This window comes from Spermophilus citellus (genome assembly GCF_964194105.1).
Source record: "Spermophilus citellus genome assembly, chromosome: 4".
NCBI classification, from domain to species: domain Eukaryota; kingdom Metazoa; phylum Chordata; class Mammalia; order Rodentia; family Sciuridae; genus Spermophilus; species Spermophilus citellus.
In genome coordinates this window covers 205,274,902-205,563,259 of record NC_138185.1, presented here as the reverse complement: position 1 = coordinate 205,563,259, position 288,358 = coordinate 205,274,902, and the positions used below count along the sequence as shown (strand labels likewise).

The window sequence follows — 288,358 nt, the reverse complement described above, 5'->3', positions numbered from 1 at the left end:
TTTTGAACTGACTAGATTCAAGATAAAATTCTAGCATTCCCTCCTTCACCTGCTTCAATTTTCTATAACTCCACAGGACCTGAATGGCAGCCCTCATATGGTCTCTTTTTCCTTTTAGATAATTCTTCCTTACTTCAGGAAGATGAGGAGGTAGAGATGGAGGCCATCAGTTGGGAAACCAGCAGTCCAGCTATGAACGGGCACCCTACCCCTCCAGTGACCTCTGCTCGTTTCCCCAGCTGGGTCACTTTTGATGACAATGAAATTAGCCTCCCTTCTCTACCAGTCACCTCTCCTCTGAAGCCAGATATACCATCTATTACATCTGTGGGCCCAGATGCACCTTTTAACTCCACTGGGTCAGTTAAGAGGGATCGTCCCAAGAGCACTTTGATGAACTTTTCCAAACTTCAGAAGTTAGACATTTCCTCCTTAAACCGTCCACCTTTCATACCTGAGGCACCACCTTGGAGGGCAACCAATCCTTTCTTGAATGAGACTTTACAGGATATACAGCCCTCTCCTATCAACCCTTTCAGTGCTTTCTTTGAGGAACAGGAGAGGCGTTCCCAAAACAGTTCCATTTCCAGTACCACAGGCAAAAGCCAAAGAGATTCACTCATCGTCATCTACCAGGATGCCATCAGTTTTGATGATTCAAGCAAAAGTCAGTCACACTCTGATGCCGTTGAAAAACTTAAACAGCTCCACATCGATGATCCTGATCATTTTGGCAGCACAACACTACCTGATGATGACCCAGTAGCCTGGATTGAGCTAGATGCTCACCCACCTGGGCCAACTCTGTCCCAGCCCAGGGATGGGTGGCCAATGATGCTGAGGATCCCGGAGAAGAAAAATATCATGTCCTCCAGGCACTGGGGACCAATCTACATCAAACTAACGGAGAGTGGTTACCTGCAGCTCTACTATGAGCAGGGCCTAGAGAAACCATTCCGTGAGTTCAAGTTGGAGATGTACCATGAGGTTTCCGAACCCCGGCTTCAAAACTATGATGAGAATGGTAGGATCCACAGCCTACGTATTGACCGAGTCAGCTACAAGGAAAAGAAGAAATACCAACCCAAACCTGCTGTGGCTCACACAGCAGAGAGGGAACAAGTGATTAAGCTGGGTACCACCAGTTATGATGATTTCCTGAGCTTCATCCGTGCGGTTCAGGACCGTCTCATGGATCTGCCGGTGTTATCAATGGACCTGAGCACAGTTGGTCTGAACTACCTCGAAGAGGAGATCACAGTGGATGTCAAAGACGAATTCTCTGGCATTGTGAGCAAAGGAGACAACCAGATTCTCCAGCACCACATCTTAACACGAATCCACATTTTGAGTTTTCTCTCTGGGCTTGCGGAGTGCCGCTTGGGCCTCAATGACGTCCTTGTGAAAGGAAATGAAATCGTTTCCCGGCAGGACATCATGCCCACCACGACCACAAAGTGGATTAAGCTCCATGAATGCCGTTTTCATGGGTGTGTAGATGAGGATGTGTTCAGTAGCTCTCGGGTTATTCTCTTCAACCCTTTGGATGCGTGCCGGTTTGAACTCATGCGGTTCAGGACAGTGTTTGCAGAGAAGTCCTTGCCTTTCATGCTCAGGACCGCAGCCAGTATCAATGGGGCAGAGGTGGAGGTGCAAAGCTGGCTGAGGATGTCATCCGGTTTCTCCTCTAACCGTGACCCTCTCACCCAGGTTCCCTGCGAGAATGTAATGGTGCGTTACCCAGTGCCCAGTGAGTGGGTGAAAAACTTCCGCAGGGAAAGTGTCCTTGGGGAAAAGTCTCTGAAAGCCAAAGTGAATCGGGGGGCAAGTTTTGGCTCCACTAGTGTCTCTGGTTCTGAGCCCGTCATGAGAGTAACACTGGGAACTGCCAAGTATGAGCATGCCTTCAACGCCATCGTGTGGAGAATAAACCGGCTGCCTGACAAAAACTCAGGTAGGTCAGGGTTTCTCTTCTGTAGAAATGCCCATATGCTCCCTGAAAGCTGGGATCACCTTCCATATCTTCTTCCTGTATCAAGTGCTTGCTTTTGTTGTGTGGTGGGAATGGTAATGGATGGGGAGGGGCACCAGAATAATTGAAATATTTGTGCAAAGTAACAAACATGGTGACCTAGTTCACTCCATCTTTTCAGCTCCTTGTTATCATAAATCTTCCATAAAAATATGTATTACTCTGCTCAGCTAAGCCGATAAGCAGCTTTCCAAGGAAGCTTCTGAATGTTTATTCTTTTGGGACTCATTAAAGTATTAACTGTGGTGTTAAAAGCAGTCCATTTCCAGATCCTACCTTGGAAGGCTTCTGGGTTCTAAAGAGGCTTCTTTCTAGCTGTGCCCTGGATGTAGGTGAAAGGGCCAGTTTGTGGCCAATCATAATTACACATGAAAAGTTAAATTTTTGAGCTTCACTCTGTGAAGCCTGTCAGTCAAAATATCTCAAAGTTTGGCTCTGGGACTTTGGGATGGGCAAGAAGGGAAGTGGGCTTCCAATCAGACTGATGATCCAGCCAGAGCATGAAGGTCAAAATGGTCCAAATTTCATCAGGCACGAAGTAAATCAAGGAATGTTTTATTTAAACAAACAGAAAGCATACCAACCCTAGCTGGCCTGCTCCCAGCTGTAGGGGATGCTCTTGTGCTTGATTGAGCCCAGAAGGCAATTACTTTCCTTGTTGGTCCAGAGAGATTTAGTGACATGACAAAACAAGGCAGCAATCAAACCAGCTCTAATAGCTTTCTTTCTTAGAGTAGGCCTGGGTGACCCCAGTGGCTGGAACAAGCTCATGATCCCATGAGCCTTCAAACCATTCTCTTCTTGTCTATAATAAATTGTACTCATCTGTTAACAAAAGTGAATTTGCTAGTGGAGCAAAAAGAATAAGCTTTGGGAAAACTCCTGATTGATATGTGTAGCTATGCTTTCATCCATTTTCACAATTAACTCCTAACTGTGTATTCAGAGTATTCCTCTCCTGGTCAGCAGGTGGAGTGGCTATGTTACCATATCCTAGGTGCAATATGACATGATAGCAAGAAGCAGTACTGTCTGGAAACTCCCCAGGCAGCCCAGAGAGCTGGTGCACACCAGGCACTCTGTGTCAGACACTGGGTGTAGCAGTGCAATCTGATGAGACAATAGGGCCTCTGTTGTTTGAGGCTGGGTTTGCTACCCTCTATTCCTAAATTGACAGAATTTCTAAAACAAAGTCTTCCTCTCTGTGCTTGCTTCTTCACTTCTTTTGAAGTCAACACTGTGTTCTCCTGGTGAATACTCTGCAATTTCTATGTCAGCTGTAGACTTTCCAGGGAAGTAAAAACACTGAATCCCTCCATGCCACAAAAGCCCTGGGGAAGAGAGCACTGTGGAATTACTGCACTTCCAAGCTGGAAGGGACCATGGGGAACTCAGCCAAACCTCTTCATTCTACAGATGAGAAATTAAGGCCCTGGAGGTGATGTGACTCATCTAAAGTCTCACAACCACATCCAGGGCTCTTTTGTCAATACCACAGTCCCCACTTACATGGCAATAGATGAAGCCAAACAGACACAAACTTGAAATAATTTCTGTTACAAGAACAGAGATTTGCAGTTTTCTCAATGCATACAAGCATATCTCAAAGTGATTTAAAATATTTAAAAGTATTGTATAAGGGTTTTTATTATAAGCAACAAACACTGACCTTCAGAGAAGGAGAGGGAGGGAGGAATGAAAGAAATAAGGAAGGAAGGAAGAAAAGAAAGAGACAGACTGGATGAATATGAATAGTTCAGAGAACTGAAGAAAAGTTTGAACAGACATCAGAAAAGGCAGCTCTGGAATAGCCCTCGTAACTAGTGGATTTCTCCTCAGGGTGCAGCCACTGGGACAAATGGTCACCACCATTTTCTGTCTCATTGCCAAGTGGATCCAGGCGAGGCGTGCCCAGAGCATTTTGACTCATCTAAGCATCAAGCTGATATTCAGCAGCAGGGAAGATTATTTCTCAAAAGAAGAGAAAAAAAAAAAAAAAAAGATTGCTACCAGAAAAAGGTGGAAATGGACACAGGACAGGGACAAAGCAATATAGGTCTTCAGCAAACATTTTTCTTAATGCTTCCCAGTGGAAAATATTCAGTACCTCAAGGCCAAGTAAATGCAACAAGTATGTTACTAGTTTACTAGAACCTTATTTGTGGGAGATTTTTAACATACAGGACAGCATAAGGATATTTAAAGATGTTCCTTACCTAAACCCCTGACCCCATGCTTTTTCTGTCATGGCTCTATAATATTTTTAGTAGTGACCCCCAAGAGAGACTTCTTGTACTACTTCTGGCCCATGGTATGTTTCTGAACCCATTCAGGAAATTAATAGTACTCTCTTCTGGAAACGAGCTGTATACGATCTATGCCCTGACCAGACTGCAATTTCCTACCGTAACTGGAAATCACTGTGCCCAGCCCTTGCCCTCTCATCCTATGCTCCATCCATGAAACAAGAAAACTGATGATGATCTATTAGTAATAGCCCCTTTTCCTGAATTCTTCTATCTAGGTGTTAGTCTTGGCAAATCGCCTTTTAAGTTTTTTTTTTTTTTTTTAATGACTTGCACCTCCATTTACAGGGGCCCAGCAGAAGTCAAAAGGCCCAGCTGGCTGGGAGGCCTGAACCTCCTCTCCACACACACTTCTACCTACCTTGGCCCTGCTTCTGTATCCCACAGTTGGCGTGGCAGGCAGACTACAGGCAGCATGGGCCAGCAAGTGTGCAGCCACCGTGGGCTTGTTCTCTTCTTAGCCCCCAGGAAACCATGTAGCTGCTTTTGAATTCCATACTGCTTCCAACCAGCAGGGCCCAGCCAAGTGCACAAACCCAGCTAAATGTTCCAAGGATTCCTCCCACCGAAATCTCAGCGTTTTTTTTCTTAATCTTAGGAGATGCTAGAATAAGTCCTGCTTACTCCACAGGTCTCACAAGAGGAAATAAAGCATTCTATCCTACATAGGTAACTTTGCTGGAATTCTAGTTCTCTTTAGATCAGGCAAAGATAAAACAATTCCAATAAGAATAAAGCCTTTTGGGGAAAAAACAAAAAAAACTGAAATTTAATGTTACATTTTCTCATTTTCATCAAGGAAAATAACATAATGTGTAGGCTTTTTTTTTTTTTTAGCTCATTACTGTGAATTAAACTATACCAGTTTTCAAATTACACTTAAGTGTCCACCAGCCTCACACATCTAATAATGGAGGCGAGGAATCTAGGAAAAGATGTTGCTTTCAGAGTTTGCTGTGAAAGGAGGGAGTCACTTTTGTAAAAGAAATGAGTTTTCAGTATTCCAACAACATGCAAATAAAGGTAAATTAGATAAAAGCAGTTAATCAAGTTCTTAGTAAGAGACTCTTTCTATGTATGTTGTATTTTCTAATTCTGTAGCAGCATATTGAGAAGAATTTAGGGCATAATTTGGAGTCAGAGTCAGATCTGAGTTTGATTCTCACTCTATTGCTTAATTCGGTGTGACCTCAGGTAATGAATTTAACCTTCTCAGAGAAACCCAATTTTTCTCATCTGTAAAATAGGGCTATTAATACCTAGCTCATTCAGAATGAAATTAAGATAAATCTTTTTTAAATGTTCAACACAGTATCAAGTCTGTAACAAATGTCAATGAATGATAGCTATATAATTACATCTGTGGTACACAATTAAGAAGATATATGTAGATTCACTTTCAAATAATGTAATTTCTACAATTACATGTATCTTATTTAAATTCCTTTCCTAAAAACCAGTGCAAAATTTTCAGTTAATTTCCCAAAGTCTTACTTACTTACAAGTTACCATTGAATTATGTTACATTTGTGAAACAGCAAAACAAATACTTCACTCTGTAATGTTTTCCTTGGAGAGTAGGTGTGTACCTTCTTACTTTCTGAGTTTGAAAGTCCTACCCAGCCCAGTAAAAAAAGGGGGGAGGGAATTGTTTACTCAGGGACAATGGATAACTAAGGTGTTTCAGTTACACCATTAAGTCAACTAGAAATCTCAGGCACTTTCTAGCCATGACCTTGGACAGCTCACTTTGTTTCTTGGTCTGTAAAGTGAGGATGATATTATGACTTCAAGGGTTTTGTTATGAAGATTGAGTGAGAATACCTGTGGAAAGCACTTAGCCTCCTGCAGGCACAGGGCATTCAACAATCTTTTCCTGCTGGGCTGGGGATGTGGCTCAAGCGGTAGCTCGCCTGTCATGCATTTGGCCCGGGTTCGATCCCCAGCACCACATACAAGATGTTGTGTCCGCCGAAAACTAAAAAATAAATATTAAAAAAATTATCGCTAAAAAAACCCAATCATTTCCTGCTGTGCTTGAAGAATGACAGGAAGCTTGGAGGGTTAAAGTCACAGAACTAAGCTCTAATTTTTCTCCCCCCCCACGTCTAATAATAATTCTCAAACAAAAATCAAATCCTTAAATGCCTTCCAAGTATAATTACATATAGACTTATAGAATGGAGCAGCAAGGGGCTGTGCCTGGCATACACCACCCCACCTTTTTGTTATCCCTTCCATCTCTCCCCACTTTACAGTTGAGGAATTGAGATCTGGGGAGAACAAAAGACTTGGGTGTGGACTCTATGCCACTTGCATTGCAGCTGGAAGCCAATGCATGGTATTCTGATGTGGATCAGTTATTCTGAGGCGTGTACCACACTTTCCCTAATACATGTGTGCTGTCCATAAGGCTTTTGTCACTTACATATGTCATTCACCCACAGAAATATGTTAAAAGCCTTTTTGAAAATATGAAATGCTATTAAGAAAAGTCAACTCATCCTTCAAAGGAAAGCAATGATTTTGCTCCAGGTGGCTGTCATTGATGTTTTACTATGTGCTAAGTGCTGATCCCTTTTATTCTATTCTTTGAATCTACAGCCCCTTTTAGTTTGTACTGCATCCACATATCACCCTGATCTATGCAGGCAGAGTTGTCTGTTTCTCAGGCTATGGGTTTTATTGATAGGATACTGGGCAATGGTCATTATACGATGTTTTATCAAATGGTCTAAGGCATACAGAGCCTGCTGCAGCAAATCCTCCACTTAACACTGAACCATCTGTAAGACTGCCAGGTGCCCAGCCTACTGGTCTCCTTTGTTACTGAGGTAGCTCTTTTGACCTTTTTAAAATTTTTTAAATTCATCCCCAAAGAACCTGACCTGAATTCTTTCTTTCATAGCTTCTGGTCACCCACACTGTTTCTTTTGCCACCTTGAACTTGGTTCTGACCGGGAAGTGCCTTCCAGATTTGCCAGTCATGTGGATGTTGAGTTCAACATGCCCACAACTTCTGCCTCCAAAGCCGCTGTGAGATCCATCTCCGTGGAAGATAAGACTGATGTCAGGAAGTGGGTCAATTATTCCGCACATTACAGCTACAAGGTAGCCTTGGGAAGGGTCTGCCTGATGTTTGCAAGTCCATCTCTTCACACTACTACCCTCCCCCTCCTTAATCCTTTTAGCAATGCTTACTGTTGTGCAGAGTATGCTCTTAGCATTCTAGAGGAAGTACACATACATAGCTGTGGATGAGTCTGCTCTGATTTTAATGAATGATCTCTTGTGAGCAAGACAAAGGTTGAAAAAAAAATGAAGGGGCTGTTTACAGAGGAGAATGCAATGTCTCTGTCCTTGTGAATAACAGCAGTAGAAAGAACAGAGGGCCTGGTGTGGTAGTGCACACTTGTAATCCTCCCAGTGGCTTGGAAAACTGAGACAGGTTCAAAACCAGCCTCAGCAACTTAGCAAGACCCGGTCTCAAAATAAAAAATAAAAAGGGCTGGGAATGTCCTCAGTGGTTAAGTGCCTCTGGATTCAATCTCTGGTACCAAGAAAAGAAGAAGAAAAAAAGAACAGTGGGTGTAAATTTATTATTACTCATTTGTAATATAGTTTGTTGCAAAATAGTGAATGTGGAAGCAGAAGGGAGTTATCAGGAACTTGTCTAACCCTAAACACATTTCATCAGCGTGAGTTGATGAAGTGGATCAAAACAAACTTAAGACACATATGACCTGGGCACTGAACTGTTACAATACAGCAAATTTCTACAATGGTATTAGGATCCGGGCTATGGAAGGAGTAATAAAAATTGTTGTTTTAAACAAGGATTTTGCAAAGTGGTTTAATAATTTCCTATTCACAATGATACCCTTACATTTATATGGTGATTTATGATTCCTCTGTTTCCTTAGTTGTGTGGTCTAAAACAAAAAGAACAAATACTCCATCTTGTGGCCAGGAAAAAAATAACATTTTCCTCAAGCATGACCCTGTGCTGTCTTGAATCATTACCCTCCAAATGGAGCGGTATACTGAGAGAAGCAACCTTAATTATGAAATTCCTGAGCTTGAGGGATTCCCTGCCTGACTTATCAAGGCTTCATTTGAAGTGTGATATTTTCAAGTGGAGATTTATTTATTGGACCCTTTGTAATGACAGCATATTTTGCAGAAGATATGGTAGAACTGTAATTACTTCACTACTTTTAGTTTGGAGGCTTTTAAAGTGGTAAAATATTTGGAAAGGTTTAAAGAATCAGTTACAAAGGAATTTATTTATTTGATAAACATTCATCAATTGCCTCCTGTTTTTCTATATTATTAGATAATAAAATGGTGAACAAGAGCTTGCCCCTGTCCTGTGGAGCCCGTGGAACAGTGGAGCCAGACTAGTGTATGAGATAAAGTAGAAATATTCATAGGGGAAGCACAAAAGTCTGCTTAATGAGTCCAGAACAGAGACAACCTTTGAGTAACTATGCATGACAAACAATAAGAATTTTTCAGGTAATCCATGAGGAAGAAGGAATATCAGATCATGCGAAGAACATATGCAAAGCGAAAGTCATGATGATACACTAGGGCCAGTAGCTCCAACATGGATAACCTGACATTAGTACAATTACAAGGAATCCTAAAAGATGCTACCAAGATTCTTTTTAGTTTTTGCGCCCTTCCTTCTTTCCTTCCTTCCCTCCTTTCTTTCTTGTTATTGTTTTGTTTTGATGTTTTCTCCAATTTTTATTTTGGCAGGTGGAAATTGAACAAAAAAAGAGTTTGAAGCCAGACTTTGAAGGAGATGAAGTAGAAAATCCCAAGGAGTGTGGGATACAGTGACAAAGCCTTCAGTGAGGAACCTGATCCAAGAGTCATGACAGGGTGTCTTCCTGAATAGCTGAGGTTTAAGTCAATACCTGCTGTGGCCACTCCATGCTGGGAACAGTCCATCAGATCTTCTCATTTACAGTCACCTGTATTTTAGCAGGAACCCTGAGGTGGCTGCTGTGGAGAGAGGCTTGTTGAGTCTGACCATACCTGAAGCACATGGTTCACCTGACTTTTGGAGCTTACTGTGTAATTGAGCCTCCTTGTCTTTTTTCTGCTTTTATCAGAGCACTGGCTTATGTTTTTTTGTGACTGTTAGTCTGTAAAAGAACCTCCAACATCAGTGTTGGCATGATTTCTTTCTGATGTTCATCTGCCACTCATGAATTTCTGAAAAAAGTAAAAAAGCAGTCTTAAGAATTCATATCTGTCACCAGGCATAGTGACACATACCTATAATCCCAGTGACTCAGGAGGCTGAGAAAGGAGGATCACAAGTTCGAGGCCAGCGTCATCCATTTAGTGAAGCCCTCAGCAACTTAGTGATACCCGTCTTAAAAAATAGAAAGTGCTAGGGATATGGCTCAGTAGTGAAGTACCCCCTGGATCAATCCCTAGTATCAAATTTTTTTTTTTTTTTTTTTTTTTTTTTTTTTTTTTTTAGTATCTGTCACTTCACTCCTCTAGAAAAGGTTCAGAAAAGATTCACAACAAATTTCTTCTTTGGGTCGGCTAGACCTTTCATAGAAATCTCCATTCTTTAAATGTTAACACTATGTAACAGAAATTTTTCAGATTTCCTCCTGGTTCTAGATTTTTTAGATTGAAATACTTTTTCCATTTCTCTGAGATTTCAGTCACAGGATTTGCTGTCCTAAATTACAATAGACAATAGGAAAAGGCCTATTAGGATATATTTTTATTCTGTGATTGGACCTACATTCTGCAAATGGATTGGACTAGATTTACATTCTGTTGAAGGGAAAGCAAAATTGAACTTATTTCCTTTCTCCTCATTCTGACGAGAAGGGACATTAAATTTAAGATTATATACATATCGGGAGACACTTTCAATATCATTAAATTCCCAAATTCACACTGAAAAGTACAGGCCACTTCTGATTCCTGAAGCAACATACACACACGCACGCACGCACGCACGCACGCACGCACGCACGCGTGCATACTCTATACCTCAGGCAGTTGTCAGGGGCATTTGGGAGTTCTTTTTATACCTCGTAGCCAATATACTGTTACATGGCTCTTCAGCTCACTTAATAGGAGATTTAAGCTGAAAAGATAATTTTAAAGATTGGATGAGCTTTCCCACAAAATTCAGAGTTCGATAATCACAGTATTATAATAGATCAAAAATGCAGAAAACTGTAGGGTAAGGGTGGGGAAAAGCCATATTTATCAATGTTGTGAACATTAAATCCTGATTCTAAGAGTCAGGACACTCTGCCTTCTTTTCCTGCTTACCTCTGTTTCTTATTTGTACCTTGGTGTTTTCTCTCATGAAGAATGGAGTGAGGGGACAGAAAGTACACTTTTTTCAGCTTTGTACATAATAGAGAAATAAATAATATCTCCAGATTTGGAATGACAAATTTCAGGACTAATTTATTCAATGAATATTCATTGAATTCTAACTATGTACTGATAATAGGTTATAAAAATTGTTACAATATTTTGAAGTATCTAAGCACAGGAGTGAATCTATAAAAGAATGAGTTGGATAGGCATTAATGAGAACCCCTCTTTCTGAGTTTTTAAAATGCAACCCTTTAAGTATAGAGTAGAATACCATGTGAATGTGTGTGTTTGTGTGTGTGTTCATAAACAAGGTCATTAGGAAGACATTTCTATAGCCATTCATGTAAAAATATTTTCTTAGGGAAATGATAGTTCAGTTTTGAATTGGGAGAATACTGTAGCTATTCACAAAACTAATGCATTCAACCTATGTCAAATGAAGTTTAGAAAGTTCTACAAGATGTATTGTTAGTACACATCTGGATGGAGGGTTGGGTTCAATTATAGATACTGTATTTTAAGAGAGACATTAATAACTTGATTGTCCACAAGCAGGTGATCAGGGTTGTGCAGAGTCTGATTATATAAGAAATAGGGGACTAGCTACCCTGAGGAACAGAAGATATAGCTGGGAAGGGAGTCCAGAGAAGGAGGGAATATTATAATAGCTGCCTCAAATTTTCTGTTGATCTAAAAAAAGAGGAAATAGATTTGTTTTGTGTAGCTTCAGAGGGCAAAAATAAGAATGAAGAGGAACTTTACAGATAAAAGATGTCTGCTTTAATATAAGAAAGAATTCTCTAAGAAAAGTTGTTCTAAAGAGGAATAAACTCAAGTGTAAAATTTCCTGTTGCTGCCTGTGCCCAAAGGTTACAATAACCACCTATCCTGGGTGCTATGAAAGGGACTCTCATATTTAGATTTGGGTTCGATGATTACCAAGATCCCTTCTAAATAGTCTCAATAGGAATAAGTCTCTAACTCCAGTGATCTTTTCCTTCTTACATATTTACATGTTCTTTAGAATATAGCAGAGCCCCCAAAGGGCTTTGTCAAGGGATTTCAAAGCATATCCTTTCCCTGGTTGTACTAAAGGAACTTAAGATTCCTAAGGAGTCTGCTTGGGTTGGAGAGTTGGCAAGATGAATAAGAGCATCCTCACCCCTTCCTTAACAAGCTGAGCACTGTGTCCAGATCCCTGCCTCCCTGCTAGCAGAGCATGCAGATTGCTTGATGGATCTCAGCCCTATCCCCTTGGCTAATTCTCATGCCTTCTTGCTTTCACCTGGACTGTGATTTCTAACCAAAAGTTGGGAAATCCCTTCCATGCTTTCTACATTCAAGCCAGCCAATTATTACTAATTTTTAAAAACCTACTACCTTGATTTCATCAAATTTGTTTTGCTTCTGATTAAAATTAGAGGGAACTGATTATGGGTAACATTTCAGGGGTTGGGAGATTCAATACAATATATTTTTAGTGTTTTACTAATAACTTCCATAAACACGGCTGGGCAGATTACCTTTTTGATGTGCAAATTGTTTGTCACTGTGGACCTGGTTGGTTTTTTGTTTGTTTGTTTTGTGTGTGTAGGGAGTTACCAAAAAAATCCTGGTCTATTATCAAAAATGTGAAAATATTAAAAGTGAATTTATTTTACCAATACATAGTGTTACAATAGAACATAAATTAGATGTCACATGACATCAATAGCTGTACTTGCTTTCTAGGGCTTGCTTTTCAACTACACAGTAAAAGAGGGCACAAAATGTATTCATTATGATATGTCAAAGTGGGGAGACCATTCAACCCCCTTTGGTTGCTCTTATCAAAAGTTGCACTTTGTTCATATTAAATATCACCTGGACAGTTGTATTGTGCTTTTTTACTTTCTGTTTGGTTCTTCTTTTATTCTCTACCTTCCTGAATTATTATTAGGGCTCCTAATCCTTGAGAACATTTTTTAATTTAAAATATTTTTTGTTTGAAATGAGACTAATTTTTATTCAAATCTTGTGGTTAGGAGCGAAAGTTTATTTCCCTAGAAACTCAAGTTCCTGAGAAATGTGATGTTGAAGACAAGGAGCACATCTTATTCTTTTTGTTTCCAATAACTAGCACAAAGCTTGGAATTTAATACGATTCAGCCACCTTAAATCTTTATTGATAGGGCAAACATATTCATGAAATAAAAGGAAGTTATTTGATATTTAATAAATGTTTGTCAATAGAAAACTTCCCCTGAAACTCTAAGGCTACCATCAAATACTCATATTAAAGCAAACAAGCAGCTTTTATTTTCTGGAGGATTTAAATAATTTTTCTTGCCAGGCGCGGTGGTGCATGCCTGTAATCTCAGCGGCTTGGGAGGCTGAGGCAGGAGGATCATGAGTTCAAAGCTAGCCTCAGTAAAAAAAGTAAGGTGCTAAGCAACTCAGTAAGACCCTGTCTCTGATAAAATACAAAATAGGGCTGGAGATGTGGCTCAGTGAGTGCCGTGAGTGCCCGAGTTCAATCCCCAGTCCAAAAAAATAATTATTATTTTTCTTTTATTCTTGCCTTGAAAGTCAACTAATAAGAACTGTTGGCACTTAAACATTTCGTGTGCTGCCGAATTTGAACTTAAATGTACCATATTCATACCAAGAAACATTTGTATGCCCCAAAGTGCAAAGGCAAGATGTGCTGCCTATAGCCAGATTGATTCAGTTTTGGTGCTGCACCTCAGCTCTATGGGCCCAGACCTTGCCCATTAGAATGGCCAAAGCAGAAGAAAGCATTTGATGGGAGTGCACAGCCAGTCTCAGTGTGCCAGGTCTTTGTTCTCCCCAATATTAACCACAACTGGGGTTACTGTCACCACAGTGATAAAGGTCTGGAAAGGCTGAAACTTGCCAGATGAAATCTTGATAAAAGTAATAATTTGATTGATGGAAAAGTAGAAAATATGCTATTTTTTTTTTTCTTACAGCCTTGGGAATTACTAAACTGGTGTGAGTAGGAAGCACTACCACCCAGCCTACATAGATACATTCTCCCTGTTGGAATTGGTAATTTTTAACTCAAGAATTATTATAAGTTATTTTCAGCATATCCAGAGTTTAGATTATGTGAAGAATGCAGTCTAACAGGGATTTTTAACAAAACCAACAAAAATAAAAATTTTAAAAATTATCTGGTAAACAAAGTGTCTCAATACTACACTACCAAATCCCCTCCAAACCATGACAATTCTGTATGTAAAACCAAGACATTCTCACCAAGTTTCTAAAGATGTTTTCTAAACATTAGCAATGCCTAAATGCCCTACAAATCACCAATTCTTAATTATGTTTTTTGTAAATGAGACTGACTTTGAGTATTATGATTCATATTTATATACTTTAAGAATTAAAAGTGAAGGAGATGTACGGCAACCATAAATGTAGAGAACAAATGTATCTATTAGTAACATTTTCCCATGTGTTAACTGCAGCAAAAATGTGGAATTTTTACATTTCTTTTAGAGTGCCTTAGCAAATCTTCTTGGGAAAATCTAGTCCTATGTTTTGAGAATTGAAAAAGAAAAATGTATCACTCCACTTAAAATTCCAGCCTATAAAGGCAGAAACCTTTCATAATAATATGTTTGGCAGTACCTAGACAAAGGCAAGTAACAACTGGATATAATAAAAAGCTATAAAAGAACAGGCTAAAGAAAATAGTATCTCAATATGAAAAAATATAAAAAGAGATGGAGAATATAGCTTTGGACAATAACCCTCAAAATACTTAACTAGAGGCCTTCTCTTAAAGCTAAAAGTAAGCTGTAGGAAAAAAGATTGCAAGGCAGGGATAAATAACAGAATCATTCAGATCAAGAGGTATTTGTCCAGTGTCTACTCTGGTCAGGGTGCTGTGTTAGCAGCCAAACACAAGAACACTGAGGATTATTTATATAAAGTTGTTAGTAGGTGTGTGCCATGATGGCTTTATTAAGGGAAAAATTGGCATTTGTATGAATCTCTAGAACATTGTCATGGAGACAATCACTATGTTAATTGACTTGTTATTTTGTCAGTTGGACTTCAGTTTCTAATAAAGGAGAGGACTGGACTAATTGTTCAGATTCTTTCCAGCTCTAGTTTTATGAGTTACCTTACAAAATATCCTTTAGTGCCAATTTTTGTGTGAAAGTTCCATGCCAATAATACTTCATATATTCTTACAAACCAAGAATTTGAATTTTGAGGACTGAGAAAACCAACTGCTTCATCTTTCTTTATTTTCATGTCTCTACCCTTCACCATCAGCCAGGAAGATGGAAACACAGGAAACCCTGCAATTATCTATTTTTTAGTTGCCTTTAAAACACCAAAGAGGGTGGTGAAGACTACTGGGAATGCTGCTCTGGAAGCTCCATGGGGTACTACCCCTCCAAGCAGTGGTGTGAGTGTGAAGAGAAGCAGACAGTTCTCCAAAATGGACATTAGGATCCCAGTATGACTTCAAGCAGATGTAGCTCTAATCCTCCAAGGTACTGAGGATGTCAGGATAATCCTTGACTTATAACATACATGACCTTTATACAAAAACTGCAGGACTTGAGGGAGGAAAGTGTACTCAGTCAACAGTCTGGGACTATTTGTAAGTTACAGTAAAACCAGAGAGAAAGGGATAGTCCCCTGACACACACCTCCTTTCTCTCAGTAACATAAAAATGTACTTTAAAATTTTTAAAAACATGTACAAGCTACGAAATATAGCTTTTCTCGTTTGGTATTTGTGGCTTGACTATGATTTTAGTTTCTTTTCTGGTTGTACTTAATGTCAGATGTAATGGATGAATTCCAACTGCATTGAGCAAGGAATTCCAGCATCCTCTTCCTGTTCACTCCTTTGTTCTGCCTCAGTTCTAGTTGTGGACACTGTCCAGCAACATGGGGACCTAAGCCTTAAACACCGTTACTTGCCTCCATGTGCTGTAGGATGGCCAACTTAGAGGTATTCCACTGGTTCCAGGAAAGCAGATTTGCATTCATCTCTCAATAGGAGCCTGTTGGGCTTAAGGGTTTTAAAGAATGGGGTGAGAGAAGGGAATACCGTGAACTCCTCTGACCCTCAGCCAGCGTGCATTTAATCTTCATGTCCACTTGCCAACAGAATCTGAAAACTTTGCCACCTTCAAGAGATAAGTCAGAATTAATGTTTTAGCCAGAGGTAACAGAGGAGTGCTGCTCTTTGCCCTCCTTTTTTGTAATGTCCATAGTGAATTTCAATGTGCCAGGGTGGATGAACCCAGGATCCAGTGAATAATTCAGCCCCTTCAACCTTATACTTTCCTTCTTCATCCATCCTCAATCAGTGTGACTTCTTGCATTGTTGTGGTTAATTTTATGTAAAACCAGTTTACTTTAAAAAATGTGCCTATGTAATAAAGTCTACACACTGGCCATCTCTGTAGAGGTGAGGTTTTATTTTAGTTCTGCTTATTACAATCTGTAATGCCTTTTTTTGAGCTTTGAAAATTAACTGTTAATAAAAGTTTTTAAAGAAAGTGTTTCACTGTGCAATGTTTAATGAGGATTGGCATAAGGAAGAGTAAATGTGTATTAATAAGGCCCATCACCTAATTCAGATGGTTAGTAGTTATCAGCCAATAAGTTAGCAAGGGGCCCATTAATTATTCTCATCCAATTTGTCATGTATATAATTTACGATATATTTATCGAATTCCTATTTTGTGCCCAATACTGTGAGAAAACAAATGAAAAATGATATAATCCTTAAGAAGTACATACATAATAAGAAATGTAAAGGGGTACATAAATAATAAATTCACATTATGTTCCTGGCATATTGTCAGTGCTCAAAAAGTAATTTTCAGTCGAGATGAATCCTAATTACAAATGTCAACATAAACTCAGAAGGAAGACAACTGGTATAGACTAGAATATTTAAAATTTTCACAGGAAGGATAGCTTTTAGGTGAGACCTGAAGTGAAGTAGACGTTTGGCTCAGTGGCAAGAGGCAGGGAACCTAGGGGTGGCAAGAGGCAGGAACAAAAATGGTATGTTGGGTTAGCAGATCAGCTTGATCTGAGTGATGGTTAGGCTGAGCCATAGTAGTAGAGCCTGCCTCCAGCCCCAGATTGGACTCAATATAGTAAAAGCTATGAAGCCATTTTGGAGTCCCGCCAATGAAGCATCATTCTGGAAAGACAAGTTTTTCAACAACAACCAGTCAACAACATGCTAGGTATTTTGGACTATGGGAAATATTAAAAGCAAGGAAAATAAAGTGGTTTTTTTTTTTTTGTTTGTTTGTTTGTTTACTTGTTTGGGAGTGAAAGCAAAAAATAAACTGAGCTTTGTGTTTAATTCACATTGATAAAGGACATTTTATTGCAAAGTGAAAGCACCTACTAGAGGAGAACTCACACCAGTTCAGTGGCCTCTGCTGTCTACAGATCTCTGTCCTGAACAAAACACAGAACTGTATAGCCTAATCAGTATAAAATTGGAGCTAGAAACTGATATCAGGTGCACAGAAGGGTAAACAGTCAAAGATCATAACTTTTGCTTAAGTTGGGAATCTGTCAAAAATATTCTACTTATTCTACTGTCCCCTGAACAAGTTTGGAGAACTCCTTGTCTAGGTTCCACACCATCATAAGAATTAGCCTTGTGGGGCTGCCCTTTCCTTTAATATTCTGATAGAATACTCAAGTAACAAGCCAAACATGCTCACCAGATTTGGGTTGAAAGAACTGAGAATGAGAGGAAGTGAAGATGACATGTAATTGTCTTTAGGGCCATCTGCCATTCTTGTTGCAAACTCCTCCCAGTTCCTTCATCACCTCGGTCTAACACCTCTCTGTTTCAATTCCTCTCTTTCCAAGACACAATATTAGCTAAAACTCTTGTAATGCTTGCACTCTGGTGTAACCACTGGTACAGGATTTTATGTGTATTATTTAACAAAAGTATCCCCCTCTCTCCATTCCTCAAGGCACTAATAATTCCAGGCGGGTGGATATAACAGATGTTTACCAAATGTTAGCCATTGATGATTATCTATAGTATAAAAATAGCAAAGAACTTACAACTGAATATCAGACATTCCTGCTCCATTGGCCAAGCCCACAGAGGGAATTCCTTATTAAACATCTTTCTCCTTTGCCCCTAACATGCACAGATAGGCTAACTCCCTAAGTCCCCAAACCACTGTTTGACTGCCAAGGGAAAACTGGAAACTCTTCTTAAAAGTCCTTCTTTAATGGGAATTAAGTTCTAATCTTCAAAATCATGTAAATAGCCTAAAATAAAGTAGAACTAAGGATCAGTCTTTTTTGATGATAGTTGCTCTATGACCCTCAATTAATTTTTCAATTTCTTCCATGAGGATTCTAAAAGAGTCATCACCAACCAAGATCCTAAGCCATCTGAACAGTGTGTTCCAGTCATGGTTAGTGTGAGGAAGTCATTAAAATGAGTCATATAATTCTTCTCTCAGTTTTACCAACATGAATCAAGTGTTTCAGACTTTTTTTTTTAATTTTTAATATTTATTTTTTAGTTCTCAGCAGACACAACATCTTTGTTGGTATGTGGTGCTGAGGATCGAACCCGGGCCGCACGCATGCCAGGGAAGCGCGCTACCGCTTGAGCCACATCCCCAGCCCCAAGTGTTTCAGACTTGACAGCATTTTTCATCTCCTTCAGAGTGTGATGGCAGACCAAATAAACTGAAGTGGAAGTAAAATGAGTCTCCACTCTACCTCACCTTATTATGCAAAGCAGTTTTAGCTCCATTCCATCTCATCCTGTCATAGACTGACCCAATTGAAGTATCTTTCCAAAAAAAAACAAAGACAAAAGAACTAACAACAAAAATCACCAATTTTTTCCCTTTAGAGGTCTCAAAAGCTACAGATAAAATTTTCAGAAAAACTAAGGTCAAAAATACCTGTACTTGGGGCTGGGGATGTGGCTCAAGCGGTAAGGCGCTCGCCTGGCACGCGTGTGGCCTGAGTTCGATCCTCAGCACCACATACAAACAAAGATGTTGTGTCCGCCAAAAACTAAAAAATAAATATTAAAAAAATATATATACCTGTACTACTTTTCTCCCATAACAGAGTCCAGGTCAACATATAGGAACAGGGTAGAATCTATTCACTATTCATCTGGAGCAAACCACAGTGGTCAGGGAATTCAGCCCCCATCCCCTTCTCCCTTCTTCTCTCCCCTCTTTTTTTTTCTCTTCTGTCTTTTATTTCTCACTAACCAAGAATAAAGTCCTGGGCTGGGGCTGGGGATGTGGCTCACCCCCATCAAGCGGTAGTGCGCTCGCCTGGCATGCCTGCGGCCCAGGTTCAATCCTAAGCAACTAAAAAATAAATATTAAAAATTCTCTCTCTCTCTCCCTAAAAAAAAAAAAAAAAAAGAATAAAGTCCTGCTTAATCTAATGATAGTACCAGAGAAAGGAACATATCTTAGAGATCTGAAATAGTCTTCAGTTATTTCTGTTCACATTGACCTTTTCGTCCAAACTCCTGTTTTGTATCGTGTCTATTGTTAGGTCCCTAGACATTAGTAACTCCATTTTGGTTCTGGAACTCAGAACCAAAACTTATAAACTGCCAAGAAAAAGAAACTTAAAAATGGGAGTTCATAACGCACTTGAATCAAAGTGTGAAATATGATATATCAAGAACTATGTAATGTTTTGAACAACCAATTAAAAAAAAAAAAAGATACTCTGTTCCCAACCCCCACCCCCATCCAAGGTCTCTACGTAGAAAAATTTGTTGTTACCCAGCCACCTACACCCAAGGTCAATTCTAGCCTGCTCCACCCAAGGTCATTTCCAGCTTGCTCTTGTTCCTTGTTAAAAAGGAAAAAAACAAACAAAAACAAAAAACCCTCTATTCAAGTGACTTTGCCTGCTTTGTCTTGCAGAGGGGCAGCCTGGCAGACACTCTCTGTCAATAAACCTTTGCTTGAACTCAGAAATGGATATTTGTGCCAGCTACCCTAACATCCACTGACTCCCACCCCCCCACCCCCCCACCCCCGCCCTGCTGGGGATTGAACTCAGGCTTGCTAGGTAAGTGCTCTATCACTGTACCACTGAGCTACATCCCCCGCCACTATATGCTGCCTTTTAATATTTATTAGTTTGCCATACTCATTAAAAAGCAACAGTCAAGAGAACTGGCTTTCTTAGTATATGACAAAACTCACCAAAAATAATAATGACTCAGCAGAAACAAATCAACATGCAATTGAAAATGACCAAAATTTACTCTGAATTCAAATATTACTTTTTTGTAATATCCCTTGAAATCAATCCCTCTTCTATCAAGGAGACTCTGCAGTCTGTGACGTCTTCTTTCCACTATTGCTTTTCTCTCTTTGCAACTCTGAAGTTATTGTCATCAGTAATGCTCCAAGCATGTTTAATTCTCCTGATGCCAGGCAGTAAAAAATTCATCCCCTTTAACTTTTTTAATACTTTGATAAAGATACTGAGAAAAAACTGAAATTTTTTTCCTCTCCTGTTCTGTCAGCATAATACTCCTGACACCAACTCTAGAAACAGAAAAAGTCAAAAGCAAAGTATTTTTATCTACAGTCTATTTTGGACAGGAGATGTGTGAGAGTTTTTCCCCATGTATTATGCAATTCTGCAGAATCCTCTAATTCAACTCAATTTTGATACTATCTGGAGATAACACCAGATCCCACTGAATCTGGTTGAGTTGATCCTATAAATAAATAGTCTACTAGAAACTCAGTGTATAAATTTTTTTGGGGGGGGGAGGGCTGCTAAAATACCAAATACAAACAAATACAAAACGGTAACCCAGTATTTTTTGATTTTAAAATTATGAACTTAGGGCTGGGAATGTAGTTCAATAGTAAAGCATGTGGCTAGAACGTGCAAAGCCCCAGTACTGAAAAAAAAAATACATATATGAATTTAAGGAGTTCCCAAGATATCAGTCTGTGCTCAGTTTGGGAAAAGCTAACATGAAAATATAGGTGATTTATCAAGAAAAACATTAAAAATAATAAAAATCTGTATAACTAAGGAAAAATAAGAGCAAACCCAGGACATTTCACAAAGGTAAAAATTCACTTCTAATGAATGAGATTACATTTTTCTATCTAGGTCTTTGAGCCCTTTTCTTAAAATTTCCAGTGATGAGATTCCTATGTGCAGCTGGACTACACTTCAGTTGGGGAATGTTCTCTGTGGCAAGTCAGCACAGTCAAATGGAGCATGGAGTATGGAAGGCAAGGTTTTTCCCACCTCCCAAACCCAACCTCTTTATGCCCTGAAACGTTCTTTTTATAAACTGGTGCTTCAATAATGGCAACACCAATTCGCTTTCCCAGCAATGTGCTGCCCCTAGAATCCTAGCTCAGAGAAGGAGGAATTCTGTCTATCAGTAACAGATATATACACAATTCTCTAGTCTTCAGGATACAAAATCAATATATGAAAACCAGTAACTTTCCCAAACACCAATAATAAATCTGCTGAGAAAAAAAATCAGGAAATCAATCCTATTCATAATAGCCTCAAAAATTAAACAAAATATCTAGAAATAAATGTAACTAGAAGGTGAAAGACTTCTACAATGAAAATTATGGAACACTGAAGAAAGAAATTGAGGAAGTTACTAGAAGATGGCAATACCTCCTATGTTCATGGATAGGCAGAATTAATTGTTAAACTGGCCATATCACCAAAAGCAATCTGCAGATTCAAAACACTCACCATTGAAATACCAATAACATTCTTTACAGAACTGAGAAAAAAAGTCCTGAAATTCATTTGAATGAATAATAATAATAATAATAATAATAATAATAAAAAAACAGAACAGCCAAAGCAATTCTAAGCACAAAAAGCAATGCTAGAGGCATAATAATACCTGCCTTCAAATTATACTAGAACTATAGTAACAAAAACTGCATTGTATGCATTATATATAAAAACAAAAACAGAAGAGAATATAAGATGCAGAGACAAATCTATACATCTATACTCAGCTGATCCTTGGCAAAGGCACAAAAAACAAGTATTGGAGAAAAGACAGGCTTTTAAACACATGGTTCTGGGAAAACTGGTTATCCATAGGTAGGAGACCAAGACTAGATTCTTGTATCTCACCCTGCACAAAATCAACTCAAAATAGATCAAAGGCCTAGGATTTAGACCAAAAACTATGCAACTCCTACAAGAACACGTAGGGTTGTTATGCCAACATATAGGCATGAGCAATGACTTCCTCAGTAGTATCACTAAAGCTCAGGAAATAATACCAAGAATTGTAGATGGAATGGCATTGAATTTAAAAAGCTTGTGCACAGCAAGGGAAAAAATTAAGAATGTGAAGAGAAAACCCACAGAATAGGAGAAAAATTTGGTAGCTACTTTTTTGATGGAGGATTAATATTCAGAATATGTAAACAACTAAAAGCCACCCCCCAAAATAACCACATCAATAATTAGGCAAATTAACTAAACAGATAAATGGCTGACAAATACATGAAAAAAATGTTCCATATCCTTAGTATTCAGAGAAATGCAAATCTCACTTTCATCTCACTCTAGTTATAATGGCAACCATTAAAAATACAAACAATAATAAATGCTGGAGAGGATGTAGAGAAAAGGAAAACTTCTACATTGTTTGTGGGATTGTAGATTAGTACAACCACTATAGAAATCAGTATGGAGTTTCCTCAAAAGACAAGGAATGGAATCATTATATGACCCAGATATACCACTCCTCGGCCATTATCCTAAAGAATTAAAGTCACCATACTATAGCGATACATTCATACCCATGTTTACAACATCACAGTTTACAATAGCCGAATAATGTAATCAGCCTAGATGTCTCTCAATGGATGAATGAATAAAGGAAATGTGAAAATGTGATGTATTGTACATGATAAAGTTTTATTCAGGGGCTGGGGAAGTGGCTCAAGCGGTAGCGCGCTCGCCTGGCGTGCGTGCGGCCCGGGTTCGATCCTCAGCACCACATACCAACAAAGATGTTGTGTCTGCCGATAAAATAAATAAATATTAAAATTCTCTCTCTCTCCTCTCTCTCTCTCCCTCTCTCACTCTCTCTTTTAAAAACAAAGTTTTATTCATCCATAAAGAAGAATAAAATTATGCAATTTGCAGGAAAATGGATGAAATTTGAGAGCTTTATATTAAGCAAAATAAAACAAATTTAGAAAGTCAAGGATCATGTTTTATCGCATATGTGGAAGTTAGAAAGGAAAAAGGGCAAAAATCAGGACGGATATCATGAAAACAGAAGAGGAATCAGTAAAATAGAGAAAAGGGATTGAGGGAGGGAGAAGAGGGAAAGAAATAAATGTTGGGGAATACTGTTGACCAAATTATACTGCTATGTCATAGTGCATATACAAATATGTAACAATAGATCCCACTCTTGCTAAGAGTGGTGGTGCACGCCTATAATCCCAGAAGTTTGGGAGGCTGAGATAGGAGGATCTTGAATTCAAAGCCACCTCAGCAATTTAGTGAGGCCCTAAGTAACTCAGTGAGGCCCTGTCTTGAAATAAAATACAAAAAAAAAAAAAAAAAGAGCTGGGTATGTGACTCAGTGGTTAAGTGCCTCTGGATTCACTCCTCAGTACCAAAAAAGAAAAAAAAAATCCCACCTTTATGTATAGTTATAATACACTAATAAAAATATGAAATTCTCTAGGTCTTGACAGTAAAATTTTCAAGTACTCATTTCTGATTAGAAGGACTTTTCATGTCCCCTGAGAGATGTGGCAATACTACCTCCAAAAGTTGGCCCTGGCAACAATAAGCATCATCATCATAGTATTTTGTTGACTTCATTCTACCCAGTCTCTCCTCTTAATATTTTGTTTCTACTGATTTAAACATAAGACATACATACATATTTTCCATGATCAATTTCACATATTTAACATTGAACCTATACATTCCTTGGTTAGCCCGGAGTGCCTCCCTCTACATTACCCAACAATAACAGCAGCGGTGGCTAGCTATCTGCTATGTGTTTTCTCTACATTACTTTGCTTAATCCTGAAAGGAAAGTGACCACAACACTTAGAGCGAACAAGAGATCTTTATCGCAGCAGTGCAAAGAGAGAGAGAGAGAGAGAGAGAGAAGAAGAAGAAGAAGAAGAAGAAGAAGAAGAAGAAGAAGAAGAAGAAGAAGAAGAAAGAGAAAGCAAAAGCAAGAGAAGAAAGAGAGAGCAAGAGCAAGAGAGAGGGGCCCCGCAGGAGGGAGTTTTTATAGCCAAAATCTGATGGGGTCTCTGGGTCTGCAAGCTGCCTTGTTAGTGTACAGTGATTGGATGATACAGTAGTGTCATCTTCTGCCTTCAGGCAGATGGGGCAGGGGCTAGATGTGGGTTTCCGTTGTACCAGATGGGTGGGGGTCGAGTGTTCAGCCTTGAGTGGGGTTGAGTGTTCAGACTTGATGCAAACAGGTGATAAAGGACCAGATAAAGGGGTTTGAGTGCATGAGTTACCCTGCAGCTAACATTCATTCAGCCTGCCCTGCAGACAGCTTAATTCAGCCTGCCCTGCACCTAACATTCCTCCCTTTTTTGTTTTTCTAAGTGACATGGGGGCAGTGAAAAATTGTCTGGCTACTTCCAGGGGGCGGCATGGGGCCTACCTGGGAGAGTGGGAGAATGTTCAGGGGATAGTCTTGGGAATACCAGGGTGGCTAGAGATAACATCCAGTGGCTATAGACAGTTATCTCATAAGGGACAAAGTCCATAAAGGTTCCTTGAAGCCATAGGTTGTCAACCATTCCTGAGCAAAGGTATCAGTCATTGGTCCTGTTGGAGGGACTCTAGGAAATACCGGAGGTGGTGTGGTTGAATCCAGTTAATATGAAGGGTGACTGAGAGTGGGTGGTGTCATCCTGGTGCCATATCCCTTGGATGTAGAAGCACCATCTGCGGGTTGGGATAGAAGCTTTTTAAGGCAGGAGACGTGGTACCAGGGAGAGTGGCTCAAAAGCTTGGCTGCTGTTGGGCTAGTAAGTATGACTGTATGGGGTCCTGTCCAGTGAGGTTCCAATGATGGAGGATGCAGTTCCCAAAGTAAGACTGCCTCACCCAGTTGAAGAGGGTCCGATTCAGTTGCTGGTTGTGCTGGGATTGAGGGAATGAATGGCACAGGTCTGCGTGTTCCCTTAAGAGTTTGCGTAGAAGTGTGAGATAGGACAGGTAGGACACGATGGGAGGAGGAGTGATTGGAAAGCTTTGTTTGGTTAAGCCAGGGCACCCACAGAGTTGTTCAAAGGGGCTAAGGCCTGAGGGAGCTCTAGGGCTGCCTGAATTCAGGTGAGGGCCAATAGCAGGAGATGGAGCCAGGACAGCCCGAGTTCAATAGCAAGTTTAGTGACATGATCCTTAAGAATGCCGTTAGGCCTCTCAACTTTACCCGAGGATTCGGGTTGGTGGGAGATGTGGAACCTCCAAGTGATGTTGAGGCCTTTGGAGACTAGTTGAACAACCTGAGAAGTGAAGGCTGGACCATTGTCTGACTGGATGGAGGGGGAAGTCCGAACCTGGGAATGATCTGCTCGATGAGGATGGAGGCAATGGTGTCAGCAGTTTCCCTGGATGTAGGGAAGGCATCTATCCAACCTGAAAAAGTATCAACCAAAGTAAGTAGGTAGTGAAGATTTTTGTGCCTAGGCACATGAGTGAAGTCTATCTGCCAGTCTTCGCCTGGCTGGTGGCTCCTCATCTGATGCACGAGGAGTTTAGGTTTGTTGCTTCCTTGTGGGGATACTGTAGAGCAGACAGAACAAGTGAAGTGAACCTGCTGGAGAGTAGTTCTCATTCCTAGGAAGTAAAAGAGGAGTTGTAAAAACTGGAAAAGTGCTGGCACGGACTCCCCCCGGCCCCCAGGGCTTGGATCCAGCCCTGATTTTTGTGCACGTCAAAGAGGCCAGCTCACAAGGCCTTGAAGGAGCTCACAAGGCCTTGAAGGATTTGTGGTGTCTGTTTTCATATTATTTCAGCCTGTAATGGTCATGTGGGGACGCCCTGACCTGCTTGGGTCTGATAAGGTTCCTGGTTGAAGGCTCATTATGAGTCGACATGAACCACCTGTTTTCCCCTCCTCCTTGCTCCCGCCTACTAGTGGCTTTCCATTCTATCTGAAAGAAATATATAAGTATGAGCCGAGATAATAAAGTCAGATTCCCCCTGGATGAAGGACCTCGGACTCCTGTGTCTTTTTTAATCCCGACGTCTCCCGCCGGACTCGGCCCATTCGCCGAACGCGTGCGGCAGAAAAGGGGTTAGGGAGGGTTTTAGATGGGGGCAGAGTTTCTGGAGCTGGAGGTGTTGGTCATGAGTCGTAGGTCTCCATCTTGGGTATCAGGGGCGGTAGTCTTAAAGAAGTGGTTGATTGACTGACTGGTTGGTGAATCTGTGTTTCTGATCTTGCAGGAACTTCTGTAGGCAATTTAACATACATGGTCCTATTAGGAGAAACATAAAGAGGACTAATAGGGTTCCTGCAAGAGGGAGGAGCCAAGGCCATCTTGACTGAACATTCCCTATGGAGACCGTTGGCCTAGTTGCTGTCTCCTCTTTTCTAGCTGTTCTTGTCCTTCATTACTTCCAATAATGACTGTATTTTGGTTTAACTGTTTTTGTTAGGTGTTTAAGATCAAGCTGGTCAAAATTGACTTTGTTTCTATCTACTATTAAGAGTCAGCCAAGTTCCCATAGGGATCACTCGTGGGGGAACTTGAGAGCAGCTTCTTAGTTCTGCTAGTGCCATTTGTGCTAGGATGGGTCCAGGTCTTTCTTGACCATGTGGCTTCCCTAGGAAGCATCAGGGATGTCTCCTTTCTCCAATGACCTTCCTATTCATAGCAAGTGCACTGATTGGCTTTTCATTCTCCAGTGGTCTCATTAATCTCCCTGATGGAGAGGTTATGTGGTTTAGAGTTGCAAAGCTCTTTAAAGAAATTCCCTGTTCCCTAGATTCAGACTGACTCAGAGGGCCAGAGCCAAATATTGGTTTTCTTGGCCCTTTTAATTTATTTTTAATTTTAAGTCTTGATCTTAAGCATCTAGCAAGTCAGTCTCACCAGTCTTAAAATAAGGGTACTGGGCTTTAGCTGAAGTCTGGCCTTCTTTGGAGTCATTCTGACATGTAGTAAGATGGGAGGCAGAGCCTTATCTCAGGTGAGGCAGGGCTCTTTATAAATCTTTGGCAAAGTGTTCTAGTATTGAAGTTTATCTTTGTTTCTTAAATATCATTTTATAAAATTAACATATATTGTTGCTTGAGGTCACATGAATATTAGCTAACACAATATGATATTACATTTAAATTGTACCCCAGTGTATAGAACTTTATATTAATCTTACTGATAATAGGTCCAGTTATAGAACATTAAATGATATAAATAAATCTCCATTGTTATTTTTATAAGCCTAAAATTACCATGCAAACTTCTGGAGAACATCAGCTTGATATAATTCTCTTCTAAAGCTTCTACCTTAAAGACTTATATACCTGGAAAATATGAACACATTTAATATATAAAGAAGAGTAATAGTACCACAATTACATTGATGTTTTTATATTAATCAAGTTTAACTCTTAAAGAAATAAAATATTACAATATTGCAAAATAACAGTTGTTGTTTAACCATAGCTGTATAATCCTTAATTCCTTCAAGATTACTTGCTCAAAAAACTTACATATATAACCAACTTACACAGACCTTCTTTATCACTTACTTAAACCCTCTTGTTTACTTAATCATTTAGACTTTCTTATCCAGAAACACCTTTTTTCCCTTCTATTAAATCCATACCTAGAACCTTCTCTTTCCCATCTGTTAACTCCATCTTTATTCACACTTTGAAACAATCCTTGTAAATGTCTGAATTTAGGCAAATTATTCCACTTTAAAAGAGATACTGTGTTATTTTGAGTACACAACTAATCACATCTGTTTACCACTTCGTGAAAACATATACGGTGTTTGAGTATATAGAATTATACTGTTGTAGGGATGAACAAGGCAAGGCACCTAAGACAGTACTGAAGACAGGGAAACAGTTTTATTTGGTTGCAGCCAGCTTCAGAGGGCACAGCTTCTGCTGTAATCAATTAATCCCCTGAACCCTGAGTTCAGGTAATTTCAGAATTTTATATCCAACATGTAAGGGGAGGGGCTCAGAAGTTCACAGTCTGCAGAAGTTCACAAAAAGCAGTTTTTTTCCCCCCTGTTCTGGGCAAGTTAACCCTTCAAGGACACCTGAGCATGGGAGAGCTTTTTGTTCCCTTTCTTTCCTCCCTCTGCCAGCTGTTACCATGGAGCCCCGTTGGTAACTTCCCTTATCTTAGAAATGTAGACAACACTGTGAAACCCAGCTCAAGGCCTTATTTACTTATTTCTACAAACTATTATACTGGATGAATGTTTGTGAAAAACTAGTAAGGGGGTGTCTAGCTTTTGGAGTGCTGATTTTTCCCAGTGGCCAAGTAAAACAGGGCAACATGAAAAGAGGAAATTTATCTACATTAAACTTCTTGGTAGAGACTCTTTTTGCTGACAGTCCTAAAATCAACCATGGTGCAGATTCTGGAGAAGGTTAGTTAAGACTTTTCTGTGGGCTGGGTAGAAAGGGGGAAGACGAAAGGTGGGGCTGAGAGCAGCTCGAGTAGATCTGAGAATGAGGAAGGAGATGAAAAAGAATAATGGGAAAGAGGTTTGGGATTTTCCCTAGCAAGGAAAACCTGAGCAATAGAACAGGCAGAGCAGAGGGGAGGAAGGGAGTGAATATCCCCAAAAGCCTATAAGGGATTTTAAATTCTTAGTAACCTGTTTTCAGGTTACTTTAAAGGCCATTTTCACCAGAACCTGGATAGGGGTCTGGGGGCTCCCCTCAGCTAGTTTGAGCTTTGGGTTAGCTGGTAAGAGGGCCTGGTGGGACCAGGTGTGGGCACTGACAGGAGGAGAGAGGAGTGAGTGGGGGAAGGGATAACTTCAGTACCTGTTAACTCAGCAAGGGGGCAACGGTTCAAGGAAGGGCAGTAGTTTGGGTTTTTGACCTAGTAGTTGGAGGGAAGAAAGCAGGTTGTTGAGGCGGGGGTGACGGTTGAGGGGCTGGGGCAGAAGGTTGAGGGTGAGGACCTATTTGAGCCGGACAATAGGGTGGAGGTTCATCAGCAGTGTCAAAAGTAGTGGATGAGCTTGTAGGAGGGGAAGATTGGGGATCAGTGGTTGGGTGGGGGGGGTTGGTTTGCAAGCTAGAAGAATTTGTAGAGGTTTGCAAGAGGTACAGAGAGCAGGATTGGATTAGAGCAAGAAGAAAGCTTGGATATAGGGGTTCTTTACCCATTTTTTTTCAAACGCTCACAGTAATTGTAAAGATCCCCCTTAGAATGGAGGGATCCAGAGACCCAAAAGGGGGCCATTTGCTTTGATTGTCTAGGGATAAGTGGGCCAATCCTGGGTGCTATATTTGATCAATTTGGGGGGTTTGATGTCTGGTGTCAAGGAGAGGGTTTTGAGCTTATCTAAGAGGCACTATAAGGGAGAGTCGAACGGCAGAAAGGATGCATTACCCTTGTCGCAAAAGTAATATAAGGGAGAAAGAAGGGGATGCAAACATAGTATAACGGAGGGGGAAGAAACTGATTTATTGGCAAAAGGGGCGTCCCCACTAGAGCCCAAAATCAGGAGAGCCTAGTGGCAGGTTCCAGCTGCAGAGATTGGTTGTCACTGAATCCTGACAGTCGAGGCTCCTGTCCTGGACAGGGCCGTAGCCACGGGAGACCTTGGCCAAGGCTTTTCGGGACCCCTCCTGGAGAGGCTGGAGACTCCCAGGGCCAGAAAGAGGAGAGAGAGAGAGAAGAAGGGGAAGAGAGAGGAAGGGGAGGGTAAGCGTATCTCTAGCGGCTGAGTCTTAAAGGTGCGAGGACAAGGACTTTATGAGAGCCACCTAAACCGGTGAAGGTCTGGGTGGGGTGTGATGTTCAGTTCCTTGTTATGTGTTCCCGGAGGTTACACAGTCCTTTGATAGTGACTTACAAAGCCTATGCTGGGGAAGGGGAAGGGAAATAATTTTGAGTCTAAGAGTCAAATCTGCCCAAGGAAGGAGTCCCTGAGGGCTACTATGCCCTTAAAGGCTGTGGTGGGGTGTTTTCCTCCCCGCAGGTGGGCGAAGAGGTTTGCCAGACAATCGGACAATCAACGGTCAAATCCTCAGGACACCACCATTGGGTTTAGGACTCCAGGGAGGGGAAACTCACCAATCGAAGGCCAGTGGTGGATGTAGTTCTGACAGTCGAGAAAATGGGTTCAGGTCATCTGGTGAGTGGCACTTCTGAAGGAAGAGGGACCCAAAGGTGGGTTTTAACCCCCTTCCCGAGTTTCGGCACCAATGAAAGGAAAGTGACCACAACATTCGGAGTGACCAAGAGATCTTTATTGCAGCAGTGCAAAAGAAGAAAAAAAAAAGAGAGAGAGAAAGAGAAGAAAGAGAGAGCAAAAGCAAGGGAAGAAAGAGAGAGCAAGAGCAAGAGAGAGGGGCCTGGCAGGAGGGAGTTTTTATAACCAAAATCTGATGGGGTCTCTGGGTCTGCAAGCTGCCTTGTTGGTGTACAGTGATTGGATCATACAGTAGTGTCATCTTCTGCCTTTAGGCATACGGGGCAGAGGCTAGAGGTGTGTTTCTGTTGCACCAAACTGGTGGGGGTCGAGTGTTCAGCCTTGAGTGGGGTTGAGTGTTCAGATTTGATGCAAACAGGTGATAAAGGACCAGACAGAGGGGGGTTTGAGTGTGTGGGTTACCCTGCAGCTAACGTTCGTTCAGCCTGCCCTGCAGACAACAAATCCTAACGACAACCTTATGAAGTAGATACTATTACTGGCCTCCTTTTACAGTTTAAAACCCTGAAGCACAGAGAGGTCAGTTAATTTTCCCAGGAGTAATAAAACTAGTAGGTGGTAGAACCTGTCTGACTCCAGTTCAAGCTCTTATCTATTAATCTGGCCACCTATAGGAAGTTGTAGGTGGGTTAGCCGCATTCCCAGTAACAGCAATAATAACGAGTATCTTCAGAGTACTCTGTCAGCTCAAGAATAATCAATATAATAGTCATTTAGGAAATGTTTTAAGTCCCCACTCTGCATTCTATGAGGTTCAAGGGACAAAGGTGAATGAGATATGGTCTGAACACTACAGAAATACCCAGTTCAGAGGACACTTTTTTTTAACTTTTTTTTTAGTTATAGATTCACACAATATCTTTATTTTTTTTATGTGGTGCTGAGGATCGAACCCAGTGCCTCAAGCTTGCTAGGCGAGTACTCTCTGAGCCACAACCCCAGTCTCCAGAGGGCAGTTTTTATACTGAATATACCAACAGGGCCAAGCATGGCATGTTTTATCCCTTTGTTTGAATTACAAAAGGGTATCCCACTTTCTGGAGTGATAGTCCCATACCAAATAATATATAATACTACAGTAGCTGGATCTTACCTCCATTTTCTCAGAAGAGTTCCTTCTATGCTGTGTGAAAACTAAACAATAGTATGTAGCATCCCCAGTTCTATAGTTCATGCCCAAATTACAGCTTGTAGAAAAAAATACACACACACACACACACACGCACGCATACACACACACACATATATATAATTTTTTAAGTTTTGGTTTTTATTTTTTTGCAGTGCTGGGAATTAAACCCAGGGTCTTGCTCATGCTAAGTAACTACTTTACCACTAAGCCAGACCCCAGCCCTGGAAACCTATTTGTTAAAAGATAGGTCTGAGAGTATCAGAATCCTAGAATTTACAAAACCACAAATTCGTTTGTAAGAAAATACAGGAGTAGTAGCTGAATATTTTAATATTTCATATTAATCATGAAGCTAGGGGAAAGTGATATGTATCATAAACAGGGACTTGTGGAAATGTTACTAAGATTGGCTTTGGGAGGCTGTTCCATGCTTACACATTCCAGCCAGGAACACTTCACATGTGCTCATAAAGCTGCATTTGTCGTGAGCATACAGACCATGTTCGTCAATCCCTGATACCATCTTCCACGACAAAGACACTAAACATTTAGGGCACTCCCACGGTTATAAAATAGTCTTAATGATTAAGTAAGTGCATTAACATGTCATCACTCTTACCCTCAAAATGAAGTACGCTCAGGAAGACAATGTATAATGCAAGACATATATGATATGTGCCAAGTATATGGTGCTGAAATATGGATTTTGGAAATTAAGGGAGGGAAACAGGTGACTTGTTACATTCAGGAGAAAGAGAGAAAGGGAGTGTGTTTTGAGCCAGTTCTTGAAGGGCACTCCAAAGAGAAAGCAGGCAGTGGGAAGGGCAGCTAGTATGTTCCAAACAAGAGGAACGATGTGATGTAAGTAAGGGAGGCAACACTCAGGGCAAATAGTGGATTTAAAGATTATCAGTAATAGTAGCTGGACACAGTGGCATGTGCCTGTCATTCAGCACTCGGGAGACTGAGGCGGGAGGATTCAGGAATTTGAGACCAGCCTGGGCATCAGGGTAAGACCCCATCTCAGAAAAAGGAAGGAAGGAAAGGTGGAGGAGGGAAAGGGAGAAGAGGGAGAGAAAATCAGTGTATCTGTATGATGAGAACAGTAGACATAATAACAATGGTTGACTATGGTAAGCTCTATTTTCCCAAAATGAATAAAAGAAAGAGTAATATTCTCAGTCCCACATGCTCTTCCAGAACCTTCTAGGCCACATCAAATGTCCATGTCTCTTTCCCACCTCTTAATCTGGGTCGTTTACATAAGACCAACCAGGAGAGTACAGAGGAAGTGATATTTGTGACTTCCAAGGCTAGGTCATTTAAGGATATAGCTTCTGCCCAGCTCTCTCTTAGGACTTTTCACCTTCCAATCCCTGACACCATCATCAACAACAAAAACAATAAACATTTAGGGCACTTTGAACCCAGTCACCATGTTTGAGGGAGCCTTGGCCACATAGGCCACATGTAGGTGTTCCAGTTCACAGCCCCAGCTAAGGTGTCAGCTGACAATAGAACCAACCAAGACACAGAAGTACGTTAACCTTCAAGTGATTCCAGCCCTCAAGACTTTGCAATTCCAGCTGAGGCACCAGATTTCGTGGATAGCCATCCCTGCTATTCCCTATCCAAATTCCCACCCCATATAATATCTGAACAGGACAAAAATTTGGGGAGCAATTGGTGACATAGACAAAGTAACTGGGCAGTAACATTAATTGAATAATTAACACATAATACTATGTTTGATTCTTTATATCTTATATCAGCCATGTCTATGCAACAAACCACTCCAAACCTCAGTAGCTTTAAAAATAGTGGGGTTTTTTTTCGTATTATAGTTCACATATTTGTGAGTATTACTGAGGTTGCTGGCCAAGGCTAGTCTCACTTGTATGTTTCAGTGTTGGCTAGGAGATCTGCTCAAGGATGGATTTGGCTAGGGTGTGTTAGCTTAGATCTGCTCTGGGTTTCTCATCCACCTTTTAGAGCAAACAGGCTTGACAGGATGTCATTTTTCATAGAGAAGCAGAAGCACAAGAATGACAATGGAAAAATAGAATTCTTCTTGAGGCCCAGACTTAAAAATGGCACAGCACCACTTCTGCCACATTCCACAGGACAAACCAAGTCATCTGGCTAAACCCAGATTAAAGAGGTAAGAAAACATATTCCACCTATCTGTATTCTACAAAGTCATAGACAAAGAGCATGCACATAGGAAGGGGGAAAGAACTGGCCATTAATTCAATCTATCACATATTTAGTCTTCATAAGCATCAAATAAGTATCATTATTATTCCCATTTTTCTTACAAATAATTCATACAAGAGCACAGCACCCTCTCCCACCTCTTCCCTAGTCCCCAGAACATTTCCTATGTCTCAGAGACTTGTGATCTGTTTTCAATACTCTTTTTCTATAAGATTCTCTAAGCTTGCCTTTCACTCATTGCCTTGACTGAATCCAGTTGTCCCCTAAGAATCCTGCTTGCCCTTCAGTCCCCTCAAGGGGATGCCCTTTTTTTATTATCTGATATCTTTCTGGATTCAAAGAGAAGAGATAAGATTGGTATCCTCCCCATTTCCTGTTATAGCTACATAAATTTTTCTCCTTCCTTCAAATTGTAGATCCAGGTTTACATTACCAGACACTTCAGCACCAAATATTGTCATCCTATTGACCTCCAAGTCTTCCCTCATTTGATGAAGATTTTAGCAGCTGGCTCTCTATTTTCCTTCATCCCCACCCTGTCAGCCTTTCTGATGTGTAATCAAACTAATAATGAGTGTGGGGAGGTGGTGATGTGGATCAAGGTGTTTGATTGACTCCTGGTTGTGATGGGCTTGAGCGGGAACCCCCTGTGCAAGGTAGCCAAGTTGCTAGGGTGATGCCAACCTGAGAAAACTGTGCAAAGGCTGAGTTAAGACACTAGGTCCCATGGATAGAGGATTCTGAGGATAGCAAGATAACCATAATGCCTCGTCAGCACGGTGACCTTCAAGCCTGCCTGCTTTGCAGAAATTTTCCCACAAATAACCTTCTGATTATAAAACCTATGTAATAAACACGTGGATCTAGCTCTGAGTCACTGTTCTCAACCAGAGATCAGTTTCCACTTGATCCCACTCTTCTCTCTTAATGTTTGTGTGTCTTTGTTAATTGCTCATCACCCCTCAATGGTATCTCAGTGGTGCAGGTTGCCGCAAATGAGGACACTTAGTTCCTTGGCCTCCTCAACTCGGATGATTTTTTTCTTTCTCTCACTTCAGCTGCCCATTCCTGTGGTCATACCTTGACCAATAATTATAGTACTTGTTCCAAGAACCCCACTTTCTGACCACCATCCCTTTCAAGTGGTCTCCTCTAACACCTCAATTTTTTATTATTTCATAACAACTTCAGATTCAATTAGTCTATTCTTTTCTTCATTATCACCTATGGGAAGTTAAAAGAAAGTCCCATTTATCCCCTGAGGTTCAACAGTCTATTATCATAGTACCTCCTTTAGGTCAGGGAACGATGGTGACCCAGGAGCTGCTCACATCACATCTCACAACACATTGAATCACACTAAATCACAGATGCAGAGAGGTTCAAAAAGTCTTTTTACTAGTTAAGATCAGTGCTGTGGTCTGAACATATCCCCTGAAATTCGCACTTTGGAAACTTAATCCCCAGTGCAACAGTGTTAGGAAACGGCAAGTTCTGGGAGGTTTTTATGTCCTGAGGGTTCTGGTCTCAAGAACCGATGACCCTAATAAAGGGGCTTACGGGAAGCAATTCACCTTTTCTGTCCCTTCTACTATGTGAGGGCACAGCCTTGCTCCCTGCTGGAGAATGTGGTAAAAAGGTGCCAACCTGAAAGTAAAGACCAGGCTCTCACCAGGTACTGAACCTTCTGGTGCGTTGATCTTGGACTATCAACCTCCACAACTAGAAGAAATAAGATTCTATTCTTGATAAATCACCCAGACTCAGGTATTTTGTTATAGCAGCACAAATGGACTAAGAAAACCAGTTAAAATCTGGGGCAGTCTATTATTAAAGAAAAAGGAAATATGAATGTTTTGGAGGATGTTTAACCACATTGGTTAAGCTCAAAATACCACATATTCTATTTCTCCCCACAAATAGCTGATTGAGACCAAAGAAAAGCAGGTGACCATGATAATGCATGCCTTAAATATAAAATGAATAATTTCTTGTAATGTCTATTTTGTACCTTCTCTTTTCTCAAAACTCCAACAACCTCTTACCATTCCTTATACTAAACTCTCACATATTAATTGTCCTTTGTGCTTTTCACTTAAAAAAAAAATGAAAACAATCATAGGAACTTTCTTCTCCTGACACTGCAAAATCTGCCAACCTAGCTACTTATTCCCAGCATGAAGTCTAACTTTCTTTGCATTCTTCTCTCCTTTTACAGTACACAGAAGTCCCCTATTCCTAGCAAAGGCAAACATCTTGTCCTAGGCTTGGGACTTTGAGTCTTTCTCAAAGAAAAATACAAAAATAAGCAATGTATCCTGTACCACGTGTTTTGCTTTTCTGTTGGATTATTCTCATCAGCTTGGAAATGGTCTCTAATAAATCCTACTTTCACAAAAGCACTTGAGAAGAGGGCAGAGTAGGAAGCACCTGGAATCTGTCTCCCAGCGTTGACAACAACTGCTCTGGCAGAATCTGTATTATGTAACTACTTTGGAACTCTGGGGCCTATTGAAGGCTTGAGATTTCAGGGAAAGGCTTAGATGGTAAATTGCAGTTGATTTTGGTCATTTTCAGCTCCTAGTGCAGTAAGTTTTCCACCCCCACCCCCTCCCTGGGCCCTTTGGCAGGCAGCCATGCACTTCCAGGAGCAGCTCATAGGAGCTCATAGGAGTAAGGGTATGGGAAAAAGGACACTGTCCTCTAAATATCAGGGATATGTGCTCCCATCACTGACTGCTGTCTCTGCAAGTGTTCAAACAGGCAATGGCCATATTGTTGCAACGTCACCCTCCTGTGAGCTCTTCCCCCTCAGCTGAAGTAACTTCCAGAGGATTAAAAGAACCTGTGCCTTCCTTGGCTGCCTTCATTTCTCTTTTTCCCCTTTTGGGAGCTAGACGTTAAAGACTTCAGGCATTCAAAATCAATCGCATATATTAGAGGAAATTAGAAAGTTATTATGCATGCCCAGGGAAAGGCGCACGCTCAGGAAAGACCTGAAAGGATCTTAATACCTTGCTCAGACAGCAAACTCCAGGAAGAGGGAGACTCTGATTTCTAGAGTAAACATATTAATAGATTCAAATGTCCGGTTTTCAACAAAAGAAATCACGGGGCATACAAAGAAAAAGGAGAGTATGACCAATACAAAGGAAAACAGTTAACAGAGACAGTCCCTGAAGCCAGGTGCAGTGGCTCATGCCTCTAATCCCAGTGACTGAAGTCCTGAGGCAGGAGAATTGCAAAGACCAGCCTCAACAATTTATGGAGACCCTGTCTCAAATAAAATAAAATAAAATAAAAAGGAATGGAGATTTAGCTCAGTGGTAAAGTGACCGTGGGTTCAATCTCCAGTACAAAAAAAAAAAAAATAGAGGAAAGTGTGGATAAGTCAAGAAAATAATGTACAACCAAAATGGAAATATTAATAAACAGAAAATCTAAAAAGAAACCAACAAGATATTCTGGAGCCTAAAAGTACAACAGAGGGCTGAGGCTGTAGCTTACCGGTAAAACGTTTACCTAGCACACATGAGGCACTGGGTTCAATCCTCAGCATCAAATAAAAATAAATAAATAAAATAAAGGTATTCATCTACAACTAAAAAATATTTTTAAAAAACACAACAGAAATGAAAAACCTACTAGAGGGATTTGAAGGCAGATTTGGGCCTGCAGAAGAGTAGGTGAACTTAAAAATAGGACAATAAAAATTACGAAGTATAAGGGACAGAAAGAAAAAGGACTGAATAAAAGTGAACAGAGACTATGGGATCTAGAAGATTCTGTCAAGCAGACCAACGTGTGCACTGTAGGAGTTTCAGAATCAGTAGAAATCAATAAAGGAGCAGAGAGAATATTTGAAGAAACTATGGCTGAGAGATACGAATATAAACATCTAACAAACTCCCAGTAGGATCAACAGAAAGAGACCCATGCCAAGACATTACAATCAAAATGTCAAGAGTCAAAGAGAGAATCTGGAAGCAACTCATCCCATTATAAGAGGTAATAAGATCATCAGCAGACTTCTCAACTTTTGAAGCCAAAAGGCAGTGGGGCTGGTACATTTAATTGCTAAGGGAAATGGCCTTGAGTGCCTGGTGGGGTTCTATCAGGAAGCCTATGTTCGGCAAAACTGACTTCCAGAAGTGAGGAAGAAATTAAGACATTCCTAACGTCCCTAACTTTTGTTTACCGAGCTTTTGTTATCATCATATATTCCCTGCAAGAGAAGAATGTAAGTAGTAAATCAAAGACATATGAAGAAGGCCAGGCATGGTGGTACATGCTTGTAATCCCAGTAGTTCGGGAGGTTGAGGCAGGAGGATCACACATTCAAAGCCAGCCTCAGCAACTTAGTGAGGCCCTAAGCAATTTAGCAAGACCCTATCTCAAAAAAAAAAAAAAAAAAAAAAAAAAGATGATCTCCATAAGTAAGTACATGGTAAACACAAAAGCTAGTTTTGAGGACATTATGTTAAATGAAATAAACCAAGCAAAGAAAGACAAATACCATGTGATCTCACTTATATGTGGAATCTGAAACAGTTGAACTCATAAAAGCAGAGACTGGAATGATATTTACCCGGGGCTTGGGAGTGGGATGGTTTTTTTGGTGGTGTTGCTGCAAAACAATCATAACGTGTAAGTTAATTAGTCAACAATGTATATTTCAAAATAGAATATTTATATAAATATGTGCAATTTGATTTGTAAATTAAAATAAGTAAATAAAAATTTAAAGCTAATATTATTATAACAATCTTTTGTACCTTTACATTCTGTTTTCTCTATGATTTGAGAGATTAATATATTAAAAAGAATTATTAGGTCCTAACTAATGCAACAGGCAAGGAAAGGAAATAAAAGGTATACAGATTGGTAAGGAAGAAATAAAATTGTCTTTGTAGATGACATGATTATCTATGTAGAAAATTTGAAAGAATTGATTAAAAAAACTTCAGAAATTAATCTGAAATTATAGTACCGTTGTAGAATACCAGGTTAATATTACAAGAGTCAATCACTTTCATATATACCATAAACAATAGAATTTGAAATCAAAAACACAATACCATGCACATTAACACCCAAACATGAAATACTTAGGTATAAATTTAACAAAATATGTATAAGATCTATACATGTAAGCTACAGAACTTTAATGAAAGCAATCAAATAACTAAATAAACTGAGAGATTCCATGTTCATGGAAAGGAAGACTCAATGTTTTTAAGATAGCAAATGTCTTCCTAACCTGATCTATAGATTAAGTGCATTCCAAATCAAAATCCTACCAAGGTACTTTGTGAATATAAACAAACTGATCCTAAAGTTTGTATGGAGAGGCAAACATCAAAACAAACAAACCGAAAACCAAAATAGTCAACAAAATATTGAAATAGAAGAACAAAGTTGAGAAACTAACATTATCCAACTTCAAGACGTACTAAAAAGCTACAGTAATGAAGGCTATATGGTATTGGAAGAACAGAACAATAAAATAAAATGGATAGTCCAGAAGTAGACCAATATAATATAGTCAGCTGATCTTTAAGAAAGGGTAGAGAGGAAAGCAATAAAATGAAGCAAAGATAGTCTTTTCAACAAATGGTGGTGAAACAATGACATACACATTTTAAAAAAGGAAGGAAAGAAAGGGGGGATCATGAACTGAAATCAAATTTCATGCATACATGACTTTGTCAGTATAAACCCAACTACTGTTTGTAACTTATATAAAGCTCTAAGAAAAAAAGAAAGCTTGCTCTAAGAAAAAAAGGAACTAGATACAGGTTTTACACTTCATACCCTTAATAAGAATTAACTCAAAATGAATCACAGGCCTAAATATAAAATTCAACACCATAAAACTCAAAGATAATGTCAGAGAAAATCAACATGACCTTGGATTTGATTACTTTTTAGTTGCAATAATAATGGCACAATTCATAAAAGAAAGAATGGATAACCAAGATTTATTTAAAATAAAAACTATTCTCTATGAAAGACACTATTTAGAAAATGAAAGACAAATTGGAAGAAAACATTTATAGAAGACATATCAGATAAAGCTTGATATCTAATATATGCAAACAATTCTTAAAACTCCACAATAAGAATACAGACAACTGGTTTTAAAATTGAGCCAAACACTTAAAGAAACACCATCATAGAAGATATGCAGATGGCAAATAATCATATGAAAGACATGCTCCACACCATCTTTGTTCAGGGAAATGCATATTAAAACAACAATGAGGGGCTGGGGATGTGGCTCAAGCGGTAGCGCGCTCGCCTGGCATGCGTGCGGCCCGGGTTCGATCCTCAGCACCACATACCAACAAAGATGTTGTGTCCGCCGAGAACTAAAAAATAAATATTAAAAATTCTCTCTCTCTCTCTCTCTCTCTCTCTCTCTCTCTCTCTCTCTCTCTCTCTCCTCTCTCACTCTCTCTTTAAAAAAAAAAATTAAAAAAAAATAAAACAACAATGAAGTACCACTCTAACTCTGTAAGAATAGCCAAAATCCAGAACATTGACAATAGTAGTAACGATGAGGATGAGGAACAACAGAAACTCCAATTCACTGCTGATGGGAATGCAGGATGGAAAGCTGCTTCGTAAGATAGTTTGGCAATTTTTTTAAACAAAATTAAATACATTCTTACCATACAATCATCAATCAATCAAATTCTGATATTTGTCCAAAGGAGTTGAAAATATGTCCACACAAAAACCTGTAAATGGATATCTATTGTAGCTTTATTCCTTATTGTCAAAACTTGGAAGCAACTAAGACTTCCTCTAATAGGTGAATGGATAAGTAAATTGTACTATATCTAAACAGTGGAATATTATTCAGCAGTACAAAGAAATGAGCTATCAAGTCATGTAATGGCATGGAGGAAACAAATTCATTTTACTAAGTTAAAAAAGCCAATCTTAAAAGGCTTCATACTATGTGATTCCAACTATATGACATTCTGGAAAAGGCAAAACTATGGGGACATTTATAACATCAGTGGTCACCAAGTAGTAAAGAAAAGGAGGAACAAATTGATAGAGCACAAAGGATTTTTTAGGGTATTAAAACTACTCTAATGATACCATAAGTGTGGATACATGTCATTATATATTTGTCCAAAACCACAGAATATACAACGTCACAAGTCACCCTTAACATAATCTATGGACTGTGGTGATAATGACGTGCCAATGTAAATTCATTGATTGTAGCAAATGTACCTCTCTGGTCAGGGATGTAGATGCATGCATGAAGGCCAGGTATACTTGGGAAATCTCTGTAATTTCTGCTCAATTTTGCTGTGAACCTAAAACTACTCTAAAAATAAAGTCTATTTTCAAGCCAGGCATGATGGCATACAACTGTAATACTAACTATTAGGGAGGCTAAGGCAGGAGGATTCCAAGTTTGAAGCCAGCCTCAGTAACTTAGCGAGACCCTGCCTCAAAATAATAATTAAAAAAAAGGGCTGGAGTTGTAACTCAGTGGTAGAGTGACCATGGATTTAATCCCCAGTACTGGGATGGGGGTGGGGGAGAAAAGAAAAGAAGAGAAAACTTAACTCATTCTATAAGACCAATATTACCCTGAGATCAAAGCCAAACAAGACACAGAAAGACTAAGAACCAATATTTCTTATGAACAAAATATTAACACACTGAATTCTACAGCACAGTAAAAGGATAACCAAGTGGGATTTATTCTTGGAATGTAGGGATGGTACAACATGAAAATCAACCAGTATAATACACCATTATTGACAAATGAAAGGGGGGTGTGATCATTTCATTTAACGCAGAACAAGCATTCAAAATAATACTGTTTCATAATTAAAAAAAAAAAACTCAACAAGTTGCTATAGTTTGCTTATGGTTTGAATGTGTCCCCAAAAGTTTATGTGTTAGAAGCTTGACCTTCAGTGTGACAGAGTGGAGAGATGTCGGAATCTTGAAGAAGTGGAGCTTAGGGCAAGGTGACTAGGTCATTAGGAGTTTCTGCCCTTGGAAGAGATCACTGCAGTTCTCCTGAACCTCAGCTGGTCCCTGCAAGAGAGGGTGTTACAAAAGAACATATCTGACTCATGAATCTTTCTGGTTTCCTGTCACATCAAGTGATCTCTTCCAAATGTGCTATTGTCATTATGATCCCACTTTCCCTGAGGCCCTCAACAGAACTGAGCAGAAGTTGATGTCACACCTTTAGAACCATGAGCTAAATAACCTCTTTTCATTATAAATTTTCCAGCCAGTTGTAGTTTATTATAGCAACAGAAAAGAACTAATATACTATGTCAACATAATAAAAACCAGATATATTTTTTAAAACACACAGTGAACTTCAATGGTGAAGACTGAAAGTTTTTCCCTCTAAGATGAGGAACAAATCAGGGATGCCCACTTTCACCATTTCTATTCAACATACTACTAGAAATCCTACTTAGAACTGAAAAGAAGAAGAAATAAAATGCATCCAAATTGAAAAAGTAGTAAAATGATCTCTGTTCATCTATGCAGATAATATGAACTGATATGTAGAAAACCCTAATGATTCTATACACAAAAAAAATTTTCAGAAACGATAAACCAATTCAGCAAAGTAGACATCAAGTCAACACACACACAAATCAGCTGAATTTTGTATATTAACATTGAACAATCAGAAAAGGAAATTAGGGAGGCAATTCCACTTATAATAGCCTCAAAAAGAAATAAGATACTAAGGAATTCACCCATGAAGTGAAAGACTTGTATAATAAAAACTATCAAACTTAGATAAAAGAAATTAAAGAAGACATAAGTAAATGGGAAACATTCTTTGTTCATGAATTTGAAGACTTATTATTGTTAAGATATAAACACTATCCAAAAGTATCTATAAATTTCATGCAACCCCCTGTCAAAATCCCAATGATTTTTTGATTCATACTGAAATTCACAGATAATCCTTTATTGCAAATAGCTAAAGCAATCTTGAAAAGGAAGAACAAAGCTGAAGAACTCACACTTCCTGATTTCAAACTTACTATGATATAATAATGAAAATAATACAGTACTGGAACAATGTATAATTTCACATACTCACAGTGCACACAAACTCCAAAATCTCTACATCTTTACCAACAATTATTTTCTGGGTTATTTATTTTGTTTTGTTTTTATACCTAATTGGCATGAAGTGGTTTCTTAAAAAGGAAGAACAAATAGAGAGACCTCTACAATAGAGAGACCAGAAATACATCCTTGAAAATATGGTCAAGTGATTTTTGACAAGAGTGCCAAGACTATTCAATGGGGAAAAGACAGTCAGAAGTTGAACTCTTATCTTATACCATATACAAAAGGCAATTCAAAAGAAATAAAAAACCTAAATTTAAGAATTGAAACTATAAAATTCTTAGAAGAAAACAAAACAGAACTTTACAAAATTGGATTTAATAGTGGTTTCTTGGGTATGGCTCAAAGATACAGGCAACAAAAGAAAAACTGACAAATTGAACTTCATGAAAATATTTTTAAAAACGTGTACTCCAAAAACATGTAATTGGCTAGGGATATAGGTTTTTGTAGAGTGCATTCTTGCATGCTTAGGGATATCCTGGCTTCAAACTCCAGCACCAAAAAAAAAAAAAAAAAAAAAAAAAAGGAAACACTATCAAGAGAGTAAAAAGGCAACCCATAAAATGGGAGAAAACATATCTGATAAGGGTATAATATTCTCAATAAAACTCAAAAACAAAAAAAACCAACCCAATTAAAAAAATGGGCAAAAGACTTCACTACACATTTTTCCAAAGATATACAAGTGGTCAACAAACACATGAAAAGATGGTCAACATCTGTAGTCATTAGAAAAATGCAAATTGAAAACATAAATGAGAAACCACTTCATGCCAATTAGGTATAAAAACAAAACAAAATAAATAACCCAGAAAATAATTGTTGGTAAAGATGTAGAGATTTTAGAGTTTGTGTGCACTATTTGTGAGTATGTGAAATTATACAATTGCTGTGTAAAAAGTATGATAGTTCCTCAAAATTTGAAAATATAATTATCATATAATATATAGTAGTATATATATTATACTATATATAATATAGTAGTTCTGCTTCTGGATATAGATCCCAAATAAGTGATAGAAGGGTCAAGACTCAAACATATCTGCATAGCTGTATTCATAGCTAAAATGTGGAAGCAACCCAAATGTCCATTGACAGATGAGTGGATAAGAAAAATGTGGTTAATACATATAATTGAATATTATTGAACTTTAAAAAGGAAGACAATTCTTTTCTTTCTTTCTTTTTCTTTTTTTTCTCTCTCTCTCTCTCTTTTTTTTTTTTTTTTTTTTTTTTTGTATCAGGGATTTAACCCAGAGGGTTTTAACCATTGAGACACATCTTCAGCCCTTTAAATTTTTTTCAGACAGGCTCTCATACTACATTGCTTAGGGACTCACTAAGTTGCTGAGGCTAACTTTGAACTCGAGATCCTCCTACCTCAATCTCCTGAGCCTCTGGGATTATGGGTAATCCATGACTGGCTAAGGAAGGTAATTCTAATATACGCTGCAATATGGATAAATCAAGTGAAATAAGCCAGTTCCAAAAAGACAAATACTGTAAGATTCTTCTCATATGAGGTAATTAGTCAAAATCATGAAGAAGTGAAATGGTGGTTGCTAGCTGAGAGGAGTGGGGAATTATTGTTTAATAGGTATAGGTTTTCAGTTTTGCAAGATGAAAAGCATTCTAGAGGCAGATGGTGGTTATGGTTGTACAACATGAATGTATTTAATAGCATTGAACTATACATTGAAAAATGGTGGTGATGATAAATTTTATGTTATATACTACAATAAAAATAGAGGGGATTTTGATACCATAACTCCTCAAGTGCAAACTATTTGGGGGGTTTTCCTTCACAACAAAGCTTCTCCAGAAGGTTGTCTATAATTGATTCCACCATTTTGTTTCTTATTTTCTTCTGAAATCACTCCAGTTTATCTTCCATCTCGATTACCACACTACAGTGTCTTTTGTCATAGTCTTCCAACTTGACAAATCTATGATCTTTTCTATCATTATCTTATGTGTTTCTCAGAAGCATTTGATACATTAACCTTTCTCTTCTTCCTCAAACACTCTCTTTCCTTGGTGTGGGTGCCTGTGCCTCTCCCCGCATCCTCATTATTCTATTTTATACACTACATCATTACTCCTTCCCAGTCCTCTTCCTCTTCTTGCTCTTTCTCCTTTGTCCATTCTCCAAATATCAGAATGTGTGCACTTACTCCTCAAACATTCCTCTCGTGATCTCATACATTCCTCAAGCTGTAAATATCTGTATATACTAAATGATTCCCAAATCTCTACTTTCAAGTTAGCTTGCTGAGCTGGAAACTCATTCAACTATTTATTTGATGTCTCTATTCAAATGTTCAATATGTAATCTAACCAAAACAGAACTTTTCTCACTTACTCAATTTTCCCTTAGTAAAGGGCACTTACACTCTTCCTTCTATGTAAGGGAGATAGGTGGGATATCTTTGCTCATTTTTCTAAAACTCCACATTTTATTCAAAGCAAGCTTTATTGGATCTCTTTTCAAAACACATGAAGAATTCCTCTATCTCCAATCTTCCCTCCTGCTTTTCTATAATTGTTGAACATATTATAGAACATTTCACTTATTTGTTTATTGTCAATCTCACCAGCCTCATGAGCTTCACAAGTGAAGGGAATTTGGTCTGATTTATTCTATGCTATCCCCTTATGGCCTAGAATATGACCTGATGCTCAACATGCATTTGTTAAATGAATGAAAGAATTTAGTAAGAACCAGACATGCAAAAATACATTCATAATGAGTCAGGCATGGTGGCACATATCTGTCATCCCCAGCTACTTGTGAAGGAGGAGGATTGAAAGTTCTAGGCCAGCCTGAGCAATTTAGTGAGATCCTATCTCAAAAAAAAAAAAAATGGTCTAGGGATATAGCTCAGTAGTAGGGAGCCCCTGGGTTCAATCTCTAGTATTAGAAAAAAATTACACACACAGAATGTATTTTAAAATGGGAATATGTATAACATTTAGAAAAGAGATTATTTCCAGGTCTTTTTGAAGTTGGGACAGCTTTAGTCTGTCTCTTTTTATGAAAGAAAAACAAAAACAAATGCAAGAATAAAGAGAACTCTGAAAATGTTTGCCTTAATTTTCCTCTTAAATATGTATATTTAAACACAGTAGACAAGTAATTATGCCAAATATTTATTACTTTCTAAAAGATTAAAAAATTATATAGAAATAGTGATTCAACAACTGATGGAAGCAATGAAAAGATTTCAAGAGCTGTATTTGTCCAGAGAAGCAAGGGTGAAGGTTAAGTAAAGTAAGATATATGTGTGGTATGAAGAAAGATATAAACATATTCAAAAAGATGAAGAACTCTTTTTTTTTCTAGAAGAGTGAGAAAGGAGAGGTCTCAACTATATAAGACAAGCTACTTAGAACCTTTATGAAGTCAAAGTGATGATGGTGACAACTGATTAGGGGAGTACCCTATTAATTAATATTTAACAGATAGAAACTAAAGACCTGTCAACTCCATTTCTAGGAATCTATCCTACAAAGATAATAGCAAAAGTACATTAAGATACATTCACAGGAATACTGTTGCAGCAATATTTATAATGGCAAAAAAGGAAACAGCCTTGTTTTGCAACTACAGGGAAATAAATTATTACATATCATATTATGAAATTCCATGCAGTCATTAAAAATATCTTAGACAGTCTAAAATTTAATGTCTAGAAAAAGATCCCTAATATATTGTATCTATGAAAAAAGCAAGTTTACATGAAATTTAATTTTTTTACCAAAAACAAAATACACTTGTATTCATCTACATGTTTATCTAGAGATGTCTTGTTAGCATAGGAAAAACACAGGTGAGATTGAGGGATGACACTTGATAACAGGAATACAGGAGTTTCATCTTTTACCTAATTTTTGTTTTTTGGTTCTTCATAATTAAACTTTTCTTGTTTTGTTGGTTTTCCTTCCATGCATAAATATTTTTTAAATGCCATAATAGATTGAGCATAAAATTAAGTGAGATAAGCATGGAGACTAAGAAAAGATTCTGAGAATGGATTGGATTTGATCACTATTGTCCAATCATATCTATAAAAAGTCAGACAATTGGATTGTTAAATCAACATTAGAAGGTTGAAAATTCAATACAGTCATTAAAAAGAGGGCATGTTTGGTACTCTGTAATTATTGTATTAAGAAGAAAAAATAAACAAAAGCAAAGAAAAGATAAAGGAAGAGGAAAAGAGAAAGAAAAGAGAAAGGAGAGTTAGAAGAGATTTGGATTTGACTACACTGTTACACATGCAAAAGGTTCTGAGTTTGGTCCTCAGCCCTGGAGTGGGTGGAGCGGGTGTAGTGTGAGGAAAAGACCTCCCCCTCAAAGAAAACCCCAGAGAAACCAGTTATTCAAATGACTTAACAAAAGCTTTTTGGTATTAAAAAAATTATATTTAATTGGGGTAAAGTTTCAGAAGTCTTGATTTTGTGTACTTAATTTGGGAACAACACGATCTGATTCAAAACCTTCACATTCTCCTGAACTGATAGTTCCTTATTTCTAAGACAGGGGGAAAACCTTGAAATTGTACCTCTAAAATTTCCCAAGTAAATAGTAATATGACCTTGAGGAAGTCATTGCTTAATCAGAGTCTCCTATCCATAATGCAGGGATAATATTACTTATCTCTTGTGCTGTTGGGCTGTTACCAGCTCTGTAGGAGATATCATGTGATTAAAGCTTTGAAAAAAACAATTCTCCATTTTCATGTTTAAACATCCCCTTCTAATCTCACAAAAAAACATTTTATTTTGAAATAATTTGAGTTACAGATGGTTGCAAAAATTAAACATATAGGTCATGTATTACCCTTTAGTCAGCTTCCTATAATAATGCCAACTAACTCTAAAAGTATGATCAAAACCAGGAAGTTAACATTGATACAATACAATTAACTAAATACAAACATTATTTAAAGTATTTCTCCTACAAATATCCTTTTTCTGTTTCAGCATCCAATCTGAGATTTCATACTGCATTTTGTTGACATTCTTTCCTTGTCTTTCATGGTCTTCATACTTTTGATGAGTACTGATGAGTACTGAAAACATCCATTGTTTCTGCCTATTGGTAAACACTTGTAGAATCATCTTCCTATGTCAACCCAGTCTCAGTCCTGAAGAAGGTATTTGAACTGCACCCTTTGATTTTTTCATAGTTAACTATTTATGCAGATTTCTTACTTTCATTCTGATCTGTAATCTTTAATCTCCACTACCTCTATTTTTAACCATTCCTTCCTCAGGTAATTCTGAAGAATAATTACCTGTATTTTCAGTTTCAATACAGGTTGAACTTCCCTAACCTGAAAATCCAAAAGCTGAAATGTCCTAAAATTTAAAACTTTTGATGTGCCAAAATGACACCGCAGTAGAAAATTCCATATGACTGCATGTGAAAGGTCAGTCAAAACATGCACACTAGAAATACTGCATAAAATTACCATCAGGATATGTGTATGTCTATGAAACAAATGAATTTCATGTTTAGACTTAGGTCCCATTCCCAAGATGTCTTATTATGTATATGTGAATATTCTAAAACTAAAAAAAATTATCTAAAACACTCTGGTTCCAAGCATTTCAGATAACAGATACTCAACCCATAATTATTCTATAAGACACAGTTTTTAGGTTAACTACAATTTAATCTCCCTGCCATGATACATTTTATTAAAAAGTTGCATTGTAGAACTAACTCTTTAGCATATAAAAAGTCGCAGGCCAGATGGTACACACTTGTATTCCCAGTTACTCTGGAGGCTGAGTCTGGGTAATGTAGTGAGACCTCCATCTGAAAAAAAAAAAAAAAAAGGCAGCTGTATCATGCTGAAAATCTATGAATAAGAAGATAGCAGGAAAATCAAAGCTCATTTAGCCACTACAACATTATTATTATTATTTTTTATTGTGTGTGTGTGTGTGTGTGTGTGTGTGTGTGTGTGAATGGTTTTATAACATCTGTACAAGTACCCTAATTTTCACCATTTTAACTTTCCTAAATCACAGTTGTGAAATGTGTGATTCAAGATAAAACATGGGATTAGCTGAGATCCAAGAACCAGAGAGGAAATCCATATAATTAAATACAGTGTTTTACACTGACTACATTTATCAGAATATCAGGCTTTCTTAGAAATTCCCATCAAGTATTTTGACTGGAAGATAAATTGTGAAGATATAGATCCACTATTAATTGTAAAATATTGCTTCCTTGGGCTTACTTTTAAACTTTAAATGGAAAATTTAAAAAATAAAATGTATAGAATAGTATAATGAATCCCAATGTACCCTGTGCTCCCCTTCAACAAGGACTGACTCATGGGTATACTTGTTTCATTCATATCCCAGCAATAAATAGTCTTGCTTGTGTTTTAGAGCAAACCCAGAGCTCATATCATTTCATCCTTAAAAATTTCAGTAGCATTCTTGAGAGATAAGGTCTTTTACAAGGAAAACCATAACCATACCTAAAAATTTATCAATAACTCTTCAATCTCATCAAATATCCATCAAGTGTTTGAATTTTCCATTTTCTAATAATTGCTTTTTTTTTAAACAGATGATTCAAGTTAGGGTTCTAAGAAGTTCCATACATTTCATGACTTCTCTGTTTACACTTTAAATTAACCAAAAGAACAAGAAGCAATTGATTCTGGGTGCTATGACTCACACCTGTAATACCAGCTTCTCAGGAGGATGACACAGGAGGATCATGAGTTCAAAGCCATCCTCAGCAAAGGTGAGGCACTAAGCAACTCAGTGAAACCCTATCTCTAAATAAAATACAAAACAGGGGATATGGCTGGGGATATGGTTCAGTGGTTGAGTGCCCCTGAGTTCAGTCCAAGTTCAATCCCCGGTACCAAAAAAAAAAAAAAGAAGCAATTGATTATTTTTTCAAATGTCTTTTAATCTATAGATTTCTACTCCCTCCCTCTGCATTTATTTGTTAAAAATCATATCATTTGTTCTATAACTTTCCAAGGCCTGAACTTTGCTTATTGCATTCCTGATATGTACTTTAACATGTCCCTGTATCTTTTGCATGTTTTATGAACTTTTAATTGGATGTAGAAGATTGATCAGATACAGAGTTTTTATTTGGGGAGTGTAGTATTGTCAGGGCAAGATTATCTCATATATGGTAGTGTGTTTTTCATTAGGAAGCACATAACATCTAGTTGCTTCTCCATCTCTTAATTTATTAGGGTTTGCAAAATGGTGAAATACTGTTACTCCTTATTTACTTCTTAGCAACAATGTATCTTTAAAAATAGAGAAACTTCTTTTCACCTACTGTATTAGTTTCTGGAGGGTGTTATAATAAATTACTATAAACATAGTTCATAAATTAACAGAAGTTTATTCTGTCACAGTTCTAGAAGCCAGAAGTCCAAAATAAAAGTGTTGCAGGGTCTCACATCCTCTAGAGGAGAATCTATTCTTTGGCTCTTCCAACTTCTGGTGGTTGGTGGCATTCTTGGTGGCTACCAATGTGCTTTGTGACTGCATCACTCCAATTTCGACCATTATATCATATTTCCTACTCCTTCTATTATCTTTGTTCTTTCTTTTAAAAGGACATTTGTCATTGATTTAGGGCCCACCTAGGTAATCTGACAATCCAAGATGATATCATCACAAAATCTTTTAAGTAAATTATACCAGTGGAGATTCTTTTCCTAAACAAGGCAACATTTACAGGTTCCAGAGATTAGGACATGGCCATATCTTTTTTTGGAACAACCATTCAACCCACTATTCCTACTATTTGATACTTAGTGGTCAAGTTCATTTAGGAAAGGCTGGATAAATGCTTCTTTTTACTTACCAGTCTTTAAATAATGAGTAATTTCCCTAGCATCCTTCAATGGGAATTTCATATTTCATTCTTTTAGAAGCACTATAAGTAATGTATTTAAATATTTGATGTAATTCAGCTTACTGCAAGTACTATCCTATTGATTCTCAAAGGCTAACTGAAATTTCTTCATGTTGGTTCCTGAAATTTTTGATATGATAATATTAGTCTTCTAGATTCCTTCCAAGTTGAATTGTGTCCCTGAAAAAGATATGCTTAAAAATGTAGCTCCAAGGGCTGGGGATGTGGCTCAAGCGGTAATGCGCTGGCCTGGCATGCGTGCGGCCTGGGTTTGATCCTCAGCACCACATACGAACAAAGATGTTGTGTCCGCCGAAAACTAAAAAATAAATATAAAAAATTCTCTCTCTCTCTCTCTCTCTCTCTCTCTCTCTCTCTCTCTCTTAAAAAAATAAAAATAAAATAAAAATAAAAAGGCCTAGAGAATCTTTAAAAAAAAATGTAGCTCCAATACCTCAGAAAGTAACCTTATTTGGGATTATAACTTTTCCAAAGGCAATCAAATTAAAATAAATTTGTCCCTAAGCCAATATGACTGATACAGAAAGGGAAATTTGGGTACAAAGACAGATGTACAGAGAGAAAATGATGTGAAGACATAGGAGAATGTCACATAAAAATGGAGGTAGAAATAGAACTGATGTACTTATAAACCAAGTATATTAGTCAGTTCTCTAGAGGAACAAAATCAACAGGACATATATTTTTATGATTATAAAAGCAGATTTATTAGATTGGCTTACATGATCAGAAGCAGGATAGTTCCACAATGGCCATCTGCATGCTGGAGAGCTGGAAAAATCATTAATTGCTCAGTCTATGACGATGGAGCCTCAGAACAAAAGCGACCGATGTAGTACCAGCCTGAGACTGAAGGCCTAGAAACTGCCCCCAAAGAATCACTATTCAGAGTCCATGTTGGAAGAGTGAAGAAGCTGGACTCCAATGTCCTTGGGCAATGGCAGCAACAATAGACAGCACTGCTCAAAAAGAATGGAGCTTGCATCCAAAGCAGCTTCCTCATTCTTCTGCATTTTTTCTATTTATGTCCCTAGTCTATTGAACAGTGCCACCCATATAAGAACTGATATTAAGTTAATCAATATTGTCAATAAATATGGTGTTACATAATAAAGGAATAAGATAGGCAAGATGCACAAACATATTCTTTTTTTTTTTTTTGAGAGAGAGAGAGAGAGAGAATTTTTTTAATATTTATGTTTTAGTTTTCGGTGGACACAACATCTTTATTTTATTTTTTTTATGTGGTGCCGAGGATCCAACCCAGCACCCCATGCATGCCAGAGAACATGCTATCACTTGAGCTACATCCCCAGCCCACAAAATATTCTTAACAAAACAATATACACATGACAATTAACAGACCTTATTTTTAATCATGTGACCATAACTGATACTTTTATCTACTTTCTCTTACCCATTTGGTATTCCGTCTGTCTTCAGTGAGCACATCAGTGGGTCCTGGTTTTTACATGGAGGAATTATCCACATCTTCATTCCTAGAGGGTCTGAGACATTTATCATTTACCATGGATTGGATTGTTCTATTTCCTCTTGACATTAATAACAGGATATGGTAATGCTAAGAGATGCCCCAAGGGATCTCCTATATTCCAGACACTCTTCCTTACCTCCACTGTGGAGTAATAGTTCTATTTATCCTTGGTAATCTGGATCAATCACCCTTATCAACATGTAACTGCCTTCTTAATTTGTTGACCAGAGGCATGAGGAGCCCAAAGTAGCCAAAAGGAAATCTTAACTTTTAGTTTAATGGAATCATTGCTGTGCCTCCTGGCAGAAGCTTCCCAGCTCTGGAACTAAAGATTTCTAGACCAGCAGAGCATAAGGTTGTAGGGACAGGAAGCAAAATTTTTTCTAGCTGTTCACTAGGGGTAACAGTGAGTAGTACCATTCCTGTTTCTACCCCTTGATTCCTGGACCAGTGAATCCTAGCTATAGGAGAAGTAGTACCACATAGTAATTGCTTAAAGATTATCCCACTACAGATCTATAGCCAAATTATGGTGCTTTAAAGTCACTTGGAGAAGTTCCTTTCTTTCTCTTTTTTTCTTGTAGTTGTTGATGGACAGATGCCTTAATTTTATTTATTTTTATGTGGTGCCGAGGATCAAACCCAGTGCCTCATACATGCTACGCAAGCACTGTGCCACTGAGCTACAGTCCCAACCCCAAGAAGTTCCTTTCTGTGTTATGTAATATTTAGTTAGATTGAGTTGCTTTGCTTTATTTTTGGTTTGGGGAGGTTCTTTTCAAAAGTTAATTTTTTTATAACTAAGTAAAATATTTATGTTTCCAGAGTCACTTCTAAAAAATTAAGTAGATTTCAACAAGTCTAGTTTCTTTTTCTGTCTTTTCCACACTATTTTCTCCTTGTTTTTGGAGGCGACCTTTGTTTGTTTAAACTATGGTTTCTTTTTAAAATCTAAGCAAGCTTAATATGCACATTTATATATTTCTTCTTTTCTTAAATGATGATATACAAGGAACACTTTTTTCTACCTTGCTTTTTTTTTTTTTTAATGTAACACTATACCCCAAAGGCCATTCCACAGTAGTCCAGAGAGAGATCCTCACTTTTGTTGCAGTTGTCTAGTACTCTCTTGTGTACATGTACCATAGTTTTTATTCAGCCTATTTCCTTATGTGGACATGTGGGACATGGACATATAATCTCTTTATGTGAAATCTTTTTTTTTCTTTTTTTGATGTTATAAGCAGTATCACAATGGAGTCCTAGGAATGGCATTACTGAATTAATGGATAAATTCATATATAATTTTTGTTAGATACAGTAGGGAACATGTGTAACTAACTAGCTTGATAAATTCCAACAATAAGCCAGCTTTCAGTTCAAGGAGTCATAGCTCATGGCAGCATATAATTATTATATTTACATGCAAAAATTATGCTGCATACTCATGACCTAAGGTACAAAAATTTGCCCAATTACTGCATAAATTATTCACTAACTACTGGCATCACCAAATGGAAGTGTTCCTATAAAGTGAGTTAAAAAGATCTTTCCTCTGCTTTGCTGATATTGGTGTACTTGTTATACATGTTATCATTACTAATAAAAACATCCACTGAGTACTTGTCAAAGCACTTTCAAGTATTTTTGATCTTCTCAACAATCATAGGTTGATGATTATAATTCCATCTTACTGAACAGAGAAGATTAGTTACAGCAGACAACAATACAATAAATTAGTGGCAGAGTCAAGTCCTATTCTACCAAAACTCCATGCTAAATTATGTTTCTAAGCCACCAAGCTGCTTATATATATTGGGATATATGAGAACTGCAAGTTGGTTGTTGTTTTTAGATATTAAGTAGCAGTTTTGAATTATAAGAGAGGAAGAGAATACTAAAAATTTTAAAAATTTCCTCCTCACATATAGTATTAATGAATCCATTTTCTGTTGCTATAACAAAATACATGCAGTTGGAAAATGTGTAAAGAAAAGAGGTCTATTTAGCTGTTTCATAGGCTGAAAGTCCATGCTTGGTTGGCCTCACTTGTTCTGCCGTGGTGAAGGTGTCGTGGGAGTGCATACCAGAAGGGGCGAACACATGGCAAGACAAGAAGCCAGAGACTAGGGAAGAGCTAGTCTTGCTCCTTTATAACAACTCACTTTTAGGAGAACAACTCACTCTGTGCCAGACCAGTATCAATCTCTACATTTTCCCCCACCTCTGGTATTGCAGATTTAACTCAGGGGAATTTTACCACTGAGCAATATCCCCAGCCCTTTTTATTTTTTGTTTTGAGACAGGGTCTTGCTAAATTGCTTGGCCTTGCTGAGTTGCTGAGGCTGGGTTTGAACTTAAGATCCTCCTGCCTCAGCCTCCTGAGTTCGGATTACAAGTGCACAAACCATGCCTGGCTCCAGTATCAATCTCTTCTAATGATAGTGGCCACAGTGACAAAATTGCCTTGCATGTAGGCCCAACCTCTTCAAAGCTCCACATTGCCACGCTAAGAACAAAGTTTCCTTCCTATACATGAAACCTTGGGGGCCAAACTATAAGCAAATCATAGCACATGTACAGAAGTAATTTGTGGAGGCCACAATTTCTTCTTCCATATACCATACCAAAAGTTACTGCATGTGAAAATTTTCCTTTTCCTTTTTTTTTTTTAGCAAAAACCTAAAAAAACAAACAAACAAACAAACAAACAAAAAAACCAAAAAACAAAACTGCAACCAAACAAACAGATGCAATTTAAATACATTAATTTTTTTTTTGGTAAGACTGAAAAACAGCAGCATATTTTTAATAACCTAAATGAATCCTATTGAGTTGGGTGTGGTGTCATGTGCCTGTAATCCCATTGACTCAGAAGGCTGAGGGAGGAGGATCACAAGTTCAAAATCAGCCTCAGCAACTTATGGAGGCCCAAACCATCATAGTGAGATCATCTCAAAAAAAATAAAAAATAAAAAGGGCTGGGGATGTGGCTGTGGTTAAGTGCCTCCGGCTCAATCCCTGGTATCCACCCCCGCCGACCCCCCAAAACTGAAAAGAATGCTGCAATTGTGCACTATATTTTATAATAGGAACTTTTATTATGATTAGTTGTAGGTGAAAAGGAAAGCTTTTTCACTCTTATATTCTCCTAAAGTTCAGTTGCTGAGTATGTAAGAGCTGTGTGATGCCTAAATATATTAGATTATTGTTTTATTATTTAAGAAAATGGAGGTAAAGGAATGTTACAAGGTTTTAGTTTAAGCCTCTTTCCATGATCAGCCGTTTTTGATTTTTTTCTTGGTATTATTGCTAAAATATTCATTTGAACAGTAAAATATTTAAATGCCTGGACACCAAGGTTTGGTATCATTTTGTTTAGCATACATCACAATTTATATATTGATTGTTTTCTTTTCTTTTGTAGCTATCCAGTGTCTAGAGAGTATATTAACATATATAAAAGAGAGGAGTTAACTTTTTATCTTCCCAAATAAAACATTTTGAAGATAGGAAAAAAGATTCATCACAAAGAAAAAAGCATTATAATATATCTGTCTATACATGGCTGCCACAAAATATGAGTTTGCATTTTGGAAATCTAGTATGCTTTATATAAATAACTATTAAAATTATGTTATTCAAGCTTTTGGGAACAAAGAATTAGAAGTTCAGATAAAAACTATTTAAATATGACACTAAATCTAGTCCTTTAAAAAAAAAAAAACAAAAGAACTTTGTTTTTTGTGTGTGTGGTGCTGAAGATCCAACGTGGTGCCTCACACATGCTAGGCAAGCGCTCTACCACTGAACCACAACCCCAGCCCTAAATCTAGTCTTATATGGGAAAATTTTCCTACTTACAAATTTTCAATTTTGCAAAACAAAGGACTGTAGCTTCCATAGATTTAGGCCCACAATTTTGATACCTGAGTAGAAAATATCACTTTCTGAAACTAAATTGGCACATATATATTGTTGTTGAGAGCCACAGTTTAATTGGAATGACGCATGGCATTTTGCTAGAGGGAATGGTTGAAAGGAGACCTTGCTCTGGGATTAGGGCGGCTCTGGGATTAGGGCGACTCCTGGGGGGGGGGGGAATAGGGCAGCTCCAGGATTAGGGTAGATCCTGCTGGGATTAGGGCGGATCCTGCTGCCTCTGGGGCCCACTACTTTGGAGTTCCCATTGAGTTCCCACCGGAGCCCGGTGGAGGGAGTGTGTTCCCGGGAAGTGTATGTAGAGGGCTGGTGAGAGTTCCGGAATAAAGAGTTGATGTTTGAACCTACAAGGCTTTGTGGCGACTGGGTTATTTTGTGCCCAGACAGACTGCGGCATATTGTGACTGAAGGTATATTGCAGCTAAAGGAAGAATTGGAAAACCAATAAATTCGAATGAAATTCATGATGATTACCAGATGTCAGGTTCATGGGCTGGAAAATGAAAGAAATTTGGGTAAATTTTAATCAAGTGCTTAGGCATTGTTACAATCTAAAAGGTGTAAAAAGACACAGACTCAGAGTATACAGGAAGTCTGAAAGTTTTAAAGAGGTCTTTTATCCATACTCCATTATTCATAAATCAGACCCAATAGAACATACATCTCATCAATTTCGGTATAGAAGATTTTTGAAGAAAACAAACTTCATAGATTTACTTCCAGGTCCTGTTTGTATTGTTCTTAAATTTAATTGATGGCAAAAACACCTGACTGCTTAGTTAAGAATACCAAATGGGAAGGAAGAAAAAATAGGTGGAAGGTGAGGAACTCCATGTGTGAACACTTGGTAATATGTACATAAAGAGGAAACCAAAAGTCCTCTTAATATGTAGTAAGTGTAAGGTCCTTGCTTAGCATCTGGATGGCCATATTAAGTGACAGCTGCCATTTTAAGAAAAATTCTGCTTTCCCCACCCAAGAGCATTTCTGAGAAAGTCTCACCACTCCTTCATACCAACCCAACCCTTCACACACACACACACAGCTCCCAATCCCTGAGCCTGCCCCCATAGAAGTCCCAAACCCCAAGCCCGTTTGGCCACTCTCTGTCTATGGAGAGATGGCCTTTATTTGTCAGCTCTGACAAATAAACTCTTGTGTGTATGGATCTCTGCCTGGTCTCCCTCTTTTATTTCTTGTTCGCCTGTCTCAGGTTCCTCACTTTCCTTTCAGTAAGACTTGCCAGGAATACTACTGTTCATTTTTCAGGCTAGTATAATTTTTTAGGCTATCATCTGAATATTATAATTTCTGATAGAATTATAACTTCATACACTATGAACACTGATTTCCTGCGAACTTTTTTTTCTTTAAGTGCTACAGACCAGGCAACTCTGCAGAGAACTGCGGTGCAAATGTTAAGTTGGTGTTAAAAGTCTTGAAGTTAATAGGCATTCTTTTCATCCATTCACAACCTTATTTACTATCTTCCATTTTCTGAGTATTAGTACTATTCCCTTGAGTTCCTGGTAGACTACATCTTTTCCTGTCTGGTAGGATGTCTTTGATAGTCCTCAAATCTGATTTCACTGGCACAAAACTTTGTTTTGCTTTGTCTTTTTTTAAGGTTTTTTTTTTTTTAGATGTAGATGGATACAATACCTTTATTTTATTCATTTATTTTTAGGTGGTGCTGAGGATCGAACCCTGGGTCTCACATGTGCTTGGCAAGGCTCTACCACTGAGCTACAACTCCAGCCTCTTTGCTTTGTCTTTTGAGTATAAACTCCCTCAGGCTTCCTGATTGCATTCCTTGTCTCTCTCGAAATTCCTAGAGTGGAAAAATCAGGTATTGTGAATTCTGCCTTCTAAACAGAACATTCTCTGTTCTGAAACGAAATGGTGATACAAAGGAAGGATTCACTTGAGTGGCGGAGGTCAAACGCCTATGGAATTGCACCCTAAGATATGGACAAACTGCCTACTCCTAGCAGCAAGAGACCATGTGAGTTGGCGGGTGGAGGATATGTATTTTAGATGTGGTTGGCCATTATACGCTCGCCATGAGGAGTCACAGTAGTTTGGAAATAGGATTAAAAAAACAACAAGGAAAGTTGTACTGTCATCATCCAGTTTTGTTTTGTTTTTTTTTTTTTATGGCATTTCTACCACCGTAAGAAGTCATTTAAAGTACCTGGGATAGTAGAGTCCGACCCTTTGCGGCACTTAAGCCCAGAGACTTCCTAGCGGGACTCTAGTAGAGACAACAGACGGCTCCTGGGGTTTCTAATTCTAGAATGTGGGAACACCCGGCCCAAGTCGGCTTTCATCCCCTTTTAAAACACATACAGAATTCCGCGTGCTAAAGGCCCAGCCTCTGGTAGAGGCGCGCACGAAAGGATGCTCGAAATCCGAGCTCACGAATCCAGAGATGACTCCGCATTCAAAATTCAGTTCCGAGTACAAGCGCGCCAGGGGGGCGGAAGCCGCGCCACGTGACCGGCCCTCCTTCGTAGCCATTAATACCGAGGCATTCGCCACTGCTACATTTCCTAGCTCCTAAAGCGAGGGACAACCCTGAAACATCTGAGGAGGCGGTCCAATTAGCTCTGAACTCGGGCCTCGTCCAGCAATGCTTTCAAAATCCCTCGTAGGCAAAGGGCTGTCAGAAACTTCCGCCTGGGTGCCAAACACGTGACCGCGTGAGTGTAGGGGAGGCGGCCTTCACTACTCCAGTCCCGGGCCTCCGCCCGCCCAGTACCCTTCACGGCGCGTGACGACGCTGCTCACGGCGGCCTCCGCCCTGGCGCGCCTGCGCACGCGGCTCTCGCGGTGTCTCGCGCTCGGCCCCGCCCACCTCTGCCCCCGCCCTTTCCGCCCCTCCCTCCCCCTCCGCCCTGTCTCTCGGCGGCGGCGGCGGCGGCGGCGGCTCGCGCAGCTTGTTGGCTCGCTATATAAAGGGGAGAAGCAGGCGGACCGGACGGCTGGAGCTGCAGCCGGTGGCGGCAGCGGCGGCGCGGGGAGCGGCGACCGGTGTTGGTTTCCCTCCTTGGCGCGGGGTGGGGAGCGGGCAACGCCCCCCGAACCCCTGAAGGGTCGTGGCTTTTTTAAAGGCGATTCTCCAGGTTTTTAGCCCGGGAGGACTACCCCCCTCCTCCTAATCTCACCGCTACCCTTACTCCTTCAGGATCGATTTTGTTTTAAATTTTTGCCCCAGTCTTGCGGTGGCTTGGGTCACCCTCCAGGTCTTCGTTTGTTTCTTTTTTTTTTTTTTTTTTTGGTTTTCTTTTCTCGAGGTTGCCCCCCTCTTGTTTGTGTTGTGTGTGGAAATGGCGAACTCGGCAAATACAAACACCGTGGTAAGGACGTGGTTCGGTGGCCGGCGGGGGCTTCGTTCCGGCGGCAGCAACGGCCGGACCGGGCGGGGGCGGGGACGGCGGCGACTCCCGGCCTCGACTCTCCGTCGCCCGCGAGGCCGCCGCCGCCGCCGCTTCCCGCCTCGGGCGGACCGGGCTGGGGCGGCGGGCGCGGGGGGGCGCCGAGGGCTCGAGGCGGCGGGAGGGCGGGGGCGCCAGCGGGCCTGGGGCCTCCGCGGGCGGACCGGGCCGCGCAGGCGGTTGGGCCCTGGCGGGCGCGCGGCCCCGACCCCGGCCCCCGTCGCCGGGAGGGCGGGCGGGAGCGAGTCGCCGCGTCCCCGGCGGAGGCCCGGCTGTCCGCTGGCTCGACGAGGCTCCCGGAGCGGCCGCGTATCCAAAGCCGAGCCTAGGGAATTGGGCGAGCCCCCGAGACCCACTTTAATGCAGTGGAAGATTGACGGTTACTTTCAGGGTTACTTTGGGTTTCTCTGGCGGTTGTGCTTTGGGAACCATCTCTGGGGCCATTTTATGCTCTTTTTTTTTTTTTTTTTTTTTAAAAAAAAGGACGAAGGTTGAAAAGCACTTATCTCAGTTCCTTCCGCACGGGTAAAATGGCGAAGGGGAAGCAAAAGCCCCATCGTATCTTCGACTAGCAAAAGCACCGAAACAAACAAAAAAGCCTGCAGTGGTCAAAGTGTCTCCCGCTTTCGCCTTGGAATTTGCCTACTTCTTCCCGCTTGTCCCTTTTTGGTTACTTGCGATCACGTAGGTTTGCAAAAAGCAGTCACATAAATAACCTTTTCAGTCACCAACGCAATGTGATCACTAGTCCACCCAACTCTTAATTATTTTATTATGACAATAAAACACGTTTTTGCCCGATCCCAAATGCCGCAGACAAGCCCGCGGCCGCGCGACACAGTACCGTTGGCGACTCGGGTTGATCCATCATGGCTGCGGCCGCTTACCCTGCTTTTCAGTCCCTGAGCCTTGTGGTCCTCCTCCCTTTGGCTGCCCTGTTTATATAGAGCCATTGCCGCTCTCTAATATAGACTCTGCCAGGATGGGAAGGTGCTTTTCAGGCCTACGTCACCGCCTCTCCATTTAAACACCAGATCCGGCTTTAAATAGTGAGAGCTGCTGAGAGCGGGGCTGGGAGGTGCGTGCTCCCGAGGCGAGAGGCGGGCGCGTGCAGAGCTCTATTTATTTCTAGGTCCTTTTCTAACGCTGTAATTTTGCATCCTGCTGGGGCCGCTTAAAAGCCCCAAGTTTTTGTTTTGTTGCAACACCTAGGGTTTGCTTTCATTGTTCAGGGAAATACGCCCAACTGCCGGCTCATTTTTTAGATTTTTTAAAAATTTAAAATCACATGACATTTTTCTTGGATTGGAAGGTGTCTTATTGTCGGAAATTTTTCAAACGCTTTTCTATATTAAATGGTAGCTGTAATGGACTGCATGGGTTTGAGTTTACTGTTCACCAAGTATTCAGAAAATATGTTACAACTATATCTTATAATATTTTCTCATGTTTTCCTATAATTATCCTAGAAACGAAGCTTTTCAAAGAAATAGGCAAGTGGCTAAAGCCCATATAGGATTTCGTGTCCACAGTACACTGATGGGTAAGGGGAAATGCAATAAGAGACGGCAAACTGCATTTTAAAAAATTTAAATTCTAAGTAGGCCGTGTTTTTATTGCATTGGATATTAACCTGGTACCCAGTATAGAAATTAATTTACTTTCCACCACTGCATAAAAGAATTAACACTTTTGAAAGGAAACCTCTAATTAATCACTAGATAATGTCACTGGTTTTAAAGTTTGCAATATTTGCTTTTTTAAAAAAATCTGGACAAACCTAAATTATCTTCTGTATGATAAAAACTTTGGCCCAAGTGAAGTTCAGAAATTTAAGTAATAAATTAGATATTGCTTATTTCAAACAGTGCCTGTATACCCACATGCTTTTAAGAAAAAAAATCAATATTTTGAGAACTTTTCACATTGAAAACAACTGCTAAATTATTCTTTATGCATATACTCTGTGACAGACTATACGTTTCTCTTGTGCAACCATAGTGCTTCTAAATTGGTTAAGTGCCCCGGTTGTGGTTCATTAAGACACAAAAGCAAAATCTTAAAGCATGAATGAATCATTAAATAGGAAGTACCAGAAAAAAGCAGATTTGTATAAGTGTCTGAAATACTAAGCAGAAATGTTTTAGGATAACTGACCTCAGATCAAAATGTCTGTAGTTTCCTGGAAAAATAATTGATTTATCCTACCTATTTAAAATTACATTACCTGTGTGATGTCCAGAGAAGTCATTGGTAGAAAGCACTCTATAGTTGTACATTTGTAATTCAGTAGTTAAATTACCATGGATAAGATAATCTGTAGCTAGATATACTTTATATAGAAGAAGAATGTTTAAAAGTTAGGGGGGACTAGAGAGATTCTCTTTTTACAGATTAAGTTTATTGAGGCAGAGTTGGCATAATAAAAAAAGTAGATTAGTGAGTGAAACAGTAAGGATATTTGAATTGTCCTGATTGTAAAGAAAAGGAATTAATAGGTTTAATGGTTGAGATACATTGTACAGGACAAACCAGTATTTTTGGTTAGGAAGGATATATTTTCTTAGAAGGTTCCCTGTGATAACAGTATTGCTGGTAGAGATGCTGATAAAGCATTTGATTTCTTTTTGAAGTTTGTGTATGAGAGCAAACCCTTGGTTTTATTGATAGCCAGTAGCTTTAACCTTAAGCAAGGTATCAAACACAAATAATGACAAAGGATTAAATGAAAAAAATGTTAACATTAACATTTTGATAATGTGTAAGAGTTATAAAGAGACATATCTAGTTTATCATTTGGAATGCAAACTTCTTTTTTTTTTTTTTTTTAAACCCCCCATAGGATGAGGTTTAGGCTGATTGTTCTAACTCTCTCCTTTTGGTTTTTAGAAACCTTGTAAAGTGCTCTCACATTTGTTTTCATTTTAGTCATTCTTCTGTTAGTCTTCTGGAAACTAACTCCTCCACCCAACTCCCCCCCCTCCAAATAATACCAGCAATAATAATAGTAATAATTACATTGAACATGCAGGGATGTTCATGATTTTATTCTGTAGTGTCACCTAGGCAGGAGAAGGAAGAGAGAAATCATGAGAAAAGAATCAGTGTATCTGTTCCTCTGGGACCTTGAGATCTGTAATTGTGGTTATATGAATAGTTTAATGGTATAGCTTGACATTACAAATTGGGTCACAAAAAATAGAAGTGAGACGATTTTTAAACTTGAATGTCCATTATTACCAGATGAGTGGACATGAGATTCTCCAAAGTCTCAAGACTTAGTGGCAAGGTTATATGGTATAACAGGGTATAAAACACGGAATGGAATAAAAGGAACCAGATATAAGCAGCCATAAAGCCATTTTAAAATATCATGTTAAGTATTTTTTGTACAAAATAGGAAATTATAACTGAAAATGTATGTATCTTGTATGTGTAAGGGCCTTCTGTTTATGAATTGTATTACATGTCTTAATACTTCTCTTAATGTGCAGTCATCAAGTAGGATGGCCATAACATATTCTAAAATAAGTTTTAGATAGTTGACAAGATGACTTTTTAATTTTTTTGAATCTGAACCTTTTAACCTGTTGAAAACAATCTTTTTCAAGAGTCTTATTTTTCCTTTAAAGCCTAAATTATATAGATCTGTGATTGAAGATGTTATTAATGATGTGAGAGACATCTTTTTGGATGATGGAGTGGATGAACAAGTCCTGATGGAACTAAAAACTGTGAGTTTGTCTCTTTTTTTAATATTTATACTTTCCCCCACTAAGGACATGTTCTTCAACCACAAATGAATGTGTTTCCATAGGATGAACATTTGACTCTGCTTAAGGATGCAGTATGGTTTAGTGAATGGGTGGTGGTTTTAAATCCCAACTCTACTATCCAGTCTTCCTCTGAACTCAGGCAAGCTACTTTTATTTCAGTTTCCTTACACGAAGATAAGAATCGGTAGTATTTAACCTTAAACAGTTTTGAGGATTAGATGTACTAGCTACATAAAATACTTATCACAATGCCTACCCAATAGCACTAGCTATTGTTATCGAGTGGCTAACATTCTACATTTTATAGTCCAATTACTTGAAATGCCTGCAACTTTTTAAAATCATTTTTGGTCTTAATATACTTGGTTGTAAAATTGAATTTGTAGGATTGAAGTATTTAATTAAAAGAACTTTAGGTTCTTTGATCAGATTTTTTTATGTGGTCCAAATGTTATATTTAAAATACGTTTTATGTTGGGAGCTGGTTTTCTGTTTATTGGATTTAAACAGAAATATTTTGTTTTTTTGTGATGATTGGTGAAATTGTGGAATATTTTTGCCCTCTTGATTAGAATAGGGTTCTCAAATTATATAGTGTATGGATTTCTGAGTTTTCTTCTCAGGTGAACTAAACACCTAAGTCTGAAAAATCATAGACTTTCTTTCATTCTTTTCAAGTAAAATTTGTGTTCTATGAGAAAAGTGACTAGCTAACTCATAGCTAAAATGCTCCTTTGCTTTTCCTTGAGACAGTTGTTCATATGCAGCAGAAATGATTTATACATACTTCCAAGTCTGATGAAATTTATTCATGTATTGTGCTGATGTTAGAAAATTTGATTGCGTGATGTTCTATAATGAAATGTGTCAACATTTGAAAGATCTGTATAATTCATTCAACTTTTATTTTCCAAAAGTTCATTGATATACAGTTTCAGATTTTACATTGCTGAACTTTTAAGAAAACATTTTTCAAAATACCTTTCCTATCCCACCTATTTAACTTTAGGCCATATTTTCTTCTTTAACCAAAACAAAGCAAATGTAGAGGCAGATTTGAGAATACAGCTATTTTTCTTTAAGTCATTTCTCACCCTCAGTTTTTATGTGGAAAATGTGATTATTTTCAGAAAGAATATTATTTGTGTTAACATGTGGTGAATGTATTTTATTTCTTTTTAAAAATTATTTATTCATTCATTTATTTTTATGTGGTGCTGAGGCTGGAACTGAGTGCCTCACATATGTTGGGCAAGCACTCTGCCTCTGAACTACAGTGCCATCCCATGATGATTTTATTTCTAAATAAATTAATAAGTAAAACACAAACAATGGTCTTTGAGGTTCTTGTTAATTTTTGAAAGAGATACTGAGTCCAGAGATCAAAAAGTGTTAATATTGCTGGTTTATAAATTGAATATTGAGCTCTTTTAAAGCTATGTCTAAATATATAATCACAGTAAGCAAATAGGAAGATTTGTTTTGCTCTTATTTATTCATTCATCTGAGGTGTAGAGGCTGAAAGTTAGCAACTGATTAGATAAAACAAATATCTTTACTGTAGTGTTGAAATATGTCTTAGTGTGTTTCAGTGTCTGAGCAACTTCTCTATAGAGTATTCAGTAAGAATCTGCCCATGTGAGGAAGGGGGGAAAAAAAGCTTGAATAGAAATGAGAAAATATTTACCCTGAGAAAAATACAAGATTTATGAATAGTGAAGAGTAAGTATCAAAAAATGCAAACGTAAGAATGCCAACTATGAGATATGAGTTGGAAGAACAGTATAAACTATTCAAAGAGCATAAAGTATCTCAAGGATATGAATAATGAGAGAACAAGCTTATTTTGATTTCTTAGTGTAGCTGGCATGGTTTTTTTTTTTTTTTTTTTTTTACAATTAATGTTATAGTCATATAATGGTTGTCATCGTAGTTTTGCCACCTTATGTGGAAGTTATAACATTTATAGTTGTAGAAAATCATTCCTAATGACTAATTTATCCTAGGTCAAGAGTGTAGTGGTCAGTCCAGGTTGTTATCAATTCTTGGTTTCTACATTGAAAATCTGGAGAATTGATTATTTTCCTACATTCCTGATAGAAGCAAGAAATTAAAAAGAAAAGTTCTCTTTAAAATCAAATATCTTGCCAGGGGTGGTGGTGCATGCCAGTAATCCCAGTGGCTCCAGAGGCTGAGGCAAGAGGATCACAAGTTCAAAGCCAGCCTCAGCAAAAGCGAGGTGCTAAACAACTCAGTGAGACCCTGTCTCTAAATAAAATACAAAATAGAGTTGGTTGGTAGTGTGGCTCAGTGGATGAGTGCCCCTGAATTCAGTCACTGGTACCAAAAAAAAAAAAAAAAAAAAAAAAATCACATCTTTACTTGCACTTCTATTATATTTGGCTTTTTAAACATGGGTGGATATTCTATAGGTCATGTGGTGATATTTAGTTTACTGGGTAATTTTAAATGACAAAAGTTTGGACTTATTTAGACTTTGAATCCTCAGCTTCAACCACAGTGCTTAGCATATGCAGTTGGCATTCAGTAAATATTTAGCTGAGTTGATTAAAAACAAATGGGGCTCCAGAAAATAACTGAACAAAGTAGTTTGATATTTTTGTTTTTAAATGGGGTATATTCTAATATGCTCGGTTATATAGGAGTTAAAAATAAAACTCTTAGCCTAAACTGGAGCTGGGGTTGTGGCTCAGTGGGGTAGAGCGCTCACCTAGCATGTGTGAGGCGCCAAGTTTGATCCTCATCACTACATAAAAATAAAAGTATTGTGTCCAACTATAAAAAATAAAATAAAAACTCTTAGGCTAAACTAAGTTTGTTATTTTAATTCTCTGCACTAAATTTCTTTAGGATTTCCTTAGAAAAAACAGAGTGTGTGCTAGATTTAACAGCCAGCCAGCACTGTCCAATACAACTTTCTACAATGATGGGAAATACACACACACACACACACATGTTTTATATATTTATTTATTTATTTTAGTTGTAGGTGGACACAATATCTTTATTTTTATGTGATCCTGGGGATCTAACCCAATGCCTCACACATGCTAGGCAAGTGCTCTACCCCTGAGCCGCATCCCCAGCATATAAGATTCTATATTTATTTATTTATTTATATGGTGTCACTAGCTGCAGGTGACTATCATGGACTTAAAATATAATTAAAGGAACTGAAGAATAGAATTTTTATTTATTTTGGTTAATTTAAATTTATTTATTTATTTATTTTTTTATTGGTTGTTCACAACATTACAAAGCTCTTGACATCATATTTCATACATTGGTTAATTTAAATTTAAATCACTGCATGTGGCCAGTGACTACCATATCGGATTGTTCAGGTTTAGATGTTCTTGTTAGTAAAACTAACATTAATTTTATATTTTATGACTCATAAAGACATTGTAATTTAGTTCTAGTCCCTTCTGTCCTTTTTGTTTTTTTGGCCATTTCACAAATTCTTATCAGAAGCTGCATAAAGCTACAAAGGAAATCATGGTGAATTACATTATGATTTAGTATGTGTAATGAGAATCCATGTAATTTAAGGGTCCCATAGTTAATGCAGAAAAAGTGATGATATACACAAAAAAAAATTTAGCCCAATTCTTAAGGTTGTTTGTTGAACCACTATGGGCCTACTTTTTTTAATGTGTGGATTATTAGAAATAGAGAAGGTATTGAAAATAGTTCTGTTGGTAAATTCATATTTGAATGGAAAATGTGTTTTGGTTTGTAAGTGACTAGATGGTAATGACAGTTTAGAAATTCTCTTCAAAGTGAATGATAAAATTATCTCGATTTCCAAACTGTCAGAGACCTACCCAAATCCAAACAGTAAGTATCATGTAAAACATGGCCTGTTTTTAATGAAACAACAGGAAGAGTCTCTTCAGTTGGAAAGAAGTTTGCCTGTTTCTAGTTCAGGTTTCTCGGCCTTGGCACTGTTGACATTTTGGACTATTTGTTACAGGGCTGTCCTTTTCATTGTAGGATGTTAGCAGCATAATTGTCTTCTGCCCACTAGATGCCAGTAGCACCTTTCAGTTGTGACCAAAAATGTCACTAGACATTGCCAAATCTCTCTAGGGGAGTGGGGGCAAAATCACCTCCAGGTGAGAAATACTTCTCCAAATGTATTCTAGTTATATATAGATACTTGATTTACTCTGGGTATATAGAATTTTGGACCATAAATTGAATAATAATCTACTTTCTACTTCATTTGCTCTTCGGGAAAGCTGTGTGTCCCTGACATTTCTTGGTAGGAAAAATTAGTCTTTAGGAGCTAGATAAAAATGTGAAAAATAGGAGAATTCTTCAGAATTTCTAGCCTAGCATACTGTGAGGAAGCAGTAAGTAGGTTCATCGTATTTTATAAGATAAGAAAGCAGACTCGGACTGTGATTTGATAAGAATTTAAAAGTGGTAGAGATGTGAAACTTTTTATCTCCTGGATGTGTATAGTAGAATGAAGGTACCAAGGCTGTGATTTAACAGTTTATAGTTTTAACAGTTGATATCCTGTTAATAAACAGGATGTTTTGCTAAATAAAATTATGTAAGAACATGGTTTGGTGATGGGTGGTCAGAGTTGCTTTTATGAGTCATTTATTACTTGCTTTGAGTGCAGCAATGTAGCTAAGAGGTTAGGAGTTTGGATTAGAGCTGGAATTAGAGTGAGACAGACAAGGTACCTAGGTTGTAAAAGTTTTAAAGAGATGGGGTTCAGATCTGACTATGATACTAGAGTCAGGCTGACTGGATTATATACTAGTTCTGTCTACTATTATTTGGTGCTCTTGGACAAATTACCTAACTTCTCGTTTTTCTGTTTTTTCTTCTGTAAAAAGGAGATGATAATGTCTATTTTATAGGATTTTATAAAAAACCATTCTGTACATGTCAGACTTATTACACAGAATTCAGTAAATCTTAGTTACTAAAATGTCTAGTCAACATTTATACAAATGTATATCTCAAATCATTTTAGGAACAGAAAATTAATTTTCTGCATGTCAATTTTTAGAGACCTAGGCAAGGATTGCTGAAGTGTAGGGCTCCCAGAAATAATAGCTATTTGTTGAGGGAAATGGAGTACTGTAAAAATGCAAGATGGAGGCAGTTTTTCCTATATTGTTAGTAAAAATAAATAGATAAATAACTCGGTATTCCTGGTTGTCTTCAATAGTATGATTACTAATGTCAAAACAGTGTTAACGCTGGGCACAGTGGTGCACACCTGTAGTTCAAGTGGCTCGGGAGGCTGAGGCAGGAGGATAACAAGTCAGAGCCAGCCTCAGCAACAGCAAGGCACTAAGCAACTTAGTGAGACCCTGTCTCTAAATAAAATACAAAATAGGGCTGGGAATGTGGCTCAGTGGTAGAGTGCCCCTGGGTTCAATCCTCTGTACAAAAAAAAAAAAAAAGAGAGAAAAAACAGTGTTAACATTAACAGTTGATAACCTGTTAACAAATAGGATGTTTTGCTAAATAAAATTATATAAAAATGAAATTGAAGAGAAACTAAACATTCAATCCATTCAAACTTCACATTATTTGATGTTTAGGCTTAATACTTGTATTTACATGGCATTGTTTTTATTTTTTTCATATCAAAACAGTATTTTGGTACTTGGTAAGTACTGATTCTCAATGAACTATCCCAAACAGTCACTATAAAGCTTTTGGAAATTTGTGGGACCATGTTTGTGTGTCATTAGACTATTAGACACCTGGCATTTAGTAGGCAAGAGCCAGGACTATGTTGCATTTCCTTCACATTTCCTGTGGACTGTCCTTTACAATAAAGAATAGCTCTGCCAAAAATGTCAGTAGCCTCCTAGAAAACAGTAGTTTGTTTCTCTGTTTTTTCTTTGAAAAAAAAATAAATACTAAATGACTGCTAAATACATAGTCAAAATGCCAGATCATGAGGATATGGCAGTCTGTAGTTGATGTCAATATGACTTAATAGAGAAGGTAGACTTAGTGTGATTACAAAAATAGAGACATCTCTAATATATATAGTGAGTGATTGCTTTTTTTTTTTTTTTTTTTTTTTTTGAAGCTATATGACTTTGCCATTTGTCTTGTTTTGGGAATTTTGAGAGAAGACAGCTGAATACGAAGAATACTGTATTATTCTGGAAACTGCAGGTGTTTTGCTACTGTTAGAAAATAAAGTTCAAGTTACAGTAGCATTTGGCTTATGGTAATGCATGTCATGCTAAGGAACTTGATCTGTAGACTGTGAGGATTATTTGGGGTGCTAGTTAAAATGCAAGTTTTGAGGACTGTATGGAACTCAGGAATCAGTACAGTAGAGACCACTTACCCAGAGTTTCATTTTTCAGGGTTTCTTTTTTTTTTCCTGTTGCGGGAGATAGAACTCAGGAGCACTCAGCCACTGAGCAACCTCCCCAGCCCTTTTGAGACAGGGTCTCACTGATTTGCTTAGTTGCTGAGACTGGGTTTGAACTCATGATCCTCCTGTCTCAGCCTCACGAGCCGCTGAGATTATTATGGATATGCACCACTGCACCCATCTCAGGGTTGCATACATGTGGTCAGCATTAAATGGGAAATTCTAGAAGTAAATAGTAACTTTTAAATTGCTTGTTTTGAGTAGCATGATAAAGTCTTTCTCCAGCCATTTTCATATTGCCCAGGACGAGTCATCTCTTTGTCCAGTGTACCCATACGCTGTTCACTCGTTAATTACTTAGGGAATGGCTCAGTTGTATCAGATCAACTTTTACAGTATTTGTGTTTGGATAACCATTATATGGTACCTGTTGTGTCAATGCCAATGTTATTCCTCTCAGCAGGTAGGCATCATATCATCTCACATCATTATAAGAATCAGGGTGAATACAGTACAATTAAGATTTTTTAAAATCTCTTATTATGTGTAATTCATAACTTAGAATTTTATCATAGGTTTGTATATATAGGAGAAAACCCCATTATATAAGGCTTAGTATGCTTTCAGGCATCCACTGGAAGTCTTGGAATATCCCCTAAGAGGGGATTACTGTATTCCAGGTTATAGAATATGTACCTACAGGTTACAGTTTGTCATAGGCACCATTTTTAAGTAGAAGATATATTTATAAAGTTTAGATCATTCACGTTGGTGACAGTGTAGAGCAATGTTTTCTCAAACTTTTTGTCTAGGACTCTCCTTTAAAAGTAATAGTATTTAACATTTTGATTAAATATAGTTTTAAATTTTTTGATCCAATATAAATGTGTGTATAACAAAAATCTGCAAAACGTTTTACTCTGCATTTTCTTTTTAGTTTTGATTTTATTACAAAAACAATTCTAAATTGGTGTGTGTGTGTGTGTGTGTGTGTGTGTGTTCGTGTGTTGTGCGCGCGCGTGCGCGTGCCACTAATGGGTTGTGATCATTATTTTAAACAAGCAACAGAATAACTGGGACAGTTTGTTAAAGTAGATTGTTGGCTTCACCTAGGAGTTGCTGGTGTAGTAGGTATAGGATGGAACTTAAGAATTAGCATTTTAACAAGTTCCTGGTGATACTAATGCTGTTAGTCCAGGACCACATTTTGAGAACCTATATAGTAAAGGCTAGTTTGAAGACAAGTTTCCACTGGAATATAAGCTCTGAAAACAAGAATTTTGTTGGATTTGTCTACTCTGTTTTTTCAATGCCTGAAAGAATGCATGACTCGATTCAAGAAGTCCAGTGAACTCTGTTATTACATCAGTACCCTTTTCAGTAGTTCTGATGGGAGGAACCAGGGCCATAATAGTGTGGATAGATTGAGGCATTGCTTCAGAAGGGAAATTGACAATATTGTTGGAGTCTTATGGTAGAATCTAATTCCTTAGGTTGTTGACTTGTTAACCTTGGTGAATTGTGATACCCACCACTTAGCTGCACATAATATGTAATGAATATTTGTCATCATCACTGAAGCTTTATTGTATGGTCTAGATTGCAGTAGCTAGACCCAGAGGTGCTTTATCACTGAGCTTATCTCTAGCTCTATTTATTTTTTATTTTGAGACAATAGTCACTTTGTCTCCCTAGCCTCCTGAGTTCCTTTGGTTATAGACTGAGGCCACCGTACCCTGCTAACTCTAGAAAAATTGAAGTGATTAAGGTATAATTCAGTGGTGTGGAGTCCCATGTTTAGTATGCATGAGGATCTAGGTTCAATCATTGGCATCCAAAAAAATTGTTTTTAAGAAAATTAGGTTTTATAAGATAATTTCTAAAATCATTAATAGTACTTTTAAAAAAAACTTGATTTTTTTGCCTCAATAATCTAGATTTTGTTTTGTTTTGGAAGAGGAAAGGAGATAGGTTTGGGTGACAGAGTTGTAATGTGTTTTATTAGATGTATAAGCACCTATTTTGAGAGTGTGTTTGTCAGTGCTAGGAACCCACTTTACAGAGATGAACCAGACACAGTTTGGACTTTCAGAAAGCACTGCTTTGTTACCACAGGAAAAACTGGTTTTAGTTTGGGATTTGCATAGGCCTAGATTTAAGAGCTGGAAGTGAGGAGTAATTAATGCAGTTTTTCTTATTTTTAGATGAGGAAAGTGCCTAAGAGAGATAAATGATTCGATCATATTAGTAGCCAAACCAGGATTAACCGTTTCTGGATTTCTGGTATAATGCTCTATTACTCAATTAATACCATCACTAAAAAAATAGTAACAACAACTAACATGTATTGGTCACTGACTTTAGACTCTGTTGGTGTTTTTTGTTGTTGTTGTAGTTGTTTTGTTTTTGAACATATTGCTTAATCCTTAAAACAACCATGAATAGATATTGTTTCATCTTTGTAAGAATCAGTTTCAGGTAAGACTAATTACTGGGGCTACTGGGGGAAGGTTGCATTGGGAAATTTCAGTAAGATGTGCTAGAATTGTTATTAGCATGTAGACAAAGATCTAGAATGTCTGGAGTGGGAAAGAGTCAGGAGATTATGGAAAACTTCTGTATGACAGGAATTTGGAGGAACTGCTAGAAAGTTCAGATGAGTTGGAATATTCCAAGAGCAGATCCTAAATGAGAAAAACAGTTTCTGTAGATCCTTGGGTACAAAATGACTGAATTCTTTCATTTGTGTTTTTAAGAAACAGGATTGAGGCTTTAAATTTAACACTGAATGTGGTAAAAAAGAAAATGTGTTAGGCAGAAGGTTGAAAAAGTTGCAAATATTTTATTTTTCTCCCTTTTTTTGTCCATTTCACTGACCCTCCCCCCATCACATGAATACTAATGTTTGTGACTAGAAGAAGTATTTCAGATTTTGGAATATATGCATATACATAACGAAGTTCATTTGTGTTTCATATGTACCTTATACACACAGCCTCAAGTTAATTTTGTACAATACTTTTAATAATTTTGTGCATGAAACAAAGTTTATGGTGTGGAATTTTCAACTGTGGGATCATATCAGTACTCAAAACATTTCAGATTTTGGAGCATTTAAGATTTTTAATGTTTGGATTAGGGACTCTCATCTTACTAAGAGAAGATGCTAAGCAGAAAACAATCTTTGACATAATTGGAGGAATAGGGAAATTTCAGGTAATGTGGAGGATTCCAAAAACCTCCAAGACCATCAGCCATTACTGTTACCTTATGTAGGATTGGATAGATGGGAAATTGTGCTTTTCTAACCAGGGGATTGCCTCTGTGTTTCTTATTTGCCTGATTAAGAAGAGATGAATTTATCTATTTATGTTCTGTATCTATTTTTGGAGAGTCAGGAAGTTTTGTATTAAAGGAAAAAGTTATATAGAAATAGGTTAGTAAAGGTTTGGATACTGCAAAAGATAATCTTTACTTACTAAAAAAATTGTTTATATGAAACTCTTTGCTAAATAATATCTGCCAATTACTGTAAAAAGATTGAAGATAAAAAGAGAAATCAAGAAAAATCTCTTCAGTACTCAAAGTGGTAGAAACAAGGTTTAATTCTTTTTTTTTAAGGTTTAATTCTTTTAAGATGTGTTTTCATTATTCTTTATTCTTGGTTAAGAAAGATGGGTTTCATTTTTTGTGGTTGTATCAGTTTCTAAAATGGAAGAGATTTATAAACAGATAATAATAGTGTATTTTGTCCATATATCAGAGTTATTTTATATGACCTTCACTTAGAAATCTTATGTTCTTTGCCTTAGTTATGGGAGAATAAACTAATGCAGTCTAGGGCAGTAGATGGATTTCATTCAGAAGAGCAACAGCTTTTATTGCAAGTTCAACAGCAGCATCAACCCCAGCAGCAGCAACACCACCACCACCACCACCATCAGCAAACTCAACCTCAGCAGACAGTACCTCAGCAAGCACAGACCCAGCAGGTTCTTATTCCTGCATCACAGCAAGGTGAGACTGAATTTGTTTTTGTACTCTACAGCTTAGCAGTGATTTAAAAGAAAATAACTCTAGGTTTCTTGGATCTTCTTTTTTAAGAGTCATCTGGTAGATTAAAAAAAAAAATTGAAAATAAGACTATATTGTTTTTTTTTTTATTGCTTTGTTTTTCTTCTCCTATTTTGATTGGGTTTGTGTTTATACATGTTTGTATAAAATGTATATAGTAATGATAATCCCATATTTGAAAGCCTAAAATCATGTTCAGGTAAGTTTATTATTTTCTTTTGAGAAACTTAGACAGTGGTGTATTTCCTAGAAGTTTATTTACTAACAGGTTAATTATTTTATGTGGTAAAATATTTATCTGTATTTTGTATGGAACCTGTTCCTTTAAGTTTAAGCTTTGAGTTTAGCTTTTATCCGTATATCTTAAACATAGGAGGGATTGTATAACTTAGGAAATCTGAAAATTCAGTCTCATAGTGATTTATGTTTATAACAGCTTACTTTATATTACTTGGTTTAAAACAAAGAAACAATTATTTATAGACTAAGTTCGTAGTGCTTTGCAATATGCAAGTCATAGTACTGTTTTAGTAATGCCTTATGGGGCTTTTGTGAAATAGTTCTTAGCTCCATTTCACAGTTGAGGAAAATCTGGGCCCTGGGAAGTCTAAGAAGCATGATCCATTACATACAGAAAATATTTTTTTTTCTCAATGATATCATCTGTTTAGTTGTAAAATTTCCTAAGTGTTCTAATTCAATTTCTTGTTATTGGAGAGGAGAATAAAAGTAAATTAAGTAACCATTTAGCTACCTCTTTGTTTCATCTGAGAGACTGTATATAAGACGTGACATTGATAATAATATATAGTAGATAGGTCTATTTGGGTTATTTTACGTAATTTTTATCCTTTTCGTTTTACTTGATGACTGTTCCTCCTATTGCTTATAGGCTTGGCACTAGGATTTTATGTCATCATAAATTAATTTGATTTTCTTCACTCAGAGAATATTAAGATAATGGGGTTTATTATCTGTCTATTCTCTGAAATTTGCGGAATCTAACACTTAGGTAACGTTGCCATTATTTCTGACTTGTACTTTTTAAACAGTTGATGAAAGTACCATGATTATGGTAACTGTCAAGGTGGGAGAAAAGCAACTGTGTAGATTTAAAAAACAAACAAAACCCTAATATTAACTTTTTGACCTTATTTTTAATGAGTTAGTAAGTCTCTGTAACACTGGCATATTACATTATGTCAGTTAAACAGTGTAGAGTTAATAAAGCAAGATTAAATTAAGTTTTAAAATTCCCAGCTTGTTTAGGAATGCACAGAAATGTATATGTTTAGGTGTTAGGTATTTTTTGTATTTCTAAATTCTTTTGCATTTTTATGTGTTTCATTTAAGTAATTTTTATTAATCTTTTCCAATATAGAGTGGGTATATCACAGCTTTTGTTTTTCATAGAAATTTAAAACCTTCTGAGATAAATGGTTGAAAGTATTTGAATACAAAAAATGTGGAAAAAATTCATAGACATTTAATATTATAGACATTTCTTGTGATTATGAAATAGCCTGATATGGTTCCTTGTTTGCATGTGTTCTTGATTTTTTTTGTAGCCACAGCACCACAAGTTATTGTTCCCGATTCAAAGCTTATACAGCATATGAATGCATCAAACATGGTAAGATTCAGAACATTTAGATTTGCTTTTCTTATTTTAATCCAAATTGTGATTATTCCTAGGCATATTGTAAGTTAAGAACTTATAGATTGAGCAAAATAGTTTTGTTTTTTAAAAGATTGCTGGGTTTGTGTTTATACATGTTTGTATAAAATGTATATAGTATGATAAATTTGAAGTTTAGATTGGTACTAAGAATCATAAAATTAGGCCTGGGGATGTAGCTCAGAGGTGAGGTGCCTGCCTAGCACGCTCAGCACCCTGGACTCAAATCTCCAGTAACACCCCCCCACACATACAAACACAAACACTCTCAATACACAAAGAGATGCACACAATTAAGAATTTTCTGTTTTAAAACATCAAAAGAATGATGCTTTGTGGGCATTATTTCATCACCTATTTTTGAACAACAGTTCTAGGAATTGACCAAATCTATTATACCACATATAGTTCTGTTTCAGAAGATCTGTTAATCACAAGAGGTCAGGAATGCTAAGAATTGTAAACTTTTAAAAAATTAAAACAATCTGTTTGGATAATTCAAGGTAACGTTTTTAAAATAACAAATTTAAAAATATTTGCTCCTATTTAACCATAATATTGTTTATGTTATTATGATCTGTAAATTGTTATCTTAAAATGCATTTGAAACAGTTGAGTTATATTAGAATTTTGATAGTTCTATCAAATGTGGTATAATATGCAACTGTAAAATTGAAAGGATTCCTTCAGATCCTTAGGAAATCTTTACCTATATTCTTTACTCTTTTTTTTAACATTAAAAACACTGTCTGATTATTTGTTCAGTACTTTCTTGTAAATTGCCTTTGTTTATTTTGTTTAAAATAATCAGACTGTTAATATCCCAGAAATGTCTCAGCTTTGACATTTCATTATTAAATTCAGCCAAAACTTCAAAAGTAAAAATCCTTGTTTGTAATCTTCTCTCAGTCTATGTAAGTAATGCTAGAAATGAGATCTCTCTATATTTTTTTGAAAAAAAAGTAATGTTTATATGAGTTTTTTGTTTTGGTTTGGTTTGTTATTTTGGTACCCAGGATTGAACCAAGGAGTTACATCCCCAGTCCTTTTTATTTTTGATTTTGAGCAGGATCTTGCTAAGTGGCTGAGGCTGGCCTCAAAGTTTTGATTCTCCTTCCTCAGCCTCCTGAGTTGCCGGGATTACAGGTGTGTGCTACCATGCCCTCAAAAAGTAATGTTTTAAAAAAATCACTTCCACTTTGTGAGTGGTAAGTTATGAACCACAAAGCTCTTTTGTGGTTTATAAGTCAAATAGACAGCACGACTTACCAGACAAATAAGGTGCTGCTCCTGCACCTTACCAGCTTCACAGATTTATACACTGGAGTGACTGCAGATTTCTGAGATAGTAGAAATTGTATTTTTGAATTCACAAATATCAAGGATCTGTTTTATGGGCTGGGAGTGGTGGCACATGCTTTTAATCTTAGCAATTGGGGTGGCTCAGGGAGGAGGATTGCAAGGTCGAGGCCAGCCTCTGCAACTTAGCCAGATCCTAAGTGAGAGAGACCCTGTTGCAAAATAAAAAGTTAAAAGGGCCGGATATATAGCTGAGTGGTAAAATTCCCTTGGGTTCAATTCCCGGTACTCAAACAACAACAAAATTAAGATTAAAAAAATTAAAAAAGGATCTATGTTTATACTTCAGTTCAAGTTAATAGAATCATTTTTTTGCATGTAAATCTTAAAATTCCTTGCCTCAGAAGTATTATCTCATTTTAACAGTTTTATTATTTCCTAGGGAATTACTTATGCAAATTTTAACAAATTTTGGCAGAATCACCTGGAGTAGATGCTTCTAATTTTGAAGAGTTTTAAATGTTGTGGGAGAGAATTTCAAATTTAATAGTGTTTTAAGAGATGAATCAAATTAGTAGTTGATTTCTTACGTGTACTGCTTAGGTCTCTGATGTTGGAGAATATGTATTAAACAGATTATAGTTTAGAAACTTAAATCAGTAAAATAGGTTAGCATTTACATTTTACTTTGATATTTTTAGTTAGTGTATTATGCATGTTCTGAAAGATACTCCATAAAGGCTCTTCACCAGTAAAAGTGTTCTGGGATTTTGTTTTGCATTATTATTCCCAATTCATATATATTCAATAAGTAAAAATACTTCTGATTTTTCTCATGGCTTTGTGTACTTTAGAAATGAACATACTAAAATTATGTAATTTCATAAAAATAATAGGTAATATTACATAATAATTTAACAGGTAGAAGGCTATTTCAGGGAAGTTAGAGCAAACCAGTTTTCCAGGTTTTTGATACAAAATGATTGGTCTAATGCTGCATTTGTGTTAGGGCTGTTTCATAAAATACAAGAAAAAATTTTCAGGTCATTAAATAAAAGGTGATTATGTATGGTGTATCACTCAGCAAATATCTATTGATTAACTTGAATGTGTAGAAAGTGTATCAGGTGGTTATTGTGTTATATATGCTGTAAAGAATGGTTTATTGCTATAGCAAGATCTGTTATCTTAGAAGACATGAATTAAGGCACTTAATATTCCTAAATATCAGTAGCAAGTGGTTGCTTACTATGTTTCTTAAATTTAACTTACCTTTATTTGCCTATAATTTATTTTAAGTTGAGTGGTTAAGTATCTAATTTAAAGAAGAACTGGTGAGCTCTAGCTGTCATCTGAAGAAATTCAGGGAATTTACACTGAAGAAGTAGAAGTTAATTAGGCCTATCCAATGGCAACACAAACCCCGTTTTCTTTAGAAGTTATACATTAAAACCCCAAACTAGATAGATGTATTATTAACTGAGCTTAGTATAGTTTCCTAAGTTTGTTAACTCCTCTGGTATTAATTTCTCCAAAGCTTGCTTGCTTGGCTTGTTTATTATATTTATATCCCTAAGCTTATCCAAATATAGGTGTTTGTAAAAATGTGTAGGTTAAATTAAGTATATGAAAGTTTCATACCTTAAGATTGAAAGGGGATGGAAAAATAAAATACCTAAATTACAGTGAGATACATGAATAAAATGTATAAAACATATAGAGAATGGTGTAATTCTTTTGCAGGAAAGCTAGAGGAGAAACAATTTCTGGAAGCAATAAATTATTTTTTTAATTTAAAAAATGTTAGAATAAGGCTGGAGCTGGGGCTCAGCGGTAGCATACTTGCCTGGCATGTGTGAGGCACTGGGTTCAAGTCTCAGCACCACATATAAATAAATAAAGGTCTATAAACAAGTTTAAAAAAATTAAAAATTTTTTTTAAAAAGTCAGAATATAATCCCATCCATATTTTTATAATTTGAATGTTACATAGTAACTCTATTTTAAATAATGGAAATTAAAGTTGATGACTTAAGATTTTGAGGATTCTTTTGGTATTAATCTGTACTTCAAGGGAAGTAATGCTATACTTCAAGAGAAGTCTTCAGATACAGTGTCTTCTGTGGGTACTTGTTGATTATAGTACACATTTTAAAAATTCAGAAACAAAGACACTTATACTTTCCCCCAACTGTATTAATTAAAAACAAGCAATTGGGTGTAAGGAAGCAAAGACTAGGAAAGGAAGTGATCATGGAATGGTTATTTCATATATTGTATTTATGTATTTATTGCATTGTTAATGTGGGTTTCCCAAAAATGTATAGATTGAATATATAAAGGATCTGTACCTTAAATCTTAAAAGATTGACAAGGTAGGAAAAAAAATATCAGGGAGACAAACAATTACACTGTTCTATTTAATTGCTTGAAATAATTAGGTTATGTAAGCTAAGGTCTTTTTTATTTGCATTATTTTATCAAATGGGGTTTGGTCTTATTGTTAAAGTTTCTATTTAGTGTGTACTAAACAAAATTACATATACTACTAAAACATGCTAGTGATAAGCTGAAATGCTTTTATGTATAATATAGTTTTGATATTTTCCTTTTGTTTTTATTTTTTTTAGAGTGCTGCTGCTACAGCTGCTACCTTGGCACTCCCTGCAGGTGTGACTCCTGTTCAACAGATATTAACAAATTCAGGTAATTAGGAATAACAGAACCATTGTTAAATATAATTCAGAAAATTGCACCATCTAACCCTTGTGTTTTGATTTCATCGAAAGACAGTACTAATATTTCTTTTATCATTTGGTTTAGGTTGTTAAAATAATTTTGAGGGCTGTAACATACAACTGTAATCATTGTTGAGGATGCAATAGAGAAGATGAAAATTGCTCTTGAGCTTTTGATCGTGAATGAGAACCAACCCTATTATTGAAGAAGTATGGTTATATAGAAATGCTCGTTTACTGTATTACTAAGCGTATTTATCTTGTCAAAGGAGATAAACTTGACTCATTTGAACTAATTTGTGTTTTCAAAGTAAATCCTATGGTGCCTTAAGAGCAAATTCATTGCATGCTATTAGGCATAGTCTCTCCTATTGATTGACTAAAGACCAATGTTTAGCATACGATTTTTGGTGATATTAGTGTTTGAAAACTTACCACATTTATTTTTTAGTTGTCGATGGACCTATATTTTATTTTTTTATATGTGATGCTGAGAATCGAAGCCAGTGCCTCACACATGCTAGGCACGTGTTCTACCACTGAGCTACAACCCAGCCCCTATCCACATAGATTTTAAGTATTATGTCCCTAATCTTCATTTTATTGCCTTTTGGGAGGAGTGGTAGAGACTGGGGAAGTTGATTTACCGTTGTGCCAAATCCCCAGTCCTTTTTAATTTTTGAGACAGGGTCTTGCTAACTTCCTGAGGGCCTCACTGAACTGCTGAGGCTGTCCTCAAACTTAAGATCCTCCTGCTCAACCACCAGGAATTCAGGTGTGCACCACTATGCCTGTCTGACCCAAGCTTATTTTATTTGTATTTGTTTTTGTTACTTTGTTAATTTTCTAAATTTGTGAAGAACAAATTAGGGACTTGTCTTATTACATATTTTATTAACATATGTTTGTTATTTCATTCAAGATCCTGGGTCATCTAAAGCAACCTATTAGGAGTGTTTGGTTCTGTGTACATATATATATATATATGTGCCAGTCACATAATTAGTTTTATGTGACAGTGATGACTGGTTCAGCAAACTTTTGTTTTTGTTTCTTCAAAGGTTTAAAAATGAATAGCCCATAAAATGTCTTATTTTCTTATTGCTTTCTTGACTGTTAGCATATGAACAAAGATAATTTAAGCTTAGTTCAAGTCTTATATTCTGTTTTTAAAATCTTACTGAAAAACAGCTGAATGAGGATAATAAATTTGGAAAATGTATCATTTTAAGCAATGTGTCTGAACATGGAGGGAAGTTAGGGAAGGTATTAATTATAGTTTACTGTGTATAGATATTAGACCTTAAAAAAACTGTTAGACTTCTGACTTGATAATTCCTGGGTTTTTTAGTGGTTTGACCTTTCTTTCTTTCTTTTATTTTTTTATTTGAGACGGTCACTGCTAAAGTGGTAACTTAGAATACATGCTTTTTTGCTTTAGGCCAGCTTCTTCAGGTGGTCAGAGCAGCCAATGGTGCCCAATATATCTTTCAGCCTCAGCAGTCAGTGGTTCTACAACAGCAGGTTATTCCACAAATGCAGCCTGGTGGAGTACAAGCTCCTGTTATACAACAGGTAAAAGAATTTTAGTTAAGATTCCTTTTTCAACTTCTGTATGGATTCCTTGAGTGGGTCCCTTCCCTTTGCCCACGGTTTTATATATACAAATACTTAGAATCAAGCAAATAAATGAATAACTTGGATAGCTCTCGTTGGTCAGTGTCTGGTATATACACAATTAATGCTCACTAAATGAAGCAATTACCTTTAGCAGATATTTTTCTTTCAGAAATTTAAATGGCAAAATAGAAATTTAGTGGTTCAGTACTAGTTAAACATTGCTTTTTTACTTAGGTAGTGTTAACTGTGTATGAGATATGGACTATTTCTGGTGATTCTAATATTTGAACCAATTTCTTCCCTGTAACTAGTTCCTAATAATGTGGTTTTCTTTTGCTGTAGGTTCTTGCCCCTCTTCCTGGAGGGATTACACCACAGACTGGTGTTATCATCCAGCCTCAGCAAATATTATTTACAGGAAATAAGACTCAAGTTATACCTACAACAGTGGCAGCGCCCACACCAGCACAAGCACAGATAACTGCAGCTGGCCAGCAGCAACCACAGGCCCAGCCTGCTCAACAGCAAGCTCCATTGGTATTACAAGTTGATGGAACTGGGGATACCTCATCTGAAGAAGATGAAGACGAAGAAGAAGACTATGATGATGATGAAGAGGAGGATAAAGAGAAAGATGGAGCTGAAGATGGACAGGTAGAAGAAGTAAGTCTCTAGTAAAAGACTTGGAAAGAGAGTTCAGTCCAATGATTTCATTTTACAAAGGCCAGATGTTTTTTCTGATATGTGGATGCTGATCCAAAATGGGGGGCAGGGACAAAGGAAGAATGGAGGAACTTTGGATTGGGCAGAGGGAAAGGGGTATGGAGGTGGGAAGGATGGTAGAATGAAACAGACGTTATTACTCTATGTACATGTATGATTGTATGAATGGTGTGACTGTGCATTGTGTACAACCAGAGAAATGAAAAGTTGTGCTCATTTGTGTGTAATGAGTTAAAATGCATTCTGCTGTCATAATAATTAGAACAAATAATTTAAAAAGTAATAATTTTGTTTTATTTGGTGCCAAACTGACAAATTAGATCCTATTTTTCCAGAGGTTGTTAGGTGCTGTAAACCTAAGACTTTAAAGATATAGTTAGAGTCTTCTTCTTCTTCTTCTTTTTTTTTTTTAGGGAGAGAGATAATTTTTTTAATATTTATTTTTTAGTTTTCAGTGGACACAACATTTTATTTTATTTTTATGTGGTACTGAGGATCGAACCCAGTGCACGCCAGGCGAGCGTGCTACCGCTTGAGCCACATCCCTGGATTCTTCTTTAATGTAGTGTTTAGATTGTTGTGGCTATATTTATCTTCATATAAAACATAATTATTTGCTATAACTGATAATAAATTTATATATCCAAAATAAAATTGTATTAACAAGGATAGTGAAGACAGTGCTGCCAATAATTCTAATTCCTGGGTTTATGCATTCATAATATGGCTTAAACATATGACATTGGTAGAACAGATAGAAAGTAGTTGATCTTTTGCTTAAGTAATTGAAAAGGAATGGCAACATTTGGCAGAGAAGGGAAACTCAAGAAAAACCAAATGTCAGATTGATTCAAAGCAATTTTTTTTTTTTTTTTTTGGACCATGTTAGATACCAGTTTCTTAATAACCTTATCACCCTTTTAATGTCTTTTCTTCTAGAAACCTATTAATATGTTTGCTTTCTCTATTGTTCCGGGGTAGTTATTTGTGTCCATGATGATATTTGTCCCACACAGTTTTCCTTGTTAATTGCCTTCCTCAGCCTAAGATGCAATCTTTTTTAAAAAACTTTGCAAAAAGTCCTTCTAAATTAGCTAACTATTTTTTACAGTTTATTATTAAATATAGAATAAAAATGAATAAGAAATATTTAAAAATATAAATATCTTGATGTCCATCTAGTTAAAAAAAAATTTTTCCATTCTGTGTGTTTTCTGGGGATACATATATATGTTTCTTTTAAGTATTATACATAGCATAAATTTGGTGGATCCCAAGTCATGCACATCTTCAGCTTTACAATAAAATCCCAAGTTGTACTGATCACATTCCTGCCATTCAGTACATAATTGTGTAGGTGTCAGCACATCTTCATCAATTCCTATTATTGTCAGGCTCTTTAATTTTTGCCAGTCTGCTAGGTAGAAATATGTATCTTGTTTTGGTTTTAGTTTTTATTTTCTTGATTACTTGGCTTCAGCCTCTTTCCATGTATGTATTTTTTTAATTTGTATTTTATCATGTGGAGTGCTTGTTCAAGTTTTCTGCCCATATGTTTTGTTTATACTGGTGATTGAACTCAAGGGCACTCAACCACTGAGCCACATCCCCAACCCTATTTTTGTATTTTATTTAGAGACAGGGTCTCACTGAGTTGCTTAGTGCCTCCTTTTGCTAAGGGCTTTAAATATATAATTCTACCTCAGCTTCCTGAGCTGCTGGGATTACAGGCGTGTGCCACTGTGCCTGGCTCTGCGCATTTTTTTATTCCCTATAATTTTGGGTTTTTTTTTGTATTGCTGGGGATCAAACCCAGGACCTCTTGCATTCTAGGCAAGCACTGTACCACTGAACTATACCCCTAGCTCTTCTTTATAATTTTGATGTCCCCTAATTGATATGTTCTTAGGTTTTCTTCTATTTGCTGATAGTATGGAAATACATAGAGCTTTTAATATACATCATTGATGTACCCACCTTCCTAATGTTTTTTTTAATTCTAATAATGTCTGTGTAGATTTTTTTGTATTTCCTTAAGGATGATCACAGTATTTGTCAAAATGGCAGTTTTTCTTGCCTTATTGGCTAAGCCTTCCAGAACAATATTGATGAGAAATGGTGACAGTTCTTTTTTTTTTTTAATATTTATTTTTTAGTTGTAGTTGGACAAAATTCCTTTATTTATTTATTTATATGTGGTGCTGAGGATCGAACCCAGGGCCTCGCATGTGATAGGCGAACACTGTACTGGTGAGCCACAACCCCAGCCCACTCTTGTCATGTTCTTAAACTTAAAAATAATCTTTCTTATGATTCACTAGTAAGTATATTTTGTTTTGTTTTTTGGATACCCTATATCAGATTAAGGATCTTCCTTTCTAAATTAAGAACTTTGCTTATCTTTGTTTTTTAAGACTATGAATGTTGTATTTTGTTAAATGTTTTCAGAAGCTGTTAATCATATAACTTCTCTCCCTTAGTCTTTCGTTATTAATGATTTTCATTAATTGGTTTGTTTGCAAACCATTATTGGATTCCTGGGATAGCAAAACTTGATCATTAAATATTACCCTTTTTATTTGAATTGTTGAATTGACTTTGTTCAGGACTTCTGCATGTGTATTCATGATAACTGTGATTCTCCATTCTCATATTCTTCTCACCAGGTCTTCAGGTTAGTGGTTGGTAGTCTCATTAAATAAATCTTGAAAGTTTTTTCAATATTCAACTTTGAATATTTTTTTTCTTTAAAACTGTATCTAATTCTTCTGTGAATATTTCTTAAAACATACTGCTAAAAATGTGTGGGCCTATTATCTTCTTAGTTGTTTTTTATTTTAATTTTTAAAAATTTTTTTTGTAGTGGTAGGTGGACAGAATGCCTTTATTTTATTTATTTTTATGTGGTGCTGAGGATTGAACCCAACACCTCACATGTGCTAGGCAAGAGCTCTTCCACTGAGCTACAGGCCCAGCCCAGTCTCCTTAGTTTTGATCAAGTATTCTGTTTCTTTTTAGACAATCTTGATAAATTCTATTTTTTTCGGATTTTCTATATATTTATATGAATTTCCAAATTGACAAGAATAAAATTAATCGTATTATCTTTGTAATACCAGAATCATTTGTACTCATTTTTTTCTTACTGCTAATATATTTGTTCCTTCTCTTTTTTCTTATTCAATCTTGTCAGAGTGTGTGGATTTCATTAGTGTTTTCAAAGAATTGGCTTTTAGCTTTATTTTTTTCTAAATTTTTTTTCCTACTTCATAAGTTTCTATTCTGATTTAACTTTTGTAGAGAACATGGTCTGTGCGATTTATGAATCCTTAGATATGTTGATTGAGACTTGTTTGTGGTCAGTTTTTAAGTATGCCATGTATTTGAAAAGAGTATATTTGTTGCAGTTATTTGCAACTGTGTTCTCTGTATGTCTATTAGATTTAGATTGTCACTAGGTTTGTTCAGATATTCTGTATCCTCATTAGTATTTATTGTATGTTTGATCCATCATTGATTTACTGAATGAAATATGTTCTGCTCTTCTACTATGATAATGGGTTTATTTCTCCCTTGTTGTTCTGTCACTTATTATATTTTGAGCCTAAAAATAGGTACATATAAGCTTAAAATTATATTTTCCCAGTGAATTGAATAATTACATAGCATCCTTATCACTAGTGATTTTTATTTATTTTATGCTAAAGTCTGTGTGATATTAATAGTCATACCAGCTTCAGATTTGTTTAGAATTTACCTTATACAACTTTTTTGTTCTTTCTCTTCCAAACTTTTTGGTTCTGCACACTTTTTAGGGGTCTTTTATTAGTGGAATATTGATATTTATGCTATTAGATTACATGAACAAAGTGCTATTCGGTAAAGGGACAAATAGTCTTTATAATAAATGATGCTGGGACAGCAGTTTGCCCCCTGCCTCATATTCTATACAGAAATTAACTCAAAATGGACCACAGACCTAAATCTAAGGGCTAAAATTATTTTTTATATTGATTTTATTTTTTAAATATATGATAGCTGAATGCATCACTATTCTTATTACACATATGAACACAATTTTTCATATCTCTGTATATAAAGTATGCTCACACCTATTCATTTCTTCATACATTTACTTTGGTTAATGGTGTCCATCACATTCCACCAGCATTGCTAACCCCCTGCCCCTTCCCTTCCCCTCCCACCCCTCTAAGGGCTAAAATTATAAAACTGTCAGTAGAAGACATAGGGATAAATCTTCATAACCTTAGATTTGGTAATAATGGCTTATTAGACATGACACTAAAAGTAAAAGTGATTAAAGACAAAATGGACTTTTGGAGATTAAAATCTTGCATAGCAAAAGACAGTATCAAGAAGGAAAAAAGTTCGCCAAAAGGAAGAAAATATTTGCAAAATCATATAACTGATAAGCGTCTAATATTCAGTATACAAAGAACTCTTAGTTCAACAACAAAAAACAACCCAATTAAAAAATGGCAAAGTTGTTTAAACAGACATTTCTCCATTATGATATATGAATAGCCCATGAGCACATGTAAAAGATGCTCAACATCATTAGTCATTAGATAAATGCAAATCACAGTAGATACCATTTTGCACATATAGGATGGTTATAATCTAAAAGGAAAGTAAATGTCAATGAAGATGTGCAGAAATTGGAAGCTTTCTGTGTTGCTGGTAGGAATGTAAGATCATGTAGTTTCCATGGAAAACAGTTTGGTGATTCCTCAAAAAGTTAAGCATAGAATTAACCATATGTCCTAGCAGTTTGACTCTAAAGTATATGCAGAAGAGTATTAAAGGGCATTCAAACAAAAACTTTTACATGAATGTTCATAGGAGCACTATCCATGATATCCCAAACAGCATAAACAACTCAAATGTCTTTCACTAGTGAATGGTTGAATAAAATGTGTATTCAGAAAGTGGAATAGAATTTATCCAGAAAAATAAATACAATACTGATACAACATGGATGTACCTTGAAAAAATACCAAGTAAAAGAAGCCAGACACAAAAGGCTACATATTATATAATTCCATTTCTTTATATATATTTGTATGTGTGTGTATATATATATATATACACACACACACACTATAATTTCATTGAAATGTCCAGAATAGGCAAATGTATAAAGTCAGAAAGCAGATTGGTTATTGCCAGAGGACAGAAGGGAATAGAGTACAACTCTGACTACTTAATGGGTAAGGGTGATGAGGTGTTGTGGAAGTATGTAGTTGTGATGGCTAATTTTAGGAATGCTGTTAGTGCACCTGAATGGTGCTGTTCATGCACTTTGAATGGTTAAAATAATTTATTATGTGAAATTTACCTTAATTTTTTTTCATTTTATATTGATGATGCCTATTTTAAATTAGAAATACATCTAAATATAGCTTTGTATGAGTAGGTCTGACAACCTGTTGATTATTTGTCTCTTTTCTCCATTTATTAGAAATTTGCACCATATCTTTCATCTCTGACACAGTTGAGGAGAAGTATAATGTAGTTAGTCATTTTAAGTTCTAGTTGTGTTTTATTTTGGTCCTTTATTCTCTTTGGTACTGAGGTTTCCCAGCCCATCTTGAAAAAAAACAAAACCCAAAAGAATCTTTATTATACTTCATGCCTCTACCATAACCGTTATAATGGTAGACAGTGCTGGTTTGTATTCAGTGTCCTGGTTCTTAATGTAAAGTTCCAACTCAGACTGATAGCCTATTAAATTATTCTTTCCTCCTCCAATTTCACCAGTTTTCACTTTGCTGGTATGTAGTACCATTATCTCATTAAACCCACATATTAGGTTCATTTCTAGGCATTTAAAAAAGTTATTATGGAGGGCTAGGGTTGTGGCTCAGCTGTAGAGTGTTCACCTCGCATGTGCAAGACCTGTGGGTTCGATCCTCAGCACCACGTAAAAATAATTAAACAAATAAAATAAGGGTATCGTGTCCAAATACAACTAAAAAAATAAATATTTTTTAAAAAAGTTATGGAGAATTGCTTTCTCATGCTGTTCTTTTTAAGAATAAAGGAAATAAAGTTGAATGTCTCTTCAGATTTGTAAGTAGTGTAGTTTAACTGTTTTAATTGTATTTAATTTCTTGCTAAATTTTCAGTAGTGTGTTGACAGGCTCTTAAATAACATTGGATTGGTAATGTAACTGATGTGACACAGCAATCTGTATACGGGGTAAAAATGGGAGTTCATAACCCACTTGAATCAATCTGTGAAATATGGTATATTAAGAACTATGTAATGTTTTGAACAACCAACAATAAAATAATTTAAAAAAAATAACATTGGATTAACTATAGTACATTCATGGTGTATATAAATATGTATTTGGCATTTGATTCTTGAAACATCGAAGTCATATTTCTTTTCATTGAATATCAGAGAGGCCTTTTATAGTAATACATGGGATGTATTTATAAATTCTCTTTTTATTTATAGGAACCCCTCAATAGTGAAGATGATGTGAGTGATGAGGAAGGACAGGAACTCTTTGACACAGAAAATGTTGTTGTATGCCAATATGATAAGGTAAAGATTCATCTTCATATCACTGACATTTTTAATTGCTTTTCAAACCATCTTGTCTGCCTCATGGGAATATTGGGACTGCTGATTAGTACCACTTTTTTTTTTTTTAATACTTTTATTTTATTTATTTTTATGTGGTGCCAGAGTTCGAACCCAGTGCCTCACGCATGCTAGGCAAGCACTCTACTACTAAGCCACAACCCTGGCCCTATAAACTTAATTCTTAATTGTTCCAGAAACAGGAAACATTTTTTTTTTAAAGAGAGAGTGAGAGAGAGAGAATTTTTTTAATATTTATTTTTTAGTTTTCAGCAGACACAACATCTTTGTTTGTATGTGGTGCTGAGGATTGAACCCGGGCCACATGCATGCCAGGCGAGTGCGCTACCGCTTGAGGCACATCCCCAACCCCCCTTTTTTGTTTTTTATAATCAAGAATAAGAGAACAAATTTTTTAGCTTTGAAAAAATAATTAAATGGAGGAGAGGCATGATCTTTTTTCTATTAAGACCATTTTTCCTTTAACAACATTGACTAACTTAATTAGATAATCTAGTTTTTCATTAGCATTGAGTACCTCAAAACTAAAAGGAGTTAATTGAATCTCTATAACTTTTTTTTTTTTCCTTTAAGATGACTCAGGGGCTGGGGTTGTGGCTCAGTGATAGAGTGCTCACTTAGCACGTACGAGGTGCTAGATTTGATCCTTAGTACACATAAAAATAAATAAATAAAATAAAGGTATTGTTCAAATATAACTAAAAAATATTTTTAAAAGAAGACGACTCAGATAATAAACAGGATGGCATAATTAGATAAGTTTTGCTGAAAATCATTTAAAAAATTTTATTTAGGCTTGCTATGCCTTGGTAATATTAAGGAATTTTTAAACCAAGGTCTGTGAGAATTACCTATTGACTCTTTGTGTTCTTAATTCTTAAATTGGGTGCTCTTTCAAAGTACTTTTTTATAGTTACTGGTAGTGTTAAGATTTTTAATAATCAAGACATTTAAATTGGAATAAAATTTGTTTTTTCTGCCATTATTAAATTTAAAATGCATCCACATATTACATGGGATTTATAATTTTGTTTTATAGAGGTCTTTACCAAATGCTGAAAACTCTTAACAGAAGCAATTGAATTTTTGTTTGCAACTATTGATTTATTGAGTACCTTAAAGTCCCAGATGTTTTTCTGGGCACTGGAGCTATAGTCGTGAACTTGCAAAACTTGTGCCCTGATGAAGTTTGCTTTATGTATGAAGGAAATCTTATGTGAATTTTATTGAAATTTAGCTATGCTTATTGCCAACAGCTCTATAGGAAGAATGCCAAGATATTAGATCTTTTTTCCTAATAAAAAGATAGTCAGTCCAGTGATATTTATAGAATAAAGTCACTGAGGTTATTGAGAGTTTCATAGCATATGCTTTTGTACATTATGTTTTCTAGGTGAGTGTTCTTAATATCCTATACCATGAATACAATAACATTTAATTTTCCACTTAAAAACATGTAAGCAATATGAGATTAAATAGCATACCAATAAGCTTTATTGTCAGGAAGTCTCAAGGGAACTGCTTGCAACCAAATTACCCAAAATAATTTCATGATAATAAGATGTAATATTTATTAGGCAAAAGAGAGAGAACCTTTACCTTAGCCTGCTTTCAGAAGAATATACTGCAAACTATTTTTCAGTTATAAGAGAATGGTTGTGTTCTTTGATGATCAGTACACATATTTTAAATGTTAAAATTGGTTTGTTTTGCTTCCAGATACATTAATGTTTTAAACTAAGAAATTGAAAATGGCTTTAAATAATGTGGCAAATGATTAACAGTTAACATTTTCAGAGGTCTGATTTTAAGAATTGTATTGAAGGAGTGGGGATTTGATGTTTTAACCAATACTAAATGGTAGGTGTATTTTGTGATTGGTTAAAATGACATTGAATTTGATTTGAGCCTACTTGAATATTAGGAGTTTTAGTTTGGATGCCTAAATTTTAAAATTTCAACAATGAGTTACTTGTACAAGATATCATAGAAGGAAGGAATAAGGTTTATATTGCCAGTCAAATTGGAATGTTAGTAAAATGCTAATAATGTGACAGAGTTCTCAAGTGTGACTAGATAGGACTGTTTTAGCATTTGGTGAAAATGCCACAGGTTAGAGGCTTCAGTCTTGCTTATACATAATTTTACTTTATTTTACCTTTACTTTAGGAAATTTAAGTGACTTTTCTCTTGGCATTTAGGATATTCCTTTATGAAGGACTAAGACCAATAAATGAATTGCTTTTTAAACTTTGTACTTTTGTTCAAAAAAATATTTACCATTTATTAACTAATATGACTTCAGTTCTGAGTGTATGGACTACTATTTGACCTATGAAACTTTTCTACATTATTGTTTTACAAGTTGCTATTCAGCTGTGTGTCCTTGATCTATGAAATTTTTATTTTCTGGCTTTTCACCACTTGTATATAATCTCTTAGGTTGCAATCTCTCAGTTCATGCTGGAAATAAATTTGTAAACCCATTTTACAGATAATTAATGTACTTATAGAGAATCCGAGGGGGAGACAGGTCTTTTCATTCAATAAATTCTTATTGAGTGCATATGGTATGGTATCATAGGGTACTATTCCTAGGAGCTTGAGATACACTAGTGAACAAAAATTCTTTGTCATTGGGAAACTTGCTATAGTAGAGGTAGACAGATGCTAAAACATAATAAATAAATTAATGTAGCGCATTAGAAGCTGATATTTGCTACAGAAAAATGCAGAGAAGGGATGGTGGGGGACAAGTTTCAGTTTTAAATACAGTAGTCATAGTAAGTAGACCCTTGGAGAAGATGACTTTTGAGTAAAAGAGTTGAAGGGAATTACCCTGTCATTGTTGGTGGCAGAGCCTACTTGAGTGTCAGGAGCAGCAGGGGCATGCCAGTGTGGTGAGACTCAGGTGGGGAAGCCATAAAAATAGGGAAGACAGATTGTATGGGTTATAGGCTCTTATTCTAAGTATACGGAGAAGATATTAGAAGGTTTCAAAGGGTATAATCTGATTTAATTTTAAAAGAATTACTTTGCCTTCTTTTTGAGGATAAGAGTACAGGGAGGAAGGAAGGGTTAAATACAATAAGGAGACTATTTAGGGAGATACTATAATAATCCAAGTAAAAGATAATGGTGACTGAGACTATGCTGGTAGTATTAAAGTTGGTGGGGATTAGTGGATCTTGAATGATGATGATTTGAAAAATCAACAGGATTTCCTAGAATAAACTGACTCAAATTGATGAGTAACTGGAAAAAAGGGATGATAACGCCATCAACTCAGCTGCATGTAGAGCAGGTTTAGGAGATGAGAAAGAGAGTTCAGCTTTGGATATGTTAAATCTCATGTCTATCAGACATTCAGGTCATCCGCTATAATATGTTAGATTTAATGTTTATATTGTTTAGATTAGAGCTATAAGCAGCCATTTAATGCAAGAGTCTCTGATCTGTTTGCTCTTTTAACTTTATTGTGTTGTTTTGTTTTTGTACTGGGAATTGAACCCAGGGGTGCTTTACTATTGAACTATATCTCCAGACCTTTTTATTTTTTATTTGAAGACAGTGTCTTACTAATTTGCTAAGGCTGGCCCAAACTTGGAATCATTTGGCCTCAGCTTCCCCTGTTGCTGGGATTATAGGAGTGTGCCACTGTGCCCATCTGTTGTGCTGTTTTAGTAAGAAGAGGTGATTCTAGAGGAGGAGCATGAGTGATTTTCAATCCTATAAAAGCTTGTTTGTTTTTTAAGTCTCAAAAAGCAGAACTAGGAAGCTAATTTCAGTAAGGGATAAAATACAAAAGCCCTTGAAGAGATCTGTCCCAGAAAATAATGATTTAATTTGGAAATATTTGCTCCCTACTTCTGATCACATACAAGCAGACACTGAATAACCATTTCCCAAGAATATGCCATAGAGAGTACTTGCACCATGAAGTTTAGGCTTGGGATCTCAGAAAATATCTGTCCCTGGTAAGCACTTCTGCATTATTATATTCCATATTAGGTCTTAAGAACACTAAGAAGTTTACTAAGAAGTTTCGTTTTTATAAAAGAAATTGAAACTATAATTGTATGTTTAAAAATAATTATTAACTAGTGAACACAGTAGTATGAACTATAATATATTACAGATAAATTAGTATTTCTAAAACTACCTACTGTGTTGTGGGTTGTGTTTTTTGCGGGGAGGGGTGAAGTTAAACAAGAAACCAAATTACAATAGAACATTTGGGTTTGTTTTTTTTTTTTTTTTTTTTTTTGTGAATAGGCTTTTTCTTTATTTTTCTATTTTCTGATTGTATCTCTTACATTCATTTAATTTTGTTTTTGTTTAGATACACAGAAGTAAAAACAAATGGAAATTTCATCTCAAGGATGGTATTATGAATCTTAATGGAAGAGATTATATATTTTCCAAAGCCATTGGAGATGCTGAATGGTGAAGAGTTGCTTCTTTCTTTTATAAATAAAAGAAACTTTAAAAAAAATTTAAAGTGAACAGTTTGAAACTTGGGACAACACCAACCAAAACTTCATTTCTGCATGTCAGAAAAGTGCAGTAGAAGCAAAGCTACTGGAACAAAGATAGGCCTTGACAACATAGACACTACTTCTAACTGGCAAGCCATGGAACTGTAGCACCTGGGGTTGTTGGGGTGGGGGGGTTGGGGTTTTGTGTAGGAAAACCATAATTGTCAATTTTAAATACAGGAACTTGCCACCGGTAATTAGCATGTAAAGCTTTGTCTCTATTCCTTCCTCCAACTTGGGCTCAATCAGAAGATTCTTGTTGGAATGAACTGAAGAAACTTCCCTTTTGATAGATTGAACTGAAACTGCTTATTGTATGTGGTTATATTTGGTAAAAATTGCGTGTGAGCTTTTTACAAAAGGGTAAGAATTATGGTGTTGAATTTTAATTCACTTGTATAAGAAAACAATTTAAAATTCTCATGATAGGTCTTAAATATTTTTACTTGTTATTTTCCCTTGGTAATATATAACTCTTCCTTCCCTGCTTTATGAAACATCTAAGATATAAGGAAGTAATCAGTAATCACAGTTTGGAGACAAAATTGACCCAGGAATGGATATTTATTTTAATTAGGTTTTCATACTTATTAAATGTAATTTAAAGACTTGGGTCTTATCTGAATTGTGTGGAATTAAAATGACAACTTCAATTTCCTTACAGAAAAACTGTAACCCTTTAAAAAGAAATTCCAAATTGGCTCCTCAGGAACACATTTTTATTTTACAAAGGTACCATCTAGCTAAAATTGTATATACATGGATATATGAAGATTTTTCTTGTTTGGCTGAAGTGTGTGCTTATATATGCATTTAGTCTTTAAGGTAAACATTCAGATAACATTCTGTATATTGATTGAAGCATAAAGGGCAGGTGGTGAGGACCTGGATTTTTATTAAACATTTTAGTAATTATAAAAGTTTCTTGTGTTTACTGGTAAAGAATTTAAAAACCTATTATTTTATTTGAACAAATTTTTTAAAAGTAACTTTGTAATTTGAGGGGAAGTTTTGGGGGGTTGAGGGAGGTGGGCAACTAATAAGTACATATTTACCTCTCTTGCATTGAGTGGCCTAGAAGGGCCATTGATAATATAGACTTGGGCTCCAGTTTGCACATTGGAAAGAAACATAGAAATTTGACTTGTATATTAAAAATAATAGAACTTTAATATGTATTTTAGAATGCATAGCTCTGTATTTCTCTAAGGGGCTCTAAAGAACAATATGGCACTGCCATCTGTGTGAATCAGCTGCCTGGGAGACCTGTAGGAACATTCACCTTCACTTTTGTGTTCTAATAATTAATTCAACTTTTCATGGTTTTTCTTAACAAAATTCACATGTTTAATAAGTTACTGGTATATTGATTTTTTTTGTCTTCCATTGTTGTCTTCCCTTCATTTGCCTTTATGTATTTCCAGAACTAACAGATAAACACTTTAAAGTACTTTACAAAGGAGAAAACTGTGAGCTATTATAGTGTTTATTTATTTATTTTTTTAAAAACGTATCTTTACATTTCTCAAGGTTAATCAACTTTTTTTTTTTTTTTCCTACTTCTCACCCCACTTCCAACTTGGTCTCTTTTAACTTTTGTTCTGAATTTTGGTATAAATGGTGATGTCTGGCATTCTAGTAGCTAGGTTTTATTTAGATGCCATAACTGGTAATAAGAGTTTTTATTTTGACTATTAATTTAGCTTTTTTTGAGGGGAAATTTGTTTACCCCACTACTCTCAAAGCACACACAGGTTTTTTTATTTTATTTTTAATTATAAGTAAGACTAGAATGGAGGGAGTAAAATCACAGAAGTCCTGTTCAGTGTCCTTTTCAGTATAGTTATTAGGAGGCTTATGTTTACTCAATGAAGAAGTAAGTCAGTGACCTGAACTACCTATAAAAGTTTAGCAGTGCTGCAGTGTTGCATAAGTAAAAACTCTTTGACGTATCTAGTAGTTCTTATACTACTGAAACTTTGATTACTGTATGATGTTCAGCTCATGTCTTGGGCCCTCTTTGTAGACAAATATTCATAGTAGCATTGTGTACTGGCCTATTTTTATAATTATATTTGCAAACATGAACAACCACTGCTTTCAGAATGACTCACTGGAGTTATTTTGAAGCAGGAAATAACCAGTTGTATTTGCACCTGTATATTGCATATGAATTATGATATACTTGGCAAATGCTTTTCTTCTACCTGTGAAAATTCTGAAAGCTGGTCCAAACAACACTGCATACCAAATTGTGCTCTTATGTATTATTGCATCGTGTTTCTTTTTAATCAAATAGCTTGCTTTATTTTTTATTATAGTGGCTTTTGCTATATGAATGTCACTTGCTTTGAATTTTTAATCATGCTTTTAACATATTTAACAAATCATTTCATTAGGTTTCGTTAAAATGTCATTCCTTTGAAAAGGCAAGGGATTCCCACTTTCAGAGTTTTTAAATGAAAGCATCTTTATCCAAAGGGGAAAAATCATTCAGACTTCATAATAACCATTGCTTATTCAGAAGAGAATTTGTTTAGATTTGCACAGATGATGATGATGGCACCTTTTACTCAAAAAACAAAAGTGCTATGGAAAATTTACAGAAAATTACTGAAGTGTGGAAGTATATCCTTTTGGCATACAAGTCTTGTTGGATGGTCATTTGTATGCTCTGGTCACTTGAATGCCTGATAGCACATTTAATTTCTGTAGAGCGCTGCATGTGGCTAAAACAACTCTTCAATGTGCAATTCGATTCTAGATTAAAATGTCTGCTTTATGAGGGGGATCTTTATATTAAGCTTTTATATTTTTTGAGATGTTCACATTTATGTTAATTAAATGTCATCATAATTTGCACTGTTGGCTTTTTAAAAATCAAAGCCACTGATGTTGTATAATTACAACAAGATTTGAGCATTGTGTCTAGTGATTAAAATATGTTGTTGACCAGCAAAATAGATTCTGGTTTTAGAAAATATCATAAAAATATAATAGCTTTTGTGTAAAGGTTGTCTTTTGCTATAGTGAAAGTCAAGGATTTTTTTTTCCAGGCTCTTATGAAGGGATTAAAAGAATGGTCTCCCTCTAAGAGTAATTTTTTATTATCATAGCAATAATTCACTATTATTAGAGGGAAAATATTCCTTGTATAGGAACAGACATAATTCCTTCTTGGGAGTTCCCTTTATAACTTTAGTATTTTCTTTCACTTGAGAAAATTCCTATATTTTCAGATTATTTCATTTTGAGCTTTTTTGAGCTTTTGTGCAATGTAATATTTTATTGATATGTCTTTGTATATTTTCATTTCATAATGTCTGTCTCCCACCTACCTGTCTGAATCAGCTATAGCCAATTTTGAATTTCTGGTTAAAAAGTAGTTGTTTTATATGTTTCCTCATTGGTTTGTTAGTTTTGCATTTTAATCATCTATTATGCTAAATTACTCTTGAGGTTTATACACTTCCCTTTTGAATCCTGCCTTAGTCTATCATTATTTTTCTGTGATTTTAAGAAGAACAGATCAAACTATTTTTGTTTATTTTGAGGAACAAACTTTTTTCCTTCTCTTTTAGAGAATTATATTGTGTTACTAACTACTCTCTCCTTTAGTCAAATTTCCTTAAATCAGTCCAGTATACACAGGGCTACAACTTGGGGGGGGGGGGGAGGAACTAATCTTTTTGCTGTTCTGAGCTACTATTGTCAACTGCTGTTGTACATACTGTTATGTATAAGGGCGTAAATATATTTATTATGTTTGTAAAATTCATTCTGTACAATTGCAGATCAAGGTTGCTCTTCTGTGATGAATGGGATATTATGTTTTAAAGACCCATCTTGGAATACAATTAGAGAACTTAGTATTTTCATGTACTAAGACCTATTTTAAGTTTAATATTTTACCTTTGCAAAACTTTAATTAAAGATGTTATTTAAAAAAGTAATGTTGCTTGCTTTGCTTACTAGCCTATGACATTATTACATAGATTATTGAATAAGATTAATACAGTTTAGAAAGGAAAGTGCTTTACCTTGTTAATGAAGATAAGTTTAACAAAAATAAGGGTGTCATTAAATTCTGCACCTTTAAGATAAGTTGGTTTAGATGTCAGTCTGAATTATTAAACTATTACCAATTCTTGATAATGGCTTTTTAAAAGTTGTATTTTCCAGGCACACAGGAATTTAGGTTGGGCTCACTTCACACCAACTAAGTGTAATTTTAATATAATTAATATTGTATTAAATGAGTATTTTCTACTCCAAAGCGTAGATTACCTAGGATAAAATTATTTAAAGCCACTATTCTCTTATTTCTTTGTCTAACTAAATCTTTTTCTCTTAGTTCAGAGTTTGTAAATATTGCTTATTAGGAAAATTGGATTATTGAGGTTTGTATTACATATTGAATATATTTTGTGTTATTTTAGACGGTATTAAATAATTAGCAGGTATTTTCATTTTATAGCTAATTCAAATGAATCATTAAGAAAGAGCTTGCCTTTTTTGTAATTTTTTTATCCTGTTACAGACTACTTTATCTAGGAAACGAGCAAATTTTAACTACTAAAATCATAATAAAGATATTTTATTTATTGCCAGCAAGTCTTGTATTTTGCGGTTTAATTCAAGCATCCTACATTGATAAATATCTGAATCTTTTTGGTTTCAGTTTCTCCATATGTGAAATGACAATATGATTTTAAGGATTAAAATATACATATAAAGATTTTATAATGGTGCTTGATACAAGAGCATTTGTTGACTATTTCCTTAATTTTGTAATTTGAATAATTTTAAATGACTTAGAGCTAAGACTTTCTTAAATGGCTTTTGATGGCATCTTCTATTTCCTTGCTTGAAATTGACCAAAAGATTTTATAGACACAGCTTTCAGTGGACCAGAAAGACATGTTTTGAAAAACTGGTTTTGCCAAGGAAAAGTTACATGGGCTAGGAATAAATATTTCTTCAGTGCCAAATATTTTGCTAGCTCTTTAAATTCTCACAATAGCCCTGAGGATCATCATTTTTCATCTTCATTTTATAGATGAGTTGACTAACACTTTATGGAAGCCACATCATTTGCCTAAGATCACATTGCAAGAAGTGTGGGCAGGTGGGCAGAGTGAGGTCAAGATGCTTCATCTCTAGCATAGTTTGGATGAAATAGGTTTATCCACCACCTCAGTTTTCAGGAGCAAATGGTTTCCACATGAGTTAGACCTGTTGATAAGCGATCATGGTCTGCCAGTAGCCTGGTCTTGGTTTCTGATTAGTGGAGGTACTTTGAGAACCCTTTTGCACTTTTCACTGCATTCCCAACTCTGAATCAAAGACAGGGAGATAAACACCACTGGGGTCACAGTCACTCTGGAGAGTTGTTCTGCTGACTTGGGAATCAACAAAGTGGTCAGTTAGGGTTTTCCTCTCCTTAATACTTAAATGAGTTAAAGGAAAAGAGTATGCTTATAAGAGAAAAAAAGAAAATATTTTTATTTGCCCAAAGGAGAGTTGTCTACACTCAGCTCACATTAGTTCTCTTAAGTTTTTTTTCTCCAAGAGAGCTTCCTAATGTAATCAAAGTGATCCTGGTTTCTGAATCTTTCTTATAGGGTGCAGCAGGGATATAGGAAACCCAGAGGCAAATGTTTTATAGTTATTATGATCTGTTTAATGTTCCCCTAAATTCATGTTGAAATCCCAGCTCCCAAAGTATTAATATTAGAAAGTGGGCCATTTGGGAGGTGATCTGATCATGAAACCTCTTTACAAAGATTAGATTGGTGCCCTTATAAAAGAGACCACAGACAGCTAGCTAGCCCAATCATGTGAAGATGGAGCAAAGAACTTGTTCTTACCAGACACTGAGAAATAAATGTTTATTCTTTATAAGTCCCTCAGATTTTTCTTTTCTAGCAGCCCGAACTAAGTTATTTAAAAATAACTAAGACAGTTATTTTTTTAAAACCCATTTTAATTTTTTTAACATGGCAGGTCAGGTTGCCTGGACTGGTTCCAGGTAAAGCTGTCGAATGCTGTCCTCCCTGTCATATTTTGTAGCAGTAGTGATTTTAGAAGAGGACCAGTTTGTCCTGGATATAGGCAATAAGGAGATGAAGTGTTGGAAGAGAATATAAACACAATAATAATGCTGATTAAATTTGGTGTGCTTTTTATTATTACTAAGTGGCAGCAATCCTAAGCTTTTGTCCATGATAAACACTTCTCCCCAACAAGAAAAAAAAATTATCCAACAAGTGTTGAGGGTATTTTACAATAATTTTTCTTTTTAAAAAATATTTTTTAGTTGGACACAATACCTTTATTTTATTCATTTTTATGTGTTGCTGAGGATCGAACCTAGGGCCTTGCACGTGCGAGTTGAGCACTCTACCAGCCCCAATTTTTTCTTTTTTAAGATAGTATATACATATAAATTTATCATCTGAACCATTAGTATATGTACAATTCAGTAGTGTTTAATAGATTAATGTTGAGTTTTAATAATATATTTGTGAGCTTCATCTGAATTACACTTTTAAAAGTATTTTACATAAATGAAGCAAACCTATCACAAAAAGATAAATAGTACTACTTAAATGAAGTAGCTATAGCAATGAATTCTTAGAACTAGAAAATAGATTGGTGGTTATGAGGGGTGAGGAAAAAGGAAATGGAGAATTGTTTGCTGGATGCAGATTTTCAGTTTTGCAAAATGAAAAAGTTCTGGAGATCAGTTGCACACCATGTGAATATACTTAGCACTGTGGAACTGTACACTTAATATCAGTTAAGATGGTAAATTTTATGTTTTTACCACAATAAAAAAAGACAAACATGCACATCTTTTTAAAAAACATTGTATTCAGTGTGGATTTAATTTGGACAACTCCCTGTTACTCAATCAGACCCCAACATGAGGGGCATAGCAACATGTATTTGTTTCTAGAGTAAATTCCTATGGGATCAGAATTGTTCCCACTTACGTGGGGCTCAGGTCATACTTTGAATATACAGTGTATATTTCTGTATTTAAAACAGTAGATTAGAAAGGAAGAGTTGGAGTCAGGCATGGTGGCACACGCCTGTAATCCCAGCAGTTTGGGAAGCTGAGGCAGGAAGATCACGAGTTCAAAGCCATCCACATCAAGGCACTAAACAACTCAGTGAGACCCTGTCTCCATTAAAATATAAAATAGGGTTGGGGATGTGGCTTGGTGGTCAGAGTGCCCCTGAGTTCAAACCCTGCTACCACCCCCACCCCCTAAAAAAGGCACAACCACCATAAGGTTGTAAGGAAAAAGAACTGAGTAATTTTACATTCTTCTATGTGACCACTAGGAGTTTTTATTTGTGCTTCTGTAAGAAGCAGTGAAACCATGCAAACTGTAAAGTGTAATTTTTTTGTGTGTGGTAAATGTGAATTTTAATCCTTGCATAGAATACATTCATCTAATTATGATTATTTCTGAAAATAATTATGTCTCATAAGGGAACAGGGAACATTAAAAAATGAAATCCTTTGGATGTCAAATATGCTAGAAACTAGCGTTGGGATCAGATACTACAGTGACTTGAAAATAGACTATTAAATACAGAAATAGGGGCATGATGGGAAAAGTGTGGATTTCAGAATCAGGACTGAATTTGAATTCATCTTCACCCTTTCCTCAGCAGACTGTGGGCAGGGCTTTTGATTTAAACCTCCCTTGTGAGGATGTTTTGCTGTGAAAAGGGGAGAGAAAGAATGAGAAGCAGCAAACATGGATGTAAGCATAGTAGGCATGAAATAGGCTCTATATTAATTTGCTTTCCATACAAACTTGATAGCTTAAAACAACAAAAATTTATTCTCCCCCAGTCCTGGAAAGTAGTTCAAAGTCAAGGTGTCAGCAGGGCCATGTTCCCTCCAGAGGCTATAGGGAGAAAAATCCTTGCCTCTTCCAGTGGCCCAGAAGCTCCTAGGCTGCCTCTTCCTAACTCCAATCTCTTCCTTGTCTTCACATGGCCATTTCTTCTATGTATCTACCTCTTACCTCCTATTAAGATGCATGTCAGCCCAGCGTGGTGGCGCATGCCTGTAATCCCAGCAGCTAGGGAGGCTGGAGCAGGAGGATTGTGAGTTCAAAGCCAGCCTCGGCAAAGGGAGGTGCTAGGCAATTCAGCAAGACACTGTATCTGAATTAATGTACACAATAGGGCTGAGGGTATGGCTCAGTGGTTGAGTACCCCTGAGTTCAACCCCTGGTACCAAATTAAAAAAAAATAAAAAGATGCTTGTCACTGAATTTGGGGCTCACCTGGGCAATCCAGAATAATCTCACTTGAGATCCTTCATTTAATTACATCTACAAAGACCCTTTTTCCAAATAAGGTCACACTTACCAGTTCTAGGACAAAAACATATCTTTTAGGGGGCCATTTAATCTGGCATAGCTAGTCATTAGTATTATTAATATTACATACTGTACATATATTGGGTTCTGTGCAAAGCATATCCAGCAAGCAGTGCATACCTTCCCTCCAGAGTAACATGCCAGAGGCTATTTTTGTTTGTTTTTTTTTTTGTCTTGTTTTTTTACTACTTGGTCCAGAGAACTGGAAAAAAAAAATGAGAAGATCCTCCATTTTAGTATTTCTTGCCCCTAGATCTTGGCAACAAAAATGAAGTTCATGAATAATAATGGCTTCATTATGTGTGGGTAAGATCTTTTCCTTGATTTAAGGGAATAGCTAGGGAGAAGCTGAGAACTTGGTGGAGGAAGAATCCTTTCTCAAAGTAGGAGGTTTAAAGAAAAGGAGCAGATCCCAACAGATTATGAGCATATTCAAGAACAGAGAGAATCAAATTGAGAAGCCAGGTCACAGAACAGAGCAGTGTTCTGTTCAATACACAGAGTAGAGGGCCTTGCCTCAATAGTCTTATTTTTGCAGTGTTATGCTGCCTTTTGTCTTGGGTTTTCTGATGAGTTTTAAAGCACCCAGGGTGAATTACCCAGTCTCTGGTCTGGGCAGGAAAGGCTTTGCAACCACCAAGGCACAATGAACCCCACTAATGTCATTGCTTTTTCTCTTTTCGTAGAGAAGTGTAATAATGAATCAGACATAGCTCTGGGTTCAGACATAAGATTTCGGTTTGCCTCTCATTTGGACTCTGGTCTTTGGGAAAGAGGAGCAGAGCTGGAGGAAAAGGAAGGACCCTAGCTATCACCAGTACTATTAGTGACCAAACCTAGAGCAAAGGATCTTTTGCAAAGCATTCTGGGGTGGGAGAGAAAAATCACTCTATTGAATGAAGTAAACCTTGCTGCTTACTGAATGATGAGAGGAAGGGGATGTGGGTGGGAATTTTCAAGCAGCATTCAGATGATCTCAAATGCAGGAATGAACTTAACAGCAGCCCTCTCTCAAGTTCAATTTTCAAACAGCACTCCAGGGTGGAGAGCCAAATGCCTTAACTGTTGCTTGGTGTTACAATGCTTTATTCTTTCATTTGGAAAAGGAGCAGATGTTTGGAAGTGATCTGTGTTAAGCAGAGACTCAGTCTAGACTTTCAGTTACATGGTACAGAAATCCAGCTCAACTTGGCTCTAGCAAAAATAGAAATGCAGTGACCTACAGAGGTGGGATACTAGGCTTCAAGCAAAATGGAAGCAGATGCCCAATGGATGTTATCAAGATACTCTCTATAGCTCTAGCTCTTAGTGTGGCTTCATTTAAATTTATCTCATTCTTGTCTACCCTTGACAACCTCTTTCTATCTTAAAAGAAGGTGGTGAGGGCTGGGGTTGTAGATCAGTGGTAGAGCACTTGCCCAGCATGTGGGAGGCACTGGGTTCGAGTCTCAGCACCACATATAAATAAAATAAAGGTCCATTGACAACTAAAATTAATTTAAAAAAAGGTGGTGAACAGTGATGGTTTTATATCTATATATCTATATATGTATATATCTATCCTTAAAGCTTGTGAACCATGAACACTTCCTGTCTAATTTTGAAATATTTGGAGAAGGGCACCAACTGGTCTGGCTTGGACCCTGTGCCCAATTCTTTGTATTAATCACTGTATCCAAAAGAGTATAGGTTCATATTGACCCACATACCCAAACTATACCCAAATGTGGTAGAAGACGCATGATTATTGACAACTCAACAAGGACCTTGTGATGGAGGGAGATTGGATTCAAAAGCAAAAATAGGGGCAGGGGCTAGGGCTGTAGTTCAGTGGCAGAGCGCTTGCCTAGCACATGTGAGGCACTGGGTTCAATCCTCAGCACCACATACAAATTAATAAAATAAAGGCATGCTGTCCATACACGACTACAAAAAAATGTTTTTTAAAAAAGTAGAGACAGTTTTATCCATTCATCCATTCACTCATTCACTAATTCAGTGTATATGATTTATTGAGTGTCTACAGTATGCTAAGCATCATTATGGGCTCCAGGGATACAGTGGGGTGCATAGTAGACTAAGCTCCTGCTCTCATGAAGTGTACATGTATATCCTCATTCAGAAAGATGGATGATCAGTAAGAAAAAAATTTAAGTTAAATTAATTGATTGATTGATTAATGAGCAAGGCAATATTGGAAAATGATAAGTGCAATTGAGATCAAAGATGGATGATGTAATACATAGTGACCAGGAGAGTGGATAAGGAAAACGTGGTTGGGGAAGTCTTTTCTGGGGAAGGAATACTTGAGAAAGTATGAGGAAGAGTCAGATTTTGCTAAATTCTTGGTAAGTATGTTCTAGGGTAAATTGTAGCTACAAAGTCCTTTGGGTAAAAAAGATGCTTTTCTAATTTTTTCACTGTTGTTTTTCAAGTGTCCAAAACATTACCTGACACCAAGCTGTGAAATCAGTACAAATTTTTCTTTTTTATATTTAAAAAGATATTACAGTATCCTAAGGACTTTAAAAATTGTACTTATTTTGTTTTTAACATTTAAAATTGCATTCATAGTTGACAAATAATAATTTTATATATTTATGAGATACAATGTCTTGTGATATACTGGACTGGTTAAGTCAGGCTTAATTCATCATTTCACATACCTATTTTTTTTTTTTTGTCGTGAAAACATCTTCTCTCTAACAATTTTGAAATATACAATGCATTATTCTTTACTAAAGTTACCATTCTGTGCAATAGTCTCTAAACCTTGGTTTTCCTCTCTAACTGAATCTTTGTACTCTCTGATCAACATCTCCCAGTTGCCACCTCTTTCCCTCCCCCAGCCTCTGGAAGCCATTATGTTACTCTTTAGTTATGAGTTTGGATATTTAGATTCCATACATATGTGAGAAGGTACAGCATTTGTCTTTGTGCATCTGGCTTATTTCATTTAAACATAATATCCTCCAGTTTCATCTATAGTCTTGAAAATCATTCTTTTCAAATTGAATAGGATTCTATTGTGTGCGTATACCACATTTTCTTTATCTGTTCGTCCAATGATGTGCACACAGATTGCTTCCCTACTCTATCTATTGTGAACAATGCTGCAAAGCACTCAGGCTGCAGATATCTCTTCAGCACCCTGGTTTCCATTCTTATTACTGGATCATAAAATGGCAATTCTATTTTTAGTTTTCTGAGCTACCACCATACTGTTTTTCATAATTGCTTTATTAATTTATAATCCTACCAACAATGTACAGGGGTTCCCTTTTCTCCACACCCTTGCCAACACTTACCTTTCATCTCATTTGATAGTAGCTATTTTTAAAAATTTGTTTAGCTGTTGATGTAAGTTTTTATTTTTTATTTATTTAATGTGGTGCTGAGGATCAAACCCAGTGCCTCACATATGCTAGGCAAGTGCTCTGCCACTGAGCCATAACCCAAACTCATTGATAATAGCTATTTTAACAGGTCTAAAATAATATCTCATTGTGGTTTTAATGTGCATTTCCCTGGTGATCAGTGATGAAGAGCATTTTTTCCCTATTATTGGTGCATTATAAGATGTACATAATGATGGGATTGATTGTCACATACTCATCATACATACACATAACATAGCAATATAATTACCAATATCATTCCCCAGTATTTCCTCTTTCCCTTGCCCCCTCCCTTCTCCTGGACCTTCACTCTATTGATCTCCCTTTGATTTGATGAAGAACATTTTTAAATGTATCTGTTGACTGTTTGTTTTGTCTTCTGTTGAGAAATGTCTATGTAGGTTCTTTGCCCATTTTCTGATTGTATTGTTTTCCTGTTATTAGGTTGTGTGGTTTATTCATATGATTTTTAATATTATCCCCTTATCAGATATATGGTTTGCAAAAATTTCCTCCCAGTCTGTGGGCCGTCTCTCTATTGTGTCTTGTGCCATGCAGAAGCTTTTTAGTTTGAGACGGACCATTTGTTCATTTATTTATTTGTTGTTTGTGTTTTTGGGGTCATATCAAAGAAGAAGTAGGAAAAAGATTAGAAAGCAAGACCTGTAGATCCTGGTGACAAAGACATTGGATTATCTTCTTAAAGCAGTGGGAATCTAATGGAGAGGTTAAATCAGAAGATACATGACTTATTTATTTTTTAAATCACTGTTTCCTAAAGGAGGAGGGTAGCAATAGTAGCAGTCAAAACTGAAATCGGCCACAGTGCCACTACACTCAGTTTAGGCCTAGCAGTTGGCATATTCTCATGTGTTATCCTCAATTCTACTAAAGAATAGGTAGTTATCTCCTACAAGAAGGAAGGGAACAAATTGCTACTTAAAACAACAAACAAACCAAAAAAAAAAAAAAAAAAAGAAGAAGAAGAAGAAAGAAAAAATGACGGCCCTTGGTTCTTCAAGGGAGGAAGCAGGAGGAAGCGTCACGATTCATATTGATAGTGGAAATAATGCATTTTTATACTGGTCTCTTCTCTTTAAAGACATTGATGAGCAAGAGAGCCATCACCAGGAATGTGATCTTATAATAACTGATATTATAACTTCTGTGTTGGGGTTTGAAGGGGAGAAATAGGGGGAAATGACCTTATTTTTAAAGCATCTTAATGAGTTCTGCATGTTAAAGCATCTTCCAGAGTTCTGCAGAAGGTTCAGAATCAGGGCTCCACATTTTTCAGTATGAAAAATGACAAGAGAGGAAAGGAGAGAAGTGAAGAGGGCAGGTCCTGAACCACATGGTGGGAGTGTGGAGGTCCCTGAGGAAGAAAAACAGCCAGGGGGAAGTTTCCATGATCAAGGATGACTGAGGGATTCTTGAGAACAAAAATGTGTAAAGTTACATTTAAAGCATAGAGGGGTTTGAGTCTGTGATGGCGGTCCCCTCACCCGGCGGCCCCTCCGCCACATCATCACAAGTCCTCTTCAATCATCAACCTTAAGCATGGATGGATGCATGGTTTGAAACACACACCTCAATGTTAGGCTAGTGAGGATGAAGGGAAGGTGGACTTGCAAGAGGCAAGATGGCAGTGGGGTCGAGGAAATCTGATCAGGTCACCAGCAGAAGCATGAGTTATCTCCAGGATTGTTTGGGATGGGCTCCTGCATGCTGTCTTCCCCTCTGTATTTGGATGGAGGCTTAAGCCATTTAAATTTAAATATTTAAAAAATCTTCATCTACAAGGTTGGAGAACTAGGGTATTACCATGTGGCTGGCTAACATTGGCTGACACGTGGGTTGTCCCCCATCTTACAAATGAGGAACCCGAGGTTTGTTAAGGTTGCATGACCCGTACACACAGAGGAAATGAAGGGTCCGGGTTTGGAATCCTGATGTGGTTAGTGGTCCTTAGTGGAAGAGCCTTTTCTGAACAACAAAGACTACTCTCCATCCCTAATCCACATCCTGCATCTACTGCTGTGAACTTTTGTCACCAGGAACTTGAGTTGAGAAAATGCAGGGAATCAAGAGCTCACTTCAGAGCCCTTCCCCCTCCCTGCAGTCTTGCAGTTGTGGGAGGGATGGTTTAGGAGATTATTGCAGGTTTTTTGACCAATATTTAAATTTCATCAGTCTACATGGCAGATGGTTAAATTTTATTAAGCATTGCTTTTTTTCCCAATAATCTTGTTTTATTCTTTCCTATACATAATAAACAATAAAAACCAGTTCCATCAGAAAGAAACCTCTAGTTTGAATCATTTTTTAAGACTTTCATACAAGATGTTGCATGAAGACATTGCATTATATTTTCTTTCATAAGATACAATGATTCTGGTGAATCTAGGGAGTTTTTTTTTTTTTAAAGCATAAAGTCAGGGGATTTGGGGGAAGAAGTAGGAGTTTCTGAGGTCACTCTGGGTAGCCCATCCACTTTTGTCTGCTTTGCTCAGGTTCTGCAGAGGATAAGAGCTTTCAGCTCAGCCAGTGATGTGGTGTGAAATGAGTTCATGGCTCCCTGCATTTTCCCAGAAGTTGTCTGTGAGCTTTTAGAAAATTAAAGCGTGCTCTCAAATGGCATCTGGGTAGAAAGAACCTGTGGTGTTGCAAAATGAGCCCTTTCCTGTGATAGTTTTGAATGAAAAGTGTATTCAAAGTCAACTGCAAAGTTTCAATTCTGGCAACATCGCAGCAGACTGTGCCAGGGTGAGTTGTCCTCCCCATTCTGCATCCCCTGCCTCAACCATCCTCCGAGGCTTTTTCCTGTGTGGAGAAAGAAATATATATATGGGAGGGGGTTGAGTATAAAAGAAAGGAAAAGAAATCCATTATTCCTTAGGCATAGTTTTTAAAATGTCAAAAACTCTGTGACTCAGTTTTCTTATTTATAATAATAATGCCTACCTTGTAAGACTGTTATAAGGATTAAAGGAGTGAACACAAGCAAGATATTTAGAACACTGCAGAATGTACAGTATGTACTGTAAGCATCAATCATCACTGTCATTTTCCTGTACTGACATGTGTGGAGTTTTCTAATCCCTCTAGATTGAAGAAGGATTCTAGACAGGGTGACTGAGTCACAGTGATGTTGTTTTTTTTTTTTTTTTTTTTTTTTTTTTTTTTAATATGCCCGAGTGTCTGTACTAATACAAAGTCAAGTGAAGATTGAAATCCAAGTGGTCTTCAGAACTGTGTTTTTAGCCTCTACTCTGGACTGCTCTTCAAGAAAGCATGCTTCTGCCCAGGACTCTAGATAGAGTGAAAAAGCCCTTAACCCTAAGAGAATTCAAAGTTCCAAGTCTAGGTACACAATTAAGATTTACATTAAGCATAGACTATGTTTTTTTTCCCCATGCTTTTAATTGGTATATAATAGTTGTATAGAATGGTGGGATTTGTTGTTACACATTTGTTCATAAGCTCGTGAAGCTTTAAAAAAGTAATTTAAAAATTGACTCCAGACATACAGAGATTATATAGCAGAAGCAAAGCAAAATTTCTGTATACAATGCCGGCACTCCCCAGGAAGACGGAACTCTAATGGAGAAAGGTAATCCTGGATAAAAAGCTGCTCACAGACTAACCTCCTAGATACATGCAGAATGAGTTCACTATGGGGGAACATCAGGAGACACCACAGAACAGAGAGGAGGCTTAACACCTAAAACTGAAGATAATGGAACAATCTCAGAAAGACTCTAAGTATGTTTAAAATAAACAAATAAATGAGTCCTACAATCACAAGGAAATAACAGAATACCATTGGGGGGAAAAACAGGTATATCTGAAAATAATGTCCATGGAATTAGAAGGTCTTGTGTTGGTAAATTTTATGCATCAACCTGACTGAGCAGAAGGAAGCACATGTAGCTGGTAAAACATTATTGCTGGGCCCGTCTGTGTGCTGCTTCTGGAGGAGATCAGCACTTGACTCTGTGAGCTGAGTAAAGATCTGCCCTCTTCCATGTGGCAGGCATCATCCACTTTACTGAGGACCCCACAGAACAAAAAGGCAGAAAAAGCGGAGATTCTCTCTTGTTAATCTGGGATATCCAGCCTCTGCTACGCTGGTACATCAGAGCTCCTGGTTCTCAAGTCTTTGTCTCACACTGAATTATACCATCAACTTTCCCAGGTGTCCAGTATGTGGGAGGCATATTGTGGGATTTTCAGCTTCCATAATTGGGTGAGCCAATTCTTATAATAAACCTCCTCTTACATATCTATGTATAAATCCCACAGGTTCTGTTTCTCTGGAGAACCCTAATACAAACCTGAAAATCTGTGTCTTTAAAATTAACAAAAAAGTAATATATTAAGTGGTAGAAAATTCATAACGAAACAGAGAATTTGTGAGCCAGGTACAGTGGTGCATTCCTGTAATCCTAGCAACTTGGGAGGCTAAGGCATGAGGATCACAAATTTGAGGTCAGCCTGGGCAACTTAGCAAGGCCATCTCAAAATAAAATTTTAAAAGGGCAGAGGATATAACTCAGTGGTAGAGTGCCCCAGTACCAAGGAAAGAAAGAAATTAAAAATAAAAAGAGAGAGAAAGAGAAAGAAGAAAGAGGAGGAGGGAAATATTAGTGAACTCAGAGTAGTTTTAAGGAAATTACATAAAACACAGCCCACCAAAGTAAGATATTAAAATCAGGAAAGGTTGTTAAGCATGGGAATTGTAATGAGGAAGACTAACAAAATTTATTAGGAGTTCCCATTGGAGAGGATGGAAGAAAGACAATATTTGAAGAAACATTGACCAATTTTTCTTTTTCTTTCCTTCTATCTCCTTCTCCTCCTCCTCCTCCTCTTTTTTTTCCCATACTGGAGATTGAACCCAGGAGTGCTTTACCACTGAGCTATATCCCCAGGCTTTTTTAAAAAAAAATTATTTTGAGACAGGGTGTCACTAAGTTGCTGAGGCTAGCCTCAAACTTGGATCCTCCTGCCTCAGCCTCCTAGAAACAATGTAATGCAACAATTATAGATTCAAGAAGACAGCAAGTCCTGAACAAGATAAATGAGAATGATATTGGATGTTTTTTATGTCCCAGACATTAGCCACATATGAATCTTTAAATAACCCAATGGACTATGTTAGATTCCCCTTTTCTACAAATAGGAAAACTGAGTCACAGAAAGATAGTGGATCTTGCCCAGTCATACAGCAGGTGGGTAATGGTGCCAAGCCTGGGCAGAGTCTGACAATTTACCCACTAAAGCATATTCCTCATCAAAAACAAGAACAATTCCCTAGGATATACACTTAGAATTTCAAGGGGAAGTAACTCAACCGAGAAACCTATAGCCTAAAATATTATTTCAGTGAAGATGAAACAGAGATTTTTTATATTAAAAACTGAAAGAATTTACTACTTATAAGGTCCAGGACAAAAGAACTAAAAAAAAATTTTTTTTAGGGAAAAGATTGTAGAAAGTAGAAGCAGGATGAAAAAAAAATGGAGAGAAAGAAATTGGTAGGCATGGATGATTCTAAGTGACTACAACAAAAATAGTGTGGGAAATTTTAAAAGACAGTGAAACAAATATAATCTATAGTAAAAATTCCATTGTGCTGTGTATTATAGATAATGGGTGCTCTTTTAATAAAAGAGGATTTTTTTTAGCTTTTATTTCAATTTGGCCATCTCTTCACTGGTGATGGCCCAGTAAACTTTTCTTTTGTATAAATATGTAACAAATATTAAAAAATAAAAAACATAGAGTCAAAATGGTGTATTTTTTGTTGATGTCACTATCATTACCCGCTAGCTCAAGTTGATTCTACTTGGAAAATCCATTTTTTGATACTGGCCTGGTGGGGATCATGGACCATGTAGAATGTGGTCCTTCCTCTTATGCATTTTGACTCATATACATTCTGGATATATATTAATCCTTGATTTAGTCCAGGTAAGTCATAGGACTTTATAAGTCATATAGCATTGATACTAGTGCCAATGAAGTCAAACTTATTCTTTTTGAGAAAGTGTTTTAGATTATTTTTTCTTTAATATATAGAGATTTCCCATATAATTTGAAACAACTAGAATTAATAAACTTTGTTGCAGGTAATTTTTTGTGTCAACTGATTAGGCTAAAGGATGGGGAATTCACAGCCATCTCTTTGTAATTCAGAGGTATTTATTGACAATAATGTATACACTATGATGAAAAATATTACTTTTTCGTGAAATGGCCAGTATGAGATTATGATTATGGGCTGGCGTGCGTGCGGCCCGGGTTCGATCCTCAGCACCACATACAAACAAAGATGTTGTGTCCGCCGAGAACTAAGAAAAAATAAATAAATATTAAAATTCTCTCTCTCTCTCTCTGTCCCCCTCTCTCTCACTCTCTCTTTAAAAAAAAAAGAGAGAGATTATGATTAAAGAAGGAATCTAACACTATTTAAAATTTTTTCTCCCAACTGCTTGTTATCTGCATTTAATGCCAATTTTATTTTAGAATATTTAATTTTAAATTTAACATAAGTTAACATGATTGTCTAAAAGACTGTTTATGACTGTATCATTCTGTCTTATTTGTCTGCTGTCAATTTATTTTGACATGGGAGGATGTGCCTAAATTTAGTAACATCGACAAAGAGTTTAATATGTTCTAACTATGGAAAAAATAAAAACGTGCAAGAATGTGAATTAGTCCTGGCAAGTGAACTCTATATTCATGTAGCTTCAAGTCTTGAGCAGGTTCACTTAACAACCATTGGCTGCCTCTGTAGGTCACAGTACCATCAGGATGTGTGGAGGGCTCCACGGGACACAGGTGCCTCCTATCTAATGGATTTACCTTTCCCTGCAACTACAGACCCTCTTTCCCTTTGCTTGGCATCCTTCACATAAGTCTAGCAGATATGGAAGACAGAAAGCCTGAGAGCATTGTATGGGAAGGCTTAAGGACCTGGAAGTGACATTCCTTATCCCTGTTTTCATTCCACCAGCCAGATCTCGATCATTGGGGAGCAAGTTGGGGAATGTATACGCAGGCATGTGCCCAGGATGTTGGGGCACACGCCTGCGTATGTGTATATATATATATATATATATATATATATATATATATATATATATCCCTTTCTATAACTTTTCTGATGGTGACTTTGTTTTGAAAGTTTGAAAAAAGTAACCGGGATGATTAAATCATGCATCGGTCACATTTATAATTTACTATTGATGGTTTTCCCAAGTTAATTGCATTCGGTTACTTCCTAAGAGCCATCAGCATGAGCCCTATGACCCAAACACTATTTCATTTATTTATGTGTTTGAACAACTGTTTTCTTTTTACATGCAGCTGACTCTTCAGCTTATGTGATGAGGAGAGTCTAATGTTGCATTATTTTTACTGAAGTCATTTGCCAGCATTCTGTTTTATAAATTTAATTCATCTACAAATATGCATCATTTTCAATTCCATATTATAGAACACAACATTCTTCAACAGAAGCTTAGTAATTGACAAACACTTTATGTTCCGCGTGGCCCACAGAGTACATTCTGAGACTGGGCAGCGCTAAATTTTCTCACTCAGGAACTTAGAACTCTTGACTTTGTGAAATGTCCTAGAAGAGGAAATCTACCCAGCAAAGCGGAAGTAGAGCAACTCTTCAAGTCACAGGTGGGGAAAGCAGAGCCAGAAGCGGCTTTGGACTTTCAGTTTGAGTAAGATCCAGTCTACAGAGGAGGTTTGCCTCCAAGGGGCTGAATCATGACTCTGGCTTCACCCAGGGAACACAGTCTTGATTCTTGTAGAAAATTTAGGAGAGACCGTCCTATTAAAATCTAACTCAATTTGGAAAGTGTAAGTTATTTGGCTGCAAAAGTCATTTCTATTTGTGTCACAGTTAAATGAATTCCTGCCACTTGACTGTTTGCAAGATGATTTGGCTGGTTTGCAAGATTGCATTGCCTGGTGGATTTGAAAGCCCCATCTTTTTGTTCAAGCCTATGTTGGAACCACTTGAGTAGCTAGCAAGGGTGTATGTGTGGACTGGTGGGATTGAGAGTTCTCCTCTCCTTATCCAATGGGGCAAGCTGTTTTGGAGAGTTTAAAACAAGAAGGTGCTGAAGGATCTCATATAATGAGAAAAATCTCTTTAATTGAGTGTTGTCTGGTACTATTGGGGCCACACTAATGTGGATGTACCTAACTCATGACCTGTAGTACAGACCAACACAAAAAGGCAAAGAAGCATAACTTCCCACCCACGTATCACCTAGCAGTGGCTGAGCATTTTCTGGTCTGTGAACCAGCAACAGAGCAATCAGTCCTTATTTCTACCCATGGGCTGGCTGAGAGAAAGCCACCCAAGGGTGGGGCACAAGACAGAGTCAGTAACACCTGGACACTTCTGATACAAGTGCCTTCCTTGTGTCACCTGCGCAGCCTGTAGTCGGAGAATCCTCCAGGTGAAAATTCGTGTGTGGCTTCTGTCAACTGTGACCATCTATCTTGAGAGGTGCCTAAATCTCTGTCAAGTGGAAAGGAGAGAAAGACATATTTTCAAGCAGCTCTAAGAAGGCTGTGCCTCCCCTCTTAGCTCAGAACTACTTTACTCTTTCCTTCTCTTGGCTCCGCTGGTTGACAATGGCCCTTCAGCTTGGCAAGTTCTTGACCTCATTCACTGACCTGGCAGACTCGCTGAGTAAGTGTCTGTAGTAAGCACCTAGTGACGTGGATGCTTTCCATGAAGGTTCACTCTCTCCTTTATAGAAAGGCCACTGATATCTGGCAAAAAACAAAGGAGCTTTGGTTTGGGGTCATGTTGCCCTTCTCCCACATTTGGAAAGCAGTTTATCTCCTGCCACAGTTTGACTTTGAAGCTGAGGCTGGGGATCCTCTCCATTGCAGAATGCAGCTTCCAGCGACTGAACTGACCCGAGAGACAGGTGGGAGCTAAGGTGTATGTTCAACACGTGAGGAGTCTAAATGCCCTTTGATCCTAGTGGGGGGAGCTTGTTTTTGTTTGTTTGTTTTGCGGTGTTGGGGATTGAATCCAGGTCCTTGCACATGCTAGGCAAGCCCTCTACCACTGAGCTACATCCCCAGCCCTAAGCATTTATTTGACTCGTGGGAGATCCTCTTGTGCTACTTTACACAAAGTGAAATTTATTTGTAAATTATTTATAAATTTATTTATTTGTAAATTAGAAACTCCTTTGTTCTTTGCCAGATATCAATGACCTTTCTAGAGAGAGATAGAAGAAGATCTCAGAAGATGGAAAAATGTACCCTGTTCATGGATAGGCAGAACTAACATCATCAAAATGGCGATATTACCCAAAGTTCTCTACAGGTTTAATGCGATGCCAATCAAAATCCCAACGGCATTTCTTGTAGAAATAAACAAAGCAATCATGAAATTCATATGGAAAAAACAAAAGACCCAGAATAGCAAAAGCAATTCTAAGCAGGAAGTGTGAATCTGGAGGTATAGCGATACCAGAGGTCAAACTGTACTACAAAGCAATAGTAACAAAAACAGCATGGTACTGGTACCAAAACAGGCAGGTGGACCAATGGTACAGAATAGAGGACACAGAGACTAATCCACAAAGCTACAACTATCTTATATTTGATAAAGGGGCTAAAAGCATGCAATGGAGGAAGGATAGCATCTTCAACAAATGGTGCTGGGAAAATTGGAAATCCATATGCAACAAAATGAAATTGAATCCCTTTCTCTCGCCAGCCACAAAAATTAACTCCAAATGGATCAGGGAGCTAGATATCAAATCAGAGACACTGCGTCTGATAGAAGAAAAAGTTGGCTACGATCTACATATTGTGGGGTCGGGTTCCAAATTCCTTAATAGGACACCCATAGCCCAAGAGTTAATAACAAGAATAAACAAATGGGACTTACTTAAACTAAAAAGTTTTTTCTCAGCAAGAGAAACAATAAAAGAGGTAAATAGAGAGCCTACATCCTGGGAACAAATTTTTACCCCCCACACCTCCGATAGAGCCCTAATATCCAGAATGTACAAAGAACTTAAAAAATTAAACAATAAGATAACAAATAACCCAATCAACAAATGGGCCAAGGACCTGAACAGACACTTCTCAGAGGAGAACATACAATCAATCAACAAGTACATGAAAAAATGCTCACCATCTCTAGCAATCAGAGAAATGCAAATCAAAACCACCCTAAGATACCATCTCACTCCAGTAAGATTGGCAGCCATTATGAAGTCAAACAACAATAAGTGTTGGTGGGGATGTGGGGAAAAGGGTACACTTGTACACTGCTGGTGGGGCTGCAAAATGGTGAGGCCAATTTGGAAAGCAGTATGGAGATTCCTGGGAAAGCTGGGAATGGATCCACCATTTGACCCAGCTATCGCACTTCTCGGACTATTCCCTGAGGACCTTAAAAGAGCGCACTATAGGGATACGGCTGCATCAATGATTATAGCGACACAATTCACAATAGCTAGACTGTGGAACCAACCTAGATGCCCCTCAATAGATGAATGGATAAAAAAAATGTGGCATCTATACACAATGGAGTATTATGCAGCACTAAGAAATGACAAAATCATAGAATTTGCAGGGAAATGGATGGCATTAGAGCAGACTATGCTAAGCGAAGCTAGCCAAGCCCTAAAAAACAAATGCCAAATGTCTGCTTTGATATAAAGAGAACAATTAAGAACAGAACAGGAAGGAAGAGCATGAGGAAAAGACTACAGTAAACAAAGACGAATGGGGGGAGAGAAACGGAGAGAGAAGGGAAAGCATACGGAAATGGTAGGAGACCTTCAATGATACATAAAATTATAAGAGGTCATGAGGGGCAAGGGGGAGGAAAAAAAAGGGAGAGAATTGAACAACAGCAGGGGAGGTAGAGAGGGAAGATGGGAGGGGAGGGGAGGGGAGGGGGGATAGTAGGGGATAGGAAAGGTAGCAGAATACAACAGTCACTAATATGGCATTATGTAAAAATGTGAATATGTAACAGATGTGATTCTGCAATCTGTATTTGGGGTGAAAATGGGAGTTCAAAACACAATTTGAGTCAAATGTATGAAAGATGATATATCATGAGCTATGTAATGCTTTAAATAATCAATAAAAAATTAGAAAAATTAAAAAAAATGACCTTTCTATAAAGGAGAGAGTCAACCTTCATGAAAAACATCCATGTCACTAGGTGCTTATTACAGACCTTTACAAATAAATTTGTTTTCTATTTCCTAATAAAATCAAGTCCAAATTCAAGTTGGCTCAGAAGCAAGACCCTCCTCAAAGAGAGGGATACTAAGGATTAAAACTTTAACTTCTACCCTTCCTTTCCTGGCCTGAAGGCAGAGGATTTATTTTTGTTAAGGGAGTTAGCACTATTTATTGTGGCTGGTGGATTGTGCTGTGGGATTAATGGCATTATCCTTGCTACTTGTTAGCCAAGTTATAGAACAGACTCTTCAAGAGAGAAAATCATAGAATAGACCAAACTTCCATAAGATCTTGGGTATCACTAAGGCAGATCATAAGCCTCCATGACAGAATTGGAGGGTGAAAATGTATCTTCATAGTTGATAATGCAACTATGTTTTTTTTTTTTTTTTTTTTTTTTTTTAACAGAGAGATGAGCTATGTAGGGAAGAGCCAGCTAATATGACGGGTCAATCTCCCAGCTAAAGAGTCACAAGGATAGAATGAATGGCAGGACAGTTATAAAGGTGCCCAGCCAGAGAAGGAGGCAGCCTTCCTGTGGGCCCCAGGCTGAGTTAAACATGAGTGAGTGGCATTTTCTAAGGCTCATGATTGTGTGATGGTACTTTCTCTTTAGCCTATAATCCTATGAGTTCTTAATAGAACTTTATTTAAATAAAGTTTATTTGCATAAACTCAGTCTTGGTTGGTTACTGTGATACCTTGGTTCTAGGCAATGTTTATCCAGAGCAAGGTCCACATTTTTCTAATTTGTATGAAGACTGAGTAGGGTTTATCTGTGGCCCTAGCTGTGCTTCAGAGACTCAACAGAGGAACGAATCCAGATCTTAGAGGGCCAGATGGTGACTGGGTGAATAAGTCTGTTAAAGGAGTCGGGCAGGCCCTGCCTGAAGACAACAAATTCACGAGATGCCTCAACAACAAGAAGAAGGGGCTCTTTCTTGTGCAGATGGAGTTGGATGTCTAAGGCTTCACTCTTTAGGCTCTAAGTCTCAAAGTATTTTGAAAATCTGCCTCAATTTTGAACCACTTAACACTTAAGGAAGCTGGCCAGGATGTGGAGCAACCAGAGCCTTCATGTTGGTCACCTATGGCCAAGAACAGCCTTGTCCATTTACCTAGGGCTTATGCAAAGCAATGATGTGGACAAGTTTGGGGAGCACTGCTATAAGGACCCAAAGGCCTGAAGGAATAGGTAGCCTTCCTTGTACTCACTTAACTGGTTTCCAGAACTGCTACCCATTAATATCTTAAAGCAATCAAGTGGGAAAATGTGTGCTAAGGAACCGTGAGTTACAACCAGCTTCTAAGCCAGAAGTAATGGAGGGTCCTGCGATGAATGGCCACGGGATCTGCAAAGAATCATCTGCTCTGGAACGTTGGATAGGATATGACCTATTTAACACTGAGATGACATTTAAAACTGACACAATGCTCTGAGTCTTCCTAGTGATCATCTTGTGTGCCTATGACATAGTCTGATCTACCGATGACACCATTATGTTGATTCCCTCCTGGAAATGTCTCCCTGGCCAGCCTCCTTATTTGTGTTCCCCTTCATCATGTTTCTCCTTTTCCTTGAGAGCGAGTGCATCCATAGATGTACTTGTATAGTGTACAACCCACACAACTCTATGCTGAGAGCCTCAAAGTTCTTCATGGTCACCAAGTCAAACTTTCTAGTCCATCATGCCAGGCCCTCTAAGATCTGGCTTCCATCTACCGGAATCATGAAGATGCTGACAGGAAACAAATGTCCCACTCAAGGGATTTAACTGGGAGAACTACAGACTATTTAAGAGTGATGGATGGGGCTGAGGGAACCAATCAGGGTGATGAAATACCCCGATTACAACCACTCTTAGGACTGAATGGATAGGGAAACCCCGGGGTGGAACTGGACCTTGGAGAGAACTTGGAGTTATAGAAGACAAGAGCTGTATCCACGGAGCCACCATGAACAGCCAAGAAGCAGAGAGTGAACTGGGATTAAAATCCAAACTGTCTCTCCCCTTGTATTCTGATCCCAAGTCAGTGTCCCTCTGGCCAAACCCACCAAATTCAGAGGAGCACGGGCAATGGTGTCCACTGTAGTCAGTTTCTGCAGGGTAGAAAAGTTGGAGGTTGTGTCCAGGAGAGCAAGCAGCATACTGCCTTCCCATCTTCTAGGCCTTGAATCTTGCACACCAGGGAAGCTGGTTCCCTGTTTTAGGAACCTGGCAGGTCACATGTTGCTTTGGCTCTACTTGTGCTCATGCCTCTGTCTGCAATGCCTTCCTAGAACCCTTCTGTAGTTATACACTCGGAAACCAGCTCATCCTTTAAATCTCAGCTTAAAGGAGACCTTGAAGACTTCTTCAGTCCTCCATGTGGAATCCTCTAGGCCAGGGATACAAATGGCAAAAGTCTAAATTATTTACCTTCTGGACCTTACCCAAAAAAGTTGGACAGCCTCTGCCCCATCATGTCACTGTCCACTGTGGTAGCCATGAGCCACATGTGCCTACCACACTTGAAATGTAGCAAGTGAGAAATGAGGAACTGAATTTTTAATTAACTCAATTTCAAATTTCCAACTTTGGCCTCCCCTTTTCCATGGAAGTAATATTCTCTATGTGGATGGCTGAAACCACAAATAGTACTGAACCCAGTGACTGAATGCCTTTTCCATCTCAACTTAGCACTTACACACTATGTCTATGCTACACTTTTGCAGTTTGGGATGTGACAGCAAAGCTAGCATGGATTTATTTTTCATTCTTCAAAATTTCTCTAATAAATTCATTCTTACCATAGATCTTCACAACCTCAGCCTATGATATTTTTCTTATTAAATTAAAAACATTTATCTGTTCACTTTACAGCTTCTTTTTGACATAAATGAATTTCCAGCATCAATACTCTTGCCAGTAGTCAGTAAAATAGGGGTTACTTGAATGCACATACTGTGATACTATGACAGTCAAGCTGGTAATTGTCATGGCTGCTAAATGACTAATGGGAGGGTAGTGCATACAGTGAGGATATGCTGGTGAAAGGGATGATTCATGTTCAGGGTGAGCTACAGTTGTATGGTGGGAGATTCTATTGCAGTACTCAGAATGGCACTCAATTTAAAACTTATGAATTATTTATTTCTGGAACTTTTCACTGTACTCAATTCAATTTGGAAAACTTTAGAGTCTATTTGGAAAAATTGGGGTATGTAAATCTATTTTTCAAGTGTAAATTTGAACTTTAAATACAGATCAAGTTTTTCTGAAGATTTGGCTGTCAAATTACAATGTATTTTAAGTAGACACTGAATTTCCAAGACCTTATAAGACAAAAGAATATAAATACCTCAACAAGTTTATATTGATTTTGTGTCCAATTGATAGTATTTTATATATATTGGTTTAAAGTGTTTCATTAAAATTAATTTTATTCTTTTTTCCTTTTCTGTGACTATTAGAAAATTTACAATTCCATAGTGGCTTGCGTTATATGTCTATGGGACAGAGCTGTTCCACAGTAACATTCAGAAACTCTTTGTAATAATTTTTATAGCTGTAAGAGACCTATCTTTCTCTCTAGATTCTAAGTTTCTTAAAGACTGGGACAATTTAAAAAAAAAAACATCGATTTACATGCCTTTCTTTGTAGAAGGTACTCAGAAAATACACAACAGAAGCTCTATTCAAATACTTTTTCATAGATGTGGATCACCACAGTTTTGTGCTATTAAAAGGGAAGCTGAGACTCGATTTCTGTGAGTTACAAAGGTTTTCAATTTATGACCACAAGTGCTGCCTTCCTGTGAGATTGATGACTCAATAAATGGGCTCTTTACAGAGAAAACTGTGTAGTGACATCTTTTCTCATGGTCTTTAAGGATTTATATAAGGCCATAGCTAATTTTTGACCACACAGAATTCCTAACTATGTTACAAAATAGATAATTGCCAAATAGTTATGCTATACTAGACATAGGCTGTTCTATTTGGGAGGATGAATTTTAAGGACTCAGCATCAATTAAACATGACATAAGCATGGACAATAATATATCAGAAATTCAAGTCAAAGCCTATAAATATTTAGTGAGCACCCTACGATGTGCCAGGGATTGTTTTAGGCTCTTGGGTACACTAGTGACTAAAACCAATGAAAACATCCACCCTGTGGAGCTGATACTCTATTTAATTTAAGGTTACACATAAATAAGCTACACAGCATATTATGAAGTGATAAGTATAGAAGAAAAAAATTAAAATTAGGGGAAAATGAGGGAACTAGGACTAGAGCATGGAACAAGTTACAATTTTAAGTTAGAATTGTGAGGACAGGCCTCACTGGACAGTCACCATTTGGGGGAAGGCTTGACAGAGGAAAGGGACTTACCCATTCAGCAGTTGGGGGAAAATCCTTCCAGACAGTGATTGACTGGGGTCATGGTTCTACTGGAAGATTTTGTTGATGTGGTCAAGAAAGGACAGAAAGGCAGAGCAGCTAGAATACAGACAGCAAGGAGGAGATTTGTAGGCCTTGTTTAAGGACTTTGGCTTTTTGCTCTGAGAGAACTGGAGAGCCACTTAGAGACTTTGTGCAGAAGAATGGCCTGGTTGAACTTAAGTGTTAAGAGAACTACTCTAGGCGATCTGTTGAGAATGTACCAGAGGTTGGTAAATTGTTCTGCACAGAGCCGGAGGGTACACGTGACGGGCTCTGTGGGCTTTTACAGTTTCTGTTGCAACTATTCAGTTCTGCCGTTGTTGCACAAGAACCGCCGTGTGCCAGGGAAATGAACGAGAGTGGCTGTGCTTCACTGAAGCATTGTGTATGAACGTTGAAATTTGAAGTTCAGGTAATTCATATGCCTCAAAATATTCTTCCTTTTTTGATTTTTTCCTCCATCATTTCAAAATATAAAGCTGTTCTTAGCCATATAAACAAAAAGAGACTATGGACCAATTTGGCCACGGGGGTGAGGGAATGGTTTGTCAACCCTCCAATAGATTTGGGGGTAGAAAAGCTAGAACAATGGAGACCTTTTAATAATCCAAGGAAGGAGATGATGGTAATCTACACTGGGATGACAGTATGAGATGTGAAAGCTGCCAAATAAATTTAGAAGGCAAACCATTAAGATTTGGTGGTGTGAATGTAGGGTTTGAGACAGTCAAAGAAAGACTTGGAGACCTTGCTCTGGGCCGTGAATAACTCTGAAGGATTTATTGTTGTTAACTGAGATGAGCAAGACTCATGGGCCATGCAGAAACCATCAAGGGGTGAATAGAGATTGAGAAAAGACAAACAGATATACATAGAGAGAAACCTAGGACCAAGTGGGACATCATCCCCTGATGGAGGATGAATGACCTAGAGCTAGTTCAGGATGTTTATTTTGTAGGTTTTCTCAACAAAAGGATTTTCTGTGAGAAAGTTTCTTCTTTCTCATGCAGGATGAAGGTCAAAGGCTAGCAGCCAATTGTAATTATCAACTTGAGTTCTTTAATTCTCTACCCCTGACAGCTGTGTCTGAAGTCAGCGTCAAGAATGATAGTCCTGTGCCTAGCACAGAACCTCCTTTAAGCAGGGTGTCACCATAGCAATTAGATAGTCTTGACCTGTACCTTTACACAGGAAGTTCCCAGTGCAGGTGTGTAGCTCCAGCTGTAAGACAATCAGTGACCGTGAATCAAATCACCACTCCTGTCACTGATGAGAAGTGGGTTTGGGTGTAGAAGATCAAGAGTTTGGTTTTGGACAAGCCGATTTTTAGGTGTTTGCTAGATACCAATGTGGAGATGCTGGGAAGGCAGGTGGACATCCAAGTATGAAGTTCAGAGAGAGATCTAGCCTGGAGATGTGCTTGGAAGAATCACTGAAGATGGACAGCATTCAAAGCCGTGGGATTGTATCAGATCACTTAAGGAGTATTGACAGAAAAGACTAAGGACAGAACTCTAGAGAATTATAAGAGGTTGATACAAAGAGAAGAAAGCAGCAAAAGCAATTGAAAAGGAGCATTCAAGGATGTTACTGGAGAGCCAGAATATTGTGATCTGAAAGCCAAGGGAAGAAAGGGTATCAATACTTAGGGAGGGGGCTTTTTTTTTTTTTTTCTGGTGATTGAATCCAGGGCCTCATGCATGCTAGGCTGTATGACTGTATTGACTGAGGTACATCCCCAGTCTAAGGGAGGGGACAATTGTATCCAGAACTGATGAATTCCAGTAAGAAGAGACAGAAAGCTAACCTGTGGATTTAGCAACTTGGATGAAAAGATCAGTTTCCTTGGAGCTGTGGGATGGAAAGTCTAATTAGAGGGGGCTTTATAGATATGGGAGAGAAGCATCAGTGATTAAAGGCAACTCTTTGTATTCTGGTTTTGCAACAAAAGAGCCAAAGAAATGATGAAGAAATAAAATCAAGAAGAGATTATTTTTCAACATGGAAAAAACAACCACTTATTTGTATATAGATTGGAGATACCAAAAGAAAGGAAGAATCACATTGGTCATACAGCCACGTTTATACAAACTGCCATACTAGTGTCTGTTGTATTCTGCTGATCCTGCAATTTGTACATGTGGAAAAATAAGAATTCATACCCCATTTGAATCAAATGTATGATATGTCAAGATCATTGTAATGTTTTGAGAAACTAATTAAAAAAAGGAAGAATGCAAAGTATGGTAATTTTATTATTTTATAATAATTTAAAAATAAAAAATCTATACTCCTCTTACTAGAAAATGGGCATCTATAAGAATTATACAAGGTATGAAGTTGTGGCTCAGCGGTAGAGCACTTGCCTAGCACATTCGAGGTGCTGGGTTCAGTCCTCAGCACCACATAAAAATAAATAAAGTTATTGCATCCAACTACAACTAAAAAAAATTATACAAGATATACAATAACACAAATAACATAAAATACTTCAGTTGGAATAACTATGTGTAAAATTTTTAAAATAATGAATCCTATTATGTATAAATGTAATGCACAAATTAAATTTTTTTTTAATATTAGACAATTTTGTTTGCCATCTTAGAATTTAGAAGCTCCTTTTCTGGAGATAAATTGTATGATACAATTCTGTTGAAGAGACTGAGCTCATGCCTTGATTTTTCCTTTCTATTAAGGGAAATAGAAGAAGCATTCAATACCATTTTTCCTACTCTAAAACTATTACCATTAGGTTTATGTACTTTTAACTTTATTATCAGCAAGGTCAATAATGATTCTTTCCCTGAAAAATGTTTCTATAGGTAAGTCAAATACTCATTCCACCCTTTTTGGGCTCCTTGTCTTTTATAGTTTATTCAGATAAAATACAATCAAGAGGAAATACAGAAAATTGGTGGTTGTTAGGTCATTCCATTTCCAAGTTTCAATTCAGCATTTTGTTGACAGCTCTTAGAGGACTTTGTAATTGAAAAACCTACATCTTAGATAGAGGAAAGGGTTTATGGGGAGGGAGGAAGGAAGGGAAAGAGGAAGCATTGGGTATTGAAATGGAGCAAATTACATGCATTGATGAATATGTCAAAATGAACCCCTATTATGTATAACTATAATGTCCTAATAAGAAATATTTAAAAAACCCTTACATCTTACAAACAGTAATCAGGTTCTTAGCAGATTTCTCAGAAGAAATTTCAAATATCTCTGTGGAATTAAAACCAACATCAATCTAATCACTTTCCAGCCTGCTGGTGTCTCCCTGTGCTTAGACTTCGGATGAATGAGCAAACCGACCTTGTTTTTTTCACTATCATTTAAAACCAGATTTCTATTAGTATATAAGACTACTTTGTAAACAACAAAGCTGAGACTTGCCTCAGGCATGTTTCAGATTTGTTCCATAAAACCTTGAAGGAAATAAGTGAAATTTGATATTTCTGGACATTTCTTCCAACCATTGGTTTTGATGTAGTCTTGTTAACTCACCAAAAGGTTGAAGGACCTTTCTCTAAAAATGGTGAACAATGGTAGGCAATTGCTCTAAGAGTGAGCTGTGTAAGCACGCGAAGACTAGTCCCTGTATTCCTTTTTATCTAACTGGGACGAGTGATAAGGAGTACCAGCCACAGTGCTCTCTCATGATGTATAACTGTCATCTCTAAACCCGCACCCTTCAACCTGTCACATCACTTCTCTCTCCACCTCTCACTGTTCCCATGGCCTGTGGATGATGATGATGATGATGATGATGATGATGATGATTCTTAAATTCAATATTCTTGAATATTAATGTATTCTTCATAGGTTCCCCACACAGCACCAACCATCATCGTCCTCACTCTTGTTTTTGGTAGTGGCATAAGGGACTTCTATGTCGAAAGGGGACTTGGACAGGGACAGGGTGGGATAGGTTGAAGAGAGGGTATTGGCGCTTGGATAGGATAGAAGGGTTGCTGTAGTTTGAGCATCTTCCAGATGTAACACAGGATGTGGCTGCGGGGTGAGGGGGTTTGGAGAGAAACTTTTGTCTACCCTATAGTTGGTTGAGAAAACAGTTAAAGACACAGAAGAAAATACTTTAACTTTCTCCAAGTATTGTTCCCACTAGTGGCTGACTGTAATAATTAAAATGAAACCAAGTAGCAACTTGAATGGCTGGCAAGACCTCTGAGAGCCAAAAGTGCTCACTTTTTCCCTTTCACCAGAGTTGGCCCACAGATGGTGAAAACAGGTATGAGGTCAGCCATCTCCTCTTTCATCTGGACCAGGGTGTTGATGGGCCAGGATATCTCATTTCTCCAACATTTGTGGAAGCTATTAATACTTCCCCTGTTCTCTTTCTGTCAGAGTGCTTAAGGAGCTCTGAGAAATCAGAAAAATATCTGAGAGTAAATAGAGTAAAATGGTTCTATTGTTTATTTTTTTAAAAAACCCTGTTTCTGCAGACCTGTAAGTCATTTGTCATTATATAGTTTGACAGTTTCTAAGTTAATCATTCCAGAGGCCTTTTGCACATGATGCAGGTGTCTCTTTGAATGATGACTTCATTTCCTTTGGATATATATATCCAGTGTTGGAATTGCTAGATCACAGGGTGGTTCTATTTTTAGTTTTTTGAGGACCCTCCATACTGTTTTCCATAGTGATTGATTTGCCTTCCCATTAACAGTACATAAGAGTTCCCTTTCTTCACATCTTTGTTGAATTTTGTTTTTCTCTAATTTGCGGGGAGATTGCTAACAGCATTTTAGCTGGGGTGAGGTGGTGTCTCCTTGTGGCTTTCACTTGCATTTCCCTGATGATTATTAGTTATTTTGAGCATTTTTCATGTACTTGAGCTATTTCTACAGAATACTGTACTCTAACCCCCTCAAAATGTGGTACAAGGATCCATGCTGCGGTTTTTTAAGACTGTGAGGCACAGGACTAAGATATAAACTTTATATCTTGAGCTCTCAAAAAATAGCAATTACTTATTACTTTCCTAAGCCCTCTTCATCTAAAATACTTCACTAAATGAACAGAATATTCCCAAATTTCCAGGATAGATTTCAATATTATCCTAAATTATTGGGGTGATTGATTTGAAGTTGTTTATACAGAGTCTTGGTTTCTCTAATCTGCTCAGACTTTAATTTTTTTACTTATTAAATTAATATAACATGTGATTAGTTGCTTACTCTTCTTATGCTACTTAGAGCAATGCGTTTATCGGAAAACAATTTTGGATCTAATGTGATTATACTTTCCAGTGGAACAAATATGTAGAAGTCTTACTTTCTTAGTGGTTAGCTTATCAGATTTTGCAATTAGGTAGGCAAAACTTTGAAATCATTGGCTTAGATTTATCATACCCTGTAAAATCTAAATTTCATAATGACTAGATAATTACACCCATCATTTTTACTGTGATATTTGCCTCTTCTTAAAACTCTAAATACATAACTCAGTTATCTAAAAAAATTAGCCATTATGCAATGTTCTTTAACTGTCACACTTCTGTTATCTTAAAGTATGTTCTAATGGCTTAAGAAAGTATGTATATGAAAATAAAAATCATCATTATAGAAGAGTAACAATTGAAAAGCTTCCATTGGGCAACTTAGAAATTTATTTTCTCACGGTTCTGAAGGTTGGAAATCCAAGATATTTGTCTTGTCAAGGTTGGTTATTGAGGTCTGCCTTCCTGACCTGAAGACAGCGATCTCTTTGCTGTGTGTATGAGGGTGGAAGAGAGCTTACTAGCATTTCTTTTTTTGTAGATACTAGTCTTATCAGATTAGAGTCCCACTCTTATGACCTTATTGAATCTTAGTTATCTCCCTGAAAGCCCTGTGTTCAAATACAGTCACATGGGGTCAGCACTTCAACATATGAACTCGAAGGGACACAATACAACTTCAAGCAATTTTTAGCAGTGCCTAGTCCTTAGTCCTGCTCTTCAGAAAAAAAAAATCACTAAATCATTCTTTGATTTTAGCCATTGTGCTTCTATTATATGCTTATATACCTACTTTTTGAACTATGGATATCTAGACACTAAATCTTTTGGCTGCATAGGATGAAGATTAGGAAGTTAGTGGACTGAACATCTCCTCTCTTGGCCTTACTTTTTTTTTTCCAGTTATTATTTTTAATTTTTCAACTGATTGACTTTGTAACCTTAGAAAACAAGGTTCTATTTTTTTTATCCTATGAACTATGGGCAGCCTCTCTTCTTTCCCCATCAAGTAAGAGAGGAGTTTATCTTCTTCACCACATTCTATGTTTCTCCTGCCCCTGATCTCCTGTATCAATACTTGATCATTATTTCCACTTCTCAAGGGTTGTGATATTCATGTTCTACTGGTCAGTATAAGTGAGTCTCACACAATTTTATTTCCATATTATGCCATATAAACATTATTATAGTATAATGCAATTATATAGTATACTATGGTGTATTAGGATTTATTGAGAAAGAAATTACATTCCATCTGAAATACAACTTCCAATAATTTTTTTTTCACAAAAGAGCATGTGGAGAATATTCAAAAAATGACTCACGTGAATAAAAAATAAGCATGTGTCAAAGATTTTATTCAATGTATGACTTAATGAAAAAAAAGCAGGAAAAATTGAAAACTGGTCCAAAAAGCACGGAAGAAGCTACGTATATAAAAATAATTCGGCAGTGCTAGAATAAGACACTGGCTTACATACATGAGTGGTTAATGTCCAGTGGGGTCATAAACAATGCAGGGGTTATTTAAATCTCTCAGGTAAAGCCAGATGCAGGTGCGCCTGTAATCCTTGCTACTTGGGAAGTTGAGGCAGGAGCATCATAAGTTTGAAGTCAGCCTTGGTAACTATGAAAAACCTGTCTCAAAATAAAAATTTTAAAGGGCTGGGGATATAGCTCAGTGGTAGAGCATCCCTGGGTTCAAAGTATTTTGTACTGCAAAAAATAAAATAAAATAAAAAACCTCTACTGAGTCAACTTAAAAAGTTAAACCCAGTATGCAATTAAAAAAAACCATCCAGCTATATTTTTATTTAATTCAAAGTTTTAAATCATGGGTCTTACATAATTAAATGAAGTACTTGCTTATTTATTATATAAACATGTCATTATTTTGCCTTTACATTTGGATTAAAGTTGGGTGGATTTAAGAGTCTAGATTTAAACTAGTTTTTCTGAAGTAATTGAAGGTGCTGCTCCCTTGTCCCTGGTGTGCATTGTTGATAATGAGAAGTGAATTGGCAGTCTGTTAGTCCCACCCAATAGCTGACTTTTCTCTTAAGAATTTAGGCTCACCCCTCACTTCTGAGAGTCCAACATGTTATAAGTCCTATTCTACAAATGAGTCTTTCCATTAATCCTCTTTAGCACTAAATGGACACTATCAATCATTATCTGTTGAAGAAAATTTCCTCTTCTACTTCCTTGATTATAATGTCTTCCATGCTGTCTCTCGATGTCCAATTGGACAGATGTTGGACTTGGAGACCAGCTCTCTGTATACTTCAACTTTTATCTCTTATCTCACATCTTTATTCATCAACATTCTAGGAAATATCCTCTACTTTAACTTCCATTCCTTCTGTTAAATTCTTACTTTGTCAAATTTGACAAAACTCCTAACTCTAGAGCACTACCTTAAAACAAACAAACAAACAAACAAACAAAAAAACGTAGGTTGCTATTGTTATGGGGCCTATTATTTTCTCAAATTTCTCTAATGCTATTAATTGGAATTTTAAACCTGGTATTTTGTTTCTGAATTATTTATTTTCTCTGGACAAATGTTCTTTTTGTTCATTTTTTATTTTTTGTGTGCTATTATTAATGTGCAATTCATTTTCTTCAAGTTGTCACATTCTTGGTAGCTCATTTACATTTCTGAATAAAGGATGAGGATGGTCAATGTTGGCAGATGGTATGGATATTCCTCCCATGACACCTCTCCCTACCTGGACAGAAGGGACACTGATGGTGACACCTCTTTTGTTTTTTTTCCTCGTGGTACTGGATCAAAAAACCAAAACCTCGTGGTACTGGGGATCAAACCCAGGGCTTCGCACGTCCCAGGCAAGTGCTCTACCACTGAGCTACACAGTGACGCCTCTGTGTCAAGGATGAGGCTTCAATTTGTGTTGCAAAGACAGGAAGTGGGTGATGGGACTGGATTCCTTGTCTCCACTGGTCATTTGCCTTCTTTAAAGATCCTGATTTGACTTGGGGCACACACTGGATGGAAGAGATGCCAAGTGGCAGACTTTCAATTAATGACCCCAGTTATCCACTCAGTCCGATCACCTTCAGGCTCGAGTCTGAAGGAGGCATCTTTTCACAGCTGCAGCCTGATTCTGTGAGTGTGGTGGAGGCTGCGGACTCCTCCGTTCTGAGTTACCCATCCACTCCAAGCCTTACTTGCCACTTTCAGAAAGCCACTTGAGTCTTTGGTTTGCTGGTGGTTCCAAGCGTCCAGTTTGCTAGGCATATTCAGCTTGACCTCATTGTCTACTTCCCCACTGTCATTTCAGTGGAATTTGAAAGAGGAAGATTGGTGGGTGTAGGGCCTCATGCTGAGCTGGAACTTTCGTAGCATTTTAAAACAGAATGCACTGCTACCCGCAAGTGTGTCTTGTCTCCTCATGTATTCAGAATGAATAAGAATCACTCCACTCTATTATAATACGATTCCTTCCAAAGACTTCAAGTAGGTAGGGGTATTTGGTCTTAAACTATTACTGCTTTTAAAATGCTTGTGATTTTTATTTTCTCCTTTTTATCCTCATTTTTCCTTTATTGCCACTCTCATGGTGCTCCCTGTAATATAGGTTCCTCTTCCAACTACCTATTTCTGTCACACACAGTAGCTTATCCACAAAACAAGTCAATAAATTTGAGAATGTTTTGAGCAACAAGTGTGAGCTTTAGGGCATCAATTTTTTGGGGGGTGAGTATCAGGGATTGAACCCAGGGGCATTCAACCACTAAGCTACACCCCAGCCCTATTTTGTATTTTATTTAGAGTCAGGGTCTTACTGAGTTGCTTAACGCCTCACCCTTGCTGAGGCTGTTTTTGAACTGGCGACCCTCCTGTTTTCAGTAGGGCATGAATTTTTAACCTCACTGATTTGGATCTGTCTTCAAATAATTGAAAGATCCCAGCTAACGTGAACTCTAGAAAGGACTTATAGACTTATTACTTTCATTAGAATATTGCTTCAATTCTTAGTACCAATGCTAATCTTTTGCTTGATATATTTGTTTTACTATTTTTCTCTTAGCCATCATCATTATGGAAGAATCATAGTTCACTAAAAGTTAAGTTTTTTTTTTTTTTCACATTGAGACCACTTGCAGTCAAGATCCAATGTTACGCTTAAGTTATTGATAGTCAACTATTTGTTTACTAATAAGGATTCATTAGCAAATGAGCCAATTGTCCTTCCCTCTCTTTAGTTTTAACACACATAATGTTAACCCCCAAAGAAACACAAAATGGAAAGAACAATGCTGTAGGACTCCAAACGATCATTTTGTAGAAAGAACATTTATTTTATTATGTTGTGGATGAGAATTTTAGTAACAATCTCGTTGAAGTCTATTTTGTAGAACTCTGTCTCCAAAGCACTAGTTCAGCTACTTAAGATAAAACACATTATTTATGAAGACATGATATTTCAAAATGCCACAGGAGAGAAACACATGCCAAGAGGTAACACACTTGTTTAATTTCATTAGTTACATATGAACTGCTAGGAAAGCCACAATTTTAGTTGTTTTATAAGATTTACTAAGATGTGCAAGTGTCAGTGATGGTTATGGTTGTGAACATATTCCAGGTGAATGTCCCAGGAAAGGACCATCTCTGCAGGTCCATTAACCTTACACCACAAATCTAGAATGACAAAAGGTTTATGCTGGGGTTCATCAGTCCTGAGAAGCAAACACCATCTCTGCTTGGGGACTCTTTTCTAGCAAGAAATTAGAGGGGTACCATGACGGATAACCTGGCAAGAGAATCCAAGATGAAGCTCCTGGTGATTTTAAGTAAGGAAGGACTGTCAGGGAATAAAGGTTTATATCCAGTGGTCAACAGGATTGGGAAGAGCAGGAGTATCAGAAGAGAAGACACCTCTCTCTTGACAGCTTAAGTGTAGTATTGTGGGCTGGAAATTGTAAAGATACCAATCCCTGAAGACAAGTTAAGTGCTTAGCAGTGGTTTGGCAAAGTAAAGTAGTAACTAAGTAATTGAAACTTGCAGGACTTTTGTTCTGTTATATCAATACCAATCTGGTTTTGGCCTGATGATTATAGCAATATAGATCTACTAATGAGATAAATGATTTGGATCCAACTCAATGTAGTCATTCAATGGAAATTTCGGTTCAGAAATTTTTGGAAGCAGACATATTCCTGAGTCATATGTCTGGTTTCAAAAAGGAGACAACAACCCTACAAGATAGGAAAAATAGATTATACTTACCTAGTGGTCTTCTTTCTCTTTGTCATGGAAATCTGTCTCGAGGGAAAGAGACAGACACAGAATTTTAAATGGAAAAGGCCATAGAATCCTTCATTTCCATGGACTTCTGAGGCCTAGTGATTTACCCAAAGGCCTAGAGTTAATTGGAGTTCAGTTTGTTTTGTTAGTCAAATATTTTCTATGTTTCACATCTTTGATGCTATGAGAATAGCCAATAAGATTAATTCTAGTTTTCTAGATCACATGAACTGAAATCTTACCAGTTTCTCCAGGCAACACATAATATCAGGTAGATGCTAGAGAAGAAATGATTAATACTTTCAGAGTCTGGGGGGGCGGGGAAACTCAAAGCTAATCTTTTTCCCCTTTTCCTATTTTATAACAGCTATTGAATGGCATCTAGCTGTTTTTATCTTTTCAGCTTTAAGGAATTAAAACTCTTTGGTTGTATAAGGGAATGTGAAGTTGAATGAGTCAATATGGGGTTGTTTTTTATCCTGTGGTCACCATTTGCTGAATCTTTAGTATGAAATGCTGTATAAAGGCAAGAAGAACAATGGTTCAGTTTATACTTGTTGAACATGTCACACAAGGTCATCTCTGAATTTAGCATGAAGCACGTCTTCCAGAGAACCCAGATTGTTTCCACATCACCTGGGATTCAGATGGTGCTGGTGGCTTCTCTTCCTTCTTGGAGGCAGTGATTAGTTTAATGCTAGTCACTCTCCAGAGATGAACTATGACCTCATGAACCATCACCTGCACAAAGGTCAGGTCAGCTATGTGTTTGTGTGTTATGAGATTGGAGTGCATGTTCAAGACACCAGCCTTTTGTAAGTCTCCCTACCATTTGTGAGTGGTTATGGGGTCAACTTACAAGACTGTTTGCTTACACTCCTCTGAGATTTGGCCCTGTTTATTTGGAGTTAGGTGGGAATTTTCCAGCAGTTCATAGGCATCCTGCATGTTGGGGAGACTCTGTCCCATGTCCCTGGTAACCTTATGGATCTGAACACCGGTGCTGTTCTTTGGACAAACTCTCTGGTCCTGGTATGCCTGAGCCCGGCGTTTACAGATGCCAAACTTGCTGAGCAGGATGAACACATCTCTCTGGAAAGCCTTGGTGAAAATAGCATAGAGGAATGGATTGGCACAGGAGTTCAGTGGATAGAAGAGAACCAGCAAGATTTTGGAGTTGGTGACAGTGATGAGAGGCTTGTTCATAAGTGCCGACAGGGCGTAGAAGGAGATTGGAGCCATGCACATGAAGTCGGTGAAGATCAACACAGCCATCCTTTTGGCAATTTTGGTGTCTTTGTCTCCAGGGTTGTACTGGGGATTTCGAACCGTGATGTAGATCCTCACGTAGCAGGAGCACACGATGACGAAGGCCACGATATTGAGCAACAGAACAAGAACAATGTAGGCCAGAGCAAGAGGGGTCTCAGTGTCCATGGGCAGGCAGATGCTGACCTTGGCATAGCTACTTATTCCCACCAGAGGGAGCAGGGCAAGCAAGAAGCAGCAAACCCAGCCGCCCACCATGATGACATAGGCATGCCTGAGGCGGATCTTCCGGTCCAGGCGCATGGCAAAGGTGATGGCATACCAGCGCTCCAGGGTAATGACCGTCAGTGTGTACACGGACAACTCGCTGGCAAAGACAGTGAAGAAACCAGCTGTGTTGCACCCAGCACCTGTCTGCCAGTCGATGGCATGGTTGTAGTACTCAGAGTGCGTGTAGAGGTCCACAGAGGCAATGAGAAGCAGGTATATCCCCATGCAGAAATCTGCAAAGGCCAAGTTGCACATCAGAAAGCGTGGGACGGTCAGCTTGTAGTGGCTGGTGAGGATAATGAACAGGACGAAGATATTGCCCAGAAGAGCCAACAGACTAACAAACCACACCACGATTCTCAGGAACTTGTAGCCCATTATGTCTTCACAGGGGTTGAACTCGTCTGACTTGGGGGTACACACCATGTCTTCATTGTCCCCGCACACAGTGTAGTCATAATGGCTGTCAAAGGCTTGTAGAGTCTCTTCTTGGGCATTTTTGAGCTCCTGGCCAAAACCAATGATCTCATCCTCTTGCTCTTCAAAGAAGACGTAATAATGGGAGTTGCTGTGGATATCCTGGAACTTGGAGTTTTGCTTGTATTCAACATTGCTATCACCCGTGTCTTCTTCATATTCCTGGTAGATGGGACCATTCACAGATTTTCTGTGACGCACACTCCGGATACTGCTCTCATTACACATCAAGGACTCAAGGATTCTGCAAGGCAGCAGAAAAAATGAGTTGCAGAAAAAATATTTGCTTAATATCAGGAGACCCACAACACTTGGAAAAAGATGTCAGTGCTTATGATAATGTACATGATTCTACAAGATTTTACATGATCTGGCCAGGATTGTCTCTCCTACACCATTTCCTATTACCCCCTACCTTTCCTACTGTGATCCAGTGACATTGCTCTTATTTCTCCTCTATAACCACTTCAAGCACAGCAATAATAAAAAAGCATGATATTTATCTAGTCTAGGTAGGCAGAACCTGGCTCTACAGTTCCAGCTGTTTTCCCTGGAGCAGGTCTATGAACCTTGGCTTATTCACGTGGATTGTGGGTTAATGAGATATTTCACATAGTTTATTAAAGGAGTAGATCAATATTTTTTAAAACTCTTACAACAGCACCTGCAATATTGGGAGTGCATATATATGTTGGATATTGTTATTTGTTGTTATTGTCATTCCCACTGAGAGCTCTAGAATTCCATATCCCCTTTGCCTGAAGACTGGTGGCTGCCTTGACTCATTATTCAATATTGAACTCAAATGTCCCTTTCTCAGAGGAGTCTTCCCTGATCTCCTTACAACAAAAGGAATTTACCTTGCTTCAGCTGCTGATCAGGTTTTGATTCACCTAATGAGATCTGGTTAAAATGTCCAGTGGGGGCTGGGGCTGTAGCTCAGTGGTAGGGCACCTGCCCCTCACAAGTGAGGCACTGGGTTCGATCCTCAGCACCATATAAAAATAAATAAATAAAGATATTGTGTTCATCTACAACAAAAACAACAAAAAAAGTCCAATGGGCTAGCACTTCTATCCAGTTGGGAGAAACCTGGATCCTTTCCATCCCTCCCTGGTCCTTTCCTACTTAGTGCCACATGGAGTCAGTATAGTCTGCTGCTTCCATCCTCTTGCCCCACTTCTAGTTTTCTGCAGCCATTACACCTGTTGCACAGTTGTTTAACTTGCCACTTTGCTTCTGCCCCCACAACTAGTCCCAATTCTTTTCTGACTACAAACATGAGTGTAGAAAGTCAACTTGCAGACACTTACAGAGAAGCTGAGGGGGCCTGAATAAGAGATTAATGAAGGTAGACTTAGGAGAACAGGTAAAGATATAAAACATTTTTAAGACATGCTGGGGTAACACAGCTAGAAACTGGCAGGGCTGGGATACAAGCCGAGCTGTTTCTAAAACGATATGCACGCAACCAGCGAGTTATGACAGGTGCAAGGTCCTGACGGATCAGGTAGTCCAATTGCATGTGTTGTTGGTAAGTGTGGTCCTTGTGGTTGTGGTGTCGTTTATGTGTTGCATCTGGAGGCCAGAAGTCCTGTCTTGTAACCTCTTACAAGGTGCTACATGACCTGGTCACACCTGTCCCTACTATGCCATCTTTTACTAAACCTCACCTCGGCTATTACTATTCAGAGACACTGACCTTCTTTCTCGTCCACAACCACTTGGCATCTTCCGAGTTATTGTGCCCCTAGATTTCCTGTTCATACAGATGCTTCCAATTCTTTTCCACCTGCTTTTCAAACCACAGAGATTCTTCCCCAAACCCAGAAATTAACTCAGCATCTACCATGGCCTCTCATCCCTTTCTGGGTCCCTACCACTTACCCTCTGATTTTCTTCTGATTCTTAAAAGCACAGCAGTGGCTGGGATAAGAAAGGTCAGCCCGTGTGAGGTGAAGGAAGCTCAAAGAAAGTGGAAGTTTCTTAAGAGTCCAAGTGTTTCTCGCTATCAGTTCCCTCAGGTGCTCCAGGCCTTTGGACGGCAGGGCAGTAACACTGGTGTAAGACACGTCCCTGGAACACAGAGAACAGAACAACACAGAGAGGCAGTGAGCAGCCAGGGTCTTCTATGTTTGGCCAGAAGATCAAACAGACCCCAGATCAACAAGGAGCTCCTTTTAGCTACTGAATATGTAACTCACTTCTTTACATAGACTCCCTGGTCCAAGGAGGGGTACTAGGCTTCTACATCAATATGTCATAGCAATTCCCATTTTTATTGCTGGAAATTTTGGAATCCACCAACACAAATACTATTTCTGCAGGCATTTTATTCTATCCCTCAGAATATGTGAGAGATCTTGGAATCAGAGATGGGTGTCAAGTTTACTCAGCAAAATGACACCATGCAACTAGTAAATGGCCTCAAGAGGCAAGAGAAATACAATTGAACAGGCTCAATGGGACCTAAATTGTTACGAGTCTCTGTGAGAGTTTTAGACTGATCTAGGTCAACAACAGTATGGTGAAAATGATTCTAATAATGTGGAACTTGAAAGTCCTAGCCAGTTACATTTCGAATTCGTGACTAAGAACAATGCCCCCCTCCAGTTTCTTTAGAAGACTGTAATGTATACCTATAAAGAAAATGAGAAATGAGATTAAAATCACTTTCACAAACTATGGGAGGGAGAAGTGGTGGAGGCTGGAAATTGTGTAATAATGTTAATTACTAAAGTAGATGGCCTTTAATTGACAATCTCTGTTCTCTCAATCCAGAGAGTCCACGTTATATGTCTTGCTCTATCATTTTTACTAGGACTAGATAATAGATTGAATAAAACCATGAATATTTAACCTAGCATCCCTCTTATTTTATATTTTATAAATGAAAATATTTACTAAGCATTCCTTATGGAAAATCTTTACATTTTTAAATGTAACATAATTAGTAGTTTCTGATTAGCAAATGAATTCTAATATTTTCAGCTTCTTTCTGCACATGATTATAACAGGGCTTAGGTGGGATTTAAATTTTCAAGGTCCAAGGTTTCCAGAACTTTCTACTATTTTGTTGTTGTTGTTGTTGTTTATTTGTATGAACACAAAGCTCACAAATTAACCCCATTATCCTTGCAGAATTGTGACTCTTGTGGGGCAAGATTACACATTTGCTATCTTGGTTTGTATTTGACATAAAATTCTGTCATTTAATATTTTCCAAACTTGCCTGGTGGTAAGCATGACTTGTGGTGCTTGTTACTATGTGATCTCTAGGTGATTTCTAACATTAGGCAAATAAATTTGGGAAATTGGCATAAACACCTTTACAATTAGTGAGAGAGCTGTTGGAGGGGTTTTGGAGCTGGTCTCTAGTACAGCTGTGGAGTAAGTCAAGCTGGATTTTATTCTGTTGCCTCATCTACTCTTTCAGCAAAGTTGACTTCAAGGTATGGCCATCTTTTTGCCTCCAGTTTTCTGGAAGCTACATATATATATCTCTTTGCCCATGGTGCTTTCAGGTCAATGAGAAAAGAAAACATATCTTAGCTCATTCTCCCTGCCTTGCTACTTGCTAGATACACTGCTTACATGTTATCTGAAAGAATTTATCCTTCCAAGGAGTGTTTGCATTTTAGTAGATATTCCTGGAGAAAACTTTCAGTTATTGCACCGCAAAATATTCCAAAACTATAAAGTTGTAAAGTTTCAGTTACTGCATTGCAAAACACTCCAAAATGAAGTGGCATGAAACCATAATATTTTTATTATAAGAATAACTTTTGTGGCAGGGTGTGGTGGTGCACACCTGTAATTCCAGCGTCTCAGGAGGCTGAGACAGGAAAATCACAAGTTCAAAGCCAGCCTCAGCAAAGGTGAGGTGCTGAGCAACTCAGCAAGACCCAATCTCTAAATAAAATATAAAGTATGGCTGGGGATGTGGTTCAGTGGTTTAGTACCCCTGAATTCAATCCCTGGTACTCCACTGCCCTCCCCCCCACCTCCAAAAGAATAGCTTTTGTGGATCAGGAATGTGAATAGGGCATGATGGGGATGCGGTGTCTCTGCTCAGCTGGGAAGACCTGAAGTCTGAGGTGACTGTGAGAAATAGAAAATCTGGTGGTTTATTTTCAGAATATAGTATTCAGCCTTAATTGGATCCAATTGTGTAGCCATTTTAATTATAGCCTTTCTCTTTGCCTGCCCCAATTTTAAAGTTAGCCAATCACATAGACTGTAACCCTGAGCTTCTCCAATCAGGATGAAGGGCAGTGCCCCATTAGGGAAATAAGCAGGGACAACCAGGGACTACCTGGGACAGGCACACTTGCTAACCTGGCTCCCAGCCTGGTTCTGTAGCTTGCCCTTCTGGCAGAAGTAAAGTTTGCCTTGCTGTATGGTTTGGATGTATGATGTGGCTTTGGGGTATATATTTGTTTCTGGTGCGTGGAGTCTCTCTCTCTCTGCTTTCTGATCACCATGATGTGAGCTGTTTTCCTCTGCCACACTCTCTAGCTGTGATGTTCAGCCTCACCTCCAGTCCCGAGAAATGGTGCCTGTCTTCTATGGATAGAGACCTCTGAAACCGTGAGCTCTCAAATAAAACTTTTCTCCTCTATAATTGTGCTGGTTGGGTCACAGCAGCAAAAAGGCTGACTAAAACACATGACCACCCACTTTTATGCATGTGTTTGATTTCTGGCAGCACCTCAGTATTTGTAACAGTGACTTGATTGCTGGAGGCTGGAATGACCTACAGGCTCCTTCCTTGGCATGTCTGAGGAGCAGACTCAAAGGCAGAGCTCATAGCTGCTCCATATGGCTTGGACTTCTCAGGTATAGCAGATTCTAAAAGAACTAGTGAATTCAAGGGCAGGGGATATAGAACCCACCTCTTAATGGAAGGCATGTCAAAGAATTTGGTGCCTTATTGTGATCTAACTTGTGGAAATATCACTGAGGCAGATATTTGTGGGAGAAACTGGTCGGTTACCATTTTGAAAATCAGCATTTAGGGTCCAAGCACTACCCTGGACCCCAGCATCAGAATCATCTGCGTTACAGACTCAGCCACATCCCCAAACAAATGAATTAAATAATCTCTTATGGTGGAGCTCAGGAGTCTGTATTAGGTAAGATGCTCCATAGAGTTCATTTAGAAGCACCTCTCATTTCTTAAAACATTTTTTTTTTTTAATGAAGAAGGCAGATACGAAAATTTAGACAAAGAAACAAGGCATGTTGGTTCCAAATGAAGCAAGAATTTAAAGACAAGCCATCAGTGGAGGCCTGCCCTGGGAGATTGGAATGTTAATGCCTCCAGAGACCTGATACTCCACCCCCCCCCCCAAAAAAAAGAAAGAATAGCTTTGTGGATCAGGAATATGAACAGGGCATGGTGGGGATGTGGTGTCTCTGCTCTGTGATGTGTGAGGCTCAGCTTGGAAGACCTGGAGACTACCTGGATATACTATATTCATCAAGATTACCCTCACCCCCACCCCTCTCTCATTCTCTCTCATTTCTGATCACCATGTGAGCTGCTTCCCTCTGTCACACTCTTCCTCCATGATATTCAGCTTCACTAGAGGAATGGATCCAGCTGCTTATGGACTGACACCTAAAACTGTGAGCCCTCAAATAAACTTCTCCTCTTCTACAGTTGTTTTGATCAGGTCCTTTAGTCACAGAAGCAAAAAAGCTGACTAAAACACATCCACTCTTTTTTAAAAAATTTTTTTAATATTTATTTTTCAGTTTTCAGTGGACACAACGTCTTTATTTTATTTTTATGTCGTGCTGAGGATTGAACCAGCGCCCCGTGCATGCCAGGCGAGCGCGTTACTGCTTGAGCCATATCCCCAGCCTCACTCTTTATACTACATTTCTCAAGGTCCTGCAGGTCTGGCCTTTGACTAGCTCTCCAACCTCATCTCAGGGACCTGCTGTAACTCTAAGTATCCATTAAACCCATTGCTGCTAAAGTGATCCTGTTTACTTCCTGATGCAGGTTGCTCTCCTTGTACTACTTTACATTTACAGGGTCAAGCAAGCAACTACTATCCTTTTATTTTCTTGTTGAAAATTTATCTTCTCTTACACTTTTAAAAAGACATTCTGGGTGATATCAGAAAGGAAAGCAGAAGCCCCTTTATATTACCCAATAGATGTAGCATTTCCTCTCCACTCAAAATATCCCCAATGGAATGAATCTTCCCTCTAAACCTATTGATATATTTTATTTCCTATCTTCTATCCACCACATCTCAGGATTTGAAGCTTCAGTGTCCTCATGGAGTCTTTCTTGACCTTGTCTTAGATTCATGCTGTAAAAATCTATAGTAAAATGCCATTGTGCTCCCTCGACCCACCAGATGCCAGCTTAGCTGGTTCTCATTGCTACGGTTTTAGTTTGAGTCTGAATTACTTTTCACCCAAACCTTGCAAAAATTCCAAGATGGTGCCAGAAATATCTTTTATCAATCCCACCTTCAAACTTAGTACAGATGTTCTTTCTAAAACATGATCTCATTGTTTTGCTCACCAGCTTGAAACCCCCTGCTTGCTCCAATGTCTACAGAATGAAATTTGAGCTTCTTAGACTACTTCTCCTTTCCCCACTAGGGGTACCTTCCTGAATTCCTGTGTCATCTTCTTGATCTCTCACATTTCTTTTTTTTTTTTTTTTAATTTGCTTCTCTTCCCCCGCCCCCTCATTTCAATGGAGCACATTTTTCATATAACTTTTTAGAAAGGTCATACTAAGGAGGTATTTTCTATTTTCTTTCCAGTCTTTCTCTTGCATTCAATTAATGTTTTACCTGGCTGTAAAATTTGGGATTGCAATAATTTATTTAAAAATATCATTTTCTTCAGAATTTAAAAGACTTTACCCTGTTGAATTCTAGTAACCAGTGTTGATTTTGGTAAGTACAATGCCATTTAAGTTCTTTGGTCATTGACTTGTTTTGACTCGGGAAGTTGTTGTTGGCTATGGTAGGGATTGAACTCGGGCTCTTTTGCATTCTGAGCCGGCACTCTAGAACTCCAGCTCTCTGGAAGTTTTTATGGTATGAAATTTCATTAAGATGTGCCTTGATGTGAATCTTTTTCTATTTATTGCACTGGGCACAGGGAGTTGAGGGGCCCCTTCAGTCTGGAGACCTGACTGAAGGTCTAGAAATGTTTTCAGCTCTAGAAAGTGTTCTTATGTTGTTCCCGGGATAACTTACTACTCTTGTTTTTCTCTGCTTCTCTGAAATTCCTACTAAGTAGAAAAGGAGTCTTCTGAGTCACTTAGATATATCTCCTTCTTTGGTTGTCATTTTCTCCTGTTACTTTTATTAAGTCTTCTGGTAGAATTCCCTCACTGTATTTTCCATCTCTTGTACTGAATTTTTAATTTTTTGTTTCGCAAGAACTGGGACTCTGCCTGTTCTGTTCACTGCAGTACTTTTGACAAATAGGCTGGTATTTGATCAACAGAAAGCTCTGAATATGGATTTGTCAGATGCATGAGTACATTTTTTAAAGAATACTTTCTTGGTTTTTGTTCCTTTTGTGATGGGATATTTGAGGATGCCCACCACACATTTGGGGTATGGGTTTTATTACACTTGATCATAACTCAAAGACCAAGAAGCAACGATGCATGAGTTTTACATTCAGATTATCTAGATCTGAATTCCAGCTTCTGCACTTATTACCAGTCATTCAGCGTTTGTGTGCCTCAGTTTCCTTATCTTGGGCTTGTTGAATAGTAGCTGAGAGTGTGTTCTCAGTAAATTATTATAATCGTTAGTGTTGTTATAGTAATAGAGATGAAATAGTTTCTTAGATTTATCGCAGGTCACTAATTATTGCTTTGTTAATAATTCTTTTCTGATTTCTGCAATATCTGATTTCTATAGGCTCATTTCCCCCCATTTGTTTAACCTGTGTTTCAATCTTTCACATTAGAAGCATTCTTTGGTGATCCTTGGTTACACATTCATACTTAAGAGCAAGTTTTTCCACTGGCAGATTTTGATTAAGGGCAATTGTATAGAAAGCTGAAAATTATGTTGTTGGGCTTTAAAATCCCAGATGGTGGATATCTTTTTTGTCTTAGAATTTTCCAGAATTTTCAGAAAAGAGATTTGAGACCTCTAGTTCAAAGGTGAACTATTTGGATGCAGGCATTTTGACCTTCCATGAATTCTTCTGATTTTATGTCTCATTCTTGCCATTGCCAACATGTCACCTCTAAATCGCCCCTCAAAGGTTCTGTGTAGAGCAAGGCAGCTGACTGTCTGCTCCCTGGACTCCTCTAAGCTTTCCCTTCCTTCTCTTCTGCCTTTTTTTCTTTCAGGATTCCATAGTTCTCCAGACCATCAATATGTCTTATGTGTCCTCTTGCCCTCGTGGATTTATGTGTATTAAAAATTCCTTCCTCATCTTTTCAGGAGGATCTGAAGAGGAAGAAGAAATACAAGTGTAGGTTGAATGCATCATCTTTTACTTTTTTTTTTTTTTTTTAGTTGGATGGACTTTTATTTATATGCGGTGCTGAGGTTCAAACCCAGTGCCTCCTACATGCTAGGCAAGTGCTCTACCACTGAACCACAAGCCCAGCCCCTCAGCGTTAACTTTTAATCACCACTCTATTTCCCATGTAGAACAATGCAGCAGCTTGGACCAAATAATTGTTGAGTGCTGAGCCACATGAGACAGTGTCCTGGCTCTGGAGTTGTGGAGAAAGACCCTTACTCTAGAGTGAGTCACTCTGAAGAAATCCCCAAACTCAACAAGTCAGGGACCATTTTAAGTTATTTGAACCTGTGTCTTCTATGCACCCCAATTTTTATTTGGTCATTTTGAATTCAGGATTTTCCATTAGCATGACTTCTCTTCTAAAACCATACCTTGAACATACAGTTAAAAAGTTGTTTATTTCAGAGTGAGAAGTATATGGAGAGCTGCTATCAGCAGCTGGAAGATCTGAGTCCATTTGTGATTGGAGTCACAGTAAGAGGGCTTCCTCTTAGGAAGAGCTTTCCTTGAAGAGCTCTTCAGTGATGGGCACTGAATTCCATGAGACTTTGTCTCTAGCAAGTGTTTACTTACAAATCAGGATGCAGCTAAGCTGAGGCTGGCAGACAGTTTGAAGTCTAATTGTATGGGTCATGGGAACCATCTCAAGTGTTTAATGAAAGTAACAAGACCTGAATTTGGAAGGAGGATTATACACAGTGTTACACACAGGACAGGAGTATCACCAAAATTTAACAATGCCAGGGGGAAAAAGAGCCAACTGGTAATTGATGTTGCAGGAAGAATGAATTTCTTCTCCGAAACAATTATGTACTCTAGCACTGTTCAAACATTGGAATAATTTCCATTTTTGTGAGATATTTTATTTAAAATTAAGTTTTGAGAAAGTCAATTGCAAACTAAATAAGCACTAATTGGCTTGCCAAATTTCTGATATCAATTATTAATGTAGAAGCTGTGTGTAGACACATTTGTAAATCGGTAGATGAAATGCAACTAAGAGCAAATAGATGAATTAAGTGCATATAGACAATTTAATGAATTTGTTGACACTAAATTAAAATAAAGGCTTTTTTTTAAAAAAGCTGTTAAAGACATCGAGCTTGCCTCAATGTGTTTAAATGCATGTCATGTTTTAAAATTCTTTTATTCAACAATGCTTTGATTGCTCTCTGTCTATAGGCACTTCTAGATGCTAGGACCATAGTGGTCGAACTAAAGGGGCAGATATTCCTGCTTTACTCTTGCACACCTTCTAGTGGGCAGAGAGGACATATAGTATATTAGATGATGATAGGTGCTGTGGGAAAAATGAAGAAAAAAGGAAGAGGCTGGAAGTGAGTCACAGTTAGAGGTGGGGGGAAGATGTTATGGAGGGCCTAATTGATAATATTGTTGAACAAATGTCTACAGGAGATGAGGGAGAGAGCCATATCAATCTCCAGGAAAAGAGCATGCCAGACAAGGACCCATCAGTATAAAGATCCTGAGGTAGCTTTGGCAGAAATGATCAGGGGTTCAGTTTTGGAGCTCCAGGCCGATTTGTCCCTCTCTCTGAGGGAGGTCCAGTCCCTACCAAATAGCCTGGAGGTAGAGAAGAACAGTCCCAGCTGAGTGGCTGGGACCAAGGCATCTAGGACTGAGGGTGGAGGAGCATAGGAGAGAAGCTGCAGAGAGCTCTGTACCTGTTCGTGATATTTCCATAGTAACCCAGTTACTGTCCTTATCATCAGATCAGATTTCCCCCAATATAGTATCAACATCTTTCAAACACTCTTTTTTTGACCTAAGTTCACCTCTGAATTCACTCTATGTTTTCTTGTATGCTTACCTTATTCTTTCTCACTCCACCCCTCACCTGAATCCCATCTCAGATACCACTTTTTTAATGGGGCCTTTGCTGATGGCCCTAAGCAAGAATGGTATCTTGATTCTCTAATTAGGTCTTATGGCTCTTCTTACATCAAACCTGTGTTATAGTTACTTATGTAAATTTCTCCTGAATTTGATTGTAACCTGTTTAAAGGCAGAGACTCTGTCTTATCCTTATAATTTTCATGGAGTTGACTAGGCATTCAGTAAGATGCTTGTGGTGAACTGAGTACGTGAACCCCTTGCCCTGGTTTGTTTTAGATTAGCAGGTTCTCCTCGGTTAACGCATAGAACAAAGAAAGAGAGGTCAAACTTGGGAGGGCAGTGAGCTGGTGGTTAGAACCAAAATCTATTTCATTTAGCCCAAATTTTTATGCAGGATCACAACTCAATGATAAGAATACAACCAAAAAATGGGCAAAGGATTTGAACAGACACTTGTCAAAAGAAAATATACAAATGGATAAGAACATGGAAGTGTGCTCAACCTCATTTATAGGTAGGGAAACACAAATTAAAACCACAATGATATACCACTGTAAACCCACTAGAATGGCTAGAATAAAAAAAGATTGGCAATAAAACAGGTTGGCCAGTATTTAGCTCTCATACCTTGCTGATGGGAATAGAAAATGGAACAACTATTTTGGAAAACAGTTCATCAGTATTTTCTATAAAGATAAACATACATCTGTCCTATGGCTTGGCAACCTTATTCTTAGAGGACACAACATCTTTGTTGGTATGTGGTGCTGAGGGTCGAACCCAGGCCGCACGCATGCCAGGCCAGCGCGCTATCGCTTGAGCCACATCCCCAACCCCTATTCTTAGATTTTTATACTGGAAAAATTAAAAGCTGTATGATTATTTACAAGAGGGCGGGGTATGAGGGAAGTTTCTAGGTGGTGAAAATGTTCTAAATCATAATCAAGGTAGAACAATTAAACTGTACATTTAAAAACTGTTATTTATATAAATTATACCTCAAGAAAAAAAAATTTTCTCTGGTGGTTGGGGTTGTAGCTCAGTGGTAGAGTGCTTGCCTCATATGCGTGAGGCACTGGGTTCGATCCTCAGCATCACATAAAAATAAATAAATAAAATAAAAATATTGTGTCCATCTCTACAACTAAAAAAAAAATTGCCCTGGATACATCTAGAAAATATGTATTTCCTTAGAGTTCAGGCACACTAGAGAGAAACTTGCCACAAATTTTCAGCTGTCTAATCATATAATCTTGGGATGATCAAAAAGAATATAAAAACAACAAAAAAGACTTATTTTCTCTAAACCAAGAAAGTTGGCAGTACTATGACCCCTGGACTTTCAAGTGATTAATTTGATCAGCTAAAAAAGCAACAAGTTTATTTTTGAAGTTTATTTTTGTAATGGAAACTCAAGGATACGTTCACAAAGATTCCTTCTTCTTAAGAGGTACTTATCATTGGGACTATTTTATTATAGTAATTTCCATGAGTATGCTACAGGCTATTTAAGTGAGTTACATAATTTAAAATTTAGATAACACTGGCTATTATAGAAAGCCCTGCATTTCAGTGTTCTTTCCTTCAGCATTATGAACACCAAGAGCTTCTTTTTCAAAATAACATGAAAGAAAACGAGGTAATCCAAAATAGAAAGCATAAAAATGGAAAATGAGATTGCATACCTTGATTTTAAAAAACCTATAAGTACTTTACTCCCAAGCTAAGTTCAAAAGCTTTTCTTTCTTTAAAAAGAAATATATATATGTATATATATATATAATATATATATATATTTTTTAGTTGTTGATGGACCTTTATTTCTTATTTATTTATATGTGGTGCTGAGATCAAAATTTAAATTTAAATAAATAAAAATTTAAATTTTTATTAATATGTGGACCTTTTCTGAAAAAGGTAAATTACCCTAGAAACTTGACAACACAAATTGCAGTGAACTCTTGTCCAGTCTCTGCTGGTCTGGTTTCTGATACCTCAAAAGCAATCACTTTCAACTTTTGGTGTTTCCTTCCATAATTGCAAACCTCTCTTTTTATATATTTAGTTGTAGTTGGACACAATACCTTTATTTTATTTATTTATTTTTATGTGGTGCTGAGGATTGAACCCAGTGCCTCGCACGTGCTAGGTGAGCGCGCTCCACTGAGCCACAACCCCAGCCCACAAACCTCTCTTGACTTAGTGGTTTTAGATATCACCCACTGCCTCCCTGCTATGGAAGATTAAGATGTAACTCTCTTGCATCACTCTTCGCCTGAGGGGACCCAGTCACTGACTTAACCAACTCCATTTTTGTCCCTCCCCTGACTTTGTTTGCCTTTTTAGCCTTTTTTTTTTCTTTGAGCGGCTTTCTTCTGCAGTTACTTTAGATGCCCGGAACCACAGGTCTGGTTGATACCAGAATCTTTATGACAAAGGACTGAAACCACCTCCAAGCAACCTTGAGCCTCACAGAACAGACCACTTCCTGGTGAAATTGCCCCCCTAAACAGGAGCAATTACCCAGAGACAAAGGTGAGGTCTTTGGCCATTGTACTCTTATATCTGTCCTTCCCAATGTGGCCATGCCAATTAAATCTCCTTTCCTGCCCTACACCCCTGCTTGTACCTTTGGTATCCTGGGACAAGTAGCTGAGCCTAGTCTGTTGAGATCACCAGACCCAGGGTCTTCAACCTTGACTCCAGTAACACAACAACATACATTTCCCTTCTGGATACCCCTCTACTCTCTGAAATAGTTTTAGGACTTACTGGATCCAACCCACATTCACTATTTTGGTTATTACAACTCTGCATATTGTGATTTCATTATCTTTCTAGTCCAATGGGATGTCTTCCTCTTTGCCTCTTTCTAAATTTATATGCCTTGGTTGGAATGGATCTTTTGCTAGGACTTTCATATGTTCCAAAGTTCTGTAAAACACCCCAAAACCATTTTTTCCCAGAGTCAGTCCTGTCAGAGAATCTGACCATCCCTTTTGCTTTCCAAATGAACTTCCTTCCGGAGCCTTCAGCTCTGATGTGGACACCCAGGGCCACCCTTTATGCTCATCCTGGAATTCCATTTACTTCTTTCCTGTGTTGATCATTCCATTTTTGAATTCTCCGTTTTTTTTCTTCCCTGGTATAAGCTCCAAAAAAATGGTGAACAGAATACTAAGTTTCTGAGACTTTGCAGGAAGCTTACAGGAAGCTTGGGGGTTATTGGCTGACAAGTGATACGATGGTAATTTGGGGAGACTACCAATGTTCATTCTTATGTTTTCTTTCTTATCTTTGGGAATGTCAGCTTCCTCCAAATTCTAACTCCTCCCTAGAGTGCATTCATTTTATGAGAGAGTAGAGGGGGGCTTCTTGGTCTTAAATGTTATAATATTCCAGGAATGATGGCGCATGTCTGTCATCCCAGCAGCTCTGGAGGCTGAGGCAGGAGGATCACAAGTTCAGAGCCAGCCTCAGCAATTTAGTGAGACTCTAAGCAACTCAGCCAGACCATGTCTCAAAAAAAAAAAAAAAAAAAAAGTGAGGGCTGGGGGTGTGACTCAGTGGTTGAGTGTCCCTGTGTTCAATCCCTGGTACCCTCCCTAAAATGTTATAATGTAGTTTCACAGACCTTGTTTTCACAACAGTTCTTCACTTCTGTCCCAAATTCTATGCCTTTTATCCTTAAATCTTCATGATCGTATTTTAATGGAAAAAACTTTAGTCTTCTCCTGTGTGTGTGTTGGGGGTTGGGAGTAGTTACTTAATGGTTCAGGATGAGAGGGGATATCTGGGGGAACAGGTGAAGTTTTTAAAGACTTCCAACTTCAACATCACCAATACCCTTACTTAAGATTTAACTGATGAAATCTTCCTTAGATCATGTCATTTGAATTAGCTTTTTTTTTTTTTATGGGTTTAACCCATGTAAGTACTAAGCAAGCCACTCTCTCTACATCTTTGAAGACATTTGTCACTTATTTACATGGTCACCTATCTTTCTTTGTCACTGAGAAGGTATGGCCTCCCCCCACTCAAATTACTCCCATTTTAATATTGTTTTAGTGGAAAATCACTTTGATAGGGAGGGTTATCATGAGTCTTAATTCTATCTGTTCTTTGAGATTTCCTCCACATCTATTTCTCCCATCACCACCTACGTTCTAAAGAGTCTCAAATATATGTTTATCCCTGACCTCTGTTGTGCTTTTCACATTCTCATATGTCACTGCCTGCTTGGAGGTGACATAGGTACCTGCAGTTGCTCTTCCCCACCTCAGGAAAGGGTATACCATTTTCCAATAGCTCAGGCAAAAACACTTGCAGTTGTTTCGATTTTTCTCTTTTGCTCAACCCCACATTCAACACCAGCATATCCTGTTAGCTTTTCCTTATAAGTAGTCAGAATCTGATCATTTCTCATCACATCCACTGATACTGCCTTAGTGCAAGCTGCTATCATCTCTTATGTGCATTACCTGGGGTATTAAGTGGTCTCTGTTTCCATACTTGGCCCCCTCTAGTCTATTTTCAACACAACAGCTAGAGTTCCAGTTAAGACATGAGTCAGTTCTATGCTCAAAAAACACAAAAGGCTCCTGCTCTAAGAACAAAATCAAGACCTCATAATGGCCTCTAGGGCTACAAATTGTTCTCATACCTCATTACCTTTTTTTTTTTTTTAACCAATCGTCTTATTTTTTCCCATTTAGTTCAGTCTGCTTGAGCTGTAATGACCTCCTAGTTCTTCCTCAAATATGCCAGAATATTCTCACCTGGAAGTCTTTGCACTGGTCTAGAACGTTCTTGCTTCTGTTAGCCACATGGCTTACCCCTTCCTTTCTTTCAACTATTTTCCTAATTGTCACCTTCTCAAGGTGGCTTTCCCTAACCGCTCTTTAAAATAGTGACCCTTCATACCTGTAACCAAGCAATTTGGAGGTTGAAGCAGGAGGATCATAAGTTTGAGGTCAGCCTCAGCAACTTAGACCCTGTCTCAAAATAAAAATAAAAGAGGCATGGGGATGTAATTCAGTGATAGAATGCCCCTGAGTTAAGTCCTTAGTACCAAAATAAAATAATAGAATAGAATAAAATATTGCCCCCCTCAAGCATCTTAAGCTTAGAAAGTCTCAGTATGTATTTATTGTACATTTTCAAAAGTTAATTAGGGAGAATTTAACCAAACAAAGCAGAAATTTCAGGCAGGTAAGATGATTAATAAAATTTAAGAACTGAGACTTAAGAGAGTGTTTATATTCTCATGATATTTGAGAGCAGATGGTTTAACCAAAGGAGAACATACAGAGAAGAAAGAACTGGGACCCAGAACTGAACACTATTTGGAGTAATGCTGAACTGAGCTAGTGAGAGGTTAAGAGAGAGCAGAATCATGATGTGTCAAAGCTCAAGAAGGAAGTGAATGTTCTTGTAATATAGCTTAACATTCATGGGGGATACCCTCAGTCCCTTTAGATTGTCTGCTTAAACTTTGTTACTTCTGGTTATCCTGTTTTGACAGATGAGAGTACTGAGACTTAGTTCTTACAGTCAGGAAATGATGGTGCCAAGAGTTAATTACTGGTATAATTTTTTTTTTTTACCAAGTTCACTTTCTTCAACCTGGAATGCCATCAGGAAGCAAGAAAAGCACTTTCAAGCAGTTGGATGTCTGGTCTTAACTTGGTTGTAGAAAATATTGCCATAAATAAAAAAGACAACTTAAGAAGCACAAACAAATGGGTAGATGAATTGACCACTTCCAAAAACATAGAAATGAACACATTTACCTAAGCACTATAAGCTAAAATACCTTTAACATGTAACTGCTATTTAAATTCTATAGGGATTATAGAAGTATGATTTAACTGTTTATTGTCAATTTTATTATTTTCATAAACATTTATTGTGCTTGCACTGTGTCTCAGGCATTAAAATATGAGCTAGAGCTATAAAAATAAAACATGAATGCTGCTCTCTAGGATACCCTGGAGAGATGGATAAAGGGGCACAGTTGGATAATTATCTGGTACAGGAGAGTCACAAAGGGTATGTGGTGGTGTACAGAAGAAGAAGAGGTCATTTTTCCCTGAGGAGAAGAGGAGAACTCTACTTGAATATAAAAGTGTCAGGAGCTTATTAGATAGTTAAGGTTGGAGGCTTTTCCAGACAGTGAGAAGAGGAAGAGTTTATTATAGCTGCATAGTAGGTTTGAATATTAGCAGGGCTAAGAGTTTCCATGTGGATGACTCCTTGGTCAGAGGTACGGAGTGGCATGAGACAAAGATCATAGCAGGGCCTCCTGTGCCACACCAATGCCTTATTCTGAGGGGAGGCCAGTGTTGGGTTTTAAGATCCTGCTGGCATTTAGGCTCACAGATTTTTGAGGCAGATGAATTTGAGAGGGACCAAGACTAAATGCAGTGGGGAGATTTGGAGACTTTTGTCATCTATGCTACTGCCTTACAAAGTGTGGTGGCCAGCAGCCAACAGCTTCTACCAGTCCTTGACAAGGGAAGAAGAAGCTTGTGCTGGATTATAAGCCCACTGCGTCCCTGAGAAACTGCCCAGTTTGGCTGACTACATTCTCATGGCAAGACCTTCTCCATGGAGGAAGCTGGGCTCTGCTGAAGATTCTGGGGCAGCCATTGACCTTGTAGTGGACCCATACCTTGGGTGGCTCTGGTCTATACCACTGATCTTCAAATGCTTTCAATCTCACATGTTTGTAAGTAAAAATTATTTGAGTATGCAATTCTAATATATGAATAATAACGAGCTCTATACATGTGTCACTGCAATACTGTATTGCGCATATTATAAAACATACCAAGTACACATTTTAAAAAGCAATGCTAAAGACAAAATAAGCAACATTTAATTTTTTCACTATGGTAAAACAATGTTATCAACTATGCTTAACTAGTCTTGAAAACAATTTTAAAACACTTTCTGATATGACTGTTTGAAGTCTGCTTCTGATGCCCTTTATTTTGGTTTTGGTGTAAACAGTTGTCTTAGTTGAAAAAGTTACCACACAGACAGGTGCATTCAAGTGGAATTGAAAAACCAGCCTCTACCTCAGAGCAAAGCCTGTCCAAGGAAGGGAGCATGACCCTTGTCCTTGGAAAGACACACAGAGCACTCCTAGGCACATTCCCACCCTGCTAAGTGGTTTATCTATAAATAACAGGAGAGATCTGCTGTGCCAGGTGTCCCTGACTCACTCAGGCTAGGTGGGGACCCATAGCAAGCCCCTAGCAGCCACCAATCAGCATGAGACAGGGAAATACTGGGATGCCAGATGACCCTCCCAGTAGTTTATGGTGGTTGATAATGTGTTGGGAAACCATGTAGTTCAGCACGAACACCCCTCTTGGCTTAAAACAATCAGTTCAAATGAATCCCCCTCTTGTACTAACCAATCACCCCTATCCAACTTGTTCCTGCCAGTGAATGTGCTAATCAAGTTTTAGAGTTGTTTTATGATTTTCCTGCGGTGTGTGATGATTTGCTAAGAGATGCTTTGATGTATGTGAAGTCCCTGCCTTCCCCAAAGAGTGTATAAAACTGCTGCAAACCCTGGGCTTGGGGCCTCTCAGCATCACCAGTTGCTGTGTGCACATGGAGGACTGAGCTAGCTCACAATAAACACCTCTTTGCTGCTTACATCCATCTTAGTCTCTGGTGGTCTTTTGGGGGTCCCGAATTCAAGCATAACAGAATAAAGTAACTCTGGGTAATCATAAATTAAGAGTCTCATTTTTCATTCACATTCAGCAAATACATTTTTAAGGAAATCCATATCCTCTGATGATTTTCAAACTGATCTGGGTGTGTGTCATGTTCATGTTTTATACACATGGACTTTAAAACCACTGCAACTCTGTAAACCCATCACCATAACAAATTACCACAGATGGAGTTGCTTAAACAACGGAAATCTGTTTTCTTACAGTTCTGGAGGCTGGAAGCCTGAGATCAAGGTGTCAGGGGGGTTTGATTTCTCCCGAGGTCGCTCTCCTTGGCTTGCAGATGGATGGTTGCCATCCTGACATGATTTTTCCCTATGCATTTCTGGTGTCTGTTTTCCCTGATTTCCTCTTGTAAATATACCAGCCAGACTGGATTAGGGTTCTATCCAACATCCTCATCTTAATTTAATTATCTTTCTAAAGACCATGTCTCCAAATACAGTCACATTCTAAGGTAATGGAGGGTAAGGCTTTGACATTCGAATGACACATATTCAATCATTTGAATTACAAAAATTACACAAGCCCATATAAATTTATAATTTAAAGATTATAAAAACAGTTAAAATTCTGTTTCTGATTAAGAAAAACAGATTTTTTTTATGGTCTTCATCATTGTCATCAGGAAAGCCACGAAACATGAAAATGTTTCTAAACACCTGTTTCTAAAGGCTCTCTCTAAAATACTGGATTCTTTAGAAAGCAACAACTTTCCTCATTCACTGGAGAAATCACCTTTTTCTTGAAGATGCAGATAAAGATGTGTTCCAGATTTTACAAAGTACTGATAGAAACTTGTTTTATACTCTGTGCAAAAAAAAAAAAAAAAAAAAAAGAAAAAAGAAAAACACACAATGCATTTAAGTCCGTTGCTGTCTATGAAGCACTTTGCTATGACTTCCCACTTGGAATCACAGTTATTAAGAGAACGGAGCCACAAACCCACTTAACTGGGTGCATTTAACCCGAAAGGAAATGAGATTGTAAAAGGGGAAAAAGGGAAGAAGCCAAGTCCTCAGGGCTGGAGATTATGCTCTCCTCTCTGGGGAGCATCCATTCTCTACCTGACACCAGAGGGTCATCAATCATCTGTACAAAATATTCATAAAACCTTATTCTTAGTTTTTTTAAAGCACAGTAAAATGCTCCTTCATGTCCGCAACAGGTTGTCTTCTGCCTCTCTAGCATGCTGTGTTCCACCTGGTGAGGACTAGGCTAGATGCTCAATGAAAGATTCTAAACTAAGGCAAAACCAAGGGAATGGAGAGTATGGTAAGGATAAAGAGGCTCAAGGGACACAATTGACAGAACTTGGTCACTGATTGCGTGGGGGCTGCCAGTCTGAAGAAATGCACAATAGGTATGTTATACAGCTGTTTTAGAAAATGTTTATATCCCATCTTCCCTAATGATTGAAGTTCTTTCAGATATGAATCAAACTATCATTCATTTGCTCCTTTGTGCCAGCCTCATGCAATGCCCACCCATGTATATTTTCTCTGCAAAGACTATAGTGCCCTCTACCTATCTGCAGACCTTATACCTCACATCTCTGCAAACAGGAGCTGCTCCACAAACAGAACCTCTATGAACAGCCACACCAAGGTGGCTGGCTGACCAGACATCAGAAGGGCATGCAGGGCTTGGGACCTTCTGAATCTCAAAGAAAAAGTGCTTTCTTCCAAGAAGTAGCCTGCGCAGCCAGGCAGAAAAATGTTAGCAGAAGCCTTATCTAGATAAGAACATTCTCTACCCTTGAACATCAGCTTCTCCTCATGTCTCCATCTATTCCAAAACAGTAAAGGAAGGAAACACTAAAACATTCTTTTGTGTGTCTTACTCACAAGAGGGTTGGTCCACTGTATACTCCTCCAAATGCATCTTTGTCAATAACTGTCAGGTATTTATTCTTGTTTAGATAACTAGAGAATGAGAAGAAAAGAGAACAAATTAGGTGAGTTTAAGCAATAGTGCAAATACCCAAACAAAATGTGACTATGGGCTCCGTAACTATAAACTGTTTTTACTTTACCTTCTTTTACCACAAAGTACTCAAAGTATTCTATGTTTCAACTGTGCAAGGTTTATAGACATTAATTATGGCAGAAGTTTTGGAAACTGAGCTTCTTTAGGATCTAGTTCGAATATCTACGTTTCATTAAAGTTGCTTCAATTTTCTATTTTCCTGTGCAGTGGCAATTGTGTTTTCAATCCTCTTCGGTAACAATTGATTTAAACTTTGTTTCTCAGTATTGGTCAATATTCCAATTTTTTTGGAAGACAGGACTTGAAAACAAAAATAACTGAAATGGAGGCAGATCTCAATGGGAGCAAGGATTTCTTTATTAAGCAGTGGAATGGCACATTTTCAGAGGAGAAAAGGGCAATTAGTTACAATAAGGTCTGATTTTTATAGGGTTTAGTGAGAGTTAACCATAGAGAATGTTTAGTGTGACTTAATCATAGGAGACTTAATCATAGTAGAATGTGTCGGTTGGGTACTCAGGAAAATAGTTGTAGAATGGGAAATTATGAAACTCCAGAGCCCATTGTTTACCTTCTCCCCACCCCCACCCCCAAGTGACATTGTCCTCCTCTCTCCCTAGGGGTTGTTATTCCCCTTTTATTCTGGTGATTGTTGTTTCCCCTTTTTCCTGGGTGGGGTGGGGGGGTTGTTATTTTCCATATCCATTAAGACTTCAACTAGGGAGGGAATGGAAGTGATGAGGGTGGTGAGTGGTGACAGGACAGGTCAGAGATCCAAATCTTTTCTTTGAGCAAGGCTGTGAGATTTAGCAAATGAAAACACAGGATGCCAATATAATTTGAATTTCAAATAAACAATATTTTTTTTTAGTAGAAGAATTCCCCATGCATTTTTGAAACATTTTTACATTTTATAAGTTATCTGTTATTTCTTTGAAGTTCAGATTTAATTGAATGGCCTGTATTTCACCTGAGAACACAATTTGGGGGGTGGGGGACAGGGATTGTTTAGGCAGATAAAATCATAGCATATACCTTCCATGGAAGGGATTTGATGGGCACGTTGATCTTTCCATTTTGAAAACATATTGAATATTTGAGGCTGTAATTTTTAAAGCAATTTAAGTCACAAAGTGGTTTTGAAACATAAAATTTCCTCCAAATGGATAAAAGCTTCCAGGGATTTTGAAATTGACCCCCACCATCGCTTTTTTTAGAGAACAAAATCATCTAAAAAGAAATAAAGTACATATATGTCCTTCTTATGAATGATCCCTATTTACACATTTAAAACAACTCCCAGGGCTAGGGCTGTGGGTCAGTGGTGGAGCACTTGCCCATCAAGTGTAAGCCCCTGGGTTTGATTCGTAGCTGTACCACCACCACCACAAAAGACTCCAGCATAACCAACTGCTGAGTGGGGGGACCTTGACACAAAATAAAATATAGCACAGAACCTTAGTGAGTCTGCTATGATTCAGATAATGCTTCCATTTATTGTACTGATGAGGTTTGCTCTCAGGATGGAAAATTCTCAAGGATGAAAGTCAATAGTAACGTTGAAAAACCAGCCTCTACCTCAGAGCAAAGCCTGTCCAAGGAAGAGGGCATGACCCTTGTCCTTGGAAAGACCCACAGAGCACTCCTAGGCACATACCTACCCTGCTAAGTGGTTTATCTACAAATAACAGGAGAGATCTGTGGAGCCAGGTGTCCCTAACTCAGTCAGGCTAGGTGGGGATCCATAGCAACCCCCTAGCAGCCACCAATCAGCATGAGACAGGGAAATACTGGGATGCCAGATGACCCTCCCAGTAGTTTATGGTGGTTGATAATGTGTTGGGAAACCATGTAGTTCAGCATGAACACCCCTCTTGGCTTAAAACAATCAGTTCAAAAGAATACCCCTTTTGTACTGACCAATCACCCCTACCCAACTTGTTCCCGTCAGTGAATGTGCTAATCATGTTTTAGAGTTGTTTTATGATTTTCCTGCGGTGTGTGATGATTTGCCAAGAGATGCTTTGATGTATGTGAAGTCCCTGCCTTCTCCAAAGAGTGTATAAAACCGCTGCAAACCCTGGGCTCAGGGCCTCTCAGTGTCACCAGTTGCTGTGTGCACACGGAGGACCAAGCTAGCTCGCAATAAACACCTCTTTGCTGCTTACATTGATCTTGGTCTCTGGGGGTCTTTTGGGGGTCCCAAATTCGAGCATAACAACTTCAGAAGAGGTCTTTCTCCACAGACTTCAAAGAGAAAGTTCCCTCTGATTAATTGAATCCAGGTGGGTCTTCCTTGTAGCAGTGGGGATGAGAGTTTTATCTACCAACAAATCTGAAGAAATCTTCCCCTTCTGGGAAGGAAGAGGGATTAACCAAATAACAGGTAAATACTGGGACTTCATACAGATCTTACAAATTGTATACATTTTTGAGTCTTTCAATTTTTTTCTTTTTCTTCTTTTTTTTTGGCGGGGGCATCATACATGATAGGCAAATGCTCTACCACTAGCTGCATCCCCAGCCATCATTTTTTTTTTCTTAAATGTAGTCAAGAACGACTTAACCTAAAGCAGCCATCCCCAGTTTGTCTCCATACATCTTCATTCCCTTTATAGCATTATCAAAATCTTTAATTACCTGCTTTATTCATCTGTTTATTTATTGTCTGTCTTCCCAACCAGAATGAAAGTTCTATGTCTTAGTCATTGATGAATACCTAGTGCCAAATTCAATGCCTCCTTAACTATTTGCTGGAAGAAAATTATGAATGAGTGAATAAATATATCAATACATCCTCCCTCCAAGATAGTGAGGTGGGCGATGTCAAATTCTGAGGGTGACGTGATTATTTTAAAGAAAAAACAACAGAGAACGATAGAATAGATGACTTAGCATGTGATGTGGTCAAATTGGCCAATATCGACCCTTCTGGATGGCAGTAATTATGAGGCAGCTGGTTTACAAAGGGTTTGATCCAGACATGGCCTCTTCAGGTCATGGCTAGACACCTAACTTCTAGGGTGGTGTTAGTTAGCTTTCCATGATTATAACAAAATACTTGAGAAAAGTCAACTTAAGAAAAGAAAAACTTATTTTGGCTGACAGTTTTGGAGGTTTCATGTCCATGGTCATTTGGCCCTATTGCTTTTGGGTCTGTGGACCGGCAGTACATGATGGCAGGAGCACATGGTGGAGGAAGATATTCACTTCATAATGGCTGACAAACCAGAGAGGAAGAAGGGGTTGGGTCCCAATATCCCTTTCAAGGGCACATCCCTAATGACCTAACTTCTTCCTACTTGGTTTCACCTCTTAAGGGTTCCACCAACCACCAATAGCACCAAACTGAGGACCAAGCATTTAACACATGGGCATTTGGGGGACATTCCAGACCCAAACTCTAGCACAGTGCATTCATTGTTAAATCTGACAGGAGAGAGATAATTAGTCTCATACATGTTCAAAGACCTAAGATGCCAAAGCAGCCAATCGGTGCTTTCCCGATACTGTCATGTAAGGCTCCATTCATGGTCCCCATTTGATCATAGCTCGATTCCTTCAACCCACTACATTAATGACAATCCTTTGGTTAGTGATAACTGGAGTGGGCAAGCGCCATTTTGGAGAAAACACCAACTGGAGAGAAAATCTTGAACCGTGTGATTTTGTAAAAAGACAACTAAACTCGGCACAATAGCCACACTGGCTGGCAACTATTTTTTTGTATTCTTTGGACCATGCAGCTCTCAGATCACATTTTGTTCCCAGACTGTTGAAAATCAAGAGCCAGTGAGCTCATTTCAGTTTTTTCCTCTTCATCTCTGACTGTTGCAAGAGAAAATCGGCTTACTCTCATCGTCAGAAATTATTGTAAAACTAAATTATTGCTTGTCCAAATCTGCAGTGTTTTTCATCTGATATTTAATACCTCCCTGAGGATAATGAGACTGGTTGATAAGCACTGCAGTTTACCAGAAAGGCTGCAGAAACTGGGAAAGCCAGTCAGAGTTAGGAAGAGAGGAACAAGATGCAGGGTGGGCGCAGCCAACTTAAACGGAGGTGAACTGATCTCACAGGAGACTGTCTTCTCTAAACCCAATTTGGCTGTTTGGGTACTCAACCTCTTTGAGATAATTAGGTGCTTAAAAATGAAACCATCACTCCACTTTTGGTAATTGTGAGGACTGCCTTATTTCGCTTTTAACCTCGGGTTCAAATTTCTCACCCTCCCTTCCATTTGAAGCTATGGGAGTAGGGTGAGGAGATACAGATGGAGAAAGTGTAATATCCAGAAAGGGAATGCTTCCATCAGCCCCATTTATCACATGACATTTTGGGGGAATGTCAGTCTAGTTAAAAGGATTCGTTAGTCATAACTTATCTTTATTCCATGTTGGCAAGCCCATCACAAATCTTAGTAGATGGAAACCTATTCGAGACAATGATTATTTGATAGGGGATGATAATTTAAACCATCCCTTGCAAGGAGAAGAGGAACATCAATGAACTTAAAAGAGTGTGGGAAGACTTGTAAGAAATGAAATATTTCTTGAAAGTCAGGGTTTCTAAATCTAAGTACTGAGAAAGGCTTATGTGCAAAGAACTGATACTTCTTTTAAAAGTAGGGCAGAGCACCGAGGATGTAGCTCAGTGGTAGAGTGCTTGCCTAGCATGCACAAGGCCCAGTACTGCAGATAAATAAGAGATGCTACCAGAGTTGTGTGTGTTCAATTGTTCTCCATTGTTTGGAGGGACAGGGGTTTACATCTCTTTGCAGAATTGTTGAAAATAATGAAGTTCCTCATAAAAAGGATGTCAGATTTTCCATACAGGGATTTAGGAAGACCTGCCCTGGTTTAAAATTGTGTATTTCATAATACTTAGAGAAGAACACTATAGTTGGGAAAAAGGAATTGGTCAGAAATGAGTAGGGGGAAAATATTCAATTCACAAACTCACTGTTACATGTGTAATATGCATATGTGGGTACCGTCTCCATTGGATTCACCCTTGGCACACGGCAGCCATTCAATAGAGACTTGCTGGATGAATAAATGAAAGTTCATTTGCTGGCCAAGACAAAGACAGAAGCATCCTCTATGTGCTTCTATCTTCTCTCACCAAGAAAGTGATCCATGTGAGGAAAAGAGTATGACCCTGGGCCAACCAAGGATATTTGGTTGCAAATTCTTGAGCTTGGCTGTCTGAGAAGTTTTAGGATATACTTCAGCTCCAAGAAGGAATTTTCACCTGTATCTCTGCACTCCCTTCAGAAGAAACTTGTGCTGGCACCTGCTAGTGTAGTGAGATCCTCATGGGAACACTTCTGTAGGGAACTGTTTCTTTCCCATGACTCCAGTTATTCAGAAAATTACAGGAATCCCCTGCCTGGCTCTCACATTAGTCTAGAGAGAAGCTAGGTTGCTCTATGGAAATGCTTTTGGTTGCAGAAGTCCAGGACACCTGTTTATAAACAGTAACAGGTGAGAAAGCACTCAAGATTTCAACAGGCAGAGGGAAAAGCCAGCCTTGGAGCACATCCTACAAGCTGTTCAAATACTTAAACCATGAGAAATAATAGCCTGCTTAATCCTCTAATCTTCTCTATCCTCATCTTTTCCCAGTGCTCCAAGCTGTGGTGTTTAACTTCTAACCAGCTGATGTGTGATGCTAATCAGTACCTTAATTGTGTTGACTTCTCGGTTCGTCATGATTAGTGTCTCACTAGGTTCTTGGCACATCCAGATGGTATTTTTTTTCTCCTGCCTTAATGTTTACTGATAGTAGCTAGTCACCAGAGTTTGAAAACAAAAAAAAAAAAAATAAAAAAATAAGAGAACCAGGCAATGTTTGAGAAGGAACACATCCCCACAGAGATTGTGGAGAGAGAGAAGACCAAAAAGAGGTTCCAAAGAATGGACAACGTGACTTGATCCGCAACTGAGTGCAGTTCAACTTCTGCTGAGCAAGGATGCTTGTATTTATTATTCATTTCACATCTGAGTGATGACAACCTTCTTGGCTCCATGTAGAAATCACAGGACGACGTGCTTTTATACATCTGCCATGATTTTTACAAACTTCTGACTAATTACTCAACTGCCGCTGAAGCACCAGTGCTTTTGTTCAGTGTGGCATCTGGCCAACTTGGCTGTGGCTGTATTGTTATTCAGTTACTCTCAAACATGGGTGTAAATGAGGTCAAACCTGCTAGTTTCAGCACACTGGCGTGAGGTAGATAATGGAAAATGATTGCTCTTTTAGATGACACATTATTTAAATTAGAACCTACTGATATCTGAACATACTTTGGGAGAAATGACCAAACTGCTAACATTCTTTGTGAAATCCTTGAATCTTATAAGGGTAATTATAAAAGATTGAGTTGTTTACCTAGTTTGAAAATGCAAGACACATTGAGACCAGAAGCAACACACAGTCAATACTGTTTCATGATTACTATGGACATATAACATTGATTTCCTTTAACTATGACTCAACCTTCGTCTTCCTTCTGCAGCAGGGCTCCTTAAAATGACCATTAGCTTTGTTATACATTGATCTACATGATACTCTTATTGAGGTGCTTAAAGCTAGGAAAGAACCAGTTTTCATCAACCAGGAATCAGACACTGAGGGTAGAATGGTGAGTGGCTGGAACATGGTTTTATCATAGGAGCAGAGTTTCCAGTTGGATCCACAATACTGGTTGGAAAAAGACATCTTTGTTTTCTATTATGATTGGATCTGAACTCTTAACCCTGGAATATTTTCATCCAGATACTTCTTATCTTTATCCCAGGCTTTGCCCTTTCACCCTTACTAGGAATTGAGAGAAATAGATGCACATTTGGCCACAAGTGGCCATCTTCACTGAATGCCGTCATTTAGAGCCAAGGTCTGCAAACTAGGACCCTCCTGTCACATCTTGATTTTCACCAGTTTTTATAAGGCAGGTTTTCTTGAAATACAGCCACTTTCATTTGTTTATATATTGTCTACTGCTGCCTTTATACTCTCACAGCAGAACTGAATAGGTGCAACTGAGACCCGATGTTCTACAAAGCCCAAAGTGTTTGCTATCTGGGCCCTTTCCAGAGAAAACGTTTGCTGATCCCCAGTCTGGATTTTTTAAAAATCCAGAAAATGATCCTTAACTAAGAAATATTTTCTGCATTTGTTAGAATCCTCCAAATAACTTTAATATTTAACGTACGATTGTCAAGGAAGTAGGTTGAAAATGGTACGCTGATTTCTTTTCTGTGTTTGGGGGAAAGTTACAGTGAGTAGAATGGGAGTTAAGAGCCATTGCCAAACCATCGGCCAGCTCCCTCACAAAGCCTATGAGGGGATTGAAGAGCAAGCTGGTGGAAAGACAGACTCTGTACACTCACCTCGTAGGGTTAGTTTCAGACAGAGCACCATCAAATAATCCAAAATTTTCCTAGATTAGAATCTCTGTAGGAGTTGGTCACCAATGGCCAATGATGTGGTCAGTCTTACTTATGTTACGAATTCTCCACAAGTCTCCATAAGGACAGGGGGTTTGGATGTGCTTTTGGATAGCTGGACATGTGGAGATTCCTGGAGAGTGGTGTGCCCTGAGAGGACAGGGAAGCTCTGCACCCCTTCTCACATGCTCTGCCCTGTAGATCTCCTCCATCTGGATGTTCCTTTCCCTGTCCTTTAAGTAAAGGATTTCCCAGCATGATATGATTCTATTTGCAGCAGCAAATTAACTGAACAGGAGAGAGAGAGAAACCCCAACTGATAGCCACTTGGGCAGAAATGCAGGTCACAACCTAGGGCTTGTGATTATCATGTGAAGTAGGAATATGTAGGACTGAGCTCATAGCCTATGGGATCTGATGCCGTCTTCAGAAGTGAATCCTGAAGATGGTGTCAGAATGAACTAACAGAGCATCCAGTTGGTGTCTGCTGTAGAATTTGGTACTTAGTGGAGAGAAATCCCTTCATGTACTGGTGCCCAGAAGTGAAGCATTATGTACTAAGACCGTGTCTAGGAAAAACACTTTTTTCCCTTTCTTTTAGAAGAAATATTCCCAAAATGTGTTGTATGGAACACCACACCAAAGAGATGTTCCGGGAGCCAAGAGCTCTGAACCCTCTCTTGGATACTGCATTCAGACCCTTCTATTAAAAGACCTAAAAATCATCTGTATACTTTGTTCAACTTTATAAGATCATGAGTTGCCTTTTTAAAAGTAACTCTCATTAGCCTAATATAGAAACAAAGTTCAAAGAAAAAAATTTGGGAAATGTTCCCAGGCCCTACAATCTCTTCTTTTATTATAAAGTCTAGAGAGAAGATGGGATAGAAATTCTTGTTCCCTTATTAGTTTCCCCATCTTTTCAATAGACAATGTCTCTAAAAAATGTTTGATATTTTATAGCTGACTCTATGACCAAACCATAAAATGGAGTATCCTGATTCTAGAAGACTCCTTTTGAAAATCTCTTGAAATCTCTGCAGAGTTCTCTAAACATGACCAGGGTGCTAATCATGAATAGGAGTCAATGTTTTGAAACAAAATGGCTAATATACATGAACTAACCTCAACCTCAAGTCTTTAAATCTAACAACATTCACTATCCCAGCCTTTTGATCAAATCATCCCTACAGAGACTTCTTTTGGAAGCTCATTGAGTGGATGGTCTTCTTGCATCGGTATAGTCAGATCTTCACTGACCAATGACACCATTGCTTGGTGTGATTGTCATCTGAGACTTCTCCTGATTGTGCTCCAAGTTTTGAGTTGAGTCCTTTCTCTTACTTGGTCTCATTCTTTCTAGAATGATCATTCTAGAAATGATCTTTCTAGGTGCAAGATATTTTAATTTCTGCATTAATGCTCTTGCTTGGCTGAGCTAAGAAGCCTAAATCTTCTTCAGGGGTAAGAACAAGTAGCAGTGGCCAGAGAATTTGGGTGTCCAATTGCTTTGGTCATGGCTGTTAAATCAACAGTGATGAATTCTGGCAGAGGCCAGGGAAAATAGTCATGAACTAGGTTACCTAGGTCCCAGCTTTGGTTCAACCACTAGATTAACAAATATCAAAAGCTATTTTTTAAAAAGTCATGTGTCCTTTTTTGGGCTTTATTCCCTTCATGTGTAAAATATGAAAACTGGACAAGAGGATTGATAGCATTCCACAACAGTGATTCTTGACTTTGGCTCCACATTGGATTCACCTGGGGAGCTTTTAAAATCCCCATTGGTCTGGCTACATCCAGAATGTCTGGCGACAAAACCTAGGCATCAGTGTTTTCGAAACTCCTCAGATTGTTCCAATTTGTACCCACTGCTCTGTAGACCTTAAAGCCTGAATTTTATACCCATATCTTTGTTCTTAAAAAATAACTTATAATGAGAGCTGGGTGTGGTGATTATGCCTGTAATCCCAGCAGCTCAGGAGGCTAAGGCAGGAGGATGGTGAATTCAAAGCCAGCCTCAGCAATGGCCAGGTGCCGAGCAACTCAGTGAGACCCTGCCCCTAAATAAAATACAAAATAGGGCTGGGGATGTGGCTCAGTGGTTAAGTGTTCCTGAGTTCAATCCCCCGTACAAAAAATAATAATAATAGTAACTGAGAATGTAGGAGGAATATACTTTCCAATTACTAAACATGGCAGGATACAGAAGTAAATAATTTGGAGATTACATCCTTATCTTGGGCTTTAAAATCCTTTGCTTGTAAAAGTTTGAGAAATCAACCACCCTCTATTCAAGGTTTTGGATCCTTTCCATCCAGCACTCTGGAAAAGCAGTGACCTCAGGAGCTACAGTCCCACCTCTGATCTCCCTGGTGGAAAGTGTCATCAGTATCACTACCCATGTCCTTCATAATGAGGTTTTTCTGTTGTCTCAATGCTAAGCTCTCTATTTTCTCATTTATTTGTTTATTTTTAATTGGTGCTTTATAGATTTGCATAAAGGTGGAATTCACTGTGGTATATTTATATGTGCACATAGCATAATTTTGTCAAATTCATTCCATATTTCCTCCTCTTTCTATCCCTCCTCCTTCTCCCTCCTCTTCAATCTTCATTTTTTAAAATATTTTTTTGGTTGTGGATGGACACAACACCTTTATTTAATTAATTAATTTATTTATATGTGGTGCTGATTGAGCCCAGTGCCTCACATGGCTAGGCAAGTGCTCTACCACTGAGCCACAATCACAACCCCAGCCCTCAATCATCATCTTCTCCACTGATTTCCCCTCTATCCTTATGATGCGTTTTGTTCCCTTTACTTTGCTCTGGCTTCCACATATGAGAGAAAATACTCAACCCTGGATTTTCCGAGACTGGCTTATTTCACTTAGCCAGATATTCTCCAGTTCTATCCATTTACCAGCAAACATCATAATTTCTTTTTTCCCCCCACTTTTTAAAAATTTTGTTCTTTTCAGATATACATGTATTTTGACATACATATATGGGGTATAACTTATTCTAATTAGGATCCCATTCTTGTGATTATACATGATGTGGCATTTCACTGATATGCATTCATATATGAACATAGGAAAGGTATGTCTAATTCATTCTACTGCTTTTACTATCCCCCCTCACCTCCCCTCTTCATTCCCCTTTGTCCAATCTAATGAACTTCTATTCTTCCTTCCCCCTCCTTCCCCCTACTTATTGTGTGTTAGTATTGCATACCAGAGAGAACATTTGGCCTTTGGATTTTTGGGATTGGCTTATTTCACTTAGCATGATAGTCTCCAGTTTTCATCCATTTACCAGCAAATGCCATAATTTTCATTCTCTCTCTCTCTCTCTCTCTCTCTCTCTCTCTCTCTCTCTCTATATATATATATATATATATATATATATATATATATATCACACTTTCTTAATCCAGTAATCTATTGGTGGGTAACTGGGCTGGTCCCATATCTTGACTGTTGTGAATTGCAGTGCTATAAACATTGATGTAGCTGTATCAGTATAGTTTTCTGATTTTAGTTATTTTGGATAAATACAAAGGAGTGGGATAGCTGGGTCCCTTGATGCCCCATGCATCTAGAATAGGATGTCAGTCTTTTGAAATCTTTAAACCCTTAGTATCTACAAATTATTTTAATAATTAAGAGGTCCCAATGCTCCATAAAAAAATTGGATCAGGAAAACCATTTCCCTAAGGTTCATGGCTTTCAAGGAATAACCGAATCAAAAAGGACAATATCTGGTGAGTTCTGTATAATACTAAAATCAAATGCTAATAATTAGAAGACCATAGGGTAAGTTTAGAGAAGATCATTCCTTTCTCTTTGCCAAGCAAGAAGGCCAATGTTTTTGGATAACATGCATTGGGTTATTTTCTGAGATGCATGTTTGGCATTGGGTACATTTCTCCCTATTGTACTTGGGTCCATCATATTGCTGCCCTTGAGTTGACCCCACAGAGTGCTCTGTCCGCTGGAGGAAGGAAGCACTTTGCTCTTATCTTTGTATTGCCAGTGAACAGCACAGTGCCTGGAACATCACAAGTGTTCAATAAATATGTTGAGAAGTAAATGAAGGATTACATGAGATTAGTACAATGAAGTTAAGATGGAAAGAGGGTCTCTCCAAATCTGTAAATAAATTTGATATGCAAGTATTCATATTACTCTACAAGTCTTTTTAAAACATCCCCTATAATTATGTATTTTGAAAACAACTAAACTCAGTGAGACCCTAGTGACAGCCTAATGTCAACCCTAATGACAACCCCCTGCCAGACATGAAGAGAATTACCTCTAACTCCTCCTCCTTGGATAAAGACTAATAGGAAACCCAAAAGCCTGGCAGAATGAGACTCCCCTTCAAACAGAACTCAGAGAGCCTTGCCTAAGTTTAATGACTTCAGAATATTTTACCATTTATCTTGTAAAACTGGAATCATTCTAGAACATACCACCTAACCACCAAAACACCAACCAAATCATCTAATCCACATTTTGTCATCCTCCTCCTCCCTCTCCCTCTCCCCTTCCTTCTCCCCTCCCCCCCTCCTCTCTCCTCCCCCACCCTCATTTTGTGGTACTGGGAACTGAAACCAGAAGTTTGGTACCTCTGAGCTACATCCTCAGCCCTTTAATTATTATTATTATTATTATTATTATTATTATTATTATTATTATTATTATTATTTTAAACTTGAGAGAGGACCTCACTAAGTTACCCAGGCTGGTCTCAAACTTAGGATCCTCCTGTCTCAGCATCCCCAGGAACTGAGATTACAGGTGTGTACTACCACACCCAGCTATAAGTATATTCTTTTCCATCCAGGGTTACCATGCATGGTTGTACAGTTTATTTACCTCACCTTGATACTCAAAGTGTGATCTATGGCAGCCTCAGCATCACCTGGGAGTTTGTTAAAAATACAGAATCCCACAGTCTTCTGCAGAACTACTAAATAGAAAATTTGTATTTTAACAAGATCTCAGAAAGTTTGTATGCCTAGTAATATTTGAAAGACACTGTACTACGCAACAGATTTAGAATCAAAAGTCTTTCAAATTGGGCAATGATCATTTCTGGAATATAAAACAACTATGTATAAATTGTTTAAAGGGGAAATGACAAAGGTGAGTAACAAAACACTATAAAAAATGAGCAGGTAAGTTTGGAAATAAAACCCAGAACATCTGGAACTGAAAAAAAAGTATGTGATTGATATAGAAATAAGAAGTGTTACAAAATAAATCCAATACAAGTTCTGTTGCTTGTGGTTTCAGCTATTTCGGGCATTATTTAAAATTTGTTAGAAAAGGAAATGCTGGATATGGGTTTTCAGTTATTTCTGAGTGAATCGAACAGAAAGTGACATCTTTCTCCAAAACATATCAAATAGGACTGAGAAATTTCATTTTTTGAACAACTTTGGTACCTTTTAGTTCATGAGCCTAGGAGATGAATATTACCTGCATGCACATGTACACACACACATACACACACATACACACACCCCTCCAGAGTAACAAGGTAACATCATGTTCCTCCATTTTATTGAGGATAAATCTCTTGGGATTTAGAATTAGAGCCAATGTTAAGTGTCGATTCAGCTGGCTCTTGTCAGATTCCCTAACATTATTTCTAAGTATTGATCACAATAACTTGGGGTTGAGGGATGTTGCAATAGGACCTATCCCTCAGCAAACTGTGACCTACTGGCTAGTCCATCTGGGGGTGGAGGTGGGGGAGGGTTTTCATGGCTACCATTGACTTACACAGCATCCAGCTTCGTCCCATTGAAAGCGTGTTCTTGGATTGAAGTAAAGCCATTGTTGTACAGTTTTCTACAATAAATATAGAGAGGAAAGATTAATAACTTATGGGAAGTTTGATGGACCTTTTCTGAATGTTTGGGCTTCATTTCTTCTGTGCCAGAAATGTACATCAAGAGTTACAGTCTCACATATGCACCTCACAGGGAAACTTCACATTATGTCTTACTTAGGATACAAGATAATATTTTCCAGTGTGAATATTGATTCTCGGACTCTGCTGCTAGTAAATGAGCTTTTTCTCAGAAGCAGATTCATGTCAAAGAACAAAGGCTTGCAAAAGGATTTTTGTTTTAAATGTCCACATACACACAGGAAACAGGGTTTCAGGTAATCGTTAACCCAGTGTCAATAATGGAGGCCTAACTGCAGTTTCTTAAGATAAACACTTTGAAAGACATTCATTTGAACACATGGATTCTCTTTTTTTTTCCATTCAAGATGTTATTTCACATTTGCATTTTATGTATTTACTCTCAGAGCTCACCACAGATTAAACACTTAATGATTGTGGGCTAAATTAAATTGAACTTCATAGACAACTATAAGAAAGTATAAAGACCAACCCATTCTATGGAAATTTTAATGTTTTCACTTGTTGCCATGTTTCTACAATGGATTAATTTTTTTAAAATATTTTTTTAAATATTTATTTTTCAGTTTTCGGCGGACACAACATCTGTGTTTGTATGTGGTGCTGAGCATCGAACCCGGGCCGCACGAATGCCAGGCGAGCACACTACCGCTTGAGCTACATCCCCAGCCCCTACAACAGATTAATTAATACATTGATTACAGGGGACCTGTATGCAATGTTACCACCTCCATGTCCCAGTGAAGTTACTAAGACATGGAGGTGACTTGCCAAAAATAGTAGTCTAGAACTGTCAGGAATCCTGACCTCAAATACAATTCTTTCCACCCACCCTTTCTGCAGGAGAAGGAGCCCCAGTCTTGGGAACTCTGGGGTGTGTGGGCGTTATTGGTGGTTGTTGGCTTGAAGAGAAGAGAGCCATGACCACAATCAGGCACAGCTGGTGGCAACTCTTAGTGACACCCCTAGGGGAACTTGGAAAATGTTGGTACTCTGCCCCATGTAAACTCTGGTAATGCATTAAGAAGCCCACAGGAGACTTCACATGTGGAACTAGACCTGGCTCTGTCACTTAAGAGCCGCGTGATCCTGAGAATTTCTCAACTTGTCTCATCCTCAGTTTCTATGTCTTTAAAAATAAGATGATAATACCCGATCAAAAGGTTGCTAAGATGATCAAATCATTCTATACCTAACACAATGAGGGACACTTATGAAATGATCACATTAAAAGGAATACCCTAAGATTTGCATTTATATTACATAACTGTGGGGAACTGAGAAATAATCTCATGGTTTTGTTATTTACTTTGTTTTAAATAATTACACAGTGAGTTTAATTCTAGTTATTGGGCAAAGACTATAACACATATCCCAGGGACACAGTGTGGAGACTGAGAAAGTACTAATGAATAACTTAATTTTGTTCTGAACTATAATTCTTTTACAAAATTGTAAAAATCATGCATTTTATTTCACCAAACCTCATTGAACATTAAAAATGTTCTTCGTTTACATTTTATTACAGAGATTAAATAAAACTTCATGAACAAGTAGACATTGAAAAAGGAAAAGAGGAAGGAAGGAAGGAAGGAAGGAAGGAAGGAAGGAAGGGAGGGAGGGAGGGAGGAAGGGAGGGAGGAAGGAAGGAAGGAAGGAAAGAAGAAAGGATTGTAAATTTTGCCACTCTCTATCCTACCGGGAATACAGGCACAGACTGTACTGTTAGATGGGCCTCTTTTCATTTTTATAGTTCTTTGAGAATGGGCTTCAAAGGAGAAAGGACTTTTGCCTCAATGTAGAAATGATCATACAAAAAGATAATGGACAACCCCTGCCATTCCCACCTCTGTATTCAGGAAATATTCAGTTCCCTGCTCAGATGTTTATAAAATGGGCCTCATGCAGGGTGGGGACAGTGAGCAGCTTTCATTTGAGAGGGCTGCTTGGGATACGAGGTCCTTAGGAAATAGGTGTCTAAAAGGGAACGTAACAACATTCTGTAAAGAAGTTGAGAATGATAGAGTTTCAACTCGTGATGTGATGGGCCCTAAATCATACAATGGAAACCCTCACAAAGAAGGAAAGTTGTGTTGAGGTTTGGGGCTGAGCAGGACAAGAGCCCAGGTCTTTTCTGTTCTGTCAAAAGAAATCATAACTGAAGAGGAATCTTGTCTTTTCAAAAGTCTTCCTCCCTGGAGTGTGAGGAGAAGGATTAGCTGAAAGGCTCCGTTGTGCACAGATTTCCAACAGTGGAGATAGTTCATAGATCCCAAATTGATAAATGTGAATGGCTTGGAAAAAAGCCCCTTAGAAAGTTGTGTGGAGGCTTGGATAAGTTTTTATGGGGAGCATTTGAATCTGATTTGTAATTGACAGAGAACTAGAGACCGTAGCATGAGCAGAAACAGGGAGATTGGGTGACAATTTGGGCAAAACCCCACATCAGGCCTGAACATAGGCAGTGGCATTGAAAATAGAAGGGATCTGCAGAGGTGGTCTCAGCTCTACTTTCTGGCTAATACAAAGAGAATTAACTTATATTTTATACCTCTATTAGATCTTCTCCTTTTAGAGCCATTCTGTGACTATCCCAGATTAAGCATCTGCTTTTGAACAGCTGCAGAGCAGAATCCATTCAAGCTCTGGTCAAAGAATGATGTATAGCATCACTTACGGGAGCTTAATACGTTTGCCACTACTGAGTGAAAGTGTGACTGCAGAGCTTGTTGCCACTCTCATACTCAGTGACCTAGGGAAAGTCACTTAAATTTGCTCTATAGCAAATTCAAATCTGTGAAATAGGGATACTTGAATACAGAATACGATGCCACTGCAGGCTTAATCTAGTCCACTATCTCTTTCTGGAAATAAAATTTTAGTGGAACACAGGCAGAGTTGAGGCCATGTAATCTGTAAAGCCCAATTGATCCTTCCCAGAAAAAAGAAAGAAAAAAAAAAACCAAACAATGAAAACCAACCACTGCTATAAGAAATACTCTTGTTTTATTTTCCAAACCTGTTTGGAAATAATAATCTACAGTGTACCATGGCACAAGGCAGTATGCTTATTTAATTACATGAAACTCTTTGTAGAATATAAACATTACAGGGTATTATGGCTCTGGGTGGTCTATAAAATTATGACAGTGGCTCAGAACAAGATTCAATTGTTGGCAAGAGTGAAACTGGCAATACTCACAGGGTTAAGGTTTCATTGCACAGTCCCTGAAAGGCATTTACAGGGATTGAAGTCATGTAAGGGTTGTCCATAATTTCACTGAAAGAGAGGGACAAGAACACTTGAAAAAAAAATGCTTTCTTCCTGGAAATGGACTTTTGTTATACATATGCAGATTAAATAAGCTCATAGCTTAGTCTTATTTATTGTTTTTTTTAAATGTTTTTAGATGTTGATGGGCCTTTATTTTATTTATTTGTATGTGGTACTGAGAATCGAACACAGTGCCTCATACATGCTAGGCAAGTGCTCTACCACTGAGCCACAACCCCAACCCCTACTGTTAAGTTTTATTGACCCTTTTCAACCACTGGTGGCTCAGAGATCAGGTGGTTAAGAGCTGTCTGAGAAGGACATGAATTCAGAACCCTGGGTGTGTAGTGAGCAAGCAAGCTTCGGTGAGAGCTGAGGTCCCCAATTTACTTATCTCAAAGGAAGCAAATAGATTTCACAAACCTCTCCTGAACTTGTAGCATTTGTCCAGAGCCACTAGAATTTTCCATGGGAGAAAGGAACTCATGGATTTTGTTTCATGACTTGCTAAAATGTCCTCTTACTTGAAAAACTCTGCCAGGCAGATATTCTGGAAAAACTTTCTACACCTGTCTAGTTTCTAGAAAATAGCTGAGCTTTTTCTGCAGCAAAGAAGTATGGCCAATTTTTTTTTCTAGAAAACCCCAAGAGTTTGGATCTTATCACTCCACATTTTGCTGATTCTGTAGTCAAACTCTACTTGTGCAATTCCCTCTGCATGTGTCTTTTTACTTCTATACAATTAGGTAAGTTACAGGTTTTGGAAAAGAACACAAGTAGTCTGAGTGTCATTTCTGACTGCTCCATGGGAGCAAGTCAGGCAAACTCACTTATGTTTTCTATTCCTCAGTTTCTTCATTTGTCAAATAGAAAAATCATAACTTCCTTTTATGCCTTATCAGGTGGCTGAGTGAAGCAAATGTAATGCATGGGAAAGTGTTTGAAAAGCTATTTAAAACACCCTGAAAAATAAAGTATCATTGTGATCATTAATTTTTCCTTCTATTCAATCATTCCCATTGGCAAACATTCTATAATATTTCTCTCACGTCTCAAATAAAATCTCTTCAAGCAATAGGTTCAACTAGCGGGACATCTATGTCCCCTTTAATAATAAAAGTTCTCAAGAGTTTGTGATCATCACTCTAATTCAACCCCTCGCATTCTCTCTTATACATTGGCACAGCAGAAGCTCCCACTGACTTTCCTGCTCCCGTCACTTCACAAGAACTATTCATGTCAGTCACCGCTGACCCACATCACTGAACCCCATGGCCGTTTTTCAGTCCTTCCTTGCTGCTTCTACCAGTGTAGTCACGATTGATCCCCGTTTCCTCCTTGACACAATTACTTCACTTGGGTTGGAACCCCCCCCCCCCATGGCTGCACCCTAGTTCTTGACAATGACAAAAATATGACACATCATGTTGTATATACTTACAGTATAAAGAATACATCGGTGGAATGAACTTTGGTCAGGTCAGGGAATATTCTAAGTCCAGTGTTGAAAATGCCACTAAATTACATGAAAGAAGAAAAAGATTTTAGGTTTCGAAAAAATTAACACAGAAGTAGAATAATGTCAGTTTGTACCAAATCTGAACTCTTCTGCTTACTATCTGAGTGATCATTGGTAAGTTCTAGCCATGGGATGAGATGATATTTGCTCAAGACACAGTAATCTAATCCAGTGTCAATACATCTATTCTGCTTAGAATACTCTGGGCATTGTTTGGACCCAGTGGGATTCCTAGAAATAGAAATTCAGGTTTCTTTCCTCTGTGTGTGTGTGTGTGTGTGTGTGTGTGTGTGTGTGTGTGTGTGGAGAGAGAGAGAGAGAGAGAGAGAGAGAGAGAGAGAGAGAGAGAGAGATATCTCCTTATTTTGATTGGAAGATATTATGTGTGTGTATATTATGGGGGGATAAGAGTAAGATAGAAGAGGAACACAGGTTTACCCAACACCAAGCCAGTCTTCCTCTTTCAAATTCAATGTTTTATTGCATTATTATTTTGCTAAGAATGATTTTCCTGGGCTGGGGTTGTAGCTCAGTGGTAGAGCACTTGCCTCGCATGCATAAGGTCCTGGGTTCGATCCTCGGCACCACATAAAAATAAATAAATAAAAATAAAGATTGTATCCATCTATAACTAAAAAATATATTAAAAAAGAATGACTTTCCTACAGCAATATCCTGGGAGTACATTTGCACTAGAACTGTTTTTAAAATGTCCAGAAAATAAAGGAAATTTTCGAAGACAATGTCTTCCCCTTCCAAAGTTTGTGTCACCTAGGAAAAAATGTCAGGATTAAAAGACTTGCTTAAAACAACATGAGCACGAAAGCTCTCAGGTTCTGATGCCACCCAGACTCAGTTGGTTTAAGGTTTATTGCAGTTACTAGAATGTAACTAGTGGAAGTAGAAATGTATTTTGTGAGGTTTGGGGCATGTGGTGAGTCCTAGAGTCCTAGACACTACCCAGTAGATCTTTATAGAAGGTCTGGTAGGAAAAACAAACAATTAGTTTCACTGATGCACCTTTTTTGTTGTTTCAATATTTATTTTTTTAAGTTTTAGGTGGACACAATATCTTTATTTTACATTTATGTGGTGCTGATGATTGAACTCAGTGCCTCATGCATGCTAGGTGAGCACTCGACCACTGAGCCACAACCCTGGCCCTCACTGATGCACCTTGAAAAGGAAATTCAGACTCAACTCCTTCTCTAGTGGAAGGCATAGAATTTGAAGAGGTGGCAGGAACCAGAGACCTCAAAATGAGCAAATGGAAGATTCCAGATGACAAAGAAGAAAAATGATATCCTGTGAGGTGATGAGGTGTATTTGAAATACAGTAAACCAACTAGCTCAATTGCAATGGGGGTTCATGTAAAAGAATGGGGGGGGGGGTTGGCCAAAGAGTCAAATGGAGGCCACAAAGCAGAGGGCTGGAAATGCCAGATTAAAGAAACTTGTGACTTCTCTCCAAAACCCTGAACAAGTCCTCCTTTAAAAGGAGGACTCTGTGCCTTTATCATGCTGCTACATCATCTACTCTTCCTTCTTTTCCTGGATAACTTCTATTCATCCTTAAAGATTTCTCTCATAAAATATCTGTGGGTGTACACTTTAATTTCAAAAGCCTGGATGGAAATGAACTGAAATGGTAATAGTGATTATTTCTGGGTTTAGGGTTTAGTCCCTTTTAGGGATTTTTCTAATTTTTATAATGCATATAGGCAGGAAAGAAGCTTTTTCTAGCCAGTTTCTAGAAGGATTTCTAGAAGGACTACTACAGTAGTTGGCCTAAGCTCATGAATACAAATCCACTGAATGCATTTTTTATTGAGCATCTACTCTGTGCTAGGTAATAAGGATACAACTGAGAACAAAAATGTTGTGGTCTCTGCCCTCATGGAGCTTACAGTCAGCTCAGAATGGATTGTCAAAGCAAAGCAGTAAGTGGTTGTCCCTTTCCATTTCATTTTTGTCCCTTAATCTCAAGAGACTAAATTTTATCCTCTGTGACTTTGTGTGTGTGTTCTATGTAGCAGCCAGTCTAATACTGTTTTAATATCCTTTTCTAAACAAAATTGACCATTTTTCTCTCAGGAATTTCTTTTGTCCTGTGATACTATATGTAAAGGTTACATATATGTAACAGCATTTACTCCCTCACATCTCTTGGATCAGGTCTCTGGTCCCAGCACTATGCACTGATTCTTCCAGTGGGTTTTAAACATGTGAATCATTTCACCTGAGACCTTGCCTAATGAGAAGGGGTGGGAATAAAGTCACAAGAAACAATTCAACCCAAACCATACATTATGAAGATGATCTCATAGTATAAGATCCTAGGGAGATTCCCAGAAGATAATAGCATTAAAATTCTAAAAAACAAAAACAAAAACAAAAACAAAAAAAACAAAAAACAAAAACAAAAACAAAAAAAAAACGTGAAAAGAAGGGAGTTAGGACTTACAGGAACTTGAGGAGGGGGAGCTCTCTCAGGGCATCAGGGTCTATGAAAGTTAAGCTTCTGGTGTTTCGAATTTCTCTGTAAAAGTTACAAGGAAAACAGTCACCATATACATTTACTTCTGCTTTTACCAAAGAGAAAACAACACAAATCAGCTTTAACGAAAGTCCATAAGAAGAATATGCATCTATTTGGTGGTTCAAGGACTACTGCTCTCAGAAATTAGTCCCATCACCATCGCACCACTCCAGGCTCTCACAGGGACACAAAGGCTGTTCAGCCCTCTTGCTTCATGGACTTGGTCTCCATCTGTTTGCACTTATGGACTACCTTTCTCTCAATTGTAGTATCAGAGGGTGTAAGTGGTTAACTTGAATTGTCAACTTCATTGGATCAAGGATGCTGATGATTAAGAGGCTTCTGGGTATGTCAGCGAGGGTGTGTCTAGGAATGATTGACATGTATGATAGTAAACCAAAGCAGAGACCCTCCCTAAGCATGGGCAGCACCATCCAATAGGATGGTGGATTGGATGGAATAAAAGTAGGAAGAACAAGGCAGCAGCAGCAAATACAAGCTTGATTCTTCTTGAATGGGTTCTTGATTGCTGCTGTGATCGGCTGAGGATATTTGACTCTCTCTTCTTCACTCTTCCAAAGTGGACTCTGCCAGTGATTCCCCAGAAGCCGTCAGTTTCTGACTACTGTAGCACCTTTAATCCTTCTTGTTCTGAGGCTTCAACCTCTTGGATTCCGCAGCTACTGGTTCCTCCAGCTCTCCAGCCTGCGGATGGCCATTGTGGACTATCCAGCTTCTGGTCACGTAAGCCAGCCTGATAAATCCCCTTTTTATAATCAAACTTCCTGTTGATTCTGTTCCTCTAGAGAACTCTGACTACTACAGAGGGATTTTTACAAAATAGATAGAAAAGAAAAACCTCTCCAGTGGTTTGGTGAGAAGTTGAGGACAAACATCTATCTGATTAACAGTAGCCAGAATCCTGGCCAAGGTGATGAATACTAAAGGGAGAGGCCAGGTGAATTTCATGATGGATGGAAGCCCTGTGAGAAGGGCAGTCAGGTTCTGTCGATTGGTATGTCAGACGTAAGGTACGCAGTGAGCCTGAGCAGTTCACTTGGGTTTATTTTGTGATGTTAGTATTTTAAGACTCTCCAGGATGTATGCGGTGCTGTTTTATGTGTGTGTAATTTACATGCTTAGATTTATACATATGGGTATATACATATATGCTGATCAAGAACACAGCATTAATGAAATAAGCAACTCACCAATAAGTTAGAAATGGGTTGTCACTAGTAAAATTAAACATATTCAACATATGTAGACTGGATAAAAGAGCTTAAAGATACTTCCTATGCTTATAGGAAAATACATAAAAATTCAGTAAAACCTGTAGCCTTTCTCCTTTTGGGTTGGCTCCTGGGGCTTGATTCTTTTTTTAAAAAAAATGTATTAGTGCATTATAGTTATACATAATAGTGGGGTTCATTCTGATATATTCATGATATATCCACAAATGCTTATAACATTTTCTCCACTTCAATCCTGGGGCTTGGTTCCTAAAGAGACCTAGATCTAGTCATTGAGGGTACCAATCAGAAAACATAGAATCTGACCTGTGCCGTTTTAAAAGCAGTTTTATTGAAGAAAAACTTTTCCATAACATTCATGCACTGTAGGTACACAGTTTAATAATTTTTAATTAATTTACAGAATTGTGTAACCATCACCACAATCCAGTAAAACATTTCTTTCAATGACAAAACTAACCGTTTGCATTCCCTCCCTTATGTCTAGAAAGCACTGGCTGCTTTCTCTCTCTCTAAATTTGCTTTACCTGGACATTTCCTATACATAGAATCATCTCATAGGTAGTCTTTTCTGGTTTCCTTCTTTCATTTAGATGATGTTTATGAGGTTCATCCACGTTGTAGCAAATACCTGAAGTGTCCCCCTTTTACTGAGTCAAATGGGTCAAATGGATCTGAGCTAGAAACTTGGCTTTGTCACTTCTGACTCCATGACTTTGGACAAGGTTCTTGCCTTCTTTTAGCCTTGCTTCCTCTGTAAAACAGGGATGATAAGCAGGGCACTATGGTGCATGCCTATAATCCCAGTGACTCGAGAATCTATGGCAGGAGGATCACAAGTTCAAGGCCAACCTCAGCAATTTAGCAACCCACTCTCAAAATAAAAAGTGAAAAGAACTGAGGGTATAACTCAGCGCTAAAGAGCCCCTGAGTTCAATTTCCAGTATCCCCCTCCCTAAAAAATTTTTAAAGTAAAGGATAATAACATAATAACAACACCTCCTTCTTCAAAGAGCTCTTATGAGGATTAAATAATATCTGTAAAAGGTTTGCTATGTAGTTTTCCTACAGTTTTAAGTCTTCTGTAAATAATGGTCTTATTATTTTCACAAGTATAATAAAAGCTAGAACACACAAGTCTTGTCATAAAAGTGCTGCAATGTTCTAGCAAAAAAAAATTTTTTTTAAATACCCTGCTAGGTTAGGTATTTCATTTAAGGACATTGAATATGAAACAGACCTTGGGAAAGAAGACGAAATTAACTCTGAGAAAAGAAAACATCTACTCCCCCTCCTCCCTATACACATAGCTTACTGTCTATAGTAATATAACCTTACTGCTTCATTTTCTTAATTATCATAACTTTATTGTTCAATATAGGAACTTCTTAAAAGAAAGACTCATCAGTGTTTCAACCAAAAGAATCAACCATTTGCTTCCCAAGACTCTGGGAACTCCCTACTTCAAAATCCTCACCTTGCTGTGTCCCGACTAGTCGTAAATTATTAAATCACCATTTCCCTAACCAAGACTCTGCATGGAAAGACTCTCCTTAAGCCAATCTTTAAATTTTGAACTAATTTTAAAACTGAAAGTCCTGTGTTCTGGACAAACTGGAATTCTCTCTGTCCTGGACAAATTGGAACCTTTGGCCACCCTACTCCAAAAGCTCATAATGATCTTGCCTTGCCCTCCAGAGACTATCAGTCTCCGCAGATGTAATTCTCTCTTTTTTTCAAGGTGAGCCATAAACTTTTTACCAGAACTTTCCATTTGGGGAGGAGGCTTCCAGCAGCTGTTAGACAAACAGATGTAAAATAGGAGAGATTGGAAATTGAGTGTGTTTTACAGTCTGGAAAATTGCTTGATGAGAGATCATTTTGAGCAGGTGGACTTGAGTGGCCTAAAAGTATGTCCACAATGGAAGGAAATGCACCCACAGGAGTCGGATTCTAAGGCAATGAATGAAAAGGAATCGAAACGTTGCTGTTCTGTTGATTCAATGACGCTGGGAAGTTACATGGGACCTGGAAGAGAAGGGAGTGGGAGAGGTCTCGAGGAGAGGGTAGACACACAAAAGAGATGGATTTCTGGGGGAGGGGAGGACAGTATAAGAGGAAAGAAAGAATAATGAACAAGATACCCAAGCAGGGAAAAGAAATTGCTTTTTTGAAGGAAGCAGCCATCAGCTCAACACATGCTCACAAGTGGCTTAAAAATCTCTCCAGGAGCACAGAAGCATGGAGTGGACATAGATTGCCAGGAGTTCAGCTAAATGGAGAAAGATAACAAATGCAGGCAGTAATATCCTTTCAAAGATGGAAAGAAAGAAGGGCTCAAGGCAAGTTAAAAAGAAAAAAAGAAAAACAACTCCAGCCAGAGAAGGGTGCAAAAGCAGTCCAAATCTGAATGTGTTCCTAGCATACCTGACAGCATGAATTTGTGCCTTGCAAGTTAAGCAATTATGGCCCAAGGACGGAGGAGGCAAGCTATATATATATTCAGCCGAGCAAGGTGAATTCGATCGAGAGCTGAAAACACAGAGCACACTGCTAATAATGTTCAATTCTGGTACATGGGTTTGGAGGCAAAAAAAAAAAAAATGCAATTTTTACTTGTTATTTTGTTCAAAAGAAAAAAAATTAGGACATGCAAAACACAGACAAACAAACAAAAAACCCAAACTCCAAAATCTAAATACAGCAAGTAGTATATATTCCATATTAAAATTATCTTTGGACTATGACATGCCAGACAGATTGGTTAAGTGTGTTTTTCTATGGAGTTGGGTTATTTATCTATGCTGGATAAATATTTGAGGATCTTTAGATTTATTGATTTGAAAAGCTCAGGCTCAGATGATTACAGGGTAGGAAGAGACTGAGTGTGCTCCTCATCACCCAGGCTGTTGCACCAATGAGACAATGAAAGAACAGCTTTCTGTGAAGCAAGTAAAGATCATCCCTGGGCTGGGGTCGTAGCTCAGTGTAGAGCACTTACCTAGTGTGTATGAGGCACTGGGTTCGATTGTCAGTACCACATATAAATAACTCAATAAATGAAATAAAGGTCCATTGACAACTAAAAAAATATTTTAAAAAATCATCTCTATCTTTCAGACAAACTGGAGTCATGCTTAGAGAGATTAAGTACCTGATCTGTCACACAGAGACAACACTGGGCCTTATCCTCAGGCTTCTAACTTCAAAGACAGTTTTTGTTGTCGTTATTTGTTTTGATTTTTGTTTTTGAGTTATATTACAAGGATATCATTTGCCAGAGTAAAAAGTATTTAAATGACATTTTGCTGTTTAATTCCACTTCACTGGATTTCAAACAAAATGGACATTCAGGTGAAAAGTGTAACATCAACGTCCAGGAGGCAGTGTGATCACAAATTAACAGATCAATAACTTAGCATGTACTGGGTTTCATCATATGTCTAGGTTCTGGCTTTTTTTTTCTTGTTCTGAGACATACTTGCTTATTCTCAGTAAGAGCCATGAACAGAGAAATTGGTTCTGATTGTCCAAGACAGTCAGTGTTGTCCCAGGCACTTGGTCCCCAAACCTAAACCCCAAACAACATGGGGAAACAGCAGAGGGAGAAAGGTAGTTCTAAGGTGGGAAAAGGGGGAACAAAAGGAGAGGCAATGAAGGCTTAAACTCATCTACTATTAAGGAACTTGCCAGCTCCTGATTTCCTTATTTCCTTTCCCCTCTTTGGACCTCAACTGTTTTTTGTAGGGGAGGGAGTACCAAGGATTATACTCAGGGGTACTCGACCACTGAGCCACGTCCCCAGCCCTATTCTGTATTTCTATTTTAGAGACAGGGTCTCACTGAGTTGCTTAGCATCTCACTTTTGCTGAGGCTGGCTTTGAACTATCTTCCTGCCTCAGCCTCCCAAGCTACTGGGATTACAGTCATGCACCACCATGCCCAGCTGACCTCGGTTATTTAATAGATCATGGTACTTGACTATGACCTTTGACTTTAGAGATGTTTGCCTACACTCTAAACATCACCAGTTCATGAGTTAAAAAAACTTATCAAACCGGGAAACAAGTGGAGGGCCATAGGAAGCCACTGTGACATTTCACCTGCTGCAAAGGAGTGATACCTTTACTCACCCATCATTAGAGTCCTCTGGCCAACAAAGCTAGAAGAAAGGATTTTGAACACTTCATCACAAAGAAATGATAAACATCTGAGGAGCTAGATATGGTTACTCTGATCTGACTATTAGACAGTGTACACATGTATCAGGACATCATGAGGTATCCCATAAATATATGTAATTTTTAGGTTTCTATTGGAAAAACAAATTTTAAAAATTTAAATGACATTATGATAAAAGCATTTCTTATGTTAGTAAAATATCTATGGTAACAGATTCTTTGTGGCTGCATGATATTTTATATTTCACATTTCTTCAAGCCAATCATTTGAGTAGTTTATGAATTTTCATTATTATAAATTGACTCTAAGACAAATGTCTTTGAGAGCGAGAGCGAGAGAGAGAGAGAGAGAGAGAGAGAGAGAATTTTTTTTTTATTGGATGTTCACAACTTTACAAAGCTCATGACAAATCATATTTCATAAATTAGAATCAGTTGGGTTATGAACTCCCATTTTTTCCCAAATACAGATTGCAGAATCACATCGGTTACACATCACATTTTTACATACTGCCATAATAGTGACTGTTGTATTCTGCTACTTTTCCTATCCTCTACTATCCCCCCTCCCCTCCCCTCCCATCTTCTCTCTCTACCCCATCTACTGTAATTCATTTCCCTCCATGTTTGTTATCCCATTCCCCTCGTAAACTCTTAAATGTAATTTTGTATAACAATGAGGGTCTGCCTCCATTTCCATGTGATTTCCCTTTTTTTTCTCCCTTTCCCTCCCGCCTCATGTCTCTGTTTAATGCTAATCTTTTCTTCCTGCTCATCCTCCCTGTTCTGTTCTTAGTTGCTCTCATTATATCAAGGAAGACATTTGGTATTTGTTTTTTAGGGATTGGCTAGCTTCACTAAGCATAATCTGCTCTAGTGCCATCCATTTCCCTGCAAATTCCGTGATTTTGTCATTTTTTAGTGCTGCGTAATACTCCATGGTGTATAAATGCCACATTTTTTTTATCCATTCATCTATTGAAGGGCATCTGGGTTGATTCCACAGTCTAGCAATTGTGTATTGTGCTGCTATGAACATCGATGTGGCAGTATCCCTGTAGTGTGCTCTTTTAAGGTCTTCAGGAAATAGTCCGAGTAGGGCAATAGCTGGGTCAAATGGTGGTTCCATTCCCAGCTTTCCCAGGAATCTCCATACTGCTTTCCAAATTGGCCGCACCCGTTTGCAGTCCCACCAGCAGTGTACAAGAGTACCCTTTTCCCCACATCCTCGCCAACACTTGTTGTTGTTTGACTTCATCATGGCTGCCAATCTTACTGGGGTGAGGTGGTATCTTAGGGTGGTTTTGATTTGCATTTCCTTGACTGCTAGAGATGGTGAGCATTTTTTCATGTACTTGTTGATTGATTGTATGTCCTCCTCTGAGAAGTGTCTGTTCAGGTCCTTGGCCCATTTGTTAATTGGGTTATTTGTTTTCTTATTGTCTAATTTTTTGAGTTCTTTGTATACTCTGGATATTAGGGCTCTATCTGAAGTGTAAGGAGTAAAAATTTGTTCCCAGGATGTAGGCTCCCTATTTACCTCGAGAAAGAGAATTTTTAATATTTATTTTTTAGTTCTCGGCGGACACAACATCCTTGTTGGTATGTGGTGCTGAGGATCGAACCCGGGCCGCACGCATGCCAGGCGAGCGCGCTACCGCTTGAGCCACATCCCCAGCCCAACAAATGACTTTTATATTAAATCTTTAATGGAGATTGCTAGAAGGCTAGGCTCAGCCAAGCCATTTCTCATCTCCACATAATCTCATGGCCTACCTTCACAGTCTCTTCATCAGGGTAATTGGACTCCTTATGTGGTAATTCAGGGCTCCAAGAATCTAAAGTAAAAGGCATAGGTTCTCTTAAGGATTAGGGTTAGAACTGTCATGGTGAGATGGTCAAACCAGACCCAGTTAGTTGTAAAATGAAATTACAAGACTGTGATAGTGAAAATCCAATGCCTGGGGAAAGGGTCAGTTCCCCTACTCTTCTGTCAGCCTTTCTTATGGAAACCTAATTAACCTTCGGTCCCTATCTTTTGGATTGTCAATAATTTTATACAGGAGTCTGACTACCTCCTTTTGAAATGTAATCACTCCTCTGAGAGTCTTTCAAGGCTACAGATTTAACAGATTCCTGTGAAAAGAGCCCTCTCTTATATGTTTCTGTAAACATCATTTATGTTAGAGACCTCACACAAGGCTTTCAGTCATGTAAATTAGGAATTTTTTTGAAAGGAAAAAAATGATAGGTCTAAGATTAAGCCAAAAACCAATGAATGTTGTAAGAAACTGTGGATTAGGGCTCAGAATTTGGAGTTTGTTCTTCTCTGTGACTGCTGATATAAAATAAAGTTTGTGGTTCTCCTTCTCTTTGAGTGCCTCTTGCTGCTTCATGATTGGCTTGTTTCCTGCAACAGCGGCACCACTTCTAACATATTCTTGAAACGTTGGGCAAAATTTTTCAAATTTGAACAAAACCAGAAGTCTGTAGATTCTGGAAGTAGATGATGGGAGAAAGAAGAGACAGTGGGACTCTTTAGGAATCTGGGATTTTCATTGAGATGACTGCAGGTATCTTTTTTTTTTTTTTTTTTTTTTTTTTTTTTTTGGCTCAGCAAATTCTGAAGGAGTAGTAAACTTCAGGAGGACAATCAAGATTTCAGTTTGGGGTATTTAAAATGAGAGATGACTCCCAGCACCAATAAATAAATAGATGAAATGTGCGATATATGGGGGACATCTGAGAGAAGATGGTCTAGCATATCAGTAGGCATCTAGTCCAATGCTAAGACAAACCTGAACTAGATACACAAACTTGTGAATTATTAGATAAGGTTACATAAGGGGAGAATACCGAGTAAGAAGACACGGGATTGGATACTAGGGAACTCCAACAATTAGAAGTGAAAAAGGCAGCGGGGATCCTCCAGCAAAGGATATTGCAAAGGACTGACAAGCAGGAGTACAGCCAGGATTGTGGTATCACAGAGTAGGCAGGTGTTTTTTGCTTTTGTTTTGTTTTCCTTTTTGTTGTTTGTTTCTGTTTTTGAGTGCTTGCATTAAACTTAGGGTCTTGTGCATGTTAGGCAAGAACACTACCACTGAGCTATACCCTCAGACCTGGAGGAAGTTTTGATAAGAACAGAATGGTCCACTCTTCTGAATCTTCCATATAGCCCTGTAAGGTTCAATGGCCACAGGCTTAACAAGTGTTAAAGTACTGAGTGGGTAGCTTTATATTTTTTAATGCTAGCTCTAGGTCACGAACAGAAACGCTTTTAGTGCTTATGTTCCAACACTCCATATCACAAAACAAAATCAAAACATGAATTAGGAAACCATCTTAAAGAACCTGATAGAAGAGGGCGGAACAGGCATTGGCAGGATGGTTAGTAGTGGGAACACTACAGATTCCTGTGTTTTTTCTAGTTCAACCTCCTATTCACCAAATCACATAACCAAAACAAGTCTGAGAGGCAGCTGAGGAAGGAAATACACATACAAAACGAATAACATCTTGTTCTTTTACTGCTGATGTTCCTGTTGAAGCTCTTCAATAAATGCGGGCAAGATGCACTGGCATTTGAAAAATGTATTCCTAGTTTAGTATCCAACCGTGGAGAAAATTCAACATGGTTTAAAAGTTCTCTTTTCTAAATAAACCAGAGGGGTTTAATTCTATACTTCTAGATCCCAGGAAAGTTTGGTTGATGGTACTATGTGGTATATAGATAAAACAAATGATTTCATATTGATATTTGGCTTCATACCTTAACTCCACAAAATCATTCTCAATTCCTGGTGGGAAAATGAGTGATGTTTGAGCTCTTTTTCTCCTGCAAGTAGCATAATCCTTTTTTTTTTGTTTAGTCACTGATTAACAAATGATTAAAAATAAATGCATTAAACATTTGGGTGTCATGTTTCCCAAAAATAATCTTCACTTATCTTTTATGCTGAGCAAAACCATTTGCAGATGATTCTCTCTCTCTCTCTCTCTCTCTCTCTCTCTCTCTCTCTCTCACACACACACACACACACACACTCACACACACACACACACTATGAAAATGTGAAGAATGCAAGATTAATTATTCTTTTATTTTCTAAGATATTAGACTCTCAATACCTCAAATATATATCTTTTGGATACTTGTTTGTAGACTTATCCTCTTTTAAAAAATATTAATTTTTTAGTTGTACTTGGACACAATATTTATTTTGGTGTGGTACTGAGGATCGAACTCATGGTTTCACACGTGCTATGCAAGCATTCTACCACTGAGCCACAACCCCAGCCCCAACTTATCCTCTTTTTAATTATTATTTTTAAGTTTTCTTTTCTCTAGGAAGAGAAAAATTCTGGGGGAAATTAATATTTATAAGAAAACTTATAACTGACCACTTGATGGGGAAACAAATGAAAGCAATAGAGTTGCTTTTAAAGTTAACAGTTTATAGAGGGATCTATTACAAATTAGTTGCTTTTACTTTTTTGGTGAGAGAGACAGAAAACAGTTTGATAAATGAATTATATTTGGAGTCATCTTTGTTTTTAAAGTTTGTCAACAGCTGTCCCCGATGTGCAGAATCCTTTGTTTTCTTGGGCCTCAGTATTGTTCTATTTTCTTTGGTTTTGATTTTCTTTCTTACATGAATTTCTTGTGAAAAATGCACAAATGATTTGCTTTCAGTTTTTTCTTTTAGTTTATGTCCTTTTAGGTCTATACCTTTTCCTTTGAACCTGACTTTAACTGCATGCTACAGGTTTTGGTATGGTATTTTTATTTTCATTTAGTTAAAAAAAATTCCTATGTCTATTGTGATTTCTTTCATGGTTATTCAGCATCAGAGTTATTTAGAAGTCAGGCTATTTACTGGTCAAAGAACATATTTGATTTTAGTTTTCTGTAAACAATTGACAATTGCTTTGCCGTCCCACGTATGGTTGATTTTTAGCAATTATTCCATGTGTCTTTGAAAAAGAGGATGTACTTGGCAATTGTTGGGTGTATTTTTTATAAGTCAAGGTCAAGTTTGTAAATTATGCTTCTTATTTCTTATTAGTATAATTATTTACTTTTTTGTTAATCTTGTTCTGTCAATTATTGATAAGCTATATTAAAATCAGCTTCCGCTGTGATTGTGGACTATTTCTCTCTATAGTTCTGCCAATTTCTGCTTATCTGGTTTGAAGTTATGCTCTTATAAACATTAGATTTAGAATCATTATATTATTTTGGTGTAGTAATTCTTTTTATCACTATGAAGAACCCATTTTTATGTATGATAAGGCCTCATACTGTGTTATATTTACATAAATTTTCTCTGAGCTAGTTTGCATATCATATATTTTTATGCTCTCAATTTCAACCTTCCTATATTATATGTAAAATATGTCTCTTGTAAGCACCATATTGTTGGATTTTTTTAAAAAGTTGCCAATCTGGTGATCTCTGTATCTTATAGGATATTTTGTCTTTTTACATTTAATGCAGTGATTATTTGGGGTTAAATCTAATATTTATTTCAGCAGTTCTTTATTTCTTTAATTTGTTGCCATTTGTCCACATACTTTCTTTTTCTGTTGCTTTTCATTTCTTTCTGCACAGAACTTGCTACCATTTGGGATCACTTTTTTTCTCTGATTCATTTAATAATACCTTTAATACAACCTTAATGGCAACCAATTCTCTCAACTTTGGTTTGCTTTAAATATTATTATTTTCAGTTTTAAAGAACATTTTTGATGTGTTGTTAGGTATTTGATGTTGTTATTTTGCTGTTTGCAGATATCTTTCTGTTGTTTTGTGAGTTCCATCATTTTTGTTGAATAGACTTCTGATTTGCTGTTATTGCCTTCAAAAGTATTATATAATAATTTTCTCTTGCTTTTTAATGATTTACTTTTTCTCTTTGCATTTTAGCAATTTTACTGTGATGTCTAATGAGATTTTCTTTGTATTCATCTAGTTGGGATTTGCCATCCTTCTAACATCTGAAACTTGATATCTCATAAGAGAATTGAAAAATCCCTTTCAAATACTGCTTTTCTCATTCCTTCTTTTTTCCTTTTCTTGGAATCCAACTAAAGATATGCTTAACCTTTTATATAACATATAGTTCTTAATATATTTTTCCCTCCATGCTTCAGGCTGGGTATATTCTTTTGAACTCTTTCAGGAAACTAATTCTCTTTTGAGTTGTCTGATCTGTTGTTAAACTCCTGTTTTTAGATCTTTATTTCAATTACTGACATTTTAAGTTTGGGAGTTTTAAAATGTATGTGTGTGTGTGTGTGTGTGTGTGTGTGTGTATATAATTTAGTTGTAGATGGACATAATAACTATTTATTATGTGGTGCTGAGGATCAAACCCAGTGCCTCACAAGTGCCAGGCAAGTACTCTACCCTGGGTGACAACCCCAGACCAAGTTTGGGAGTTTCTAAGTGATCATTTTTTAGAGTTTCAAGTTCTAGTCTATTATCTCTCTTATCACTTAAATTTTTGAACTCATTAAGTAATGGTTATTTAAAAATCTATGTCTATTAACTCCAATATCTGTATTTCCTATGGATTACTTTCTATTTTCTTCTCTTTAAAAAAAATTATTTCCCATAAATTCTTGGCCTTTTTTCCCTCTATGTGCCCAGTTATTTTTTACTGATTCAAATCTGGGCTTTCATCTTTGTGAGGGTTTTTATCTATTTCTAGTTACCCCATAATCTAAGAAGTTTTACATAAATAATCACCTTATTTAAGCATTACATCATTTTCATCACATATTATGAAATATGTGATGAAAAACCCAAACTTCTTATTAGGAATCCTAATACTTCTTATTAGGGAAACTATGTGTTGTTTAATAGCAACTGTCCTTCTTGGCAAGTCCCAAATCTATTAGACTGCTTAGACCTCTGGTTTTCTTTTTAGCTTTTACATTATTGTTCACAATTCAGCAAATGCCTCATGAAGAAAATTATGAAATGTTATTTTAAGGTTTTATTTCCTCTCAAGTCCTTGCTAGTCTGTATAACACTCCAATATCTTTAAAAGGACTTTTCTGTTATCCATCTCATCTAGTTACTCTCAAACTAATGGTCAATCTGATGTATTTAGCCTTTCTGCATTTATGTTTTTCATACATAAATAATGGAAATAATGATCTCTACTTCATGGGTTAAATGAGGGTTGTACAAATAATGCATATGAGATACCTAATATACTGTCTAGAAGATATCAAGCATTTATAAATTGATAATTTTGTGTGTATTCATTGTTATGGATTGGATGAATATCCTCTAAATGTTTATGTATTGAGGGCTTGATTCCCAGGATGGCACTATTGGGAGGTGCTATAGACCTTTATGAGATAGACTAGTGGAAGGTCCTAGGTCATTAGAGGCTTGTTCTCAAAGGGGATTGTGGGACCCAGGCCATTCATGGCTCTTGAGGTAAGCAATTTGCTCTAACCTTATTTCCAACATCATATGCAACTTCACCAGTGTCCAAAGTAATACCCTCTCCCTCTCCTCTCACTGATTTTGGATTGGAACTTACAGAACTATAAACCAAACTAAACCCTTTCTCTTTATAAATTGTTTCAGGTATTTTGTTATAGTAACAGAAAGGTAACTAATACACTCACTTTAAAAAGTTAGTATTTCGTAATATGTGATGAAAATAATGTAATGCTTAAAGTAATAAGGTGATTGTTTATGTAAAACTTCTTAGATTATAAAGTACTAGAGAAATTTAAAAAATGGTTTTGAAGTATATTAGTTTAATGTGCTAGGCACTGTTGTAAATGCTTACCTGCATTATATCATTCTATATTTACAATAATCAAATGCAGATGGAACATTTAATATCCTTATTGTACAAATAAGGCTGAGAAAGATTCCATGGCTTGACCATGCTTAGTGGGCAGGCAGAGAAGCCAGCATTCAAATCTAGTTCTTACCAACTCCAGAGATACAGTTATCAACTCCCCTCCCATCTAATCTCACTAAACAACCCTTCCCAATAAAGGAAAAAAGATGTCCATTTTGCAGACTCTTACACAGGGTCTGGAACCAAGTGTGGACTCAGTATGTATTTATTGACTTATTGACATACACAACATACCAGTAAAATCTCCTGACATAGTAGGAAGAGAATGAATGAAAGTCCAGAATCTTCCAATAATGTCTTTAATTTCCAACTATGTAAGTGAAAAGTAATTAGGATGGATTAATATAAACAGAGAGAGAACAAGTTATGAATTTAATCATAAACAGAGGTTTGACTATGATCTAGAAACCAGCTCTCAGGGCCATCTGGAGCCCCAAAAATTATCACCAAAGGGTGGTAGTTGCCCAGGTCTATGTTTCACTTTTGCTTGTACTTACATGTGAGTCATTTTGCTCAAATTGTAGAAGGAATGTGATTCCAGCCGCTGCAGAGTTCCATCTATAGATAAGTAGCTGAACATCACAAAAATATAAGACAAAGTAGGAAGTTAGCTGGGCTGTGAACTCTAAACGTACCGTTTTTGACATAACTTCTTGGTTAGGGGCTTCCCAGATCATGCAACATACACAACCCACATGTGTTCTAACAAATTATGCTAAAATTAATAACTCTTTACTTCCGGGTCCCATGATACATAAGCTTTCCCAGAACATTATGTCCAATTCATCTCACATCTCATCCAACTATTACTTCCTTTGAAAGCTTACTCCTGCCTTCCTGACCAGGTTAAGTTCCCCATGCATGGCCTCATCGTACCATAAAACATCTTCCTTCACTAATTATCACAGTTTAACTTTCTTATTGTTTGGTTGATATTTGATTTATGTTATCTTATTAGACTATATTCTCTGACATGAAGAATTGTGTCTGGTTTTGATCACTGAATCTTAAATGCATTTCTTAGTTCTTGGCACATGGTAGATTCTCAATAAGTATGTTAAGTCAATGAATGAATGAGTTACTCAAAGTAGAAAAAAAAAAGACTTAGAATAAGAATCTTTTTGTGTGTGTGTGTGCGCCAGGGATTGAACTCAGGAGCACTTAACCACTGAGCCACATCCCCAGCCCTTTTTTGTATTTTATTTAAAGACAAGATCTCTTAGAGTTGCTTAGCACCTCACTTTTGCTGAGGCTGGATTTGAACTCAAGATCCTCCTGCCTCAGCCTTCTGAGCCACTGGAATCACAGGCGTGCACTACCGCCCTCGGCAGAATAAGAATCATTTTTATTAAAGCACTTAATAGCATGAGATTAGAAGTATAGTATCCAAGAGGATAAAGAGAAAAACATAATGCTTAGTGGAACATTCCATAGGGTGTTGACTATACATTCTCTCAAGACCTCTATTCTTGATTTTGAATGGGGTAGAAAATTCAAGATTTGTCTTCAGCTTTATAAGCAGAAGATGACTCAAATAAAAGTTTTAAGTACTGAAAGAAAAGAGAAACTCCTAAATAGGACTCGACAGGAATATGTAAGGAATTATGTTTCAAATCGTGTTCTCAAATTCCATCTTATAATGAGAATGACCAATACAGACAAATTCAATGACCATTTTCTATGGAGAGGCTTTTCTATGACATTTGAGAAAATTAATGATTAACAGATGGTGTCCAGTCGTAACCATGGCAGAGATTCTCAACCCCATACACACACTTGAACTACCTGCAGGACTTTTAAAACACAGATGTTCAAGACCTGGCCCAGGATAATTAAATCCGTTTATGAGGAATGGATCAAGCACTTTTATTTTTCAAAAGCATCCGGATGGTTATAATGTGCAGGCAAAGTTGAGAATCACTGGCCTATAATTTGAGTTGAATCTTCCAGTAAAATATTTTCACTGACACAATGTTATAAGAGGAATACACATTGTGGCATGCTGAGCTTGTTATCCTGGTTATTGTGAGGATTCTAATGGCCCTGTGCTTTTTGTTTTGAATGACTTATTCTCTAAACAATTATTCTTTGGTTGATCAGGTCTGCCAACCCTTTTCCCTTTGTGGATAGCAGCATTATATAAATTATTTTGATCCAAATATTGTTTATTAAACAGAGGAAACCATGGAATCTTTTAAGCAGATTGATTTATTGTTTAGGGACTGCAGGGATTTATCATGCATGAATGTGAGCCATCTAAAAGAGCAAGATTCAACTTGAAGACTGACAAGTTGCTTCCCTAAGTTTTCATCCAATGCATTACACCATATCTTCTACTGAATTTCTTAGGTAAGAAGTGCAAAACCTTTCTCAATATTTTAGAGGGTTAATCCTTCAGTTCATATCATCCAACTGAAGTTTTAGTTTCTCCAACCTACACCTCCTTAAAGGCAGTTATAACTTGGTTGTGAAGAAAACACACAGGAGGTACTTTTCAGTGGGGCAAAAGTAGTGATTCCCTGCTCCTATTATTATTATTCCATTTTTCTAACTAGAAAAAAAATCAGATCCACCTCTTCTTCAAATTTCTTACCATATAAATCTTACACGATGACTATAATAACTATATTATTTATTGTCCAAATTAGAAAAAAAATTTTGCACCATTAATATTTATGCCAGAATAATGGGTGGGAATTTGTACTGTACCAGGCACACCTAGAGTCACCCTGGTAACCTCCCTCTCTGCCCTGAGCTATACCGTATCTTTAATTATCATTGATGCATGTGTATTTCCTATCATTCAACAAAAATCTTTGGAACATATACTATATTTAGACATTGACAAACAAACTTATTCTGTAGCCTCAAGGAAATCATAGTAGTTATAAATGAAAGCAAGTAAATGGGATTAACATGCAAGGTGCTTGGTGCTCTGAAGTGGTATAGGGAACACAATCCAGTGGCCACTCTATTCAAGGCCCCCCTGGAAGAAGCCTCAGTAGGGCCTTTGAAGCTTCCTGGATGTTCTCTTCATCTCAATCAGTCTTCCTCTTATTGACTATTTTTTTTTTTTGCTTCAAACTATCTCTTCAAATTTACAACTCTGCCAGCTCCATCTTGGTGACTTTTTAATAATTTTTAGAAAAGATGGAAACCCTATCGACACTATAACTCTAGTTATAACAGTGCAGAAGGAGATCATCTTTCTGTAGAAACTCAGTCCTTCTCTTTGGATCCCATTCCCTCCTCAAGGACCACATGCTCTTAAAATTGTTCTCCTTCATCTTTTCCCTCTCTGTTATACCTTTCCCTGGTCTCAGTTCATGACTTTCAAGTCTCAATCGGTGCTCACATCTCTGCTCTGAAGGCTCCCTATGTCTACAACTTCTGAAGCTCCCTAATCTACTTTTTATTCCCCCACATACATTACTGTTTCCTAACTAAGTATATAATTTACTTGTGTTTTTGGTTCATTGTCTGGGTACTCCTATTTGAACATCAACTCCATGGGAGCATAGATCTTTCTTCACTTGCTCTCTGCTGTCTCTCTAGTTCTTAGAATAGCAATTGGCACAAAAGAGTGGTCAAATAAGTACCTGTTGAATGACTAAAACTTTTGTAGATGATGTCTATGTCATAAAGTCAGCAGAATATCCTTGCACTGACAAAAAGAAGGGAGATGAGAGAGGACCACCAAGGAAATCAAAAAAGGCAAGGATTTGAAAAAGGAAAGGCTGTTTAACAATATGAAAGCTTGCAGAGATGTTCAGTGAGAGTGATCTCTCAACCTCAGCGCTGTTGACTTTTGGCCCAGGTAGATTTTACTGTGCAGGCTGACTTGTGCAAGGCACAATGCTTAATAGTGTCCTTCCCCTCGACCCACTAGCTGCCGCAGCTGCCCTTTTTCAGTTTTGACAAGCAAAAATGTCAAAATTGCCTCTGGGTGAAAACCACTGCCATGACACAATAATTAATAAATGGTCATACAATGAATAGATTTACTCAGAAACTGTAACTGTGCAGATTGCTCCTGGTGGTGGTATTTGGTGTGCCTGAATTACCTAGATTGCCTGTCAGAACCAATGAAGTGAAATGAAGACCTGACTCCTTTCATACACAGGTATGCTATCTGTCAACCCAATCCAGAACTTTGTGTGTGTGTGTGTGTGTGTGTGTGTGTGTGTGTGTGTGTGTGTGTGTGAGATATGCTGGGGATTGAATCCAGGGCCTTGTGCATGCAAGACAAGCACTCTACCAATTGAGCTATATCCCCAGCCCCTAGAACTTTTTTTCTCCTCACTCTGAGTGTACAGCAATTCAGTTTTCAATGTTTAAAAGAATTTTTTAATTCTATTCTTTTTGTTTTGTTTTGTTTTAAGTGAGAGAAGTCTGAAAACAATGGCCAAATTCTTGACCAAATATAAACGCTTGTATTAGTGGTGACAAGTGAATCAATTGGCTAGATGGATTAGAGATAGATGAATAAATCTGTTTATGGGAGAGATTCCCAGCCAAAGTTTGGGTACCTCACAAAATATGTTAAAACATATCAAGAATGATCAACTTTCTTGTTGGACAGTAGCACACACGTGTAATATCACTGACTCAGGAGATTGAGGCAGGAAAATCACTTGTTCAAGGTCAGTCTCAGAAATTTAGCAAAACCCTGTCTCAAATAATAAAAAGAGCTGGGGATGTGACTTAGTAGAGTGCCCTGGGTTCAATCCCCATTACCACAAAACAAACAAAAACAAATAAGAAACTTCTCAAGATCAAATCAATTTAAATTTGCTTTAGGTTTAAAAAGTTATCTAGGAATTAAGATGTAGGGATGTAGCAAAATCAAACGGACATCATGTTTTCAAATATATTTAAAATAAAAATACCATTGAGTCATGCAAGTATAACTACAAGTGTTTTCCTTGACAGAACATATTTAGAAAATCACATGTCACAATTTCCAACTTTTCTTTATATTAAAAAATGACTTACATCCTGGAAATATTGGGCAGATTTGAAAATGCAAGACTGGGAATGGTTTTCAGACGAGTCTCTGTGAGCTTCCTATGAAAACAACAGTTATGAATTAGAGAGGACCAATGGTAAAAATTCTAATAACACTCTTAATTATAAAAAACAAAACAAAACAAACAAAAGAACCCTCATGATTAGAAGTACAACAGTTCTTACAACACATAATTCATCTTACATAATCAACAAAATAGTATTCAATTAAAATCATACATTTTTTTTCTGAGCAGTACAAGAGTTGAGAGAGATTCAGATACAGAAAATAAATGCTCAAATTTCATCAATGGATCAATAATAAACTAGTATCCTCTGATACCACATTCCACTGGTTAATTGAAGGCCAGCATAATATATTCATCAGTATATTGGAACTACTGAGTTTCATATCATGTATTTGTCTATAGAAATGACTTGGCATGCCATCAGTATACATATTACATACATATTTAAAGGAATTAAACATGTTTATTTTATCTTAAAGTTTAAAAATAGTGATATGGTTATGATCGTTTTGCCCAAGCAAAGGTGTCTAGCCATTACCTTGATCTTACTGTCTACTTGCTACCATTGAGAAGTAACAAGGAGCTAATTCTTCCTCAGAATCTTAAGACATTTTTGTTGGATATGCAACTTAAAGGTGTGGCTTTCCCTCCAGTTTGCTTTGTTAAAAATATCCTTCAGAAGGCTGAAGCTGTTTTCTTTATAAGAAACCACCTTCATGCAATCCAGGGTGCCTCTCCACCTAGATGTTCCATTTGTTAAATTTCCTTTTCTCTATAGTTGACTTGAATAGAATGCATATGGACAAAGGTGTGCCTTGTGTCCTAACTCACTTGGCAAAAAAGACAATGCCTCACACACTACAAATTTTTCTCCATGGATCTCTCTTTGCTATTTAAATATTGGTATTCACACACCATTTATTTAGTACCTTGTTGATAGCTAGGAGGCTAACATTATGTCTTTTCCCTTCTGACTACAGGATTATTTCTCAATAATTTATTTCCTTGATCTTTGTTTTCTATGGACTACTCACTTCTGTAGTGCCTAAAATGTATCTGTAACTTGCCTACAAAATATCAGCAGGATGAATTAGTTTTTAAAAGGACTATTAATATATGTGCACGGGAGGGTGATATGAACAGTAGAAAGGCAAATTTTCAGCTCTTTACAACGCTAAGTGTGAAACCCAATGTTGCCTTATCATGATTTCAGAAATGCATGTCCCTAAGTTACCTGTCCTCCCTCGAAGGTCTCTCACCTACATTCCCTTAATTGGTTTGATTAAGGGCTTATTGATACCGATCCAGGATTTTTAAATTAAAAAGATATGGGAAGAACAAGTAATTCTACTAAAATCTCTGTGTAAAATTGGGGCATGCCAAAGGAAAACAAAGGATAAGGTATGCACCTGTTAGGTATCACCCCAAAAGACTGTGTTTCTTAAACTGAAAGATAGTCATTTAAAGCTGTCCTAAGGCAAAATGTTTTAAGATTGCACACAAGTGCTTGTGGGTAATGGGGGCCTAAACTGTACCATTCACTGACTGAAAATTAAGGGGTACAGCCTGTGTTCACAAGTAAATAATATGCATTGAATTAAATTGGAAATTAAAATAAAATTGCAGTGTTTTCTAAGAGGTCTGACATGGAACAAAAATAGTATATAAATGCAACTTAACAGACTTTGAGTTAAAGTTTCAAACAATGTTTATTTTCTTTCCCAACGTATGAGTTTCTGAAATATATGAATCCTTGAAGTCTCTTTCCTTTACACTCAAAACATACACACTTTAAGTTAGAACAAAATATTCTTTCCAGCCAGATTTCTCACCATAAAAAGCACATAAACCATGAAGAATTATGTATCTAAGAGCAGTTGTCTTAGTAATAATGTTATATACACAATAAATCTTCAAAAATAAAGGAAGAGATGTCAGCCATTTTAGCCTAAAATGAAAGTAAATTATCTGATTGTTGGATGAACTTAATATTGTGATCATTATAGCATTGCCTGGGATGGAAGACTGATTTCAATAATGTTAAATGAATTATTACAATGACACAGAATCATATAAATTCAAACTCAATCACAATTTAAAATTTTATACATTTCATCTTGGTGTATCCATAGTAACACTACATAATCTAGAAAAATATCCATAGTTAAGTTTTCAATTTTTTTTTTACTTTTAGTATCAATTGTTTCCTCTCTTTTCATCACAGATTACCTTAAGCTTTCCTTTCCTTTATTTCCTGGATTTTAAAATGATTTTTCTGATTTTCCTTATGAAAGCATTTAGAAAGCACTTGCTTCTAAGCCATCTATTGCTCTTCAAATAAAGAACAAGAATGATCGGTGAGGACTTGGCGTCTAGTGAATTAACTAATGAAGACAGCATCTTTAGGGAGCTTTTGTTCTATTTCTTTTTTCTCAATAGTTTTACTGCAAGATGAGAGATGAGAATAAATTATTGTAAAAAGTGGATGCCTTTCTAGCCCCCAGCTGACCTCGGATACATGAGCAATAACCCATCAGGAGGTTTTGTAGCTGTTCTGTTATGCAGCAGTCGTATAGCTAGAGCTAACTGAAGCATGTTTATCATCAATATGCTTTTCTTTGTCCCTTCTTCTAGGGAAAAGCAGCTGGATGTTCTTTCCATTGTCCACATTTTCTTTATTCAAAGAGACTTAAGATGTTATGATTCCCCTTAGGTAGAAAGTCAGCCAAGAGCAGGTAGGGAGGGAAGGACATCAGACAGAGTGGTCATTGAGTCACAGGACTGGAGATAACAAAAACCTTTATCAAAGCATCCAACCATCAGGGAAAATGGGGGCTGATATGTCAAGCCTCCCCAGTAGAATTAATTATAATCCCTTAAGGAAACAAGAACAAGGCACAGCTATTTTTTTGTGCCCAGGTCGTCCCTCCCTACTCTCCTATTGTGAACAGGTCATTACCAAAAACCATGTCACAGTCACCCCTTGTGATTGAGTCATCTTGACCCTGGCAAAGAAAATTTGCTGAGGGCTATACAAAGGGCAATAAACCATTTAAAGAGATTTTAAAAAAAAAAAAAACCACTAAGGCAAAACAAAGGCACTCAAAACCCAAACTCTTTAAGAGCTACATTTGTTCTGTCAGGAGACAGTCCTCTCCATGCCTATACTGTTTATTTATCTCACTTTTTGTATAAACTCCTGTCCCTTTCTCTTCTGTGACCCTAGAAGTCATTTCATCTCTGCTGGTCTCTACAACATTCACTGCTTTAAAAGCAGATGAGTGGCTGGGGCTATAGCTCAGTGGCAGAGCGCTTGCCCAGCACATGTGAAGCACTGGGTTTGATTCTCAGCAGAAACACATAAAAATAAATAAATGAAGTTTTTTTTTTTTTAAAAAGGCAGAAATAGGAAGTAAAACAAACAAAAAAAATGAGTATGATTATTTGGCTGAATATTTTATGTTAATCTCAAAATACATTTTGAATAGCAGTGGAAAGGAGAAGGACGTAAATATTCTTCTGACAAAAATATTAGAAAAAGTTTCAAGATGTTTTACTATGGGCCAAAGAATTAGCATCAAAATAGTATTTATTTTATATTAGAGTATGCTAGATACTCTACTTATGAGACTTTGCTTTTTATTTGTCTTTGATGATTCAATATAAAAATATGATTAGTTTTTCTAAATTACAATTTAAAAACCTCAAAAAACTTATCTCCGTATATTAATGATTAAGGCATCACATATAACTGATTAGGAAAAAGAGTTCATAGCTATAGTTTGATATCCTAGGTGAACTCTGTATGTTTTGTGATCAGAGTAGTTTTAAGATAGAGATATTTATTATAAATGAGAATAAACAATAAACATAAGCTGACGATATAATTTAAAATTTTTTTCTACGATTAACTTAACTAAGAATTATAATTAACAATGTGACTTAGAGTCAAATGTTTCCTTTGGACCTTATTTATGTGAAAATAAAATGTGGTTTTCATTATAATTTTTCTTTTAAGAGATTTTCAAAATGGAGTCACAAGGCCATCAAGGGTGAAGCACTTAAGCACTGGTTCAGCTGCTGCCTGGACTTTGAATGGTAATATCTCATTTTTCATCTCTAATTTTGTTGATTTAGGTCTTCTCTTTCTTTTGGTTACTTTGGTTAAGGGTTGATCAATCTTTTTTGTCTTTTCAAAGAACCAACTCTATTGTATGGATCTTTTGTATTTTAAAAAATTTTCAATTTCATCTCTGATCTTAATTGTTTCCTATATTCTACTAATTTTGGAATTAGTTTGGTCTTCCTTTCCTACATAGATGCCAAGATATTTGGTCAAACATTTTTTTTCTGGATGTGTCTGTGAAGGTGTTTCTTACTGAGTTTAACATTTGAATTGGTGATTGGTTGTACAGCTTGGTGACTGTAGTGATAAAACTGTTTCTCATATGTCAAAATTGTGAAAAGAGTGGATTTTAAATATCCTCACAATGAAGAAATGATAGGTATACCAGCTGATAGATGTTAATTAGCAAGATTTGATCATTGCAAAATATATACTAGTACCAAAACACCACATTGTATCCCTTAAATATACACAACTATTTGTTGTGTAGATTCAACTTGGCATGACTGTAGCCATCTTGAGTCATGGATCACCATGATTGCCCCTGCATAACCCTATATGTTTTTTCCTGTATAATTTCCCAGCAATCATAAATAGACAAAACTAGTGGGTGGTATGTGTTGCATTACAACTGGAACCCAGCTCCAGGGATGTACCTGAATTATCTTAAGATAAACCAGGTATGTTCCAGTCAGGACAAAGTAACATTCATCTTAATCCACAAATACACCTCTCTTCTCTTTCTGACTCAAGTTGTGATCTTTTTGCTCCCCAGGACCATACTGTGTCAGTAAATTTCCCAATAAATTGTATTCTACAGTCTTACATCTGTCCTTTCTTTTTTTTGTTCTTACAGTACTTGGGACTAGTCCTCATACACTATGACTGGGTTGTTCTGGAACACTGGATTGCTCATAAACATTCATTTAAATTTTAAAAAAAATAGAACATTTTTAAGGGGAAAAATAAACATCATACTTAGTATTACATCTTTCATAACTATATTGTTATCACTGTGTTCCTAGAGGAAGAGTAAAAAATCTATGAGAGGGTGTTCTCTGAGGAACTGACCTCAGGTGAGAGGTGAAGGCTTCTGTTTGTGGCAGGGTCTGAAGGATATTAAAATATCAGCGAAGGAAGCAGGGTGATGATGAGTTGAGAGTCAGGACTCTGAATTTCAATTACAGAAAAGGGTAGTAGTATTCTCCATCCTCCACAATTAGATATTAAGAGGAGAAGGCAAAGTAGATATGAAAGAAAAGTATATACTACAAAGCACTGAATGTCAGCAGGTCATTAGTTCTACCTAAGATGATGTCCATAAACAAGCTGGTGTTCCGCTTTCTTCTACATAAAAGCCCCTTAATGAACACTGTCCAGTGTTCTGAAAGTAGCTCTCTTTACAAATGGCCATGTGGGCTTTGGCACAGGGTAACATTTTCCCCTGGTTTTCACATGCCTTTTGGTGGTTCAGAAGTTCACCATTTCTCATTAAAATTTTAAAGTATTGCCGGCAAATTGTATCCGGGAAGAAAAAAACAATTCTTGGCTTAGGGAACTTTCAAACCCATTCGGTAAAAGAGTTAGATGTTCAAGAGAGTATGCACATGTTTATCATTGATACATTCTACTCAGAAATATGAAATACCATAGGCAAGCATTTTAGGAGGACTGTGTGTGTGTGTGTGTGTGTGTGTGTACACATGTGTATGTGAATATTTGTGCTGTTGGTTGCTGTTGCTGCTGCTGTTTGGGAGAAGAAAAATAATTGCATTTGAAAAGTGACAACCATGAAGCAAGTTCTTCCCATTCTGAATTTGCATTTCAAGTGTTACCACTTCTCAGTGGATTCATTTTTCTTTCTTTGCTTGTGTTTCAGCGGTTACACAGTGAATTCAAATCATGTTCACCCTACCACCATTTCTGCTGCTCTTTATTTACTCATGTAAAACCAAATTTCTGTTTTCTTTCTGCTGAAGTTCATTCTTTCTTTCTTTTTTCTTTCTTCTCTCTTTTCCTCTTTCATCTCTTCTTTCTCTCTCTCTCTCTCTCTCTTTTTTATACAGCTTGGCTAGCAATGACCTTGCTTGATTTTTGTTAAATGAAAAAGCCTCTACCCTTTAATATGGAAAGATACTCCTACTGGGTATATAACATTCTTGGTAGGCAGTTTTATTTTCATTCTTTACTTTAAAGATGCCATACTGTAGCATTTTAGTCAGTAGTTTCTAGTAATATGTCCACTTTGGTTCTTCATTTTGTGTGTGTGTGGTGCTGGGGATTGAACCCAAGATATTTTCTTCATCAACAAGTGACGCAGTATGATTATAATATGCCTTAGTATAGTTTTCTTTAAATTTACTCTTTGGGGGGGTTTGTTGAGAGCTTTTTAGATTTGTAGGTTTAGAGTTACCAGTTATCAAACTTGGACAAGTTTTGGTCACTATTGCTCTAAAATATTTTTCTTTTTTTTATTGATTATTTAAAGCATTACATAGCTCATGATATATCATCTTTCATACATTCGACTCAAATTGTGTTTTGAACTCCCATTTTCACCCCAAATACAGATTGCAGAATCACATCTGTTACATATTCACATTTTTACATAATGCCATATTAGTGACTGTTGTATTCTGCTACCTTTCCTATCCCCTACTATCCCCCCTCCCCTCCCCTCCCCTCCCATCTTCCCTCTCTACCTCCCCTGCTGTTGTTCAATTCTCTTCCTTTTTTTTCCCTCCCCCTTGCCCCTCATAACCTCTTATAATTCTATGTATCATTGAAGGTCTCTTACTATTTCCATGTGCTTTCCCTTCTCTCTCCGTTTCTCTCCCCCCATTCGTCTTTGTTTACTGTAGTCTTTTCCTCATGTTCTTCCTTCCTGTTCTGTTCTTAGTTGTTCTCTTTATAACAAAGCAGAAATTTGGCATTTGTTTTTTAGGGCTTGGCTAGCTTCGCTTAGCATAGTCTGCTCTAATGCCATCCATTTCCCTGCAAATTCTTTGATTTTGTCATTTCTTAGTGCTGCATAATACTCCATTGTGTATAGATGCCACATTTTTTTTATCCATTCATCTATTGAGGGGCATCTAGATTGCTTCCACAGTCTAGCTATTGTGAATTGTGCCGCTATAATCATTGATGCAGCCGTATCCCTATAGAGCGCTTTTTTAAGGTCCTCAGGGAATAGTCTGAGAAGTGCGATAGCTGGGTCAAATGGTGGATCCATTCCCAGCTTTCCCAGGAATCTCCATACTGCTTTCCAAATTGGCCTCACCATTTTGCAGCCCCACCAGCAGTGTACAAGTGTACCCTTTTCCCCACATCCCCGCCAACACTTATTGTTGTTTGACTTCATTATGGCTGCCAATCTTACTGGAGTGAGATGGTATCTTAGGGTGGTTTTGATTTGCATTTCTCTGATTGCTAGAGATGGTGAGCATTTTTTCATGTACTTGTTGATTGAATGTATGTCCTCCTCTGAGAAGTGTCTGTTCAGGTCCTTGGCCCATTTGTTAATTGGGTTATTTGTTATCTTATTGTTTAATTTTTTGAGTTCTTTGTACATTCTGGATATTAGGGCTCTATCTGAGGTGTGGGGGGTAAAAATTTGTTCCCAGGATGTAGGCTCTCTATTTACCTCTTTTATTGTTTCTCTTGCTGAGAAAAAACTTTTTAGTTTAAGTAAGTCCCATTTGTTTATTCTTGTTGTTAACTCTTGTGCTATGGGTGTCCTATTAAGGAATTTGGAGCCTGACCCCACAATATGTAGATCGTAGCCAACTTTTTCTTCTATCAGACGCAGTGTCTCTGATTTGATATCTAGCTCCCTGATCCATTTGGAGTTAATTTTTGTGGCTGGCGAGAGAAAGGGATTCAATTTCATTTTGTTGCATATGGATTTCCAATTTTCCCAGCACCATTTGTTGAAGATGCTATCCTTCCTCCATTGCATGCTTTTAGCCCCTTTATCAAATATAAGATAGTTGTAACTTTGTGGATTAGTCTCTGTGTCTTCTATTCTGTACCATTGGTCCACCTGCCTGTTTTGGTACCAGTACCATGCTGTTTTTGTTACTATTGCTTTGTAGTACAGTTTGACCTCTGGTATCGCTATACCTCCAGATTCACACTTCCTGCTTAGAATTGCTTTTGCTATTCTGGGTCTTTTGTTTTTCCATATGAATTTCATGATTGCTTTGTCTATTTCTACAAGAAATGCCGTTGGGATTTTGATTGGCATCGCATTAAACCTGTAGAGAACTTTGGGTAATATCGCCATTTTGATGATGTTAGTTCTGCCTATCCATGAACAGGGTACATTTTTCCATCTTCTGATATCTTCTTCTATCCCTCTCTTTAGGGTTCTGTAGTTTTCATTGTATAAATCTTTCACCTCTTTTGTTAGGTTGATTCCCAAGTATCTTATTTTCTTTGAGGATATTGTGAATGGAGTGGTTTTCCTTATTTCCATTTCAGAGGTTTTGTTGCTGATATATAGGAATGCCTTTGATTTATGCGTGTTGATTTTATAACCTGCCACTTTGCTGAATTCATTTATTAACTCTAGCAGCTTCTTTGTAGACTCTTTTGTGTCTGTTAAGTATATTATCATGTCATCCGCAAATAGCGATAATTTAATTTCTTCTTTTCCTATTTTTATGCCTTTAATTTCTTTTGTCTGTCTAATTGCTCTGGCTAGTACTTCGAGAACTAAATTGAATAGAAGTGGTGATAGAGGGCATCCCTGTCTTGTTCCAGATTTTAGAGGAAATGCCTTCAGTTTTTCTCCGTTTAGGATGATGCTAGCCTGAGGTTTAGCATATATAGCTTTTACAATGTTGAGGTAAGTTCCTGTTATCCCTAGTTTTTCTAGTGTTTTGAACATAAAGGGATGCTGTACTTTGTCAAATGCTTTTTCTGCATCCATCGAGATGATCATGTGGTTCTTGTCTTTCAGTCTATTGATGTGGTGAATAGCATTTATTGATTTCCGTATATTGAACCATCCTTGCATCCCAGGAATGAATCCTACTTGATCACGGTGCACAAGTTTTCTGATATGTTTTTGTATTCGATTCGCCAGAATTTTATTGAGAATTTTTGCATCCAAGTTCATTAGAGATATTGGTCTGTAGTTTTCTTTCTTTGAAGTATCTTTGTCTGGTTTTGGGATCAAAGTGATGTTGGCCTCATAGAATGAATTTGGAAGAGCTCCTTCTTTTTCTATTTCTTGAAATAGCTTGAAAAGTATTGGTATTAATTCTTCTTTGAAGGTTTTGTAGAACTCCGCTGTATACCCATCCGGTCCAGGGCTTTTCTTGGTTGGTAGTCTTTTGATGGCTTCTTCTATTTCTTCTTTTGTTATTGGTCTGTTTAAATTGTGTGTGTCTTCCTGTCTCAATCTGGGCAAATCATATGCCTTAAGAAATTTATCGATATCTTCATTATCTTCTATTTTATTGGAATATAGGGTTTCAAAATACTTTCTAATTATCTTCTGTATTTCTGTAGTGTCTGTTGTGATACTGCCTTTTTCATCCTGTATGTTAGTAATTTGAGCTCTCTCTCTTCTTCTTTTCGTTAGCATGGCTAAGGGCTTGTCTATCTTATTTATTTTTTCAAAGAACCAACTTTTAGTTTTATCAATTTTTTCAATGGTTTCTTTTGTTTCAATTTCGTTGATTTCTGCTCTAATTTTAATTATTTCTTGTCTTCTACTACATTTGCTGTTGTTTTGCTCTTCCTTTTCTAGGTTTTTGAGGTGTTGCGTGAGTTCATTTATTTGTTGGTTTTTTCTTTTTTTGAGGTAAGAACTCCAAGAAATGAATTTCCCTCTTAAAACTGCTTTCATTGTGTCCCATAGATTCCGGTATGTTGTGTCTGTGTTATCATTTGATTCTAAGAATTTTTTCATCTCCTCCTTTATGTCTTCTATAACCCATTGATCATTCAATAACATATTGTTCATTTTCCATGTGATGTAGGATTTTTCCTTCCTTCTTTTATCATTGGTTTCCAATTTCATTCCATTATGATCAGATATGGTGCATGGTATTATCTCCACGCCTTTATATTTACTAAGAGTTGCCTTATGGCATAATATATGGTCTATCTTTGAGTAGGATCCATGTGCTGCTGAGAAGAACGTGTATCCACTTGATGATGGTTGATATATTCTATATATGTCGGTTAAGTCTAGGTTATTGATTGTGCTGTTGAGTTCTATAGTTTCTTTATTCAGCTTTTGTCTAGAGGATCTGTCTAATGGCAAGAGCGGTGTGTTGAAGTCACCCATAATTATCGTGTTGTGGTCTATTTGACTCTTGAACTTGAGGAGAGTTTGTTTTATGAACGTTGCAGCTCCATTGTTTGGTGCATACAAATTGATGATTGTTATGTCTTGTTGGTGGATGGTTCCTTTTAACAGTATATAGTGACCTTCTTTATCCTTCTTGATTAACTTAGGTTTGAAGTTGATTTTATTCGATATGAGTATGGCCACTCCTGCTTGCTTCCGAGGGCCATGTGAGTGGTATTTTTCCCAACCTTTTACCTTCAGCCTGTGTATGTCTTTTCCTATTATATGAGTCTCCTGAAGGCAGCATATTGTTGGATTTGTTTTTTTGATCCAGGTTACTAGCCTATGTCTCTTGATTGGTGAGTTTAGGCCATTAACATTTAAGGTTACAATTGAGATATGATTTGTACTTCCAGTCATGCTTCTTTATTTATTTATTTTAGTTTGGCTAGTTTTGCTTTTTGGTTATTTTCCTCCCCCTTTACTGAGATACCTCCTGCTGTTAGTTTTGGGCACTATTTTTCAATTCCTCTTCTTGTAGTGTTTTGTTCAAAATGCTTTGCAGAGCTGGTTTTCTTGCTGCAAATTCTTTTAGCTTTTGTTTATCGTGAAAGATTTTAATTTCATTGTCAAATTTGAAGCTCAATTTTGCTGGATATAGTATTCTTGGTTGGAATCCATTATTTTTCAGCGTTTGAAATACATTATTCCAGGATCTTCTCGCCTTCAAAGTTTGTGATGAGAAATTGGTCGTTAACCTAATTGGTTTACCCCTGAATGTAATCTGCCTCTTTTCTCTCGTAGCTTTTAGTATTCTCTCCTTGTTCTGTACGTTGGCTATCTTCATAATTATATGTCTTGGAGTTGGTCTATTATGGTTTTGAATGTTTGGGGTCCTGTAGGCTTCCAGGATTTGGCAATCCATTCCATCTTTCATCTCTGGGAAGTTTTCTAGAATTATTTCATTTAATATGCTGTCCATTCTTTTGGTTTGAATCTCTGTGCCTTCTTCTATCCCTATGACTCTCAGATTTGGTTTTTTTATGACATCCCATATCTCTTGAATAGATTGCTCGTGGGATTTAAGCATCTTTTCTGTGTTGACTATATTCTTTTCAAGTTGATAAACCTTGTCTTCATTATCTGATGTTCCGACTTCTACTTGATCAAGTCTATTTGTAATATTCTCGTTTGAGTTTTTAATTTGGTTTATAGTTTCCTGCAATTCTAGGATTATTGTTTGATTTTTTTTTAAGATCTCTATCTCCTGGTAGAGCTCATTCTTTGCCATTTGAATTCGTTTTTTTAATTCATTTTCAAAATATACTTTTATTTCTTGGACTTGCTGTCTCATGTCTTCTCTAATATTCCTTTCCATTCGAGTTAGGTATGCCTTGAGTTCTTTCCCTATCCCTGTTTCTGATGTTTCTATGTCCTCCTGTAGAATTGAGTTGTCTTGCATTGTTTGTAATCCTTTTTTCCCTTGTTTTCTCATGTTGTCCACGTTACTTTCCAGCTCTTTTTGATTGTCGTGTTTCTGCTCTCTTCTATAGATTTGTTTTGTTTCTGTATTACTCTGATGTCTCTCCTTTGTGTTGTTAAACTATGCCTGCTAATGTGGATTCCGCTGGGAAGGAATTCCGACGTCCGAGCTCCAGTGACGACACTACTCTGCTATGACGGGCCCCAGTCTCCTTGCCGGGGTGCCCTAATGGGGGGGTGTGACTGGACTGTCTCTGTTTGGTTTCAGCTCCCGGTCACAGCAGGCGGGCAGTCTCCAGCCACCCAGTATCACAGGCCGCGGGCAGGTGATCAGTAGCCAGCAGGTGGGCGTTCTCCTACCGCCCAGTTATGCGGGCAGTGGGTGAACTGTCGCCGGTGGGCCTGCAGTTTACAGCTGCACAGTCGCGAGGGCCTTGCCTCTAGTCTCCTGGTTTCTCCTGCTAGTCTTGGTTTCTCCTGTTTTGTTGTTGCAATCTGTCGGAGAGTGGCGGTGGATACTTCAGCTCTCCAAGATGGTGGCCGCTGGTTGCCTTAGTGGAGTGTCCCTTGTGGGGGATGGGGCTGTACTGCTTCCTTCCCCGTCTCCAATCCCGAACTCAGCCCGGGGGTCAGTGCGGGCTTGGCTGTTGGGATACCACCGTGTCGCAGCCACTTATCTCTTGCTTACCAGTTAATCCCTTCTCTGCGGCGCCACGCCTTCTGTAGCTGCGGGGCAGGCCGCGGGAATCAGACAGCCTGGATCTCCAGGGTCACACTGTTGGCTTTTGGGATCCCTGGCACTCTGTGGTTTTGATTTTTTCTGCTTGCCCCTCCCCCAGCGCTGGCTAGACAGGTTTTGTTTTGGCTGCTGATGGGAGGGGGGTTTGAAGGTCAGGTGCCTCTAGTTCTCCTTTAGTCTTTATGCAGGCTCACTGTGATACTCCCTTCCCCTGAAAGTCTAGGAGAGATTTCATTCGAAATCCCCCTATGTATGGGGGCTGAACTGAGTGACACACACCTGTTTTGTTGTTGCAATCTGTCTGAGAGTGGAGGTGGATACTTCAGCTCTCCAAGATGGTGGCCGCTGGTTGCCTTAGTGGAGTGTCCCTTCTAAAATATTTTTCTATCATTTTCTCTCTCATCTTCTCTGTAGCTCCAGTCAAGTGTAAGTCAAAGTAGTTGACATTGTCACATAGGTCACTGAGGCACTCTAGTTTTTTCCTGCCTTTTTTTCTCTCTCTGCTTATGTTTTGTTAGTTTCTATTCCTAAGGTTTCAACTTTTGCTTTTTTTCTTTCTGTAGTGTTCAATGCTCTTAATCCCATCTAATTAATTTTTCATTTTATATATTTTTACCCTTAGAAGTTTCATTTGAGTCTTCTTTCTGGATTCCATTTCTTTCATGCTTTCTTTTACTTTCTTAAGGTTGCTTTTAAGACTTACAGATGTTCTAATGCCATTGCTTATTAATTCCACCATCTCTGCCATTTGGGATCTATCGCTATTAATGGCACATCTTCTTTGTTATGGTTCATACTTTCCGGACCACTTCTTTTTTATTCCTATTGCTTAGAAAAATAGCATTATGTGAAAACTTTCATTAAAGTGAGGGAAAGATACACTAAGACCCACTGTGGTAGTAAAAAGATCAACACACATTGCCCTTGCTTTAAATTTGGACTGGTCTTGGTTATTTGTTTGATCAAAGGATGTGGCAGAAGTGATGCCCTGGGATTCAGAGGTTAGATTAGAAGAATCCTTGAAGATTCTGCTCAAGTACCTTGTAGTTTAATGCTGGGAGCCCTGAACGGCCATGTAAGAAGTACAACTGCTGAGACTGCCATGCCTGCAGAATTCGTATAGGAGCTATAATCAAATCACCTAGGACTAGCACTGGGGACAATCCCTGCCAAGGCAGCAGACCTGTGAATGAAACTACTGTGGACTCTCCAGTCAAACTCATTTGTCATATAAATACCATTGAGTGAACTCAGGATACTATAAAAATGATTTAGCTATGCTTTACTCTAATCCCTAACTCACCACATCAGTATATGTATAAAATGGTGGTGGTTTTAAACCTCAACATTCTGGAGCAAATTATCATGAAGTAATAGATAACAAAAAGACCCACTCTGTATCTGATACTATTTAGGTAGATATTTTGTATTCATGAAATTACCCTTTAGATTTCTGCCTTCCCTAAAATTCAGAAAATGGTTTGGATTTATGTTTTCATTGAAGCATCAGTGATAAAGAAAAAAAACAAATCACACCATTCAATAGGATAGCCATAGCCTGTTTGGCAACTGAGCCCTGAAATGCAGCCATGGTTGTGTGTTGCTTAATGACAGTGATACATTCTAAGAAATGCATCATTAGGCAATTTCATTATTATGCCAACATCATGGAGTGCACTTACAAAAAACCTAGATGGTATGGGCCAATCTTTCAATGTGGCCTCTTGATACAATCAAGAGATTCAGTGAGCATGAAATGTACGAGGCTGCTGTGGGTGTAACATGGCATCCTGTTCTACATAAATTTATTAAAAAGTAGAAATAGTGATAGAAGTAGAGTATAGTAAATACATAAGCCAGTAGCATTGTTTATTTTACTTTTTTATTATATATATTTTTAAAAATATTTATTTTTTAGTTGTAGTTGGACACAATATGTTTATTTTATTTATTTTTGTGTGATGCTGAGGATCAAACCTAGGGCCTTGCATGTGCTAGGCAAGCACTCTACTGCTGAGCCACAACCCCAGCCCCATTACGTATTTATTTTTAACTGGAGAAAAGACAAGGTTTATTCCATGTGTATGCAGAAGTTTCATAGTAAGGAGTAACTCACTGAATAGCCAGAGATAAAGGTTTATATAAAAACTTCACAGAGGGAGTGGGGCATCAGTGGGAAGGTATAGAAAGTTATATTGGGCTTTGGGTTTTTTTGTTGTTTGTTTTTTTGTTTCAGTACTGAGGATTGAACCCAGTGCCTTTATTTATGTAAGTTGTTTAGAGCCTCCCTAAGTTGCAGAGGCTGGCCTTGAACTTGCAATCATCCTGTCTTAGTTTCCCAGTTCACTGGGATTATAGTCGTGCACCTCCATGCCTGGATATATATTTGGCTTCTTTTATGCTAATGTCAATGGACATTTTTTTGTACGTGGAAATTTCCCCTATATAAGGGTGGTGTTATGGCAACCTAATTCACTAATTCACACTTTCCTGGAGCTAATGAGGGATTATATATATATATATATATATATATATATATATATATATATATATATATATATATAATAAATGTGTGTGTGTGTGTGTATACACACACACACACACACACACACACACATATAATCTCCTGGTGCTAATATATGTTTCCTGGTGCTAATTAATGGGGGAGATATATATATCTTAAGAGATTTATCAAGACACACTGTGGTGTAAAAAGATTGACACACATTATATATCTTAAATATACATATATCTCCTAAGAGATATATAATATATATGGATATGTAGCTCTCCCATATATAGATATTTTATATATTTATATAATTCCCCCCGAGAAAATAAGCTCTATCATACAGATGTCAATGGCTGCTGTATTTGGGGGACATTTCACTAAAGTTTAGGTTTCTTTCTACAGTTGGTGTCTGTTGAGATATGTTTTCAGTTTAAAATAATCATATCACTTTGGTGGTCTGCTCATTCATCCAGTTCCAATGCCTTTGTCCTATACAGATGAGCTCCTAAATACATGACTCATTCACACACATAATGGTGTCTCTGGGAAGCCATCTTCACATTAAGCATGGTAAAGGGTCCTGTCCAAGGATATCACTCCTCCAAATGTCTCTGTATTGTCCTGTATCATCAGCTTTTCCTTTTCAACTGTGGCATCCTTCAGGTAAGAATGGACAATGACACAAATACAATAAACACAGAAGGCTTTCTGTTCTTCATACCTGTAGGAAGTGCTGCCTTCTCCCACAAGCCCAGGTCTAGCCTTCTCTGAGATAAAATGAACAAAGATATTTGTCCCAGATTTGGATAAAACTGCATAAAAGGGCTCGGGTTGTGGCTCAGCGGTAGAGTGCTTGCCTAGCATGTGTGAGGTGCAAGGTTCAATCCTCAGTACCACATACAAATAAATAAGCAAAATAAAGGTATTGTGTCCAAATGCAACTAAAAAAACATATTTTTAAAAAACTGTTGTTCACATTAAATCACTCATTCTATCACTATGCTCCCCTGATTCTACCTAGTATTGATGGGATCTTCATTTTGAGGTGCTTTGTCAGAGAGCTCACAGATTCAAAGGACTGGGGTCTGGCAGATGCAGGCTTGATTCCTGGCTTAGTCATTAACTTTATACAACCTTGGTTTCCTCCTGGTTCAGATCATGAACTGCATGGTTATCTGATTCCATTGCTTTGGGCCTGAGGTGAGGCAGAATATCATGGCGGAAGGGCATGGTGGAGGAAAGCTGCTCATCTCCTGACAGCCAGGAAGCAGAGGGACATATTATTTATTATTATCAAGTATCCCATGGTGTGCATAATTTATATATACAACTGGAAGTATAGGAGGTTTGTTAACACCAGAAATAGCATCAATTCATGAGTAATGCTCTATGCAATGATCTTATGACAGCTATGATATCACCAGACCATAGAATTCTTACTTCCATATAATCTTTTTTTGGCACTAGGAATTAAACCCAGGGGTGCTCTATTTGAGCGCCAGTTTTTATTTATTTTTATTATTATTATTATTTACAAAGGATCTTGCTAAATTGTTGAGGCTGGCCTCAAACTTGCAATCCTGTAGCCTCCTGAGTTGCTGGGATTATAGACCTGTGCTGCCATGCCTGGGGCTAGTACCATTATAATCTTAGGGAACCACTGCTGTATAGGCCATTTATCACTGATTCAAATGTCTTTAGGTGATGCATGGCTAGTGTAAACTGAGATAGGTTGTAAATGTAAAATACACACTGGATTTAAAAAAAAAATTTTTAGTCATAGATGGGCACAATCCCTTTTTTCTATTTATTTATTTTTATGTGGTGCTGAGGGTTGAACCCAGTGCCTCACAAGTGCTAGGCAAGTGCTCTACCAGGGTCTAGCCTTCTCTGAGATAAAATGAACAAAGATATTTGTCCCAGATTTGGATGATCACAACCCCAGCCCCACACTGGATTTTAAGACAATTTACGGTTTTCTTATTAAGTAATAAGAAAACCATAAATTATCTTATTAATATTTTATTTTGATTATGTGTTAAAATTATAATTTTATAATTAAATAAAATATAATAAATTTCACCTGTTTATTTTGTTCAATGTGACAACTAGAAAAACTTAATCACATATGTGGCTGTTCCTGGACAGTGCTGGAATAAAGACTATGCTTAATCTTTACATTCTATGTCTTTTTTATTATTATTATGAAAAAAAATTTAGGAAGTTGTTTGAACATGAGATACATATATAGAAATGGAAGAGAATGAAGCAATTGCAAATTGTGTGTGTGTGTGTGTGTGTGTGTGTGTGTGTGTGTGTGTGTACTGGAGAGTGAAAACAGAGGCATTTTACCACTGAGCCACATCCCCAGACCTTCTTATTTTCTGTTTTAAGGCAGTTTCTTACTAAGTTTCTTGGGACCTCTCTAAGTTGCTGAGGCTAATCTTGAATTTGTGATCCTCCTGCCTCAGCCTCCTGAGTCACTGGGATTACAGGTGTGTACCACCATGCCTGGCTCCAATTGCAAATTTATAAAAATAATGTCTACTTTTAAAATCTGAAATACGTACCCTAATACTGTTTTATTGCAGAAAAGTATAAGTAAATAAGAAACAAGGTGGTAGAAATTGCCCTTAAAATATAGTTAGTTCTTCAAATTAAAGCTAATAGTTTTCCTAAAAACTAAATCAGAAATTCCTACACAGCACACTGGATATTTTTTACCATGAGTCAAATTAAGATTCAATTAAAAATCAGTTTTTCAGTAAACTTCCTCATCAAAATGTTAATGAAGTGAACTCCATAAAGCCTATGCCTATGGTGTCTCCTGTGTGTAGTTTCTTCTGAGGTGTGACTGCAGGTTCACAAACTGGATAGGGATTCAAGGCCTAAAGTAAGGTGCTATGCAGAAGGAATCCACACTCTGCATGTCACTTTCCATCTCCCCTGTCCCCGAGTGACAGAGTGACCAGGTTTGTAAGATCAAGGCTTATGTAGAGAATACCTGGATCCTCAATTCTGTGGAAGGAAATCCTGGAGATTTCCTCATTGTTTTATTCATGGAGGCAACTGGTCAGAGCTTCCTGGTTCCCAGTATACTTTAGCTTTCATGAACAGGTCTCAAGATTTATAATGCTACAATTTTATATGAAAAAGGCATTGTGGCTGACACAAGGTGCCATTTCACACAGGAACTTGAACTCCACAGAGTTTGGCTTTCTGAAACCAATCCCCCACAAATACTGAGGAATGACTGTATTTTATTTTATTTTATTATTTGTTGTTCAAAACATTACAAAGCTCATGACATATCATCTTCCATACATTTGATTTAAGTGGGTATGAGCTCCCATTTTTTACCTCAAATACAAGTTGCAGAATCACATCGGTTACACATCCACATTTTTACATAATACCATATTAATGACTGTTGTATTCTGCTACCTTTCCTATCCCCTACTATCCCCCCTCCCCTTCCCTCTCATCTTCCCTCTCTACCCCATCTGCTGTTGTTTAATTCTCTCCCTTGTTTTTTTTCCCCTTTCCCCTCACAAACTCTTATATGTAATTTTGTGTAACAATGAGAGTCTCCTTCCATTTCCATACAGTTTCCCTTCTCTCTCCCTTTCCCTCCCACCACTCGTCTCTGTTTAATGTTAATCTTTTCCTCATGCTCTTCTTCCCTGTTCTGATCTTAGTTGCTCTCTTTATATCAAAGAAGACATTTGGCATTTGTTTTTTAAGGATTGGCTAGCTTCACTTAGCATTATCTGCTCTAATGCCATCCATTTCCCTGCAAAATCCATGATTTTGTCATTTTTTAGTGCTGCGTAATACTCCATTGTGTATAAATGCCACATTTTTTTAATCCATTCATCTATTGAAGGGCATCTAGGTTGATTCCAAAGTCTAGCTATTGCGAATTGTGCTGCTATGATCATTGATGTGGCAGTATCCCTATAGTATGCTCTTTTAAGGTCCTCAGGGAATAGACCGAGAAGGGCGATAGCTGGGTCAAATGGTGGTTCCATTCCCAGCTTTCCTAGGAATCTCCATACTGCTTTCCACATTGGCCGCACCAATTTGCAGTCCCACCAGCAATGTACAAGTGTACCCTTTTCCCCACATCCTCGCCAGCACTTATTGTTACTTGACTTCATAATGGCTGCCAATCCTACTGGAGTGAAATGGTATCTTAGGGTGGTTTTGATTTGCATTTCTCTGACTGCTAGAGATGGTGAGCATTTTTCATGTACTTGTTGATTGATTGTATGTCCTCCTCTGAGAAGTGTCTGTTCAGGTCCTTGGCCCATTTGTTGATAGGGTTGTTTGTTATCTTATTGTTTAATTTTTTGAGTTCTTTGTATATTCTGGATATTAGGGCTCTATCTGAAGTGTGAGGAGTAAAAATTTGTTCCCAGGATGTAGGTTCCCTGTTTACCTCTCTTATTGTTTCTCTTGCTGAGAAAAAACTTTTTAGTTTAAGTAAGTCCCATTTGTTGATTCTTGATATCAACTCTTGGGCTATGGGCATCCTATTAAGGAATTTGGAGCCTGACCCCACAATATGTAGATCGGAGCCAACTTTTTCTTCTATCAGGTGCAGAGTCTCTGATTTGATATCTAGCTCCTTGATCCATTTTGAATTAACTTTTGTACATGGCGAGAGAAAGGGGTTCAGCTTCATTTTGTTGCATATGGATTTCCAGTTTTCCCAGCACCATTTGTTGAAGATGCTATCCATTCTCCATTGCATGCTTTTAGTGCCTTTATCAAATATAAGAAAGTTGTAATTTTGTGGATTGGTCTCTGTGTCCTATATTCTGTACCATTGGTCCACCTGCCTGTTTTGGTACCAGTACCATGCTGTTTTTGTTACTATTGCTCTGTAATATAGTTTGAAATCTGGTATCGCTATACCGCCTGATTCACACTTCCTGCTTAGAATTGCTTTTGCTATTCTGGGTCTTTTGTTTTTCCATATGAATTTCATGATTGCTTTATCTATTTCTACAAGAAATGCTGTTGGGATTTTGATTGGCATTGCGTTGAACCTGTAGAGAACTTTGGGTAATATTGCCATTTTGATGATGTTGGTTCTGCCTATCCATGAACAGGGTACATTTTTCCATCTTCTAAGATCTTCTTCTATCTCTCTCTTTAGGGTTCTGTAGTTTTCATTGTATAAATCTTTCACCTCTTTTGTTAGGTTGATTCCCAAGTATTTTATTTTTTTTGAGGATATTGTGAATGGGGTGGTTTTCCTCATTTCTATTTCAGAAATTTTGTTGCTGATACGTAGGAATGCCTTCGATTTATGCGTGTTGATTTTATATCCTGCCACTTTGCTGAATTCATTTATTAGTTCTAGTAGTTTCTTTGTAGACCCTTTTGGGTCTTCTAGGTATAGGATCATATCGTCTGCAAATAGTGATATTTTAAGTTCTTCTTTTCCTATTTTTATGCCTTTAATTTCTTTTGTCTAATTGCTCTGGCTAGTATTTCAAGGACTAAATTAAATAGAAGTGGTGAGAGAGGGCATCCCTGTCTTGTTCCAGATTTTAGCGGGAATGCCTTCAGTTTTTCTCCGTTTAGAATGATGCTAGCCTGAGGCTTAGCATATATAGCTTTTACAATGTTGAGGTAAGTTCCTGTTATCCCCAGTTTTTCTAGTGTTTTGAATATAAAAGGATGCTGTACTTTGTCGAATGCTTTTTCTGCATCTATCGAGACGATCATATGGTTCTTATCTTTAAGTCTATTAATGTGGTGAATAATATTTATTGATTTCCATATATTGAACCAACCTTGCATCCCAGGGATGAATCCTACTTGATCATGGTGCACAATTTTTTTGATATGCTTTTGTATTCGATTTGCCAGGATTTTATTGAGGATTTTTGCATCTATGTTTATTAGAGATATTGGCCTGTAGTTTTCTTTCTTTGAAGTGTCTTTGTCTGGTTTTGGGATCAAAGTGATGTTGGCCTCATAGAATGAATTTGGAAGAGCTCCTTCTTTTTCTATTTCTTGAAATAGCTTGAAAAGTATTGGTATTAATTCTTCTTTGAAGGTTTTGTAAAACTCTGCTGTATACCCATTCGGTCGAGGGCTTTTCTTGGTTGGTAGTCTTTTGATGGCTTCTTCTATTTCTTCCTTTGTTATTGGTCTGTTTAAATTGTGTGTGTCTTCCTGACTCAATCTGGGCAGCTCATATGACTTAAGAAATTTATCGATGTCTTCACTGTCTTCTATTTTATTAGAATATAGGGTTTCAAAATACTTTCTAATTATCTTCTGTATTTCTGTAGTGTCTGTTGTGATATTGCCTTTTTCATCCCGTATGTTAGTAATTTGAGTTTTCTCTCTTCTTCTCTTCATTAGCATAGCTAAGGGTCTGTCGATCTTATTTATTCTTTCAAAGAACCAACTTTTAGTTTTATCAATTTTTTCAATGTTTTTTTTTTGTTTCGATTTCGTTGATTTCCGCTCTGATTTTAATTATTTCTTGTCTTCTGCTATATTTGCTGTTGTTTTGCTCTTCCTTTTCTAGGGTTTTGAGATGTAGTGTGAGTTCGTTTATTTGTTGGTTTTTTCTTTTTTTGAGGAATGAACTCCAGGAAATGAATTTCCCTCTTAGAACTGCTTTCATTGTGTCCCATAGATTCCGGTATGTTGTGTCTGAATTGTCGTTTATCTCTAAGAATTTTTTAATTTCCTCCTTTATGTCTTCTGTAACCCATTGATCATTCAGTAACATATTGTTTATTTTCCATGTGATGCTGGATTTTTCCTTTCTTCTTTTATCATTGATTTCCAGTTTCATTCCATTATGATCAGATATGGTGCATGGTATTATCTCTACACCTTTATATTTACTAAGAGTTGCCCTATGGCATAATATATGATCTATCTTTGAGTAAGATCCATGTGCTGCTGAGAAGAACGTGTATCCACTTGATGATGGTTGATATATTCTATATATGTCCATTAAGTCTAGGTTATTGATTGTGTCATTGAGTTCTATAGTTTCTTTATTCAGCTTTTGTCTGGAGGATCTGTCTAATGGTGAGAGCGGTGTGTTGAAGTCACCCATAATTATTGTGTTGTGGTCAATTTCACTCTTGAACTTGAGGAGAGTTTGTTTTATGAACATTGCTGTACCATTATTTGGTGTATATAAATTGATAATTGTTATGTCTTGTTGGTGGATAGTTCCTTTTAACAGGATATAGTGTCCTTCTTTATCCCTTTTGATTAACTTAGGTTTGAAGTTGATTTTTATTTGATATGAGTATGGCCACTCCTGCTTGCTTCCGAGGGCCATGTGAGTGGTATGATTTTTCCCAACCTTTTACCTTCAGCCTGTGTATGTCTTTTCCTATCATATGAGTCTCTTGAAGGCAGCATATTGTTGGATTTGTTTTTTTGATCCAGGTTACTAGCCTGTGTCTCTTGATTGGTGAGTTTAGGCCATTAACATTTAAGGTTACAATTGAAATATGATTTGTACTTTCAGTCATGTTTATTTATTTATTTATTTTAGTTTGGCTAGTTTTTACTTTTTGGTTTTTTTTCCTCCCCCTTTACTGAGATACCTCCCGCTGTTGGTTTTGGGCACTATTTTTCCATTCCTCTTCTTGTAGAATTTTGCCCAAAATGCTTTGCAGTGCTGGTTTTCTGGCTGCGAATTCTTTTAGCTTTTGTTTATTGTGAAAGATTTTAATTTCATTGTCAAATCTGAAGCTTAATTTTGCTGGATACAGTATTCTTGGTTGGAGACCATTATTTTTCAGCGTTTGAAATACATTGTTCCAGGATCTTCTCGCTTTCAAAGTCTGTGATGAAAAAATCAGCCATTAACCTAATTGGTTTACCCCTGAATGTAATCTGCCTCCTTTCCCTCGTAGCTTTTAATATTCTCTCCTTGTTCTGTATGTTGGCTATCTTCATAATTATATGTGTTGGAGTTGCTCTATTACAGTTTTGGATGTTTGGGGTCCTGTAGGTTTCCAGGATTTGGCAATCCATTCCATCTTTCATCTCTGAGAAGTTTTCTAGGATTATTTCATTTAATAGGTTGTGCATTCCTTTGGTTTGAACCTTTGTGCCTTCTTCTATCCCAATGACTCTCAAATTTGGTTTTTTGATGAGATCCCATATCTCTTGGATAGATTGCTCGTGAGATTTAAGCATCTTTTCAGTGTTGACTATACTCTTTTCAAGTTGATAAACTTTGTCTTCATTATCTGATGTTCTGACTTCTACTTGATCTAGTCTATTTGTAATATTCTCGTTAGCGTTTTTAATCTGGTTTATGGTTTCTTGCATTTCTAAAATTACTGTTTTTTTTTTAAGATCTCTATCTCCTGGTAAAGCTCGTTCTTTGCAGTTTGAATTTGTTTGTTTAGTTCGTTTTCAAAATATACTTTCAATTCTTGGACTTGCTGTCTCATGTCTTCTCTAAAATTCCGTTCCATCTGAGTTAGGTATGCCTTGATTTCTTTCCCTGTCCATGTTTCTGATGCTTCTAGGTCCTCCTGTAGATTTAAGTTGTCCTTCATTATCTGTAATCCTTTTTTCCCTTGTTTTTTCATGTTGTTCACGTTACTTTCCAGCTCTGTTTGACTGCTTTGTAACTGCTTTCTCCTATACATTTGTTTTGGCTTTGTTTATCTCTGTTGTCTCTCCTTTGTGGTGGGAGATTATGCCTATAGATGTTGGGCTTTATTGTACTTTAGAGCTGATTCATTAAATTTATAAAGGGCTTCCGGATTTTGTATGCATATAGTGGTTTGTTTTTTGTTCTTAGGACTTTAGGTTAGGTGCTATGCAGGTATAAGGGTTAGTATGTCTTGGGTACTTTAGAAGATTGCTCTACTGAAGGGGGATACTAACCGTCGATTGGATCAGGGTGTTGGTAGAAGCTAGGTATTTAGGAGCACTATAGACGGCCTCGAAACATTCACCTATTTGCATTTAGACAGTTACACGAAATGGAGGATGTAATGCTTGGGATGAAAGTTGGGGGGAAGGGGAAGGAAGGTGCTCTTGAAAAGAAAGAAGGAGAGGGAGATAGATAGCATAGAGGAGAATGGAAAGAACAATAAAACTTGGAAGGGGAGAGAGAGGGGGGAAAAAGGGAGAGAAAAAAATAAAATGAAATAAGAAATAAAATTAGGTCTTAGAGATCCATTTTCTTCTCTTCCCGTAGGCAAATCTGTGCCCTCCAGGATGAGTTTTGCCCTCAATGTGTCAACAGCAATCCCTGTAAGGTGGCTCCTGGGAGTCTCTCAATCCTGTTGGTCCAGAGTCGTTTCACTTCTACGGCCCCTCCTCCCCTTCCTCCTGCCAGCCAGCCAGGTCCTGCTCACCGGAGGCAGTTCCCCAAGGATTTGGTTACACTTTCAGCCCCACCGAGTGCTCTATTTCCCTAATGACTGAACACTCTCTCTGTCATTCATCTAAGCCCCAGTGCTGTGGAGCTGTGGTCTGGGAGTCAATTGTTTAAATTTTTCCGGACCCCTTTGGTGGGCACACCTTCGGAATCTGGCGGCTAAGACCATTGGTGTCGCTGATGGTGGTAATGGGAGTTGGGGGTCGAGGATCCCTTCTGCTTCCCTCAGCCCCTACAATCACGAACACTCCGCTGGTGGTAGGAGGAGTTGGGGGTCTGGAGTGTCCTCTGTTTCCCTCCGCCCCTACCGTCACACCCTCTCAGTTCGCGGTTGGGGGATTTGGGGGTGGGGAGTCTTCTCTGCTTCCCTCTGCCCCTACAGTCACGCCCTCGTCACTGGCAGTAGGGGGAGTTGGGGGTCGAGAGTCCTTTGGCCCTTACGGTCATGCCCACGGAGAGATTTTGAAGTTTCCCGGTTGTTTGTATCTGATGTGGGTGGGAGTCACACACCTGCTAAAGTAGATTCCGCTGGGAAGGAATCTCTTTGGCCAAACTTTGGTGACTTCCCCTCTTTGCTATGGCGGGCCCCTGGCTCCTTGCCGGAGTGTCCGAAGGGAGGGGTGGAACTGGCTTGTCTCTGGTCTGACACAATCTCTGGTTTTAGTTCCCAGTTCGCTATTTCATAAAGGCTTGGTTAGATTCTCTTCACATCGTCTGGGGGGGGGGGGGAAGAGCCGTTTGCCGGGTGGGCAGGGCCGGTAGCAGAGCCGGGAGGGTGCTGGGCGTCTGCCTGGTCACGCGGGGACCCTTCTCGCTGCCGGACCTCCGGGGGGCCGCTTGTAGAGCCGGGCAGCTGTGGCCGGGTGGCCAAGAGCCAGGCGGGCGGGGTGGCCATTCACAGAGTTCACAGAGCGAGAGTGGGGCTGCCAGGAGAGCCGGGATGGCGGGGACCATCTGTCGGGTAGGGCGGGGACCCTTCTCGCAGCGCCGCTCCGGGCCGCCGGCCGCAGGATTGGACCTCTGCGCCCACGTGGCCGGCCAAGATTCACTTGTCTGGGACAAACTGTCACTTCTAATAAACTTACTAATTCACAGCAGGTCTCCTTTTAATGGAATTTTGCTAGAAGTTCCTCAGTAGGTAGAAGGTAGCTGTTTTAATGGGTCTTTCTGATCCCGTTGATGTGGAGATACTGAAAGTGCTGCTTCCTCGCTGGCCGGCCTCCATGTTGGATCCCAGTGAAAGCTTAATATCTGAGGGAAACTTTCTTCCAAGTAGATTTGAACTGTTCTTTTGTAGACACAATCTCCAAAAACAAATCTAAACAAAAAGCTCGAGTATAACCTAGGCAAACTGGTACACCATGCTGGTGGTGGACGCCAAAGAGCTCTGCCTTTATCTGTCCAGACCTTGCTTGGAGGGGATTTCTTCTAACAACTTGTGACTTCACAGCCCAGAACCGCCTTCTCTTAAAAGCCACCGCTAGTCTCCGTCCTCCTTCTCACTCCCACACACTGGAATTGAGCACTGTGTCTTTAAGGGGGAAGCGGAGGTTCCCTTTGGGACAAAATGTCTGCGAGGAGCCTGGAGGGGATGGGCGATCAGGACTCGCGACCTGCAGGGGACTCCCGCCCGTGTCGCGGGCCTCGCCGTGAGTGTGGGCCTGGTATCCCAGGAGCTTGCCAGCGGCCTGCCGCAGCGGGAAGGGCGGGCCGCACGGGGTTGCTGCGACATGAACCAGAACGTCGCGGCCGCCCGCCAGGGATCGCGGGGACCACGGGTACCGAATGACTGTATTTTAAAATGTGAAGTTTACTTTTCTGTGTGTTGTACCTCATTAATTCTGATATACCCCCCCCCCCAAAAAAAAATTAGGTGATATAAGTGAGTCTTCAAGAAATATTAAGATGCTGGAATTGGAATAATCTGGCATTCATTACCTGCTCGCTACTAGCCCAATGTATCCAAGTTCTTGCAAGCAACAGAAGTGAGTTTGAATTCAACAGAAAGGAACTTCACTGAAAGGACATTTGATAGCTTAGAAAAGGTATAGAAAGGGCACAGAGGCTGGGGCTATAGCTCAGTTGGTAGACTGCTTGCCTTGCATGCACACGTTCACCTAAGTTCCATCCTCAGCGCCAAAAAAAAAAAGGGCACAGAAGCAGACTTGGAAAACAGATGAAGGGAGGACAGGGAGCACATAGGACCCAGAATAATGCTGCAGGGAGAGTCCAGAGAGGACCTTGATGCCTCTACTTCTGAATTATAGGTGCTTCCACTTGTCCCACTGTGACCCAGGGCACTAAAAACTAGGTACCAATGCCACATTGCTGCCTCTTCTGCCCCTATACACTTCATACGGGGGGCTGATACAGTCTACTGCCTCCAGAATATAGTCTCTTCGGACCCTGATTCTTTACTGTCACAGCTTTATAGTCAAAGTTCAGGGTGGAAGTGTCTGGCCACACCCAGGTTGTACACTTTATCCAAACTGCAGGGGAGGCCAGGAAAGGGTATATCTGGTGTTTTCTCTTTCTGTAGTGTCTCCCACTGAGACTCATAAAATATAGAAGCAATTCACATTTTGGTCAGGAAATAAAGTCTATTATATCTATATATCCATGAAAACATGAACAGAGTTTTAACATCTAATTTCTGTTGCTCTTATCTTGCTAGCAAATGGGTTAGCACTCTGTAATTTTTCTATGATTGTATGATGCCATCCATGAGTATGTCACAGTCTAGCTTCATATGTGATCTCTCATCATTCGGTTGATTTTCATTTAAAAAAATAGTTTGAGTCTGCAAAAATGACCAATAATGCAAGCTTTGAATATGTCAAATAATCAATAAGTGCTACTAAATTAATCCATAAAAAAGAAGGAAAAGGCAGCAAAACATGGCATGCACCCCTGAAAAACCTTCACTCTTAAAACGGGAAAAAGTCATGACCCCAAAGGCACATTTATTTATCTGCTCCATGTACTATAATCAGGATACACTTCCTACTGATAATGGTTTTTGATTAAAACAAACAAGATAATAATAAAACCACATTTCCTCCTGACAATCTTCTTCATTCAAAAATAATTAAAATGAAATCCCATGATTTCCATTTTGAATACAACTGTCTAAAAGAATCAGATGTCCAGACCCATCTCTATCTGGAAGGCCATTCTCAGTCCATTCAGAGTCATTAAAACTTCCTTAGTATGGCTCCTTTCTCAGTGACGCCATTGGATTTAGAAAATCTGGCTTCACAAAATGATAAACCATTGATAAAGCAATAATTAATGTTATCTTTCCCTTTATGATTTTTAAATGGGGCTTATTTTGTCTTACTTTATTGGGAGAGAAAAAAATTATTAATATCAAAATATTTTATATCATAATTCAAGTAGAATTTACTTTCAATAAAACCCAAAGCAAAAATTCCAGAATTTTAAAAAAGAAAACACATTTTTATATGATAAACTTGAGTTCAATCCTTGAGGTAAAATGATGGACTGAACCAAAAACTTTTTTTCCTTGAAAATAAATTAAGGATCAGTTTTCTGTGGTCTTTTTAGGCAAGAAACAAGGAAAAAGTAATGAACACGGTCTCCTGTGTTTAGGCATCAGAACTCAAAGCTGGCAGCTGGAAAGTCCCTGTGAAAGTGAAAAGTGTCCCTCAAGGGCTCTTCAAGGTTCATGTTAGAATGTCAGTGGCCTTATTTTTTACCAAGATTGTATGAGTCACCCTCCAATGCCCTCTGTGCTGCAATAAATATACACCAATAATTGTAAGTACTAAGTTTCCAGATCCTATCAACACCATTCCCTAAGCATCAAGGAGCAGCTCCTTAGGAAAAAAGTCTTCATACGGGACTCATACTGAACCCAATGTTAAACACAGCTGCCCTGTACTCTCTTCGAAGTGCAGCATTAAGTAATTACACAGTATAAAGTTATCTGGAGGCAGTTCTAGTGAATTATTTTTATAGAGCCAATGCTTATAAATTCCAGACAACTTTGGGCAATCTCAACAAACTGACAACAGACAACAGGCAAGGATTTGGAGTCCCTGAGTATATTTTGTATTTTAAAAAAAACCAAGTTCTTTCACCCTTTTCTTTAGAATGAAGAAGATATTTTCTTTAGAAAAATATTAAATGTTTTGATCAACCCAAAAGTCACCAGGTTGCCCAGTTTAAAAACAACTTTCCAGTCTAAGAATGGCCCATGCTTTATCATTTGCTACAGACATTTTTTTGTTTCTATAAAGTAAGCTTAAAGAGAATATTTTGGGGTTTTCTTCATCAATACATTTAAAATCCTTCCCAGTGGCTTGGGAGGCTGAGGCAGGAGAATTGCAAGTCCAAAGCCAGCCTCAGCAACTTAGCGAACCCTAAACAACTCAGGTAGACCCCGTCTCAAGATAAAAAATAACAAAGGTCTGGGTATGTGGTTCAGTGGTTAAGTGTTCCTGGGTTCAATCCTTGGTACCAAGAAAAATGAAAGGAAAAAGAAAAAAGCAAAATATTTTAAAACCTATAATCAAGTCACATATTAATGATCATGATGGAAACAAAAATAATAATAGCTAATGTTCATTGAATACTTTTATGTTCCATTCCAGGTTCTACACTAATACATTTTTGTAATTTTTTTTAATATTTATTTTTCAGTTTTCGGTGGACTCAACATCTTTATTTTTCATGTGGTGCTGAGAATCAAACCCAGCACCCTGCGCATGCCAGGTGGGTGCGTTACCGCTTGAGCCACATTTCCAGCCCCTCTACACTAATACTTTGATGTGTATTTTTCTCATTTGAAATTCACAGTTATACTATGAAGTAGGTACCATAATGATCTTTATGTTATGAAATTGAAAATTGCAGAGGTTAAGAGATCTGTCCAAGGATCTTGCTCAAGAAATATAAAACCACACACAGAAGTCTGAACCACTTTGTTATATTCCACTTCAAAAATATTTCATATTAAGCAATATTCATGACACATTCACGGCTACTGTCAGAAGGCTATAAATAGATTACGGAAAGTGTGAATACAGAACGGTAGTAATACAAATCCGAATAGTTTTCTATTTCTGTCTCTCCTCTTCCCTTTCTACCTTCACTATTATGCCATATGATCTGCCATCCAGTAGAAATGCTAATGTATGTAATCCTCAAAAGTAAGTCAGAGTTTTATAACATTGAGTTTAAAAAAAAAACATGAAGGGGGGAAATGGATATTCATACTAAACAAAAAAACTTCCCCAAGGACTCTTGTATCGAAAATAAGGAATGCCATCTCAAAGAAATAAAAATAAATTTTAACTGGGAAAAGTGAGTGGGTTAACTCTTCAGAAATCGGGTCTTTTTTTGTTATTATGGTTTTTAATTTATTTAAAAGTTATAGGATGATTCACATTCTATTTCTTCTTGTGTGAGTTCAGGTAAATTTTATTTTCAGGAATTTGTCCATTTTGTATACATTTTTAAATTTATGGAAAGTAAAGTTTTCTATATCTTTTATTATAGTCAAAAAGGCTATAATCTCTGTGTTAATGTGTTAATGTACCTCTGTTAATGTATCTAATTTTTGATTCTTTTTTTGGTAGAACAGTCATACACAGTGGATTTTCAACTTTATTGATTTTTTTCAAATATTAAAAAAAACTTTGGGGTTTCAAAAAACTCTATGGAAAATTTTAAAATTGTCTGATAATTTATTATCAGAGTCTCCTGGGCATCTATTCTGTTTCTCTTGATTTTTTAAAAATATCATCTTCTCATTTTTCTGGTTACTTTCTGTCATATACAAAATATTTTATATGAAAAATGTTGAAATCATTAGAAGCCTATGATTATCTTCCCCAGAGATAACTTAAATTTGCTTTTGTCTTTGCAAACACAGGTTTGTTATCCGCATTTAATGATAAAGGAAATCTGACTGAGCCTTGTGATATCCAGGTAGGCCCAAGCCTACCTTTAACTCCTACCTTTATTTTCATGAAATGTTAATTTGAAATGGATTTCTCAGGCTGGCAACCAAAGGAGTCCTAATGTAAATTCTCTAATCTATAGCGTTGCAGTTGACATCACCATATTAAATGGTAAGGACTTGTGCAAAATTGCATAAGATAAAGGAAACTGACAGCCAATGTGATAATTAATTTGTTTATATGAGTGTCCTTTAGTCTCTTCTTTTCCTCTTCAGGAAGTGATTACTTTTTGTGGTTTCTAGTCTGTTGCTTTTTATTAAGTCACTGTCACAGTTTACACACACACACACACACACACACACACACACACACACACACCTCTATCTCTGTCACCACCACCACCACCACCATGGCACATACACATCTCTTTTGTTCCCTTACTTCCCCAAAATCAACTCTAGTAGCTATGTGAGGTGTTTTTCTTAATTTTTTTGTTTTGTTTTTAATGGTGTAGTAATGAAATCTGGGGCCTTGCACATACAAGTACTCTGCCACTGAGCTACATCCCTAACCTGTATCTATGGCTCTTGTCTATCTTTCCCACATACTTGTTTCAAGTAATAGAAACCCCCTTCCTTATGAATCTATTCACTCCTCTCACCTCCCACTACCCTCTGCGAAGGCACGTTCTTCTCATTGGGATCATTAGCAGTGAGGACAAAGAAAGCCTAGAGGTGCAAGGGTCCATCTTTGCCACCATATTGGAAAGGCTGCCTGAGGATGAAACCTCTGCAGAAGTTGAAGATGTTGAGGGTGGGGGGAGGGTAGGTAGAATGAGAATGTCTAGGTCACACAACTTTTTTCAGCTTCAAAATGAGGGATTGGCCCACAGAAAGATTGATAGCCACTATATACTGAAATTTTACTGTGTGCTAGGCATTTGGCTAAGTATTTTCCATGCATTGATTTTATTTATCCTTCATGACAACTCTTGAGATGTATGTTTTCATCCTTCCATATATGAGAAAACAGAACCACAAGAGGAATGCTATGTAAGCTAGTAAGGAGGAGTTTTGTCTACCCTTTCAAGTGTGGCTTTTATCAGTATTTGACTTAATGTGGAGATCTCAAAAGAATTTGTTAAATAAAAAGATTTTTTTTATTGCTTGATGTTAAGTCATCGTCACAGTTTACACACACACACACACACACACACACACACACACACACACCTCTTTGATCTCAAAGTCCAGGCCCTTAATCACTGTTGATAAATTCAAACATTTAATGACTTGACCACCTACTTAAACTTACTGAATGCATGTCCAGTGTTTCCAGGTCTAATAGTCAATATATCTAGGAAATTTAAAGAGCTTAAAAATAGAGATAATTAGGTATGTTCATCCAATTCAATATTTATCATACAATGAAATAAAAGTATTTATATGCCCATCTGTCTGTCTATCCTGAGTTGGTCTTGAGTTGTTTTATGACATGACTATTAGAAATTTCCTTAATTTTTAATCAAAAATCTTAAGGCACTGTTAGAGTAAGTCACATGCAACACATATGAAAACAGATGCTATTTGACCACTTTTGATACCCAAAATGGAAATTCCATATATTTCAACTGGTTATTGGCAAGGCACATGTGTATACTGTATGTGTATGCATATCTTTCGAATAAGGAAGTTGTTTTGACCCTAGAATTTCAAAACCTACATAGTTAAAATGATTAGTTAAGTGCATTCAGCTGAATTACTATACATGCTTCCTCTGAAACACAATGACTACTTATTTTAAATCATATTCACACTCTTAAGTCATTTTAGCTGACACAAAGTTGACAAGAAGAAAAATAGCTCTGTTAGGCAAACAGTTTCATTTCAGAGTTACTTCATAAATGGCTTTAACAGGAAACATTCCCCTGAATACTAAGATTTTCATTGTATTGCTAGATATTTTAGGCATACTCTTAGCAAAATTCTAGGTTTGGTTTAGGGTTTTGAATTATAGATGACTTTGCTTCTGTGACTCAGTATAACTCATTTGGTTCATACATGGACTGAGCTCAATTATATCACAATATGTTCTAAACCCATGGTATTTTTTTTTATCTGTGCAACACAGCCCTAAACTAGTTTTCCAATTTCTCCAGTTTTATTCATCCCAGTAGATATCTCTCTGAGTTGTTCAAGCCAGAAACTTGGAAGGTATCTCTGGTACAATAATAATGCCTTTGAATGCATAAAATAAAATGCACAGGAAGTATATAAAGGAAACAAAATATTCTAGAACACAGTTACCAAAATATTAAAACAAACTAATGATTAGAAGCATGACTCTGATTTAAAGAAAAACATTTTTAAAAAGCCAATTCTGTAGACACCTTCAGAGTTTGGTTTTATAATAAAAATTGTTTAAATAATTAGACCTTTACATTCCTGAAAAATGAAATAAATATGTAATATTTTACCTTATTTTGCTCAATTAAAATGTTCAGAAGATCAAAGTGGTAAAGATAATGTAAAATATAACATTTTAATACTGATGTACACTGTTATACTTAATGTTTGGGGGAGTAACTGCCTCTGATATCAATGCAAGAAAACACATTTTGTTGCTAATGTAACCACTTTTTGTAATGACAGCGAATAAAGGGTTGCTTGTAATTTTAGAAAAGAGGTATAAGAATTTCTTTGTTAACATATTAAGAAACAATATCTAGGGAGTGATGGAGTAGACCGTATTTTGAGAATCTACAACAATAATGAAATAGAAAAATATCTGCAATTCCTATTGGCAACAAAGTCACAAATACTCAAAACACAATTGTGCTTTGCGGCCTACATTCAAAATTAAAAGAAGTGCTACATTTCAGACGCCTGTGGAAATAAAGATGTAAATTCTTTTCCCCACCCAAAGTTCATAGACCTGTTATGAAACCCTAAACAACCATTTAAAGGGATCACTTTGGATGTACCAAAGGAAAAAGCATAAGGCAGGTGCCTTTGAGTACCAAGAGGGCAAAAAGAAAGGAGATGGTCAAACAAGGGACAAGTTTAAAGTTTGGTCCCTAAAGTAAAATCTTGAGCTCACCATCCATTAGTGCTTCGGAGAAAAAGATGTTCCAATAGAGGGCTCCATCCTTAGCTCTGGGGTTCCCAGCTTCAGTAAGCTACCTCTGTGGACATTTGTCACTGCCTAGACAGCAGGTATTTTAGAGAGATAGACTGGAGATTAGAAGACTCTGTTCCAGAGTATTCAGTTCTGGGAAGGTGGTGGCCTCCTTTACATATTCTCAAGATGTGAAGATAGGGAAAGGGGCCATGAGGAGCAGGAGAGAGTCTCAGAGTTCAATTTATTTTAAAGATAAAAAAGGTTCTCTTAAATGCCTAGGGCTTTTTTTTTTCCTGTATCTTTTTAATGTTTCACACTTTCTATATACATACTTGACTCTTCCATTTTTTCTTAATCTCTAAACCCAACCAATCAGCCATCTTGTGGACTATTCTGCAGATGCTGAAGTTTCTCCATCGCTGTGGTCCAGGCTACTGTGTCCCTCTGCCAAACCAGTGTGCATGCCACCTTGCTCTCAGTCTCGCCACCCTCCAAAACATGCTTCACCCTCAAACTAGATGGCACTGGCTACGCACCCCACCAAACCACAAACACCGTAGGATAAAATTCCGAGTACTAACCTGCCCTCAAAAGCCCCCACTGACCAAGCCATGGCTTATTCCAGCCCCAGCCTGCTGGACTTCTCCTGTGACTCTCCAGACCCCAGCTGTTCATCTGCATTTACCATACTTCCCCACACAGCCCAGGCTTTTGCATACACCATTGGCATAAGGAACTAGCATCTATCCTCTTCTTCCCCCAGAAGTGAGTGGCACTCCCAGGGGTCTACAGGGTTCTACTCACATAGCTCTTTATTGCAGCTCTGTCCCCTGCCTTTTCTCTTTCCTATCCTCTGAGATATTTGATATTTTGTGTGACCTTTTGGCTTAGATTACATCTATTGCTATGTGTTCCAATTACAATTAGTACTTCCTTTTCTTGTGCTCAACACTTAACAATGTGTTCTAGTATTCCCATTAGAACCATAATCTCCATAAGAATAAACATCATGTTGTTGTTAGGATGGTCTTCTAGCACCAGTACAACATTGGCACATGGTAGCCACACAATGAGATATTCTTTCATTTGACAATATTTATTCAATATCTCTGTGTGCCTGCCTAAGTGTAATACACACACACACACACACACACACACACACACACACAATGAATTAATGTTTGTTATTGATTTTTGGAATTAGTGATTGCCTTGCATTAAACTAATCATCCACATTTTCTTTCCTGTTCAATCTTGTTTATATCTTGGCACAATTGGAGGCCCCTTCTTTATGCATGGGTCATATCATTGATTTTCTGAAAGGGGCCACTCTCATGTGATATGACTTATGAGGATGTATGTCCACTTTTGGGTTCAGAAAATGTCCTTTTGTTATTATTTGTTTAAGGATATTCATATACATTTAATTTCTCTGTCCCTCTAATAACATCTAGTTTCTCTGTCATAAAATATGTCTATTATGTCTCTGGAGTCCTGGTTTTCATCTTCATAAATATAATTCGCTACTAACTTGATTTGCAAAAGAAATCTAATCTAGATCTTGCTCAATCTCTGAGTTGGTTGGATTCCAAAACTAAATGTTTTCTGAAATTTCGAGTGCATTTTCCCATGGGGTGGTCAAATTCTCAGGACAGTCCCCAAAGTCTATTTTATCTATTCACGCAGGGAAAGGAAAACAAGCTTGAGTTTTGAGTTGAGACCATGGCCAATATACAAGGAAGTACATTTTTTTCCCACAAGACCTGAGACCAGGTCTCAGACCATTTATTTCTAGGTAAAAATTTGAAAGCAATATTTCTCGTTCTCGCTCCTTCTTCATCCCCAAGCACCTTTTCACATCTCCGTGTGAACTTCCCACCAACTTCTTGATGCTCAGTGACCTTAGCTCTCACCCATTCAGTCTGTGCCTACACTCAGAATAAATTTAGCCCTAAAAAAAAAAATCCTTGTTTAAAAATTTCCCATTGAGCTGGGATTGTGGCTCAGTGGTAGAGCACTCACCTTGCACGTACAAGACCCTGGATTCGATCCTCAGCACAGCATAAAAGTAGATAAGTGAAATGAAAGTATTGTGTCCAACTACAACTTAAAAAAAATTTCCCCTGTCATTCCTTCCTCATTCTACTCTCCCATCTGTGGAAAACCAAAGGTGGAAATTATTCACACTATTAGATCACTAACTAAAGTTTTCAGTTACACCAAATGAAATCCTAAGCAAGGTTAAGTGAAACTATTTATTGAGATTAAAAAATATATTTTGGAACAGCAAGACATTAAGTAATTAATTTAAAGAACATTTGTTGAATAGCTTTCATAAACTAAGCTCTGTGTTAGATACAGAAGATAAATGACAGTAGGGTTGGAGTATTACTCAGTGGTAGAACATTTGGTTGACATGTACAAGGCCCTGGATTTAAACGTTAGCACCACAAAATAAAGTAAATGACCCTGATAAATGTATGAGCTAATGCAAAGATAAGTAAGCATATATTAAGTGCTACTATATGATAAGTATTACTTTAAATAATTGTACAATGTGGAAATCTTGGGTGCTTGAGTATCCTGAAGGAAGTGACACTAACTGAAATGTAAATGGCTGTTATGGTTTAGATGTGAGGTGTCCCCCAAAAGTTCACGTGTGAGACAATGCAGGAAGGTTCAGAGGAGAAATGATTGGATTGTAAGAGTCTTAACCCAATCAGTGATTAATACCTTGATAGGGATTAACTGAGTGGTAATTCAACTGGTAGGGTGTGGCTGGAGGAGGTGGGAATTGGGGGTTTGGAGGTGTGGCTATGGGGTATATATTTCTATCTGGCCAGTGGAGTGTCTCTCTGCTTCCTGATCACCATGTGAGCTGCATCCCTCTGCCACCTCTTCCTCCAGGATTTTCAGCCTCACTTTGAGCCCCGATGAATGGGAGCTGGCCTTCTGTGGACTAAGACCTCTGAACAGGTGAGCTCTCAAATAAACTTTTCCTTCCCTAAAATTGTTCTGGTCAGATCCTTTAGTCACAGCAGCAAAAAAGCTGACTAAAACAATGGCAAAGCTCATTCTAGGCACGCAGAACAGTAAGAGCAAGAGCTTGGAGCCAGGGGAAATTCTGGTCCATTTGGGGTAAGGCAGTCAGCTCAGCATGGCCAGACTGTAGGTTTCAAAAGTGGAATGGAAAGCCATGAAACTGGCCCTGGGACAAGTCTGTCCCAATAAGTGACACACTGTCTGCTTACTTGGCATTTCATAATTTCTTCCTTCCTTTACTTCTAAGCCAAAGATTCTTCAAAAATTCTACATTTGAAATTTTCCCAAAGTCTCTGAAGGAAATTGCCGAGGAATCTTTTGTTTAAATATTTTTTTTGTTTAAATATTTATTTTTTTAGTTGTAGGTAGACACAATTACCTTTATTTTATTTTTATGGGGTGGAGGATTGAACCCAGTGCCTCATTCTTCCTCTGAGCCACAACCTCAGCCCCTTGCAGAGGACTCTTGACCTGAGGGTGGAGGAGGCCTGGGCAATAGCCATTTTGCAAATTCCTTGCCTTTTCCTACTTATTCTTGATTTATTCTTGAGTGCAGAGGTTCAAACACGAGAGCACCTAAAAATGGTCTAGGCTATTGGTTTGAAGTGTATCTTCTCTGGCCTCTCTAGACATGTTCAACTCTCTGGTTTGGAGTATCATCTAGAAACTCAGATTTTTCCCCCCCTTGTACTGGGCATTGATTCCACTGAATTACATCCCCAGCCCTTTTTATTTTTTTATTTTGAGAGAATTTTGCTAAGATGCCCAGGCTGACTTTGAACTGGTGAATCCTCCTGACTCAATCTCCTGAGTTGCTGGGATGACAGGCATGGTCCATTGCACTGGGCAGGGGACCTAAGATTTTTAACAGACCTACCAGGAAGTTGCATGCAAATTGTCCTGGGGCCACACTCTGAGAAATAACATTCTGGGGTGCCAGGCAGGGTTGACTTCCGCTTAAATTGTAAAGTAGGTCGGGTTTTTCTTTGTGTACTCTTTCCTTCTTAGATACTTCTGCTGCCCTCGAGCTTCCATTGGATTACTTGGGGCTTTACTAGAGTCTCTTTGGACATTGTCCTGTTGGCCAGAAACTTTCCCCACCATCCAGATTTACCATCCTCTAAAACTCACAGAATGTTAGCAGACATTAGAATTGGCTGAAATTTTTAAGATGGATAAAAGGGAGACATGCCCCAAATTCCTTCCCTTCTTATCTTACCTCTGTGACCCTAGGTGCCCTTCACACTTCATTGACTACTGAAGCCTATGTTCTGTTTATTTCTGTAATCCTTTGCTGTTCCCATCTCCTCAGTTATTTAAGTTTGAAAAGGTAATGTTTGCATGCTGGATTTCTAACATATATATAATATTGTAACTATGTTTGCATAAAACAAACCAAAACTTCCCTTCAATAAAGTCAATAAATGATCCTGGGAAAACTGGATACACAACTTACAAAAGAATGAAACTGGAAGCTTGTTTATACCAAACACAAAATCCAACTCAAAACGGGTTAAAAACCTATACATAAGACCTGAAACTGTTACAGTCCTAGAAGAAAATATAAGGGAAAAGATCCTTGACATTGGTATTAGCAATGATTTTTGGATCTGACCCCAAAAGTACAGGAAACAAGCTTGTATAAAACAAGGGAAAAGACCAACAAAATGAAAAGGTACCTATGAAGTGGAAGACCATATTTTCTAACCATGTGTCCGATAAGGAGATAATATAAAAATATATAAATAACTCAATATCAAGAAGATAAATACCCTATTGAAAAATGGACCAAGGACAAGAATAGACATTTTTCAAAAGAAGAAGTACAGATGGTCAACAGGTATTTGAAAAAATGCTCAAAAATCACTGATCATCAGGGAAATGCAAACCAAAACCAGGAGATATCACTTCACCCTTGTCAGGATGGACATTAGCAAAAAGAGAAGAGATAAGTGTTGATAAAGTGGAGAAAAGAGAACATTTACACACTGTTGGTGGGAATATAAATTGGCATAGCTATTCTGGAAAATAGTGCAGTGCTTCCTCAAAGTAAATAAAAATAGAACTTCCATATGACCTATCAACCCCTCCTGTAGGTATGTACCGAAAGGAAATGAAATCAGCACCTTGTAGAGACAGCCACACACCCATGTTCATTGCAATTTTATTCATGATAGGTATGATATGGAAGTAGTCTAAATATCCATCAGCAGATGAATGGAGAAAGGGATTGTGCTATACATACACAAGGGAATTATATGCAGTTTTTTTAAAAGAATGAAACTGTCATTTGTGACATGGATGAGCTGGGATGGAATTTTGTTGAGTGAAATAAGAGGCAGGAAAAAAATACTGCATGATTTCACTTGTATGTGGAATCTAAAGAAAATTGAAGCAGGGAGTGGGAGGGTAGTTACTAGGGGTGGGGGAGTTTTGGGGAGATTTAAATCAAAGGATATAAATTTTCAGCTAGATGGGAGGAATAAATTGAAGAGATCTATTGTACAACATAATGTCTACAAATAACAACAAATTATACATTTGGAAATGGTTAAGAGAGTAGGTTTTAAGTGTTCATATGACAAAAACTGTATGTAATTTGTATGCTAATTAACTCAATTTAGCCATCCTACATTGTACCTATACTTTAAACAAAGCTGTACACCATAAATATATAAAATTTTTGTCAGTTAAAAATAAAACTTAATTTTAAATTGTTTTGAGGAGGTGTTATTCACATGCTGGATTTTAAACACATATCTAGCATTATAGCTATGTTTGGATAAAACAAACACAATTTTTTGCCGGTCTTAATAACTATTCACTAGAAATTTAGTATGAAGTTTTGACAATATTTCATTTTCTTCCCTCCTTTTGTTCTTCCTTACTGCAAAACAAAATTCTCTACCATTTTCCCCTTCAACTAGCCAACTTCTTTCCCAGCCTTAGGGTTTTCAGAGCTATTTTTCAAGGAAGCTTTCTAGATACAATGCAGAACTTCCTGGCAAGAAAACTCAATGTTTATTTGAAGTTTCCCAGACAAAAGGATTTAGGTTGCTTTCAATGTCCAATTTCTATGATTCAAAAAATTACACATGACTTTGAGTTTATATCAAAACTCTGATTGTTATCCTAATTCTCAGACCCAGACCATTTCTGTATTCCTATCACATAAACAGATTCTAAGAATTCCATCCACAACACTCAAATCACCAGTCCAGGGAACTGAAATGAAAATGAGGATCAGGTGAAGGTTTATTTTTCAGGATGATTCAATCCAAAACAGTTAAACTTACGGCATAAATTATGTTCTTCTGGACATTCTTCGGTTTCTAACTATCATTACAGTTAGTCAAAACTATCGGAGTGAGAAACTGAGTCTTTGGGAAGAATTTGAAAATGACTTTTTACAACTTTGTTCCACTAAAACACCGTGACTAATCGCTGCAAGAACTATGACTCATGCCTCTTCTTTGGTGTGGGAATTCTAGGACAAAGTCAACCTCGGTTTGGTTCCACCATGCTCCCATCCAATGATTTTGTGGTTATCGGGGTGTTCAAAAAATCTAGTAGCATTGACTGTATGGTGCCCTTGTTCAATCAGACCTTTAGGATTTTCAGACAAGTGGGGGTGGGGATGCCAGAGATGAGATGGAGAGCAGAAGGAGAACGTGGAGAAGGAGGCTGTGTTTTTCAGGCGTGGTACCTAGCTTTTCACATACATTAGCTCGTTTACCCTCCTTTATTCCAATCTCCCAACACAAATACCCTGAAATTTTGTATTCTGCCACCCTATAGATTATTTTGCATCCCTTGCTGATTTCAGCCACTCTTTGGTCAGACACTGAAGCTCAGCCCAATTGGTTTCCCGTGGGGAGACGAGTGCTCCATTAAAAGCAGATCTCTAGGGCTCCAAGGAAACCATCCCTGATGTTATTTTTCATTTCTCTCCGAGACTACAGGCAAATGAAAAACAACTCCTTCTCATAACAGAGCCAACGGACCCTTGATATAGAACAGATCTCAAATTGAGTTTTGGATTAAAATAACTGAATCAGCAAGATATTTTAGAAGTGTTTGTTTCCTTGCTCAAATGACAGCGGAATTTTTAGAATGAGTAGATCTAAATTAAGGATTAGTAAATGTGTGTTTTCACATATCAGTCTAAGAGTAGAAATCATCTTGTTAGATTAACTCATCAAAATTCTTTCATCAAGGATTAGGGTTATACACGATTTCTAATCAATCCAAGTAAATAGAGATGACACTATGTACCACTCAGCAAAGGTAAATATGTCTCCCTGGGCACATGTGTGGTCTGGGATGAAGAGGAGCTTTAGATTTCTATTGCCATGAAAGTTCCCAGAGGACAGAGCGAATGTGTTTTTTAATGTAGTAACAATGTTCATCATAATGGCACTGATCTAGTAAATTTTATATGAACATGTATTTATTGGGGAAAAAGCACCTATATGTCCCCACAATCATGTAGACCTGTTCAGATTATTCAGCATGGACTACGTAGGAAAAAAAAAATCTTAATTCATATTTTCCAGAGAACTTTTTAATGTCTTGAAACACAGAAGTAAACTTCTTCCCAGAAATTACTACATGTGACCAAAAATTGTGATTGCTATCCTTTTAGACCATAAATATTATGTAATGATTTTTTAAAAATTTGATAAACAACTATGAAATCTGGTTCCTTGGGGAAAAAAACTAATAAAAGTAGACAAACATCTAGCAAAATTGATCACAAAAAAAGGAAAACACATAATAATTACATTAGGAAAGAAGAAGTTAAAACTATTGTACAGATTTTTAATATAACAGTATTACGAGTAGCTTATTTTCATAAGTTTTAAAAATTAAAAAGTTGATAATTGTCTGAAAAATAAATGACTGAAATAAAAATAGAAAAAACTTGAACGAATAGTGATTAAATAAATTCTCTTTCTCTGCCCCACCACCATCCCTGTCACACTATTTAACAATTTTTTATTAAATGATTTATTCTGATTTGTTATACACAATAGCATAATGCAATTCATTTCATATTATATAAAGCACCATTTTTTCAAGTCACTGATTGTACACACAATATTTTCACACCATTTGTGTCTTCATACATGTAATTGGGGTAATGATGTCTAACTCATCCCACCATCATTCCTAATCCTTTGCCCTCTCCTTTCCCTTCCCTCCCCCCTGCCCTATCTAGAGTTCATCTATTCCTCCCATGCTCCCCCCACCATCACCATTATGATTATGAGTCAGCATCTTCATATCAAAGAAAACATTCAGCCTTTGGTTTGGGGGGATTGACTTACTTCACTTAACATTATATTCTCCAACTCCATCCATTTACCTGAAATGCCATGATTTTATTCTCTTTTAATGCTGAGTAATGTTCCATTGTGTATATATACCAGAGTTGTTCTATTCATTCATCTACTGAAGGGCATCTGGGTTGGTTCCACAATTTAGCTAATTTAGTGAATTGTGCAGCTATAAACATTGATGTGGCTGTGTCCCTGTAGTATGCTGTTTTTAAGTCCTTTGGGTATAAACCACGGAGTAGGATAGCGGGGGTCAAATGATGGTAACTATTTAACAATTTACCCAAGCTGCAAAACTGATTCTTCTTATACAAATGATGGGTCAAATGCTTATGCCTAGAAAAGCTTGCAGTAAGCTAAGAAGAACTCTAAAAAATGCAAGAAGAGGGAAATGGTGAGGGGAGCTGGCTACCTCCCTTACCTTCAGTCTTTTAGGTAAAAATCAAAGCAAAATGACTTTACTTGTAAAAGAAAGTGCTCACAAAAACATCTGAAGAACTCTACCTGTGCAGTGAGCATGCAAACTTTCATATATATTTGTTCCCCCTGCATAATAGGCATGGTGTGGCCCTCCACTCACTGTATCTTGGCCTGCCTCTGCCCAGGAGTGCACTGTTCAAACCTCTCTGTTGAGTCCCCCAAGTTCTTTCTTTGGGAACAGTAAACAGTATGCTGGGGTGTTTATAGCCCTGGGGTTGAACAACAAACTATTCCAGAAAAAAGTAAAGAAGAGAAGGGAGGGAGGGAGGGAGGGAGGGAAAGGAAAGGAAAGGAAGAGAGAAGAGGACCAATTCATGTGAACCATCTTGAAATCAAAACTAGACCTGGATAGTCCAGGAAAGGAAAAGCCCAAGCCACTCATGCTTACTTCCTAGCTCTAGCTAATAGAATGATCTCATCTGGGCCCTTCAATCATGGGGGCAATAATACAAAACAGTTCAGCAGTTTTTCTGTAGCTGTAGCAGTCGGAACTGGCAGACCCCCCTGCTGAGGTCCCACCAGGCATCATCCAAGCCTGATCTGAGACCCTGACAACATCTTAAGGAAACAGATTAAATTAATTGGGGTGAGTTTATGTTACCTCCAACCCTAAATTTTGCCTGATACACCTACAATTTGCATCTACCAAAAAATATAGCAAATGTCATACATAGTTCATAGGGAAACTTCAGGCACATTGTCTTTAGGGTCAAGAAGACTGAATGTTACTATCCAACATTGTATTAGAATTCCTAATCCATGCACCAGATGAGAAAAATTAGAAATTAATTTCAGAAATGGAAAAACACAATTGTTAATGTTATATATTTTTATGTAAGGAAAACAGAGTTCAGCAAAATTGCTGCATGCAGGATTAGCATACAGACATCAATAGATTTCCTATGGACCAACAGAAATCATTGAGCACATGTGGTGTTTTATTTTTAACGAGCCTTTAAAAAGGCTCGTAAAAATAAAAATGATTAGAGAATTAAAAGTAAATGGAATCTATGCAAGATTATACTGAGAAAAATATTAGATTTGATTGAAAGACATTAAAAAATATATGTCTATACCAAAATTTAAGTTTCCTATATAATAAAAGATTGTATCAAAAAGTTAAATGACAGGAATATGACCTCCTGACCAATACATATTTTTTTGAATTAAATAGAAAGGCAGGGGCTGGGGTTGTGGCTCAGCAGTAGAGCTCTCACCTAGAATGTGAGAGGTCCTGGGTTTGATACTCGGCACCACATAAAAATAAATAAATAAAGGTATTGTGTGCAACTAAAAAATAAATTTAAAAATATTTTAAAAAATGAAAGGCAGGTGATGAACTAGGCAAGGCTTTTAACTAATTGTATACCAAAGCCTTAGTACCTAGGATATATAAACAACTCCTATGAAGCAATAAAAGATGTATAGGAGAAGAAAGCAAAATGAACAACAAATATAAAATATGCTCAATATCAGTAGTCAGAAAAATGAAAGCAAGAAGAAGATTCATTAGTTGGTAAATATTTAAGACATAAGGATGTGGTAAGCATATTTGGAAATAGGAATTTTCTCATAACCTGTTTTTGGGAGGGAAGTGTTCTTCAAAGATGAATTTGGCAAATTAAAATGACAAAATCATAGAATTTGGAGGGAAATGGATGGCATTAGAGCAGATTATGCTAAGTGAAGCTAGTCAATCCTTAAAAAACAAATGCCAAATGTCTTCTTTGATATAAGGGGAGTAACCAAGGCCAGGGTAGAGATGAAGAACTGGAGAAGAAGATTAACATTAAACAGGGATGATAGGTGGGAGGGAAAGGGAGAGTTAAGGGAAATTGCATGGAATTGGAAGGTGAGCCTCAGGGTTATACACAATTACATATAAGAGGACAGGAGGAGTAGGATAAAAATTATATAAGTGGAAGAAACGATTTATAGTAGAGGGGGTGGAGAGAGAGAAGGGGAGGGGAGGGGAGGGGAGGGGAGGGGGGGATAGTGGAGAATGGGATAGACAGCAGAATACATCAGTCACTAGAAAGGCAACTTATAAATCAATGGAAATGTAACTGATGTGACACAGCAATCTGTATACGGGGTAAAAATGGGAGTTCATAACCCACTTAAATCAATCTGTGAAATATGGTATATTAAGTTCTATGTAATGTTTTGAACAACCAACAATAAAATATTATAATAAAAAAAAAAAAAAAAAAAAAAAAAAAAAAAAAAATTCACTATATCTCACAACCCAACAAATTCTCTTGTGGATATATAACCCGCAATAACTAGCACATGTTGATATACAAAAATGTATGCAAGGGTATTCACAGTGGCAGTCCTAATAAGAGTCAACTTTGGGGAACAATGTAAAGTTCATCAATAAGAAAATGAATAGTTATATCCACGATTTATTTCCATGATGAAATACTGTATACCCATAAAAAGAAAGTGGAAAACCTGCATCAATTTTAGTTTCTCTTGAACTCATATATGGAGTTAAGAAAATAAGCTATAGGATAAAACACAGAAAATGATCTCACACAGAATGTTAAAATACAAAACAAATGCTATGGTATTTATGGTTGTGGGAATAACTGCAAAACAGGAAGATGCACATTGACTGTAGCAAGCTGATAACTTTTGCAGAAAGCAGTGAATGGAAATGGAACAAAAACACACAATGATTTTTGAAAACACAATTATTGCCTGGCAAGGTGACCCAGGTGTGTAATCTAAGCTACTTGGGAGCTGAGGCAGGAGGATCACAAGTTCAAGGCCAGCCTCAGCAACTTGGCAAGACCCTGTCTCAAAATATAAAAAGGGCAGGACATGTAGCTCAGTGGTAGGGCTTTTTTGGGTTCAATTCCCAATAGTGGAAAAAGTAAGTAAAAAATCCCCAAACTGTTCATTTTCTTGGAGGTGGGTATACAGAATATTATTTATAGTTTAGTATATGTATCTTTATTCATTTAAAATATTTGATGATGAAAAACCTATAATTAATATGTAGAGTGTATCCAGTGTATGAACAAATGCATCCTACAAATTAAATGATGCTGTTGAAAATATTTTGCCAGCCTGGAAACTCTAGAGTTTTCATCATTTAAAAAAAAAAAACATTCTTACACAGAAGACAAAATCATTTGTTCCCTTTCTCATAAATTATGAGGACATAAAAGCATGATTATGTTTGTATTGTTTAAAAAATCTGAGACCATGGAAGCTATTAATTATAAAGAATTGCTCTCTGAATACTGTAGTATTGGCTTTTAAAAATGTGGGTATTTCATCCATGTAATCATATTTAATGAGGGCTTAAATTTGATTTTAATTATTTTATAGGCAAGAAAATTATATCCTATTTGAGGATTGTTTATCAGTGAAATACAACTCCATGTTATATGGGTACATTGCTCTATGGGCTTTTATAGTTATTTAAAAAGGTAGTTCTCTTAAAGAATGAATTAGTGACCTGATTATTTAAAGAAAAAATGTATTTTATTCCCATAGTAACTGGAGCTTTCAAGAATTTCTTAATGAAAATGTATGTTTAAAACTAATGCAGGAAAGAGGTTAGATACAAAAGAACTAACAATTCTTCATATTTTACTAATACTTCACCTACGATAAAAAGATTGAAGACCTAAGTTCCCATTTAACATTTGTTTGTTTTGCCTTATTTTCCACAGTCATGTTGGTAGAATTCCAATACAAGTGTCTTACCCTGGAATAAGTAATGTAAATTATATAGTTTGTATTCCAGGTGAAATTTCTAGTAAATGTCCTCTCTCAGTTTTAGAAAATGCCTAAGCGCCTTGTGTTTATCAGATGTGACTAATGAGCAATCAAGGTGGTTACTGAGTACTGATTCATAATCAACGGTGTCATCAGAGTGAAGAACAGAGGCACACCTCTTCCTCCTCAAGCTATCAGAACCGGTACTGAATGCAAGGATTAAGTGTCCTAAGGCTGATCAATGGGATGAGTGCCAACATGCAAGAAGACAGACTGGTATGTTGCTAAATTCATAGTGTTGTTTTATAGCCCCTTTGGAGTGATTGCTAGGAAGCTTGAAACTACAGGTTTGAATCTAAGTGATTCCATTTCCTCTGTTCTGTGAATACAGACTTCATTTTTAATCAGGACAGTACTTTTCAGTGATTACAATGAAATAACTAGAGATAATTTAGAAAGCAACTAACCCAGACCTACTGTTTTATAGATAATAAACGTGAGACCCAGTAACTACCCACTCCTTAATTGTGGGCTACACATAATGACTTTCCACAGTATGGAAACTGGGGTTAAGAGGAACTTCATGAGAGAAAGTGTGGAAACTTGAAAGAGCAAAGTTAACGTCAGCAAGGATGAGGTATGTAAACTCGACATGATGTGGCAAAGTGGCATTTCACCTCTTTGTTCTTCCTCTCTAAAACCTACAACCCAGTCATATCATGAGAAAAATATCAGACAATTGATGGACATTTTATAAAAAACTGACCAGTATTCCTCAAGACTGTCAGAGTCATTGAAAACAAAAAAACTCCAAGATGTTAGAGTCAAGATGAACTTTAGGAGATATGGTGAATGTTAGTCTAGTTGAGCTGCCATAATAATAAAATACCATAGACGAGCTGATGTAAGCAGTAGACATTATTTCTGATAGTTCTGGATGCTCCAATCAAATAAGTGGATTAATCCATCAAATGGATTAATGGATTCATCCAATAAGCTTCTAGCTGAATGGATTCCTGGGAGGTAGGGCCTAGTTGGAGGAAGTATGTCACTGGGGATATTTCCTGGAAGAGTTCATCTTCTTCTCAGCCCCTCTCTCCCCCTCTCCCCAGTGTGTGTGTGTGTGTGTGCGTGCGTGCTGCCATGAACTGAGAAGCTTTCCATCACCACACCCTTCCTTCATGATATTTCTGCCTTAGAGCCAAGCAACCATGATCTGAATCCTCTGAAATCTTGAGCAAAAATAAGTCTTTCCTCCTCTAAGTTGTCTACTGCTGGGGGTTGAACCCAGGGTCTCTCATGTGCTAGACAAATATTCTATCACTCAGCTACACCTCAGACCCTGAGTCTATACTCTTAACTTCTACACATTGCTGGAAAGAGGAAAATAGGAATCAAGGGCTATGATCCTATTCCTGTAAACTTTTGGGGCCAAATATTTCAGAATTCAGAGATTTTAAAATTATAGAAAGGTAATATACAGATGTTAATTACTCACAGAGAAGAACTGGGGCTGCGTCATGAAACAACCATACTAATCATTGAAATTTTTGTCTTAAAAAGACACAACAACTGTAGAAAACCTCATGTCATTTTGGGCCAAGTTGATTTGCAATGTGAGTTACCCCCAAAATGTCCATGTTGAGAGCTGATAATATTTTAGACTTGAAGTTAAGGAATTGTATTTTCACAATAGCCAAGCATCTCAGAAACAAAAGGAGGGTGGATGATGTGTTGGCCTTGGGATAGATTGGGTACACCTGTTCATTTGTGCAGAAAGCAGCTGCAAAAATAAGTTTAAAAAAGGTTAGGCTCCAGCTCCGCACTCTCAACTCCCACAAGAGGCTCTGTTCTTTTGCTTATTAAAGGTGCGGTGGCACATGCCTGTAATCCCAGCAACACAGAAGGCTGAGGCAGGAGGACTGCAAGTTCAAGGCCAGCCTCGGACCTGTCCCAAAATGAAAAGAAGCATCTTGTGATGTAGCTCAGTAGTAAAGCATCCCTGGGTTAAATACTAAGTACCCCCCCCCCCAACAAATAGGACTCCACACTTTCTTCACCTTTCCCTGGGATCTAGAACCAGGGTGTTCTTACATTTTCTCTGAAAAGTTAGTGCATTTTACTTGACCAGAATCAATTACAAATGAGATAGAGAATGAGGTACTGATATGAGGGAGAGGGGGTGCAGGTAGAGAGATTCTTCATAGCCCCCATTTCTCTTTTGGGACTAGCGGGACTTACTTTTTAATTGATTATTCAATTTAGCTACCCAACAGTGGGAAAGATGCTTACAAACTCTTAAAGCCTTGACAGTGTATGCAGGACACATGAAGCAAAACCAGAAGACTGTGCTGTGACCCTCAGTAACAGAGGGTGTGAGGAGAGAGAGATTGAACATGAAGAGACTCTGAATTGGGCCGATATGGAAGGAAGGACTGAGAGTTTGTGTCACCCTTGAAGACCGAGATGTACACCTGAACTGCTTTTGTCCAGAAGATCTGCAGCATCTGTCACTGTACCTTACCTTCCCAGCCACCAGAGGCTCAGGTCACAGGGAGCTCAGGTTTCTTTGTTCAGCAGACATGTTCAGCAGGGAGTTCCCAACTCAGTCACATAGAAGGAGGGAAGCATGCAAATACTCTTGGTTTTCCCCGTGATGACCCTGGTCACACAACCCTAAACACATTTTTAAACAGAATGCTAGATGCTAGAATCTTCCCAGTGCTGTGTATGGTACATATTAAGCAAACACCCGAGACAATATTTTGTTTTGCACCTGATATCTGTTATAGTATTACAATGTCAAGCATTTTAGGAGTTAATATGTCTTTGGTCATCTGACCTGAAAATCTAATGCTTATGTAAAAATAGATTCCAAACAACTGACTTCTGGAACCCAACCCTATAAATTGAAGATTGCTTGTTTTTATATTTCTTTGGCAAAAGTTACTAAAATAATGGTATAATAGAAATTAAAAAATAATATGTTCTTGTGACTCAACTGCATGGTAGCATCTTTAAACTCAGGGCTTAATTTTAGCATCAATATTCTTTTATTGGGTAACTTCTAGACCCAGAGAGGATGAGTTGTCAAGTTACCCCGTTCGGTAATGCTATTGGGGAAATTAGATGGTATGTTGATCAAATCTGATGATATTACAAAGTTGAGAGAAATAACAAATATGTTAGGTAACAGACACAGATATTTTGATGCATTTCTTCCTCCCCAACCTCCTCCATCCAAACTGGTAGCAGTTTAGTGAATCATGTTACATAAAGAAGGGAAAAGCCAGGTGTGGTGGCACATGCCTATAATCCTAATGACTCAGGAGACTCATGTAGGAGGATGGCAAGTTCAAGGCCATCCTGGACAACTTAGTGAGACCCGGTCTCAAAATAAAATTTTAAAAAGAGGTGGGGATTAACCTGAGAGGTAGAGTACTGCTGGGTTCAGTTCCCAGTACTGATGTGTATGAGGGAGAAAAATGGAGAAAATAATGGAATGTCTAACCTACAAGACAAAAGACTCATTAGTGGTGGGGACAACAAGATTCCTTTTGATTTGGTCGGTGTGGCCTCTAGTATACACATCTAAGACAAATGGTGGCAGATCTTCTTCTCTAGTATAGGAAATGATAACGAAATTGTTCATAAAGGAGATAGTAAGTATTCAAAGGATAATTATTATGAAGGAGGTATAAGAGATTCTTATGTTGGGGAAGAGGTTAGAGTATTTGGTATCTAAGTCTCCCTTCCAATACTCAAACTTTGTAAGCCCAGGAAAATTATAACTACTCCCTCTTTTTTTCCCAAGCAATATGATATCCTCCAAAGTGGAAGCCAATGAGAAAATTCAAATTTACGCAAAGACCCCAGCTGATTATACAATTGTGCAACCAAATTTTAAGTGTTTTTGATGGAGTCAGCCAACCTGCCCATTTCCTTAGTCATGGAGATAGACTTTTGGAAACCAAAATCTGTAGTAGGCAAAAATCAGGCCAAGCCATGTGGCTTTCCAACAGGGTATGGTTACAAGAAAGGCAAAAATTTTTATAGTCCAGAAGAGAAAAAGCCAGCAGAATTCATTATCCTTATAAAACACAGCCTCTGATTTTTCCTTCTACTCTTATCTGCATGCACTGTTCCTTAGGGTATCTCGTGGGCAGTGAGATCAGGATAATGTGCTGTTATCTATCATTTCCTTCATATTGGCTTTGAAGAGGCAGAGAGCTAATATTAGCCGTTCTAGTTTCTTTTTTAAATAAGAGTTACCATGTAAGAAATTCAAGTTTTTTATTGTTGTAAAATCGTTTGGAGTTCTCCAGTATACAGTGGTAGCTTCTGCTTGATCATTGTAAGTAGTAATTCTGAGGCACTGCAGTGTGCTTATAGATAAATCAATAATGGAAATCTGGTTTTCACTTTTATAAAACTCACCAAACTTGTAACTATTTCATCAACGTTGGCTATCTCAGATGCAAATTCCATGAACGTAAGAACAACTTGCCTGTTTTGTTCAGCATTCCATTTTTAGCATGTTAGCACTCATGCAATATTTAGTTGAATGAATAAGTCAGGCAAGTAAAAAATTTTTTAATGTTCCCTCCAATACTTATTGTGTCTCCCACATCACAAAACCTGCACAGAAACACTTGTTGAGGGGAATTCCTTAAACAGAAGCAGTTTCCTTTTGCTTTGCAGACTGAAGAAAGAAAGCAGTACTTTCTTGTGCTTTTGTTCTGGGTCAGTGCAGAGTCTAGCTCCTCTTTTTAGATTATTTCATGAATCCATATTTTTAACTGTATCAAATAGGCACTGGGACAGTTCATAGGGGGGTCATATGGTCACTGAACTAATGATGTTTTGACTTATGATTGCTTGACTCTATGATGGCGTGAAGCAATATGCATTTTGCAGAAACTGTACTTCCAATTTTGAATTTTCATCTTTTCCTGGGTTAGTGATATGCCATAGGATCCTCTGTTATGCTGGGCAGTAGCAGCAAGTTGCAACTTCCAGTCAGCCATGTAAACATAACCCGCAATATCCAAAAATCCATAGTGAGCTGCATTGGTAAGCTATGCTATTTTGTAGGTATTAAATGTATTTTAAACTCATGATATTTTTCACTTATGATGGATTAGTTGGGTGTAACCCCATTTTGAGTTGAGGAACATCAACCATGACAACATCTCTGGCTATTGAGCTGTAGTTTCAAAGTAAAATGAACTACTTCCAGGTCTCATACAGGGAAGAATGAGCTGTAGATGGCTTCCCAGTAAGTGGATACCACTTCTTGGGAAAGTTGAGACAAACAGACTCATCAGAAAATTTAAGTAAATACAGACAATATCCTGCCTATTAAATACCTCCTGATGCCGTTTCAGGCAACATTCTATTCTGAGAGTCAGGACAAAGGCAGCAGGAAAGCTCTTGCTACCTAGAGATCGGGAGTTGGGAAGATGGGTAGTTAAATAGCAACCTGCTCTCTCTTGCAATTTTATCAGAAGCCAGACATAACCTGGTTCCTAACCCAGGATGATCTTTACAATAGAATCTCATTGATTTGTATATTATTTGCTTATCCCATAAACATCTCTATATATTATTGTGAGGTGGGGTAGATTTGTGCTCAGAAGATGTAAGCCACCTGAGAAACAGAAAGTTTGAAATAATTAGAGAGAGATAAGAGCCAGAGCCAGATATTAGATTTAAAGGGTTCGCCTGATAGGTCATCCAGTACTGAAAGGAGCTGGAACTGAAAAACTGAAAAATGGCTCTGGTTCTTTATTTAAGGGTGAGCACAGCAAAGGTAGGGATAAGGTTTCAGCAGGAGGAATCTTGCTTCTTGGTGTGGCAGGGGTCTTCTGGTAAACAGGTTGATTGGTATCTTGGCAAGCCATACTTATCTCTGAGAGACTTTGTGGCTGTGTGGCTCCAGTGGGTCACCCCATTTCCAGTGCTGTGCTGAACTTGTTGATGGAGCTGAACTTGTTATAGGAAGCCACATGTATCAGGCAGTCTCAAACCAGCAGGATTGCTGCTGGGAGTTCCTGATACCAGGCTTTTCTGCCCAATGGCTTCCACATTGAATTGGTTCACTCACAGTTCATGGATGGCTCCTGGCATATTATGCCAATTGATCTTTGTAAATAACACTGTGAGAAAGTTACACTAACACAGGTATTATTATCATTTAGATCTTTTCCATTTATTTTGCACATGCAAAACTTGCAGGGTTTAAATGACCATCTTAGTGTGAAGTATTAGAGGGTAAGAAGAGCTTCTTCACCTGTAGGTGGCAAAACATCCTGGTGTAGCAATCAAAAGACAAAAGACTGTTCAATCCCAGCTCCATGTTTTAGAAACTCCTTTTTAGTTTGTGAACTTTAGTTTCATTAACAATTTTTTTTTAAAAAAATGGAAACTGAAAAGGTAAAGAGGGATTGGGAGAAGTGGACATTTACTATTTGTGTTCAGAATGATTCTAAGGCAGGGGTTATAAAGGTTAAAGTGCTTTATAAGGTATATTGTAACTATGAGATGGTGTTATTTGTCTTATTTCCAGCACAAGTGACGATATGTGACTTTGGAACCAGGGAGACTTCTTTCAAGTTTCCTTTCTATCTGTGTGATCTTGATTGAGTTATTCCACATCTCTAGGCCTCTGTTTCCTCATTTATAAATTAGAAACAATAAAACCTGCCTTTTAGGACTGATGTGAGGATTAAATGAGATTAAGCACAGGAAATAAAAGTCACTAAATGGGTGGTAATAGTGGTGGCAGTGGTGGTAGTCATGATGATGATGATGATGACAACGATGACGACGGTACATCTCCTTTAGAACTGAAGAAACTGAGATTCAGTAGTTCAATGACTTAAGACGCCATAAACCAGGAGCTAAGTCTTGTACTTTCTCTAGGAGAAACACAATTGATGAGAAGTTTTTTTCATATTGTCTCTGTCTCATCATCTCTATCCACCTCAGTCCACAGGCTCTAATTTTTTAGGATTTGGGAAAAGAGGAACCCTTTGGAGGTCCAAAGAGAAATTAGTACAAAAGAAAATTTCCCTCTTCTGCTAGAGGAATCCTGAGATGTCTTAGGCAAGAGCCTGGATTCCTAGTGGTGACACCCAGGATTTCCCAATTATTGGAATAATGCTTCTTCCTACCCAGGACCAGATCTGAATTTGTGGGGGTTTTCTGGCCCACTTGTGCAACTGAGAGTATGCTGAGGTGAAACTAGTTTGTCCCTGGATGCTCCCTCTGTTGATTAGCTGAAAGATTAAGAGGACAGCAAAGTTCAGAAAGTTTTGCAATAAACAAATCATATTCACTTACTGGGTCACAGAGGAAAAATTTTAATAATGAAGAAAAATCATGGACTGCATAGGTTTAAAAAGTTGTAATAAATCCTCTCAGAGTAAGAGGAAAGATATTGGTGAAACAAAGAGTACCTACATTCTAAAATAAGGCTGCTAGGTCTGTGTTGGGATTTTGAGTTGGTTATTTATTTATTTATTTATTGGGTGCTGGGATTGAGCTCAGGGGCAATCTACCATTGAGCTATATCTTTAGCTCTTTACCTCTTTTTAAATTTTGAGACAAATTCTTGCTAAGTTGCTTAGAGCCTCACTAAAATTAACCAGGCTGGCCTTGAATTGGTAAACCTCCTGCCTTTTCTTTCCAAGTTTCTGGTTTTACAGATGTGCACTAGCATACCTGGTAGGACTTTGAATTTGATTGGAAGTTTGGCTGTAAGGAGTAAGAGTCATTGATTCAGTTTCTGCTGGTACGTTCATTTAAATTTATTGTTTCAACATAAGATACCATGAAATTTCACTTTAGTAAAAGGTAATATAGTTATAAGTGAACAATAATAGTTGTTTTAGATATGAGATAAACATTGTATCAAAATCATGCATAGTCAACAACAAAAATGACTTTTAAAAGTTTGTTTGTTTGTTTGTTTCTTTCAGTCCTAAGAATTGAACCCAGGGGCATTCCACCACATTTAATTTTTTAAAATTATTTTTATTTTGAGATAGGGTCTCATTCAGTTGCCCAGGCTGACCTCAAATTTCTGATTTTCCTGCCTCAGTCTCTTGAGTAGCTGGGATTATAGGTGTATGTCATCATCACCAACTAAATTGTTGGGTTTTATTTTGTTTTGTTCTTCACAAAGACTAGCAAAAAACATAAAAATTCCAGACTGGTACCAGGCAGGGTGATGCATACCTGTAATCCCAACAATGCCAGGAAAGGCTGAGGCAGGAGGATAGCAAGTTTGAGGGCAGCCTGGGCAACTTAGACCCTAGTTTGTTTGTTTGGTTGGTTACTAGGGATTGAACCCAGGGGCGCTTAACCACTGAGCCACATCCCCAGCCCTTTTTTTTCATTTTGGACAGGGTCTCACTAAGTTGCTCAGGGCCTCGTGAAATTGTTGAGGCTGACCTTGAACTTCCAGTCCTCTTGCCTCAACCTCTTGAGTCACCGGGATTATAGGCATGCACCTCCACACCTGGCTAGGCCCTGTCTTAAAACAAAAAATAAAATGGGTTGGGTATGTAGCTCAATGGTAAAGCACCCGTGGGTTCAATGCCCAGTATGGAAGAAAACAAGGAAAGAAGGGAGGGAGGGAGGGAGGGTAAGAAAAAGAAGGAAAAGAAAAGGAAAGAAAAAGAAAATCCAGGCTGGGGATATAGCTCAGAGGCAGAACACTTGCCTAGCATACTGCTTAACATCCTTGGTTGTAGCCCCAATAATGCAAACACACACACATACACACAATTACTGATGATGCAAAAAATATATAAAATTCCAAAAAATCTTACAAAAATACATAAAATTTGAGAAAATCACTTAACTTTCTTTAAAAACAAACCAACCAACCAACAAACAAAAAACCTACCTTGCTGAGATGGCTATGGAATCATTTCCCACATGGGAAAATGGAAATGGGAAAATTAAGATTGGTCTATAAGGAAGAAAAATTAAGATTGATATGTAAATCATTCAGACCAAGAAGAGTACAAAATATCCAGGGATGTCCAGGTATTGGGACAGAATTTTGTTAAGTTCCTTAATTGTGGAACAGTTATTGGCAAAGTGAACTAGCTGTGAGGACCTTTTGACACACCAATGCCAAAGGAAAAAGAAATTATATTATTTCTTTTTCTTTACCTCACATCTTTTTCCTTTACATCACTTGTTGTGTTTTATTAACATGTGTAATATGTGCTAATTAACAAAGTAATGCCACATGTAATTTATAAATAAACATTTTAGGAGTACATATTCAAAAACTTCACTGACAGGAGCACAGAACTAATTAAATCTAAAGATCACTAATGTAGGAGACTGGATTAGTTCAAACTTTACTTGGCAAAGCAAGCATACACTCATAGTTTAATATGATTATTATGATTATTTTCCCCTGGCATTAACCTGTGAGAAACAGTGAACATGGATTGTGTACCCAGAGTTATGCCAGGTGCAGATAGGACTATAGACCTGTCTAAGCCACAGAGATTTGAGGACAACTCTCCACTTTCTGGAGGAATCTATTCCATTGTTGAGCAGCTCTTATCTTTAGAACTTTCCATCTTGTAATGAACCCAAATCTCACACGTGACAATGCAAATTTGGAGTTCAATTTTTACTGGTCTAAGTGTTGCCCACAGGAACAAAAATGAATAGCCTTTAAGTACCTGAAGCTAGCTCAAATCTATCTTTCATTTGCCTCTTCCCGAGAACTCCACTTGGGCTCTTTCAACTCTTTTTCATGTAACTTGGAGTACTGTCTATCTGCTTGGATGATAGTCATCTGAATTTATTCTAGCTCATCAGTTCTGTTTATTTTTTTATTTTTAGTTTTGGGGGCTACAGGGTATTGAACTCAGAGGCACTCAACCACTGAACCACATCCCCAACCCTATTTTGCATTTTATTTAGAGACGGTCTCACGGAGTTGCTTAGTGCCTTGCTTTTGCTGAGGCTGGCTTTGAACTCTGAGCCACTGGGATTACAGATGTGCGCCTCCATGCCCAGCCCCTTGTCAATTCCTTTTAAAATGTGATTTGACTTGAGCTGAATGCAGTGACACCACCATTTCCCTTGATTCCCATCATTTCTCATGATGCCCTGCCACGCCTAAGAAAATTAATATGAATATTTTTAGAAACTTCTCTTTCTCATGGCTCTTACAGTTAACTACAATTCCCAGATTCTTTTACCATGAACTTTGGTCTAGGACTTTAACATCCTATAACTGTGTAGTGTATGATATATAGCTAAATATAAGGTTTATATTTATTTAAGTTAAATATTTTCTAGCACTTTTTGATTACAGCCCACCTTGCTGAGAAGGCTACTGAATCACTCAGAAAATGTTTATTAAGCATCCACTAAATGTGTTTTGGGTTGTGGGATCATTATGAAAAAATAAGTTACAATCTGATTTGTTGAGTACTTCACATACAAAATGAGAAGCTAGACATAAACTTTTCCATAGTTCAGCATGTAAAAATCAATAACAGAGGTAAGTGTGAGTGATATGAAAATACAAAGAAGTGGGCTTGGGTTGTGGCTCACTGGTAGAGCACTTGCCTTGTATGTGTGAGGCACCGAGATCGATCTTCAGCACCACATAAACAAAATAAAGGTATTGTGTCCATCTATAACTAATATATATATATATATATATATATATATATATATATATATGTATATGTATATATAATATATTTAAAAAGAAAATAAAAAGAAGGAAGAGATTTAAATAACTACTAACATTTGAATATTGATTTAGAATTGTAATTATTTCACATATCTTATTTAATTTTCAAAGCAATTCTGATGGATAAATAGTTTCCAATTCATAAAAGAAATAAAGGCTTACAGCAATTAAGTGGTCCAGCACATAAGTTCCTTTATCCCTGTTTTAGAACATCAGAAAAAAGTGATTCTATTTTTGTAATATCATACTTGTTTTCCAAGATGCCCCAGAAATTCCACGTAGCTCCCTCAGAGACTTGTGACTGGATTTCTTCAGAATAGAGGGATGTGATCCCTCTAGGTTTCTGGGTGCGAATTTGTTTAAAGCAAAATCTTCACTACCCTGTCAGCTGGAGTTCGTCTGCAGTGCTTTCAAAGTATGAGGTTCATGAAAAGAACTTCCCTAGGCCTCCTATTTGTCATCTCTTCTTATCTGTAGCTTTCCAGGGTCTTCTGGAAGTCAGCTTACCCTGCAATTGGTCTTCCTCCACTCTTAAGTAGGCTTTATAATGTCTTCTCTGTATTGAATTTTATCTATGATTCCCAGATTTTTTTTGTTCCCTCTCTTCTCTAACATCTCACAATGAAATCTGGAAAGAGTGGTAATGTTAATAATAAAACGAAGAATAATCCCTTGGACCTGTCACTATTAATTGCTTTCAAATTTTGGCCTTTCTGTATGAAATTTGTTTCTCTTATTTCCTCTTTCTAAACAAACCTGGTTATTGAATATCTGGTCCGGAATTTCTACTTTAGAAAAATATTCAGATGCTTTTGAAGTGTGTCCAAGTCCTCAAGTCTTTTTTGTAAGGAAAAAAAAAAAAAAGAATTTTCCCCTGACTTTAGTGTTTGTATCATGTACACTGGTAAACGACTTTTATTAAGGATCTGAATTACATAATAGAGGCAGATCATAAGTAAGTAAAATAGACTTTGTATTATATTGTAATTAATGAGAAGATGAGTTTACAGGTCCATCAATGTAGAATCATAAAACAATGTTATGGTTTAGATATGAAGTGTCTCCCAGAAGCTCCTGTGTTAATACAGGAATGTTCAGAAGTAAAATTACTAGATTATGAGACCTGTAACCTAGTCAGTCTGTCCCAGTAACAACAGGCAGATGGGGGCATGACTGAAGGAGTTGGGGGCTTGCTCTGGAAGTATGCATCTCCCCCATCAGCCTCCCACAGAACCCTGCCCACTTCCTCTCAGCCATTATGTTCTGCCTTACCTTTGGTCCACAGCAATAAAATCAGCCTACCATTGACTAAACCTCTGAAACTGTGAGCCAAAATACATTTTTTTCAGTCTCTTAATTGTTCTTGTCAGGTATTTTGATCACAGTGATGCAAAGCTGACTAATACATACAATATTAGAAAACACTGAAATTTGAGGATCTTTGAAAGTCATATATAGATTTGCAAATTATTCTTGAGGGAAAAAGCCAGTCTACATTTTAATTTTACTCATGAATGTCCCGTTTGCTTGTATAAAACATTTAAAAATCATCCCTATTTTGTATTTCCCACTTCAATCCCGCCCTCCTTCAACAATGCTGATGGTAACAATTTTAGGTAACAGGTTTAAGCAAGAGGCTTAGATTCCAGGATGTTTTATCCTATTGGAGAGTGTATCATCTTCTACTCTGGATTTAAATGAGAAACTTCCCCACAGAGCTTTACCTCTGGTTTTCCAAGGAACTTTTTTAAATAAATTTTTAAAATTTATATACAACAGCGGAATGCATTACAATTCTTATTACACATATAGAGCACAATTTTTCATATCTCTGGTTGTATTCAAAGTATATTTACACCAATTTGTGTCTTCATACATGTACTCTGGATAATATCCAAGGAGCTATTAAAGGGGCCAGATGGCAGAACTGGAAGTACAGGGGTGTAACTGTGATTAGTGGGAAACAGGAATTAAGGAACAGGAATATCCAGTTCCTTCTTGTGAACTGACCCAAGGCATTCTTTTCTCATGTAGGCTGTCCACAGATTGCTCACAAAGCCAGTGCAGGGATTGCCACATCACCTACTGGGACTCTCATGGTTCACCAGGAAGCAGCAGCTAGCACATGACTTCCCAGCTCCTGTCTCACTGCTCTTGCTCTTCACTCTCCCATCTTTGCCTTGCATGGTTTTCCAGGTACATATGATTGGCTAAAAATATCTATTAACCAGCACATCAAATATTCATTTCCATCCAGTATGATTTTGTGAATCTACTATAAAAAAGGAATTATAGGGGAAGAAAAGCTCAATAAAATTCAATCCCTGTTTTGTTGTTGTTGTTTGTTGTTGTGTTATTTTTACTAATGGTCCAGAAGAAATACTGCATAGGCAGCATTATTCTGGAAAGGGATTCAGAAGAATTGGGTTCTATGTCTGACTGACATTTAATCTTGAGCAAGGCATTGAGTCTCTCTGGACCTCAGTTCTCTTGGCTGTATGATACAGAATTGTCTTAACTAACTTCTACAGGAGCACTGAGGAATTAGAATGAAAGGATGATACTAGAACCTGAGGGGTAAGCTACATGAAGCCGTGAGAACATGGCAATGTAAAATAATCAAAGTACTGGTCGGCAAACTACCAGGAGGGGGCAATAGAGAGCTTCCAGAGCTGAGTGACCTGTTGGAGGAATCCTAGATGAATTTGGCTGTCAATTGAAAGTATGAGATATAAATTAAATGTTTCACTTTTCAACTTTTTAAAAAAAGATATGGGATACAGCATAAGACCAGAAACAAGATTAATAGTTTCTTTTTTTAAAATATTTTTTCAGTTGTAGATGGACCTTTATTTTATTTATTTTTATGTGGTGTTGAGGATTGAACCTAGGGCCTCGCACATGCTAGGCAAGCGCTCTACCACTGAGCCACAATCCCAGCCCCTAATAATTTCTTATAATTAACATAATTATAATTGATTAATTATAATTTCTTATAATTAATATAAGAAAATTGAACCAGGGTTAAAGTACCCTTATAGAAGTGAACTAGCCAAGGATCAGGGGTCATCAGGAGGAGATCTAATCAGCTTTGGGTCATAACTGCAGACACTAGGTAAGAGTAGATTACTACTTCTGGGTGGCCAGTATTATTTTGGAAATGGTATCTGGGAGCCATCAGGATTGATCTGCCTGGCTTTAAAAGAACTAATAGATGTAGAAATGGTAAGCTGAGAAATGCTTGACAGATGAGATGGAGTACTATCTTTAGAAGATAACCGTCAGACTAGGAGAAATGTTATTTTTTGTTTCTAAAAATAGAGGACATTTGAGCAAATTTATATACAGAGAAGAAAAAACTCAAGAACAAGAAAAGGCTGATAGTGTTTGAAAATAACAGGATGATAATTGAATTTTCATAAAGACACCACAAAATGTCAAGTATTTTCTGAATAAATTGTGCTCAACAATTATAGGTGGTCCTGACTTATAATGGTTCCATTTGTCATTTTTTAACTTTGCAATGGTTCATAATCAATGCATTTGCAGTAGATACCATATTTTGAATTTTGATCTTTTCTGGACCAGCGATATGTGGTACAATATCTCTCAAATTGCCAGGCAGTGGAAGCAACCCGAAGCTCCTAGATAGCCATCAGTCATGACAGTAAGCAACCAACACTGTACAGAATACTGTGTTGCCAGTGTGGTTTTTTTCTTTTGGACACAGGTATTCAATAAACTACAAATATTTAACACTATAATGAAAAAATGGGTTTTGCCTTAAACACTTTTGCCCACCTGTAGGCTAATATAAGTATCTGGGCATGATGATGGTTGGTAGATTAGACACATCAAAGGCATTTGTAACTTATGATTTTTCAACTTCCAGTGGATTCTTGGGACATAATCCCATTATCAGTCAAGGAGCATCTCTATATTCTTGTTATTAAAATGTACTTGACTTTGTGCAAGGTACTGTGGCATCATTAAGTGATTTACCATCTCAGAGTTTATAGTCTAAAAGATGGTATAGACAAGTAAACATGAAATTAAAATAGCATGGTAGAACAAGGAAATGTATAGTGCTGGATTAGTTCTATGTAATGTAGATTTGAAAAAAAGGAAAATCTTCCTGAAGAAACTAATGTCTAATTTATATTGAAAACTTGACTACAGAACCTGTTTTTTTTTTTTTAACCCACTGTTATGGTTTGGATATGAAACATCCTGCAAAGGCTCATGCTTTGAAGGTTTGGTTCCTAATGCAGCAGTGTTCACAAGTGGGGCTTTTGGGGAATGATTGGATCATGATGGCTCTGATTTCATCAATGGAGTAATCTATTTATGAATTGATAACTTAATGGACAATTGGAAGCTGGTGAAAACCGTAGGAGTAGGACCTAGTTTGAAGAAGTAGGCCACTGGGAATATGCCCTGAAAGGGCTTAGTTTGTGCCTGACTTTTCTCTCTCTCTTTCTCTCTCTCTGTCTCTGAGTCTCCATTTCTCTCTCTCTCCCCACCCCCCCATATATCCATATATACATCCTTCCTAACTCCCATGAGGTAAGGAGCTTTCCTCTGCAATACCCTTTAAGTCATGATTTTCTGTTTAATCCGCTGGCCCACAGCAATAGGGCCAAGAGACTATGGCCCTTTGAAACCATGAGCCAAAATAAATCTTTTCTCCTTTAATTTGTTTTTCTCATGCATTTTGTCACAGCAATGGAAAACTGACTAACATACCAACTGTCCTCAATACCCAACATAACTCCTCAGACAATAAATATCTGTTGAACAAATTATCAAGGAGCTGAAAGATGAAGACTTTTTATAAGTCTAGGTAATCAAAAAAAATCTTCCCACTATGACCACTTATAAGTGCTTAGTAAAACCTAACAATTCTTTAAAATAAATGGCTGAACTCTCTAGTAAGATGAGAACTCCCTCAGGTGTCAAAAGAGAACCAAGAACAGGCTGGGCAGCCTTGTGAGTGCTGCAGGAGTGAGAAGGTCCTGGGGGGAGGGGGAAGGAGTTACAAGTCACAGTCACCCAAGGGCTTGGCTCTAGATGCTGACACTCTGGCAGAAGAAGAGAAATATGTAAAGGGCAGAGATGGAATTAAGGTATTGCTATAAAATCAGAAATGTCAGATGGCCGCACACATAATGGAAAGTGTGAGTAAAAAAAGATATGCCCACTGAACAAAGTCTCTGCAGCCCTTCTATACATTCTGTATTTTTTAAAAATCTTCTTGAGAATCTGGACTCATGGACCTGCCCACAGATTTGGTGTTTGGATTAGCATTTAAACTACTGTGTGGTTGAGGCATCTCCCAAGCTGAAATAGTAACAAAATGTGGCCTGGAGTGGCACAATCCCTGATGTTGCTGGTGGAAATACAGAACTCCTGATAGGACAAACTCCCAGTCCAGGTTACACGAGATTCTCAGTGGCACAGCCCTTCTTCCTATGAGTTTGTTAGTCAACCTTATAAAATAAGAAGGTAACAGTTCATCTCAGAAGAGCCATTTGATCTGACAATTAGCAAATTGAGATGCTAAAAAATTACATGAAATGATTTCACAGTGACTATAAAAAGATTGCTTAAAGCAATTCAAGACACAAAATGCATAGTCAAAACCATAAAGAAAAAAAAACAGAAGAATATGAGAAAGAATGAGCAACTGAAATATGACACCGATGAAAACACATGCAATTATACTGGGTGGATTAAACTGAAGTCTGCTGGAGACTGTGAGCTGGAAGATAAAGCTAAGACAATTAGATAAGATGCAGCACAGAGACACTCCACATTGGAAAACATAAAGGAGGCGTTAAAAGGCAAGAATGAAAGGTGAATGATCCAATGTACCTCTGATAGGACTTATAGAAGAAAAGAAGAGAGAAAATGAAGAGAGATGATATTAAAGAGAAAATGGCAGAGAACATCTCATTCAAAATAGGGCAAACAGTTCAAAGGAGGATAAAAAGAATTCATCAGTGTCTGCACACATTATATTGAGAGTGTTGAACATTGAGAATGAAGAGAACTTAAAAGCAAATAGAAGCCAAAGACAAAAGAATTACTATTAAAAGAATAACCATCAGATGAGTGGCAGATTTCTTAACAGCAGTAATAGAAGGCAAAAAAAAAATGATAAAACTATATCTTGACCCTTGGAATCAGAGGAAAAGTTAGGAGAGTGGTAGAGCTTCAGCTGTTGTCTATCACATTTCATTTATTTTTAAAAAATGAGAGAACTAGTCAAAGAAAGCAAAATGTTAACTTCTGGTTAATCTTGATGGTAGTGAATAGCTATCTGTATTGCTATTTTGTGTGCCTTTATATGCATTATAACTTTTAAAAATAAAGCATGAGTAAGATACAGGAGGAGCGGAGATAAAGAATGTCTCAGTAAAAAGGAACGAGTTGTGCAAACACATAGGAGCAACAGAGTGGGTGGCACATTCTGGAATATAAAGTAGTTCTAAGTGGCTGAAGGAATACAAGTGACTAAAGTAGAAAAGTAAGATCCTGCTGGAAAGAGCTTAACGCACGAGAAGAGTGAAATTTCTCCCGAAAGCACTGGAAGCCCATAATGTGTTTATGCGGGGAATTGAGACTCTGATTTCAGACTAATTGCTCTGACTGCTATGTTTAGCAAGGACAAAAGAAACCCCAAATATAATGGTTCAAGCGGGTGAGAAAAAGATGGTAGTGTGAACTTGAATGGCAGCAAAATGAGTGAAATGAAGACAGAGTCAAGAGAGATTTAGACTGGTAATGACTGATAATGGATTTTATATTAGGGACAAGTAAGAAGAAAGTATCGAGGATAATTCTATGCTGCCTATTTTGAGTATTTGGGTAAACAGTGGATCCATTCAATGAGAAGAATATACAGAAAGATAGTTTTGGCTGAGAAGATGAGGTACTTTTGGAAATGCTAAATATTAGAAGTCTATAGAATATCTAACTGGGCAGTTGGATGATATAGGTTTAGTTCTCAGAGACCTGGCTTAGAGATCTGAAATTGGAATTTGTTATGGTTTGGATCTGAAATGGCCCCCAAAGGCCATGTTCTAAAGTCTTGGCTGCAAACTTGTGCCAAGGAACTGTTTTCTGTTCAGCTGATAGGTGGTGGTGGAGTCTTTTGGGAGTAGGACCTGGTAGGAGGAAGTGAGGGCACTGGGGGTGTCTTCCTGAAGGAGATGATGGGACCCTGCCCGCCCTCCCAGGCACCATGAGGTGAGCAGTTTTGCTCACCACACACGTCCCATCATGTGGTGCTGTCTCACCCCAAGCCCAAAGTGGTGGGGCCAAACAACCATGAACTGAAACCTCTGAAACTATGAGCCAAAACAAATCTCTCCTTATAAACTAATTATCTCAGGTTATTCTGTCACAGTAACAGAAAGCTGCCTAACACAGAATTCATTAGAATTCTATTAGATGTTTGAATAGGAGAACATGAGATTGTCAGGCAATTGTGGCATGGGACAAGGAGCAAAGGAACACCATCATTTCAGAGATAGGGAGAGAAAGAGAAGCCTTAATAGAAATTCAAGGTTGTATATTTTAGTCCATTTTGCAATGCTATAAAAGAATACTTGCTGTTGGGAAAATGTATAAAGAAGAGGTTCATTGGATGGTCCTAATGGCAGGGCTCCAGTATCCTGGTGAGGGCCCTCTGGCTGCATCACAACCTGGTGGAGAAATAGAAAGAGAACCTGTCTCATGCAGAGGGTAGAGAGAGGTCACATGGTGAGACAGAAAGCAAAAGACTGGGAAGGAGCCAGGTGTGTGCTTTTTATATCAACCTTCTCTCAAGGGAACTAATTCACTCCTACCAGATCTGATCCACTCCCATGAGAAAGCATTAAACCATTCATAATCCCCCACCCGCTCCATGGCCTAATTATCATCCACTAGACCCCATCTCCCAAACGTTCCACCACCTCAACACCACACACTGGGAACAAGGCTTCCAGCATGTGAAGCTTTAGGGGACAAACCATATCTAAACTATGACGAGGTATTTATGGAAGAGATGACAAAGAAAAATGGGTATAGCAGCCATGAAATGTGCCGCTCAGATATTCCTCCAAGGAACTGTTTTCTGTTAAGCTATTAGGAGGCAGCGAGCTGCCAGCCTCCATCTTCAGCACAGCCAGGTTTTATCTTGGTGTTTCAACCAACCCTCCTCTTCCTAGGAAGCCTACAACCAACAACTGAGTATGGCAGGCGTACTGGAGCCTGGCCTTTAGGCCCAATGAGGAGTTTCTCTAACAGGTGATCCTTGTTCCAGAGCTCCTCATTAGATTGGCCACCAAGACTTTGTCAGACATGCAGCACAGTCCAGGGCTCTCTCTGACAAATCCTGCTTCCTTGCCCTTTGTCTTTCACAGATGTTACCCTTGAGTGAACCATTTACACTCCCAATTTGGTATCAGTATCTGCTTCCTAGAAAAACCCAACTGGTACAGTTGGTACTAGAAGTGTTCTGAGAAAGCAGAGGTAAAATGGGGTTTGGGAACAAGTTACTACTTCCTGTCAGTAATGGAAATCCCATAGCAATGGGACTCCCACTCTAGGCGGTATGTGGGGCACAGATTGTCCTTAGAACAAAGTGACAGCCCATGTTCTAAAACTTTCACCAATGCTGACTTGGAAGAATGTTCCACAGAGGGAACTATCCTGCCTGTGTTTAGAAAAAAAGCATGTGTGGAAGTGGGATATGGAGGCATGAGAAGAGGAAGGAGAGCAATATATACAGGGGTGAGGGAATTAGCTGGATTTTGTTATGTTGTACTGAAGTTATCAGACATAGATAATGCTAGAACAAAGCTGAGGGTAATTAGCCTTTATTGAGTCCAGTGGATATCAGAAAAAGCTGAAGACTAAACCTGGGACTTCTGGTTAAGAGTTATGCCTTTGTGTAGATCTCAGCAGAAAAATGGATAAATAAACCGATTGATTCATTAAGTGGAATACTGTAGAAGGATTTCTCTGCCTGTGTGTCGGTTGACATGGAAGGCCTCCAGCTGCAGTAGGGCCTGGGCAGGAATCTGCAGCACCAGGCTGTGGTACAAGCAGCCCCACCACTTGGGCCATATGAGTTGGCAGACCCGACTATATTTGCGGTATGATGTGGAGTTTATGGCAGGCACTCATAGGAAAATCAAAATGCAGTATTTTGGAGTTCTGGAGTAGGGCCACACCATCTGCAGTGCAGAAAAATAGTGCCTGGTGTGCTACTGAGCACTGTTTGAGACTGAACTTGTGACTAGGTAGACCAAGTGGCCAGGCATCCTAAACTGAACATCCTGAGCTGATCTCCATATGACATACCAAGTCAAAATGTCAGGCAGACACAGCAGCAGTTGTCAGAAAGTGACACATCAGAGATCAAGCCTCAGCAGGACTGCAAAGCACAGGTAAGCCTCAAAAGCTGGCACTCTAGATCCCCAAGATATCCACTCAGAGGACAGCAGTCCTTCACTGTTGGCTTATGCTTCTGCCTACGTGAGGGTCCCCAAAGAACAGCTGAAGGAAAGGAAAGAGTCAGAGCTTGGTGAATGGTTCAGTAGCTTTGGAATGTGGGTGTTGAGTTAGTCAATGGGCCTGAGTTGCACAGAGAAGTGGTCTTGAAAGACAGAGGCAAAGAAAAAATCTTCCCAATGAGTAGATTACAGGGAAAAGTGACCCAAGATAATTATATATATGCATCTGTGAGCTAATGGATTAGCCAGTTTGTCAGAATCCTGGCAAGAAAAAACTAGAAGATTTCAGAGAAGAAAGTCTTGTCAGATTCATGAGGATAGGTATAGGAGAATGGGCAAGAAATGTGATCTTTGTGTCACATATCAGTGACCACCAGAAAGCAGCCACTATAGGAAAAAAAAATTGAACAACTACTGCAAAATGACTTGGTCAGCTGACATTTGCCAGGCTTTTTCACTGGCAGAATTAGCACAGTTGGCTGGCAGAGATGGAGGCTACACATAGGTCAGGAGCATGGTCCTACTCACAAAGGCTGATCAGGCTGCTCTCACTATTGAAAGACCAGTCAGTTAGCAAAAAAGATCAGTAGGGGGCATTTTCCTGGAGGAAATCACATGGCCATTTGGCAGCAAGCTGATTATAGTGAGCCTCTTCTTTCTAGAAGGACCAGTGATTATTATCATGGTTGTAGACACTTATTCCAGATAACTATTTGCCTTTATTGCTTCTTACAGCCTCAGGCAGTATTATATGGGGAGATTTCCTTCCCTCCCTCCCTCCCTCCCTCCCTCCCTTCCTTCCTTCCTTCCTTCCTTCCTTCCTTCCTTCCTTCCTTTCTTTTCTTTCTTGGTACTGGGGATTGAACCCAGGGCTCGTAACCACTGTGCCACATCTGAAGTCTTTTTTATTTTTTATTTTGTAACAGGGTCTCACTAATTTGCTTAGGGCCTTGATAAATTGCTGAGGCTGGCTTTGATTTCATGATCCTCCTGCTTCAGCCTCCCAATTTGCTGGGATTACAGTCATGTGCCACCACTCTGGGCCTTACTAGGGAACTATCAAAGTGTCTGACCCATAGGCACAGAAGATCCTACAAGATAGCAGATGTCCCTGCAACTCACTTATCAAGAAGGAGGTAAAAGAGTGCTCTTATGATCATGGATCTTCTGGACATGTCAAGATCCACCCAAATCATGGTCAATCCAGAAGTGGTTAGCTTCAGAGTACAATGGGATAGGCTGCGGAAGGTTCAACAGAAGTGCTAACTTACAGGCAATACTCTGCCATGATGGGGTACCATCATGAAAGCTACTCATTGAATCACAAACCTCTAAGTGGATTTTGTGTCCCATTAGAGTTTGGGAACCAAAGTGCTGAAGTAGGAGTGGCCCGACTTGCCATTATATCCAGTGACCCATTGGAGGGCTCTTTGCTTCCTATTTTTACAATTCTAGGCTCTGCGGGTACCAATAAATTATGACTGTTACCTGGGTATTTGGGACTTCTTATATAAAGAGCAGCAGACTAGAGAGGGAATCAATTAGTTGTTAGGAACAACTGATGCTGTTTAGTAGGAGTAGGTAACCCTGCTGTCATGTAATGAAGACAGAGAAGAATATGTGTAGGACACAGATAATCCACTTGGGCATATCAGGTACTTGAATGGACAAGTTTGATAACCCTAACCTATGAAGAGTAGACCCCAGACCCTTCAGGAATGAGAGGTTTGACCATATCATCAGATAGGTTATCAAGACCAGCAGAAATGAAAGCTGAAGAGAATTTAGAAAGAATAGTGGGAAAGAGATGATAACTACCAATTATAGTATTGCCAGTGCAACAATAGGAGTTAGAGTTCATTCCCCATCTTCCCTCTTCTGTTTCCCCCCATGGAAGACAGACCTACTGGAATCTTGGACAGTGTGTCCCAAATATATGGAGAAGTAGATGTATACAGTGCTAGGAGTAAACGAAGGTGAGCACTCCATTCAGCAATGCACTTACAGTTGAGCTGCAAGGAGTAGGTTTAGCATGCCTAACCAGCTCAGCATTGTCCTCAATGTGCAGCAGCAGCCCTGCCTCCTGGGCCCATTAGAAGACCCACACTGAGGCACAGGCAGTCAAGAAGTATGATATGGAGGAGACCACGAGAAGCCATTAGCAGGGACAAAAGACAACAAGCATCTGACTCAGGAAGGGATCTAAAAATGTCTCTGGACATTTTGCAACAACAGTTGCCAGTGATTTTGGTCAATTGAGTAATGAGGGTAAAAGCCAGATTGCACTAAGCCAAAGGGTGAATGGGAAGTCAAAACATCAAGAAAGCAAGTTGAGGATATTTTGCTATGAAGGGAGGGAAGGAGGAAGGGAAGTAGAAGTGGTAAGTGAACCCTGATATGGAAATTATGGAGGAAAAATATTTTGTTTAGGGGAAAGACATTTGAATTGTTTAGACAGCAGTGGAAAGGATCTGAGGAAAGAGAGGAAGAAAATCAAAGTAGGATAAGATCAAAAGAACATGAATGCACACAGAGGGACCTCTCCTGCATTGTCACAAGAATGAAAGAAGAAAGGATAAGTGTATGGGATTCTAAGTTAAATATTTGGCTTTTATTGCTTCATCTTTATAGTATAATTCCCTCAAATACTTCCTTAAATCAGTGTTTCCCCCCATATTTTATAAGTTATAGTCTCCCATATTCTTACTCTGCTAAATGAAAAAGGTTGACCCTGAATAACAAAAAGATCCTTATGCACTTGAAGAACTTCCTTGGTCTTCCCAGAAGTCCTCTACCATAGAACAGAGTCATCTTATAAAGTTTTCATGTAAGAGAATAGGTAAGACACAGGATGATTAAGTTCCTTGCTAAAATGTTCATGACTTATTGAAGGTCTCCTGATATGATTTCCATTTCTACCTACCACTCTTTAGTGCTTTACTATAGTCATAGAATAGTTGCCCTATGAGGTGGGCAACTTTAGTCCTCTGCTCTTCTCCATGATTTTTAGCTGACATAGCTTTTATGCAAGATAGTTCCCTCCCTATTTTGCTGCTGTTGATAATGAATATACTGGATATAATATATAGAGAAAGCAGAGACTCTCCAGGCCACCCTGTATTTTCAGACATGATATACATAAGTTTCTATAAAGTGCCAAGTTTCTTATGAGTAAAAGGAATCCTCCTTAAGTTCATCAGACCTCTGTTATCACCCAGCACTGAAGCAGACAGAGATTGATGGATTCTTTCATGCTATGTAGAGCACATTGCAGAGCTTCTGGTTTTGTTGTTTTCATTTCCAGGGATTGAGGATGGTTGTGAAATGGCAATTTGGTTATGCTACATAAGAAGGCCCTCCAAGCATTAAATATGGGCAAATGGAGATTTGGAAATACTAACAGAGTTTTTAGTCAAGCTATGAAACAGAACAGATAAATTCTTCTTACAGATTTATGGGCCCCATTGGGATAGGATCGATCTCTCTCTCTCTCTCTCTCTCTCTCTCTCTCTCTCTCTCTCACACACACACACACACACACACACACACACACACACACACCAGAATCTTGGTTACTTTATCCTACTAAGAGCAATTCAAGGAGATGAATATCTCTGAAAGAGGAAAAGAACTCTTAAGATATCTTTACCATGTTCCTTTTGCAAAATGGACAAGTGTTTTTTCTCCTCATTAAAGCTGTACAACTGATGCCATAGGGCTTCTGAATGGTCTCTGCCTAGAGATATAAATTGATATAAAAGAGATCTCATACAATCTCAGACTTATCACTGCAATGGTGACAACTGCTAACTTGTACCCAAGAAATATACTTCTTTACCAGGTATTCTGTGTACATACTCCCAGTACTAAGTTCCTCATAACCACATGATGATATGGATATAGCAGATCTCATAGATCTTGCTAGTTTGTTTATCCTATGAGTTGAGCAAGTAGAGTCTTCCACACAGGGAGTCTGGGGGAGATGAGAATTTGACCACATCTCTTCTGTCTCTAAGATCAAAGTGGGTGAGGGAGGAATACCTGAGAGAAAAGCACTGATAAATTAGGGGAAGAATAATTTATTTCTCTCATGTAAACCTTTTTTTTTTAATTCTTGGCAAATTTTCTTTCTTAGGATATTGGCTAACCTTTTAATGGAGATACAATATAAGGTAAAGAAGCCAATATTGTTATGAAAAACAGCCATGGAAATGGTATAATATTTGAGTTGTTCCCAGTTTCCCTGCAACAAAGAAAAGCCCTTTGCTTGACTATTGACTCATAAGAATTACAAATGATGGTGCATGCATTGCTACTGGGTCATCTCTTTCTAGATGTGTTGATAAGATTGCCATGAAACATAGAGGGATAAATGCATGGTGTTTCTCAGCCAACTGGCCCCAAATACTCTCCTTCACAAGATAGGCATTCAAAAAAAAATTTTTTTTAAAGAGAGAGTGAGAGATGAGAGAGAGAGAGATAATTTTTTTAATATTTATTTTTTAGTTCTCGGCGGACACAACATCTTTGTTGGTATGTGGTGCTGAGGATCGAACCCGGGCCGCACGCATACCAGGCGAGCGCGCCACCGCTTGAGCCACATCCCCAGCCCCATTCAAAATTTTTTGACATAGGCAAGCAGTTTTGTACTCCAAGCCTCTGAAAATAAGCAATCTGACTTATCTGATGTTTTCTGTGCCCCAATTTTCATTTCCAAGATGCAAGGCATTGAGACAGAGAGGGGCTGCTCTCCACACCAGGATGTTAATAGTGAAACTGCATGAAAAGTGGTGGGAGCATTAGCCTGGCCTTGTTCACATGATTTTCCATCAGGCCACTTGTCTGATTGCTCCCACTCTGTCTCTACAATGTTATGACACTTGAAAATGTTATGCTCAGTGGAAGAAGCAAGACCCAAGGGGCACCTATTGTTTGATTCTGTTTATATAAAATGTCTTCAATAGGTAAAAGAACATAGAGACAGAAAGTAGATCAGTGGTTGCCAGGGGCAAAGCAGGGAATGGGGAATACTTATTTAATCAGTACAGGGTCTCCTTTTGAGATGATGAAAATATCAAACATTTTTCAATAGTTTCCTTTAGAAACTAGATGGAGGTGAAGGTTATACAATATTTTGTGAATGTACAAAATCCCACTCTGTGATTACAATTAAAAGTGACCAGACCAGGGGTCTGTATAATTATTATGCGCCAATAAAAATTTTTAAAAAGTGATCGACTTTGTGTCATGTGAATTTTACAACTGAGAAAGAAGGAAGGGAGAGAGAAAGAAAGAGGAAGAGAGAAGAGGAGGAGACGCCATATTTAGGAAGACAGCTATGACATAATATAGAAAGACTAGGATTTAGAGTCAGGAGATTTGAGTTTGAATTCTGATTCTTTCACTTATTAGTGATAAGTAACATAAGAGAAAGGAAGCTGATATTTTTAGGTTTCATTTCCCCTTATAAATTAGAGTCAGGCATGTACCTTCCAGAGCTACTTTGAGGGCTTAATGAGATACTATACATGAAAACACATGGTATGGCTCTAGAGTTGACACAATATAATTAACTGAACAAAAGAAAACAACATAATAGTGATAGGGTTTTTTTAAAAAATATATTTTTTAGTTATAGATGGACACAATGTCTTTATTTATTTATTTTTATGTGGTGCTGAGGATAGAACCCAGTGCCTCTACCACTGAGCCCCAGCCCCAGCCCTAGTGATAGGTTTTTTTTTTTAAGTGATAGGTTTTTAAATGAAGTACAAAAATGAAATGTAATTCAAGTCATAACTAAAATTGTTAAAATGTAACAAAAGCAACTTGGATCAATCATTCATAATAGATAAATATCATGACAACTTTCATATTATACCTTTGCAATGATTGTGTCTTAAAAGGAGCTCTGTAGCAAACTGGATTTGCATTGTCCTCTCACACAGGAAAGAAGTAAGGACAACATCATTCTTACAAAAACAGAGGGCCTACATTTTAGTGTGGGAGCCAGATATGTAGGAAACTTGGGCAAATGAGAAATCGTGTAAAGGCTGAACTACTTTGAACACCTCTGTACCTCACTGTAGATCCTCTCAGCCCAACCTTTCTTCTAGCCTAGCCACCACACGGTGGTATGAGTTCCAACTGGGTTCACAAGCCTCAACTTGATAGCACTATACCTCAGCCAAGCGCCATATGCCTCTCACCTGTCACACTGGGGCTTTTCTGTTAGTTCTCAGGAATTATTTTATCATCCATGCACAAGGAACCTGAAAGGTTGATAGAATTGACATCCTGACCTCTAGGGACAGGAACTAGGGGATAAGGTTTTCCTTTCCTCCCTCCTAGAACCAGAATCTTGAGATACTTATCTGAATTCTCAGGTGGTCTTATAGGATCCAGCAACCATTTGTTCCTAGTAGCAACAAACTGTTCCTCCTGCCCTGCTTCATTTGTCCATCCCATAGTTCTGCTCCCTAGAATCAAATTTCCCATGGAGGATTTCTGAGAAGGCTCTCCTTTCAGAAGAATCCAGGCTAAGACATTACTAACTCTTGTCTTTTCCTCAGACTCCACAGTCTTAGGAAATGCTGATGGATTTATCTTCAAAATAAATCCAGGATTCAAACATTTCTCATCACCTCTCCTGTTAGTAAGATGGTTCAGGCCCCATGTCTCTTACTTGATTAACAAACATAGTAGCCAGGGAGATCCTTAGTAAAATGTAAGTCAGATCTTTGCATATCTGGAGGAGGGACTCAAAATCCTTAAGAGCTTTTTATTCAGGAAAGTGTGTGTGTGTGTATATATATTAGATCATTATATATAGTGATATATGTATGTATTCATAGATAGATAGATAGATCTGTCCCTTTATAACTACTCTGACCTTATTCCTACTACTTTTTCTACTCTAGCCACATTTCTTTTCTTCTTGCTTCTTAACACACTATGCCTGTTTCTTCCATGTCTCTTTTGTCTCAGTACTTTTGTATTTATGCACAATTTTCTTCCACCAGATATCAGTTATTTATTTATTTATTTACTTACTTACTTATTTATTTATTCATTTTGCCATCTGTTGATCTTTGTGTTCTACTTTTTTTTTTTACATGCTGGCTATTTCCCCCTACTATAATATAAAGTCAATGAAGTAATTTAGCATATGTCTCCAATGCCTAGAATAGTACTGCCATATGAAATATTTATTGAAAAAATTAAGTGGAAAGGAAGAAAAACTACAGTGAAATACTAGTATTTAGAGGTAGAATTTCTGGTTATGTTGAATCTTTGGATCATGTCCATGAACCCAGAAATAATTGAAAAGGACCTTAAGGCAGAAATACTGCAGTCATGAAGCCTGCTGAAGATCTTGTCACTGGACAGGCCCTAGGTCTACCTGTCCTCAGATCCTACATGAGTCTTTCCCCAAAATTATATTTCTAACTTCTCAGCTCCCAAAAAGATTAAAATAACAAAATATGATGCGATAGCACCTGAAAAGAGGCAATTTCATTTCCCTCTCCGGAGTTGAGTAATTATAACACTTGGGCAAGGGTAAAATTAAGCCAATGTCTGCAAAATAAAAGCCAAACCCTCAATGTATAATGAAAACAGAGAGATCATGTTTCCTGAGAGAAAAGCTTGGACACAAGGGAGCTCTTTCCAGGTGCATAAATGATGTGGCAAGTTTATTTTAAGATGATGATGAAATATTTGAATTTCTGGCATTTTCTGAATGGAAAATGTTTTCAATAGAACTATGCCAGAAAAATCCAGGGCATATATGGATGTCACCACATGTAAGGGAACAATATACTGGATGTCTAAAAAATTACAAGTGCCTGCATGGTAACTTAAAAAAAAACCATTTTGCATTGAATGTTGTCCTAAATGTTCTTACTAATTCATATAGAACTGAAGTGAATTAAGTAGAATCTGACATCTAAATGGGACACTTTAAAATCTAATCTATAATTTTGAACAAATTGGGACCATTTTGCCCATTCTTAAAATTTTTTTCGACTATTTTTTAATAGCAGTCATGAAAGGCAAAGAGTAATTAAGTATATTGATTAGTTTGATTAAAAAATAGAAACTCTGTGAAGGGACTTAATGTCAGATATGACACATCAGACATTTGTAAAGTATGTTTTTAAAGTGTTGAGTTGAAGAATGACCACATTTAGTGAACTTTTGTGTATAAAGAATCCTCAAAGTACAGGCTATGTGTGAGGCACAAATAAAATAATCATCATAATAATATATTTAGAAGGAAAGCCATCATATTCAAAGGCAAGGCAGTTTTTGTTTTTTTAAAGTGTTTTGTGTTCTTTATAATAAAATAGATTGAGCCATAGTGAATACCAAACGCACACTTATGGTTACATAAAAATGCCAAATTATTCCAAAGCAGAATTTCTTTAATTCTTAGGGGGCCCAAGATACTTTTGGAAATCTAAGAAGTGTAAGTCCAGGTTTTCAATAATCACAGATTCCCAGAAGCACAACAATGAACTTCGGGAAGCCTCTGAACCTTTAGCTAATAAACTTTAATCTGAAGGCTAACCAACTTAACGGTACAACGAGAAAACATTATAATAATCAAAGATATTAATTCAAGGTAACAATTTCTCAGATCTGGACAGAACAAAATAACTCTTTTGGTAAGTGTGCCAGTATGTTCTGATGGGATTAATTCATGAGCAATGTTGAGAGCCACAGCCAAAGGGGCCCCAGCAAACTTCCAGCTGCCAGCAAACTTCCAGCTGCCGGCATTTGTATCTGGTTTGCTTAGTCCAAAGCCTTCAGTTCAGACAATGGTAGAGGAAAGAGAAGACATATTGATTCAAGTAAAAGAGAAGGTCTCTCAAGTTAGTCAGAGGAAAAGATTCAAGTAAAAGAGAAGATCTTTCGAACTAGTCAGACAGAGGAAGAAAGTGTAAAGCAGAAAAAGCCATCAGGGGAAAAGTTACAACAGGAGACTGCTAATAACACCTTTCTATCAGAGAGCGTAAGTGTCCAATCAACAGCACCACCTCCATAAGCTAGGAGGCTCCCAACCCCTGCAGTTGATAGTTGGGATCCTGAGATAGGATCTCAAGTATTAACATGCCCTGTATTTGAGGTAGGAGGGCAGCAAATTTACCAGGGTTTAAATTTCAAAACAGTGAAGGAGCTAAAAGAGGCTGTAACAACCTATGGTCCTCAAGCACCCTGCACTGTAAGCTTGGTCGAATCCATTAACAACTTGAACATGACGCCAGCAGATTGGGCTAATATGTGTAAAGCTGTGCTAAATGGAGGTCAATACCTGTTATGGAAGGTTGCCAATGAGGAATTTTGCAAGGAGATGGCTAAGCGAAATGCAGCAGCTGGTTATCCTCAGAGAAATCTAGAAATGTTGTTAGGAAAGGGACCTTATGAGGATCAGCAGCAACAAATTGCATATGATCCTGGCGTATACTCACAAATTGCTGCAGAGGTGATTAGGGCATGGAAGACTTTACAAGGACATGGAGGTTTACAAGGACAATTATCTAAGGTAATACAAGGAGCTAATGAACCTTACGCTGAATTTGTAGATAGGCTTATTCAAACAGCTACCAGAATTTTTGGGAATACAGAACAAGCAATGCCATTAATAAAACAACTGGCTTATGACCAAGCAAATCGTTGGTGCAGAGATATCATTAGACCATGGAAACAGGAAGATTTAAAAACATTTTTAAATTATGTAGAGACATTAATGAACAAGAGCAAGTCATGGCAGCTGCAGTAAAACAGGCTTTAGATGCCAGAGACATTAATGAACAAGGGCAAATTGTGGCAGCTGCAGTAAAACAGGCTTTATATGCCAGGCCAAGAACATGCTACAATTGTCAACAAACAGGACATTTTAAAAGGAATTGCCCCATAGGAGGAGAGTTTAACAAAACTAGGTATCAAAGGAGTAGAATACCGGGTATTTGCCCACAATGCCGTAGAGGGAGACATTGGGCTAATGAATGCCGTTCTCAAACCACCATAGAGGGTACTCCATTACATTGGGCTAATGAATGCCGTTCTCAAACCACCATAGAGGGTACTCCATTATCAAAAAACGAACAAGGACAAGGTGTTTATCCACAATATCATGGACAAAGGCATCGGGCTCCATTGCCAAAAAATGGACAGGGGGCCCCAATGCTCCGGGGCCCCAAACCACAAATATACGGAGCACTGGAGGAACCCAGCAACCCCATCAGGGTAGTGCCCAGGACACATTGTCCATCAGATCCCTCATCAGACAAACCAGGGGGAGCGCAGGGTTGGACATCTGCGCCTCCACCAGATCAGTACTAACTCCAGAGATGGGAGTTCAAATCATTCCCACAGGGGTAAAAGGACCTCTTCCCAAAGGAACAGTAGGCTTATTATTGGGATGCAGCTCTTCTACTCTAAAAGGACTTTTGATAAGTCCTGGGGTAATTGATCCCGATTATGAAGGTGAAATAAAAATTATAGCGAGTTCTCCAAAGGGTATATCATTAATTTCACCAGGAGATAGAATAGCACAGTTACTAATAATACCAAGCCTCCATGATAAATTTTCCAGTAATGCTGTAGAAAGAGGTTCCAAGGGATTAGGCTCCACAGGTATAGATTGGGCTATGCTTTCTTTAAATTTAGATTCTCGCCCCATGCTAAAACTAAATATTCAAGGACATGAATTTAATGGGCTACTGGATACAGGTGCAGACCTTAGCATCATCTCTCATCAAGAATGGCCCAAACATTGGCCATTACAACAAGCCACTCAAACGCTTCGAGGCCTAGGAGTGGCGACTAATCCCCATAGAAGTGCAATGGTATTAGATTGGAAGGATCCTGAAGGATGTGAAGGAACTATACAACCATATGTATTGGATCATCTTCCCGTAAATTTATGGGGACGAGATGTCTTAGATCAATTAGGTTTGACATTAACAAATAATATCAATCAAAATGCACCCACTATTATGGCTAGACAAGGTTTTAGGAAAGGAAAAAGATTAGAAAAACAAGAACAAGTTATAGCAGCACCAATACAAATAGATCAAGGAACAGACAGACATGGGTTGGATTTTCACAAAGGGCCACTGAGACAATAAAAATTACTTGGAAATCAGAAAGACCAGTATGGGTTCCTCAGTGGCCCTTGACTAAAGAAAAGATACAAATAGCCCATGATCTGGTCAAACAACAATTAGCGGAAGGACATATACAACCTTCTGTATCTCCCCATAATACTCCCATTTTTGTCATCAAAAAGAAATCTGGTAAATGGAGATTATTGCAAGATTTAAGAGCCATTAATAATGAAATGGTCATTATGGGACCTGCTCAATAGGGGATTCCTCAATTGTCTGCTTTGCCAAAAACTTGGTATGTTTTAGTTATACATATTAAAGATTGTTTTTTTTTCAATTCCAATTCATCCTGAGGATAGTCCACGTTTTGCATTTACTATCCCTGCACTGAATCATGAAGGTCCTGATCAGAGATATGAATGGAAAGTACTCCCTCAAGGGATGGCTAACAGCCCAACTATGTGTCAAATTTATGTTAACAAAGTAATCCAGCCACTTAGAAATCAAAATCCTGAACTACAAATATTTCACTATATGGATGATGTATTATTAGCACACAAAGCTAAAAACACATTGCTAGAATGTCATGCCACACTTAAAAACTTATTAAAAAATTATAATCTAGAGATAGCAATAGATAAAGTACAGTTAAATTTTCCAATTAATTATTTAGGAGTTATATTATCCTCAACCATGGTCCCTCCACCAAAAATTCAAATACGAGTAGATCAACTCAAATCACTTAATGACTTTCAAAAGTTATTAGGAGACATAAATTGGATAAGGCCTTATCTAGGTGTTCCAACAGGAGAATTGCGACCTTTATTTGATATCCTAAAAGGTCCATCAGATCCAAATTCACCCCGAATGTTAATGCCTGAAGCAAGAAAGGCATTAAAAATCATTGAAACATATATGGAAAATATGCATTTGGATAGAATTGATATAAGTTTGCCTTTATTATTTATTGTACTACCAACAAAAAATATTCCTACAGGAGTATTTTGGCAAGAAGGTCCATTATTATGGATACATTTATCTTATTCTCCTAACACTATTCTTAGTAGGTATCCTGAGGCTGTAGGACAATTAATACTCAAAGGAATAAAAACAGCAAAGGGAGTATTTGGAATTTCTCCCAATAAAATTATTACTCCATATACTATGAATCAAATTGATGAATTAGCTAATGAGTTAAATACTTGGGCAATAATCATGTGCAAATCTAATGTTTCATTTGATAACCACTTGCCATCTAATCCTTTATTGTCTTTTTGGTCATTGCATCCTGTAGTTTTTCCAAAAATGTCAAGAAAAGAACCTATCATGAATGCTCCAAATATATTCACTGATGGGTCAAATAGTGGTACAGCAGCAATAGTTATACCTGATCAAACTTTTACATTTTTAGTACCCAAACAATCAGCTCAAAAGGTAGAGCTTAATGCAGTATTAAAAGCTTTTGTGATGTTTAAAGATTCTGTATTTAATTTATTTTCTGATAGTCAGTATATAGTCAATGCTATAGTATCCCTTGAAGATGCTGGTAGGATTTCCCCTTCTTCTACTGTTTTCTCTTTGTTTTCCACAATACAAAGTTTAATCTGAACAGAAAAGATCCATTCTTTATAGGACATATCAGGGCACATACAGGATTGCCTGGAGCCCTTAGTTTGGGCAATGATTTAGCAGCTAAAACTACACATGACATACATATTTTCTCTACACTAGAAGAAGCTATAAATTTTCATAAAAGGTTCCATGTCAATGCTAATACTTTACAAAAGCATTTTAAAATAACTAAGGAACAAGCTAGACAAATAATAAAACAATTTCAAAATTGTGTGACCTTTTTACCACAAGTTAATCTTGGAGTCAATCCTAGAGGATTGATACCTAACCATATTTGGCAGATGGACGTCACACATTTGCCAGAATTTGGAAAATTAAAATATTTGCATGTTACAGTTGATACTTCTTCTGGATTTTTGATGGGCTCCCTTCATGCTGGAGAAAAAACTAAAGATGTTATAGCTCATTGCTTACAAAATTTTGCCACTGTGGGCATTCCAAAACAGTTAAAAACAGATAATGCCCCTGGTTATACTTCTACCTCTTTTAAACAATTTTGCTCATCATTTGGCATTACTAATATAACAGGAATCCCATACAATCCACAGGGACAAGGCATAGTTGAAAGAGCTCATCAAACTATTAAAATGTACTTATTAAAGCAAAAAGACGGAATTGGGAAGGGGTATATATTCCCCAAAGATAAACTTAAAATAACCCTTTTTACTCTAAACTTTTTAAATTTGGATTCATCAGGACTTAGTGCTGCAGAAAGGCATACGTGTCCAAAAAATGTACATAAGCCCAAGGTACTTTGGAAAGATATTCTAACAGGACAATGGAAAGGTCCTGACCCAGTAATTGTCTGGAGTCGGGGGTCTGTTTGTGTGTTTCCACAGGAAGAACAGCAGCCGATTTGGATTCCGGAGAGATTAACTAAAGTCCTGACCCAGTGATTGTCTGGAGTCGGGGGCCTGTTTGTGTGTTTCCACAGGGAGAACAGCAGCCAATTTGGATTCCCGAGAGATTAACTAAAGCGATTTTTACAGACCAAAAAGAAGATGATTTGGCTCAAATCCATAACAGCTGATATCCAAAACTCCAATTTGGCTATCCTTACATCTGAGACAGAACCAGGATGCTTTTTTCAATATCTATTTTATTATTGCCCTTTCCCATATCATGAAGTTCTATTTTGTTTTTTGAGCTCATACAGACCTAGGTTAAGTTTTGCTGATCAGTTCTATTTTTTTTTTTTTTTTGACTATAGAGTTTTTAAACATTGCAATGGAGGTTTCACCTGTAAAAAGTTATAAGGCCTTTACTATTATGTTATGTGTTGTATGTATTATATTATGTGTGCACACTTGTGTTTTGTGTTATATGTTTGAATGTATGTATGTCCATATATCATATATGATGAGCGCTCATGAAAAAATGGATCCAAATATTTTTTTTATGCACGTGATTTAAATGGTTTAATTTAAATTGGGTAAATAACTGTTAAGGATTGTTTTAATATGTAAACAAAAAAAGAGGTTAACAGATCTGTTTGTTTACTTTCACCTTTCCTTTTCATTATATTTAATAATTCTCTTCAAGATAATGTAAATTGTTAAGAAAATTGTTTTCTTTTAGTGCCTTCTGGAATGTTACACAATTTTTTCTTCAGCCATTATTGCCAGAATTCCTATCTTCATCCCAGTGCTGGTGAAGACAATGTAAATTGTTAAGAAAATTGTTTACTTTTAGTGCCTTCTGGAATGTTACATAATTTTTTCTTTAGCCATTATTGCCAGAATTCCTATCTTCATCCCAGTGCCGGTGAAGACAAAGATAAAACTAATCTACAGTTTCTGCAATAGCCATCACTGAACTGCTTGCAGAACTCGCCTAAACTATGTGTCACTTGTATGCATTGTAAACTCACTCGTATGCATTGTGAACTATCTGTTGGTGCAGCGACTTGTGGTAATGTTGGGGTATTTTTGCTGATGATGTCATCGGTGGAACAATTTTTCCAACAAGAGCCGTCAATTGGCTTGGTGTATCTTCCTTCCTTCTGCTTGTCATGACAAAGACCTCTCCACAGGTGTGGCTGTATACTGGACCAGTAGTCAATGACGGGTAAGATCCAATTACAATGGTACCAACCTAAGACAGGAGGCTGATGCCCTGAGGTCAGCTCATCCGAAGATGGGTAAGGACCATATGTAGTATTGGACAACCTAAGGCAGGCACGGTCCCTAAGCCACATGCTTGTTGTTTAAACAGAGAGGGGGAGATGTTGAGAGCCACAGCCAAAGGGGCCCCAGCAAACTTCCAGCTGCCGGCTGATGATTGGTTCACAGCAGCCCCAGCAACATCTAGCTGATTGGCTCCTCTGCGGTGATGTTCATTGGGCTGTTTCCCCGCCCTTCAGACTGCAAAGCTGATGATTGGCTCACAGCGGCCCCAGCAACATCTAGCTGACTGGCTCCTCTGTGGTGATGTTCATTGGGCTGTTTCCCTGCCCTTTCAGACCACGGAGCTGCTCATTGGGGGACTTCTTTGGCTCTGCCCACGCGACCCAGCCAATCGGCCTCAAGAGCAGGAGGATTGTGGGAGGTGGTGAGGCTTGTGTGGGTGAGAGGCTTGTGGGAAGCCGGTGGTGGCAGTTGGGCTCTGAGGATTTTTTCATGAGGAGCTGTTTTGTTTGGCGTTTGTAGTTCTAAAAATAAAGTTAGTTTCTTTTGACAAGTGGCTCCTGAATTGTGCCCAGCCAGACTGCGGCAGAGCAATATATTTTGAGCATTGTTAATTAGTTTTCTACACTTGCTGCTTTATCAGAGGTCATCTAAGAAAATAGACTCAGACTCCAACTTCGCCAGGGTTTGTTCATACAGATGAAAATATCCAGGCATTGTGGATCCAGGTCTCCGAGATAATGACTAAATGGCATAGCTTCAGTGGAGTTGGTCTGATCCTTGAGGTTGGACTCTTATGTGCATATAATACTGTACCCCAAATTACTTCAAAGCCCTACCGGGCCTGCTCTTCTGGACATTCAAGTCGAGTTTCTGGGATATTCAAATGAGTTATTACATTACCATGAAAGTACAAGGAAATACTCCAAGAAGACATGTATAAGCTATCTAATACCTATGTGATGAATAAGAATTAAAATGACCATAATGTTTTGGAAATTAAATTTAAATAATAAAACTAGAAATTCTGAAGGAATTTTTTTGCTTACATCAGGAGATTCCCTGATACACTGAAAATTTCTCTCCTATTACTTAGTTAGGAATATTACATTTGAAAAGTTTAGAAGTCCTGGTGAAGTTAATATTTTTTTGAGGTGACTATCCAAAATAGTGTCTATAACATGGCTTTAGCAGTCTCAACATAGGGCCAGACAAGTGGAGAGAGATGTGTAACCCCATCAGCTGTTATTTCAGTATCTGAAGAATTGGTGGCCCAAATAACCAGGAAAAAAATGAAATATAGGCAAAATTCCATCCACTAGAACATAGCACTAAAACACAAAGGCTTTGAAAAAGAATCATAAAAAGCCAGGAAAGACCCAATAAAATGACATTAAAGAGCCTCCAGAACCATTCCTTCATTCCTGCGTTCATTCACTCCTCTGTTAAGCAAATATTTATTGACTGCCTATCATACCGAGCTCTTTCTGGGCACTTGGGATGCAGCTGAATGAAAAAATGCACACCAAAACAAAATAAAAAGCTTGTTTTTTGCTTAAAGAGAAAAAACATAAGTAAGAAAGCATAAAAATAAACAAATTGTGATGTATATTAGAAAGTGATGATATTCCTGATCTACAAATATGTCGTTTTTGTGGATTCTCCTTTAAACAGATTGTAATATCTTCCCTGTTTCCTCATTATAATGGGTCAAGTAGTGTCTCACCCCCACCCCACCATATTCACATCTAGCTGGAACCACAGAATATGACTGCATTTGGAAATAGTGTTTTGTAGATGTATTTAATTAAGTTGAGGCCATACTTGATTGGGGTGGGCTCTAAAGCTAGTGATTGAAGTAATACACGGAGCAACAAATATTGCTGGCGGCCCTGGGAAGCTAGGAAGAGTCATGGAGGATTCTTCCCTTGAGCTTTCGGAGGAAGCTTGGCCCTGCTGACATTTTGATTCCTGACTTTCAGCTTCCAGAACTACAACAGAGTCAAATTTCTACTGTTTAAGGGCACCTGGTTTGTGGTGCTGTGTTATGACAGCCTTAGGAAACTAATATATACTCAGCAATGAGTCAATTAAAATATTTAACATGTGTTCAACTTGTGGCAGTATGAAAGTTATAATTTTACCTTGCTTTGAAAACTATCATTTAACGTAGTAATTCATCTACATCTCCTATCAATCTGATAAGGCAGGTAATATTATTATTCTTATTTTATGAATGAAGATTCCAAGGCGCAGAGAATTTAGATAAATGTTCCCAAGAGCATACCAAGGACAGAAAGCAAGGCATTCGACCCAAATGGTCTCACTCCAGACAAGGTACTTTCTCCTCTCCTGTCCCTACAAATAGTATTGAGATATCTAAAAATGCGGGATTCTTAGCACTTGTAAGGTCTAATTTAGTAGATTCTCTAGAATTTCCTAAGTATTGGGAAACTTTTGTCAAACATTCAAGTACAAAACAAACTTTTTATTTAAATTATTTCATTCAATAATATATTAAATAACTCATGAAAGTATTATTAAATAATACCCCTTAAAGTAATGGTTGTAATTAATTAGACTTACAAATTCAACAATATACAATGGTCCCTCTTTATCCACATTTTTACTTTCTATGGTTACAGGTACCTGGAATCAACTGTGGTTCAAAGACATTACTATTTATCTTGATTCTTTTGAGACAGAGGCCATATCCACACACCTTTTATTACAGTACATTGTTACTATTGTTCCATTTTATTATTATTTATTGTTGCTAATCTCTTAATTTACCTTATTCATAAATTAACTTTATATCAAGAATGTATGCATAGGAAAAACATATAACAGTATACATAGACTGTCAGGCATCCCCTAGGAGTCTTGGTATACTACTATATATGGAAAACTCAAGAAAAACCCAGGTTTTGCATTCATTACTTTAATTAAATATTACTTTATAAAGACATTTACCCACCCCCTCCCTATGCTGCGTTATAAAGGGAATAGTAACCAATTTTATTGCTCATTGGTTCTTGAAACCCATCTTTCCCACTCTATGCCCTTGCCCCTGCAATTCTTCATACTCAACTCCTACCAGTTCTTCAGGCTTAAAGCCTTCTCTGAACTTCAGTTTACGTAAGTTAGTCCCCCACCCCTGCCAAGAACACTCAGCACACTTGCACAACTGTAATTACATGTTTATGTGGCTATCTGACTAATCGTTAGCTTCTGCACTATACTAGAAGATCCTAGAGGAGAGTGTTGGTAGTGTCCTTCATCCAATCCAGCACTCAACACAGTGTCTTGGATATACCCAAAGCAGAATAAAGGAAGTGATAAGTGATGTTGAGGGCATATGGCCCCTCTTTGGTGGGAATTCCACATTGCATGCCTCTCCCAGACCTCCTCTTCTAGCAGCTAGGACAAGGCAGGTACCTTTATACCAATAAGATCCTCCATATAGGATAACACTCTCTGACTCAAATAGGCAGGGACAGGCTTGGTGTGGTAGTGTATACCTCTCAGAGAGGTGAAGACAGGGTATAGCAAGTTCAAGGCCAGTCTCAGCAAATTAACAAGACCCTGTCTCAAAATACAATAAAAGAGCTGAGCGTGTAACTCAGTAGTAGAGAGCCTCTGGATTTAATCCCCAGTACTGAAAACAAACAAAGAGAGTCAGGGACAATTGAGAAAATATTGGTGGCAATATAGAGCCAACAGTTATAGGACCTCAGATGTTCAGTGGCTGTGGTTAAAAAACTGTCCTAACCAGATCATTAGCTGTGGCTCTAACTCCTTGCAGGCTATGGACACTGGCCTATTTTGAAAGCCTTGTTCTAAAATAATGGGAAAGAAGAGTTTCAAGAGCTGTAAGGAATTCTGAAAAGGACCTGAAAGCTGAAGGAGTTGATTTATTCACTTGGGATAAAGATGTCAACAGACAATAAAATCATATAACATGTAAATTATATCATTCTTTTAAATATTTCTTTCCTTCTTAACTGGGCAGAATGGGTTATCTGTTACTATAGAAAATCTTAACTGAAATATATGCTATATATACATTAAAATGTAATATATAAATAATATATGCATATATATATATATATATATATATATATATAGTACTGGCGATTAAACCCAGGGGTGCTTAACCATTGAGCCTGAGCCATATCCCTATCTCTTTTTACTATATTATTTAAAAACAGTGTCTCCTTAAGTTGTTTTAGGGCCTTGTTAAGTTGCTGAGGCTGGATCTGAACTTGCAATCCTCTTGCCTCAGACTCCCAAGCTGCTGGGATTATAGGTGTGTACCACTGGGGTTACACATATTTTTTTAAATTTTATTTTTATATAGAGTTATGCATCACTTAACGGTGGTGATATATCATAGAATATGCTTATAAAAACCTGGATGGTGGTTTGTATAGCCCATTCCACAGCTAGGCTATACTACGTATACATTATTGTATATGTGGTTTGTCATTAACTGATATGTCATTACATGGTGCAAGATGGATTCTATCTTTCTTTCTTTCTATTTTATTGGGCTGTGTTGTCTGGACATAGAGAACCTCTTTTTTAGGTTAGAAACTGATTGTTATTCAGTTTATGACCACTGATTGTTACTAAAACCATTTTGAAATATGGGGAACAGGGATGATTTGAAGATATATGAGATTAGCTTACATAGCGTGAAATAATATTGATAATAAAATTGATTCCTTTTCCTATTGTCTTTCAGTCCTTCTGATACTATCAAGGACACAGAGTAGGGTTGGATCTGTTTAATGCTTCTCAACACTTCCTACTCTTTCTCTTTGCAAAGAGAAGGGAGCCTTGTATTCACAGCATTCACAGACAATAACCTATTCCTAGAATTTCATTACATTTTTGTTTTTGTTATACTCAGTTTTCTGTTTACCTCTCACTTAAATAAGTCATGATAATTTTGCATTTATAGCAGCGATGTATGCTTTCCTAAATAAATTTCTTTCAGTTAAAAAAGTGGTCTACTTAAAATATATTGAGGAAATAGTAGCACAGATGGTACACAGGGCAAAAATCCCAAAGATGATGAATGATTATCTAGTTTAGAAAACACTGGGATAGTGTGCAGATGCAGCATGCAAACGACTAAAAACAACCTCAAAACCACAACAGAGACAGCCACTCCTTCAGAAACATTTCTGAAGAGAAACACGTGTGTGGTGGAAAAACCATTTACTTCATTGAATCCTAAGACACTGAACAGTGGTGGGGGTTAGAGGAAGGAGAGATGGCAATTACTGCCACGATGAAACTGCAAGTGGGTAGGTTAAAGGGACAAGGCAAGGCAAGTTGGCACTTTCTGGAGGAACAATCCACACAAATCCAGAATGACTATCAATGTCTCATTCAGAGAAGGATGGTCCTCTTATACATAGAGGTACAAAAAAAAATGTCAACTTTCTGAATATGAGAGATTGATGGATCAGTCTTGCCGAGCTTCATTTTCAGGTCATTATAATCTATAATTATATTCCAAAATTAATTTTTTTTCAGTACTGGGACTCAAATTCAGGGCCTCTGTTACTGACCTACATTATACCCCAGCCCCCAAATTTAAATTTATAATTTTATTCTTTTGCTTCATTTAAATTACCTTAAATCACTAATTCCCAATTGGGGAGAGTCAATTTTTTTCAGACTTTCTGCATATCAGAGATTGTTGAATGTTCCACTGGGGAGTGGGGGTACTAGCTCTCCCTCTCCTCACCCCCCCCCCAACCCTGGCACCCCGGCCCTGTTAAAGTCACTGTCTCATGACCACTGGAGGACACAGGTGAGGAAAAGACTCAGAACTACCTCTTCAGTAAGAGACACAAACAGTGTAACTGTCTCCCAGACATCATGGGCCAGGGGTATGGGTATCACAGAAAGCTGAGGCCTGTGTAGTACCTTTCAACACCATGAAATATGGGTGGAAGTTAAGGCTTAGGAAAAATTGTTCTCAGCACCATGGTAATTTGTAAAATGGCTAAGCAATGATTCTATAGCATCTGGATAAAGGATTCAGAAATAAGGCAAGTAACTACAAGAGCACGAGTCCTTCCATTTAAATCAGTGCAGGATCTTCAAAAACTTCAAAAAGAGGTACATCAGAACAATACCCCATAGCTCTGGTCAGAAAACATCCCTCAGCAATGGATGTTTTAATTTAAGTAGCTTCAGAAAAGGGATTGCTTCCTTGAACAAGTTATTTATTAATGGCAAAAATATGGTTTGGTGCTTCAGGGAATGCCTCCTGGAACTTAAAAGGTGAGTTTTCTTTCCCTCCCTTCCTTCTTCCCTCTCTTCACCCCTCTCTCTCATTTCCTCTCCCTTCTTTCCTTTCCCCCAATCTCCTAATTTCTGAGTTCTTGCATACTTCTCTGGCCAACGTCCCTCAATGTTATATGTGTTTTATTGAACATCACTGGTTTTCAAACTTTTTTCTCTAAAACCTCATGACCATCCTGGGGGAAAGCTGGCAGGGCAAGACCCACGTACATCTGATGGCAGCCTTTGTAGTTCAATATGATATTTCAAATCCTGTCTCCACCGTTTACAAGCTGAGTGACACGAGTGTGTGTGTGTGTGTGTGTGTGTGTGTGTGTGTGCGCCTCAATGACCCCATTTTATAAATGAGGATAATAAAATCACCTACTTACTTGGATTTTGTGAGGACTCAGTGGGTAAATTGATGCAAAGTGCTGAGACCAGGGCCCCACATAAATAAGCACAGCACAACCATTAGCTTTATGTATTTGACTTCTCCCATAGTCTTTCCTTTGACGGAAGAGTTCTACTGCCCCCAAAAGATTAAAAAAATCACTTTGCTGCTGTCACAGATGGTTGTAGTTCTTGTTTAAATGAGAACATCATAGCATCTAACCCACATTTTTCATTAGTTTTCTCTTCCCCATCTCAGAAAGTCCTCATTGTTCAGAACACAGTACCTTGTCCCCGTTATTCTCAAGGTCACATGCTCCTTGCTGTCTTTATCCAATCACTCTTTGTGATTCAATGGTTTCCCTCAGAGTATACTCAATAGCATCGTGACATCAGAAAGCACCTAATTGAACCTTCTCTTTTACTCTGAACAAAAGTTGAAATCTTCCAAATAAAGGATCTCACCCTGTTTCTTGAGGAAAGAATGAAGAGAGGAGGGTTTCCTGACTCCTATCCCATGGCTTGTTCTCTGACAGTCCTTCTCTCAACAGGTGGTGTAGTTTTGCTCAACATGATTCTAAGTTCCTTTGCATTCTCAGAGCCACATCTCTCTCCAAGGACTCTTGAAATTCTGCCACTGATAACTTTTGCTCTGGTCTTCCCACCACCAGTGGACAACCTATGGCCACCATATTCATTTATTCACTCATTCATATGAGCTTTATTTGAGCTTCTAAACAATTTCAGTTCCTCTGCTGGGTTTGAGGAATTCAGAGTGACAGGGTCACTGTGTTAGAGGAATTCATTTCTACACAGGTAGGTATGTGAATAAAGATGAGTCACAGGAGCCAAGCACAGTGGCACACACCTGTAATCCCAGCAACTCTGGAGGCTGAGGCAGGATGATTGCGAGTTCAAAGCCAGCCTCAGCAACTCTTAGTGAGGCCCTAAGCAACTTAGTGAGATCTGGTCTCAAAATAAAAAATAAAAAAAGCTGGGGTGTGGCTCAGTGGTCAAGTGCCCCTGGGCTTATTCCTCAAAAGAAAAAGTCATAGGAAAGCACACAGTATATAAGGACTAGGATCATATTCATGCACAGAACATTGAGAAGGAGGGTTGTTTACCCAGCCTAGGCATCATGGTCAGGAGAAGCTTCTTAAAGGAACTGACTCCAAATCTAAATAGACACAAGCCAGACAAAGAAAAAAGGAAGGCACTTCAGGTGGGGGACAGAATGTGGGAGGGGGAGCAAGGGCACTGGTGTAAGCAGAGAACTTTGGGGGGATATGTTAGAAGTTGTGCTCAGTAGGAGTGGGAAGTCAGATAAATTAGAAGCAGAGAGGTTTGACATACTGGGCCAGATCTTACAGTGTGAACAGAATAATTTTATTCTAGAAGCTGTACAGAACCAATGTAGCAGTTTCATCAAGAAGATGAGAACTTAATTTATTCTGTAATGGCATCAAGGAGAATGAAGAAGTGCTTAGAGGTTATTGCACTAATTAATCCAGGTGATATAAGAAACTAGGATCTCTTCAAGCACAGAAATATGTACGTACCAAGGCTACAACATTCACTATCAACTGTTGAGTGTTCCTATGAGCTGAATTCTTGAGAACTGTACAACTGTTTTTCAGCCATCTACTTTTTTTTTTTTTTAAGTAGTCTGTATTTTCTTTCTTTAACTAGGTAACCAGTCCAGGTTGTTTGATCATTCTTTCTTTCTGTTCTTCTTCCTTTTTTAAATAAATTAAAAAGCCCTTTTACCTTAGTGTTGACTACAGTTATCCTTTCAATAATCATTAATTTAAATTTCTGTTAAGAAACATTGTGTGTGTGGACCTGAGTGTGTGTGCATGTGTCTGTATGAGTGATTTTAGTTGCCACCAAATTTCTAACTTAATCTTCAGATAAAAAAAAAACATGGTTCATGAAATTTCATAATTTCATTGCTTTACACTTCTTCCATGATTATCAAAAAGAGGAGTTCTAGATGCACTCCTTGGTGGGCAGTTCACCATTAAGAAATTATATATATTGGGTGAAGGGTACATTTTTAAATGGGTTCCTGATTAATTTTTTGACAACTATTTGATAAATAAGCAGAACTAAGACATTTTCTTATCTAGAAAAACTAAAAAGAGATTTTTTTTTTTTGCAATTTTGTAACCCAAGATAAAATTTACAAAGTTTGTTCTTGAATTGCTTTTAATCTTAGTAATATTGGAAGTGAAACCAAGATTCAGTCAGGGATAGGAATAGGTGAAGTGCATAAAGGTAGCATTTTAGAAAGAACACCTCAATGAGTCATTTCCTACTAGAGTTTTGTTACCTTTTCTTTTGTTAAAACACGAGGGTGTCAGGAATGATAACTTTCCAAGTGTGACTTGATGACATTTTTACTTAGGGACAGAGACATGCGAGAGCGCGCGCACACACACACACACACAATATACCAATCTACTTTGGCCAGTTTTCAAGCTGTTTCGTGCACTTCCAAGTGTCCACCTTTCCAGGTGTCTTTGGCCTCTGCATCCTACCCTTTCCTCTCCCGTGTACTCACAGAGTCTGCGTACTGGGCGGTAGGCTGGGGATGCGGTGAATATCCTTGCAGGTGACTTTGAAGTCGTCCTCCTGGTGGCACTCGCAGGGTGGAGATGGACACCCCCTGCCCCCCAGACTCCTGGGCAGGGAGAGCAGCAATACCAGCTGCAGCAGGGACTCCAGCCTCATTTTTCCACTGGTCCCCAAGGCTATATCTTCATCCTGAGCTACTGTCTTATTCTCAGTCCTTTGCGCCTCAGGCAGAGGGAGATCAGGGAGCTGGAGGGGTGGGAGGAGGGAGGACTCCAAGAGGCTGTGACCTCACCACCGCAGGGGAGGCTGGAGAGGGAGGAGAGGCTCTCAAGTGCTCAGCTTCCCTAGGCAACTCTCTACCCAAACAAGCCTACTTGTTTCACTTTTTTTTTTTTTTTTTTTTTGGCTTGAGCCACGCAGCCCGCTCCGTCTGTTCCCAGGCACCGGCGCGGGCTATTCCCTCTGTTTTCTAACCCACCCCAACTCGTTCCTTCCTATTATTTCTCTTCAAAGCCTTCTTTAGAAACCATTCTCCCTACTTTTTCTGTAAAATGCAAAACACCACCTTTCTCCGTGCCCAGGACCCACCCGCACGCACTTTAGCCCGGGAAAGCCAGCTTGGATTGGACGGTGCTGCTGAACTTCAGCTTCGCTGCTGAGAGTCTGGGGCTGGCTCACCGCCCAGGCCAGCCCCGGGTGCAGCCCAAGCGGGCGCGCGACCGCCCTGGCGGACCTTTGATCTTCGAGGCCGCCCGACTCCAGCGCCCACCCCGATCGCTCCGCGCCAGTGGCCCTCTCCCGCAGGAGTCGCCGCCAGCATCCTCCAGGAAGCGACCATCTCTTCCCCGCAACCTCGCTACTCCTCCAGGCGAGTCAGGAACCGGGCTCTGGGGCCATCTGCTGGGGAGAACCGGGAAAGACAGAAACCCTTCCTGGTACCCCAAATGGATCGCACTCCTCCAGCCTCGGGATACATATTTGAGGCTGGCTGGAAATCTGGAAATTCTGGTCTTCCTAGAAATGTTATTACTTCATGCCCCACCCCCGCCAAGGGGGCAAAAGGAATACGTATGTGGTACACCATTATCTATCTACTCATCGTTCTTCACACATTAGCCAAAAAAGACTAATTACGAAATTAACCAGATTGTGCCAATTTCCTTCTTAAAAGTCTTCAATTGCTTAGCTAATTTCTGTTGGTGCAAAAGGAATATCAACTCCTTACATACTGCATGATTCCTTTAATAAGAAATTGCTTTTACTTATGTTGTATAGATCATTTACATCTGATATCATTACTAATATTAGGCTTGAAGTACATAATCTTGGTGTTCATTTTATATTTTCCTACTTTAATTTCATTCCCCCCCCTTTTTTTTTTTTACAAAAAGCATCGTTCTGGATTAATCCAGAAATTTTTATGATTCCATTGTGTCTTCTTGGCTGACTTAGCCATTACTTTGCTATTGCTTTAGGGGTTTTGAAGTCGTCCTCCTGGTGGCACTCGCAGGGTGGAGATGCTCACCCCCTGCCCCCCAGACTCCTGGGCAGGGAGAGCAGCAATACCAGCTGCAGCAGGGACTCCAGCCTCATTTTTCCACTGGTCCCCAAGGCTATGTCTTCATCCTGAGCTACTGTCTTATTCTCAGTCCTTTGAGCCTCCGATTCCCCCAGGCAGAGGGAGATCAGGGAGCTGGAGGGGTGGGAGGAGGGAGGACTCCAAGACGCTGTGACCTCACCACCGCAGGGGAGGCTGGAGAGGGAGGAGAGGCATACATCTCTTTAATTCAGAGCATCACTGGGCTCTGCCTGGGCTCCTTCTCCTTGCACCCTGGCCTGGATACTTTCTCAAGGCAGTAAGTTGTGGCAGTCAGAAGCGTTCCTCATCTGTTTCCTCTCTCAATGGGATCACTATCCTTTTTCTGTGTCCACTTGAAAACCATTATTTCATATGTTTTGCCTTTTTTTTTTTTTTGGTAAAAGCAGTTTTTTTTTATTATGATGTCTGTCCATACTTGGCCCTGCTATGAATGGCTAACATTTGTTTTTTTGTTTGTTTGTTATTCTGATGGGAATGTAAATCTGGTCTCTGTTTTTCCATCTTTGCTAGAAATAGAAGTGGTGTGCTAAAGTCTATACCATTTTAAACCAAGATTTAGACAGCATAAATTGGCTTAGTAGATCATAATGTAAGTAAAATATCCTAAGACGAACAGTTTCAATTCAGTAAATTGGAACAAGCTTTCAGGATAACATGTTCTTATAGCCTGTTCAACAAATGGCTATGATGATCATAAAGGCAATTTTCTTACATAACTTTTAAACCAGAGCGAATAAACACAAGTTGAGATGATGAATCAGCTTAAATGAAGAGCAAAGTGTTTGTACTCAGATCCATTAAACACACAAAATATCCTTTTAAATGTAACAAATGAATGAGAAGGGCTATGGAATGCTAGGTTTTCCATTTTTGTTGAAGAGCCATTAACACAGTCCATATATTAGAAAGTGGTGTGCATCTGAATGGCGATGTTATAAAACTGATGCTCATGAATGTGATAACTGCTTGTAAATAGTAAGTGTATGACTGAAAAGAATATTATGGGATCAACCATGGTTCTGCAGAATGAATAGCTAAAGATGACAACTGAATAGTGGTCAATACCATAGATGCAACATCTTATGTTTTATTTTGACTCTTAGTTTTCAGTTAGCTTTAAAACTTATAAGAGTCAACAACTACTTATGATCCTTTTCTGCTGGTGTTAAGAGAGTAAGATTTCACCACTGCTTCATTCATTCCCACCAAATCAAAATTTTGGGTATTTCCTTTTTAGTTTATCTACAGTGTTTTATGTGGCGTCTTCTTTCTTATAATTATCTTGTGATAGTACAAGGGGGCTTTGCCATCTGTGGTGGCAGGATGAAACCAAGCAAAGTCTAATGTTACAGGTGATCATCACTTAGGCTGGGACGTCCAGGAAACATGGAGGTTGCTTTTGAAGACACATCATCCCCTGATGCTATTGGGTGGGACAGCAAGGTACAAGCTATGAATATTGCTTGCTTGGACATGGACTTCTCTGGACATAGACTATTCCCCTACACTTTTGTGTTTATGTCCCAAACTCCTAGCTCCCCCTGCCATTTAAGGACCTTCTTATTCTCTGTGTCATATCACATTTCTAATCATAAAACTTTTGTTTTGGAGGATTGAGCTTGTTCATGATACTTTCTTTGATGGCATATGCCTTGACTCTTTTGTGAGAGCAGAGCTGGTTTCATGGGTTTGTGACTTTAGCAATCTCACAGGGCCTTGTAAATATTTGAGGAAAAATAAATATTTGAAGACAAACTTGATATTTATTTTATGCCACATGGAAATAATCTGTCTGCCGTTGCCATTTCACAGTGGTATGAGTTTGCAAGGTACTGGCGAATCACAACTTCTGACTCTTCTGCTTGAAATACCACTGCTTCTATCAACCACTGAAACAGTTTTTCTTTTCTTTTCTTTTCTTTTCTTTTCTTTTCTTTTCTTTTCTTTTCTTTTCTTTTCCTTTCCTTTCCTTCCTTTCCTTTCCTTTCCTTTCCTTTCCTTTCCTTTCCCTCCCTCCCTCCCTCCCTCCCTCCCTTTCTTTCTTTCTTTCTTTCTTTCTTTCTTTCTTTCTTTCTTTCTTTCTTTCTTTCTTTCTTTTCTGGTACCAGTGACTGAACCCAGGGGCACTTAAACACTGAACTACACCCCTAGCCTGTGTGTGTGTGTGTGTGTGTGTGTTTTAAGAGACAGGGTTTTGCTGAGTTGCTTAGGGCCTTGCTAAATTGCTGAGGCTGGCTTTGACCTTTCTATCCTCCTGCCTCAGCCTCCCGAGCCAATAGGATTACAGGCATGCACCACTATGCCTGGTAGCAGTTTCTTACATGACATCTGTGTTCCCTTCTCCATTCTTACCCATTCAAAAAGAGTTGAGTTATGATGATCATGTCAATGCTTTCAGACTAGCTCCATTCCAGAAACTCTGTATTTTTATTTCATTTTTGCAGTGCTGGAGATTGAACCCAGAACATTGCAGCAGATAGCCAAGCACTATACCACTGAACAACAACCCCAGTTCCCTAGAACATTTTACTGATTCACCCTTCCAGGTGTTTAATGTTTGGTGTGGCTCAAAGGTATTTCTGATGAGAATGCTCAAGAAACTAGATGTGGAATTACTACCTTGGATCTTGGAGTGGATGGCTTCACTAGTGTAATCTTAGCCAAGGGTCTTTGGGTTTTAATCAACAAAACTAACTTAAGTTTTGAAAGGGAAATAATCACAAGCTGTAAGATATATTCTTTATTCAAAACATCTAGAACAGAATCAAGTCCCCATGTTCATGGAACTGACACAGTAGGGTATCATAGTATATAGGTCCAAGAACACTCACTGTGAGCACTGGGCTGCATGCTTCACATACTTTATTTTGTCCCCCAATCAATTCTGCTCATGAGATATCATTCTTTTTTTAAAAAATATTTTTCTTAGTGGCAGATGGACACAATACCTTTATTTTATTTATTTTTATGTGGTGCTGAGGATCAAACCTCATGCCTCACATGTGCTGGCAAAGCGTTCTACCACTGAGCCACAGCCACAGCCACAGCCCATGAGATATCATTCTTATTCACATTTGGCAAAAGGAGAAATGAAGCCACAGATTAAGTCGATTGACTGAGGTCACATAGCTAATAGGTATTACAGTTAAGATTTGAATCTAAGTGGTCTGGGCCTAAAATCATTTAACTCCTCCAGTTTCCTTTAGGCAATCATGGAACACAAGTATTTAAAGAAGCACAGTTTACTCTTTATGCTTTACTCCTTCCCACCTGCCACCCCCACCAACCCCCGACAGATTAGCTTTTCCTGCTGCTTCTTGAACATAGATGAAGATGGCCACATCTCTATGACAGGCTCAGATCTTATCTGTGCATCAAGACTATTCAGGCAATAAATTGGAAACTTGATCCAATTTTAAATTCTCAAAGCATAAAGAGCCTGATAGGCTCAAATTATTTCAGGTGTGTAACTCCTTGTCTTATCAGCCATAGTCACAGAGTTTTTAATACTATGAAAAGGGTTTTGAGTGCCCCATGCTGTAGTAGAATCATTTCCAGTTAAAGGGGCAATGTGGATATATAAAAAATATCTGCCACATCTACATCTACAACTGTAGATGATCACAAGCTGTAAGGTGTATTCTTTCTTCTAAACATCTAGAACAGAATGTGTAGTTGTGTAGTTGGAAGGTGATTCATGACGCTAATCCTGAATAGATACCATTTGGGCAAAGTTATGTGGACTATATTTTGTCCCCATAAAATTTATTTGTTGAAACCCTAATATGTCTGAATTTAGAGATAGGCCTTTTAAGAAGGTAATTAAGGATAAATAAACTTACAAGAGAGGAGCTCTAATTCAATATAACTGGTGTTCTTGTAAGACAAGAAAGATAACAGGCCTGTCCATGCTCAAACAAGAAACTGCCATTTG

General features: G+C 37.9%; 4 protein-coding genes, 1 long non-coding RNA gene and 1 pseudogene across 20 annotated transcripts in view; 4 read left to right on the top strand and 2 right to left on the bottom strand.

The window, feature by feature from the left end:
* The window catches only part of STON2 (stonin 2), a 1,178,066-nt gene extending 1,165,483 nt beyond the window's left edge, over positions 1-12,583 (top strand). For all 14 annotated transcript variants that reach the window (XM_081291512.1, XM_081291508.1, XM_081291506.1 and 11 more), the window contains 3 exons: positions 119-1,954; positions 7,247-7,449; positions 9,103-12,583. In XM_081291512.1, the coding sequence (XP_081147638.1) occupies positions 119-1,954; positions 7,247-7,449; positions 9,103-9,186 (2,123 nt within the window). In that variant the 3' untranslated portion in view covers positions 9,187-12,583. The remainder of the gene's footprint in view (positions 1-118; positions 1,955-7,246; positions 7,450-9,102) is intronic.
* LOC308648301 (high mobility group protein B1-like) overlaps positions 1-24,912 on the top strand; it is a 311,195-nt pseudogene extending 286,283 nt beyond the window's left edge. Inside the window, exons 2-3 of the transcript in view lie at positions 23,886-23,987; positions 24,810-24,912. The product of the transcript in view is annotated as a high mobility group protein B1-like (transcript). The remainder of the gene's footprint in view (positions 1-23,885; positions 23,988-24,809) is intronic.
* A 16,337-nt stretch (positions 24,913-41,249) lies between these two features.
* Positions 41,250-60,988, bottom strand: LOC308647031. Its single transcript, XR_014021565.1, has 3 exons — positions 60,331-60,988; positions 48,446-48,500; positions 41,250-41,599 (listed from the first exon to the last, which is right to left on the bottom strand). It is a non-coding gene; the product is annotated as an uncharacterized lncRNA (long non-coding RNA).
* On the top strand, positions 57,830-94,456 carry GTF2A1 (general transcription factor IIA subunit 1). 2 transcript variants are annotated; one of them, XM_081290763.1, is made up of 10 exons: positions 59,373-59,408; positions 63,119-63,220; positions 63,304-63,401; positions 73,466-73,670; positions 75,296-75,360; positions 79,335-79,410; positions 80,884-81,017; positions 81,405-81,725; positions 88,273-88,362; positions 92,765-94,456. In XM_081290763.1, the coding sequence occupies exons 4-10, from the start codon at positions 73,484-73,486 to the stop codon at positions 92,870-92,872; spliced, it is 981 nt and encodes a 326-aa protein (XP_081146889.1). In that variant the 5' UTR covers positions 59,373-59,408; positions 63,119-63,220; positions 63,304-63,401; positions 73,466-73,483; the 3' UTR covers positions 92,873-94,456. The 2 variants fall into 2 exon arrangements, with proteins under 2 accessions (XP_081146888.1, XP_081146889.1); XM_081290762.1 differs by lacking the exon at positions 63,304-63,401 and having other exon boundaries at positions 57,830-59,408.
* A 35,757-nt stretch (positions 94,457-130,213) lies between these two features.
* On the bottom strand, positions 130,214-283,650 carry TSHR (thyroid stimulating hormone receptor). The gene is made up of 10 exons (XM_081291518.1): positions 282,811-283,650; positions 192,189-192,260; positions 187,691-187,765; positions 173,790-173,864; positions 171,248-171,322; positions 169,735-169,812; positions 166,382-166,450; positions 152,988-153,065; positions 134,882-135,070; positions 130,214-133,238 (listed from the first exon to the last, which is right to left on the bottom strand). Exons 1-10 carry the CDS (start codon positions 282,978-282,980, stop codon positions 131,834-131,836), a joined length of 2,286 nt encoding a protein of 761 aa, XP_081147644.1. The 5' UTR covers positions 282,981-283,650; the 3' UTR covers positions 130,214-131,833.
* Positions 218,357-230,156, top strand: LOC308647378 (uncharacterized protein; the record flags this gene model as incomplete). The annotated part of the gene is made up of 5 exons (XM_081291431.1): positions 218,357-218,567; positions 221,455-221,526; positions 222,689-222,744; positions 228,744-228,812; positions 229,887-230,156. 4 exons carry the CDS (start codon positions 218,357-218,359, stop codon positions 228,771-228,773), a joined length of 369 nt encoding a protein of 122 aa, XP_081147557.1. The 3' UTR covers positions 228,774-228,812; positions 229,887-230,156.
* Positions 283,651-288,358: the final 4,708 nt, after the last annotated feature.

Coding starts and splice junctions, on each gene's coding strand:
- TSHR (XM_081291518.1), bottom strand. CDS start 282,980: ATGAGGCTGGAGTCCCTGCTGCAGCTGGTATTGCTGCTCTCCCTGCCC. Junction 192,261..282,810: donor CCGCCCAGTACGCAGACTCT/GTGAGTACACGG, acceptor TTGTTTTCATAG/GAAGCTCACAGAGACTCGTC. Junction 173,865..187,690: donor TTGAGCAAAATGACTCACAT/GTAAGTACAAGC, acceptor TAACTTTTACAG/AGAAATTCGAAACACCAGAA.
- GTF2A1 (XM_081290762.1), top strand. CDS start 59,379: ATGGCGAACTCGGCAAATACAAACACCGTG. Junction 73,671..75,295: donor TATTCCTGCATCACAGCAAG/GTGAGACTGAAT, acceptor TTTTTTTTGTAG/CCACAGCACCACAAGTTATT. Junction 81,018..81,404: donor AAGCTCCTGTTATACAACAG/GTAAAAGAATTT, acceptor CTTTTGCTGTAG/GTTCTTGCCCCTCTTCCTGG.